This window comes from Aotus nancymaae, unplaced genomic scaffold (assembly GCF_030222135.1).
Source record: "Aotus nancymaae isolate 86718 unplaced genomic scaffold, 86718_ANA_hifiasm-v0.15.2.pri h1tg000012l, whole genome shotgun sequence".
Classification (NCBI taxonomy): Eukaryota; Metazoa; Chordata; class Mammalia; order Primates; family Aotidae; genus Aotus; species Aotus nancymaae.
In genome coordinates this window covers 15,309,031-15,597,388 of record NW_026988423.1, presented here as the reverse complement: position 1 = coordinate 15,597,388, position 288,358 = coordinate 15,309,031, and the positions used below count along the sequence as shown (strand labels likewise).

Here is a 288,358-nt window from a genome sequence, read left to right as displayed (position 1 = left end):
GATCATAAAAGAGCTATTATTTTAGGGCTTTGAAGGAAAGCAGGGTATATTACCCCAAAATATGCCACTTGGACATAAGAATTATTTTGAGCTGAAGGCATGTGAGTTCTTGAAATCCTTTATCTGCCCACAAGCAGAGGCTCCCCAAAGAACTCAATTGTCATAAATCCCCTCCCCCACAAGCAACTATAATCTCTCTAGAAGTCCACAGCACACCCAGACATACACTGTCATAAACCATCACCCACCTATTCTCCCAAGGGCCCATTTATCTTTTCAGAAAGCCATTTGCTGTTCCATAGTGCCCTTTCTCCCCCTCCCTTTCCCCTACTGTTAGTTATCTACACCCCAAATTCTACCTACCTCTTTGAGTTACTCATTGTTGAGCACTCTCATGGGTATGTGTGATGCACATGCTAATAAACTTTTATTTGATTTTCTTTTGTCAGTCTGTCTTTTGTCAGATTAATTTTATAGAGCCCCAGCCTGAGAATCTAGGAGAGCAGAAAGGAAAGGACTTTTTTTCTCCCCTAAAGCTGTATGGAACCACGATGATGGTCCTGTCCAAACCATCAACCATCTATGGGTGATGGGTACACTGTAGCAGAGAAAGATCACACACCAGCAAATGGGGGAGTAAAGCCAGGACTTGGAGCCAAGGTTTCTAAGCCCAGGTCATTTCTACTACATGATGCTCTTTAGCACTTACCAGCAACTATTACTTGAAACTAGCAGCATCAGAAATAATAACAGGAAGCCAACTAAATGCTTTGGAAAATGAAAACCACCATGGAAGTCAATCATCTGGTTCATTTTGTTTATAGTTCCTTTACCGAGGGAGAAGAGAGCTGTGGCCATCTGGAGTAACACACGTTTTGCATTTAATGGGAATGAATAGTGAAAACCAGCCAGAGGGATCTGTTTAGGTTAGTTCAGCTTTTCTCTGCTTTGGCTTTTTTTTTTTAATAGGATGCTATAAATTTTAGATGTTTTTATCTGAGTGAAACATTCAATATATTGTCTCTTGAAATTTCACTTTCACAATTAATTCAAATAGCTTTGGAAAAAAAATAGTCATATGGATTGAAAGCTGCTGAAATAGGCAACAAATTGAGTGTAGGGTGAGGTGTCCCAGGATCCAATGTGGAATCCAGAGCTCATGCAAGATACTCAAAAAGGGTGAGGAAGCCACACCATCAAGAACTACATTTATGGTGCCACACTGAGAGGTGAGAGGGACTGGGTCAGAGACAGGAACATACCTGAGGACACAAAGATACACCTAGGTGTGTTATAAAGTGAAAAAAAAAAATTGGAAAACCTCTTTCAAAAATGACTTGTCAATGATGAAAAAATAATTTAATAACAATGACAACAATAGTAGAACTATCACTAAAACCATAGTAGAACTATCCCTATGGCTTATGGGCTGCCAGCCATCTCTGTGTATTGCCCGCCTGGCTTTCTCTTTGATCCAACCAAGTTGCTTTTAGTACCTTGGCTTCATCCTGACTGGTGTTTGTGTGTGCTCCTTCTGCAGGGAACACTGCTTCTCACTGCCCCTGCCCCTTCACCTGACAAATTCTTATTTACCCTTGAAGTCTCAGATGAAACAACTGTTCCTCAGGGAACCTTTCCTCGATTCTCTGAGAATCAGTGACATCCTCCTGTCTTATGTTCTCATAGCCACTTAGATTTTCATGACAATCATGATAATTTTGTTAAATGCATCTTCCAGGAGATTATCAATTCTATGAGATCAGAGACTATGTCTGTATCCCAAGCTCACAACACAGTGCCCAACACGGGATATCCAGTAAACACTTGTTGAACAAATTACTATTAAACAAAACAACATCTGGATGGTATTTTCTGGTAAATAAAATATTTTGCTTCCTAGGGAAAGGGGGTATAATTTAGGAGTTCCTTGAAATTGCCAGACTTACATCAAATTCTCATTTATCTCAAGTTATCCAGAGCACTGGAAGTTAAAATCTACTGATAATAATATTATAACACTTTCTAGATATAATCATTTTTAATTATATATTTGTAATACATAATCATTATAGTCCCGTTTATCCCCACTAATTCTTCCACATCGTTTTTTAAACTACACTGGTAGAAAGGATCTAATTTGATTCTTGTGGTATCCTCTCTTTAATCATTCATGATTTATTGATTCATCCATCGATTTATACGTTCATTTCTCTCTTCTGTTACGGGAGGTGTGGAAGCTTCTCTGCCTGTCTTTAACCCCTCTCTAGTCTAGCCAAAACTGATGGTAGAAGAGTTGAAAACACAAGGAGGACTAAGAGGAAGCAAGGACTCTGCAATAGTTGCATGCTTTAAAATCAACTTATTAACTAGATGTCTGGCAGGCTGGACAGGACTAAGCTGTCCTCCAAGCATCTCACACTTGACCCATTGCAAAGCTGGCTCCATGTAAAAGACTTCTTATTCTGGAGCCTCTACTCTTTAAAGGGCTTTAACTCAGACCACACAGAAAATTGTGGCCCCTGAGGTCCATCAGGTCATACAGCAATCCTATAGCTAAGCTGCGACCTTCCAAGATGGGGCTTCCAGAGCCTTAGAGAAAAATTGAAGGTACATGCATATATAATGTTATAAGAAGCAAATAAATTAATCATTATCAAAGAAAGTTGGATAATTTTTTGTTGCCATTTGTCTACTTTTTAAACTAGATGAGCATGATTACATTATTCTTAAACTTTTTTTTTTAATTAAGGAAAAATGAAAAGTCCCCAGAGAAACTCCACAGTAAATGCCTTGTCCAGCTAAAAGCTCCTCAACACTCTGCCAATGTGGGCTAAGTAGCCATGAAGGGAGAGAGGTGCACAGTAGAGGAAGGTGAGTGCCAGTGGAAATGCTCACAAACCTGGCAGTATCCACTGGTATCCATGGTTTGGTGGATATTTTTCTCAGTGGACTGGATTAGTGGGTGGAGATGAAGGCCAAGAAAACATGGAGCATACTGTCTAGTCAAGGAAACCTTTCTTCTAGAAATATTTATTCTCTTCTCTAAAATCTGGATTCCTTTGGCTGGTAGAGTAGTGTCTCTTAAAAAAATGCCTCTCTTCCCTAGTTTCCATGGAGTTTAGACTCTGTGGATAGAAGTTTTCTATATATTCACTTAAATTACAATGTTGGTTTTAGTCAGTTCTATGCTTCTATCAATTCATACCAAAAAGAATCTCCCTGCTTTTAAATACCCCAGCTACTGATAAGATGAATGATGTCTGGTGTCTAGGATTGACATGTGACTTTTATGGAGATTGACCTTTTATATGAGATTATTACTCAACCTGTATAACTAAATCTCACAAGGGCTGGTGGGGATGGTAGGGGAGCATCAAAGGGAAAGCTAAAGATAGACTTTCAAAACCCTCTGGGCTGATGTATTAGTCTATTTTGTATTCCTGTAAAGGAATACCTGATACTGGATAATTTATAAAGAAAAAAGATTTGGCTCATGGGTTCTGCAGGCTGTAAAAGCATGGCACCAGCATTTGCTCAGCTTCTGGAAAGGCCTCATAGTGGAAAGTGAAGGGGGCACAGGCATGTTATACAGTGAGAAAAAGAGAAAGAGAAGAGGTTCCAGGCTGTTTTTAAAAACCAGCCTTCACATGAACTCAGAGTGAGAATTCATTACCATGGGGAAGGCACCAACCCGTTCATGAGGGATCCACCCCAATGACCCAAACACCTCCCACCAGGCTCCACCTCTAACATTGGAGATCACATTTCAACACAAGATTTGGAGGGGACAAATATACAAACCAAATCAGCAGGGGAAGCGTGCTCAACACCAACATATGTGGAAAACACTGCCTAGTTGTATGACTTCCTTTGGGCCAATGGAACCTTACCTATTGTGCCATAAGTGGTCGTGCCACGGGGCTTGCCTGCTGTTGCAGTTGGGATCCTTTGACCATCATGCAAATAAGCCCAGAATAACTCCTTGTAAAATGAGAGACCATGTGAAGGGAGGCTTTAGTCATTCCAGCTGTCCCAGACAAAGTTATCATAAGGCAGCTGGCTCCAGCTGTCCTACCAGTTCACTGCCAGTCTATGAGTAAGGCCAGTTGAGGGCAGCCAAGCCTGACCCAGACAAGAATGATCACACTAAGCCCAATCTGCAGAATTGTGAGCCAAGCAATGGGTTATTATTTTAAGATGCTAAAGTTTAGGATGGTTTGTTCCCCAGCAATAGCTAATGGACACAGAGTCACTTGAGCAGCATAATCCCTGAATATATGCAGCCACGTCAGCCATGTCAATCTTCAGAGACTGGTGCGTAAAGATTAAGGGCAGAAAAGGGCTGCAACAGTACTATTATGATATAGTGCCTTTAGCAGGTGATCCTCCAACATATAAGGCTGCTTTTTTCCTAGCTTTCCAACAGTAGAACCTATTGTAATGCTGGGGTTTTCACAGCTAGATAAATCCTTACCCTATTAATATTTAATGCTCTGGCTGCTTCTCTCTCCTGCATCCTCTGATCAAGTCTCAACATTGGCTTACCATTTACTCTCCCTGGCTCAGCTCAAGGGAGCCATTTGTGGCCAAACAGATGATTATTTCATCAGCACCAACCTGGGTCTGCAGAATACTATACATCTGTCAAAATTACCTTAGTCCACATTTCAGAAAGCTTTTCTAGACATGCTTAAAAACATTGATTTAATGTCTCCACTAAGATACCCTAGGGAAGTTATTTTCATTCACCATAAGAACGGGCTATCGTTGTCCCTGATAGGATGCCATAACTGAAATTATCTATACATGAGTTCATCTGCCCCAATCAAGTGTAAATTCTTCAAAATCAGATACCTATATGTTATTTGTCTTTGAAATTTTCATGCTTAGTGCAAAGCCTAACATGTAAGTTCTCAGTCTGTCATATGAAATGAATGAGTGAATAAATGAATCAGTCAATAAGCCATGTGCTTTGGATAGACCCAGTACCATACTGATTTGTTTATAGGATCACAATATGGGAGTGTTGTATTTTTTTTTTTTGTTTAGCAGACTTCTGCATTTTCGTAGTGGTTGTTTATTGTTTTTGTTGTTGTTTGAGACAGGGTCTTACTCTGTTACCCAGGCTGGAGTACACTGGTGTGATCACAGCTCACTGAAGCCTCAACCTCCTGGGCTCAAGCAGTCCTCCCACCTCAACTTCCTTAGTAGCTGGGACTACAGGTGTGCACCACCATACCTGGATAATTTTTTATTTTTTGTAGAGATAGGATCTCACTATGTTGCCCTGGCTGATCTCAAACTCCTAGGCTCAAGAAACCCTCCCACCTCGGCTTCCTAAAGTGGTGGGATTATAGATGTGAGCTACTGCACCTGGCCTTTCTGCATTTTAGGCCACTTTGAAACATCAGGAGTTTTTCTGGTTTTCTTTTCCTTACAAGATCTTTGCCTTCTAGATCACTTTGATTTACAGAGTCTTAATTTACATGTAATAGATCCAGTGTAGAATTCGCTTTGCTTCATTATTTTGACAAAAACAAAGATGAAAGATTATGGGACAATAAAATGAGAAAAACATCAAAACAATTCTGGATATAGGGAAAGGGAAAGCTGTGGTTATTGTATGGAGTCTTTCCTAAATGCTACCTTCTCCATGAAGCCAACACTTGCCACCCCACTTAAAAGAGCAGCTTCCCATGTCATCTTCTACCATCCACATCCTGCCTACTCTGCTCAATTTTTTCAAAGCATTTACTGTCTCCAAATATACCTTAATAATGCCTTGTAGATAGTAGGTTCTCAATAACACTTGTTAAATGAATGAATATACTCCACTCAACCGGTGTTTTATCTTCAATAAGCCGAGATGTCGGCTTATTCTCCCAATCCATCAGCCCCTGCGTGGACTGACTTAACGCCATCCCCAAAGCAAATGATTTCTTCAACCACATTATCACTGGGACCCCGTAATTCCTTCATTCTCTTGTCTTCTGATGGCACCACCCAACAAACTACGAATCCTGCTGTTTCTGAAGAAATTCAAACAGTATGGACTGGTAAAACTCCAAATGTTTGATAGTTAGTTTCTACGAGCCATTTGCTAATATTGTACTATTAGTAGCTAATGTTAAACACTATCTTATCAGGAACTTTGCATTCTTGTCTTTTAATACTCACAACAGGATATTAGATAAATATTATTATTGGTACCACTTTGCAGATGTTGAAAATGAGACTTGCTAGAAGTCACACAGCTATCGACATGATTTGAGCCTGCATCTGTCTGACTCCAGATCATAACTCTGAGGTACTATAATTTTCTGCCTCACAATGAGAAAACTCTTGGCCTTACTGGATCCATTTTTAGATTCATTACCACTAACACAATTCTTCTGTCTTCTGTCCTGTCTCAAAGAAAAGGTCATCTCTTTTCCCCTGGTTAATTCCTTCCCTGAAGGGTTATTGCTTAATTCTCACATGTCCTCTAGAATCATTCCATTTCAGCAGTCCCTTCCTTTTATGTTTTTAATCTGTTCCTAACTACTAATTCTTTTTTTCTCAGCCAATGAATATAGCCCAAAGTCAAAAACTCAGTTGGAGACTAGGTGTGGATCCTCTTTAATATCTATCTTGTGAGTACCACAAATGTAACCTGTTCAAAACCGAACTCATCATATGCAGCTTCCCCACTCCACATCTCCCTTCCACAAACTTGTTCCCCTACAATATACTCATCTACTAATGTAGAAACATATTTAGTTTTAAGATATTTTCTTATAAGCAAAAATTCATACAAGTGACTATTAATTCTCATTATTAACATCAAAATAGTACTTTTTCTATTCATGAAAAATAAGCTCAAGTATCAAGCTGGTGTTGTTAACAACATAAATTATATTTGTAGACAACTATAATCTATGCAATTACATGAATAAGATATAAAATTCTAAGATAACTTGGAAAAAGCTCACATATCAGCTCTCTACACCTTGTTAGTCCTTTGTGATTATGAGAATTATCTCAAACTGGTGTTAATAATTGCCATGTTTTTAAAAAAACCAATATTGTATGAAGTAAGGGAAATTTTTAAACACACAAATTGTATTTAAATGTAATAAAATAGTATATTGAGCAGAAATAGTACACTGAGCAGAAATATAAAATTTATGCTATCCCTTAGGCTATAAGCTCTATGAGGGCAAGAAGTTTATATGCTTTGCTCCACACTACATTCTCAGCATCTAATGTAGTGCCAGGAGCATAACTTGTACTCAATACATATTCATTAGATTAAAAAATAAATGGGAGAATTTGATGTTTATTTAGGATATCGCTGTAATAAATAGACTCAAATTGATGCTTATTTTCCACTTGCATAACAATACATGGCAGCTGAAGGCCACCTCTGCAGAGTCACGCAGATATCCAGACTATTGGAGGCTCTGTCACCATTACTTTGTGGTTTTGATTAATGTCCCAGAGGTTTTCTCCATTCCAACAAGCCAGAGGAGAAAGCAGAACATGGAGGAATGCCTCATGGAGTTTATGGTCAAGTTTCCAATCAGTGCACATCACTTCTGCTCACATTCCAGTGGCTGGAACTCAACCACAGGGCCACTCCTTACTGTAACAGAAGCCAGAACATGCAGTTTAGTTGTGTGCCCAGAAAGTAGAGAAGACCATGAATTTTGGTAAGCAGTGAGTGACCTCTGGCACATGAGATGAGCAGGCTGGAAACAGATCTCATGTTATCCTCTTGAAGCAAAACATCTTGGCCCACATTTTTTAAAAGTAGGTTTATAAGTCTCTTTTCTGCCTGTATAAGCGAAAGCATATAAATAGAATACTTGTGTAGAAAAAAATGAGGTTATTTTTTGCATCTATTCATGATGTCACCATGTATCTTGCCTTCAAAACTAGAAGCTTGGGTGCCATCAACAGATTCTCCATTTTATTCAAAATCCTTAGGTCTGATCTGTCATCTAGTGTACACTATTCCATCTCAGCAATAAGACTGAGCTCTAGCCCCTTTTCTCTAACTCTGTTGCTTCTCTTTTCTTCTAGGACCAGGCTGTTAACTTTAAGAGAGGCAATAGCTTACAAAATGCTCTTCAGGCCACTGGTCCCCAGTGCAATTGATTAAACACCTTTCTTTCATCAAAGTTATATTTTAAGAACAAAGTCACTAGGTCCTATTCCAGGTTAATATTTTAAGAACAATGTCACTAGGTCCTATTCCAGGTTAATAAAGTAAAACAAACAAAATGCAAACTATACTTCTTCTTGGCCATCCTAGATTTTACAGATAAAATCCAAACTCTCCAGCTTGGCATCACAGCTGGCATATAAATGCCTTTCTAGATTGCCTATCTACTTTCACTCGATCTCACATCTTAATTTCTTGCCTTCATTGTCTTTTTGTCAAATTCCAGTTCATATTAGGCCTATGACTCTATGCCATTTCAATTGATGATTCTATGCCTTTTTTACAAGCTTTCCACAAAATAAAATTTCTCACTTCTTCCTAAATGACCTTCATTTTTAAGGAACTGGTTGAAGTATTACCTCTTCTATGAAGATTTTTAAATAACTGTCACAAGCAGAGTTGGCTGATCCATCCTTTGTGAGCCACGGCACTTTTTCCAATTCAATTTTCATTTTGAAAACTCAAAGTGAGATAATTGCCTAGGCAAAACTTTCTCCAGAGAATAAAGAACTATATCAAATAGTAGTAGGAAAATTGAGACAATTTTCTAGAACTTAAATACATTCTTTCCCCTTGTAATTCTGCTAAAATTATCATTATCGCCATTATCAACATCACCATAATTATCACCATTCATCATCATCATCACCCAGCAAGTTTTAACCCACCCTTTCTATAGCATACATACATATTCCAGCACTCTCTTTCTTTGTTCTGCCTTGGGAATCAGCAACCAGACAGCCCAATTTTGCAAGATTATCTTATTCCTCAAAAAGTTTACCAAGTGTTCCAAAACTTCCTGTTGGCACAACATATACTTTATCTTTGGGCATTTTAGCCAATTTGATCACTAATTAGAACCACAAATAAGTCTTTCGAGACTCCTCTCAGCCACACAACGCCAAGATGCCACAGAGCTCAAGAGTAATTTTGCTGCATTACAGTAATACATGTCTCTGTTGAGCAATATCACTGCTAAATGCTGATATTCAGGTCTGACTCAGAACTGAGAGCTCTCATCTAGGGATAGGAGTAATGGGGGCTTGTTTTTCATAAACATTCCCTGTTCTTTCTATATCTGATAAGTGGTACAGTACATGTTCAGACTGTCTGAATGTCTAATGTCTGCTTTTCCTTCCCACTTGAGCCCTTGATCTCTTTTCAGTCCATTGGGCCATTAGCCCATCTGAAACTCAAGATTCTCCCAACATGTAAAACATATTGTTAATTTTTTTAGTAAAACTAGCTTTTTTTCTATTTTAGAAAATTATTTTGAGAGCATTAGACTGCCTTAAGCTTTACTTCCTTTCCTTATATGATAAGGCATGCATTGGCTCTTTATACATTTCATTTCTAAACCTAACAGCATCTTCAGAGTTCATATTATAATTTAGTTTTACATGTAAGGAAATAGAGGCTGAAAGCTTTTATTCCCAAGGCCACATGGCCAAGTGATAAGTAAACAACTGAGCCTGGAATCCAAACCCAGTTCTATAGCACTATAAGCCTTGGCATTTTACAAAGGGCTTATAACATTTTGATATTGGTATTTTGGTACCAAGGCCCCAAAATGATGGAGCTCACAGGATGAGAGACGGGGCAAGGCCCATACTTGTAGCACAGATGATATGTCAGGGATTCCTTTTGTAGACATTACTAAGTAATAAAAAGCAGTGTTTTGATAATTCAATATGCCACTTTAATATGGCTCTATCAAAAGGCACTGCTTTGTTCTGCTAATCCACTACTATCCGAATCAGAGGGCACACACAATACAAGAGCTGGAAGGATCCATTTGGAAATTATTTATTTTAGCTCCTTCCTGCCATTGCTAAAAAGAGCAGGGAAGGGATCTGCCAAAGGTCACAAAGGCAGTTGGGGGAAGAACTTAGTCTAGAGCCTGGGTTTCTGTTACATCTTCTCAGGACTCAACATTTCCTTACCTTACACACAAAGTCTTGTCCAGGCCAGCCTACACTGATCACTGGCTTCTGAACTGGCTCATCAGAAGACATCTCCCAAAGCATGTTTTGGGAATCATGCTCCATGAAGCCATTTTTCCTTATTTATGCAGGAATTGATATTACTGGCCTTACAAAGGCATACAATTTAACCACCTTTAATCAATTACCTCAATTAAATGAACAAAATTAAGTGAAGTTGGGGACATAGTTGAAAAGTGTGAAAATAAACTCAGAAAAATGGAGAAGTAGAAAGTCAAAATACCTTTAAAAGTTTAATTAAAAGATTTTAAAAAACTTTAACAATAAATAAAAATAATGAATAATGACCATTAAAACATTTTTAAAAACCACTAAAAAATTAAAGATCATAATTTTTTTTGAAAAGTATAAACTTATAACAAATATAATAAAGCTTTTAAGACCGGAAACTAAAATGATTTTTTTTAAAGTATAGAAATAGGTAGTGGAATAAATTCCTGAGCTGAAAATCCTAGAATAAGAACAAATTTTGTCAATATGCTTTAGACAGAGAGTTGAGGGGCAGAGAAATGAATGTTCCTATTACTATGTACCAGGACTTTGGAGTCTTCTAAAACTCCAGTTCACGTGGTAGCCATGCCTGACTCTGGAAGGCAGTTCTATGCAGCTAGCTATTTGGTGATACCTCTGCTTTATGTTGTTACTCCATCAGTTCAGGAATGGTTGGTCTGTTCTCTTAACAGGATAATGGCTGTACATTGTAGATTCAATTAGGAAAGAGCTCTGAAGTCAGTCTAGCTTCTAATCCTGGCTCCATCTCTTGTTAGCCTTAGCCTTGCCAAACCTCCGTTGTGTCTTGAATAAAATGAGAATAATTAAGAGTGCCTAGCTCATTGACATGGTTGTAAAGACTAAATGAGATCCTTTCAGTAAAGGGCTTAGAGTAATACCTGATACATAGTCAATGCTGGGTAAAATTTTAGCTATTTAATTTTGTGGGCTGAATTGATGAGACTGAAAAATCTTTGCAGACAGGAGCCTGATATGTTTTGTTCACTATTGTGAACACCAAGCCCAGTGCTTGGCACATAGTTTAAATATTTATCAAATGAATAAATATACTGATCTTTCCGCTGTTTCTCATTTTCCTTTCTCTTCATCTCATTTTTAAAAAGACACATTTACGTAGCAACCACTATGTGACAAATATTCAATAAATAAAAATGACTAAGCTAACAAGAGATTTTAAGCAGGAGTGTGAGTTGGTCAGATGTGTTTTAGGTCAGGTCACACTGATTACAATGTGAGAAGAGGATAGAAGGCAGCAAATGTGGGTCCAGATGAGAAATGATGATCTTGAGCAAAATACTGATCATGGACATAAAAAGGGAAAAATGAATAAAAAATGGATTCATAAGGTTATGTGATGGAGTCTCAGTAATGGAATAAATATAGAGAATAAGAGAGCAGGGTCTCCTCTCTCAATTACCATATGACACACTTGCTATATAATTGGCATACTTTGTGATATCTTTTCCATTTTCCTGAATTTTTATCTGAACATTTCATTGCTATATTCTTCTTTGTAGCAGCTATTATACTAAGTATTTTAGTAGATTTAAAGTAGTTTTACCAAATTAAATAGAGTAAAATGGAAAATCAACCAGCCCAACATGCACAGAGTTTATTGTTTTGTATTTTTAAATAGAAGGTAAACCACATCTACACTCAAAAACAACCAAAAGAGAGAGAGAGAGACAAAAAGAGGGAGTGGAGAAGGAGGGAAGGAGGGGAGGAAGGAAGAAAGGAAAAAAGAAGAAAATGAATCTTAAAGTAACCTCTGAAATGTTCTTGTTACCCCCATAGATCACTAGCAACATGTCTATTTTCCTCTATACAGAAGCCACCTGGACTAAAAAATCAAATATACAATTTGACTCAGTTTCATTTATTATTTAGCAATTATGGTCAGATAACAAAAACAACATTTGCAAAGAGAGAAAGTCTGGGGGAAGTCCTCTCATCTGGCATAACAAAAAAAGAAAAATTGTAGATGTGTGGCATTGCCTCCGAGGCCTCTGTTCTGTTCCGTTGGTCTATATCTCTGTTTTGGTACCATGCTGTTTTGATTACTATAGCCTTGTAGTAAAGTTTGAAGTCAGGTAGCATGATGCCTCCAGCTTTGTTCTTTTTGTTTAGAATTGACTTGGCTATATGGGCTCTCTTTTGGTTCCATATGAAGTTTAAGGTGGTTTTTTCCAGTTCTGTGAAGAAGGTCTTTGGTAGCTCGATGGGGATAGCATTGAATCTATAAATTACTTTGGGCAGTATGACCGTTTTCAGGATATTGATTCTTCCTAACCATGAGCATGGAATGTTTCTCCATCTGTTTGTGTCCTCTCTTATTTCCTTGAGCAGTGGTTTGTAGTTCTCCTTGAAGAGGTCCTTTACATTCTTTGTTAGTTGTATTCCTGGGTATTTGATTCTCTTTGTAGTAATTGTGAATGGCAATTCATTCTTGATTTGGCTCTCTGTTTGTCTGTTATTGGTGTATAGGAATGCTTGTGATTTTTGCACATTGATTTTGTATGCTGAGACTTTGCTGAAGTTGCTTATCAGTTTCAGGAGATTTAGGACTGAGACAATGGGGTCTTCTAAATATACAATCATGATCTTTGACAAACCTCATGAAAACAAGCAATGGGGAATGGATCCTCTGTTTAATAAATGGTGTTAGGAAAACTGGCTAACCATGTGCAGAAAGCAGAAACTCGACCCCTTCCTGACACCTTACACTAAAATTAACTCCAGATGTATTAAAGACTTAAACATAAGACCTAAAACCATAAAAACCCTAGAAGAAAATCTAGGCAAAACCATTCAAGACATGGGCATAGGCAAGGACTTCATGACTAAAACACCAAAAGCATTGGCAACAAAAGCCAACATAGACAAATGGGACCTAATTAAACTTCAGAGATTCTGCATAGCAAAAGAAACAATCATTAGAGTGAATTGACAACCAACAGAATGGGAAAAAACTTTTGCAATCTACCCATCTGACAAAGGGCTAATATCCAGAATCTACAAAGAACTAAAACAGATTTACAAGAAAAAAACAAACTCATTCAAAAGTGCGTGAACAGACACTTTACAAAAGAAGACATATATGATGCCAACAAACATATGAAAAAATGCTCATCATCACTGGTCATTAGAGAAATGCAAATCAAAACTACATTGAGATACCATCTCACACCAGTTAGAATGGTGATCATTAAAAAATCTGGAGACAACAGATGCTGGAGAGGATGTGGAGAAATAGGAACACTTTTACAGTAGAAGACAGTGTGACGATTCCTCAGGGACCTAGAAATAGAAATTCCATTTGACCCAGCAATCCTATTACTGGGTATATATCCAAAGGATTATAAATCGTTCTATTATAAGGACACATGCACACGAATGTTCATTGCAGCACTGTTTACAATAGCAAAGACTTGGAACCAACCCAAATGCCCATCGATGATAGGCTGGACAGGGAAAATGTGGCACATATACATCATGGAATACTATATAGCCATAAAAAAACGATGACTTTGTGTCCTTTGTAGGGACATGGATTAATCTGGAAACCATCATTCTCAGCAAACTGACACAAGAACAGAAAATCAAACACTGCATGTTCTCACTCATAGGCCTGTGTTGAACAATGAGAACACATGGACACAGATTGGGGAGCATCACACACTGAGGTCTGTGTGGGGGGGACTAGGGGAGGGACAGTGGGGGGTAGAGAGTTGGGGAGGGATAACATGGGGAGAAATACCAGATATAGATGATGGGGATGGAGGCAGCAAACCACATTGCTACGTATGTACCTATACAATAATCCTGCATGTTCTTCACATGTACCCCATAACCTAAAACACAATAATATATATATATATTAAAAAAAGAAAAATTGTGTAAAATGGAAGATAGAAAAAGTACAGAATTGTTATGTAACTGTTCAACTTGTATTTATTTAAATAATGAATTTTCTGCTGTTTCTAATCACTTGTTTAAGAAATACAATAAACATACACTATTTAGATTCCACAAAAGAATTGTTAGCAGCAATAAACAAATTCAGTAAAGTTAGAGGATACAAAAGCAACATTTGAAAATCAATAGTATTTCCATAATCCAATAGCAAACTGTCTGAGAAAGAAGCAAGAAAGCAATCTCATCTACAGTAGCTATTAAACAATTAAGATACCTAGGAATAAATTTAACCAAAAGGTGAAATATCTCTATGAGGAAAACCATAAAACATTGGTAAAAGAAACTGAAGAGGACACAAAAAAATGAAAAGATATCCTGTGTTAAAGAATTGGAAGAAATAATATTGTTATAATGTCCATACTACACAAGGTAATCTATAGATGCAATGAAATTGCTATCAAAAATACCAGTGACATTCTTCATGGAAATAGAAAAGACCACTTCCAGAATTTGTATGGAACCACAGAGGTCCCCAAATATCCAAAGCAATTTGAACAAAAAGAACAAAACCTGAGGCATCACATTACCTGACTTCAAAATATACTACAAATCTATAGTAACCAAAACAGCATAGTATTGGCACAAAAATAGACATAAAGCACAATGGAACAGAAAAGAGATTATAGAAATAAATCCACATACTTACATCCAACGTATTTTCAACAAAAGTGTTAAAAACACAAATTAGAGAAAGAATCTCTTCAATACGTAATGCCAAGAAATTTGGATATCTACATGCAGAAGAAAAAAAAACTAGATCCTTATCTCTCACCATATACAAAACAACTCAAAATTGATTAAAGGCTTAAATGTAAGACCAAAAACTATAAAGCCACTAGAAGAAAGCAAAACAAAATGCTTCATGACATTGGCATGGGCAAGGAGTTTTTGGATAAGACCTCAAAGGCATAGGCAACAAAAGCAAAAGTAGATAAATTACATTACATAAAACTAAAGTTTCTGCACAGCAATGGAAGCAATCAACAAAGCAAGGAAACAATGCACAGAATGAGAGAAAATATTTGCAAGCTATGCATTTCACAAAAGATTAATAACCAGAATATATAAGAAATCCAAACAACTCAATAGGAATAAAAACAAATAATCTAAATATAGGCAAAAGACCTGAAAATACATTTCTTATAAGATGATGTACTAATGTGAAACGTATGTGAAAAATAATGCTCAATATCACTAATCATTAAGGTAATGCAAATCAAAACCACAATGAGATATCATCACACTCTAATTAGAATTAGACGATTACCCAAATCGTCTTTTTTGGCCATTACCAAAAAGACAAAAAAATAACAAGTGCTGATGTGGATGTGGAGAAAGGAGAACTCTTATACACCATTAGTAGAAAGTAAATTAGTACAGCCATTATGTAACACTATATGGAGGTTTCTCAAAAAACTAAAAATAGAGCTACTGTCTGATTCAGCAACCCCACTACTGGTTATATAGTTAAAGGAAATAAAATCTGTATGTCAAAACAGTATCTGCACTCCCATGTTTACTACAGAACTATTTACCATAGCCAGGATACTAAATCAGCCTAAGTGTCCATTAACATATAAACAGCTAAAGGAAAGGAGGTATGTATATACAATGGAATACTATTCAGCCATAAAAAAAAATGAAATTCTGATATTTGTGGCAACATGGGTAAACCTGAATGATGTTATGTTAAGTAAAATAAGCCAGGCACAGTAAGATAAATAACTCACTTTTGTGAAACCTAAAAATGTTGATCTCATAGAAATAGAGAATAGAATAGTAGTTGCCAGAGGCTGGGGAGTGGCAAAGGTGTGAAGGGAGTGGGCAAAAGCTGTTGACAGGTACAAAGTTACTGTTAGATAGGAGAAATAAATTCTGGTGTCTATTGCACAGTAGAGTGATAATGATTAACAATATTATTTTGTATATTTCCAAATAGGTAGAAGAGAACATTTTGAATGTTCTTACACAAAGAAATGATAAATGTATGAGGAGATGAATAAGCTATATACCTTGATTTGATTATTGATTATTGCCCAGTGTATACTATACATGCATGGCAATATCACACTGTATCCTATAAATATTCACATTTATGTGTCAAAAACAAAATGTTTAAAATAAAAAATCAATTAAAAAAGTAAATACTGGACAATAATATAAGATGGACAGTTAAGTTACGAAAGCAATTATTGATTCTAGAACTTGTAGTTAGATTCCAATTTAATATAGTTCTAGTCCCATAGTAAAAATATGACATAAAGAAATGTTAAAATTTATTTGACTGTGAATCATTCTTTTACAACTAGAATTAAGTTAGTATAAATCAAATAAGTATCCCTTTTTCTTTAGAATAAAGAAAAAGATAGAAAAAAATCAAATAGTATATATCACTTACTAAGTAAAAATATTGTTGAAATTTGTCCTCTATTAAAATAATTATTAGACTATAAAAATGAAATATTGGCATAATATTATCTTTTTATAATGGGACATTTGGGGAATACAAAAAAGTATAGATAATAATATGAACATCTATATTCTCATCACTTGGCTTAAGATTTTATAACACAGAGCTAAAATATGTATATTTTTAACTTAAAATTACTCTTTTATACATAACATGTAAAAAGGATAAAACATACATATTTAATTCCTAAGAGAGTTTGCAAGTTTTTATTATAAAAAGCATTACCACTGAATGTGGTGGCTCATGGCTGTAATCCCAGCACTTTGGAAGGCTGAGGCAGGTTGATCACCTGAGCTCAGGAGTTTGAAAAAGCGTTAACAAATCTGAAAACTGAGAGATATTGCCTTACAGGACTCTTACAGAAGACTTAAAGTACTTTTCAACTGTGGGTGGAGAGACCAGTGAAATGTTTTTCCAGACCATCTTATTCATTACACTTAAGAAGCTCAAGAGAAAGAAAATAGAGTCACTGAGGTTTATTATTGTTATTTATTCTTAAGTGCAGAACAAACAGAACAAGAAAATACATTCAGCATTTCTACACTCTGAGTCAGTTTACGTGATGAGTATAGAAAGCCCGGAGCTGGGTGAAAGTTAATAGGAAGCTTTCGTTATACTGAGGGTCTTACTGGGTGCTAGACCCCATGTCAGACACATTATATATCTCAGTTTATTTAATTCTTGCAACCATCACTAAAGTAGATATTTTGGTGGTTGCCATTTTGCACATGCAGAAACCAGGAGCTAAACAGGTTATAGGACTCGCTCAAGGCCAGTAGTGTTGAAGCCACCACACAAACTCATGAGTCTGATTCTAAAGTTCATAAGTGATATCTTTGCTGTATCAGTGTTGATGAGGACTTCAAGGTTTAGAATGAAAGCATCACAAATGAAAGTACAATATGTTGACCTCATCAAGATAAGTAGTGTTCAACTTTTCTACTCTCTGGAGGCAGAGTCAAAGTCAGACAGGAGCTCCTAGGACTTTTAGAAGTCTCCTGTCTCATTCTTTCCCTGGTAACTCCGGGGATGGGCTTCAGCAGCTTCCGATCCCCACTCCTGGAGACAGGAAGGAAGAAGACTCAATTGCCAAGGCAACTAGTGGACCAAGAAACACATATTGAAAACATGCCAGGTCCTGATTGCTGAGTTGCCAGGGATCCTACATTAATTAATGACGAAAACCCCAGAATGTGTTTCTGCAATGACTGGCCTACACGTTGATAACCTTCATTGTGAGTCCAGGTGCACTTTCAACTGCATTCCCACTTTTTGTCTTTATTGTGCCCCAATGTGGAACTCTTCCAATCTTGTTTAACATTCACTCAAACCCTATGCAGAATTCAAGATATATAGCTGTGTCATTTTGACAAGAAGAAAGAGGGAGGAGGAAGAGGAAAAGAAAAGAGTAAAAAGAAGGAGAAGAAAAAAGGAGCAGCAGGAAGAAAGGAAGCAAAATGACATAATTTCTTTGGGTTTCATTTTGCTGATCTGTTAAATGAAAGTATTAGACCAGGTATGTTTTTCTTAATGTTTCTGGATGTTAGAACCTATGAGAATCTGAGAAAAACTATGAACCATCTTTAATACACATAGTATATTTTGCACAGAGTTCCAAAAAGTTCATGGACTTCAGCTTAAAGACCTTTAGACTAGATCTCTATAGTATCTTCGAACTCTGTGGGAGCAAACCCACCATAAATTGAAATCAAGCCTCTTTTATTGCTATCAAATTTCTAATTCAAAGGGGGTGGTGGAAAAATAATAATATTGATAGTTGGTCGTTTGCTTAGCAACCTGCAGGTGAAAAACCAAATGAATGTCAAGTAGTATTACGGATACAATCATTATTCCAAGTATTTCAATCTGTAACAGGTTAAGTCTCAAGTCACACAGTAACGCTCCACAGAGCAGAATTCTGACACCTTGTCAAGCAGCTGCTGCAGTTCTTGGCCTGACTCCTCCTCCTCCCCACCCTAGGCCCCACCCTGGACACCAAACTTTCAAGTAAATTGCCGGGAGGTCCTTTTTTCTAAAGAAAAAGGCTGAATGGTGAGATGAAATGGGCATTGAATTTTTCTTTTTCTATTTTCCTATTCTGTTCTTTTATACTCTGAATGATAATCACAGAGGAAGTTCCCTTGGCAATGTTGCATTTCCATGGTGATGGGAGGGGTCAAGGTTAACAAACCAGGGTTCTGGGAACCTTCTGCTGCAGGCTGGATGTGAGGGAAGGGCTAGCAGTCAAAGTGTCACCAGTGGACCCACTTTCACAGTCTCCTCTTTAGAGTGGACCACAGAGCCTAACTTGTCCCTTTCTGAATGGACAAACCAGTGATGTCTTGAATGTAATAATAGCTCCATCACTTCCCCCTATGCAGAAACTTGCTGTGCCCTTCCTTTCAAAGGCCAGGAATGGATGCCTCTCACTAACAACAATCCGTGGATTGTTGAAATATGTATGTGCTCTTTGTATTGGCACCAGAAGCTCAGAGATGCCAAGTTTTAGAAACCAAATCTACTTTAGAAAAGCAATTTGATCTTTGGGAACAAGGGATCCGAAATAAGCTGTGACCGTGTCAGTGCAAGCAAAAAGATGAATTAATTAAATGGAATAGGAAGTGTACAGTTTAAATTAAATAGCGAATGACCTAAATAATTCCTCTTAAAACCCAACTCAGTTATTTTGCCTGAAACTGCAGGTCCTGATTTTACTCTTGGATTCTCTTCTTATGCTTTTATATGGGTATATGTCATGAAACTTGTACAGTTCGTTCAGCCCAGAACTACAGAGGAAGACATAATTGAATCAAGGCAAGCCCTACCACACCAAGGATATTTAAAGTAATTGATTGAAAATCTGTCATTTCTCTGAGAGGAGGAAAAGGTAGAAGAGACACAGAGGCTCTTAGGATCCTAGAGATAGAATGAAATAGACTTTTGTGTATTACAGAGCTGTGGTGAAGCCGATTCAGAAATGGGCAGCTCTTCCCATTTTAAGTCATATTAATGGATGCTTAGAGTTCTGCTACCATGAAGACTTAAGCATTCCTTACACACATTGTCTCTAGACCATCTATGTGTGGTCTAGGGAGATTTGTCTCTCAAATCTCAGTCCAGAGCTCCAGGTCCATATGTTCAATTACCTATCAGATTTTGTGTTTGAATGCCCATCAGACATCCTAAACTTAACAAGAACAAAACTGAACTCCTATTCTTTATCCCTTCATTTACTCCTCCTCTCTACCTCAATGCCCTATCTCAGTAAATAGTTGTTAAATACCAGCAAAGCCACAAATACAGGACTCATTCTTGCCTCCTCTTTATCCATCATTCTAAACAACAATTACAAAGTCTTGTCTATAGTCCCTTGTTAATACTGCTCAAATCCATTCCCTCCTTTCTGTCTCCATTTCCATTGGCCTAGCTCAGGCTTCCATCACCAGTCCTGAGGATTATAACATCCTCCTGTACTGAGCTTCCTGCCTCCCAACTTACCCACATTCACCCATTCATTCTCCAATCTACGTTCAGAGTGATCTTTCTGAGATTCAAATATCATCATGGTCATTCCTCTGCTTAAAAGCAGCCAGTGCTTTGCCCCTGCTTTAAGGATAAATCCCAGATTCTGTTACGAGTATTACCAGAGTTGGTAGATTTGGTCCCTGCCTGCCTCTCCAGCTTCATCTGTGGATACTCTGCCCTTCCACCTGCTCCATTCCCACCCTCCACATACACATAGTATATATATGAATTCCTGGGATGAGATACTTGATTTCATGAACACACAGGTTCTTTACTCTGAGTTTTTCCATAGAGCTCTGCTCATACTCTCACCCACCCTCCTTCTCTCTGACTACTCATTTTGCTGGTCTAGGTTCTGCTTATGTTTATGACATCTAAAGATGTCAGCTTCTTTATAATTTCTTTTCTTTCTTTCTTTCTTTTTTTTTTTTTTGAGACAGGGTCTTACTCTGTCACCAAGGCTGGAGTGCAGTGGTGCAATTTTGGCTCACTGCAACCTCTACCTCAGCCTCCCGAGTAGCTGGGATTATAGGCACACACCACCACATCCAGTTAATTTTTGTATTTTTTGGTACAGATGGAGTTTCACAAAGTTGGCCAGGTTGATCTCAAACTCCTGACCTCAAGTGATCCACCCACCTCTGCCTCCCAAAGTGCTGGATCACAGGAGTGAACTACCGCATCTGGCCTTCTTTGTAATTTCTTCAAGGATGTGTTTCCTGCTCTCCAAATTTAGCCTGTGTTGTCACATTACACCCTACACTTCCTGTATCAAAGCATTTCACACTAAAACTATTGTTATATTATACTATAATAATTGCTTATTTATCTTTTTGTACTTTTATTTTAGATCTAAGCCCCATATGGGCTGAGAGTGTGTTTATGTTGTTTACCAGTATATCCACAGTGCTCTGCACAATGCTCAAAAATGTTTATAGAATGTTCTTGAAAAATCCCTGTCGATAATTAAGCATTTGGCTGGCATAGTGGCTCAGGCCTGTAATCCCAGCATTTTGAGAAGTCGAGGTGGGAGGATCGCTTGAGCTCAGGAGATTGAGACCAGCCTGGGCAACACAACAAGACTTCATCTCTACAAAATATTTAAAAATTAGCCATGTGTGGTGGTGCAAACCTGCAGTCCCAGATACTCAGGAGGTTAAGGTGGAAGGATTGCTTGAGCCCAGGAGGTTGAGGCTGCAATGAGCTATCATCACACCACTACACTTCAGCCTGGGTGACCCTGCCTCTAATAATAATAATAATAATAATAACAATAATCTCTAGAAGACCAGAATATAGATTATGTAACCTCTGAGCTCTTCGTGCTTTTTTATGAATGTAAATTTTCACCAAGAACTAACAAAGTCTTGGATACTTTACAATACATTTTGACTGTGGTTAATGTTTTTCTCCCTCTGTTACATTCTATGACTGTAATTTGCATTCACCTTCCATAGATTCCCACAAGAATCAATTCTGGAAGAATATTTTGGCAATCCCCTTTTTCTAAGAAAATTTCTGTGGATTATGATTTGGCTCACATAAGAACTAAGAAACTAGCCCTTCCAAAAAAAATGGGTGGAGTACATTTTCCCAACATTTTTAGCATTTTTTTCAAGACGGGGAATAATTTGGATGGAAGAGAAGATCGAAGATTATCTCCTTTGGAAATAACATATAGAGAAAGAGAAGTTTGCCAACTGTCTGAATATTTTCACCATGATGTCTTGGGCCAGTTGGTAATCTCCAAAATTTCTAACAAATGTAAAATGTTTTTGTATAATTACAGTGTTTAAGAGGGACTTTTGCAGTTATCTGACCCTTTCTGTGAATTCCAATCAGAATCTCTATCTGCTGCCAGTTAGTTTTCTAAAATCCAGCACTGATTATAACACCTTGGCTCACAAAACCTTTTGTTGGCTACTGCAGTGGCTACAGAAATAAAACCCAACATTACTTGCTTGGCTCCCATGGCCCTATATTACAAGACCCCACCTCCTTTTGAGAGTTCATCTTTCCCAGGTCCCTCCATATATTTTACATTCTAGTCACTTTGTGTAACTTATCATTCTCTAAACATATCTTGCCCTTTCAGGTGTCTATATGTTTGCCTATCTCTGCCATGTACCTGAATTTCCTTCTTCCTTAACCATCTTTACCTGATACAACTTCACTCATCCTTCAGTACTCAGTATCTTTAGTGCTGGAAAAGCTAATGGAGACTCTAAGCTAGTGCGGCCCTCTAAGTACTAGTCCAAGGCAATTGAACTTTATCTCAAAGCAACAGATTCTGAGTAGACAGACGGTACATGAAAAGTAGTGTTCAGTGAACAAGTTAAATAAACTGAGAGTCCCAGGGACCTCAGGAAATGTTGATATTCACATATTAGCTAATTATAAGGAAAAATCATCAGCTCCAGGTTTCCTGGAGGATACCAGATATTCCCATTTTTCCCCCTATCTGATAGTTACACACTTAACATGGTGTTCTGCTTGCCACACTGCTGGCCAGCTATGAATTTCTATTGGACACACCAATCCAGACAAACAGATAGAAGTACCTCTTACATCATCAGGCCCTTCTTGTGTCAGCTTTGATTTCTTGGGTTACCACATTCATGACATCTGCCAAGATTTCCTAATCAGCCATCTGCAAACCAGCTTCATGCTGAAAATGAAAATCAGAATGAAAGCATGTTTACTCAACAACTCAGTGATTTAAGAAAATCAGGAATCTTTCTAGCCCATCTATATAATCTTGTAGTTTTCGTAAATGAAAGAATAGGAGAGTTAAAGATAAAAATAAAATCACTTGGAAAAGTTAGCTTAAACTTGAAAATTGCTTGTTCTTGCAGTCATTGGCATTATACTGTGATAAATGGAAGCCAGTCATTTCCAACTGACAACATAATCGAAAACTATTTAATACAATAACAAGGACATTAAATGGGCACATATGCATTAAGTAGACAGAAAAAGATCTGATGCTCTGTAAAAGAAAAATAAAAACTTTTCAATTAAGACAGCTGCTTTCAAGAGATCCAAATTGTTTTAGTGTTCAAGTAAATGTCTCTGGAAAGAAATTCATCTTAAATGGATATATTTTACTCATGCCATGTGAATTGTAATTATTTCAGAATTTCCAGTTGCTCTTCCCAGCTTGTCTTCTCTTTTCACATATCAGAGTTATCTTTCATAACTCAACAGAGAAGGGAAACGATGCCTTGTCTTATCATGCAAGAGCTAGAAACTTTTTCTTCTTGTCTCTTTGCTTCAATTACCCCACCTAGAGAAAAGTTATCTTACATTTTTGTTAGCATCATTGGGCTGTTAAATACAACATCTTTTTTTAAAGTTAAGAAAAAAATGAAAAGCTTAAACAGTTTACAGTTTCTGACTTCCTCATTCTCCTTCCCACCCAAATACTGGGTTAATTGAATCCCGTTGGAGTTTCTGTAAACTGGTTTGTGCATGTGGATCCTGCATTAGAAGGCTTCCTGGGATTGTGATATTTAAAAATGGTTTACATATAGCCAGGTGCGGTGAAGCATGCCTGTAATCCCAGCACTTTGGGAGGCCGAGGAGGGCAGATCACAAGGTCAAGACATCCAGACCATCCTAGCCAACATGGTGAAACCCCGTCTCTACTAAAAATACAAACATTAGCTGAGCATGGTGGTGCACAGCCTCACAACTACTTGGGAGGCTGAGGGAGGAGAATAACTTGAATCCAGGAGGCATAGGTTGCAGTGAGCCGAGATCACACCACTGCACTCCAGCCTGGCAACAGGGCGAGACTCCATCTCAAAAAAAGAAAAAAAAGGTTTACAAATCGAACAGTATGTCACCACCCTTCCCTGGCTTTTCAAAGATTAGCAGATGTGCCTGCATATCTATTTTTTCTTTGTGTGTGGGAGATGGGGCAGTGTTTTTGTTTTTAAATATTAGAATTTGATGTAAATTTTGTTATTGCAAACCAAACTCAACTCCTTGTGGGAAATAATGGAGTTACACATTATCAATAAGTCATATGTGCATATTGGGATGTTGGAAAATGGTACCATCTCACTCAGCAACCTCCAAGGAAGTTTCCAAATGGAATCTGTAGCTCTCTCCAGGGAGACATAGGTGAGAGTGAGAGCCTGAGTGGTCGCATGTGGATGCCACATGATTTCCTGCTTCTTGGTTTCTGGCTCTGATAGGGCTTGCTGGAGACCCCCGTTGGTTAAAAATTAACTTCTTGTAAGCATTTAAAGGAACTTTCAATATGTAACATCCACCACTTGAAGGGAGAAGGTGAGAGGGAAGGAGGATAGCGCAGAAAGAAGGCTTGTCTTTGAAAAGTTGGTTTGACAGTTGGCAGGGAGTTCTCTGCTGCAGAGGGTCACAACCCTAAGCTCTGCTTCGTGTTAGGGAGTCATAGCCAAGGTTTGTTAAAACAAAGCCACACACCACATCCTAGTGCCAAACGGGCAGGAGCTCTGGCTTGTTGCAAATGAAATCATTAGGAATTCCTTTGGAGTAAGAGTTAGAGCCCTAGAGCTCTCTGTTGCTAAGCAAATGCAGATGTCTAATTGTATGTGTTGGTATCTCCCTGAGGCACAGCTTGGAGCCTGTCACTTTCCTTTTCAAAATCTTTTAAGGCTGCCACCCTCCTTGAACAAAGTCTGACATCTTCAATATCCATTTTAAAGCTCTCCCCAATTTTGCTCTATGTGCGTTTCCAATCTCAAGCCATAATATTCCAAATGTGCCAGGCATCCTATTAACTGTAGGCCTTTGCGCAAGCAGTGACCTCTGCCTGGAATGCACTTCCCGCCCCCAGATGTCCTCCAGTTGAAGCTCCACTTTTCCCTCATGGTCTAGCTCAGTGCAGGCTTTCCCTCTCAGTATTAGTCTTCTCTTCTCACTCTGTTTCCACTCTGTTCTAGCTTGTCTAGAACCATCATTTTTAGGGACACTTAAAAGTTCAGATGCTTACATCAAAAACACCTGGGTTCTTCTCCCAGCTCTGCAGCTTGATAAGTGTGATGTTGAGCAAGATGCTAATCTTCCCTAAACCTCCACTTTCTCTTCTGATAAACAGGAATTATTCTAAAAAAGGATAGTTGTGAGAATTAAATCAGAAAATATCAGAAGGAAAGCATTTCCAATCATGCCTGGCACCACAGACAAGTTTGCTATTATTATTTTTTTCTCTTGATATGCTGTGCTGATTTGGGGCCGCAGCTTATTTGACAGGTATTCCCAAAAGCACTGTGATTCCCACCTGGTAGATGCTAAATGACTTTTTCTTGAATTAAGATATTTGTTGAGTAGATTCACAGTATGAAGCCAGGAAAATCACATCAAACAATGCAAATGAGTGAGGTCTCTGTGCCAGACTCCTCCAACAGTTGGTTTGGTTCAAGCCCACTGACAATGCCTCCAGGCAGAGTTCCTGAGGGAACCAGACTCTGCTTCTACTCCTGCTGTCTGGAGAGTAGGCAAACACCAGCCTGCTTCCTGGAGTTACCCACCCCTTCCCTATCACAACTAAGAAAAATGATAGAGTTAACAAATCCCAAATAGCCCCCAAAGATAACTGTACTATTTTTTTTCTCTAAAACTAAGTAAGAAAAAAATGCAAAGAGATGATCTAGAGCAGTGGGTCTCAAACTTTTGGTCTCAGGATCCCTTTACATTTTAAAAAATTACTGAGGACCTCAAAGAACTGTGCTTATGTGGGTTCTATCTAGCTAGAGTTCATCGTATTAGAAACTGAAACAAGATTTTAAAATATTAATTTATTTTAAAGAGAGAAATAAACATGTTAACATACATATTTTGTGAAAAGTAACTACATTTTCGAAAACCAAAAGGTTAGTGACATTAGCTTGGGGTGTGTCTGTGTGTGTGTGTGCACACAAATCATGTCTGGTTTTAGAGAAGACAGGTAGATTTGTATTTTCTGGTTTTGCATCTAATTGGTTGTGATATGTTGTTTTGGTTAATGTATATGAAGAAAATTGACTTTATAAAGATAAGTCTTTAGAAAAAGAAGGACTCAACAAGGGCAGCTTCTTAAAGGTTAGTTGCCACATAGAATCTGAAATATATGAATGAAACTTTGTACTGTTATGTTAAAATCCATGACTAATCTTGCATTTGAAATGGATATTTTACCATGAATGATGTTTTTAACATTATACATTGATCTTATGGAATATATTTGTTCATTGAGTTATATAGACCCTTAAAATAATATATTGTATTATTCAATATATAAAGCTTCATTTGTCAGTATTACAAACAACCTCATCAGAAAAGTCTTTAAATACTGGGAAGCTGTCAAGCTCAAGGTGGAAGATACAAGTTTCTAATTTTTTTTGAAAGCTCAATATTTTGCCATTGGCAATGTATGTTATCAATTGTTTTCCTTGAAATGACCAGCTCACGTGGTTCATTTTGAGCAAACACCCAAGTCTGAATAATTATGGTTTGTCTATCAGTCATTTTTCCCAATAAAAATTTTGTTTCATGAACAGAAACCAGTTCAACTCACTATGAAAGAACCAATCACACAGTGCTTTACCTTGCAAGAACTATTGTATGCCAGTGTGCATACAATACTTTATGTAGACTTCCCATTTCACCATGCAGAATAGTAAAAAGATACATAATCGAGAATTGAGATTTAATAAAACTAATAATTTTTACTGCTTCATCAAGGTCACTTTGAAGCCAAACTGGCATTTTCTTTTTACTGCAAATACATGGCAATGAAGAATGTGTCTCTAGTACATAGCCAATTGTGTTCAGCAGAGATGACAGGTCAGAGCTAAGGAAGGAAGTCAAAATTGAAAAGATATTCTAAAAGAACATAGATAACGAGAAATTTCTGTCTCCCACACTGGGCCTCACACAGGTTGTTTTACCCCTTTTCTTTGAGTTCAGTCCTAAGAGGATATGTTCTGTCCATTTAGGACAGGATAAGGACAAGAGTAATACTTTCAGCTGTGACTTACAGAGTATGGCTGCAGGGCCCATGCCATCTGATATTTCCCCTCAAATTTGGTCCCTTTAGAAAGGGACAAAGGCTGGGAACCAGGATGCAAACTTAATCCTGAAACAAAATCATTAAAACTTTTTAATAGATTCCAGAAGGCTGGGTCTGTCAGCTCTGATGCTTCTTTCTACTCAAAATATTGAAAACGACTTTATTACATTGTTTGATTTACCAATCCAATTAATAAAATATCTTCTTGCCTCCTTATGAATTTGTTATTTGCAACATGTGTTTTATGAAGTAACAATGGGCTTCTTCAAGCCACTGATAAATCCAATGATCTTGTGAAAGGGCTGAGCACAGCATGAAATCAAAGGTTACTCTCTGTTCAAAAAGAGCAAAGATCCCCAGATGATGGCTTTTTGAGAAAATTTTTTTAGCTTTGCCTTTGGAATTCACCATCGAAGTCATGGGACTCAGGTTCATGGACTCACCATTGCACTGGAAAAGTTAATGAACCAGATTATCTAAAGTATTGCAGAAAGGTAACTTGCTCCCAGTGGAGGATTGGGCAGACTTTAAAGTTGTGCTCTTGAAACATTGGAAAGACTCTTAGAGAAATCATGTACAAATGAAATGATGAATGAGAAATGTAAATGAATCTATCCTGACCCAAATTTCATCCTGAACATATATAATGTATTTATTCTAAAGAAGCTTAGGTCATCAGATGTAATCATGTTATTTCAAGTTAAAAAGAGATGTATAACTAATAGGCAGAGTACATTTTCTTCTATTCATACAAGTCAGATAATAGTTCCAATATCTTTACCCTTGAGCAACAAAAGAAGTTCTGAATCTATCCTTCTTTACTGGAAATAGAGTTGAATAAGAAGACAGAGGACATGAGTTATTTTCTTGACTTTTACCATTACTGGGTGTGACCTGGGGCAAATTGCTCTGTCCTTCAGAGTGATATGATCATCATATCATTCAGTTTCCCTAATTCATAGATATAGCTCTCCAATCTCATTCTCATACCTCATAAAGTATCAGAGTTCACCCAAGTAAGATGGATTGTCCTTAAGATCTAGGGGAAAAAAAAAAAAAAACCAACACCCTGAACAGGTGGCACATCCACCCTGCTTCAAATTTCCAAGCCTTGGAAATCCAGAGTCTCTGTGAATGTTTTAGAGGGACTCAGGTTCTCCTGGTATCATTACCTTCCAGGGACTTTGTTTTCTCACATGCTAGTACTGCCCCTCACCTTACCAGCTGACAGGAATTTCATCCCCACCTTTGCTTTACACACACAAACACACACACTCACACACACACCACATATTTGTAATTTTCATAAAGTTTAGTGGAGATAATGAAAGTGTCAGGGTCAGGTCAGGACCCAGAGATTACAGACATTTTTTTGGCTCCTCTCTTAAAGAGACCTGGGTTACAATTCTGGTCCAATCACTCAATCTCGATAAGTCCTCATGTCTAACTTAAAAGACATTACCTCTATTATAGGATTGCTGTGAGAATGAGATAATACAAGTCAAGTTTCTAAAAAATTTCCAGCCTTCCAAGGTCACTCTCTAAAAATAGATATAAATAAAAATAACACTGGAAGTTTCACATCTGAGAATATTAAGTACATTAAATATTCCTCCTACTAAGTACAACTAAAACCCCTGGGCATTATGCGTAAAACAAACATAATAAGACTTTTAAAGATTGGGTGGGGAACCTAGACTTCCACCCTTGCAAGGCTATAATGAGCCACCCTGTGACCCCCTCCAGGATATCAGAAAAGGCCAGGAACAGAACCAAGACTTTCACCATTACTCAACAATGAGGCCACTCAAATTGCAGTGGTAGTGGAGACCACCTGAGAGCTGGAACTCCCAACCCCAACCAGCAGTAATGAAATGATATCTCCCCTCTTCTGCTAGAGCACTATCAGAAAAAATCAGCTAAAACATGTTTAAATAAGACCCATAGTCTCATGTCATCATATGAAAATGTCTATTTTTCAATAAAAAATCATCATACCAAGAATCAAGAATATCTCAAACTAATGAGGAAAATTAATCAATAAATGCCAACAGATTGGCAGGAATGTCAGAATTATCTGACAAAGATATTAAAGAAGATATTACAAAGTTGGTTCAAAAAGCAATTATAAACATGCTTGGAAGAGAGAAAAAGCTTCAGCAAGTAAATAGAAAGTCTTATCAAAGAAATAGAAGATATAAATAGGATCCAAGTGAAAATTTTTAAATTGAAACATACTGCAATGGAAGTATGCTCAGTGGATGGGCTAAATGCTATAATAAATGAGACATAGGAAAGAATTAGTGAACTGTATGATAGAACAATAAAAATTATCTAATCTGAACAACAGAAAGAAAACAGACTGAAAAAAAAGTGAACAAAGCCTCAGAGACTTGAGGGACTATAACAAAAGACCTAACACCCATGTCAGTGGAGTTCCAGAAAGGCAGGAGAAAGAGAGTGTGTCTAAAAAGGACTCCAAGAAATAATTGCAGAAATCTCTCAAATTTGGCAAGCCACCTAAATGCAGATTCGAGAAGCTGAGCAAACTCCAAACAGGGCAAATCTAAATAAATCAACGCCTAGACACACCACAATTAAACTTTTGAAAACTAAAAAAGAAACCTCAAAAACAGCCAATGAAAAAACAAAAACTTTACCTATACAGAAAAAATAATTCGGATGTCAGTGGATTGCTCATTAGAAACCATGGAGACCAGAAGTAAACAGCACCATACTTTTCAAGTGGTGAAGGAAAAAAATAAAATTGTGAAACTCTACTCAGTCTCACACTTTACACAAGACATTACTCAAAATGGCTCACAAACTTAAATGCAAAATGTAAAACTATAAAGCTTTTAGAAAAGGCAGGATAAAATCGTGAAGGTTTAAGGCTAGGCAAATATTTCCTAGACTTGACTCCAAAAGCATGACCCATAAAAGGAAAATGAATATGTTAGATTTCATCAAAAGTAAAATATTTGCTCTGCAAAAGTCCTGGGTGTGACCTGGGGCAAGTTGTAATAAAGTGGTAGACAACTTTATTAAGAGTATGTAAAGACAATGTAGAATGGGAGAAAACATTTGCAAATCACATATCTAACAAAGGACTTATATCTAGAATATATAAATAATTATCAAAACTAAACAGTGAAAAAAATCTAGTTGGATAATGGGCAAATGATATTTCAGTAGAGAATATTTGCCAGTGAAAATGGCAAATAAGCACATGAAAGGATGTTTAACGTCATTAGCCATCAGGAAAATGCAAATTAAAACCACAATCACTGCACACAACCACACAATCTCCACACACCTACAAGAATGGCTGAAATACACACACACACACACAACACCAAATCTGAAGGGAATACAAATAAACTAGATTACTCATAGGTTGCTACTGGGAATTTAAATGGTATAGACACTCTCGAAAATAGTCTCATGATTTCTTTAAAAACTGAACACGCAACTACCACACAACCCAGTAATTTGCACTCTTGGGAATTTATCCCAGAGATATAAAGATTTATATGCACAAAACCCTGTGAATAAATGTTTGAAGTGGCTTTATTTGTAATACCCCCAAACTAGAAACAACCCAGATGTCCTACAATGAGTGAACAGTTGAACAGATTGTAGTATATCCATGCTATGGAACACTATTCAGCAATAAAAATGAATTATTGATACAACACAATGACCTGGATGAATCTCTAGAGAATTATATTGAGTGAAAAAAAGCCAATTTCAAAGGCTATATATAGTATGATTCTATGTATACATCATTCTTGAAATGACAAAATTATAGTAGTGGTAAACAATTTAGTGATTACTGGGGTTAAGGAGAGAATGGGGGCAGCAGGAGGGAAGTGAATGTGACTATAAAGGAACAGACAGCTTGATGGTTTATGTATACTGTGAGAGTTTCCTGGGAGATAAACATGCATTTGCTTTTAGGTAAATCCGTACAGCCTTTTATGAATTCTGCTAGAGTTCTCCTTAGAAAAATATATAGCACACATCAAGATTATATAGTAAAAGCCACTTCTATTTTCTTCTATTACTTTTATGGTCTTGTTTTTCACATTTAACTTAATCTCTTTGTACATTAGGGATGGTAGATATGATGTGAGGTAGGATTCTATTTGATTTTTTTTCGAATGTAGACTTAGCTCTTCTAATACTCTAGAATAGAATGGGAGAAAATATTTGCAAACCACATATCTAACAAGACTAGTATCTGGAATATATAAAGAATTATTTAAACAGTGAAAAATATTCAATTGGATAATGTGCAAAAGATATTTGAATGAAGAATATGTATATACAAATAAGCACATGAAAAGATGTTCATGTGCTTTTACCACTCATTTGAGATAGCATCTAATCATTCAAAAAATTCTTACATTTATTTATACTGTGCATGTTTGGTCTTTTATATCTGTCTCCTTTACATTTTTATTTATCCCTTTGTGTAAAAATCACTGTCATAAGGCATTTAGGGCCAAGAAAATGTTCCCAGTTAGAATTATCAGTCACCTACCTCACTATCCATGAACTCACTAGCTGAGTAACCTTTGACAAGTAGAGGTCTCTGAACCTCAGTTTCTCTACCTATGAAATAGAGCTAAAATACAATTCTACGTATTATATGTAGCATACTGAGATCCTCTTCCTTTAAAAGACTACTAATATGGTAAAAGGATCAATGCAACAAGTAGAGCTAAAATAAAAATAAAAAAATAAAAATAATTTTTAAAAAGCCTACTAATGCAAAATTTTGTAAGAAGTTATGTTTAGCCAGGTGAGGTGGCTCACGCCTGTAATCCCAGCACTTTGAGATGTCAAGGTGGGGAGAACACAAGGTCGGGAGTTCGAGACCAGCCTGACCAACATGGTGAAACCACATCTCTACTAAAAATACAAAAATTACCCGGTGTGGTCATGCACACCTGTAATCCCAGCTACTCAGGAGGCTGAGGCGGGAGACTCACTTGAACCTGGGAGGCGGAGGTTGCAGTGAGCCAAGATTGTGTCATTGTACTCCAGTCTGGATGACAGAGCAAGACTCCATCTCAAAAAAAGAAGTTATGCTTACCTTGTTTAGCCCTAAAATCTTGTTTATAATAATCTTTAAAAAAAAAAAAAAAAAAGACTTTGAATTTTGAGATAGTTTTGGATTTACAGAAGAGGCATAAAAATGGTACAGAGAGTTCCAATATATCTTTCACTCAGCTTCTTCTTACGGTAATGTCCTATGTAACCATAGTACAATGATCAAAACTAAGTAACCTCAGTACAGTACTAATGTCCAAACTGTAGACTTTATTAAGATTTCACCAGTTTTTTCCACTAAGGTCCATTTACAATTCTATGATCCAATCAGGATTTCATACTGCATTTACTTGTCATGTCTCCTGAGTGTTCTCCAATCCATGACAGTTTCTTAGTCTTTCGTTGTTTTTTATGACCTTGACACTTTTGAAGAGTATTGCTCAGTTATGACCTTGATGCTTTTGAAGAGTACTGCTCAGTTATTTTGATAATAGCCCTTTTCTCTCAAAATAGTTATTTTTTAATCAATAGCATATCATTGTGTTCTATTTTCTTATTTCCAACAGCTTTATTAAAATATAATTGATAAATTGAAATTTTATATATTCATCACCTCACCTAGTTACCATTCGTGCATGTGTGCGTGTGAGAACATTTAAAATCTACTCTCTCCACAAATTTCAAGTATATAAGACAGTATTTGTTACTATATTTCCTGTGCTGTACATTAGGTCTCTAGAACTTATTCCTTCCTACATATGGGTGTGACTGGTAGACACATATAACTAAAAACACTACCTTTTTTTTTTTTTTTTTTGAGACAGTTTTGCTCTGTCTCCCAGGCTGCAGTGCAGTGTTGCAATTTCAGCTCACTGCAACCTGTGTCCCAAGTTCAAGTCATTCTCCCACCTCAGCCTCCCGAGTAGCTGGGACTATAGGCATACACCACCACAGCCAGCTAATTTTTGTATTTTTCATAGAGATGAAGTTTCACCATGTTGACCAGGTTAGTTTCATACTCCTGGCATCAAGTGATCCACCCAACTCCACCTCCCAAAGTGTTGGGATTACAGGTGTGAACCACTGCACTAAACACCACTTGATACTGATTTTTCCTACTGGAGGAGATGGGATTCCAGGGTCTCAATTATTATTTGTGCATTTTGGTTTCTACATGCAAAATGAAAGGTAGGCTAAAAGCTGCAAATTCTTTCCTAAAAGAAGAAGAAAAATGATGTAACTCTCTTCTCCTCTCCCCCCACACAACTGGAAAGGGTTAGCTTAGGACCATGAGTGAAACTTCCACACTTGCTTAATTTCACACATTATGCATAGTTACTATTAGCACATGTGCTTCCAATCACCCCCATCTTACAAACAGTGCAAATGTGGGTGCTAAGATAATTGAACCTGCCAAACATATTTGACATCCCAATGCCCTTGGAAAAGCTATCGGCTAAACCCAGATATATATGTACATCTCAGCAGTTCTATTTTATTAAAATCACAACATTTCCACCCAATTTAAACTCACTGTGATAGCACATGTCGTGACGGATTTGGGTGGTGGTTTCCTTTCCAGTTGGCTCTAAGAATATTGTATTAAGCCAGACCACAATCAGATGCCAAGTCCATGATTAGCTTTCTCTTTCCACTTGGGTCTCTTTTGTTTTTTTCAGCAGATATGCAGTGCTGGATACAGCCATTTGTGGGTGGGCTGAGGATGGGATCTGTTAAAAGAGATGTGATAATGGCTGTGAAAATCCACTTTAAGTGCTGCAACCCTTGTTACTTTAAATGTTATCTGTGAATTTCCTGCTAAGGGTTGCATTTCTGTAATAGTGTTTGCAAATTGGTGGCCCCTGGGCCAAATATGGCTCACAGATGCGTTTTATTTGGCCAGCTCAGTGTTATAAAAGCATCTGAATTTGTGGCCAATATTTACATATTAAGAGATTCTACACAAAAATCTAGATTTCTGTCTTCTCGTAGAAACTCGATGTGACCACATTGGGCCCACTTTTCCACGTGGCAACAATTGGCTGTGACTGAATTGCAGCTGGCTCTTTGAGACAGAGTATGTACCATCTGGTTAGCATAATATCTATCCAGCCTACTTGTCTCATTTATGTAACTTGCTGCATCTCTGTGAGTGTTTGGATTTTCAACACTGGTTTATCAAGATCCAGAGATCAAGGATCAAGAGAACTAATTATCTAAGCTTCTAGTCAGACAAAGTAAGAAACAGTATGATGAGAAAAGAAAAAGTATGATAAGTCTTAGTCTGGGTTTCTTCAACAGTAGACTTGAGAGAAGGATTCAAGTGCAAGTAGTTTATTTGGGAAGTGAACCCAGGAAACACTGGCAGGGGAATGGAGTGAAGCTGGAGAAGAGGAGGCAACCATGAAGAATGTAATGTCAAGCGAGTAACTGCTGTGCTCACCTGAAGCTTCATCCTTCTGGAGGATTGTAGGAGAGAGTGTAAAGTAGGGAGCCTCAAAGTCACCCCAGCAAGCGGCAAGAAAGCAGGAAAATTTGTTTGCCTATTCCATCAGGTATTGGTTTATGCCTCTTGGAAGCAGCAAATTAGCATTTCTAGTCTCCCATGTCTGTGCACAGATTGTCCCTAGAAGTCAGAGAAAACCCTCAGGCAAAGATCCCCCAAATTGTAAATTGGTGCTATAAGCACGGAAACGTAAGACGCGGGGGATATGTGAAGGGTATCAGCAGCACCAGCCACACCATGCTTCCAAGGAAGGGCACAATGATAATTTTGTTCCACAGAATAGAGACGAAGCACTTGTTATTTGCTGACCAGCAACGCAAACTTTCTCTCCCTCGTGATAACTGCTCATCCTCTGAAGCAAGTCCTAAAGTTCCCCAAATGGGCCTTCACTTCCTGCTGCTCGCTTCTAGTTCCTGAGTAAAAGGATGTATCATCCAAACTGCCCAAAGCAAAAGAATTGTAAGGATCCTAAGAGTGTCTTTTGAAGTTGACAATGGACCTTAGTCCCCTTATTCTTGGCTTGTATTTCTTTATTACAAAGCGAGGACATTTAAGCACTTTCCATAGTGAGCCCATGATCAGAATCCAGATGTGAGCAGGCTGCCTTCATTTTTTGACTGCTAACAATGGTGAGTCATGTGAGGATTGGATGTGACTCAAATATGAGCCCAGTGCATGTGAATGCTTCAGTCATGCCAATGTTTCCTTTGGTGAGAATCCCTCCTAATGTCCAAGCATAGTGATATGTTTATAGTATTTTTTTTTTACTAGAATAGCAGAAAATTATGTTATGTAATTATTTACATTGAGTTTCAATTACTAATTGATCCAATCCTGCTGCTATGACAACTGACGGCACTCACTCGATGAAAACTGACTGTAATCTCCTAAAGAACAAGGGCAATATTGCCAGCATTTAGAATCTGCCTGTACACAGTATGTGCTTGACGAGTTCCATTACGCATTCTTTGCTGCTTGGCACATCATAAGTGCTTAACAATTATATATTTGCTCTACGTTTTTTTCTCTTCCTGCCTTTCCTTCCTCCCTCTTTGCCTCAGTTTATTATTAGAGGTGGAATAGGGTTCATAAAAGAACATTCTAGATGATGATATGTAGAAACAAGTTAAATGGGGTTGGGAAAAAGCTAGTTCCTTAAACTTTAGGTGTCTAAGAAGGGATTTTTTAAGGTCTAGTATGTTTTCCTGACCAGAAAAAGACTCTAAATGACAACAAGCTGGGCTAGGCATAATTACACTCCAAACCCTGCGTAGCCATAATGTTGGATATTGACTCTTGGGTTACAGAATTTTTTTGCCAAATTGATTTTCTCTTTGGGGAATCCATCTTAATGTGATTTTATTAGGTTTAACTAGAATAGCACAGAAAATTATTAAATACATGGCAATTAGAGTCAGATTCAGTTACTCAAGAGGAGCCATGCAAAGTCAATCCACATTGATGACATTGTTGATTAATATTTTGTATAATTGTTCAAGAAGAGTGTGCATATTCAGAATAGGGCCAAATAAACCAGTTGACCCTTGAACAACATAGGGGTTATGGGCACTGGCCCACCACACAGTTGAAAATTCACATATAACTTTTGCCTTAACTACTACTAATTTAACTACTACTTAAATACTACTAGCCTTCTTTTGACCAAGAGCCTTGTTGACAACATAAACAGATTAACCCATATTTTGTATGTATTATATACTGTATTCTTACAATAAAATAAGCTAAAGAAAAGAAAATGTTACTAAGAAAATCACAAAGAGGAGAAAATATATTTACTATTCATTAAGTGGAAGTGGATCATTATAAAGGTCTTCATTCTTGTCATCTTCACATTGTGTAGGCTGAGGAGGAAGAGGAAGACAGGGGCTGGTCTTCCTGTGTGTGAAAGAGGAGCTACACCTAAAAACCATCTTAAACTTTCACTCCCACTATCACTATGTTGTTAGCACCCTCAATTAAAGCAGAGATTTCCCTCCTGGAAATCACTATGAGTCTGTTACAATCACTAGGTGCTTGATACAATGAAAATATTTTCCTTGAAAGAGGCAACATTCATCCAGAATTACCATTGGACCTATATTTCATGTGAGGGATATTGCTTATGACTGCTCATTAATTGAGTGCTATGTTCCATTATAGCAATTCATGAAAACTACTATAGGATGTTGATATTCTTATTCCTTTCTGCAGATAAGGAAACCGAGGCTGCAATAAGGTTAAGAAACTTGCCTCCAAGATGTCATAGAGCTATTAGGTGTAAGACTCATCACTCCTGTACACTGGTGTGGATTGTCTCAGGTGAGCCATCATTCCATTATTACCTAGTAGGGAGGAAGAAATGGTCATAAAAGAGATGGAGCCAACTCCAGAATTCTGTATATGGGGGTTTGGGGGATGACAATCTAGTTGGGGCAAGGTGGAGGTGGTTTTTTCAGAAAATTCACTTGGAAGCTATGGTTACACTGCAAACTCATATTTTTTTAAAAAAACTTACTTGGTTGGAGTGACTTGAAGAGGAGAGTTGATGAACTTATAGGGGAGTCTGAGATCACCAACCACCCCTGAGTAGTGACCTTAAGCCACCATTAAGTTTATCCAATAGCATTTGTTTAAGCAGCTTCCATGTGCCAGGAAACACACAGCTGGTCCTTTGTGTAAGTCACCCAAGAAAACCAGGGGAGAAAAAAGTAGTACTGACCAAATTATGTCATCATTTGAAAGGTGGAAATTCAGAAATATCCAAGATTCACAATAAGAGTAAATACTATGGCTTTTTAAACAAATGGTTCTAATCTAAATGATCATTATCATCTCTCAGGACTAGAGATTTTATTTTTCTCACAGAGTATGTGGTCTGCAGGCACACAGCTTGCATAATTCCTGAACACATTCCTCAAGGCTTTACGATTGTGTGTGTGTGTGTGTGTGTGTGTGTGTGTGTGAGAGAGAGAGAGAGAGAGAGAGAGAGAGAGAGAGAGAGAAAGATAAGAGAGAGAAAGAGAGACAGAGAGAGAATGTTACAGGGAGGATGCATGACTCCCTGCTGTGATCTGACAACATTCAGGAAATTCAGAGTTAACATTCTTACTGTCAGCAGTCACATAGGAGACTGGGCCTCAATCTCAGCATTCCTAGGCTGTCATCAGCCTCACGATTTCAGTGTGCCTCAGTGTCTGTTTTGTATTTAATTTTCCCCCACATACAACACCACAAGACCTGTCCGTGGTTTTGCTGTTAGAGAATGGTTAATATCTAAAGAGGGTGGGTGCCCTTACCAAGCATCAACAGGGGAGATCTCAAGCTAGAAAGATAATGATCAGTTTCATGGAGAAAACCACATAGGCACAAACACCAGAAACTGATATTTAAACCCCAAACTCATAAAGGACCCCACATTTTTACATTAGCTGTTTTTGTCTGTTTCTCCTCATCAGCAAACATATGTTCTCCATGGAACCAGCCCAGCGCATCTGAACCAGTTACTATTTCTGTAAGAAGTGGGAGGGGGGAGGAGAAAGAAAGAAGACATTTTACATTACCATTCTCATGTGGTGCTATAAATATTTGCCCACAGCCATGAGGTCTCATTTGCATGAATGATACCATAAAAGCCACCTGTGCCTCTGTGAACTAAGGCATCTCTCACTCTGTCCTAAGTGTACTTCTTAAATGCTGGGTGAGCTCTTTGATCAGAGAGAACTTAGTTTAACTCCCAGCTCTGCAACATAACATTGTCTGACCTTGAGAAACATAATTGACTTCCCCATTTCCCAATTTCAACTATCCCATTCTCCGACTACTGTCTTCTACCTACCAATTCCCTGCCACCATCAGTTCAACAACACTTTGCCACCTATCAGGATCTTGCTCCCTTGATCTATACAAGTGTTTCACCATCCCTTACCTCTTGCCTGGCATCTTTTTACTCATTATCCATTTAAAAAATCCATGGCCATTCAGCAATTCTTCTCTTGAGTATATTTTTAATATCCTTGTTCCTCTCCTTTGGCATATTTGCTTGGCTAAATTACAAACCTAATTATGTCCACCTCTTTGCCTCCTCCTCACCTGAGCCTGTACAGTTAGATATGTTTGGAGGAAAACACATAATCTTACTGACTAGTTTCATTAAGTTTACGACCACCATCTTCAGCTGTGCCTTCTGCTGCCTGGCAACCACTCTGCTTCCCTGGCCAGTTCACTGTCTCATTTTCCTAGCTGAGGATCTCATACATCCTCTGCTCTTTTAAACCTTCCACCCCCACTCTCCCTTTGCTTCCTATTTTCCCAAGAAAAAGAAAGGAATCAGAAGAGAGAATTTCCACAAACTCCCACTTCTACCTCTACCCATATCCCTGTATCTCATGTCTGTTCATGTGGATGAACACTCTCTGCTCTCAGCTGAGCAAACCTTGCCGCTTCTTTCTCTCCTGCATCATAGGACTTTTTTCTGTATTCAAACCATTCCCATACTAGCACGCTGTTATTCCATTTTACTGAAAATCTTTCTTTTGACCCCACTTCCTCTGTAGCTGTAGCCTCCATTTCTCCCTTTCCCTTTATAGCAAAACTCTTTGAAAGTACACTCTATTCAATAGTCACTATCTCTAATTTCTCCCAACTCTTTCCTGAACACATTCAAATCAGTGTTTTGCACCAATTAAAGCATTCTTATCAAGACCACCAATAACTTCCATGCTTCTAAATGCAATGATATGCACTGCGTGTATATTCTTGAATGATGAATGAATCACTCTAAACCTCATTTTCTTCATATGTAAAATGAGATAATAATATCAACTTTTGATATTTGTTGTGGGGACTGATTACTATAGGAAAAGAATTTTGCAGAATAAGTGCAAAATTATATATTAAGCAAAAGAAGTTTGCTACATTTTGAGAGAAAATATTTACCTGCAAAGACTCTGCAGCTTCCTTAAATGCTGAACCTACAGTGAAAGGTGTTGCTCACACATTTCCTCTCATTCCTCTAAAGATGGGAACTTTCATTTTCCTAAATTTGATATGTTGAAAGATGAGAATGTATGTTGTTTGCTGATGAGATTGTGGGACCTCCTTCCAGTGAGGGGAAGGGCAAGGCATCTGAGTTGAAGAGACATCAGCACATTGAGTTTGTTCATTAAATAGAACCCCAAATACATGTGCCACCTTTTGAAAATAATTGAAATCTGTTGGGGAAGAGAGAGCGAGAGGCATGCAAGGAGAGATGGCTGAGAACTGAGCACTGCACCTATTTGGATAAAGACAGTAAAAGGATGGAACAGTCTAGCCAATCTCATTGGCAAGTAGGTGAGCCAGGGGAAGGCCTCTAGAAGATTAAACGTTTCTCTGCAAGACTCCCATCATAGCCTGCTGGCGGGAATATGCATTCCTAAAACTCTCGGGGGCAATTCGACAATGTATATTTAAAAAGTTTGAAATGTGAAAGGAGCACGTTCTTTGATCTAGTCATTCAATTTCTAGGAATTTATCCTAAGGAAATAATCATGGATATGCACAGAGGTTTAGTTGTTTAGTTTCGAGACAGTTTGCTACAACATGGCCCATACTATAGTTAAAAAAAAAAACTAGAAAAATATAAATGTTCACCAATAAGGAATTGGTTAAATAAATCATTTATTCTATATAATGGCATTCAATGCAGTCATTAAAAAAATATGCTGGAGATTATATTACATGATGTTGAAATATGTTCACAGTGCATTTTTTAGCAAAACAGGCTACAAAACATTATTTAGAGAATGATTTACATTTTTATAAGTTTTTAAGAAGAAATTTGAGAGACTTTGTAACCAAATAGTAATAGGTGTGGGATTACAAGTGATTTTCATTTTCTTTTTACTTATTTATATTTTAAAATTTTTCTACAAGTATACATTATTTATATAATAAAAGTTAAATCCACAGAGTAAAGTTCTCTCTCAAGCCAGTATAGGACCTTTTTTCTTTCTCCTGGCCCCTAATGATCATATGCAAATAGACTGAGACTGAAGATGCACACAAGTTAATAGGCACACAGCAAGAGGGGAGCGACTTGATATTTTTAAAGAATGTCCATCCATCATTCATTTGCCAAACATTGATGTGTGAACCATGTTTGGCACTATACGAATATCCAGCCAGCAATGAGATTAACGTGGCCTTTCATCCTCATGTAGTTTTTCTTTTACTAGAGAAAACAGATAGTAAGCAAATAATTGTGCAAGTATGGGGATTATTGCAGAAGAAAAATTTAGTTGTGACAGAGCACATAGAAGGATTTATCCCAGTCTGCGGGGTGAAATTCTTCAGGCTTTAGATACATGGGAAGGAACACTCCGGACTGATTTCTGCCTTTCTGATTTCTCCCATGATGTGTCTAAGGGAAACTGCCAGTGTGATCCAACTGGACAATGTCCTATTGCTGTCCTATTGCTAGAGTGATAATAGAATCACAGTTCCTAGCCATGAATACTTCAAGCCCCAGCTCTGCTGCTTCTAGCTGCGTGACCTCATACAAGTCACTTCATGTCTGGTTTTACTCTCAATAGTACTCTCAGAATGAGCTGATTGGTTTAGACAACTCAACAACAACAATAAAAATCTGGAACTGTAAGACTTCAGAGGGCCACAAAGACTCACAGCAGAGGGAAGAGACTCTGGCTTGGGAATGGATCCAAGGGTAACTAACCTACCTTGGTTAAGGTGGGGTGGGAAAAATCAGAGAAGATTCCCAGACGGGACCTCAGGTCTTGAAAGGTGAACAGGAATTTGCCAACACGGGAGCCTGAGGATGGGGCCAAGCCCTGAATGTTTGTGCGGCAGAAACCCAATTGACGTACAGGGAGGGGGGCCATTGAAAGTGAGTGTGGAGGGAGGATTGTGCTCTAAGAGAAAGCAGAACCATCAACAGTTTGAAGTAAAGAACTAATAGAAACAGATCTGCCTATGGTGTTGGGGACATTTGAGAGGGTCAGGCTGGAAGCAGGGAGACCAGTGAGAAGACTGTTGCAATAGTGCCCAGACAGAGTGAGACACGAGAAGGGGAGATGGGAGAGAACATGACACTGGACACTGCAGATGGAGGCAGGGCTTGGGGGCCAGTTGACTGAATGCAGCGAGGCAGGTGCGTGGTCTGGTCAACTGGACAGACTCATTGCAACCAGGAGGAGAGGTTGGCTTTGGGTGGGAGAAATTATGGATTCCATACTGGTCCCATTCAGTCTGAGATGCTGTTCAGAAGGTGATGTGGAGATTTTCAACAGGGAGTTAGATGTACAAGAGTTCCAGAGGTAGGTCTGTGTAGAAGGCATATTTGAAAGCCTCAGCTTATTACCCATTCATTGAAATCATGAGAATAGGCAAGACCACCAGTGAGGAAATGAGACCAAGGGTGAACTTCAGAGCACCAATATTTAAGGAATACATGGAAGAAAGCGAGCCAACAACAGCGAGGCTCGAAACAATGGCCAGAGAGAAAGAGAGAAATAAAATCACTGAGTTGTTTTACTCTTTGATTTCTCTCTGTCTTGTTGGAGGACCAAATGCAACATCACATTTAGTTATCTGGGGAGGAAAAGGGTCCTTTTGAGTCCAGGTAGGGACTAGGAAGAGGTGGAATATGGGACTGGGTGGGTATGAGGCAACTAGGCATTATCCCTTTAGCCCAGGTTGGATTGAGGAATGGGGGGAATAAGGCTGTGCAACTTCTTATACTTCTAGAAAAAGAGAGGTGGGACATTTCGGCTGGAGTTAGATATTTGTTGTTTAGTTTATGACATAGGTGGAATCATCATTCATCCCAGGGACAGAGAACTATCTCCTTCTAGCAAGCTCTCCTTGAGGAAATTTCAGATTTAAGTCAGCAAGGGATTGATTCAAGTTATCTAGATATGCTTTGGCTCCGAATAGAGCCAAAATCAAGATATTTTTAGGGATGAGCCTGAGATCCACACTCATCAGCAGGAAGCCAGCACCTACAGGCAGGCCCTGATTCTGTAACACTCAGCCCACCCTGCATATAAGCCATGGCACCCAGGGCCATGAGAAGGAGGCTGTGTGGGATTCTCTGAACTTCTACCTGGACAAGTGGTCATATCTCCCCTCACAAGAGTGAAGTGATATGTAATTTCATGATCTGTGCAATTTGACCTTCAGGAAAGAAATATAAGCCAAAGTGAGCTGTGGATTTTGAAGAGAAGGATGGTAATGTGGGTATCAAAACCAACCCTTTGTTTGTGCCATGCAATCAGAAGAATGAGGATAACTGCCCAAGTATGAGCTGATGAGCATGCCTTTTGTCGACAGTTGTTCAGTAGCTCTGCTAAGGAGCAAGCTCCCATGGTTAATGACCCACAGAGTAATAACACTGCATACACTTAAGTGGTAATAGTGCACTGGGGAAAATTCAAACAGCACTTTTGGGGAAGAACAAAGTGATTTTCAGGCCTTCAGAATTTGCTACTGTACACTCAGAGAACGTGGCTTCTCTGACTGGGGAATGAAAGCCATCCAACATGTGGCCCTTCCTGCCGCCTGAGTTTTGAGCCAGGCACCAGGCTGCACCCTCCCCTCCAGGCTGCTGTTCTGCAAATAGAGACCCCTTCTCTTCCCCCTAATATGATTTGTACTCCCTCTTTTGCCCTCAGAGCCCCACCCCTCAGGACGTTTGTACTTGCAATTCTCTTTGCTTGAACTCTCTTCCTTCAGATGCCCATCTGGCTCACCAGTTACTGTCTTTGAGTATCTGTCCAGTTGTCACCTTACTTTTTTTTTTTTCGAGATGGAGTCTTGCCCTGTCACCCAAGCTGGAGTGTAATGGCATGACCTCAGCTCACTGCAACCTCCACCTCCCAGGTTCAAGCAATTCTCCTGCCTCAGCTTCCTGAGGACTGAGATTACAGGCACGCACTGAGATTACAGGCACACACCTGGCTAATTTTTTGTATCTTTAGTAGAGAAGGGGTTTCACCATATTGGCCAGGCTGGTCACCTCACTTTTAAGTCACTTGGAATGGCAAATCCAATTCTAAAATGGCAGCCCACCAAACTGACTCAGTTTCTAGTTTATCTCACTGTCATGCATATGGGGACCCTAAAACACATTACAATGACTCAGAGACTGGAACTCTGTTTCTTTCTCTGTTTTAGCTCATAAAACCAGTCACACAAGGAATTTTTTTTTATATATATAACAAAGTTCACTCAAGTTTAGGGGAAGATGGATGTCATGGTTTGTGTCACAACAGGGCAAACAATTTTAATATTCAGGACAATATATAATGAACTCATACACTGAACTTTAGACATCCCTATTTGTAAGTGCTTTTGGCCACTCACCTCTAAGGAGATTCTATGAGCCCATTTAATCCCATTGAACAACTCTGCCTTCTTTTCATGCTTCTGTCTTCTCTCTCTCTCTTCTCTCTTTCTCTATGATCTCTTTCTCTTCCCACCCTTTTCTCCCCCCTTAGGAATTCAAAATTTTTTCTCACTGTACTATGAAGAGCAATTCAGTTCTCTCCAGCCCCTGCTCACAAACTCCAGGCCCATTTTTGTAGATCTAAGCCCATTAACATGCACATCAGAATGAAAGAGACCTTCATTTAACAAAACCCCATCTTCTGACTGCAACTGTACCTGTTAATAGTAATAGTTTATTTCTGTTCTCGTGGAGAAAAAAAAGGTGCAGTTTTAGCCTACAAAGCAGGGCAACTGGTGGGTCTATTCTGCTATTAAAAAAAAGAAGTCCTGCTTTTCTTTGTATGAGTTTATTATGCATTGCCCTGAATATAAATGAGCTGTCTCCACAGGGAAAGGTTCTAGGAGACAAAGCTAATTTGTCAAATGTTACAGTCATCTAGGTAATAATGTCATCAGTGCCCCCAGGTGAAAGAGATAATAGCACAAGACACCCAGACAAGTCAGCCTCAGAGAAGGGAGACATTTACTTGAGAGTCTGTTTATGTGCTTTATAGTCTGAAAGTACCAGGAGCACATTCTTGTATCCTCTTGGCAGAGGTTCTGAGCAGCCTGTGATGCTCAGCACATAGCATGTGCTCAATAAATATCACAGATTGAGGGCCAGGCATGGTGGCTCATGCCAGTAATCTCAGCACTTTGGGAGGCCAAGACAGGTGGATCACTTGAGGTCAGGAGTTTGAGACAAGCCTTGCCAACACAGTGAAACTCTGTCTCCACTAAAAATACAAAAATTAGCTGGGCATGGTGTGCACCTATAATCTGATCTATTTGGGAAGCTAAGACAGGAGGATTGCTTGCACCTGGGAGGCAGAGGTTGCGGTGAGCTGAGATCACGCCACTGTACTCCAGCCTGGGCAACAGAGCGAAGAGACTCCGTCTTGAAAATAAAATAAAGTAAGATGAAATAAAATAAGATAAAATCACAGAGTAAATGGAGGATTGAAGAAATGGATGGCCCCATTCACTGAGTAAGTTCCACTACAGTGGGTGTTTTAATAATGCACCAGTACGCAAGTATAGTGGAAATGATTCCTTATGGATGTGGACAGTCTGCATTTTCTACAGCACAGGCAGAGACAGGACCATGCAGGACAGTAGAAGGATAGCTGGGACATTAGACACATTTGGCTTTAACACTTCCTAAGAAAGAAATGGATCTGGACAGGCCCAGGCTTGAGTAACTGCATTCTCAATTCTCCCTCCAGCAGTTGCAAACCAACAGCATGATTGTATTTGTCTGGGATTCATTTTCAAAAAGCATAATGAAAATCATATATGGACCTGAACCACGGCAGACTAATGAATATTGATTTTTTTTTCCTTCTGCCTGAAATCTGAACATTTCCCTTTGGTAACATTGCCCATTTCATGCCTCTCAGATGCTGGCCGAAGCATGGGCTTTGGAATGAGATAGAATCTGGATTCACCACTTACTGATTGGGTAACCTTGAACAAGGTGCTTCATCCCTCTGAGCCTCTGTGTCATGAGTTGAAAACTGGAGAGAACTGTACAGCTGATGGAATTATTATGGAAATAAATAAGACATCTGTGAAAGTACCTAAGCAGAATTCTGACCATCTCAGGAGTTCCCCATAAGTCATAGATCCTCTGAATGAACAATTAATAAAGAAATCAGCACTGCTTCTCAATCTTCCAAAATATTGCTGCAATAAGGATATGTGCAAAGTGCTAGAGACATAAGAGAGTACCCCTAAGTATGTCTCAGGGCACAGAGAAAGGCTTTGGCCAGGAGGCGGCCAGTGAGCGTGCATACATGTGTGCGTGTGCATGTGTGTGTGTGCACATAGTGGGGAGAGAGTGTTCATTTCTGAAGCTGGAGTTCAAACTCAGGTGTGTGTCTAACTCTACAGATAGGTGAGCAAGGTGGGGCCCATGGAAAAAAGCAAAGGGCATTTAGGCAGAAGGCACATCAGATAGAAGAGCCAAGTGAGTTGAAAGTATTTTACAAACTCTAGAAATAAAGGGAAGTTTCATGTGACAGAGAAAAAAAGGTGGGTGGTAGGTGGTGAGGCTGGAAAGGGAGGCAGGGACATCTTGCGATTTGGGGACAGCTAGTGCGGCAGCTGGCATGGCCAGGTCTGTGTGTAGCAGGAGCACTGGCAGATCGTAGAGGCTGGCTTGGAGGGGGAAGAAGCTGGAGACCAGGAGACTTACCGTCATCATTCAATTGAATCATTAATACTAAAAACAACTATCTTTCATTGAACTCCTGTAATCTGCCAGACAGGGCATTCAGACAGCTTTCGTGTTTCATCTCTGGACCCACAACAACTCTATGAGGCAGACACAATTATCCTCAATTTACAGTTGAGAAAACCAAAATGTTGAGCAGTTAAGGAACTTGTCCAAAGTCATATAATAAATAATTTCTGAAGCTGAAATTGAAACCCAGATGTGTGTTTAACACCCAAGCCTGTGCTGTCCTGCATCTCCTGGTCAGCAAACATTTGGAAAAATGAGCCCCATTCTCAAACCACAGGCTACTGGAGAAGCCCTCTGCTCTGATGCTAGCTGCCTTCCTGCCTGTTTTTGGCCCCCATTTATGGCTGTGTGGATCTGCCCAACTGGAGCGACACTGCCCCCTCACTTCCTACCTACTCCATCCACACAAATGTGCACACAGAAACACACACACACACACACACACACACACACACACACACACACACACACACACCATATTTTGACCCTGAATGCTGCTCTTGCTGAAACTATATCCTAATTCTGTCTCACTTTTTGGACATGGTGCTTTTGCTGAGTTTTCCCTGAGCATCTGCAGTCCTAACCATCCCTTCCTGCCTGTTCCACCCTAGGGGAGGCCCAGATTCTTCATCCTCTGCCTTCCCAGTCTTGCTATTAGGAAATAATATTCAGTCTATACCCATTCCAGTCCCAAGAGAGGACACGATGCTTCTGTATTTCATTTACCTCAAGTGTTACCTAGAAGAAAAGTCACAAAACAGTCAAAAAATCTGCGTTCAAACCCCAGCTCAGCCAGTTCTGGCAGCATGTCTTGGGCAGATTCCAGAACCCCATCGAATGTACTAATTAAAATATCTGAGAGCAAACACCAGAAACCTGCTCTTGTGCATATAAACAAAAGAAGAGAATTCATTGAAAGGACACAAATAGCTCCTGGAATCAAATAAATAGTTGAATGACCTGAACCTTGGGAGGAACAGGAAGCAAAGTTACTCTGGGGATCTCAGTAGTGATTATTCACAGTCAGTCTCTGCACAGGCTGCCAATCACCCCCTTTCTGTTTTGCGATGGCCGCCTGGATTTTCGTCTTCAAGGTATTTCTTCTCTTGGGCCATGTGTCCATATTCCTGGTTATTCCCATGATTGATACCACATCAGAAACATGAGGCCTGAGGAAGGAACATTTTCCATAAGAAAACTCAGAAAAGTACTACCAACATAAACAGGAAACCTGGACAAGCAGGAGCAATTGTCCTCGACTCCGAGACTCAGCTGCCACATAAAGGAGTGGGTGTCACACAGGCACGTTATGCCTCCTGAAAAGACTGCTGCTTTGAGGATCTCATCAAATGTGAATAGTCTTCTAACTTTAGGACAGTAGAAAATGCAAAGATTTTTTTTTTATTCTTTTATACTTAAAAAATTAGAGCTAGATTTTAAGGGTGTTTCATATTAAAATATTAAAGGACATTTTACTACCTTCCCCTCCCTGAACCCGATTAAACACTACAAAAAAGGAATGAAAAGCAGAGAAGAAAAGATAGTCTTAAACGAGAGAAAAAAATTACCCACAAACTCCCAAACAAAAGCTTTTAAGACGAAATAAAGACTACCAAGAAACAACATATACCTTTACAGATAATGTGTAGATACAGCATTCTCAAACAGTGATTACAAACTTTGAAAACCTTTGGGTGTGAGAGGACCCCAGGAGCACCATCCTTTCCACATTGCAGATGGCAGAAGGAACAGAGAAGGAGGCACTGCACAGGTAACTGGAAGTATGGTAGGAAGAAAACAACAAATGACAAAAAGTTTGCTGCTCTTAATCAAAACCAGTTCAAATAAGATAAATCACTACATAGAGCATTTTTAATGTAGAAGGCTTCACTGTACATTATTCTTTTCTTATTTTTACCCTAAAGGGACCACACCAAAAGCTGCATAGAGGAATTCCCAGGCAGAGGAGGCAGTGTATTGAGTGGGAAGGCATTGTGAGGGACTGCACCTGAATCGAAGCTGCCAACCAGCCCATCTCCCTGCCTCCCACCCTTCCCCAAATTATTCTCTAGTAAATAGCTTTCTCATGTCGATTGGCATCCATTGAAGGGAGACTGATTATCGGAAACAAACCAGCATGGGACCTCTCCTTACATAACAGAAAAGGAGAAAAGAAATAGATCAAACACAAATATAAAGAACAACTTTCCAAAAATGACTATCTCACCTAATAAGCGAATTTCACTTTTGAATGAGCATCATCAACTAGGTAGAAGGAAATGTACTCTTTTGAAGAAAATTTCAAAAAAGAAGTTTTTAAAAAAAAGAATAAGGAAGAGAAAGTAGGGCAAGATAATTAGTGAATAGTGAGCAAGAAAAGTTCAGGAGACAAGTTGAAGAAAAAGCCGTCAAATGTTCACAATAGCAAAATATTAGAATAGACACTAATTGAAAAACATAAAGACTTAGAGGACTGACTTGAAACAAAAACATATGAATCAAAGAATATTATTAAATCATGAGGTAAAAATAATTACCAGTAAATTACTGTTATGCCTGTAGAAGACAGACTAAAGAGATCAAATTTTGAATTAGAGTTAGGAAAAATTAAGGACAGGACAATTAGAACAAAAAAATTCAAAAATACCTGAAAAGAAAATTACCATGAAATTAATAACAGAAATCTACAATGTATACATATTAAAATGGTACATTACATCTCAGAAAAAAATAGTGATACAGAACAACCAGCTCTAAGATATATCCCAATAAAGTTTGCAGACTTCAAGAATAATAAAAGAATTCAATGAAATTCAGCATTCCTCATCTCTCTCACACACAAAAATTCATCTATGGGGAAAACTGATGGTTTCTCCATATTCAGTACTAGAAAATAATGAGTGACTCAGATTTTCTTTCAAGTGTAAAGACAGCAGGTAGAATTTTTCAAGTATGCAAGAAATCAGGAACAAAACACCTATGTATCCTTCTGTATAAACTGGGTATAACTATATGGTGGTTCAAAACTGATATAAAATAATATATAAAATGAGAAGAAAAATATGGAAAAGATTTTATTTTTAATTTCTATTAAGAAATATATCTAGAAATAAACTTAAAAAGAAAATATGCAAGGCATATGAAAAAAAAACCTACAGGAAGAAATCTTTGCTGAAAACTAATAGAAGCTTTAAATAAAGAAAACGTTATATTTTTATAGGTTCACTTCCTATTTTAAGGATCATAATACTTCCTAAATTAGTGTATAACTACGATTTTATCACAAGCAAAGTACTAACAGGCATTTTTTTAGAACTTGCAAGCTGATCTTAACATTCAAAAGAAAAATTTACCATGTGGATATAGCCAGAATATTTATTTTTACAAAAAGCACAAAAAATGGAGAGAATGGCCCTAAATTACTAAAATATCTCCAATAATTTATAAAATTTGATGCTGTCACAAGTGTAGATAGGCAGATCAGTGGAATGGAATCAAGCGTCTAGAAACAGACACAAACACTTGTGAAGGAAGCCCATTAATGGAGTTGAGATGACTGGCTGGCTATACAGAAAACGTAATGCCGAATTCCTCTTCCTACCTCATTTCTTCCACCGAAAATAAATTCCTGATTGGTCAAAGATTTAAGTTTAGAAAATGAAACTATGAAGTAACTAAGGGAGAAGATGAAATATTTAAAATATAATCTGGCAGCAGTGACATTCTAAGTATGACATAAAAACCCAAATCTATGAATTTCACTTGATAAAAAATTTAAACTTTAATTTGGCAAAACCCACCAGAAATAGACTCAGACACATGACGAATCAGGAGGGATTTTTTTATTATACTTTAAGTTCTGGGGTACATGTCCAGATCTTGCAGTATTGTTGCATAGGTACACACATGCCATGGTGGTTTGCTGCCTCCATCCCCCTGTCACCTACATCAGGCATTTCTTCCAATGTTATCCCTCCTCAACTTCCCCACCCATCATTGTCCCTCCCCTAGCCCCCCACCCCCAACAGATCCCAGTGTGTGATGTTCCCCTCCCTGTGCCAATTTGTTCTCATTGTTCAACACCTGCCTATGAATGAGAACATGCAGTGTTTGGTTTTCTGTTCTTGTGTCAGTTTGCTGAGAATGATGTTTTCCAGATTCAACCATGTCCTTTTTTCATCCTTTTTTGTGGCTGCATAGTATACCATGGTGTATATGTGCCATGTTTTGTTTATCTAGTCTATCACTGATGGGCATTGAATATATACAACACTCATCACTGGCAAAAGGCGAATTTCCTTAATATCTAGAGTTTTACATATTAACATATTAATTTACATGTTAGCAAGGCCAACAACTCAATAGAAAAATGAGGAAGGATATGAACAGGCAAGTCATACAGAAAAAGTAAAAGAATACCCCCTTAAAACATGAAAGGATGATTATATTGCTCATAACTGAATAAATAAAATTTTCCTTATGATGAAATATCATTTGTACCTTCAGATTGGGAAAAATTAAAGCATCAGTTAATACCTGCCATCAGCAAGGTTGTAAATGGGTGCTACAGCATTGTATGCTAGGGGGAATGTGACAGGAGAATTTGGCAATATTAACAGTATAAAATTATAAGCATAAAAATGCTGTGTTCAGCACTCTTTTTAATAGCAACATTTTGCAAACAAATGTGCAATAAAAGAATGGTTACATTATGATAAACTCAGACAAAAGAGTTTCATATGGCAGTTAAAAAATGAAGTGCTGATGTGTAAATATCTCTTAGATTGATTGTTAGTTTTAAAAAAGGAGTTGCAGAACAGCATGTATAAAATGAATGCATTTGAGTACAATGATAAAAAATATATACTATATCCTTTATATGCTTGCACATGCATAGAAGTTTCTGGAGAATTATACATGAAACTATTTCTAATGTTCACCTTTGGTTATTGGGCTAGGGAAGTAGAGAGCAGAAAGACCCACACTTTGCACATAAAGGTAAGTACCATGTGTGAGTGTCAATTCTGTAATTTAAACAACTTCTATAATTTAAAAATGGAGTAAGAAGAAATTAATTTGATGGGGGAGAACAATGTTTTTATGTACATTCCAGCTTGTACAGCATGCCAGAACCCTTTCTATTCCCCAGAGGGACATTGACACCACACATTTGCATCTCACTTGGCTCATTTGACAGAAACAAGAATTTTGCTGGATACGAACTAAAGAATTTTGGGAGAGGGGCCACAGACAGAGAGGGCAGGAGTGAGGAGGCAATTTACAGTTTACCAAGTTATAAAAATTAGCACCTTGATTTTTTTACTCAAAAAACACTTAGAGAAATCAGTGTATATATCGTATTAGGATTAAATACGAGACCAGTTTGAATGTACTTCCATCCTCAGCCAAATTGTGCTAGGGAGCTGTGAGAATAATAAAACACATTCTCTCTCCACAAGCAATTCTAAGGCTGGTAGGGAAGGACAAGAAACAATTTAAAAATGATTCAGCAAGTATTACTATAGCTGACCCTTACAGGAGAGCTTCTCAAAGTGAGAAATAGTATACAAAGTAGAATCAGAACTCTGTAGCTCACCATGTAGGACTGGGATTAACTATTCTCTCTCACCTACCAATGCTTCTCATCAGAAGCTAAAATAAGGGAGAGAGAGAGCTAGTCTTCCTTTTACTAACATAACCCATGATCCCTCTCCACAGAATTTCTTTCCAAGCACAGTGTGTTTCATGAAAAAACAAAAAACAAAAAAAAAAAGAATAGAGAAAAACAAAAACCCTTGCTTAGCTTTTTTTTTGTTTTTTCCTTTTTTCAGGAGGGGAATTTTCTCTGTATCCTTCATGAAAAAATTTAGGATAAGATTCTTCCTGCACTATAACTCTCAGGTCAAGGCATCCTGCACCCAACATATAGGAATCAAGGTTACTTACCAAAGAGGACTTAGGAGACAATATGTTATTCTTTGAAAAATCTATAATTGATTTACAGGCCAAGAGATTCCATTTCTGTCTGAATAATAACAGTTTAAGTTGGCAGAACACTCTCAGAAATGATATTTGATCCACACAACACCTATAAACTAGGTATTATTACTAGTATTCTACATCTGATAGATAATTCTACATGAAGGATTAAGAAACCTACATTATTTCCTTTAAGCCACATAAAACTGAGCAAAGCAGTTGTTATTTTCTTTCATAGATAAGGATTTTTGCTAATAATGTTGGTTAGGAGCAAGACAAGCCAAACTGCCTAGGTTCCAGTCCCAGTTTTGCCACTTAATGACTGTGTGACCTTGAACAAGTTGCTTAACTTCTCTGTGCCTGAGTTTCTGTACCTGTAATAATGAAATGATGATACTTTATGGGGTTATTGTGAGGACTAAATAAGTTAACAGATGTAAAGTACTTGGAACAGTGCCTGGTGTATAGGAAGTATTATGAAATTGTGAGGTCTTATTCTGAACCTAGAGATTGCGATTCTTTTTTTTTTTTTTTTTTTTTTTTTTGAGAAAGAGAGTCTCACTCACTGTGCTGCCTAGATTGGAGTGCAGTGGCATAATCTTGTCTCACTGCAACCTCCAACTCCCAAGTTCAAGCAATTCTCCTGCCTCAGCTCCCCAAGTAGCTAGGATTACAAGCGCTTGCCACCACGGTTGGATAGTTTTTTATTTTTGATAGAGATGGAGTTTCACCATGTTGGCCAGGCTGGTATTGAACCCCTGGCTTCAATTGATCCACCTGCCTTGGCCTCCCAAAGTGCTGGGATTATAGGCATGAGCCACTGCACCAAGCCAAGATTTAGATTCTTAATTTGCAATTTATTTCACTGTACTGTGGTTTCCCAGAGTGTGTTTGTGGAATGTTACTAGTCTTTATGGGGTAAAAATTAAAGAGGGTCATATTGTCAGATATATTTGGGAAGTGCTACATTAGTTGAAATTGAATAGCTCTCTTCTTTGTAATACCACCCAGGGCATTTAATAAATTTATGGTGAATGTGAATCTCATTGGAGGGTTTCCCACATAACACTGGCACTGAGGCCTTTCCTTCCTCACTATCTCTGCTCCGCCGTCTACAAAAGCTCTCTTTTTGGAGATGGAGGACTTACAAGCATCCTTGGTTTTTGAAAGGTGAAGGGCTTTCACAAGGGGAAGTTTGACTGGGGCCAGGCACCATTAGGGTCCTGGCTGGCTTTCTGCTGTGAGCTATCCACAGGCAAAATACAGACAGCATAGATAGAAGGCCTACACCTCTCACAGACAAGATCGAAAGCCAGTATTCTCTTCCTGGTGAGTGTGGTATTCCCTACCATTGTAATAAAGGACTGCATGTCACAAGGTGGCCATGCACTGTGTGTCTTCCCTGAATAGACATCAATGATACTTGCTACCCTCTCTTCTGCCCTGTGTGGGGAGAGGGAGGAGGCACTGACTAAAGATCTTATCTTCCAGCCTCTCTCCAGTTCATGTGGCCTGAGAAATTGTACACTTTGCTAAAGATGGAGCAGAGGAGAAAAATGAGTTTTATATGACATCAGGCCTCCATAGGTGGCTGGGTGGGTAGCCTGAGAGAATTGAAAGTATAAAAATGTAACCAACGTTTGTGAAATTCTTATAGTTAGCAAAGCACTTCAATTATATCACCTCCTTTGAGTCGCTGGACATTGCTAGCAGGTGTGTGCTTAGCCTGTCCATCTTATAATGAGGTAATGAAAGCCTAGTGGGATAAGAGAACTCTCTAAAGTCACACAGCTAGAAATTGGCAGGGCTAGGACCAATAACCAGGTCCTGACAGTCTAGAGTCATTGCTCTTTGACCCATGCTGTGCTGCCAGATATGAGAGTGCAGCATTTCTGAAAGAGAAGAGCAGGCAGAGCTGGGAGTAGAAGAGGAAATAAAAAATAAAAATGGGAAGGCAACTTCTCCACAGCATTGCCTTAGGACAGGCTCTGAGTAGAGCTGCCAGCCCTATATGCTTGATAAGACAAAACCTGCCACAGTGAAAATCCATCCTGCTGAGGAGTTCAAAAAATAATTTCAAGCTGGAAATTGCATTTTATCTTTTCAGCCCCTTAAGTCCAAAATTCACCTCCCTGCAATTTCCTTGATTAAAAAAAAAAAAAAAAAAAAAAAAGATTCCAGCATCACAATTCAACACACAGAATCAAAAGTCCCAGTGCATCCATGCTGAAAATGGCCAATTGAATTGGCACGTGTGGGAATGAGACAGGAGACTGCACATCTATCAGGCATTGGAGCCCATTTTCATCATTCATTATTATTGGAGAAGAAAGATATTTTTGCTCATGCACAGACAGAGAATAATACTGATAGCTGTGGGAAGATATCTAGAGACTGGGAGCTGACTATCACTTGTTTCTTGGGAAAGTCTTCTCTACATTTAAGGGTCAGGAAAACAAAGATAATAGCTACTAAGAAATTTTCTAAGCACTGTTTCTTCCCAAAGACTCATAGACATAATCAGGAAGAGGAGTATATTATGGAAAAAGAGAGCACTGGCTTTGCAGTCAGGGCGGGTTTAAACCTTACCTTCCCGTTAACGAACTGTATGACCTTTAGCAAGTTATTTCTACTGTCTGAGCTTTTATTTTCGATAAAACCTTCATAGGTTTTATTGTGAGAAGCAAACAAAATAGCCTGTGTTATCAATAGCAGCTTAAACTTATACACTCAATCAATTATATCTGTTTTAAGCAAAGTCATCATAATTCAGTGGGAAATGAGAAATCTTGGTTAGGGCAAATATTAATAGAGCCAGCTGTCTGATAAAGAGCCACTGAGATCAGCAATAGACTAAAGCAGAAGATAGCGAAAGTCAGAAGTGAGCAAAAGTTAGATTGGCACCTTGGTTCATTCGCATTCTCCATTCTATCAGCCCCAGAACCTAAGGCCTAGAGAGCCAGGGCAGGGGTGGAGCCTCTGATTCACAGCTGACCATGTGCCAGTTCCAGCTGAGGATGTGGACAGAGTAAACTAGTCAAAGAGGCAGGCCGGGGACACCATGCCTCTCATCGTGCCTGCAAGAAACACGTCCTGGAATCCTGGCTGGCTGAGGGTCCACAATGACTAGCAGGAGGCTGTTGCCAAGGAGGTGAAAACTAGAACTAAAACAAAGAGGCAGCCGGGGATAGGCCACCGTGAAGTCCAGAAGATGCTTCTTTTCAGCTTATCGGGGAGGAGGTTACTGAGGGCTAGCCAAGCTGTTTCTGTTAGAAAAGCACAAAAAAAAAAAAGAAAAAGAAAAAGAAAAGAAAAAAGAAAAGCACCTCTCATGCGATCATAATTAGGCCCATTAAGCTATCATGAATATTACAAAGCACCTTATGTGACCAGCGAGGGTTAGGTGCATGTGAGTAGGTGGAGAGGCTCATCCTCTATCTACATTAAGTTAGCTTCCTGCAAAGCTGGACTTCATAGCCTTGCCCCTTACAGAACTAATTTTCCTGAGTTATGGTCCAATGTTAATCTCAAGGCTCTTACTGAGAGTCTAAGAAATACCCCAGGAAGTCTGCTTCCTACACTGGTTATTATGTCATTTAATATTCTTTTAAAAAGTAAAACAACTCTCATTTGGCAAATTCCTTTTAGAGTTAACAGATACAGTAGAAAGGCCATGGGTTTTGTGACTAGGGACCTTTGGAATCCTGGCTCCCTATACACTAGTGACACTCTGACAAGTAGAGGAATCTTATTTCCTAATGGAGATAGTAACACCTTCCTGGAAGGGTGTTATAGGAATTGCAGAATTCACTGGATGTTTACAATGTGCAGTGCACTCTGTTAGAGCTTTATAAGCACCTCACTTAATTCTTACAGCAAACTTATGAGCCAGGGATTATTATCCCTACCCCACCTGCTTTCCAAGTTCACAGATAAAGGATCACCTGCATTGTATTAGGTAAATCACCTGGAATCTCCCCACTAGTTGTTGGGGAGGGGCAAAGGTGATGTAGGTGAAAGCTCTTAGGAGTTACTGAGCGGGCACCAAAGGATCATCAGCTACCTTTTCCTGCTTCTCTTGAAGACCTGAAATCTTCCCTTTGAATGACAGAAAGACGCAGCTTTGGCCTTTCATGTTTTTTGTTTTGTTTTGTTTTTTCCATTTTGCCTCTTGAGCAATTCAATTTAACATTCATTAACAGTAACTCTGTTTCATGAGTATTTTATTCCCCCAATTTTTTCATGGTTTTGAATTTCCTATTTTAGAAGCTCTATTACAGCAACATTTGTTGGAATCAATTTAACAACCTTTTGAAAGCAGATAAACTACAAATCCAGAGTCTGTAGATGGGCTACTAGCTGTTAAATGGACACAGCCCTAATTTTAAAATAGGTCACTTTAAAAAAAAGTAAAACATACTAGAATGCTTGAATTCAAATGATGACTTAAACCTCCAGAATCTAAACATACATTTCAATGATAACTATTCCAAAAGTCTTGAATGGCTCCTTAAGAATTGCCACTAATATTTGTGGCATCATTTTCCCATGCTTAAAATGATGGCAAATTCATATTTGGGATGAGGGGTTTAATTTTTGGAAACAGATAAAAGTCATCCAGAACTAAAATTGTTGACTAAGATGAACAATTAAACTGGGAAATATGGACTTTAGTTTGATGCCAGATCACTATTTAAAATATGAGACTGATGATTATTCTCAAGGTTTCTGAATTGGCTAGAAAGACATCATCAAATTCTAAACATCAGACATTGGAAAAATATACCTAGAAAGCCATTAAAAAGAGATCACTTTTGAAGGAAGAGACTCTGTCCTTCTAATTGGGAAGAACAACTTAGAGGTAGGAGGATCACAGCAACGGGGAGCTTTGATAGCCATGGGAAGATGAGCTTAGGTGTGGCCAAGGAGAACTTGAATTAAGCTTTTGAGAAGCAAAGGGGAGGCCCAGCATGGTGGCTCACACCTATAATCCCAGCACTTGGGATGCTGAGACGGGTGGATCACTTGAGGTCAGGAGTTTGAGACTAGCCTGGCCAATATGGTGAAACCCCATCAGTACTAAAAATATATAAATTAGCTGGGCATGGTAGTGGAAACCTGTAATCACAGCTAGTTGGGAGGCTGAGGCAGGTGAATCGCTTGAACCTGGGAGGCAAAGGTTGCAGTGAGCCACAATTGTGCCATTGCACTCTAGCCTGGGCGACAAAGCAAGAGTCCATATCAAAAAAAAAAAAAAAAAAAAAACCGAAGAAGGGGAAAGAAACAAAGGGGAATAGGTGCTAAAAGCCAGAGTACTCCTGCTGCCTTGTTTAGTACAGATCAGATTCCCATGGAAAGAAACATCAGAAACTCGTTTCAAGGGCCAAGCTTAAGTGAAAGAGGTGAGCGAGGAAGAAAGGTTGACATTGAGTGAGCACGTGAAAAGAAAAGCAGAAAAAATCTCAGGCTACCACATGATAGTCATTGGTACCTGAGCTAAATATCTCACATGTCATGATTCTGAGACACTCAGTTAATTATGCCCAAATCTAATTGAGCAGTAATTTCCATTGTTCAAAAGACTTTTATATCCTTGTTTCAATGAATCTTCATAACACCCTTGGGACTTGAGTGGGGTAGGTAATGTTATGAAACCTATTTGATAGTAAGAAGGCCAAGATTCAGATAAATTTGTTGACTAATCAATCGCTCAAGGTCACTCAACTTAGTGGCTAAACAATCACTACTAGAACCTTGTTCTGCTGGCCTCAACTTTTGAATTTAACTATCGACAACTTTTCTATCCTTTTTATTAACAAAGACATATACATTCTGAGATATTTTCTACAAAGAAATTATCATAGCAATTTTATCAGTCTTTATTAGTATATTGGATATAACATGACGAATAGCTTCAAAAATTAGAGAAGACACTTCTGAAAACTTGTGTTTGAAAACCTAAGAATACCTACATACTTGTTCCATCACCTTCTTCCTTTTGAAGGAAGCAAAAGGGGTACAAATAACATTTCTTGTGATATAAACTGTGCTTTGTTTTCACAGATACTTAAGGTCTTTGGTGAATAGCCAATTATTCTTCCTAAAACCTACACCATGGCACAGACTCCTTCAGTCCTATTTGTCTGCCCAACCTAGCCAATACTAAGACAGATGGAGAACAGGTACCTCTCAAGCTGACCAAAAAAAAAGTGGGAAAGATGGAAGGAAGTAAGAAAGAAAAGAATAAGGAAGGAGAGAGGGACAGAGTCAGGAGAGGTACCTACATGTTTATTCCTGACCAAGGATTAAAGCCTAATCCTGTCTCTGTTCCTCTGTAATGTTAGTTCCAGCCTGCTCTCTTGCTTTCAAGTCTTGATGACTTTAATGAAGAACAGTTATGAAAATACTTGGTTTGTGTTCATAAAAACTGCCAAGAAACAGAGAAAAATGAAGACTGGGAGTTGACTCTAACCAGAGGCATTTTCACTAGGAATTCTTGGCTTGCTTTCTCCCTTTGAGCTATGCCCACCTCAGGAGCTTTCATGTGAATAATACTGAACTTTTTTAAAGACTCTTACCATGCCTTGTGGGGTCTGTGAGTTGCACTCTATCCTCTGGGGCATATATTTACTAAGGAGATGGTGGAGGTCATCATTCTTCCATGGACAAGCACATCTTCTCTCTGACTCCTGCCAATCTTTTCCAAGATTGTGTTGACATGTTAATCTATAGCCAGCTAGCACCATGCTACAGCTTATGCAGGTTTTTGCTTCATACATTCATTTTGAAAGTATTTCTTGATTGTTTACCATGTACCTGGCATTGTGCATTATTTCCCATCACCTCTGGCACAACAGTACCATGGAAGACAGCAGAAGTTTGTGGCTGAGGGTTATGTCTCCCAGTGGCCTTTTGCTCATTTAGAACATTCTTCCCAGCACCTGTGGAGGCAGAACCCTTGAGTGTACTGGGAGCAGGATCTACAATGGCTTCTAATTTACTAACACACAAAATTAAGGCTTTTTTGACCTGACTTTCAAGACATTCATCTTTCAGTGGCACCAGAGCAGCCTCTCCCTTGCCCCACAAATATGCCAAGTGAAAAAGACTCTCTTCTTCACCTAATTCTAGTTGGACTTGGGCTCCCCTAGGCCCTCAAGATCCCAAACTTGTGTTCTGTCCTTGGCCCATTTAGTCCAGTTTTAGCAAGAATCCTGATGGATCAGTTTCATGAAAATTGCCTACCCTTGATATCTAATGAAATTTCTCATCCCCCATGCTCAATATCTTATCATCCTGCCCTACCTTCAGCAAGAATCCTGTAAAAAGTCTGTTTAGCCTGAATCTCCCTCCTATCTTTGTTATTTTCCCTTAACAAATTTTTTATCCACTGATCCCCACCCTGTTCCTTGGCTCTAAGTCTCTATTTGTCCTTGTATTTGGAATGGAGTTCAGTTCTACTCTGAGGTGTCTTTCCCCCTATTGCAAAAGTTCCTGAATAAAATTTGCCTACGCCATTTTAACTTTGGTCAGGCTCTGGTTCTCTTTAACACAAGCTCCTCCCAGCCTTTTGTATTTCCTTTCATGTCAGGGTCACTGCTAGTCCATATGGTACCTTTGTACAAATTAGAAACAAGTGTTTCTTCCTGAAAATTTTTTTTCATCAACAATCGAGAAGATTGTTCAGAATATACTAATTTTGTTAGAACAAAACATTTTATTCTCATCTTCCAGAAAATTACCTTAATAACATATAAATGATGCTATCTGTAGTGTGACCTTGCTCTTTAAATCTGGCACCTCTGTGCCTGCATGACAGGAGTGCTGTGTGTTATGTCTTTCACTTGAGTGCTTCTACTCCTCACTTCCATATAATTTGCCAACTTTCAAGGCCCAAATCACACCTCGGGCTCTCCATAACTATTTCCCTGATGACTTATTCATACACTCCCCAAATATTATTTGAGCATCTATCATGTGCCACACTCTCATCTATGCACCAGGAATACACAGCAGTAAACAATGGGCAAAGATGGGCAAGGTTGCTATTCTCATAGAAAGATGATACACAGGTAAACAAATTGTTATATAATAGAAATGGAAGGTGTTCTACCCCAACAGTCAGTCAACTCTGGTGTTTATGAAGGGTCTTGGAGAAGTGGATTTCTTCTCCCTCTCTCCCTCTATAGGTGTACCAGCATTGAACTCCCATGGGAGAAGCCCTAGCTTTCTGGAACACTTCAGGGTGACTGCATTGCTATAGAAGGAGTGCCCTCGTAGTTCAGGTTTGCACAAGAAATAGATCCCAACCCCTCCGTACATGGAACATCAGCATTCCTGCAGATGAAGAGAGGTGTCTGTCAGATCTGAATAGCCAGAACACTGAGTTAGGTGTGTGACTGGGAGTCAGATCACTTTCCTGCTGGCCTGGAAGGAGAGCTGTGGTGGCTTCCTCACTTCCTTCTGAAAAGACATCACTGCATTTCACTGAGAGCTTTCCCAGTCACCCTTTTGGGGCTGGTTCTCATTGTTTTCAAAGAACATCTTTATTTCTGCCTTCATTTCATTATTTATCTAGTAGTCACTCAGGAGCAAGTTGTTCAGTTTCCATGTAGTTGTGCAGTTTTGAGTGAGTTTCTTAATCGTGAGTTCTAATTTGATTGCACTGTGGTCTGAGAGACTGTTTGTTATGATTTCTGTTCTTTTGCATTTGCCAAGGAGTGTTTTACCTCCAATTATGTGGTCAATTTTAGAATTAGTGCTATGTGGTGCTGAGAAGAATGTATATTCTGTCAATTTGGGGTGGAGAGTTCTGTAGATGTCTATTAGGTCTGGTTGGTCCAGATCTGAGTTCAAGTCCTGGATATCCTTGTTAATTTTTCTGTCTCATTGACCTGTCTAATATTGACAGTGGGGTATTAGAGTCTCCCATTATTAATGTATGGGAGTCTAAGTCTCTTTGTAGGTCTTTAAGAACTTGCTTTATGTATCTGGGTGCTCCTGTATTGGGTGCATATATATTTAGGATAGTTAGCTCTTCTTGTTGCATTGATCCCTTTACCATTATGTAATGCCCTTATCTCTTTTGATCTTCGTTGGTTTAAAGCCTGTTTTATCAGAGAATAGGATTGTGATCTCTGCTTTTATTGCTTTCTATTTGCTTGGTAAATCTTCCTCCATCTCTTTATTCTGAGCCTATGTGTGTCTTTGCATGTGAGACGAATACAGCACACTAAGGACTCTTCCAGAAGACTCCTAGATCTGATAAATGAATTCAGTAAAGTCTCAAGTTACAAAATCAGTATACACAAATCAGTTGTACTGCTGTATACCATCATTGACCAAGTTAAGAATCAAATCAAGATCTCAATCTCTTTTATAATAGCTACAAAAAAAATCCAGGAATATACTTATCCAAAGCGGTGAAAGATCTCTAAAAGGAGAACTGCAAAACACTGATGAAAGAAATAATAGATGACAGAAACAAAGGGAAATATATTCCATGCTCATAGATTGCAAGAATTGATATTGTAAAAATGCTCATACTTTTCAAAATAATCTATAAATTGAAAACTATTTCTATCAAAATACCAACATCATTTTTCATATAATTAGAAAAAAAATTCTAAAATTCACATGGAACCCAAAAAGCCCAAGTAGCAAAGCAATTCTAAGAAAAAGAGTACATTTGTAGGCATCACATTACCCAACTTCAAATTATACTACAAGGCTACAGTAACCAAAACAGCATGATACTGGTATAAAAGTAGATGAATAGACAAAATGAAACAGAATAGAGAACCAAGAAATAAACCCAAATATTTACAAGTAACTGATCTTTGACAAGGCATACAAAAACATAATTTGGAGGAAGGAAACTCTCTTCAATAAATTGTGATGGGAAATTGGATAGCCACATATGGAAGAATGAAACTGCATTTGTATCTCTTGCCATATGCAAAAATCAAGTTAAGATATGTTTAAGACCTAAATCTAAGACCTAAACCATAAAAATTATAGAGGAAAACAGTAAAACTCTTGTGGATATTGGCCTAGGTGAAGAATTTATAACTAAGACCTGGAAAGCAAATACAATAACAACAAAAATAAATAAATTGGACCTAGCTAAACTAAGAGGCTTCTGCACAGCAAAAGAAATAATAATCAGAATAAACAGACAACCTACGGAATGAGAGAAAATATTTGCAAATTATGTATCTGACAAAGGACTAATCAGAATCTACAAGAAATGTAAACACATTAGCCAGAAAAAAGCAAATAATCCCATTAAAAAGAGGGCAAAGGACATGGATAAACATTTCTCAAAAGAAGATATACAAATGACCAACAAACATATGAAAAAATGTTCAACATCACCAGTCATCAGGGAAATGAAAATTAAAACCACAATGAGACACCACTTTACCCCAGACAAAATGGCCATTATTAAAAAGTCAAAAAACAATAGATATTGCCAAGGATGCAATAAAAAGGAACACTTAAAAACTGCTGGTGGGAATGTAAATTAGTACAACCTCTATGGAAAACAGTATGGAGATTTCTCAAAGAATTAAAAGTAGATCTACCATTCAATTTAGCAATCCCACTATTGAGGATCTACACAAAGGAAAATAAGTCACTTTAAAAAAAAGACACCTGTACAAATATGTTTATCACAGTACAATTCACAATCACAAAGATACAGAATCATCCTAAGTGCCCATCAACCAATGAGTGGATAAAGAAAATATGATTGTGTGTGTGTATATGTGTGTGTGTGTGTGTGTGTGTAAATATATGAATATTACTCAGCCATAAAAAGAATACACTTCCCTGTGGCAGTACCAATTTGATATGAACACAACTAGTCCACAACTTGATGCCATCTAACAGAGAGGTCTCTTCTGCATCAGGACAGCCTCTGGAGACAGAGCTCTACCAGGACCTGGGATGAATCAGGCAGTTCCTTCCCAAGACTTTAAAAGATTCTGGGGTCATGGGTAGAAGATCTAGTCAAAGCCTGTACATGAATGCAGGAGTCCAACTACCATATACCATGAAGATCAACACCGAATCCCAGGACCAAAGGAACCAGAGATAAGAAACAAGTTTGGAATATTGGCCCTAAGGTGGTGTGGCCTTTCCACCACCTGGTCCATGATGCCACAGGCAGAACATATGATGGGGCTCAAGACTATCAGTATGTTGCCACAGAGATAGATGCAGGAATAGACACATAACTCAAGTCATCAGGCCCAGTAAGAGCAAATGACAGGGCTTTTGCTTGAGTGACCAGGAAGAGTAAAGCATCTCTGCTGGAGATACTATTGCCTGTTTCAGAATGGAACTAATCCGAAAGAGGCAGAGCTGAGCAACATCAGTCCTAATGACATCATTTGAACACCTGTACCAAATTTTATTTTAGACATCTGGACACTTGGATGTTTCAGTTCTTTAGCTAATATATCCTCTTATTTAAGCTAAGTTGGGTTGGCTTTTCTTTTACTTGCAACCAAAGTCCTAATTAATTCTCCTATACCAGTCTTACCATTTAACTTCTCTGCTTCTAATATGGTTAAATAAAAATCCTGCTCTAAATTCATAGTCTCCTAAATTAATTGCTGTCCTCAACACCACCTCACCATCACTCTTTATAACACAAACACACACACAATCACATATGGAATATATGACTCTCATATATACACATACATATAAAAATAAATGTTTATTTATTTTCATTAAACTATTTCCCATCCTTTCTGTTTCCTCTCCTCCTTTATAAATGGCTATTTACAACTTTCTCTACCTTCTTCAAGCCTCCTTCTCATTCTCTCTTCTTTATATTTGGCAGAAGACTTGCAGGATAACTTCACTAACCAAATTGAGTCATCTTTCTTCTTTCAATTCTTCTATTTATAAGTGTTACTAGCAACTAGTAACAACTACAGTGTAATTATTATATATTACAAATATTATTGAATGAAGACTTTCTCTCTTTTGCATTTTAGAAACTCCTTGAACTTTATAACCCAAGACCTAGCATAGCATCTTTACTACTCTACAGAATTGTTTCCCCTCTACATAATCAGGTTTTGAAATTTTGGCTTAGGTCAATGGATTTTTAACTTAGGATGCACCTTTGCAGCTTTAAAAATTCCTGAAGCTTAAAAATTTTGATGTTTAGGTTGTACCCCAGACAAATTAAATCAGAATTTCTGATGGAAAGAAAGCCAAATATTATTATTTTTTTTTGAGACAGTCTCACTCTGTCACCCAGGCTAAGTGCAGTGGCACCATATTGGCTCACTGCAACCTCCACCTCCTGGGTTCAACCTCTACCTCCTGTCTCAGCCTTCTGAGTAGCAGGGATTACACACACCCACCACCAAGCCTGGCTAATTTTTGTATTTTTAGTAGAGACAGGGTTTCACCATATTGGTCAGGCTGGTCTTGAACTCCTGACCTCAGGTGATCCACCCATCTCAGCATCCCAAACCGCTGGTACTATAGGTGTGAGCCACCAAGCCAGGGCAAAATATTACTCTCAAAAGCTCCCATAGTGGTTTGAATGCTTGAGAACTTCAAACTTAGGGTATGCTGCTTTCCTTTTTTGGTGGCTATAGGAGATTAAAAACAAAAAAAAACAAACTCCTTTTGCTTATTTTGTGATATGCTTTGGGAGAAAAATTCTATGATAAAATTATAATTTGCCACCCTTTTAAGCACTTCTTAACAGGAAATTGAAGTGTTCTCAATAATTATTTGTTAATTGCTTAAGTTCTTTTTCATATGAATGACAGTCCTCTGAAATCCACTTCTGCCTTTCACTCACTCAACACATACCTATTTATCACAGAAAACCAAACAAAACCCTCTTTATTCCATTCATAGATCATAGAACAGTCCTCATTTTGAGTAAGAATAAGAGTAGTACAAGTGCTATAGTTACCTCCAGTATTAGGAAAATCATAAATTCACATTTTCAACAAACATTTATGGGTTCTAAAGTCACGTTTCTGTTCCTCAACATCTTGAATGTATATGTGTGTGTGTATGTGTGCAGTTTGTGTGCACATGTGTTTGCCCACATATGTGATGGGAAAAGAGAAATGACAGGACTTTAGGAGCTGCCTATATTAAACATATTAGTCAGAAAAGAGAATCCAGTGAATACAGCAAAAAAGAAGTCAGATAAATAGGAGAAAAACTAAATTCAAGCTTTAGGAGGATAGAAAGCACGTCTAAATTGTTCATTTTTTTACCTTTGGTGCCTAAGATGGTGACTAACACAACCTGGGTAACCAATATATACTTGTGAAGTGAATGAATTAATTAATGAATGAATGAGTAAAAGAGAGGTATAGTTTCATAGCTGCTAAGAGAAGAATGGCAAGTCATATGCTACAAAGATTCATCCTTAAATTGATTGTGAAAGCTATTGCATTTGGTCATTGGGAAATCATAGAAGGGATCTCATGTTAGCAATAAGGCAATGGAAAAGTGGAGGCAATGAATATTAATTCCTTTCTCAAAAAGTTGGCAAAGAATAGAAAAAGAAAGTGGCGGGGGAGGATAGTAAGTGATAAGAGGGAAGCATGCTGCAAAAAAATGTTTTATTTTGGAATTATGAAAACCTGGATTTCTAGTTTCTGGTTCCATATGGAAGGAGCTCAGAAATAGCCACTCCACTCTAACAACAATTAAAAAGCTAAACAGAGGGGAAAAAAATCAACAACTCTTTTTGGATCCAGAGAGAGGACAGGACACAGAGGAAATTGCTGCCTGCAAGGTTGGACAGGCAAAGAGTCAAATATAGGGAGCCACAGCTTAATTGGAGCAGAGACTCACAAATGGAAACTGCCATGGGAACCAGTACTGGGTTAGGAAAACCTGAACTGTAGTTAACAAATTACTGGAATCTCGTGCAGACGTGGCTTAAATCTCCAGGGGTCCAAGTCCTGGAGAGGCCTCCACATTTTCATGAGTTTTACCTCCAAGCTCTTGACCAGGTCCTCATGTTAAACATCAGAAAAAAAAATCCCATTATGCTTCTGGCAAAAGAAGGATTTAAAATATGTCAGAGCACTCTGTTCTTCTTAACAAGTTCTGCCCTCTGGAATATTAGTTAACCAGAGCCTAACCTGCTGGAGTATTAACAGGGCCTTAATGATCTGGAAGGAAGGAAATACTTAACTTGAGTCAGCTCTAGCATTCTACTTGGAAGAGGGTAAATGCCCAACTTCAACCTATTCTAACCATTCTGCCCCACCTAAGAAAAAGGAAACTGAGAGGCATTTGTGAAGTTCACAGTCCAGAGGTATCAGCTCACTAAAAGACTGAAATCTAGTCACAGTGCTATAGGACGTTTCCCCTCTTCCAGTATATCACCCCTTACCATTATATTGTAAAGGCCTATTTACAACAGTTCCTTTTTTCCAATACATGATTCCTGACTGTTAACAAAAGGTATACTAAGAAGCAAAGGGCAGAATTTGAAGAGATAGGAGAAGTATCAGAACCAGACATAGCAGAGATCAGAAGAAGGAATTTAAAGCAAATATAATTAATATGCTAAGAACTCTAATGGATAAAATAGCATGCAAGAACAGTTGAGTAATGTAAGCAAAGAGATGAAAATCCTAATACAGCATACACACAAAAAAAGATTAAAGATCAAAAACACTCTAATAGAAGTGAAGAATTCCTTTGATGGGCTTATTGGTAGACTGGATATAGCTGAGGAAAGAATCTCTGAGCTTGAGGATATATCAGTAGAAACTTTCAAAAGTGAAAAGCAAAGATAAAGACTGAAAAAGCAGCATAGAATATCCAAAGACTATGGGACTACTCCAAAAGGCATAACATATATGTAATGGGAAGATCAGAAGGAAAAGAAAAAGAGATAGTAACAGAAGAAATTTTTTTTAAATAATGACTGAGAATCTCCCCAAATTAGTGTCAATATCAAACCACAGATCCAGGAAGGCCAGAGAACACCAAGCAGGATAAATGCAAAAAAAATTTTAAATTAAATTAAAAAAAGTAAAAAAAGTCCTGAAAGAAGCTGGAGAAAATAAACCACTTACCTACAGAGAGCCAATGATTATAAGAATGACATCCAACTTTTCCTCATAAGCAATGAAAGAAAAGAGAGAGTGAAATAAAATATGTAAAGTGTTGACAGAAAGAAAATGCCAGTTTAGAATTCTGTACCTTGTGAAATTATTCTTTATAAAGGAGAAATAAGTACATTCTCAGACAAACAAAGATTGAAAGAATTTGTTGCCAGTAGGAATTTCCTGCATTTTTCCTTGCAGGAAATGTTAAAAGAATTCTTTAGAGTGAAAGAAAATAATATAGGCCAGAACTTGGATTTGGATAAAGAAAGGAAGAGCATCTAAGAAGGAATAAGGGAAGGCAAAATAAAAACTTTAATTTTCTTGGGCTGAATTGATCTAACAAATAACAGCTTATTCACAACAATAGTGCTATTACACTTATGTATATATCATATAAATGCATCTATATAAGAAAAGTAAATGATAGCAATGATACAATTGACAGGAGGGAAGAATTAGAATTAGTTTGTTATTATAAGGTACTGGTGCTAGCCATAAAGCAATACGGTGTTGTTTGAAAGTGAAATTGGATTACTTGTAAATATATATATTGTAAAGCTCTAGGGTGACCATTTTAAAAAGTTTAAAAAAAGAAATGTAACTTGGTATATATAACTAAATATACTAAGAAAGAAGAGAAAACTGAATCACACAAAATGCTCAGTTAAAATTACAAAAGTCAGAAAAAGAGTGGAAGACAAAAATAGGAAAAAAGGAAAAAGGCAACAAATAGAAAACAGTAACAAGTATGGTAGATATTAATCCAACTATATCAATAGCCATTTCAAACATCAGTGGCTAAATGCACGAATTAAAAGACAGAGATTGTCACAGTTAAGTTTTTTAAAAGACTCCACTTTATGTTGTCTATAATAAACTCACTTTAAATATAAAGACACATATAGATTAAAAGTAAATAGATGGAGAAAAACATACCATGCTAACATTAATCAAAAGAAAGCAGGAGGCTCAGTGCAGTAGCTCATGCCTGTAATCCCAGCACTTTGGGAGGCTGAGGCAGGCAGATCATGAGGTCAGGAATTCGAGACAAGCCTACCAACATGGTGAAACCCTGTTTCTACTAAAAATACAAAAATGAGCCAGGTGTGGTGGCACATGCCTGTAATCCCAGCTATTCGGGAGGCTGAGGCAGGGGAATCGCTTGAACCCGGGAGGCAGAGGTTGCAGTGAGCCAAGGTTGCAGTGAGCCAAGATTGCACCACTGCATTTCAGCCTGGGCAACAGAGCAAGACTCTGTCAAAAAAAAAAAAAAAAAAAAAAAAAAAAGTAGTTACATTAATTTCAAACAGTTAAGACTTCAAAGCAAGGAACATTAGAAATAAAAAGGAGTATTACATAATAATAAAGGGGTCAATTCTCCAAGAAGACAGAACAGTCCTTAATATGTATATGTCTAATGACAGAGCATCAAATCATATGAGGCAACAAAAATGACAGAACTGAAAGGAGAACCAGATGAATCTGCTATCATTGTTGGAGACTTCAACATACTCCTCTCAGAAATGAATAGATCCACAAGGCAGAAAATCAGTAAAGGCATATCAATCAACTGGATAGAATGGACATTTGTAGACTCCATCAACCAACACAAGCAGAATACACGTTCTTCTCAAACTCACATGGAAAATTCACTAAGATAAACGACGCTCTGGGCCATTAAATACACCTTAACAAATCTACAAAAATGGAAATTATACAGTGTCTGTTCTCAGATCACAATGGAATTAAATAGAACAGAAAGATAACCATAAAATACCAAAACATGATTAAATATAATAAGTAACACAGGGATCAAAAAAGAAATCTCAAAAAAATTAAAATATTTTGAACTAAATAAAAATGAAAATGCAATTTATTAAAATTTGTGAGATGCAGCAAAAGTAGTGCTTAGAGGGAAATTTACAGGATTGAGGCATATACATTAGAAAAACAGAAAGACTGAAAATGAATAAACTAAGTTTCTGCCTTAGGAAACTAAAAGAACAGCAAGTTAAATCCAAAGCAAGCAGAAGAAAAGAAATAATAAGAATTAGTGCAGAAATCAATGAAATTGAAAACAAAAAGTCAATAAGAAAATAGGAAATCAATGCACAACAAAAAGAATGAATCCTAAGGTAAACTATGGGCTTTGAATGATTATGATTTGTCAAGGTATGCTCATCAGCTGTAACAAATATACCACTCTGGTGAGGGATGCTGATAATGAGGGAGACTGTGCATATGTAAGGGAGGGGACGTAGAGGAAAATCTCTGTATTTCCCTCTCAGTTTTGCTGTAAAGCTAAAACTACACTAAAAAGTAAAGTCTTTTGAAAAACTTTTATATTAAAAAGTTGTAAAGGCTTAAGTATATTTTGTGCCAAAAGGAAAAAAAACAATGAAGAGGAATTGATTAAATGAGAACATACCCCATTCTCCCATCCCCATTCCATTAAAATTCATTGTGCAGAACTAGAAAAAAACTATGTTAAAATTCATATGGCATTTTTTAAAAAGCCTAAATAGCCAAGACAATCCTAAGCAAAAAGAACAAACTGGAGGCATCACATTACCCAACCTCAAGCCATACTATAGGGCTATAGTAACCAAAACAGCATATTACTGGTACAAGTACAGACACTTAGACCAATGGGACAGAATAGAGAAACAAAAAATAAGACTCTACACCTACAACTATCCGATCTTCAACAAACCTGACAAAAACAAGCAATGGGAAAGAATTCCCTATTCAATAAATGTTGCTGGGAGAATGGGCTGGCCTTATACAGAAGATTAAAATTACACCCCTTCCTTACACCATATACAAAAGTCAACTCAAAATGGATTAAAGACTTAAATGTAAAACCCAAAACTATAAAAACCCTGGAAGACAACCTAGGCAATACCATTCAAGACATAGGTATAGGCAAATATTTCATAATGAAGACACCAAAAGCAATTGCAACAAAAGGAAAAGTTGACAAATGGAATCTAATTAAATCTAATTAAAGAGCTTCCATACAGCAAAACAAACTATCAAGAGAATAAACAGAAAACCTACAGAATGGAAGAAAATTTCTGCAAACTAGGCATCTGGCAAAGGTCTAATATCCAGCATCTGTAAGAAACTTAAACAGATTTACAAGAAAAAAAAACCATAACATGAAAAGATACTTCTCAAAAGAAGACACACATGTGGCCAACAATCATATGAGAAAAAGCTCAACATCACTGATCATTAGAGAAATGCAAATCAAAACCACAATGAGACCATCTCACACCAGTCAGAATGGCTATTAAAAAGTCAAAACATAACAGATGCTGGTGAAGTTGTGGAGAAAAAGCAACACTTGTACACTGTTGGTAGAAGTGCAAATTAGTTCCACCACTGTGGAAGACAGTGTGGTGACTTCTCAAAGACCTAAAGAAATACCATTTGACTCAGCAATCCCATTACTGGGTACATACACAAAGGAATAGAAATCATTCTATTATAAAAGACACATGCACACCCATGTTCATTGCAGCACTATTCACAATAGCAAAGACATGGAAATACCCATCAATGATAGACTGAATAAAGAAAATGTGATATTAACACATATACACTATGGAATACTATGCGGTCATAAAAAGAAATAAGATCATATGCTTTGCAGGGACATAGCTGGAGCTAGAGGTGATTATCCTTAGCAAACTAACATAGAAACAGAAAACCAAATACTACATGTTCTCACTTAAAGGTGGGAGCTAAATGATGAGAACACATGGACACATGGAAGGGAATAACACAGACTGGGGCCTTTTGGAGGGTGGAGGGTGAAAAGAGGGAGAGGATTGAGAAAAACAACTAATGGGTACTAGGCTTAATACCTGGGTTATGAAACGATCTATACAACAAGTTTACCTGTGTAACTTACCCAGACACAAGTTTACCTATGTAACAAACCTGCACATGTACCCTTGAACTTAATCGTTTTTTAAAAAAGAGACAATTCATTGTGTAATTAGCAGTGTTGCTGATAGGACTATATTAGCACATTACCTACAGAGACAGAAGAAAAACTTAAGAAGGAATTTAGGAGTGTTTCTCTGCAGAATATATCAATGATTTTAATATACACATTTTATAATATACGTTATAATTGTCACATGAGCAGCATTTGCAAAACCTGTTTGACTCTGGAACCCTTTTTTTAAAGCATTTTAAGGGATTCCTGTTGTCTACAGCACACTTTGCAAACTATGCTTTAAAGTAAAAATTCTTTCAGAATGCCTGCATCTAATTTCTTCTCTCTTTTATTTGATGTAAGCATTATTTTAAAATAGTGATTTTTTTAAATTATCAATATAATTTTTATTTTCTATTGAAAATATGCAACAGTTTATTTTTATTTGTAACTTAAGCAGGATTTAAGGAAAAGGATTGAAGTCTCATATTTTTGAGGGTCAGAACTGGATTGGAATGCTGCTCCACCACTTATTAAGCTGAACAATCTTACACAACTTACTAAACTTACTCATGGGACCAAGTTCCCTAACTCTACCACATCAGCACAGACAATAATCAACTTTGCAGCAAATACAGCAGTGAATTAGGAGTATAGTTACAAAGGCTATTTCCACAAATCTCTGGAGAGGATTACAACATAAACATGTAGACAGAACTAACAAACATGCAGTCAATCGAAATGCCTAGGAAAAACCAAAAGGAAAAAGAAAAACCCAAAGTGATTTGTGAGAGAGAGAGTATCACAAATTATACTTACACTTAAAGAATGGGCAAGAGCATAAGGCATGCAGTAGACAATAAATGATGAATAGTTAATTAATTTGGCCTGGTTCACAGAGCAATCTAAACTTTGATGGAAAACAGACATTCCTCCTCCTTGTTGCTGTTTCTTGTTAAAATATCAAGTTACTTTGTAAAATACATTTTTTAAATGGTGAAGCTAAGCCTCTGACCAGCAAGCAAGCTGATCGTGGGCTGAGGAGGGTTTGGGGTTGTATTTAGTTTATGTCACATGAAAATGAGTGTAACACAATTTATGATGCTCTCCAGTTATGAGGAACAAAAAGAAGACTGTACCGTCAAGTCTTAAGTGGTTAAGAACATGGGCTTTGGTGTCCTGGATTTGAATCTGGCTCTTGCACTCAGTAGTTGTATGATCTTTGACAAGTAGCTTAGTATCTCTTAAGAACATGGGTCTTCATTTGTATAGTGGGCATAATTATACAAGCAATCAGGATTGTTTTTGAAGATGATGGTAGTATATAAAGTACTTAGAACAGTGTTTGACTGCCAAATTTGTATCTCCCTGTCCTTCAAAGTTAAACACTAATGAATGGCAGCTATTATTAATACTGTTGATATTATAAGCATATACGTTTTGAACCCAATCAGATCTGAATTCAAATCTTGACTCTGCCACTTATTGATTGCATGACTTCAGAAAGTCACTTAGCTTCTCTGAACCTCATCTTCATATTTCAAATGAGTATAATAATATGTACCTTTTTGGTAACAATGAAATATGTAAGGTATATCTAACACATGGCAGGCACTCACAAATGTCAGTCTGCTTTCTATCACTTTCCCTAGAAAGTAATATCCATATTTTCACCATGGAATCCAAGGTCCTTCACATTGTGGCCCAAGCTCTTTTTCCAGCCTTAGCTCCCAACATCTTCTCTCTTATATTCCCTTTTCTCCTTGCTTCTTCATGTTCCCTAACTCCAGCCCATAAACTTCCTCTCTTAGAACTGGGATTATGTATTTTGAGAAAACAGCCCCTTTTGAGATTCTAATACAATAAAGAGAAAGAGAGCTCCACATTTGGTCTGAAGAATTACTTAAGGTCAAAAGTTCTCTTATATCACAGCTCAGTCACCCCTGAGAGCTGAGCCATTGGTGCCTTCAAATGACAAAAAGTCACAAGGCTTTTGGTGTGTCACTTAGACTGGTTAGAGAAGCATCTAGGCTCTATACAAGTGTCTTCTTGCTCTGCAGAATTGAGGGTCAAGGCAGAAGCTTGAGTGCAGGTCAGGGAGAAGAAAAAATTCATGTCTGAGCTGCAGGCAGGAAGATCTGATAGGACCTTTGTGAATCTGGATTGAGTACCGAGAGTAATGGAGAGCCACTGAAGGTTTCCAGGAGAAGACAAATGTGATAAGACTGGTGTTAGAACAATGGAATATGTATATTGCTTAGAGGAAGGCAAAGCTATATGCAAGGAGACTTTTTGTTATTGTCATTTTAACCATTTTTAAATGTACAATTTATTGGCATTAATGATTCACAATGTTGTGCACCCATCACAACTATGCATTTCCAAAATTCTTCCCTCACCCCAAACAGAATCTCTGTAACCATTAAGTAACAACTTATTCCTCTCTCCCTCAGCTCCTGGTAACCTCTTACCTACTTCCTATCTCTATATATTTGCCTATGCTCTAGAATATGAAATACATATATTTCATATAAGTGGAATCATACAATATATCTTTTGTATCTGGCTTATTTTAGTTAGCATGTTTTCTAGGTTCATTGATATTGTCGCACGTATCAAAGCTTCATTCCTTTTTAAAACTGAATATATTCCATCGTATGCATATACCATTCATCTGTTGTTTCATTTATCTATTCATCTGTTGATGAACAGTTGGGTTGTTTCCACATTTTGGCTACTGTGAATAATGCCGCAGTGAACATTGGCATACAAGTATCTGTTTTGAGTCTTTGTTTTTTACTCTTTGAGGTATATACCTAGCACTCAAGTGGAACTTCTGGGTTATAAGGTAATTCTATGTCTAACTTCTTATGAATCACCAAACTGCACCATTTTTTATTCCCCCCCGCCCCGCCCCCCGCAGGAATGTATGGAGGGGAAAGAAAACTCTTCAGAAAAAAAAATCTAGTTTAGAAATTTTCTGTGGGTATGGCTGAAAATAAAAATGAAGGGAAAGATCTCAGGTGTACAAAATAAGAGTAAAGAAAACTTGGTGGTCAATTGTGTGCCTCTGTGGATGAGAGTGACTGGGCTGGAACAAGGTGAGAGTCCATTGACTAGGTTTGAAGAGAAAGAGAAATCAAGCATTTTCACCAGGTTTTAAGCTTGAGCTACTGAGGAAGATGGTGGTGGAAATTATAGAGAACTGGTGAGGGTGGGAGAAGGAGATAAGGGGTTAATATCAATTCAGCCTTAGGCCTATTGGAGTTCGAAGTGTTTACAAGGCATATTATTAGTCTGTTTTCACACTGCTAATAAAGACATATCCAAGACTGGATAATTCATAAAGAAAAAGAGGTTTGATGAACTCACAGTTCCACATGGCTGAGGAGGCCTCACAATCATGGTGGAGGGCAAAGGAGCAACAAAGGCATGTCTTACATGGTGACAGGCAAAAGAGCGTGTGCAGGGGAACTGCCCTTTATAAAACCATCAAATCTCATGAGACTCATTTACTATCATGAGAACAGCATGGGAAAAACCTGCCCCTGTGATTAAATTACTTCCCACTGGGTCCCTCCCACGATAGGTGGGGATTATGGGAGCTACAATTCAAGATGAGATTTGGGTGGGGACACAACCAAACCATATCAGCATATAAGTGAGTCCGTTTGGGTGTTCAATAGAGAGGTTTGGGATGTAGTCAGGAAAGTAATTAAAAAGGACTCAATTGGTGTTCCATGCAAGGAATGAGGGTGAAATCACAGAGGGTTCCAAGGGCACAAGGAAGACTGAAGGTAAATCCCTGAAAGTTTCAGGGCTGGAAGAAAAAAGAAATAAGACCACAAAAATCTTTGAGAAGGAAACCAGAAGAAAGACATGTTAGTGAATTTTAAGGAGGAAGAAACCAGGCTGTGGTCTTCCTCATCAACTACTCTCTTGCCAGCATTCTCAACTCTCTTGCATTATTCTTCTTCATCACACCCAGCTGGCAAACCTTCTCCTTGACGAATCCTTGAAGAGAAACCATATGCTGTGTAGGAAGTCCATTATAAATTCATGGCTACATACTTCGGCTGAGCCCTCAATATAAACTTATCCTTGCTCATTCTCATTCTTCAGTGTCTGTTTAGAAAATTCAACTCTCCTCCAACCTCCAACCCTTAGATTCACCCTGCTGCCAAATCTCAGCAGAATTCACTGATTCACAAATAAACTGAACACATATGTACTGAGTTCCTAGCCTCAAACTGTATTCAGTGCTGCCTATTTTATAGAGAAAATAGAACACATCAGAAGAGCTTTCTGTCTTGGCACTCATTCTTTCCTGCTTCCCTGTTATGATGATGAAATCACTGCTCTTGCTCTGATCTAGGCTAACTCCTCTATCTTTGTTCTAGAGGTCCCATTCCCATCCTCCTGGTCCCAGTGTCTTCAGCTTCTGGGTCACTCCTAATGCCTTTAGATCACTATTTAAATATACTGATGTCTACAATTAGACCCATATGGCTTCTCTCCAAACTTCTATCCCCTCCAGCTCTCCCTCCTCCCTGTCCCCATCATACTTCCCAAGAGAGTTGTACACATTCACTGTCTTCACTTCCAAATCCCTGGTCCATGCATTTCACTCAAGCCTTTCCAGATAAACTCACCAATGACCTGCTGGTTGATAAATTCAATAGACTTTTTTTCAGTCATCTTTCTTGACATTATTGATCACTTCTTCCTTCTAGAAACACACTTCCTTCTGGCTTTGTTTTCCACGTGAAGACTAACATCTTGCCTCTACCTCATTCTTAACAGATCTGCCTTCTGCTTTAGTAATAAAATAGATTCCATCTTCCTCTGATAGCTTCTGCCCTTTCTCATCTTCATTCTGGGCCAAGCTTCTTGAAAGAGTAGTCCCAACTTTCACTCTTCTCATTATACTTTAGTCTCTACCAGCTTTCTCTCTTGCAGCAAAACATACTGTCAACAGTTTCTGTTCTTGAAAAACTCTATTACTTTGGCTTAATTTTTTTTTTTAAGCACTGACTTTGTGTTTCTCATTCCCTGGCCTCTTCTCTGTTTCTTGCCACTTATTCAACTTCCATTGCCTTATTTGTTAGTAGCTTCCCCAGCACTAGGGACAGTGATGACTATGAGAGTGCATTTCCCATTGGGTTGTTTTGAGCGTTTAATGAAATAACACAGCTATGACTCAGTTTTAGCTGATTGGTTCCTTGGAGAAGTTGAGGTTAATGTTGCTAACTTCTTGATTTTTTTTCCAAGAGAACCCAGAATTCTATTTGAAATATCCTGATTCTTTAGGTTAGCAGTAAATTTGAAAAGAAAGTGCATATGTTGAAAAACATGCCCAAATTTGTCCAGATGGCCATCAGTTGGCAATCACTGATGTAGGGTATTTGGATAGCAGTTAATGATTCTTGTGTGCATCTTGGGGTTTGCAAGGACTATTTCTATTTGCAAGGTATTCATCTTGACTGTACCTCAAGCACCTGGCACAGTATCCTGCGCATAAATATACATTGAATGAATGAGTTTCATAAATATCCTTTTTATTTTTTAATTAACAAACAGGGTCTCACTATGTCACTCAGGCTTGAGTACAGTGGCACAATCATAACTCACTGTAACCTTAAAATCCTGGCTCAAATGATCCTCCTCCCTCAACCTTCTGAGTAGCTGAGGCTACAGACATGTGCCACCACACTCCACTAATTTTTTTATTTTTTGTAGAGACAGAGTCTCGAACTCCTGGCCTCAGACAATTCTTCTGCCTCAACCTCCTAAAGTGCTGAGATTACAGGCATGAGTCACTGTACCTGGCCCAAACATTTCCTTTTATAGTTAAATTTCTTCACCGTTATTTAATCTAATGGTTGGCAAAACATTCTGGTTTCATTCTTAGTTTCTGCTAAAGGTCTGCTATTGGCATTTCCCAGCTGTTAAGTGTTGCTATTCCTAGTAGTTTGCTTTAAGATTTGTTTCGAAATATTCTGGATACTTCCTGCTTTTGTCAGACATAGGTCATCACACTCCCTTAACTGTCTTATCACTTTTGTTTTCTGGCACCACCCTTTTCTACAACATAACATTCCTAGTTCATGGAAAATAGTTTCACAGTCTAAGGAATGGTCCAGAATCATTTCTTTCCCATCAGAGCATCTTCGTAAACTGTACAGCATAATAATGGAGATGAAGATGGTTGTTTCTAATATTGCATTCATTCTTTCAAAGGTAAGATATTGAAAAAAAACTCATCGAGCACATACTTGTGTGCCTGGCATAAAGAGAAAAGACAAAATACAATCTTTTATTTCAAGGCAAGTAAAACAGATGGTAATAGTATAATGTAATATGTGTTTAAAGAGAAGGAAATACACACAGGAGAGGCAGTATGCCAAGTGGCTAAGAACACAGGTTCTGAAGCAGACTTTCCGTGTTCAAAGTTTTGCACAACTACTTACTAGCTGTTTGAGCATATTATTTCATATCCTCGTGGCTTGGTTTTCCCATCTATAAAATGAGGTAGTGAAAGAAGCTACCTCAAAAATATATAAGTAAATTAACGTGTGTAAAATGCTTAGAACAGTGTCTGGCATTAAGTAAGTACTCAATGAATGTTACCTATAGAAGATGCCATGTGTATATGGTTGATGTGTGGAGGTAGCTAGGTAAGGAGAAATAAAGTCAGGAAGATTTTTCTAAGGTAATTGCTGATTCAAGTCTGGGAGATTTATTTCCTCAACAAATATTTACTGGGTATTTACTAAGCACTGTTACATATTTAAGTGTACAGTAATAGGGGTTGGAAATATAGAAGAAAAACTTCCCACACAATGCAAACAGCAGGTTCAAAGTCACAAAGAGGTGAGAAGGCAAGGTGAGTTCTTGGAAGATGAGTTCTTCGTGAATTCAGTGTGACAGAGAATAGGGTGAGAGTTGAAGAGGAGCAAGAAATGACAAGAGAAACAAGTGGAGGCAAGGGTGTCTGTTTATAGGCAGTCTTGCATATCATACTATGGCATTTGAAATTTATCCTGTAAACACAAGGAGCCAAAGAAGGGTTTAATCAGGGGAGTGATGTGATCAAATTTGTGTTCTTAAAACACAACTCTGGTGATCATATTAATCTGAGCAAACTCAGTTTTCTACAGGAAGTGAGGTAAGGAACAGTTTTCTATGCAAACCAAAACTAATGGGTTTTGAAATAAAAGCGCTTAAAAATTAAGAAGTAAAAGTGAGTTTTCCAAATATGCCGTAAAATACTATTTTGATCTGGAACATGCAGTATTGATCACAAAAAGAAACGTGATAATACATGGGGCACTCTGAGTGAAACAACCAACTCTACAGGTCTGGCCCTTCTAAGGTCTATCTCATAACCCTTGTGTGCCTCATTAATTCCTTTAGCCTACAAACATTTATTACACCAGACACTGCTTCAAGTGCTTAGTATACAACAAACAACAACAACAAAAAAAAAAAACCCCATAAAAGATTACTGCCCTCTGGAAGCTTGCATTTCTCTGAGATATAGATAATAAACACTAAACATACTAAGTAAATTACATGATATATTAGAAAGAGATGTGTTATCTAAATAAAACAGAGTAAGGAAAATTGGGAGCGTGCATTTATGATAGGAAATAAAAGAGGCTAACGAGTTATAAGTGGATGATTTCAGCAAGGAATGAAAGGAACTGCAAAGCCCTCTGCAGTGTAGGATGCATGATAGACTCCATGATGGGGGCAAAGTCCTGTCACTGCTCATGGGTCTCAGCTGCAAAAAGAGAGTCACCATGAAAAACAGTGTATGTATATGCACACATACACAAACACAATAATAAATTATTTATAAATCACATGTGATTTATATATGTGTGTGTGATTTATAAAGCCTATGTAAGCCTCCTTTAAACAATGTGATGTGGACAAGGCTTAAAACGGGCTGGAACATTTTCCCCCCATTATTTCCACAATAAACAATTCCTGGGCATGGCGGTGATGGTGTGTGTGCGCGCGTGTGTGTGTTGGACAGCATCCATTCCTCGGAACAGAGCCGGCCAGAGCCCTATTCTTTTACAACCTGTCCTAATAACAGCCCAACCTGGCAGGAATCTCGATTTTTTTCTTCTTACCACAAAAGCAAACCAAACCCCTTCCACATCCTAATATCATAGCGTGGTGTCCTTCCTCACTAATCCGCCACCGCTTCTCTAGTCCTGACTCCAAGGGAAGAATGCCATCTACCGAATCATCCGTACCAGTCAACCAGCCCTGCAAAGTGCAGCAACACTCAGCTCAATGCGGGTCAGCTCCAAATCCCCTCCCTCTCATTATTCTTTGGCCTTTAAAAAAATTTTGTCACTATTTGGACTGACAGGAAGTTATGCTCTCGGCGCAGATATCTGATAAACACTTCCACATATTGTAGCCTTCTCAATAGCTTAGCCAAATTTCAGCGTCCTCGCTCTGCCTGCATTTTCCTTCATTGCGCTTTCAACATTTGGAATGCCCCAGTCTCTGCAGCCCGCAGACAGCGGAAACCGCGGGTGCAAATGTGCAGTGGCCGCCGACATGACCTGCTGCAGAAGCCCATTCAAGGGTTACCGGACAGGCTAGCGTTCGCAATTGCACAAGAGGTCAGGCGATGCTGTGGGCTTCCAAATTTGTACAGCCGCGACACTCTGCGACGTACCACCCTATCCCGAGGCCTCGGGAGTGGGGGTGGGGAGAGGGATCCCTTCCGCAGTCCGCTGAAAGCGAGGCAGGAATCACTGCAACTCCTCTGCTCTGGCTGAGGTCGCCACCGCTCCGCGGATGCACGCGCTGCAGCGGCGCCTTTCCCCGCGGGCAAGGCGCGGCGCTGGAAGGGATAGGGTCGGGTGGGAGTGGGCAGGTGGCGGGAGAGGCGCGCATCCGTGCACTAGAGGGCCCCGTGAGTGACACAGGCCGGTAAGCTCCTGCGGGCTGCACCCACGCGGAGTCACGGACAGAGAAGATCAGCCTGTGGCCGGTGCGCTAACATATATAGAGAGACGCCCGCCCGGTGCGCCGAAGGCCGGGACGCGGCGAGGAGGGCCCAGGCGGGAGGAGCGCTGAGGAGGGCTGCGGGGGCGGGCCTCCTCCATCCCGAACTCAGAGCGGAGGGGGCGGGCCCGAGGCGGGCCTCCCACTCCCTGCGCCCGGGGCGGAGGGGGCGGGCCGCGGCGCTGACGGGCTGTCGCCGCTGCATCTGCCTCCAGCCCGCGGTGCCGAGCGCAGGCGGAGGTACATGGCCCCGACGGGAGGTGCGCTGCCCGCACCCGGAGCTCGGCTCCCTGCCTGAGCACGGCAGCCGCGCCTTGGCCAGCGCGTCCTCGCCCCTCCGGCCGGCCGCCTGCGGACATGACCGTGTAGCCTCCTCCTGCGCTGGGATTTACTTGAAGATTTTCTTCATGGAAGCGATGTCCCCCCAGCAGGAGACTCTAGGGGGACAGCCGGGGCGCTCCTCTTCCTTGACAGGAGTGTCTCGGCTCGCGGGAGGCAGCGGCACCAAGAAGGTGAGGACGCTGAGCGGAGCCCCGTGCCCTCCGCCGCCGCAGCCCCCACTCCCGGCGCGCGCCCTCCGCGCCCGCCACAGCACCGCGCGAGGCGGACGCCGCGGAGATTTGACGCTCCAGGCTCGCGGCCCCTAACCTGAGTCCCAGGACACTTCCCGCCCGTGACGGCTGGCCGCGCCGCCTCCCCCCGCGGAGCGCCCGCTTCTCCGTTTCTAGAGCCTTAATCTTTCCCTGAGCGACCTCGCAGCCTCCCTCCCGTCTCCATCCGCCGCCGGATCGGCAGCCCGGCTCCTCCCTCAGTCGAGGCGCGCGGGCTGGCGTGGGGGGAATCACCTTTCTCCCACCCCTGGCTGTGCCCCTGGGCCCCCCGAAGTGGCCTGGGCGAGTACTGGCCTTTGGCGGGCTCAGCCCCGAAGTCAGGGCCGGTGATGTCTGCCCGGGAGCGGCAGCCGGCGCTGAAGAAGGTAGGCGGCGGGGCTGCGGCGCCTGTGGGCTCTGCCCCCTCACCTGCACGCCGAGGCGCGGCTGCCCCATGGCAGTTTTCGGGGGGCAGGTATAGGCGGGTTCCTGCCCCCCACATTAGGGCTCTGGATGATTCCAGGTTTCCGAGGTGGGGGTCACAGTTGGAGGGGCGGCTGTGGATACTAACGGTCGGCAGTACCGGGACATGGAGGTTGGCTGGGCCTATAACCGGGCAGCTGGGGGCGGGTGGGCTGTGGTTGGGGGTTCTGAGGGCTGAGGCGGGGGCCTTCTCCCTGCGCTGGTCCCCTGGCCTCTGGGACTCTGGCCAGGCTGGAGAGGGAGCCGGGTGTCGGTGTGGGCGTGGGGGCAGCGCGTGTTCCCTGTCAAAGCTGGGAGGAGGGATGCAGGCGACAACTTGTAGCGTTCCATTCCGATAAAAACCGCCGCGGTGCTTTGGGAGGATTCCGATCCGGGTCAGGTTTCGTTGGAACGGTTCCCTGAGCAAGTGCACGTGGGTCGCGAGCTGCCAGGTTCAGCTCCCTAAGGATTGATTTGGATGTTTCTAGTCCTGCCTGTCTATCCCCCACCTCCTCGCCCCCCCGCCCCCCCCGCATAAGATGCTCCAATATTTGGCCTTTTTATTTTTTTCATTGTCTTAGTGGTGACCTTCCAGCTTTCCTGGAAACAAGTTGCGATTACAGGCATCTTCTAGCTTTTCCTTAAGAAATATCTTAAGGGATTGCATTTGCATCATTAGAGATTTAAAGGGGTTACGCAGGTTCCCTGCTTGTCCTGATTTTAGTGCCTTTCATAAATCCTCCCACCAGGAACTTAGGTTGGCTAGAGGTCAGTTGAAGAGAGACGATCCTTGTGGCGAGTATAGAAATGTGTGGGAGTTCCCAAGGACCTGACCGTGTCACGGAGCCATCTAGAGGTGTCCGTGAACTTGATGATGTATGGTCTGTAGTGCCAGTTGGGCCTTTGATGTATTGACGCTGCGGTTTGTCCTTGTCGCTTTTCCCCTTCGGAGATGGAGGGAGTGTGTGTGTGTGTAATCAAGTCTTCCCAAATAAAACGTGAATTTATCAGGCTAGCCCTACATCTACTGACATAAATTTTAAAACTTAAAACATTTTCTTTTTGTAGACGTAAGGAATTGGAAGATAATCAAAGATTTAGTTTTCTCAACAATTTTCTTCCTTTTTTACTAAGGGTAACACTGCCAAAGGGGAAAGCATTAAAGAGGAGCTTTATTATCATTTTTCAAGTAATACTTGTCCAATAAATGAAGGATTGCTTCGCTCTTTTCCCACATTATTTTTACTCATCATAGCCACTATCCCTAAGATGCTGTCATTTGTTTTGAAACTTAACAGGTTCACACATTAACAAACCAGTACCTATCTTTCCAACATTGTTGAGAAGATTAAATGTGAAATTCAGTGAATAATGACATATAATAGGCACCTAATAAATGTTAGCACTTACTGTTTGCAGTTTCCTTATAACTGTAATTCATACCTTTGTGTCCCAGTTGTTCAAGCCAAAACTCTAGGGTTTATTTTCAACTCATTTCCTCCCTCTGCACCAATCAATCCGTCAAAGAAGCTACTGTCAATCCAAATGTGTCTTGAATTTCTCCACTTCATTTCCAATATTGCCAATGTAGTTAAAGCCAAGCCGCCATCTCTCACTTGTACCTTTGGAGAAATTTCTAAACTTGCCTAACATTTTTCTTGCCCTTCTTTGATCCAGTCACCACTTAGCACCAGAATAATCTTTTAAAATGTAAATTAATCATATTGCTTACTTGCTTAAAATCCTGCAGTGGCTTTTCATCACATTCATAAAAAAATTCAGACCCCTTTTCTTGGCCCTGTCTACTTCTCCCACCTCATCTACATTTCTCCCACTTCATCTACGCTTCCCCGCTTGTTTATGTATTCTCCAACCACTTGTATAAGTGACATACAATATATAAACTGCACATATTTAAAGTAAATCTATAAGTTTTGACATACATATATGTATTTCTGAAACCACCTCCACAGTTAAGGTAAGGAACATGTTTGTCACACCCAAAGTTTCCTCATGTCCCTTTCTAATTCCTTAATTTCCTCCCCGTTTCCAGGCAAGTCTGTTTTCTGTTAGTTGGTTAATTCACATTTTCAAAGATTTTATGTAAATGTAATCATACTTTATATTCTTTTTTGTCTGGCTTGTTTCATTCAATACAATTACTTTGAGGTTTACTGATGGTTTTGCATGTATCAGTAGTTCATTTCATTGCTGAGCAGTATTCCATCATGTGAATAGACCACAATTTATCCATTCATCTGTTGTTGGGCATTTTGGATTATTTCCAGTTTTAGGCTATTACAAATAAAATTGCTGTGATCATTCATGTACAAGTCTTTGCAGGGACTTCATTTTTGGGGAGTAAATACTTAGATGTGGAGTAGCTTTGTCATATTTTAGGTATATATTTAACCTTTTAAGAAGCTGTCCAGTTGTTTTTTCCAAAGTGGTTTTATATTCCCCCTGGCAGTGTATATGGGTCCAGCTTCTCCAAATTTTCACCAGCACTTGTTATTATCTGCCTTTTTGATTACAGTCATCCTAGTACATGCAAAGTGGTATCTAATGGTTTTGATTTGCATTTCCTCAATGACACGTGATGTTGAGCATGTTTTCATGTGCTTATTTGTCATCCATATGTTATCTTTGATGAGGTATCCAGATATTTTGCCCAGCTTTGTGTTTTCTCCCAGAGTTATCTTTTTTAGTTTCTTAATTGTGTCTTTCAAAAGAATAGAACTTATTTTTGGTGAAGTACAATTTGTCCTTTTTTTCTATAAGCTTGTTAATTATAATCAACTTGAATTTAAGTCTAAAGAGCCACATGTGTCTACTGGCTACTGTATTGGACAGCACAGGTCAGAGGAAGAGACAAAAATAATAATAATAATAATAATAATAAATGGTGATAACTGTTATTAAAAGGAACGAACATAACCCTGAATTAGACAAATGTGGTTGTTGAGCTAGACCATTCTGCATTAGGGTGTTCAGGGAAGGCTCTTTTAAGTGTCCCTTAACTCTTTTATGGCTTAGAAAGACTGTGGTATAAAAAGATTCCAGGAAGTGGGAGCAGTAATTTCAAAGGTCCTGAGGTAGGTATGTTTGAGGAGCTAGTGCATAGATGCTGTATATGAAGTCAGTCTCTTTATTTTAAAGCCACATTTATTATTTTAATCTCAAGCAGAATTACCTAATTAGATCGCTCACTTTTACTCACTAGTCAGAGGATTTCACTGTTTCCAAAATGAAATCCACTTTCAGAAGACAAAGATTTTCTATCACTGAGGCACTTCAAAAGAGTATACAATAAATGTGTACAGTAATTCCTAAAAATTGGATTCTAAACTATAATCGCATATAGAGAAAACATAGATAATGCTTTCAATTATTCTGGAATAATACATCCTTAAGGATACCCACATTTTCACAGAATAGTTTTAATGAAGTGGAAGCACACATTAGAATCATTTTTGTTAGGAATGACTTGTATCAGACTCAAATACTCTGACCTTTTGGTTTCACATACTAATTGAAAACTCTTTAAATAGGATGAGTGTTCAATTAGGGAAAAGAGACTTATGGGCCCAGAAAGCCAGACAGTGGAAAATAATTTTAAAATAGCTCTAACATTTTTAAATGTAGCAGCTGCTGTTGTAAACGTTATTCTGCCTTTTCTTTCTAATTCTCTGGGTCCAAATCTGTTTATAACACCTCTTGGTAGAACACCCCCGAGGGCTAACTTGGACTATGTTTGTGTCCTATACTGGGGCATGAATTAAACATCTTAGTGAGTAAGCTTTAGTTTTACTCTTCAATGCTGAGAAAAATATTATGCCCATAGTTAAACTAGTATCCTACTCAATTATTCTCTGGCATTACTCATAAAATAAATTGTATGAAATTAGATACATGAGATTGTTTTGGTGAGGAAGATCCTGGAATTATAAAAATAAGATTACATTAATCAGGAATGGCCTCTGTTGTCCCTCATGTGACCTCTGAACTTCTGATTGGACTTTGTTTCTTTGTCTGTATAATGGAGTAATAACCCATATACTGCACATCTCACAAAGTTAGTTTTTATGGGTCATGAAAGGTAAATGAAAACACTTCTCTGCAGCCATAAAAAACGATGAGTTCGTGTCCTTTGTAGGGACATGAATGAACCTGGAAACCATCATTCTCAGCAAACTGACACAAGAACAGAAAATCAAACACTGCATGTTCTCACTCATAGGCTGGTGTTGAACAATTAGAACACATGGACACAGGGAGGGGAGCATCACACACTGGAGTCTGTTGGGGGGACTAGGGGAGGGACAGCAGGGGGTAGGGAGTTGGGGAGGGATAACCTGGGGAGGAATGCCAGATATAGGTGATGGGGATGGAGGCAGCAAACCACATTGCCATGTATGTACCTATGCAACAATCCTGCATGTTATTCACATGTATCCCAGAACCTAAAGTGCAATAAAATATATATATTTTTTTTAAAAAAAAGGAAAACACTTCCCAAAAAATTCAGGAGTTGTTAGTATATCTTACCATGTAAGAGTAGGTGTAAAGCAACAAAAGGAGTTTGAGTTTTAAAATTTAACATCAGAACATGTAGATGCATATGAATGTATACCATCCTTTAAAGAAGTCATCACTGGAAGCCATAAATATCAAAGATCACGAGGCAGGAACTTGAATAAAAATACAAAGGTTAGCTATAACTTATGGAAGAGTAAAGAAAATTTAAAAACCTCTTTAAGTGAATGCTAAATTGTATTTAAAACACATCAATTATATGAGGTAGGTATTAATTTTTTCCTAAAGAAGGAACTGAACTATGTCAAGGCTATAGTGTAGTAAGTGGCAAAACTGGAATTTGAACCCAGTTCTTCCAAGTCCATTTATCTTTTCAAAGAGACTATTGCTGCATTTGTTATTGTTTGTAACATAAGATACAGTGTAGAGTAGGTTTGAATTATACATAATCAGCTAAGAAAAGTATAGTCGAGTGGCTTTTCTCAATTGAAAAAAGATTATACATTCTTTGGAGAGTGCTGTTTCTACCCTCTCTGTCTACTTATGTTCACTGCTGCCATTAGGTAAATATTTGGTAAACATTGACTTATAGTGATAATCAATGACACAATCACTGGTCTAATTACTTTGGTGATTTTTATACCTTGGTGTCTGACATTTTCAGATGTTTTGTACAGGCAGATGTATTTCAAGGGCTTTTAGCCAGGCATGATCTCTATGCTGGTACCTCAGCCTTGCTTGCTATTGGAAAGCATGGCATATTCTCCAGACAAACTCAGAAGAGTATATTTCAAAGTTATGTGTGGGTGCACTGAATCCTAAGCCTCAGATGATTCCACTATGGAAAATCATGTGGAAATCCAGTTAAAACTCTCTCAACTCAGTTAACTTTTATATCACAAATCTTGAGTCTGGGGGAAAAAACTTTTGTGTTCATAGTTATTCTTACTTAAAAATTTGAATACAATAGGGCATTTTACCACGGCAGAAGAAAAATGAATTTCTGTGACTCTAAAGTTCATAGACTAGAATATGGTTTTATGAAAAAAAGTTAAGGATATTCTTCTTATACATGTATAAAAAGTAATTATCAATTTTAAAGATTGAGTCCCTTAAGTTAAAATTGGCAGTTGTAATTCATAGACTGAAAGTTCACAAGTCACCGATACCTAAATAGTTAGTACAGTTGTTGCTTTTAGTTCTAAAGTGAAGCTTGTCATGAAGCAATTTATCATCCTCTGTGCCTTCAGCATTCTCTCAGGTTATGATCTGGTGAAAGGGCTACAGGGCAAAAGGTGGGACATGTTCAGTAGATGGGGGAGAAGTGAGAAAACTGATGGTACCTACAGAAGTAAAATCCTTTCCAATCAATAACTTAGATGTCTGAATTCTTTCACAATTCTTATTTTTCCACCCAGGACTTGGTGGCTATTCTTTTCAAGGTAAAGGCATGTTATGTCTTATAGGACCATATACAACTTAACAAAAATAAGTAATTGTAAAACTTGCCTTCCTAGAAGGTGTCTGTAGCTGAAAATATACTAGATTTCAACTTAAATTGCCACTAAAATATAAGTATCACAAAAATAGGGATATAATATCCAAGTTGTATGTGTGTACATAACACTTGTATACTCATAATATGCACAGTGCTTTGAAGAAATATGTAATGTTTTTTTTATTAGGATTCAGTGGAGCTTCATACCCCTCATGTCTTCAGAGCATTTGATAAAAACCTTTAAAGTAAACGTTCATTGAAGGAAAAGTTTGCTCTCTCATTCTGTTGGTACTTCAAGTGTTTAGGATCACAGGGATTCTAGAGGTCCTGATGTGTGTGGAAAGCCTGCAGACAGAATGCTCAATTTGGCAGTGGCAACTATAGCAGTTTTCTGAAGCAAACTAGGATAGGCTTGATTTTTAGCTTTTGTTTAAGGAGACTCTGTCACAATGTAGGAGGCTGGAAAGGGAGCAGAGATGATTGCCTTTGGTCAGCCATCAATAATGAGGCTTGCTGACAATACAGCCCAGTTTATTTTCTATTTTGTTTCAGTCTTATTTTCTTTACCTAGGACAAGTTTATGTTAGAAACATCTAACTGATGGCAGAAATAGCCTCATCAGCACTGTAGGTCAGTGGTGTGCTGAGAGCAGCCTTGACCTAATTTTGACAGACACCTGTCACATGACACAACTGAAATGTAAAACTTGTTTTTGGATGTCTGGTCTCTTGTGTGTGGACTCTGAAAATGGAACATATGTGTGCCCGCATCATCTCACATATCAAAGATCTGGAAAACGCAGCTGCTCTGTGGCCTTTTGCTTTCCTTATTTACCTGAGTCCTAATTTACACCTAGGAGAGTGTTTTCATTTCCTCTTCTATCTCTCTTTTGAACCTCAGTTTTAACAGTAGCCATAACCAGATAACACTGTGTCTGAATTTAGATAGACATGGATCTGCTTTTTATTCTTACTTGATATAGTCTGTTTTTTACCATTATGGTTTTAGGATTTGATCATAGTACTTTTCCTCTCTGCATTGAGGACAATGAGGGGCTACTGTAAGGCAGAGCTTCCCAACTGTTGCAGATGTGACAGGCAAATTTAGCCCCTTGGCCTTCAGGCAAGTGGATGGATACTGGCGAGCCAGGGTGCCCCTTTGTTTGTCATAGTGTGTTAAGGTTGTACAAATAACATCATTTTGTATGGACCATTATGTGAAAAATGTAGTGGAGCCCTGCCCTATAAGAGACTATTAGGCAGAAAACTGATGATTGATTCTACCTACTCCAGGTTGCTACTTAGAGATTACTGTGATCAAAGGTTGAAACTGGAAACTTTGCCAAAGGAAAAAAATCCAACCAACTTGAAGGCCTATAGCGATGCTCCAGAATCCTGCATATGTGGGAATGGAGGCAAAGAAACAAAGAATAATTTATAAGGGAAATTCTAATATCTTTATATTTATTTATGTACAGCACTTAAGCACTTTAAAGTTTATTGTGTATCTGTTACATTATCATAGTGCTTTTCATTTCAGAAGACTTTCATATATATGTATATATGTGTGTATATATGTATATATATATATGTATGTGTGTGTATATATATATTATTTGTGGTGAGTAGGGCAGGTATTATGTCCATTTTAGAGAAAATCTAAGAAATTAATTGGTAGGACTAAGGTCCATAATTAAGGTCCAATGTCTCCTAGTCTAGTGCCCATTCTTCTGCATTACATAGATTATCACATTTATTGTTGTGTTTCAAAGTGGTAATAGTCCTGTGGAAATAGGAAGGAGCTGAAAAGTAAAATCATTTCTTTCTTAACTTCAGAAAGGAACTTATATTCATTTACAGTAGTCTGTACTGTGATTACATTTATTTTATTTAAATGTTTCAACTGGTCTGGTTGGGATGATTTATAGGTAAATAGAAGATCATACTTATCACAGACCAAACTGACAATAGCAGGAAGCTTCAGCTTACCTAGTGGTCAAAACCTTGTTGTTACAGTAAGACCCAGAAGCAAGGTGCAAGGTTAAAAGTAATTCTCTTTTTCCTTTACAGAGCCAGTGCCTTTGAAGTATAAATTGTTCAGTGGCTTGGATATGTCTCCACAAGTAAATGCTATAGGCATGTAAGGAAGACCAGAAATAGTTTAATGCTCATTAAATTCCACAGACTAGCCACAAAAGAATTAGTAGTCAAGTTTGAATAAGTTAATTTGTAAATTGTATGACTTATTTTTTCTAGCTTTGAAAATTTAGAGCTCTATGAAAGCTTTCCCGGTTGCCTCTTTTTAATTCTATGCTTAAATGCTTGAAAGTGACTTCAACATCATTTCACTTGAATTCAACTGAAATGCTTGATTTTTTTTTTCCTCATAAAGTGACTGAAAGAAAACGAAGCATGAAAAATTGCAGTTCACCTTCAACTTTAATCATTCATCCTGTTCCTTCCTTTTGATATGCTTTATTTTTCTTTAATCTCTGTGAGAACTAATAATGACCAGATTCAAAGTGATATAGAGGCTCCAGAAATAGTACTATATGTCTTGGCTGTCATGAAATTAAAATTCCAGTCAGAGTCTACATACAGGTTTTTATATAAAAAGCATTTTCTGCATTGTTGAAAATAAAACAACAAAACTTTTTTCAGTTACCTGTTTACAACTTCATTTTTCTACATAGGCACACTTGAATTACCACCTTAAAATCTCAGATATAGGATATGTTAATTCATTCACTTAATACACAACTAATGAGAGTTTACTCTGTGAAAAACCTAAGGAGGACACCGGAGGAATAGGAGAGTAATGGTGGCAAATCACAATAGACAGGAAGTAAATAGGTGAGAAAAGATATGTCAAGAAAATGGAAAACAAAAGGGAGCAGAAGTAGCCATCCTCATATCAAATAGACTTTAAACCAACAAAAGTGAAAAAAAGGACAAATAAGAGCATTATATAATGAAATTTTCAATACAAGAAGATTTAACTATCTTAAATATATATATGCACCTAACACTGTAACACTCAGATTCATAAAACAAATACGACTACACCTAAGAAAACATAGATAGTAATACAGTAATAGTGGGGGACTTCAACAACCGCACTGATATCACTAGACAGATCATCAAGGCAGAATATCAACAAAGAAACTCTAGACTTAAACTGAACAGTAGACCAAACGGACCTAAAAACATTTACAGAACATTCTAGCCAACAACCACAGAATATACATTTTTCTCAGCTCTGCATGGAACATTCTCTTTTATTGACCATATACTTGACCATTAAAGAAGTCTCAATAAATTTTTTAAAAAATCAAAATCATATCAAGTATCTTCTCAGACTATAGTGGAGTAAAATTATAAATCAATACCAAGAAGAACTCTCATAACCACACACTACATGGAAACTAAACACCTTGCTCCTGAATGACCTTTGGGTAAACAATGAAATTAAGAAATCAAAAACAAATTTCAAAACAAATGAAAATAGAGACACAATGTGTCAAAACCTCAGGGATACAGCAAAAACAGAACTAAGAGGAAAGTTTATAGCTTTAAATACCTACATCAAAAAGATCTTAAATTTATAACTTAATGTCACACCTCAAGGAACTAGAAAAATAAGACCAGTTGGAACCCAAATCTAGCACAAAAAAGAAATAACAAAGATTAGAGCAGAAGTACATGAGATTGAGACCAAAAAAAATGACATGAAGGATCAATGAAACAAAACGTTGGTTATTTGAAAAGATAAACAAACATGACAGACTGCTGGCTAGATTAACCAAGAAAAAAAAGAAAATTCAAATAAGTACAAGCAGAAATGATAAAGGTGGCATTACAATTGATAACACAGAGATACAAAAGATCATCACAGACTACTATGAACACCTCTATGCATATCAACTAGAAAATCTAGAGCAGGTGGATAAATTCCTGGAAATATACAACCCTACAAGATGGAACCAACAAGAAATAGAAGTCCTGAACAGACCAATAATGAGTAATGAAATTGCATTAGTAATAAAAATTTTCTAACAATGACAACGAAAGCCCAGGACCAGACAGATTCACAACTGAATTTTATAAAACGTACAAAGAACTTGTACTAGATCTTACTGAAATTTCTAAAAAAATCAATGAGGAGAGATTCTTTCCTAAGTCACTCTATGAAACCAGTATCTCCATGATACCAAAATCAGAGAAGGATAAAACAGAAAAAGAAAACTATAGGCCAATATCCTTGATGAACATAGATGCAAAATCCCTCACAAAATACTAGCAAACCAAATCCAATAGCATATAAAGGAGATAGTTTATCATGATCAAGTGGGTTTTATTCCAGGGATGCAATGATGGTTCAGTATCTACAAATTAGTAAATGTGTTTTACCACATACACAGAACTAAAAACAAAAAGCATACTATCATCTTAATAGATACAGAAAAGGCATTCCATAAAATCAAACATCCTTCCTGATAAAAACCCTTAACAAAATAGGCTGATGAAAGAAATTGTAGATGGAATACATGGAAAAACATCCCATGCTCATGAATTGGAAGAATCAGTATCATTAAAATGACCATACTCTTCAAGGCAATCTACAGAGTCAATGCAATCTCTATCAACTTACCAATTTCATTTTTCACACAATTAGGAAAAAAATCCTAAAGTTCATATGGAACCAAAAAAAGAACCCAAATAGCCAAAACCACCCAAAGCGAAAAGAACAAATCCAGCGGCATCATATTGCCTGACTTCAAATTATAATGCAGGGCTATGGCAACTAAAACTGCATGATCCTGGTACAAAAATAGACATATAGAATAGAATAGAGAACCCAGACATAAAGTCATATACCTACAACCAACTTATCTTCAACAAAGTCAACAAAAATAAACAATGAGGAAAGGACATCCTATTCAATAAATTGTGCTGGGAAAATTGGCTAGCCATATGCAGAAGAATGAAACTAAACATTGCAGTGAGCTGAGATCATGCCACTGCACTCCAGCCTGGGCGACCGAATGAGACTCCATCTCAAAAAGGAAAAAAAAAAAAATTGGACAAATAGACAAATGGGATTTAATTAAACAGCTTCTGCAAAACAAAAGAAATAAGAGTAAACAGACAACCTATAGAATGGGAAAAAATATTCATAAATTATGCCCCTGACAAAGGACTAGTATCCAGAGCTTACAATAAACTGAAAGAACTCGACAATCTCCATTAAAGAAAGTTTAATGGAGAAACTTGTAAATCCAGAGCTTACAAGAAACTGAAAGAACAAAACAGCTCCGTTAAAAACTGGGCAAAGGACATGAACAGATATTTCTCAAAAAAAAAAATATAAGTGACCAAAAGCACATGAAAAAATGCTCAAAAATCACTAATCAGAGAAATGCTAATTAAAACCACAATAAGATATTATCTTGCACCCATCAGAATGGCCGTTACTAAAAAGTCCAAAAAACAACAGATGTTGGCATGGATGTGGAGAAAGGGAACACTTATACAATATTGATGGGAATGTAAATTAGTTCAACATCTATGGAAACAGTATGAAGATTTCTCAAAGAACTAAAATTAGAAATACCATTCAATCCTGCAATCCCACTATGGGTTATCTACCCAAAGGAAAAGAAATCATTATATTATAATGACACCTAAACAGAAAAAGATACCTGCATTTCTGTGTTCATTACAGTGCTACTCAACAATAGCAAAGTCATGGAGCCAACCCAAGTGCCCATCAACAGTTAACTGGATAAGTAAAATGTGGTACTTAGATACCGTGGAATACTATGCAGCCATAAAAAAGAATTAAATCATTTTCTTTGCAGCAACATTGGAGCCTAGAGGCCATTATCCTCAGTAAACTAACTCATAACAGACAATCAAATACCACATGTTCTCACTTATAAGTGGAATCTAACAGTGGATACAAATGAACATAAAGATGGAAATAATGAATACTGGAGACTTCAAAAGGGAGGACTCGAGTGGGAAGGTGGCAAGGGTTGAAAAACTACCTATCAGATATAATGTTCGCTATTTGGGTAATAGGTATGCTAGAAGCCCAATCCTCACCAGTACACCTTATACTGATGTAACAAACATGCACATGCACATGAATATAGAATTTTAAAAAAATTAATTAAAACAAGCAGGCAGGCAAATTCCTCGTATCTCTGAAGAACTCAAATGGAGAGCCACTGAAACTTTTTATACAAAAAAAAGTATTGGGTAAAAAAATAATTTTCCATTTTCATATACTTTAGATGATTGTTATAAGACAAAAATTATAACTTCTGGCTAAGGACCAGTTTGCTGGGCTAGAGCCCAGTGGTTTAGTAATTTGGTAGTTAGGTTTCTTTGTTATTAACCAAATCAATTTGCATACCATACAATTCACCCACTTAAAGTTATGTTCATTGACTTTTAGTGTAACTATAGAATTGTACATTCATCACCACAGTCAATTTTAGAATATTTTCATTGCCTCAGAAAGAAACACTGAACCCCCTTAGCTATCATTTCCCAATTCTCCTGTCTCCCCAAACTCTAGGCAAGCACAAGTCTACTTTAAGTCTCTATAGATTTCCTTATTCTGGGCAGTTTATATGAATGAAATCATACTATATGGTTTTTTTGTAATGATTTCTTTAAATTAGCACAATGTTTTCAAGGTTCACTTATGTTGTGGCATGTATCAGTACTTCATTTCTTTTTATTGCCAAGTAATATTTCATCATATAGGTACACCACATTTTGTTTAGCCATTCATCAGTTGATTGGCCGTGGTGTTGTTGCCACTTTTTTACTATTATGAATAATGCTGTTATGAGCAGTCATGGGCAAGTCTTTTTGAAGACATATGTTTTTATTTCTCTTGGATATGTACCTAGGAGCAGAATTGCAGGTTCATATGGTAACTCTATGTTTAACCATTTGAAGAACTGCCAAATTGTTTTCCAAAGTGTCTGTACCAGTTTTCATTCCCACCACCAGTATGTAAGAGTCCAGTCTCCAATCCTCACCGACACTTGTAATTATCTATCTTTTTTTGTTATACTCATCCTAATATGTGTGATGTGGTATTTAATTGTAATTTTGATTGGCAGTTCCCTGATGGCTAGTTATGTTGAACATTTTTTCATATGCTTATTGGCAATTTGTATATCTTCTTTGGAAGACTATATGCATATCCTTTGCCCATTTTAGTTGGGCAATTTACCTTGATTATTGAGTTGTAATTTTTTTATAATAGATACAAATCACTTGTCAGATACATGATTTGAAAACAAGTTTTCCCATTCTGTGGGTTGTCTTTTCACTTTCTTAATGAGGTCTTTTGAAGCATGGAAATTTTAAATCTTGACAATGTCTAGATTTTTTTCTTTTGTTGCTTGTACTTTTGGTGTCATATCTATTAAGAAGAATCCACTGCCTCACCCAAGATGACAAGATTATGCGTGTGTTTCCTTCTGAGATTCTTATAGTTTTTACTTTTAGGTCTTTGAGCTAATTTTTGTATATGGTCTGAGTAGGGGTACAACTTTATTCTTTTATATGTGGCTATCCAATTATCTCAGCATCATTTATTTGTTGATAAATGATTAACTTTATTGTCAGGCAGATGTTTACTATGTAGCTCAAAGTGGTAAGTGTCAACACTGTTCAAAAGGTGTAGTTTGAAGTGTATGGGTATACTCTTGCTGTCTAGTTCCATAGTAAATTCTTATATTTTTCTTAATGACACCATTCCAGCAGAGCCCCTTAAAGGTTTGTTTGTTTTCATGTGTGCACATTTAGGGTTGGTGGTATTTAGGGTTGGTGCATTTAGGGTTGGTGGAAAGAGTGAGTTTGTTAATTCACATAAAACCCTCATTTATAGAATGTATAGTTTGTACCAGGCATTATACCAGGATATGGGAAGGCAAAAAATATGCTTGCTACAGAGTAGAGTTTCAGTAAATAATTGAAGGAAGGGAGAACATTTGGGAAGAAGATATAGCCCTCGTTCTCTAGAAAGGGTCAGAAACATAAATATAATGTGAAATTCTACTACTGAGGCATCATATATGAAGTGAGTTAGGAACACAGGGAGTTGAATAAGTAATTAATCCATATATTTAAAATGACTTGAAGTGGAAAGCATCCTGAAGATTATTGGTTATTTTGCTGCCGTTTTCTGTTATTATTGAAATGTGAAAGAAAAAATGAATTACTGACATTTGGTTCTCATATTCAATTATGACCTCTATTCATTTACTTTTTGGCATAATAGGTTTTTTGACCTACAATACTGAATATAAATGCAGAGAAGACAGCATAGTGTCAAAGACCCATTGGAAGTAATAGCAAAAACAGAAATTACTTGTATACCAACATAATAATTTATCTCTAGTATTCATGTTATACTTCCTCATAAAGGGCTAGTTGTAAATAGACAACAGTTTTTAAAATTTAATTACTCTTTATTCCATTTTAGAACTTCTTCCATCCTCTTTCTCATTTTTTCCCATTTGGGAGATACAGAAATAGATAGATACTACTTCATATTTGTTTGTTTCTTAGATCACATAAAATTCTTAGTTTTTGAGGCTACTTGACACTAGGTAAGTGGTACAATATCAAGAAGCTCATTTCCAAAAGATTAATGCAATTAATTAATTGGGTATTTTTTGCCTAAATGTATAGTTTATCATTTCTTTAAAAGATGACCTTTTAAAAATATTCCACTTCACAGTGGTATCCACTATTTACGAGGTCATCTAGTTATAAACATCGAGTACAACAGAAAATATATGCCATATAATTGTTTTCTGTGAGGCAAAGAATTACAGTTATCCATGTCACAGAAACAAGTGTGAAATTGGTGCTAAGATAAGCATAACCTCAACCTGTCCTGATAAGTTTGTACTACTGTATATCTGCAAAAGAATCAATAGTTTCATTCTATTTTGATGTATTTCACATTGTTGTTATAAACAAGAAAATCTGAGTTTTCATTGCCTGAGAACAGATTCTTTAAAAGATCAGTGAATTTGTTTTGAAGTTACTATTGGCCCTTTGTTTGGTTACACTTTTGAGCAAAAGAAAGAGATCAGTGTATTGTGCATGAATTAATATCTAAATCTGTTAAGCCCTTGGTTATATTGGCTGTTTGTAAGACCTTTTATTACCTACTTAGAATGAATCCTGTGAATCCTACATGTATGGTTCATGTAATGTTTATTTCCTTGCATATGCATGGTAAATCTTTGGTGGACACATTTCTGATATGTGGGAATATCAGAAATAGAAGGAACCTAAGAGACAATGTGGTCCAAACTGTCTCATTTTGTGAGTAAGGAAATGGAGGCCCAGAGAAGTCTGAATTGTGTTGAATTGCATATCTCATTAATGATAGAGTAAGTCTGAGTACGAATAGAACCTGAAATGAAAATAAGCTACCTGCTGGTAGTTTGATTGCATTCTCTTCAATATAAACCAAACTGGATGAGGTGCTACACTCAGCATTTGACCCCTTATACATCTGACAATTTTACAACTCAGAAAATACAGTCTATTCACTATTATACAAATGATCTTCTACAGATTTCCATGAAAAACTCCCATTTCAAAAGCACTTTTTCAAGAGAAAATTTGTCACCCTTCTTTGATTATCCGTTCTCATGCTTAACACCTATCATTCCCAGAAATATTTCCTTACATCAGAAAGTTTCTTAACTTAAGGTTCATAAATCCCTAAGGAATCCATTTTATGGGGGTTCTGAACCTCTAAATTTGCATGCAAAATTTAGTTCACTTTTATAGATTTCTCAACAAACCGCTATCCAAGGTCAACCTGGATTTTCATTCTGTACTTCTCCCCATTTCTTTTCACTTCATCTTCCTTGGAAGATGCTTTCTTTCCCTCATATTATAGCTCTGCATTAATTTTGAGATGATTACTGTTTCTAAATAAAGAATCTTGGATCATTTTATCCTTTTTCATAGGCTCTTTTTCTTCATGTTTTAAATCATTTTATACTGTCTTTTGAACGCTTTACAAATTCTTCATAAACCTGAAAGCCAAGGAACTCAGAATTAGAAAGTATGTACTAATGAAGATCTAGTTTAGAATCTTGGATCTGCTGATAGTGATGTCAGAAGGTTAGAGAAAGCAGATGTAAAGCTCCTGAATGGCAGATCCTCAAGGTCAAAGCAGACAGAGGGTGTAACGGACTCACATAAAGCTTACAAGAGGGGGTACATTTAACAGTTCAAAGTAGTAAATTGGGCCTGTATTGGGAGTCAAGATAAAGAGTAAGGATCATTCTAGGCCTAAAGGTGAAACAGAACCCTGCAAAAAATCTGGAACATAGCTTGATGGATATGAACAAACTGCCACTTTTCTTTGTAAAATCAATCCAGTCTTTCAGTGTTGAGACTCTTCACATGAGGAAGTGCTGCTGTACCTTGCAAAACAAATGCTTATCTCCCAGTTTTCCTTTCTCCTTGTAACCTCTGCAGTCACACTAGCCTAAGGATGTTAGATTCCTGAGGGTTATGTTCCTAAGATGTGTGAGTAATGGAAACAGTGAGATGGGGTTTGCACGCTATAATATATAAACTAGGTTATTGAAATCCAGCGTTGGAAAGGATTAGACTTTTCTGGGAATCTGATGACAACTCTGGGCTATTTCCTTAGAATGAAGACATCAAATATACATCATGCAAAAAATTTGTATATAAGTAACCTGGCCTGAAATTGACATGTGATTAATAACTCCCGATTGAGATGTTTGATATTGTCTATTTTTAGCCCATTTGTTTCCTGTCCTTTATTAATTTTTAACCCATTTGTTTCCTGTCACTTTACATAATTATTTCAGCTGTTGTCTCAGCTGTGCTAAGGAGATTTGGGCCAATAGCTTCCACATGTGAGCCAAAAGATTAATGAGTGGAATAGCAACACTGAGGCCAGAGCAGACAAACACTGAGGCCAGAGCAGACAATAATTTGGAAGAGATCTCTAGGGGCATGGTGAATTTGTGGGATAAGAATGGTGCCACTATTCCTATGCTAGAAAGCTGCAAGCAGTTCCTTTATGAATTATATAATAGGATATCGGCACTGAGCTAGCTAGTTTTTTTTTTTGTTTTTTTTTTTCGAGACAGAGTTTCGCTCTTGTTACCCAGGCTGGAGTGCAATGGCGCAATCTCGGCTCACCGCAACCTCCGCCTCCTGGGTTCCGGCAATTCTCCTGTCTCAGCCTCCTGAGTAACTGGGATTACAGGCATGCGCCACCGTACCCAGCTATTTTTTTTGTATTTTTAGTAGAGACGGGGTTTCACCATGTTGACCAGGATGGTCTCAATCTCTTGATCTCGTGATCCACCCGCCTCGGCCTCCCAAAGTGCTGGGATTACCGGCGTGAGCCACCGCGCCCGGCCGCTAGTTAGTTTTATATGGTTCCCATTGGAGCAACATCCAATTCCCAAGCATGCCTGACCTAGGGGTAGTGTAGTGGGTAAGACCTCTGGCGAGGATACAGGGTAAGAGAGATAAAGGGTGAGAAGAATGGCTTTGATGATACAACCTGAACTTCACTCATGGCTGTTTGTGACCGTATGGTTAATTTTACTCATCTGCCTCTAGTGGCTGTATCTAGATGCATTAAATATATGACTAAATTTAGAGAGTAATTATCTGGATATTTCCAGTTAAATGAACCTCCTTTACTGCAATTTTAGGTCATTGGAACAGAGTACCTGAATTATCCAGTTTCTTATATTTTTATACCACCTAGAAAAGATTTTTTTTCTTTAAAGTTACAGTTTTTAAAAAGTCTGTTTGGAAGAAGGGATTTCCAAGTGTGTAAATATTTATGTAAAACTCTAGTCTCTGTGCTTTTGCTTTAACTGTTTTTCCCTCTACTTGTCTTTCCTCGAAGTCAAATTTGCCTATGAAATACAGTATTATCTAACCTGATGACATTTTGGAATATAAATGAGATAATCTATGTCCAGCCTTTAGCATAGAGCTGGACACATAATGGTTGTGATGGTGTTTCTCCCAAATATTCTGGTAAATATTTAACCTCTTTATTCTCTGACCACAAAAAACATATTGTTTTTACCGCTTTTTGACTCTTATTGTCCTGTTTTTTTTTCACTATCCTAACTTAGATGTTATAGTTTTATCTCTGTAATGAAATTGTAGGCTCCCTGATACACAAAAATAGGCGATACAAAACTTGTTAAATTGGAATGAAAAAAAATCTAAATTGTCTTGCTTTACAGGCCATGTGGTCTTCATTTTGGTTTGTTTCATCAACAGAAAATGAAAACACTAGCAGAAAGGAGGAGGAGCGCTCCGTCTCTTATCCTGGATAAAGCCCTACAAAAACGGCCTACTACCAGGTAAGCGCAAAGCTTTGTATTACACATTGGAACTTTATATTAGATGAAGAGTTTTTCATATCACATATTCTTTAATGTGTAGAAATTATTTGTTATCACCACCAGAATTCTGTTTAAGAGTAGAAAATACAACTTTTGTTCTGAGGTTATTTAATAGGGCCCATTATTTATAGGAATCGTAAAGCCTGTTAGAGCTGGTGTATACGTTCAGTTGCTTTAAAACTGATTCAAAAGTGAATTTCACCCCAAAAAGTATACAAATTTGCAAGTTCAACATCTTCTCAAAGTTTACTTATAAAATAGAAATCAGAATACTGAAAAATGAATGTTTTGCACAAAACTTTGAATATTTTTAAGCAACACAAAGTGATTCCTGTACATGGATAAGGCAGTTTTTCTTACCAGTTTTAGATTTGAAGGAAGACAACCCTATTAAGACTATTTTTTTAATGGAATATTGATTTCTTTTAGGCATTATTGGTTAGTGAAATTCAAAGTGGGAAAATAAGCTAAATATGTTAACAGAGTCATTTCACCAATGGAGGCTAATTACTATTTCAGTGGATATTGAAATAGCCATTTTTTTCCCCCAGAACAGGAGCGAAAGCTTTTTTAAAAGATTTAGAACAGGAAGGAAAGGAAGGAAAGTACAACTTAAAAAAGGGCCAGGTAGGAGACTTGAGAAAACAAGCGTGCAGCTTGACTTCTTGACTAGGGGTTTTTATATGATGGCGTACTTGTGGGATCTCATTGGGAAGCCTGCTCATCAGTTTCAGGTGTTTTCTATCTATTAGGAGACTGCCTTTCCCTGGCGCCAGCTGTGACCGATTATTACTTTAGCGAAATGGTTAACAACCACCTGACCATCAACTGATGGTCACCCAGCCCTCCTGGTGTGTGTTGCAGGGAGGCCTCTCCTGCCCTGCTTATACCTGACTAGCTACCTACTATAACATTTCAATAAATATTTTAAGAATCTTTCATAATGTGTTGAAATTGAATAACTATTCATTTATTTATTTATTAATTTTTAAATGGCATTTTAACTCATAAGAGTTTTTATGTTCAAAGGAATGTTATGATTTTTCTCTAAGCTATGAATCCTTTTAGGTAAAGTGAAGGCTTCACCAACTTTATTTAAAGGGATGATATATCTATAATTATGACATTTCTTCAAATTATGCTAATTTAATATAAAATCTATATGAAAGTATGGAAGTTTTTCAGTATTAAAAGTAAGTTATATATCCAAATCCCAACAAGTGAAATGTATCAAAATACTCCAGTCACTTTCTTTCAAGCACTTAGCAAGTTCTCAGACTCAGTAGTTTTTCTCACCTAACCCCAGAAGACATACACTTTAGTCGTTGGGTTAATCAGGAAACATAAACTTCTTTTAATAGATGCCTAATCAAAATTTAACTAGGAAGCCATTCTTCCAAATAAAAATACAGTAATATATTTCAATGTCATATATAAATGACTTTTGTATTGTTTGCATCAGTGTATCTTTGCTTTAGTGTGGATAAAAGAGATGGTTATATTTTCACAGTTTAACACTGATTATCTAGAAACCTCAAGGCAGAGTATTTTTTTAGGGGAGGTGGATAGAGGAAACAGAATTAGTATATCTGTCTTTAATTCTCTACTATAGATGTAAACATAAATTTATTGTCAGTTTTTTTTAACAAATACACAGTTTTAGATAAAATTTTTTATTGGAAGTTGTGGGTATGAAGTGTGCTAAGGTTTTCCAGTTAAAAGTAGTCCTTATATCATAGAAGCTTTAGCTTGAGATCAGGGACCAGTGATCATCTTCCCCTACTCTTACCCCAGGGTGAGAATCTGTAATAAGTATACATGCAGATACTGAAAGTTCATATAGACCAGTTGTTCACAGTGCAGGCGAGGTGATACTAACCTCTAGGGAAAACACTTTAGAATTTTGTGGAACATTTATGTTTGCTCAGTAATTTAGTGGCAGCAGCCCGGGATGCAAGGCCTCATGTAAAGCATAGAACATCCTGCATAGAGAAGAATTGTGGGTTCCTGCGTAGCTTTTGAAAGTCCCCTGTAGAGCATATGTGTGAAGGGGGAGAAAAACCTGTATATAATTATCTGTGCCTGTAACCTAACTATATTGTATATAAGCACAAAGTATTTTTTTTTAACTTTATGGAAAATGAATTGCCATGTTGGTTTTATTTTCTCTTTTCTTTTCTTTCTTTCATTTTTTTTTTTTTTTTTAAGGAGTAGAATTAGATAAGATCCAAAGAGATGAGTCAGAAAAGCTAAGGGAAGAGAGGCTTTGAAGAAAGAAGAGGTGATCAGAATGTCAGTGAAGAAGTGGAATAGAGCTTATTTTTTATGAAAAAAAAGAAAGAAAGAGAAAGGGGGAGAGAGAACAAGAGTCTTGCTCTATTGCCCAGGCTAGAATACAATCTAAAAATAGGTATTAAAAACCTCTTTTATGCCGATAATTGTGCTTAACAGCAGAGACAGGAAGGAATAAGGGAAGAAAATAACAAACAGCCAACCAATATTTCATTTAAATCTGTGAAATGCTATGCAAATGCTGAGGAGTGATTTACTTCCAATTATGTGGTCACTTTCAAAATAGGTATAATGTGATACTAAAAAAAAAATGTATGTTCTGTGGACCTGGGGTGAAAAATTCTATAAATGTTCACTGAGTTTACTTATTTGTATAAAAAGCACAAAGTATTTTTATACATATCAGTAAACACTAAATTTTTCAGAAATGTAGCTACCTTGTACATCAAGAGCTAATTCTACTTTGTATTTTTTGGAACCATTTCTAAAAACCAATGGGCTATATTTCATTTTTCTGCACTTGTTACATGAAATGGTTTCTTATCTGACTTCTCTTAAATTTTAATGTATCTATTGTAACTAGTTGTAAGCATTTGACTACTGAATTGTCTTTAGTATAATCATGCCTGAGCATGTACTTATTGAAATACATACTTTATTATGAACTACTTTCATTTTTTTATGTTACTGTTAGAGTATTGTATTATTTCTGACTTTTTAAAAATACCTGTGAATTCCATTTTAGGATATAAAAAGAGGAATTGGAATATATATATATAGACTTCTGTGTAACAAAGGGTCATTAGGTTTAATAGAATCAAGAACTACTGATACAGATGAAGTGCCATGCTAGGGAATATGCTAACACTTACCTGACTCACTGAAAAATGCCAATTCTTATTGTTTTAAGTTGATAGCCAATATAATAATATACAACAATGCCTTTCCCCCACACTGCCTCCCTATCACTTCTTCAAGAATTGGTGCTTACCTTCGATTCAGATTCAAATTCTTAGCTTAGTAGTAGCAAAATAGGATGAATTTTGTGTCCAAATAACTATAAGAAAAAAAAGTTTGTTTGGCTGGACATGGGGGCACATACCTGTAACCCAAGCCCTTTGGGATGCCAAGGTGGGAGGATCACTTGAGCTTAGGCAACATAGCAAGACCCTGTCTCTGTAAAATTAAATTAAATTAAATTAACAACAAAAGAGAAGTAGTCCCAGCTACTTGGAAGGCTGAGATGGGAGGATCACTTAAGCCCAGGAGTTGGAAGCTGCAGAGAGCTATGATCATGCCACTGCACTCAGACCTTGTCCGTGTATGTATATATATATGTTTTAATCTTCAGTTAATTTCCTGGAAGTTTCTCTAGGTCAGTAATTAGGGTGCTAGGGAATGGGACTTTCACGTCTCTCATAATCTCATAAAGATGAGATTATGCTTTTATTTTGTGTAGCTTGTGGTGCTTGTACTCTGAAGGTGTGCAAAATATTTATAAGCAATACAGTCTCAGGATTGGAAAGAACCTGAAAGGGTCCTCTAGTTTAGTAATTTCTAAGCTTTTCTAATTCAGTATTCTACAGTGGGATCCAGACATCGGCATATTTTTCAAATCCATAGTTAATTCTATGCACTCTTTTTAAGAATTATAGTAGGAACACTTAAGAGTTATCATCTTTATAGATTTTTAAGTACACAATATTAATAGTGTTATCTATAGGATTCTAATGAATGCTTGGTAAAGGATCACCATGACATGATATAAAAGAATGCTTTTGTGTTTATTTGCTTATATAAAAGGAATACTGAGAATTTTAAGGAAGTATTTACAATTGACAAAAGTAACACATATTTCTTATAAAAGAAAACAATATGGACATGTATAAAACGAAAAGTAAGTAAAGTCCCTACTCCATCCCCAGGGGTAACTACTATTAATCATTTGTATATCCTTTTAAATTCTTGTCTATTTAGAAGTGATTCTGAGTTTTGTTTTCCCTCGTGTTTAAATTCTCACTTAAACATAGATGTATTAGTTCTTTTCAAGTCTCGCAGTTTTTAAAAAAAAAAAACTTGGAGATCAAATCCTGTTTGAATTTGAAGAATTCAAGAAAGTCTTTGAATGTTGTCCACTTTATAATGTATGTTCCTGAAAAGTTATATAAATCAGATTTTATGAATTATTAATGAACTTGCTATTTTAAATAAATCCTATAGTTAAAACTTAAATAAATTTTATAGTATAAAACTGAATAGCAGTATTCAGTTATGTACTTCTACCTTTTTCCAAATTTTTGCAAATAGAATTTTGCTTTTCTATCTATTATACTCCAGAAATATGAGAAATTTCTGAAGTCCAAGATTATAACACATCTATTTCAAGTACTACTTTATACAGCAAAGTTCTGATGCCCTTCTCCCCAAATCATTTCTATCTCTTGAATTGTAACATGGGAACTAGACTACTAAAGATTTGTGGGCAATGTTTTATTTATTGACATTTTATATTTTTTCAATTATATCCATATTTGATTTTGGCATTGCTGTAGAACCTTACTATTTTTACTGTTGTCCCATAGTTGTTACTTAGTAATTAATCACTTGTAGATGATAAAGCTTGTATCTAAATCTGCAGGAAATTTAAAAGAATCCTTTTTTAAAAATAATGAAAATAATGAACAAGAGCTGGATTAAAAGAGGAAGAAAGATTTAGATTAACTGATGAGTCAACTGTATTTATGTGTAATACCTTATCTCCAGTGTTCTTTGGTGAACCCATAGAGTACATAAAGAGAGGTAGTTCACAGATTTTAACATTTTTTAAAATGTGGCACCATTCAGATCTGCTGGAGGTGGTTTCTCTAAGTAATTATTATATTAGGAAATGTGACAGATATCTTTCATACTAAGAAGGTTAGAGGTTTGCTAAGGTGAGTGGTTGCCTGGCTGCTCTCAACTACTTTAACTCTGACACAATAGTTTTCAGTTCTGTGTTTAAAGATGAGCTGACATTGTGTCATAATCATCCTTTTGTTAAGGTAAGATTCTGAGCACATGTGTTAAAGGGCTTAGTTTTCTTAAAAATAAAATGAAAGTGTTGAAATATATTATTTGTTAAACTTCTTCCAATTTTATGGTCATAGAATTATTTGTTGAATACAACAAAAGATTTCCCTGAAAACTGTGTATTTTCCAATATGATCTTAATTTCATTGTTTAATATAATTTTTTGGTGATAAAAGCCTCAACTTCATTTTTTAAATTCTAGATTCAGGGGGTACATGTGCAGGTTTCTTACATGGGTATATGGCTAGGGTTTGAGCTTCTATTGAACCCATCACACAAACAGTGAACATAGTACCCAGTAGTAGTTTTTCAAGCCTTGCCCCCTACTTTCCTTTCTTCTTTTGGAGTCCCCAGTGTTATTTGTTTTCATGTTTCTGTCCATGTGTTCCCATTGTTTAACTCCCACTTCTATGTGAGAACATACAGTATTGAGTTTTCTGTTTCTGTGTTAATTTACTTAGAATTATGGCCTCCAGCTGCGTACCTGTTGCTACAAAGGACATGATTTCATCCTTCATCCTTTTTTATGTCTGCATAGTATTCGATGGTGTGTATATATAGCACAATTTCTTTATCTAGTCCACTGTTGATGGACACTTAGGTTGATTCCATGATTTTGCTATTATAAATAATGCTGCGATAAACATAAAAGTGCAGATGTCTTTTTGATAAAACTGTTTTTTCCTTTGTTTAGATATCCAGTAATGGAATTGCTGGGATGGATGGTATTTCTATTTTTAGTTCTTTGAAAATTTACCATACTATTTTTCACAGGGGTTGAACTAATTTACATTTTTCAGAAAAATACCACTCAGGTGCTAAGAAATTAAAGTATGTTAATATGTACCAAGAATATAATGTCTAGATAATCAATATGAACATTGTTTTAATTTACCCAGCTGTATTTTTTCTATTTTTAAGAAAAATTTTTGAATAGTTTCTGAATACTGTTACTTTAAAAGTTCACTAATATGATAAAATCAACCTGTTAGCAGATAAACAGAAGCAAAAACAAAAGACTTCTGTATACTCTGAATTCTAATGTTTGCAGTTTTCTAAACACATCATATTCTGTAGCCTTCTCTCAAATGTCAGTTCCTTCAAGAACGCCTCTAACTCTTCATAAATAACATTCATGCTCCTATAACACACTTGATATCTTTTTTATATATGAATATTAGACATTTATTGTTCACAGTTCTGAAGCTGGCAAGTCCAAGGTCAAGGCACTGGCAGGTTTCATGACTGGTGAAGGCTGACCAGATATGGTATCTCTTACTGTGTCCTCACATGATGGAAGAGGCAAACAGCTCCCTTTTATTTCTTTTATAAGGGAGCTAATTCTCTTCATAAGGGCTCTGTCCTCATGACTTAATCACCTGCAAAAGGCCTCACCTCTTAATATTATCACATTGGTAACTAAGTTGCAACATATGAACCTGGGAGGGAATTGTATAGTCAAAAATCTATAAAGATGATAGCTTTCATTCAGATCATAACAACCAGTTACTCCAAGCTTCAGTTTCCTCATCTGTAAAATAGGAGTCATAATAGTACCTTTTTTAAAAAATTGGCACATAATAATTGTACATATTTATGGGGCACAGTGTGGTGACCACCCTTTTATATCTTTTAATCATAGTACTCAATCACACTGCATTGGAATCTCCTTATATGCATGTTTGCTTTAGTGTCCTAGCACACATTTATTAATAAAACAATACCTTGTACATACTTACTGTTCAGTTATTATTTGTTGGATGAATTAGTGAATAAATTCATGTCTCCATTTGCAAACCAAAAGAGGAATAAGTTAGCACAGTAGTTTCTGACTTGCCATAGTTCCTTTAAGTAGCAAATGTATAAGACACTTTATGTTTTCATTGTGTATCATTAGTGTTAGTGAAAATGATTCTTAGTTATTTTTAGGAAGTAATTTCATGCAGCAAAATACAAGAGCTCATGTGTATGATCTAGAAATCTCATATATATTGGCATTCTTATGCTATTTCTTCATTGTTTAGGAATGAATTCAAGTCATACAAACTTTTCCTTCAGAAATGTATTGTTTTGATATGGTGAGCAGACCACCTTGTAGAAATTGCACAAAAATTTATCCACTTTCGTTTGGGTAACTACCTGTTACCACTTTTAAGTTGATACTCACCTATCTCCAGCTCCACCTCCAAGTTAATTTATTGTGTTTGGGCTGTTTGTAAGACTTCATGTTTACTTTTAAAATCTCTACTGAGAGGAGGGAAAGACAACATGAGGGAAGAATTGTGGTACAGGAGAAAGTGCTTGGTGTTTGGTTGCATTTAAATGCTGGCACTTCATCCTGATTATCTGTGTGACCTTGGATAAATTACTTAATCTCTGAGTCTCAGTATTTTCCTCTGTAAAATATGGGTCATAATGCTTATATCATAGAACATAAAATGAGGAAATAAGTAAAAATGCTTAGAATATTAACTTAGTTATTATTAGTTCCTGTCTTCTCTTTCTTTATGTATATAATATATATATAATTTTTAAGACTCAAGCCTTCTGGCTCATCTATTAATGTCAAGCTTGTTAATAAAAAGTGCCTACTTTATCATCACAGCCTTGTATAACTAGAAGTGAATCATTGATCCTGGCTCATTATGTAGCAGAAATTGAGTCAAAAACTTCCTCTATGTCACACAGCTGATTAATGTCAGAGGTAGAACCAGAATCCAGGTGTCTGGTCTTAAAGGAATATGATACAGTGCCTAAGTGCATAGACTCTGAAACCATCTTGCCAGGTCTGAATCCTGGCACTTCCCCTTACTAACTGTGTGTGATCTTTGGTAAGTTTTTAAACCAGAGATAATAATAATACCTACCTCATAGAATTTTTGAGGAGAACTACGTGAGTCTTACATATGTAAAGTTCTTAAAGTAGCCTCTAGTACATAGTCAGTGCTACACATGTATGTAAGCTATTTATTATTGTTAGTAGTAGTAGCAGTAGTAACAGCAGCAGAAGTACACGTTCTCATAGACTCTTTGAAGAAATTAAAAAGATAAAAGTTGGAGAATCTAGAAGCCTACTAGAGTCTAATATTAAATTCATTTTAGCAAGACAATTATATTTCCAGCTCTGGCCTAAAAGCAGGATTAACTCAGAATATTTTGTATTTATTCTTGGTAGACCCTGAAAGCTTTTGAGTTCTCCCTATGTAGAGGTTTTCAGTATGCCTAGAATGACTCTGGGAAATGAGAGTTTGAACCATGGAGGATTGACCTGCTTTGCTCAGCCACTTAAGATGAAGAGGCTCTAGGAGGTTTGTGTGTGCCAAAGCTGTGCAAGATTAGATGCATACAGAATTGGCTGGTTTAAGGTACAGATAATAGAATGAAGGAACCCAGTCAGAAGGCATTTGTAACTAGGTAAGCAGCCATTTGCTAACTGGCTTCCACTTCTTTGGGTCTATTCACTGCTATTGTGCATGACCACACACCACCATGCTTACATTGTCCTACTCTGACTATCCCCGATTGTGTTCTACAAATTCCTCATTATTCCGCTTCCTTTTTCCTCTGTCATGTTAGAATCATAACTTTCGTATTAGCCTAAAGTAGATAATAGCTTATCATACTTTCAAATGAAGGAAGTATATTTATACTCGAGTGGTTTATTGACTATTGTAGTAATATCTACTTTCATAACAGAATGAAAAACTCCCTTTATCTATGAGAGTTTAATGTGAACCTTCCAGATATAGTAATAGGAATGAACTCAGCAACATCATAAAGGCCACTCTCATGCTAAGACTCTAAGGTAGTTGTGATAATGATTGACATCACTTAAAGTAAAAATTAAAAGAGAGGTTACTAGACTTTTTGGAATTTTGTAAACTTTCTATACCTAGATATGGTTTCTTGGTATAAGACTTTTAAATAAACTTTTGAACATCAGAGGAATTTTTAAAAATCTTTAAGACCATTTCAAAATTCCAATAAACTATACTGACATGTTATTTTAGAAAAATTCTGTTCCAAACACTGTTCCATGTGCTATCTTGCATTACATGCCAGTTACCTCTACATAAGATCCATCCCTACAGTTTTGTACAATATATTGTGAGGTATTTAATTGAGAGATCCATGAATGATCCCAGGTATGTGATGAAAACACCAAATAGAAAGTTAATACATGAAAATTGCCAGTAGCCTGCAAAACCCCTTTTTTTTCTTTGCAAGGAACATTTTTCAATGTTGTAAAAATTCAGATATGAAAGAAAGAGACAGCAATTGCTTTATACAGTGGCAAAGTTGACAAACTTTTTACCAAAATGAAACTTATTACTTTGTTAGACAAAAGGGTTCCAGACCCATATATTGCTTTATTCTTTTCAAACTACTTTCCATAGTCTTTAAAAAGCAATCAAATACATCTGTTTCTGGTGCAGTGTGCTAATTTTCTTGTGGCATGATTCTGGAAGGAAATCTTTAGGAGATTAATTTTAGTCTCTCCACATTCTACTGGGCTTAGATGGGGTCAAATTAATTTATTTTTGTAGCTACAGAACAGCACATCCATTTAATTTCTTAATTCTAAGTTTAGCTTAATTTGCTAATTGCAGTTATGATTCAATTTTATCTTTCATTTTGGTACCAGAAAAGCAGTACCTCATTAGTGCATGTTTATTTGTCCTTTCTCACCCCTGTTCATATGGGTAACAGTCTGTCCTGTGACATCCTTACTGTATTGTGCTAGATACTCCCTTCCCCTGTATAACTTGAAAGCTAGGATTTCTCAGAGTTTTGGCATTTCATGATTGACCTTCCTTTAGAACCTTGAAAAAAAGACATATTAGGGAAGCAGAAGAATAGTTATTACTATTGTTAAGAAGCTTTATATTATTATGGTTAAGAAAGCATGGACTCTAAGCCATTCTTTTTGGGGTTTGAATCCTGTCCCTTCTATTTGCCAGCTGTGAGAACTTTGGCAAGTTACCTAACTTCTTCAGGCCTCACTTTATTCATCTGTAAAATGGGGATGACTTCATAGGTGATTAAAAGAGTTGATATTAGAGAGAGGAGATCCAAGATGGCTGAACAAGAACAGCTCTGGAGTGCAGTTCCCAGTGAGAAGAGCACAGACCGTGAGTGATTGCTGCATTTCCAAACGAGTTTTTACTGCCCACAGACCAGGAGATTCCCAGGCTGAAAAGCTCCACGAGTTTCCAGCATGACTGTTTCATCTGGCGCTGCGGGTCTCTGCACAAAGACTCGCACAAATCTGGGTAGCCGTTTCAACAGGTGCTTGGAATGCCTGGGATACAGAGCCGCCCATTCAACTGCAAAAAAAAGGGAGGCCGAAACAGGGAGCCAGGTGATCTGGCCCAGCGGGTCCCACCCCCCACAAAGACCAGCAATCTGAAACGCTCTGGATTGAGAGTTTCGCAGCAAGCGCAGCTGGATCCGGGACAGTCCAGCTTGGTGGGGGGAAGGGCATCAGCCATTACCAAGACAGTCTGCCACTACTGAGGAAGTCCAGCACTACTGAGGCAGTTAGCCATTACTGAGGTAGTCTGCCATTACCAAGGCAATCAGTCTTTACTGAGGCAGATCACCATTATCGAGGCAACAGGACGTTCACACAGCAGCTGGGCAGAGCCCACAACAGCTCAGTAATGCCTCTGTGGCACACTGTGGCTAAACTACCAACATGCTGGGCGGGGCATCTCTGAAAAAAGGCAGCAGCACGTCAGTAACTTATAAATGAAGCCCCACCTTCCCAGGACAGAGTACCTGGGGGAAAGGGCATTTATGAGTTACGCTGCAGCAGACTTAAACATACCTGCCCAGAAGCTCTGAATGGAACAACGGAGCTCCCAGCTTAGCACTTGAGCTCCTATAAGGGACAGACTGTCTCCTCAAGCAGCTCCCTGACCCCCATATATCCAAAGAGATACCTCGTAAAGGAGACCTCAGGCTGACATCTGGCGAGTACCCTTCTGGGATGAAGATAACAGAATAAGAAACTAGCAGCAACCTTTGCTGTTCTGAAGCCTCTGTGGGTGATCTCCAGGCAGGCAGGGTCTGGAGTGGATCGCCAGCAGGCCTATAGCAGAATGGCCTGTTAGAAGGAAAACTAAAAAACAGAAAGAAATAACTTCAACATCAACAAAAAGGGTGTCCACTCAGAGACCCCATCAAAAAGTCACCAACAACAAAGACCACAGATAGATAAATCCACAAAGATGGGAAGAAACCAGAGCAAAAAGGATGAAAGCACCAAAAACCAGAATGCCTCTCCTCCTCCAAGGGATCACAACTCCACACCAGGAAGGGAACAAAGCTGGATGGAGAATGAGTCTGATGAATTGGCAAAAACAGTCTTCAGAAGGTGGGTAATAACAAACTTCTCTGAGCTAAAAGGACATGTTCTAACCCAATGCAAAGAAACTAAGAATCTTGAAAAAAGGTTAGACGAAATGCTAATGAGAATAAACAGTTTAGAGAAGAATATAAATGACCTGATGAATCTGAAAAACACAAGAGAACTTCACAAAGCATACACAAGTTTCAATAGCTGAATTGACCAAGCAGAAGAAAGGATATCAGAGATTGAAGATTAACTTAATGAAATAAAACGAAGGCAAGATTAGAGAAAAAAGAGTGAAAAGAAATGAACAAAGCTTCCAAGAAATATGGGATTATGTGAAAAGACCTGACCTAACACTTCGATAGGTGTACCTGAATGTGACAGAGAGAATGAATCCAACCTGGGAAACACTCTTCAGGATATTCTCCAAGAGGACTTCCCCAACCTAGCAAGGCAGGCCAATATTCAAGTCCAGGAAATACAGAGAATACCATAAAGATATTCCTCAAGAAAAGCAGCCCCAAGGCACTTAATCGTCAGATTCACCAGGGTTGAAATGAAGGTAAAAATGCTAAGGGCAGCCAGAGAGAAAGGTCAGGTTACCCACAAAGGGAAGTCCATCAGACTCACAGCAGATCTCTTAGCAGAAACCCTACAAGCCAGAAGAGAGTGGGGCCAATATTCAACATCCTTAAAGAAAAGAACTATCAACCTAGAATTTCATATCCAGCTAAACTAAGCTTCATGAGTGAAGGAGAAATGAAATAAAATCCTTTAAGAACAAGCAATTGCTCAGCGATTTCATCACCAACAGGCCTGCCTTACAAGAGCTCCTGAAAGAAGCACTAAACATAGAAAGTAACAACCAGTACCAGCCACTCCAAAAACGTACCAAATTACCATCAACACAATGAAGAAACTGCATCGACTACTGGGCAAAACAACCAGCTAGCATCAAAATGGCAGGATTAAATTCACACATAACAATACTAACCTTAACTGTAAATGGGCTAAATAATCCAATCAAAAGACACAGACTGGCAAATTAGATAAAATGTCAAAACCCATTGGTGTACTGTATTCAGGAAACCCATCTCACATGCAAGGACAGACATAGGCTTAAAATAAAAGGATGGAGGAAAATTTACCAAGCAAATGGAGAGTAACAAAAAGCAGGAGTTACATTCCTAGTCTCTGACAAAATAGACATTAAAGGAATAAAGATCAAAAGAGACAAGGGCATTACATAATGTTGAAAAGATCAATGCAACAAGAAGAGCTAACTATCCTAAATATATATGCACCCAATACAGGAGCACTCAGATACATAAAGCAAGTTCTTAATGACCTACAAAGAGACTTAGACTCCCATATAGTAACAGTGGGAGACTTTAACACTCCACTGTCAATATTAGATCAATGAGACAGAAAATTAACAAGGATATCCAGGACTTGAACTCAGATCTGGACCAAGCAAACATAATAGACATCCACAGAACTCGCCACCCCAAATCCACAGAATATACATTCTTCTCAGCACCACATCACACCTACTCTAAAATTGACCACATAATTAGAAGTAAATCACTCCTCAGCAAATGCAAAAGAACAGAAATCATAACAAACAGTCCTTCAGACCACAGTGCAATCAAATTAGAACTCAGAATTCAGAAACTAACTCAGAACCACACAACTTCATGGAAACTGAACAACTGGCTCTTGAATGTTGACTGGATAAACAATGAAATGAAGGCAGAAAGAAAGATGTTCTTTGAAACCGCTGAGAATGAAGACACAATGTGCCCAAACCTCTGGGACACATTTAAAGCAGTGTCTAGAGGGAAATTTATAGCAATAAATGCCGACATGAGAAGCAAGGAAAGATATAAAATCGACACCCTATCATCAAAATTGAGGGAGCCAGAGAAGCAAGATCCAAAAATCTCAAAAGCTAGTGGCGGACAAGAAATAACTAAGATCAGAGCAGAACTGAAGGAGATAGAGACACAAAAAACCCTTCAAAAAATTAATAAATCCAGGAGGTGGTTTTTTGAAAAGATCAACAAAATAGGCCACTAGCCAGATTAATAAAAAAGAAAAGAGAAGAATCAAATAGATGCAATAAAAAAATGATAAAGGGGATATCACCACCTATTCCACAGAAATACAAACTACCATCAGAGAATACTATAAACAACTCTATGTACATAAACCAGTAAACCTGGAAGAAATAGATAAATTCCTGGACACTTGCACCCTCCCAAGCCTAAACCAGGAAGAAGTCGAAAACCCTGAGTAGACCAATAACAAAAAGGCTGAAGTTGAGGCAGCAATTAATAGCCTACCAACCAAAAAAAGCCCAGGTACAGATGGGTTCACAGCCGAATTCTACCAGATATACAAAGAGGAGCTGGTTCCACTCCTTCTGAAACTATAACAAACAATCCAAAAAGAGGGAATCCTTTTCAAATCATTTCATGAGTCCAACATCATCCTGATACCAAAACCCAGCAGAGACTCAACAAGAAAAGAAAACTTCAGGCCAATATCCATGACCAACATAGATGCAAAAATCTTCAGTAAAATGCTGACAAACCGATTGCAACAGCACATGAAAAAGCTTAGCCATCACGATCAATTAGGCTTCATCTCGGGGATGCAAGGCTGATTCAACATACGCAAGTCTATAAATGTAATCCACCAGACAAACAGAACCAAAGACAAAAACCACATTATTATCTCAATAGATGCAGAGAAGGCCTTTGACAAAATTCAACAGCCCTTTATGCTAAAAACTCATTTAACTAGGTATAGATGGAATGTATTTCAAAATAATATAAGCTATTTATGACAAACCAACAGCCAATATCATACTGAATGGGCAAAAACTGGAAGCATTCCCTTTGAAATCTGGCAATAGACAAGGATGCCCTCTCTCACCACTCCTATTCAATATAGTACTGGAAGTTCTTGGCAGAGCAATCAGGCAAGAAAAAGAAATAAAGTATATTCAGGAAAGGAGGAAGTCAAAGTGTCTCTATTTGCAGACGACATGATGTCTATTTAGAAGACCCCATCTTCTCAGCCCAAAATCTCCTGAAACCGATAAGCAACTTCAGCAAAGTCTCAGGATACAAAATCAATGTGCAGATATCACAAGCATTCCTATACACCAATAACAGACTAAAAGAGAACCAAATCAAGAGTGAACTCCCATTCACAATTACTACAAAGGGAATAAAATACCTAGGAATACAACTAAGAAAGGATGTAAAGGACCTCTTCAAGGAGAACTACAAACCACTGCTCAATGAAATAAGAGAGGACACAAACAGATGGAAAAACATTCCATGCTCATGGTTAGGAAGAATCAATATTGTGAAAATGGCCATACTGCCCAAAGTAATTTACAGATTCAATGCTATCCCCATCAAGCTACCTGTGACCCTCTTCACAGACTTGGAAAAAAACACCTTAAACTTCATATGGAACCAAAAGTGACCCCGCATAGCCAAGACAATCCTAAGCAAAAAGAACAAAGCTGGAGGCATCACACTATCTGACTTCAAACTTTACTATAAGGCTACAGTAATCAAAACAGCTTGGTACTGGTACCAAAACAGAGATGTAGACCAATGGAACAGAACAGAGGCCTCGGAGGCAACACCACATATCTACAACTGTCTTATCTTTGACAAACCTGACAAAAACAAGCAGTGGGGAAAGGATTCCCTGTTTAATAAATAGTGCTGGGAAAACTGGCTAACCATGTGCAGAAAGCAGAAACTGGACCCCTTCCTGACACCTTACACCAAAATTAACTCCAGATGGATTAAAGACTTAATCATAAGACCTAGAAACATAACACCATAGAAACCCTAGAAGAAAACCTAGGCAAAACCATTCAGGACATAGGCATAGGCAAGGACTTCATGACTAAAACACCAAAAGCATTGGCATCAAAAGCCAAAATAGACAAATGGGATCTAATTAAACTCCAGAGGTTCTGCACAGCAAAAGAAACAATCATTAGAGTGAACTGGCAACCAACAGAATGGGAAAAAATTTTTGCAATCTACCCATCTGACAAAGGGCTAATATCTAGAATCTATAAAGAACTTTAAAAAAACAAACCCATTCAAAAGTGGGTGAAGGACATAAACAGACACTTTTCAAAAGAAGACATATATGAGGCCAATAAACATATGAAAAAATGCTCATCATCACTGGTCATTAGAGAGATGCAAATCAAAACTACATTGAGATACCATCTCATGCCAGTTAGAATGGCAATCATTAAAAAATCTGGAGACAACAGATGCTGGAGAGGATGTGGAGAAATAGGAACACTTTTGCACTGTTGGTGGGAGTGTAAATTAGTTCAACCATTGTGGAAGACAGGTGGCAATTCCTCAAGGACCTAGAAATAGAAATTCCATTTGACCTAGCAATCCCATTACTGGGTATATATTCAAAGGATTATAAATCATTCTGTTATAAAGACACATGCACACATATGTTCATAGCGGCACTGTTTACAATAGCAAAGACCTGGAACCAACCCAAATGCTCACCGATAATAGACTGGACAAGGAAAATGTGGCACATATACACCATGGAATACTATGCAGCCATAAAAAAACGATGAGTTCATGTCCTTTGTAGGGACATGGATCAATCTGGAAACCATCATTCTCAGCAAACAGACACAAGAACAGAAAATCAAACACCACATGTTCTCACTCATAGGCGGGTGTTGAATAATAAGAACACATAGACACAGGGAGGGGAGCATCACAAACTGGGGTCTGTTGTGGGGTTATAGGGGACGGACAGTGGGGGCTAGGGAGGTTGGAGAGGGATAACATGGGGATAAATGCCAGATATAGGTGACAGGGGGATGAAGGGAGCAAACCACATTGCCATGTATGTACCTGTACAACAATTCTGCATGATCTGCACATGTACCCCAGAATCTAAAGTACAATAAAAAATATATACGTATAAAAGAAAAAGAGAAAAAAAAGTTGATATTATAATGTATTTGGCATATTGTAACATTTATGTAATTTTATTAAATAAAATTATTGAAAATATGTAAATCTTTAGAGTCTCCTGTCAAATAATGTGTAACTTGCCAAGTGTTCCAAGTTTAGGTCTTGTCTCAACTTGACTACAGGTCCACTCTCAGTTGGATGGAAAGATGGTAAGATTCTACTGCTGCCTGAGAAAGTGTAACATATCCAGTGTTGAAAAGCCACACAAAGAAATGTCAAATGCCAATTCTGGAGTGACCAGTTGTTTATGTTGAATTAATGTTTACATTTTCACTGCATTATGAGACACTGCCTTTGGTTTTCTGGATTACAAGACACTGCCTTTTGTTTCTGGTACATAGTTCTTAGTATGATGAGAAAACACAGAGAATGGATTCTAGTCTCCTGCTCTAGCACCATGTGACCCTAGTGGAGTCATCCATTCTTTCCATGACTCAGAATTTTTCCCTTCATCTGTTGGTGATCAGGGAGGGTAGAGTAAAGTTGACTAAATTCTTCTCATACTTCTTTCACCCCAGCTCTACAGTTTTGTGTTTCATTATTCTAACCATAACTCGCTTACAAGAAGAATGAAAATGGGTATGAATGTTGTTGCAGACCCTTTAGTTGCAACTCAGAAAACATCTTTGAGTGTATCTGTCACACTGGTGAGGAGTAAGTAGTATCCTCTTTCAGTGCAAAAGTCAAACATTTGCTTATGTAGAATCTTTGGTCTATTTGTTGTCATAATGTCATTTTGGTAACTAGCCTCCACAATGGCATTTAGTGATTCCCACCTTCTGGTATTTATACCATTGTCTAATCCCGACTACACTGTTTCAGAGTGGATCTGTGTAACCATTAGGATTTGGTAAAAGTAATGATGTGCCACTTATGAGATTAGGTTACAAAAGGTGGAGTTTCCTTCTTGATTGCTCTCACACTTTCTTTCCCTGACCACTTGATCTGGAGAACACCATGTCATGAACAGCCCTATGGAGAAACCCACAAGGTAAGAAACTAAAGTCTCTGAATAATAGCCACATGAAGGCTCTTGGAAGCAGATCTTCCCACTCTAGTCAAGACTTCAGAGATTGCAGCCAGCCCCAGCTGAAACCTCACTGCAACCTCATGAGAGACATGAGGTCCACCTAACTAAGGCACTCCCTGGTTTCTGCCCAGCCTGGGCAACGTGGTAAAACCCTGTTTCTACCAAAAAAAATATGAAAATTAGCTGGGCATGGTGGTGCGAGCCTGTGGTCCCAGCTACTCGGGAGGCTGAGGTAGGAGGATTGTTTGAGCCCAGGAGGTTGAGGCTGCAGTAAGCCATGATTGTGTCATTGCACTCCAGCTTGGGCAACAGAATGAGACTCTGTCTCAAAAAAAAAAAAAATAAGTAAATAACTAAATGTTGTTTTAAGATGTTATGTTTGGGGGTAATTTGCTATTGCAGCAATAGATCAATACAGTCATCTTCAAGTTATGAAACTAGCATTCTAGAATGTTTCTCATATATTAATATGTTTTATATATTCTTATAGCTAGAGGTGGAAAGATGGAAACAGCTACTATTCCCATTTATAAATGAAAAGGCTCATTCCCCAGATCATGTAATTTGTTGGAAAAGGGGCCAGACAACATCATTTTTAAAACAAAGCAAAACAAAAAAACACCTTTATGGAGATAGAGTTCATATGGTATAATCCACCAGTTGAAAGTATACACTTCAGTGGTTTTTACTATATCCACAGGGATGTGAAGCCATCACCAAAATCTTCATTTTCACCCCCAAAAAAGAAACTCATAGCTATTAGCTGTCACTCCCTATTCTCTCCTGCTGCACTTCCACATCCCCAGCTATAAGCAACTACTCAACTATTTTCTATGTATGTAACTTTGCCTCTTCTGGACATTTCAAATAACTGGAATTGTGTGCTGTGTGGTCTTGGAGGCTAGCTTCTTTCAGTTAGCATGATGTTTTCAGGGTTCATCCATGTTGTAGCTTGTATCAGTACTTCATTACTTTCTCTTGTTTGGATAGGTATACCACATTTTGTTTATTCATTCATTAATTGATGGGCATTTAGGTTGTTTCCACATTTTGGCTATTTATGAATAATGCTGCTGTGAACATTCATGTATAAGTTTTTGTTTGAACAAATGTTTCATTCGTCTTGGGTATATACTAGGAATGAAATTGTTGGATCTTATGGTAACTCTAATTTTTTGAGGAACCATGAAACTACTTTCCAAGACAATGGCACCATTCTTCATTCCCACCAGCAATATATGAGCATTCCAATTTCTCCACATCCTTACTAGCACTTGTTTTTTATCCTTTTTGTTATAGCCATCTTAGTGAATGTGAAGAGGTAGCTTATTGTGGGGTTGGTTTGTTTTTCCTGAGACGGGGTCTCGCTTTACCACTCAGATTGGAGTGCAGAGGTACGATCATGGCTAATTTCAGCCTCAACATCTTGGGTTCAAGCAATCCTCCCACCTTGCCCTCCTGAGTAGCTAGGACCACAGGTACACACTACCACAGCTGCCTAATTTTTGTACATACAGGGTTTTGCTTTCTTGCCCAGGCTGGTCTCAAAGCCCTGGACTCAAGCCATTTGCCCACCTTGGCCTCTCACAGTGCTGGGATTACAGCCATGGGTCACAACGCCTGGCCTTATTGTGATTTTAATTTGTGTTGCCCTAGTGATGTTGTGCATTCTTTCATGTGTTTATTTGTCACTTGTATCTCTTTGGGGAAGAATTTCTATTTAAAACTTAAGGCATTTTTAATTGGGTTGAGTTTTTATTAAAGAGTTTTTGGAGGTTTTTATATATTGTCAAATTCTGTTCTTAATATTATGTGTGTATATGCAAAACAAAGTATAGGATTAAAGCACTTAATATGAAGCTTGTAAGGCCCCAAAGCACTTGAAACTGAAATGTCAGGATAATGAAGAACAACCAAACTTCAATTTTCCACTTCATTCTGTATTTTCTATTTATGTGCTTTTAGGTTGCTAGGCTTTTTCGTCAAGTCTAACTTTGTTTTTGGAAAAGAATAATTTCTATACATTGAATCCAACTGTGATCCTTTGCCAGGTTTCCATGATGTAGAGTCTATAAAATAACATTAATTACCTTGATTTGGCCACATTGTATACATATTTGAAAACATCATGTTTTATACCATAAATCTATACAAGATTTATTTGTCAATTTTTTTATTGCATTTTAGGTTTTGGAGTACATGTGAAAAACATGCAAGATTGTTGCATAGGTGTATACATGGCAGTGTGATTTGCTGCCTTCCTCCCCTTCACCTATATGTGGCATTTCTCCCCATGCTATCTCTCCCCAACTCCCCACCCCCCGCTGTCCCCTCCCACTCCTCCCCAACAGACCCCAGTGTATAGTGCTCCCCTCCCTGTGTCCCCATTGTTCAACACCCGTCTATGAGTGAGAACATGCGGTGTTTGATTTTGTGTTCTTGTGTCAGTTTGCCGAGAGTGATGGTTTCCAGGTCCATCCATGTCCCTACAAAGGATGCGAACTCATCGTTTTTGATGGCTGCATAATATTCCATGGTGTATATGTGCCACATTTTCCCTGTCCAGTCTATCATCGATGGGCATGTGGGTTGGTTCCAGGTCTTTGCTATTGTAAACTGTGCTGCAATGAACATTTGTGTGCATGTGTCCTTTTAGTAGAATGATTTATAATCCTTTGGATGTATACCCAGTAATGGGATTGCTGGGTCAAATGGAATTTCTATTTCTAGGTCCTTGAGGAATTGCCACACTATCTTCCACAATGGTTGAACTAATTTACATTCCCACCAACAGTGTAAAAGTGTTCCTATTTCTCCACATCCTCTCCAGCATCTGTCTCCAGATTTTTTAATGATCGCCATTCTAACTGGCATGAGATGGTATCTCAATGTAGTTTTGATTTGCATTTCTCTAATGACCAGTGATGATGAGCAATTTTTCATATGTTTGTTGGCCTCATGTATGTCTTCTTCTATAAAGTATCTGTTCATATCCTTCGCCCACTTTTGAATGGGCTTGTTTTTTTCTTGTAAATCTGTTTTAGTTCTTTGTAAATTCTGGATATCAGCCCTTTGTCAGATGGGTAAGCTGCAAAATTTTTTTCCCATTCTGTTGGTTGCCGATTCACTCTGATGACTGTTTCTTTTGCTGTGCAGAAGCTGTGGAGTTTGATTAGGTCCCATTTGTCTATTTTGGCTTTTGTTGCCAATGCTTTTGGTGTTTTGGTCATGAAGTCCTTGCCTACGCCTATCTACTGAATGGTTTTGCCTAGGTTTTCTTCTAGGGTTGTTATGGTTTTAGGTCTTATGTTTAAGTCTTTAATCCATCTGGAGTTAATTTTAGTGTAAGGTGTCAGGAAGGGGTCCAGTTTCTGCTTTCTGCATATGGCTAGCCAGTTTTCCCAACACCACTTATTAAACAGGGAATCCTTTCCCCATTGCTTCTTTTTGTCAGGTTTGTCAAAGATCGGATGGTTGTAGATATGTTGTGTTGCCTCTGAGGCATCTGTTCTGTTCCATTGGTCTATTTCTCTGTTTTGGTACCAGTACCATGCTGTTTTGATTACTGTAGCCTTGTAGTATAGTTTGATGTCCGGTAGTGTGATGCCTCCCGCTTTGTTCTTTTTGCTTAGAATTGACTTGGCTATGCGGGCTCTCTTTTGGTTCCATATGAAGTTTAAGGTGGTTTTTTCCAGTTCTGTGAAGAAGGTCATTGGTAGCTTGGTGGGGATAACGTTGAATCTGTAAATTACTTTGGGCAGTATGGCCATTTTCACGATATTGATTCTTCCTAACTATGAACATAGAATGTTTCTCCATCTGTTTGTGTCCTCTCTTATTTCGTTGAGCAGTGGTTTGTAGTTGTCCTTGAAGAGGTCCTTTACGTTCCTTGTTAGTTGTATTCCTAGGTATTTTATTCTCTTTGTAGCAATTGTGAATGGCAGTTCGTTCTTGATTTGGCTCTCTTTAAGTCTGTTATTGGTGCATAGGAATGCTTGTGATTTCTGCACATTGATTTTGTATCCTGAGACTTTGCTGAAGTTGCTTATCAGTTTCAGGAGATTTGGGGCTGAGACGATGGGGTCTTCTAGATATACAATCATGTCTGCAAATAGACAATTTGACTTCCTCCTTTCCTAATTGAATATACTTTATTTCTTTTTCTTGCTTGATTGCTCTGGCTAGAACTTCCAGTACTATATTGAATAGGAGTGGTAAGAGAGGGCATCCTTGTCTAGTGTGAGATTTCAAAGGGAATGCTTCCAGTTTTTGCCCATTCAGTATGATATTGGCTGTAGGTTTGTCATAAATAGGTTTTATTATTTTGAGATATGTTCCGTCAATACCTAGTTTATTGAGGGCTTTTAGCATAAAGGGCTATTGAATTTTGTCGAAGGCCTTCTCTGCATCAATTGCGATAATCATGTGGTTTTTGCCTTTGGTTCTGTTTATGTGGTGAATTACATTTATAGACTTGCGTATGTTGAACCAGCCTTGCATCCCCGGGATGAATCCTACTTGATCATGGTGGATAAGCTTTTTCATGTGCTGTTTCAGTTGGCTTGCCAGTATTTTATTGAAGATTTTTGCATCTATGTTCATCATGGATATTGGCCTGTAGTTTTCTTTTCTTGTTGAGTCTCTGCTGGGTTTTGGTATCAGGATGATGTTGGTCTCATAAAATGATTTGGGAAGGATTCCCTCTTTTTGTATTATTTGGAATAGTTTCAGAAGGAATGGTACCAGTTCCTCTTTGTATGTCTGGTAGAATTCGGTTGTGAACCCATCTGGACCTGGGCTTTTTTGGGGTGGTAGGTTCTTAATTGCTGCCTCGACTTCAGACCTTGTTATTGGTCTATTCAGGGTTTCGACTTCTTCCTGGTTTAGGCTTGGGAGGAGGCAACTGTCCAGGAATTTATCAATTTCTTCCAGGTTTTCTAGTTTATGTGCATAGAATTGTTTGTAATAATCTCTGATGATGGTATGAATTTCTGTGGAATCTGTGGTGATATCCCCTTTATTGTTTTTTATTGCATCTATTTGGTTAGTCTCTCTTTTCTTTTTTATTAATCTGGCTAGTGGTCTCTCTATTTTGTTGATCTTTTCAAAAAACCAGCTCCTGGATTTATTGATTTTTTGAAGGGATTTTCGTGTCTCTATCTCCTTCAGTTCTGCTCTGATCTTAGTTATTTCTTGTCTTCTGCTAGGTTTTGAGTTTTTTTGATCTTGCTCCTCTAGCTCTTTCAATTTTGATGATAAGGTGTCAATTTTAGATCTCTCCTTGCTTCTCATGTGGGCACTTATTGCTATATATTTTCCTCTAGAGACTGCTTTAAATGTGTCCCAGAGATTCTGGTATGTGGTGTCTTTGTTCTCGTTGGTTTCGAAGAACATCTTTATTTCTGCCTTCATTTCGTTGTTTATCCAGTCAACATTCATGAGAAAGTTGTTCAGTTTCCATGAAGCTCTGCAGTTCTGGGTTGGTTTCTGAATTTTGAGTTCTAACTTGATTGCACTGTGGTCTGAGAGACTGTTATGGTTTCCATTCTTTTGCATTTGCTGAGGAGTGATTTACTTCCAATTATGTGGTCAATTTTAGAGTAGGTGTGATGTGGTGCTGAGAAGAATGTATATTCTGTGGATTTGGGGTGGAAAGTTCTGTAAATGTCTATTAGGTTTGCTTGATCCAGGTCTGAGTTCAAGTCCTGGATATCCTTGTTAATTTTATGTCTGGTTGATCTGTCCAATATTGACAATGGGGTGTTAAAGTCTCCCACTATTATTGTGTGTGAGTCTAAGTCTCTTTGTAAGTCATTAAGAACTTGCCTTATGTATCTGGGTGCTCCTGTATTAGGTGCATATATATTTAGGATCATTACCTCTTCTTGTTGCATTGATCCTTTTACCATTATGTAATGTCTTTCTTTGTCTCTTTTGATCTTTGTTGCTTTAAAGTCTATTTTATCAGAGATGAGAATTGCAACTCCTGCTTTTTTTTTGCTCTCCATTTGCTTGGTAAATCTTCCTCCATCCCTTTATTTTGAGCCTTTGTGTATCCTTGCATGTGAGATGGGTTTCCTGGATACAGCACACCGATGAGTTTTGACTTTTTATCTAATTTGTCAGTCTGTGTCTTTTGATTGGGGCATTTAGCCCATTTACGTTTAGGGTTAATATTGTTATGTGTGAATTTGATACTGCCATTTTGATTCTAGCCAGCGGTTTTGCCCATTGGTTGATGCAAATTCTTCATTGTGTTGATGCTCTTTACCATTTGGTGTGTTTTTGGGGTGGCTGATACTGGTTGTTCTTTTCTATGTGTAGTGCCTCTTTCAGGAGCTCTTGTAAAGCAGGTCTGGTGGTGATGAAATCTCTGAGTACTTGCTTGTTCACAAAGGATTTTATTTTTCCTTCACTTATGAAGCTTAGTTTGGCTGGATATGAAATTCTGGGTTGAAAGTTCTTTTCTTTAAGGATGTTGAACATCGGCCCCACTCTATTCTGGCTTGTAGGGTTTCTGCTGAGAGATCTGCTGTGAGTCTGATGGGCTTCTCTTTGTGGGTAACCCGACCTTTCTCTCTGGCTGCCCTTAGCATTTTCTCCTTCATTTCAACCCTGGTGAATCTGATGATTATGTGCCTTGGGGTTGCTCTTCTTGAGGAATATCTTTATGGTGTTCTCTGTATTTCCTGGACTTGAGTATTGGCCTGCCTTGCTAGGTTGGGATGTTTTCCTGGATAATATCCTGAAGAGTATTTTCCAGCTTGGATTCATTCTCTTTGACATATTCAGGTACACCTATCAAACGTAGATTAGGTCTTTTCACATAGTCCCATATTTCTTGTTGACTTTGTTCATTCCTTTTTACCCTGTTTTCTCTAATCTTGCCTTCTCGTTTTATTTCATTGAGTTGGTCTTCGACCTCTGATATCCTTTCTTCTGCTTGGTCAATTCGGCTGTTGAAACTTGTGCATGCTTCGCGAAGTTCTCGTGTTGTGTTTTTCAGCTCCATCAATTCACTTATATTCCTCCCTAAGTTGTCCATTCTCGTTAGCATTTCATCAAATCTTTTTTCAAGGTTCTTAGTTTCTTTGCATTGGGTTAGAATATGTTCTTTTAGCTCACAGAAGTTTCTTATTACCCACTTTCTGAAGGCTGATTCTGTCATTTCATCACACTCATTCTCCATCCAGTCTTGTTCCCTTGCTGGTGAGGAGTTGTGATCCCTTGTAGGAGGAGAGGTGTTCTAGTTTCAGGTGTTTTCACCCCTTTTGCGCTGGTTTCTTCCCATCTTTGTGGATTTATCCACCTGTCATCTTTGTAGTTGTTGACTTTCTGATTGGGTCTCTGAGTGAACGTCCTGTTTGTTGTTGATGAAGTTATTTCTGTTTCTTAGTTTTCCTTTTAACTGTCTGGCCTCTCTGCTGTAGGACTGCCGAGGTCCACTCCAGGCCCTGCTTGCCTGGGGATCACTTGCAGCAGCTGCCGAACAGTAAAGGTTGCTACCAGTTTCTTCTTCTGCTTTGTCCCAGAAGGATACCTGCCAAATGTCAGTCTGAGCTCTCCTTTATGAGGTGACTCTTTGGATATACGGGGGTCAGGGAGCTGCTTGAGGAAACAGTCTGTCCTTTATATTAGCTCAGGTGCTGAGCTGTGAGTCCCGTTGTTCATTCAGAGTTGCTGGGTCAGTAAATTTAAGTCTGCCGCAGCAGAACTCATAACCCCCTTTGTTTTCCCCAAGTGTTCTGTCCCAGAGAGTTAGGGCTTTCTGAGTTTCCACTGTGCTGCTGCCTTTTTTTTTTTCTTCAGGGCTGCCCTGCTCACAAGGAGGCAGCCTAGTCACTCTCAGCCTGCAGAGGCTTCACTGAGCTGCTGTAGGCTCCGCCCAGCTGCTGTGTGAACTTCCCTGCAGTCCTGTTTATATGGGTGTAGTTAGAACTGCCTCCGCAACGTTGGCCCGCCTCTGTAATGATGGACTCTCTCTGTAATGGCAGGTTGCCTTAGCAACGGCAGGCTGCCTCAGGAATGGCGGACTGCCTCCATAATGGTGGAGTGCCTCAGTAATGGTGGACGCCCCTCCCCCACAGAGCTGGACCATCCCAGGTTCAGCTGTGCTTGCTGTGAAACTCTCATCCCAGAGCGTTTCCAATTGCTGTTTTTTTGTTTTTGTTTTTCATTTTGTGGGGGTGGGACCAGCCAGGCCTGATGTCCTGGCTCCCTGCCTCAGGGCCTTTTGTTTTTTAGTTGAATGGTCGGCTCTCTCCCAGGTGTCCTGGTTGCCTGTTGAATAGGTGCCGGGATCTGTGTGATTTTCCGTGCGCGAACCCACTGCGCTGGCTGAAACCGCCGCTCTGAGATTCGTGGTGCTTTTTTGCCCAGGAATCTCCTGGCCTGGCTCCCTGTTTCAGCTCCCCTTTCTGGCTAAGTGGGAACACAGTCCCGTTTACTCTGCACTGGGAGCCGCTGCGCCGGGGTGCAGGTAAAACAGCCGCGCCGGCCAAAACAGCCGCCCTGGTGACCCATGGGGCTCTTCCGCCTGGGAATCGCCTGGCCTGTGGGCAATAAAAATCCGTTTGGAAATGCGGCGTCCATTCACCCTCTGCACTTTCACTCAGAGCTGCAATCCTGTGCTGCACCTAACCGGCCATCTTCAAATCATTCTATCATTTGTCAATTTTTATAAGAACTTATTTTAGGAGATTTAAATACTAATTTTTTTATAATTTTGGTTTGTATAATACCTAGTTTTCATTTTTAAATATATTTTTATCATAAAATTAATGTATGTACATTTTGAAAATTTTGAAAAATGCAGGGAGGTACAAATAAAATTTTGGTTTATATTCAGTGATATCAACCTTGATACTTGATATGGTTTGACTGTGTCCCCACCAGCATCTCATCTTGAATTGTAGTTCCCATAATCCCCACATGTCATGGGAGGGAACTGGTGAGAGGTAATTTAATCATGGGTGCAGCTACCCTTTTGATAGTGAATGAGTTCTCATGAGATCTGATGGTTTTATAAGGTACTTTTCCGGTTTTTACTTGGCATTTCTCCTTGCTGCCATGTGAAGAAGGACATGTTTGCTCCCCCTTCTGCCATGATTGTAAGTTTCCTGAGGCCTTCTTACCCCTGAAGAACTGTGAGACAATTAAATCTCTTTCCTTTATAAATTACCCAGATTCAGTTATGTCTTTATTAGCAGGATGAGAACAGACAAATACAATATCTTTTTCTGTCATTCAGCTTCAAAGTTTATTTATTTTAAAACTGATGATAAACATGATCAATGTGATGCTGTATATGGTAGAAATATTCTCTACTTACTGTATTTATATGTTTCATATGGAAATGTTGAAAGTAAATACAATTATATGGGTTTGTATAAACTTCTAACATGAAGTAGAGAGTTGTGGAATAAATATGCAGGAGTTATAATATCATATATTTTTATTTTTAACATCTCAGCTTTTCCTTACAAAAATATTGTGATTCATTGAAAGACTGCTCACCATGAGGCAGGTACTCTATTAAATTAGGCCTGCTTTTCTGTGCTTGCCTTCAAGGAGCTCATAGCCTGATCGAAGAAAAAAAATTGTCAGAAGTAAATTACTTGAATAGAAGTTTTGTAATTAAGGTAGAAACAGGAGAACAAAGCAGCTGCCTTAGGGCATGAGAGAAAGCTTCATAGAGGTGCTGCTATCTATGCTGGGTTTTGAGGGATGAGTAGGAGTCCTCTAGCACAGGAATCCCCAATTTCCAGGCCATGGACCAGTATTGGTTCATGGCCTGTTAGGACCTGGGCAGCATAGCAGGAGGTGAGCAGCAGGCACTTACGGCATCATGTAGGTGCTCAAAAAGTTTCCAGTTTTGGAGTATTTCAGATTGTGTATTTTCAGATCAGAGATGCTCAACCTGTACTAATAATTGCTTTAATTTAAACTAAGTGCTTACTAAGTGCCAGGTTCTAAGCTAAGTATATTGTGTATACATTGCCGAATGGATTTTTTATTTTACAAATAAAGATATTTAATCTTAGAGATTTAAAATTATAGGTGTGGTGGCCCACTCCTTTAATTGCAGCACGTTGGGAGACCAAGGTGGGTGGATCACTTGAGGTCAGGAGTTCAAGACCAGGCCAATATGACGAAATCCCGTCTCTACTAAAAGTACAAAAGTTAGCTAGGCATGGTGATACGCTCCTGTAATCACACTGTAATCCCAGCTGCTCTGGAGGCTGAGGCAGGAGAACTGGTTAAACCCAGGAGGCAGAAGTTGCAGTGAGCCGAGATCATGCCACTGCACTCCAGCCTGGGCAACAGAGCGAAATGCAGTCTCAACAACAACAAAAATTACCCTTAGTTCTCACAACTATTAAGTAATGGAGTTGAAATGTAAATTTTCTTCTCTCTGACTCTAAAATTTGTTACTTTAGCCAGCATTATTAGACTGCCTGTTTTGAGAATTTTCTATCAGATAAAGATTGAACCTAGGAGCAAGGTTTAAGAAACTTCATTGTTACTATTATAATATCACGGTGGCCATAGGTTCTGTCTGTTCTAGCTCCATGTGGACAGATCAGAAATCATCACTTTAAATGAAAGTGACACAATGGTTCAGAAATGATTCTACCATTTACCAATCAATGACTTTTATCTCTAACTCTGGAGGCCAACAATTCTTTTTATAAATTACACTGCTTAATGTAATTTTTTTATTTACTTATCTTTGGATATTTCCTAGTATAAAGCAGTAAGTTAAAATTTATTTTATTTGGTTTTGTTTTCCTTTTTGGCCATAATTTTTAATGTTGATATCTAAGTTTGTGGCTTATATCAGAGAATATGGTACCTGATTTTAAAAATTTGTTTATGACTTAATAATGTTTTTATGAGTACTGTATTAGATATATGTTTGAAAAGTATGATATTGATTATGTAAATCATCAATATCCTTCCTAATATTTTGTCCTCTTGCCCTGTCATTTGCTAAAAGAGCTGTGGAATGTTTCCCACTTAAGTTGTGGACTTATAAATTTATTATTGGTTTCTTGCTTTCTGTGTTTTGAATATGTATTGTTAGGTCCATAAAGCTTAGGATCTTTTGGTGTATTGTACCTTTTATCAAATGGAAATATCCCTCTTTTTGTCCTATATATTTCTCTTGTGTTGGTCTCTTTTGGCTCAGCAGAATTTTTTTGAGATTCATCTATGTTGTATCCATCAGAAGTTTGTTCTGTTTTGATACTACCAACTCGTATTCCATTTTTATGGATATATGACTGTTATTCAATTGAGAGATATTTGGGGCTGCTATGAAGAAAGCTGCTGTTAATATTTGTGAGATCTTTATGTGGACATATGTCTTCACTCTGTTAGGTAAATCTTAAGGGTTGAATTACTAAGTCATGTAATGTTTGTTTAACTTTAAAAGAAATCACCAGACTATTTTCTAAAGTAGTTGTACCGTTTTACACACCTATCAGCAATGTATGAGAATTCCAGTTGTTTCACAGCCTCACCAAAACTTATTAATGATAGCTTAAGACATTTTAACCAAGACCAACATTTTGGCTTGATAACTTAAAACATTTTAGCCAAGCCTGGCCAACATGGTAAAACCTCATCTCTACTAAAAATATAAAAATTTAGCCAAGTGTAGTGGCACGCACCTGTACTCCCAGCTACTTGGGAGGCTGAGATGGGAGAATCTCTTGATCCTGGGAGGTGGAGGTTTCAGTGAGCCTAGAGCAAGACTCCATCTCAAAAAAAAAAAAAAATTTAGCCATCTGGTAGGTGTATGGTGCCATCACATTGTGGTTTTAATTTGCATTTTCTTGGAAGACAAATAATATTGTGCATCATTTTATATAATTATTGCTCATTTGTATGTTTTTCTTTGTGGTTTGTTTAAATCTTTTGCCTGTTTTTTAATGTGTAAACTTATAGAGTTATTAAAAGTTTTTTACGTATTCTGGATGTAGATCCTTTGTCAAATATATATATGGTCAGATATTTTCTCTAAATCTGTCTTTTCATTTTCTTAACAGTACTTTTTGAGATGCAGAAGTTTTTAGTTATGATAAAATCTAATTAATTTTTTCTATAAAGCCGTAAAGCTTATTGATTTTGTGTCCTATCTTAGAAGCATTTGAATCCTTGAAAGTCTCAAAGGTGTTACCCTATGTTCTTTTCTACTAAGCCTGTGATCAAGTTTGATTTAATTTTGTGTATGGTATAAAGGGTAGAGGATTATTATTTTTCCTATGGATAGTTTTTGCAGTACCAATGATTGAAATAGAATTTCTTTTCCCAATATACTTTCCCAGAAAGTGCATATGTTTTCACTGTGGAACCTTTGTAGAAAATCAATTGGCCATATAGGTATAGATCTACTTCTGGATGCAATTCTTTTTCATCGATCTATATTTCTAACCTTACTGATATTATAATATCTTGATTACTTAGCTTTCTAATAAGTCTTCATGTTCTTTGTCGATATTATGATTGTTTTCTATTTCATGTTCATTTGTCCATTGCTAATATATAGAAATACAATTGATTTTGTTATTGACCTATTCTTTTACCTAAAAAAAGTATGATTAGCTTTAATGTAGATTTTTCAGGATATTCTACATATGCATTCATTCCCTTTGTGAATAAAAATAGTTTTACTTCTTCCACTCTATTTTTTTTTATTTTTATTTCCTTTTCTTACCTTAATGTACTGACTAAAACTTCTGCTGTATTGTTGAAAGTGGTAAGATCAGATCTCCTGTCTTTATTGCTGATCTTAAGTAGGGAAATATTCAGTCTTTCACCATTAAGTATGATGTTTGCTTTAGGATTTTTTGGTTGATGTTCTTTATAAAGTGAGGGAAGTGCCCTTTAATTCCAGTGTGTGAAGTTTTTTTGTTTTTTTTTTTTTAATCACGAATGTGTGTTAAATTTTGTCAGATGCTTTTTTCTGCAACTTTGAGATGATCATATTGTTGGGGTTTTCTTTCTTTGCTTTAGTCTTAATATGGTTGATTCCATTGATTTTTTTTTTTAAATAAACTTTCTTTTGGAGTAATTTTAGATTTATAGAAAAGTTTCAAGAATACTACTGAGTTTTTGCACATTTCTCAACCAGTGTACTCTATTTTTAACATCTTACAATATTATAGCACACTCATTACAACTAATAAACCAATATTATATTATTGACTAAAGGCCATACTGTGTTCAGATTTCCTTAGCTTTTACTAGTTTTTCTATCCCAGGATCCTATCCAGAATACTACGTTAGATTTAGTCTTCATGTTTCCTTAGTTTTTTTTAACCCATCAGGTTTTTTTAGACCTTCCTTGTTTTTGATGACCTTGACAATTTGGGGTAAGACCTCAGGTAACTGGAATGTTCTCTAATTTGGATGATATTTTCTTGTAGTTAGAAAGGGGTTGTGGGTTTATAGAATATTTTTCAGTCTATGTTTATGAAAGATAGGGGTCTGTAGTTTTCCTGTATTATCTTGTCTGGTTTTGGTATAAAATGGGTTGCAAACTATCACTTCCTTATTCTGAAAGATTGTGTGAAGGACTGTCATTATTTCTTCCTAAAATGTTGGGTAGAATTTGTCAATGAAGTTATCTAAAGTTTGAGTTTTCTTTCTTTCTGGGAAGATTTTTAATTGTGAAGTTTATTTAATAGACATGGAACTATTGAATACTAGGTTTCTTCTTGAGTCAGTTTGGATAATTTGTGTCTTTCAAGGAATATGTCTATGTCATCCTGTTTGTCAACTTAATTGACACAAAGTTATGCATAGTATTTTAATTATGTTTTTAATTCATGTAGGAGCTATAATGTTCCTTCTTTCATTCTTGATGTTGGTAATTTCCAAATTCTTTTTGCCTCCTTGATCTGTCTAGTTAGAGGCATATCAATTTTATCTTTTCAAAAAACCAGCTTCTGGTTTTGTAGCTTTTCTGTATTGTGTTCACTTTATATTTTATTTATTTATTTTTGAGAGATTTATTGAAGTATGATTATGTACAATAAAACACACATAAAATGTGTGATTTTGATGAATTTTTATATTATATACCAATATTACAATAAAGATAATGAACATTTTCATAACCTCCAAAGGTTTCCTTGTGTGCCTTTTTGGAACTCATCCTTCCTTAATAACACCAACCTACCCTCAGGCAGTCAGTGAGCTGCTTGATAGGTTAGTCTGCATTTCTGAGAATTTTATGTAAATACCATGCTACTTTTTATTACTTGGTACTATTGCACTGTGTAGGTATACCAAAACCGCTTTATCTCTTTTATCTGTTAGTAGACAGTAGGGTTTTTTTCTAATTTTATCATTAAAAATAAAATTGCTTTGTACAGTCATGTACAAGTATTTGTGTGTACTCTTATTTCATATGTTTTCAAACTGAGTAAGTACTAAGAAGTGGAATGGCTAGGTTGTAAGGTAGTTGTATATATTAAGAACTGCCAAATTGTTTTCCAATGAGGTTATGTCATTCTCTATTCCACTAGCAGTGTGTAAATGTTACATTGCTCCACATGTTTGTCAACACTTGCTCTGGTTAGAATTTCTAATTTCAAGTATTCTATGTGTGCAGCCTTATATTTCTTTGTGGTTTTAATTTGTATTCTCCTGATAAGTAATAAAGTTGCACCTCTTTTCATGAGTTGACATCCTTATATAATTTTTAATAAAGAGTCAGTTCACATCTCCGCATTTTGTATTGAGATTTCTTTCTTGCTGTTGAGTTTTAAGTGGTTTTCATATATTCCAAAGCTGTGCTGTCCCATATGGTAGGCACCAACCACTGGCAATTTAAATTCAAGTTAACTAAAATTGAATCTGTAAATTAAGTTCCTGAGTCATTCTAACCACATTTCAAAAACTCATTTAGCCAGATATGAGTATTGGCTTTCTATTAGATAGCACAGATACTAAATATTTCCACAATCAGAAAATTCCACTGGCAGCACAGTTCTATATATAAAGCCCTTGCTGGGCATATAGCATTTGAATATTTTACCCTAGTATATAACTTGCCTTTCTCTCAGAACACTGTTTTGTGAAGAGCCAAGTATTTTTAATGAATTCCAATTTGTCATTTTTTCTTTTATAATTTGTGCATTGTGTTCTATTTAATTTTTTTTCCTGGATCCAAAGTCAAAATTTCCTTCTATGTATTCCTTAGAAGTTTTATAGTTTCAGATTTTACTTTTAGAACTATGATCCATTTTGAGTTAGTTTTTATATATTTTATGAAATAAGGGTCAGTGTTTTTATTGTCCATGGCTATTCCAGCACCATTTTTGAACAAATTATCTTTTCTTATTTAATTGCCTTTGTACCTTTGTCAAATTCAGGCATACCTCAGAGATATTGCAAGTTTAATTACAGACTACCACAAAAAGGCAAATATTAAAGTGAGTTGCAAGAGTTTGTTGATTTCCCAGTGTATATAAAAGTTATGTATAAACTATATTGTTGTCTATCAAGTTTGCCAATAGCATTATGTATTTTCTTTTTTCTTTTTATTTTTTTGGAGACAGGGTCTCGGTCTGTTGCCAAGGCTGGAGTGCAGTTGCTCAATCTTGGCTCACTGTATCCTCCACCTCCAGGGCTCAAGTGATCCTCCCGCCTTAGCCTCCTGAGTAGCTGGGACTCCAGGTGTGTGCAATCATGCCCAGCAATTTTTTTTTTTTATTTTTTGTAGAAACAGTTTTGCCCAGGCTGGTCTCAAACAGTTGCCCAGGCTGGTCTCAACCTCCTTGGCTCAAGCAACCTGCCCAACTTGACCTCCCAAAGTGCTGGGATTATAGGTGTGAGGCCCCACACCAAGTCCAGCATTATATCTTTAAAAAACAATTTATATACCCTTATTTTAAAACAAGTTATTGCTTTAAAATAATGAAACCACTGAGCTACACCCCCCTAACCATTGTGGAAGACAGTGTGGTGCTTCCTCAAGGACCTAGAAATAGAAATTCCATTTGACCCAGCAATCCCATTGCTGGGTATATACCCAAAGGATTATAAATCATTCTATTATAAAGACACATGCACACGTATATTCATAGCGGCACTGTTTACAATGGCAAAGACCTGGAACCAACCCAAATGCCCATTGACAATAGACTGGACAAGGAAAATGTGGCACATATACACCATGGAATACTATGCAGCCATAAAAAACAATAAGTTCGTGTCCTTTGTAGGGACATGGATCAATCTGGAAACCATCATTCTCAGCAAACAGACACAAGAACAGAAAATCAAACACTGCATGTTCTCATTCATAGGCAGATGTTGAACCATTAGAACACAAGGACACAGGGAGGGGAGCATCACACACTAGGGTCTGTTGAGGGGGCCAAGGGAAGGACAGCGGAGGGGGTAGGGAGGTTGAGGAGGGATAACATGGAGAGAAATGCCAGATGTAGGTGACGGGGGGGATGGAGGCAGCAAACCACATTGCCATGTGTGTACCTATGCAACAATCCTGCATGATCTGCACATGTACCCCAGAACCTAAAGTACAATAAAAGAAAAATAATAAATTGCAACAAAAATAATACGAAAAAAATAAATACATAAAAATGTTTTGAAAAGATAAAAAAAATGCAACCAATCATACAAACTTTAGTGAGTTGTAATCTTTTTGCTTGTGGAGGGTCTTGTCTCAGCGTTGTTGGCTGCTGACTGATCAGGATGCCGAAGGTTGTTTAGCTATGGCAATTTCTTGAAATAAGACAACAATGAATTTTGCTGCATTGACTTCCTTTCATGGAAGATTCCTCTGTAGCATGCAGCTGTTTGATAGCATTTTACCCACAGAACTTCTTTCAAAATTGGAGTCAGTCCTCTGAAATTTTGCTACTGCTTTATCAATTAAGTTTGTGGAATATTCTAAATCCTTTGTCATTTCAGCAGTGTTCACAGCACCTTTACAAGGAGTCAAGAAATCATTTTCTCTATCCATCCATAAAAAGCAACTTTATTATGAGATTGTAGCAATTCAGTCACATCTTCCAGCTCCACTTCTAATTCTAATTATCTTGCTGTTTCCACCACATTTGCAGTGACTTCCCCCATGAAGTCTTGAACTCCTTAAAGTCATCCATGAGGGTTGGAGTCAACTTCTTCCAAACTCCTGTTAATATTGATGTTTTGACCTCACATGAATCACAAATATTCTTAATGGTATCTAGAATGATAAATCATTTTAGAAAGCTTTCAGTTTACTTTGCCCAGATCCATCAGAGAAATCACTGTCTATGGCAGCTATAGCCTAATGAAATGTATTTCTTAAATAATAAGACTTGAAATTCAAAATTATTTCTTGATCCATCGGCTGCCAGAATGGATATTTTGTTAGCCAGAGTGAAAACAACATTCATCTCCTTGTACATTTCCATCAGAGTTCTTGGGTGACTAGGTGCATTATTGGTGAGCAGTAATGTTTTGAAAGGAATCTTTTTCTAAGCAATAGATCTCAACACTAGGCTTAAAATATTTAGTAAACTATGTTATAAACAGATGTGCTATCACCTGTGCTTTGCTGTTCCATTGATAGAGCGCAAGCAGAGTAGGTTTAGCGTAAAGTAATTTCAGAATGGTAAATGAGCATTGGCTTCAACTTAAAGTGACCAGCTGCATTAGCCCCTAACAAGGGAATCAGCTTGTCTTTTGAAACCTAGACATTGACTTCTTTCTAGCTATCCGAGTCCTAGATGGCATTCTCTTCCAATATAAGGCTATTTCACCTACATTGAAATTTTGTTGTTTAGTGTAGCCATTTTCATCAATTATGTTAGCTAGATTTTCTAGATAACTTGCTACAGCTTCCACTTCAGCACATAGTGCTTCACCTTGTACTTTTATGTTATGGAGTTAGCTTCTTTCCTTAAATCTCATGAACCAACCTCTGCTAGCTTCAAACTTTTCTTATGCAGATTACTCACTGATCTCAGCCTTCATAGAATTGAAGAGATTTAGAGTCTTGCTCTGAATTAGGCTTTGGCTTAAGGGAATGTTGTGGCTGGTTTGATCTATCCTTATCACTAAAACTTTCCCCGTATCAGCAATAAGGCTATTTCACATTCTTATCACTTATGTATTCATTCACAGTGCCCCCAAACAATTGCCATAGTAACATCAAAAATTACTGATCACAGATCACCATAACAGATAAAATAGTAATAATAATGAAAATGTTTGAAATATGTGAGATTACCAAAATGTGATGGAAATGTGAAGTGAGCATATGCTGTTGGAAAAAATGGAGCTGATAGACTTGCTTGATGCAAGATTGCCACAAGCTTTCACTTTGTAAGAAAAGTTAATATCTGCAAAGTACAATAAAGTGAAGCACAATAAAACAAGGTATGTTTATAATCAATTGAGTATGTGAGTATTGGTCTACTTTGGATTCTGTACTGTTCTTCATGCCAGTGTGACTCTTCTGATTATGGTTAACTTTAAAATATGTTTTAAAACATGTTCTGCAAATTCTTGAAATTTGTTTTTATTTTTCGAGTTTGGCTATTTTAGGTCCTATAAGCTTCATATATTTTGTGCATCAGCTTGACAATTTCTATAATAATAATGCTGCTGATTTCAATAGTGATTGCATTTCATTGATATCGGTGTGGGTAGAATCAATATTTTAGCAATATTGAGTCTTTCTATCCATGAACACGGTATCTCTTTATTTATTTCAATGAGCTTTTATTTCTCTCAACAATCTATTTTATAGTTCTCAGTGTCTTGCACATTTTTGTCAAATTTATTCTTAGTTGTTTTATATTGTTTGATGTTGTTTGTAAGTAGCACAGTTCTTGGGTTTCAAATTCCAGTTGTTCATTGGTAGTATGTGGAATTATAGTGTGTGTGTGTATGTGTGTATATAGACACACACACACCGGTGTATATGTGAGCACATGCTGTTGGAAAAAATGGTGCTGATAGACTTGCCTGCACACATATGTACGTGTGTGTGTGTGTGTGTGTGTGTATTTCTTGTATCCAGTGACCTTATTAAATTCACTTATCTGGTAGCATTTCTCAAAGATTCATTAGGATTTTCTGCATTAACACCAATCATGTCATCTTTGCTTTATATTCATTAGGTTTCTTTACTTTGGCTTTTGGAAACATGAATTCTTCCCAGACCTGTGAGTTTTGGGGTATTGTCCTACCTGCCTTTTCCTAGTGGTTATTTTCCCAGCCTCAGATAATTTCCTCACATGCATGCACTGATTAGTTCTCAGATGAAACCTGGGAGGAATACTTTGCAGATCTCTGAGCTCTATCTCTGGAACAGCTCTTTCCTCAAGACTCTGTTTTGTGAATTCTATCTAAGTTGGCCTCCTTGACTTTTCAACTCTGCCTCCTCAAGCTGGGCTCTGTTTGGCTTCTTATTCCCTGATTGGGAACAGAAATCTCTATTTTAATGACCTTTGTTCTTTATTATTTCCTTCCTTTCATGTATTTTGTGTTTTATTCTTCTTTTTCTGGTTTCTTTTTTTTTTAATATATATTTTATTGCGTTTTAGGTTTTTGAAACAGATTATTGATTTTAGACTTTTCATGTATTCTAATATGAGACTTTTAAAAACACTATTTTAGCTGCATTTCACAAAATCAGGTATGTGAATTCATTTTTACATACATTTATTTTTACATTCATTTTGCATACATTCATTTTTACATTTCATATTTTACGTACATATTCATATGTGTTTTCATTTCATCCTATTAAAAATGTTTTTTAATTTCCCTGTGATTTCTTTTTATACCTATGGGTTATTGTTTTATGGGCAGTTTCCTGGTGTCTGTTATTAGTTCTTAATTTAATTCTATTTTTATTGGAAAATATACTTTGTTTGATTTCTGCAGACTACCTACTGGGATTTTGATTGGAACTGAACTGAATCAGTAGATCTTTGAGGTAGAATTGATATCTTAACAATATTTACTCTTCAAACATAGGAACAAGATGTATTTCTTCATTATTTAGGTCTTCTTTAATAACTCTCAACAATGTTTTGTGGTTTGCAGTGTACTGGTACTTTATATCTTTTTTCATATTTACCCTAAGTATTTCATATTTTATTGCTATTATAAGCAATATTTTTCTTTGATTTTTTGAATGTGTGTGTCTATATGTAGAAATACAATTGGTTTTTATATATTGGTCTTATATCCTGCAACCTTGCTAAACTCACTTATTAGTTTTAATAGATTGTTTTTGTAGGTTCCATTGAACTTTCTACATAGACTACCATGTCATCTGTGAACACGTAAAATTTTACTTCTTCCTCACAATCTCGATGCCCTTTATTTCCTTTTCTTGCCTTATTTATCTGGCCAAACTCTGCAGTTAAATGTTGAGGAGAAGTGGTGGTAGTAGACCTCTTTATTTTATTCCTAATATTAGGAGGATAGAGGAAGTTCACTTCTATATTTAGATTGCTGACTTTTTATCACGAATAAGTATTATATTTTGTCAAATGTTTTTCACCATCACTACCTGTTGAGATGATCCTATGATTTTTTAAAATTTGTACTATTTGAATTATATTGATTAATTTTTTAATGTTAAAATGACTCTGCATTCTTGGGATAAACTTCAATTGGTCATGATGTAATATCCTTTTCATATATTGTTATATTCAGTTTGCTGATGGGTATTTTTAGAATTTTTGCCGGTGTTGGTTCTGTACTTTTCTTTTCCTGTAATGTCTTTGGTTCTGATATCAGGTTAATGCTGGCCTCTTGACTAGGTTGGGAACTATTCTCTCCCCTTGAATTTTCTGTAAGAGTTTGTATAGAATTAGTTTTATTCCTTTCATTAGTGTTTGGTAGAATTCGACTGTGAAGCTATGCTTGAAGTTTTTGTTTGTTTGGTTTCTGGGATGGCTTTAACTAAATACTCAGTTTTCTTAATAGTACTATTCATGTTGTTTATATGTTTTTGAGTAAGCTGTGGTTGATTATGTAGTTCAAGGATTTTTTTTTCCATTTCAGTTGTCTAATTTATAGCCATATAGTTTTTCTTAATATTCCCTTATTATCCTTTTAACCTTTGTAGAATCTATGGTGATGTTACCTCAGGGATTCCTGATATTAGTAATTATAGTATTAATGTATTATAATAGTATGTTGTATATATATTCACATATTATATATTAGTATTATATAATATATAGTGTAATATTAGTGTATTTTCTCATATTCCTGAACAATCTAGCAAAGTTTTTACAATTTTATCAGTACTCTCAAAGAACCAGCTTTTAGCTCATTTATTTTCTTTATTACTTTTCTGTTTTCTATTTTATTTATTTACACTCTGATGTTACTACTTTTTATGTTTGTTTTGCACTTAATTTGCTATTGTTTTTAACTTTCCTAAGGTGTGAGTTGAGGTAGTTGTTTTAAGATCTTTTCTAATTTAGGCAATGAATACCATAAATTTCTCCTTTAGTTCTACTTTATTGGTATTCCACAAATTCTGAGATGTAGTATGTTTTTCTTTTCGTTAAGTTGAAAACACTTTTCTAATTTTCTTTTTGATTTCTTCTTTGATATATAGGATTGCTTAAAAGAGTATTTTTAATATGACAAGATGTTTTGGTTCATCTTGTGTATTTCCTACTTCAGACCTGAAATCAGGTATTTATCCAAGACTACATTCTAGGGACTAGGGTCATTTATTTCTACTAGGTTGTTAATCATTTCCAGTTCTTTTCAGTGTGCACATAATAAGGAAAATTATCATTAGAGAAAAAGATATGTCATGACTGAATTTATGTTGATTTCCCATTCAGATTCAGGACAATGTGTGTTTTAAGTTAAGCTAGTCTAATATTAACATTCATGTTTCCTTTCTTTTATGCTGAAAATACCACTCTCAATGACACTGTGAATGTAGAAATTAAAATATCACATAATTACTCATATTATCTTATAATGTATACAGACTATTAATAGTTTCAGAAAAACAGCATCATCACTAACAGTTACCAATATGATTCCTGGAAATAATTTAAGATTTGTTTTGGCAACTCTCTTTACGGCATATCCTAGTAATAATGTATAACCATATTACTGTTTTTTAAAGTCACTTGGAATAGTTTTTTTATATGTGGTTATGCTACTAACTGGACACAAATTTTGCTTAATTTGTTTTCATTTGATTTTTTATAGTTTTACAAAGTTTTTATTTGGTTTTATAATTATGTAAATATTTACATAGCTCAGGTTGAATCTATTAAAACAAGATGTATTCAGAGAAATTCAGCTTCTATTTCTGTCTCTTCAATACTTTTTTCTTTCATTTGTAACTTTAAAAGTTTAACCTTTTTGATATAAGCAACTATGAATTATATATGTATCTTTCTTAGATAAATAAAAATATACTAATACTTTTCAACCCTACTTTTTTTACATAATAATATATCTGTAGGATCACTACTTACCAGTATAGAGAGATATTTTTCTTCACTTTCCACAGCTTCCTGGAAATTCATTGCTTACATATGCCATGGTTTATTCAGCCAGTTCCTTACTGATGAATGATTATGTTATTTCCACTCTCTTGTTATAAATGATCCTACAGTGAAAACTTTGTGCTTATATCTTTTGTATTTTTTCTGCATTGCAGAAGTGGATTGCTATGTACCGTTTTTGTTAAATACTACCACACTTTTCCCTCATAAGGGTTGTACTAGTTCCATTCTTGCTAGTGATGTAGAAGAGTATCTGTTTTTACCACAGCCTAACAGAGTGTTTCAATATATCAGACTACCTTTAATTTAAATATCTATTGCTGTGAAGTATAACATTGTAAATTGTATGTTATGCTAAATAAATGTGAATTGTGTTTATTTTGCTATGAAAACATAGAAAATGCATGATATAAAAATGAAAATTCATTAGTGCAGTATAGAAAAAATGTTCTTTATATAAAAATAAATGTTAAATTTTTTTACTATATCAGTTTTTTTAAGTATAACTTGGGTGTGTTAATGATGAGTGTTACTGAATTTTTCTTAAACTGGGCATTTGTACCCAGATAATATTTTTATGTCAGAATTACAATAAGAAGTAAACTATTAGTGAACTTGCAGACTTAATTCACTAGTTTTAAAGGCCCTTTTCAACTAAATTCTGAGTATGAATTTCTTGTCCTCCTGCTGTTTCTCACCCACTGTGTTTTTTCCCCTCTGTGTTTCAGATAAACACATAACTTCTTCATTTATTATATAAAAATGAGTTTATGGCTATGTTTGTGCACCTGGATACTGAAATAGACTAATTCCTCTTGGACTTAATAATTCTCTGCTTTTTATTAAAATGAAAATAGGATAAACACGGGAAAAGAATATGGAATCAGTAATAGCTTTTTATTTTTTAACCTCCAGCAAACACTTAACAGATGGAATAGCTTTTAAGTGAAACTACTGGTTTGACAATGGTCTTCTGATATATTTGTTTTGGAATTATGCAAACTTCTGAACTGAGCATCAGAATCTGTGGCATGGAAATCCGCAGTCAGTTTTCATTGGGCTTTTTATGTTATGAATGAGGAGTCTAAACATGAGAGAGATTGATGCCTAAGCTTACAGAGCTAGGAGTGTTAGACCTAGGGTTAGGGGCCAAGTTTTCATTGTCCCCATTCTATTTTTGGCAGAAAATAGGAGAGTGAATGAAAAAAAAGACCAACATAATCATACACAGAACACTCATAAAGAATAGCAACAGCACCAACTTGTTTCCTAAGGCATTGAAAATATTCACCTGGGAATGTGAGTAACCTCTTTTAGTTCTGAGAGGAATGACTTTGGAGAGAGGTCAGGACATTTGTCCTTAGGGATTGTACTTCTGGGAATAACCACTCTGTCTTGGTATAGGAGGCAGGGTAGATCTCTTGATGGGGTTGGATAAATTGGCTCTGTGCTCCAAGGATCTAGTGAAAATAATATGAAAAAAGGTTGACCTGCCAGCACTTTCCACCTACCCCCAAGTTAAACCTGCAGATTCAACCCCTTTTGAAAACTGTTGGAACAACATATCGTCTCTTTTTTTTGGCACATGCCTTACCATGTTATTATTCATGTACTTGTCTCTGGTTCTCACAGTTCTTTCTGTAGTCCAATGACAGTGGTCTCTTGACTCACTCTTTAGGTACCTGGAAGGTACACCACTCTGTGAAAACAAAAACCTCCTAGGGTAGTGGTCCTTAAAGTGTGGCGCTAACCCCAGAAGCATCAGCATTACCTGGAACAAGTTAGAAACGCCGATTTTAGGGCCCTGCCCCATAATAAGTCAAAAATTCCAGGAGTAGAACCTTGCATTCTGTGTTTTAATAAGCCCTATATGTAGTTCTGATATAGGCTTAAAAATTCAACAACCACTGTCCTAGGGCATTTTCTAGGTTAAATTACCTAGAAGTGATTAAGCTGTAGCCAGGAGGGATAGCCCAGGGAATGTGTTTCAGGTAATACAGTTAACTCCTTAGCAACACTTGAAGGGCAATTTCTAAACCTTTTGAGGATTACTGTCTGGAGAGCTACTGCAGGCTTTGGTAACCCAAGACAAAAAACAAACAAACAATAAACAACAACAACCTGAGTACTTGGATTTTGAAGGCATGGATTAAACCTCAGTTCTCCATGCAAAAATGAAGTCTTTACCTAACAACATATTATCTGTGTTTTACTGTATTTGCATTATGTAAACCTGGGCTTAACTCTACCCTGTAAATAAGAATGACTTTTTAGCCTATCCCTTTTTTGTCTGCTTTCCCTCCCACATAGAGGCAGAGAAATAGACTCTATTAGTAATTCTTCCTACTTGTCGGGTATAAATTGTTACTTACTGTTTCCTAGTAGGAGGGTCTTTCTCCATAGCTACTTTTCAATATATATTCCAGTTTTTATGCCAAGGAGATAGGAACTGCAATATTTTAAGGAAGAAGAGAATTATTATCGGGCCACAGGGAGACAGCTGTTTTCCTAAAGCATGTGACCCTCTGGCTCCTTCAGGTCTCCAGAAAATTCCCAAATGAATAGGGCTGCAGAGGATGTATGGTGCTACTACTGCTCTATGATAGGGAACCATTACCACCAGTAGTAACAGCCATTATGTATTCAGCACAGATGTGTTCCAGATGTGTTTAGCTAAGTGCCTTACCTGGATTATCTCATTCAGTCCTCACAACAACCCTGAGAAATAGGCATGAATATTTTTCTTTTCTTTTCTTTTTTTTGTGACGGAGTCTCATTCTGTTGCCCAGGCTGGAGTACAGTAGCATGATCTCAGCTAACTGCAACCTCTGCCTCATGGGTTCAAGCAATTCTCCTGTCTCAGCCTCCTGTGTATCTGGGAGTACAGGCATGTGCCCCCACACTCAGCTAATTTTTGTATTTTTAGTAGAGATGGGGTTTTCCTATGTTGGCCAGGCTGGTCTTGAACTCCTGGCCTCAATTGATCCGCCCACCTCAGCCTCCCAAACTGCTAGGATTACAGGCATGAGCCACTGCACCTGGCCAGCCCTAGACATTTCTAAGGTCTGTTTGCCTTCTTTGCCTTGAATATTCTCCTCTTCTGTTTGACTTAGATAATTACTTCAAGGGTCAATTAAACTTATGCCTTGTGATACTTTTCTTGGCCATATCATCCTATTTTTCCTCTTCAAGCTTCTCCCACTCACACTAAATTCCCATTATGTTTTTTTAATGTAAACTATATCTCCTTCACTATACATTTTAACATAATCATTTCTTTGGGTTTCTGTCTCTCAATGGCCAGTGACTACCTCATAGCCAGGTTTAGTTTCTTATTCTCTTGTCCTGATAACTCCAGCTTTATATTTCCTTTCTATGATCTCAGAATCAGAAATTTAGAACTGGAATGGACTTAACAACAACAAAAATTTAACTCACATCTCAAAGGATCAAGGATTGACAAAGATATATTAAATGGCTAAAAACTGTTGGTTTCCTTAATAAAACAAATCCTCAAGAGATCGTCATTTGTATTTTAGCAATAAATAAAGGCCATATAATCTTAAAAATTATAACATCTCTTGAATCCATTAGTGACCTGAGTTTGTAAAATAACCAAGTGAACTAAATTTCAAAGAATAGCAAGCTTCTCTAAAAAGAGATAGGATACATAAACTGTTTTACCTTTGGAAGAGCATGGGAGGAAGAGGTGGCTATCAACAAAGTGGGTAAAAAGAAATCAATTTAAAGTCGAATGCATTTCTTAAAGGCACCAAGTATGGGCTAAAGTATCAGTAACTGGGAACCCGAGAACACAAAGAGAGTTGATATTCATGTGCAGGTTCTTTTCCATAGGCCTCCACTGATTTTCTCCCAAAAGAAGTTTGGAGGTAGTTCAGGAAATGGAGGAGAGCCTACTCAGCGGCCGAGCATGCAGAAGTTGATTTGTTGACTCAGCGAGACAGGCCTGAAGCACTGGCTTCTTTCTCAGAACTTTTTTAATAATCACAATGGGGGAGCAGGAAACTCTCTCATCCCCAGGGCCTAGGTGAACTTCTGTTACTTCCTGGGGAGAGGGAGAAGCAAAACCCATCTGCCTTTTGGAGAGGGAACTCTCTCCCTTACTCATAGGACTCAGGCAAATACCCACTGGAGAAGTAGGTGGAAAAGCCTCTTCGTCTCTGGATTCTGCACCAATACAAAGCAGAGGTCTGCTGCCACTAAAGAAGCTGGAAACTTTTGCCCAAGAGCTTACACCAATTCAAGGTAGAACTTGGTAGCCATAGGATTGAGGAGGGGCAGGAAAATGAGAATACCCTACTGCAGAGGCTTAGGTACACTGGCTTAGCCTAAGATGGACTAAGAATCTCACACCTACCCACCAAAAGCCTAATGCTGAGTAACCAGCAGTAGGAGCCTAATGCTGAGTAACCAGCAGTAGGAGTCAACTGCTGGAGGAGGGGCAGTAGCCACCAAGAGACTCCCCCTATACTCCCTCCCCAACATAGTCCCAGCATTTAGGGACTGCTGAAAGTTGAAAGTAGAGAGAGCAGCAACAGTGAGAAAACTCTAGCATACCAGACAACACACTAAGACCCCTGCTTTTATAGAGTTTACATTCTAGTGAAGGAATGTGGATAGCAAAACACACAAATTAAGGTAGTAGAAGGTAAAGCTGTTCTCATGTCTAGTATGAGAAAATAAACCAGGGCAATTAGAGAGTGACTGGGTTAGAATAGTCAGGAAAGGCCTCCCTGATCTTAGATACCTATTAACATCCCGTAGAAGATACTCAGAGAAATGCCTGGCCCATAGAGACAATCACGTAGCCTTAGGAAATGTCATAAAATAGGACTTGTTCTTTACCCTCTTTTTTGGTTATCTCTGTGCCAACCCCAAGGAGCTCCCAGATTAAAGAGTGAGAGATCAGAGTTAGATACTCTCACCCACTTCAAAGAGCTGCCTCTTCCTTAATCACTAACCTTGACAGTATCTGCCACTTTCAGAGGAAACCCATGACTGTCTATAAGGGGCTTCATGAGACCATAACAAAATAGATAATCATACTCATAATTTATTTAGTAAATACTTATGAGTATTTCCTATGGTCAAGCACTTCAGAGAACACAGCAGTAAACAAGACAGACAACAACCCTTGGCATTGTGGAGCTTACATTAATGTTCCAAATGCAAAACACATTAATCCTAGCTGTAATTCACATGCAGGTCTCTCATGCTTCCTCTCTCCAGGTTTTACTGCTAGTAATTCATTGATAAGGTAGATTTAAATCTCATTCTCACTAAACTTTAGGATTCTTTCTAAGACAGTGACTCTTCCTAGTTGGTACCAGCTAGTTTAAAATTTTCTGTTCCCTGATAATTTCATTTGTCCTTGCCTTGTCTCATTACATAGTTAGCTTAATGAAAGAAGGGACTCTGATTTATTCTGCTGATGTTTTGGGCACGTTAGGTTCTTATTTCAGGAGAGAAGAGAGCTTTCTCCCAATCCCCTTTTTGTTTTCTTCTCTTTCAGAAAGCTGACTACTTAGCTTCCTGGTGCTAAATAAAGAAGAATGTAGTCTAGGTTAGCTCAAATGTAGTTAATTTGAATCTGTTTTTGTGGAATACTAACTCACCTTAGATATTCAGAGTTGGGGTCAGTGGAGAAGCTTTTTCTAAAGAATGAGAATGAAGCTTCTACTGGAATCTAATTATATTCTGCTTAAAGATTTATTCTCAGGCTGGGCTTGGTGGCTCATGCCTATAATCCCAGCACTTTAGGAGGCCGAGGCAGGCAGATCACAAGGTCAGACGTTTGAGACCAGCCTGGCCAACATGGTGAAACCTCATCTCTACTAAAAATACAAAAAAATTAGCTGGGCATGCTGGCACACACCTGTAATCCCAGCTACTCAGGAGGCTGAGGCAGGAGGAGAATCACTTGAACCCAGGAGGCCGAGGTTGCAGTGAGCCGAGATGGTGCCACTGTACTCCAGCCTGGGTGACAGAGGGAGACTCTTTAAAAAAAAAAAAAAAAAAAAAGATTTATTCTCAGATCTTCTCCCAAACCCTAGATTGAGAAACATGTGGAATTTATTTACAATATAATTTTATTGGGAATTATAGAGTTGGTTGAGCACTTTCCCTCTAACCTCTCTTTCCAGGTAAGCCTTTATGCTGGGGAATTTTGCTTTAGCACTTATGCTGAATGTTCAGAGAAAGGACCTTATAGCATTGGAATAAACTTTTCACAGTCTGGAAATAAATCAGACCACATGTGTGTTTGCTCAGTTCTACCAACACAGATGCAATGCATGCTTTCTGCTTTTTTAAGGCAATGATGTCATTTTAGCTATGTGAAAAATGACTTAAAATGTGGTTCGGTTTTAGTTAAGCTATCAATTTTATTTTGTCTTTTTTAATATGTGTTTTTCACACTTTAACATGCATCAGTAGTTCCTTATAAATATTTAATTATTACTAACATTTTAAAGACTTTAAGTAAAACAGAAATTAAGACATTTGTTATTTAGCACTAATTTATGATCATTGTGATTAATCTCTTGATATTCTGAATATAAGGAAAATGTTTTTGAGAACGATGACTTTTAACATGATTGTAATATGATGGCTCCCTATAACTGATGTCCAATGGGTAAGTACTTTAATGCTTCTTGTTTTCCTTCAGTTCAGTTTCGATTTCAGGTCAGCAAATGTTTGCGAGTATATGTCAGGCTTTGTATTTTTTTATTTTACCTTAAGTTCCAGAGTACATGTCCAGGATGTGCACGTTTGTTACATAGATAAATGTGTGCCATGGTGGTTTGCTGCACCTATCAACCCATCGCCTGGGTATTAAGCCCAGCCTGCATTAGCTATTTTTCCTGATACTCTCCCTCCCTACCACTTCTATAGGCCCTAGTGTATATTGTTCCCATCCCTGTATCCATACGTTATTATTCAGCTCCCACTTACATAAGTGAGAACATGAAGTGTTTGGTTTTCTCTTTCTGCACTAGTTTGTATCCACCTCTGTCCATGTCCCTGCAAAGGACATGATCTTGTTCCTCTTTATGGCTACCTAGTATTCCATGGTGTATATATACCACATTTTCTTTACCCAGTCTGTCATTGATGAGCATTTGGGTTGATTCCATGTCTTTGCTATTGTGCTGCAATGAACATATGTGTGCACGTATCTTTATATTAGAATGATTTATATTCCTTTGAGTATATTCTCAGTAATGGGATTGCTGGGTCAGATGGTATTTCTGGTTCTAGGTCTTTGAGGAATTGCCACACTGTCTTCCACAATGGCTGAACTAATTTACATTCCTACTAACAGTGTAAAAGCGTTCCGGTTTCTCTGCAACCTCTCCAGCATCTATTGTTTCTTGACTTTTTAATAATCACCATTCTGACTGGTGTGAGATGGTATCTCATTGTGATTTTGATTTGCATTTCTCTAATTATCAGGAATGTTGAGCTTTTTCTTATATCTTTGTTGGCCACATAAATGTCTTCTTTTGAGAAGTGTCTGTTTATGTCCTTTACCTACTTTTTAATGGGTTTTTTTTATTATTATTTTAAATTTGTTTTAAGTTCCTTGAAGATTCTGGATATTAGACCTTTGTCAGATGGATAAATTGTAAAAATTTTCTCCCTTTCTGTAGGTTGTCTGTTCACTCTATTTCTTTTGCTGTGCAGAAGCTCTTTAGTTTAATTAGATCCCATCTGTCAATTTTTGCTTTTGTTGCAGTTGCTTGTGACATTTTCATCATGAAATCTTTGCCCATGCCTATGTCTTGAATGGTATTGCCTAGATTTTCTTCTAGGATTTTTATAGTTTGGGGTTTTACCTTTAAGTCTTTAATCCATCTTGAGTTAATATAGGATGTAAGGAAAGGGTCCAGTTTCAATTTTCTTCATATTTGGCTAGCCAGTTCTCACAGCACCATTTATTAAGTAAGGAATCATTTTCCTATTGCTTGTTTTTGTCAGGTTTGTCAAAGATCAGGTGGTGGTAGATGTGCAGTCTTATTTCTGAATTCTCTATTCTGTTCCATTGGTCTATGTGTCTTATTTGTGCCAGTACCATGCTGTTTTTTTTACTGTAGTCTTGTAGTATAGTTTGAAGCAATGTGATCATTTTCACTATGTTGATTCTTCCTATCCATGGAATGTTTTTCCTTTTGTTTGTGTCCTCTCTGATTTCATTGAGCAGTGGTTTGTAGTTCTTCTTGAAGAGTTCCTTTACTTCCCTTGTTAGCTGTATTCTTAGGTATTTTATTCTCTCTCTATCAATTGTGAATGGAAGTTCATTCATGATTTGGCTCTCTGCTTATCTGTTGTTGGTGTGTAGGAATGCTTGTGATTTTTGCACATTTATTTTATATCCTAAGATTTTTCTGAAGTTGCTTATCAGCTTAAGAAGCTTTTGGGCTGAGACTATGGAGTTTTTCAGATATAGGATCATGTCATCTGTAAACAGAGCCAATTGTACTTCCTCTCTTCCTATCTGAATACTCTTTATTTCTTTCTCTTGCCTGATCTCCCTGGCCAGAATTTCCAATACTATGTTGAATGGGAATGGAGAGAGAGCACATAATCATCTTGTGCCAGTTTTCAAGAGAAATGCTTCCAGCCTTTGCCTATTCAGTATGATACTGGCTGTGGGTTTGTCATAGATGGCTCTTATTATTTTGAGATATGTTCCTTCAATACCTAGTTTATTGAGAGTCTTTAACAATAAACTCGGTGTTTTTACTGAAGCCCTTTTCTGCATATATTGAGATAATCATGTAGTTTTTGTCTTTAGTTCTGTTTATGTGATGAATTACATTTATCAGTTTGCATATGTTGAATCAACCTTGCATCCCAGGGATGAAGCCAACATGATCGTGGTGGATAAGCTTTTTGATGTGCTGCTAGATTCAGTTTCCCAGTATTTTATTGAGGATTTTTGCATTGATGTTCATCAGGGATATTGGCCTGAAGTTTTCTTTTTTTGTTATATCACTCCCAGGTTTTGGTATCAGGATGATGCTGCTCTCATAAAATGAGTTAGGGAGGAGTCCCTCCCTTTCAATTGTTTGGAATAATTTGAGAATAAATGGTACCAGCTCCTCTTTGCACCTCTGGTAGAATTCAGCTGTAAATCTGTCTGGTCCTGGGATTTTTTTTTTGATTGGTAGGCTGTTTATTACTGCCTCAATTTCAGAACTCTTTATTGGTCTATTCAGGGATTCAGCTTCTTCCTATTTCAGTCTTGGGAGGGAAGGTGTATGTGTCCAGGAACGTATCCATTTCTTCTTGATTTTCTAGTTTATTTGCATAGAGGTGTTCATCATATTCTCCGATGGTTGTTTATATTTCTGTGGGGTCAGTGGTTATATCCCATTTATCATTTATTCTTGCGTCTATTTGATTCTTCTCTCTTTGCTTCTTTATTAGTCTAGCTAGCAGTCTATCTATTAATATTTCATTTTTTTTTTTTTTTTTTTTTCCAAAAAACAAGCTCCTGGATTCGTTGTTATTTTGAAGGGTTTTTTTGTGTCTCTGCCTTCTTCACTTCTACTCTGATCTTAGTTATTTCTTGTTTTTGCTAGTTTTGGGGTTTGTTTGCTCTTGGTTCTCTAGTTCTTTAATTGTAATGTAAGGATATCTTTCTAGACTTTGATGTGGGCATTTAGTGCTATAAACTTCCCTCTTAACACTGCTTTAGCTGCATCCCAGAGATTCTGGTATGTTGTCTCTTTGTTCTCATTAGTTTCAAACAACTTCTTGATTTCTGCCTTAATTTCATTCCAGGAGTCATTCAGGAGCAGGTTGTTCAATTTCCATGTAGTGTGGTTTTGAGTGAGTTTCTTAATCTTGAGTTCTAATTTGATTGTGCTGTGGTCTGAGAGACTGTTAGGATTTCAATTCTTTTGCATTTGCTGAGCAGTGTTTTACTTCCAATTATGTGATCAATTTTAGAGTAAGTACTATGTAGCTAGGCTTCATAGTTTGTAAATAGCAAAACTGAAAGATTTGTCCTCACATCAGGGCTTAGAATTCCAAAACTACTTTGGACATCTTAGCATATGTGTACACAACCCAGGTCTTTGAGAGGGTGAGTCTGAATTAGAGTTTTAGCTTGGGCAAGAGAGACAGTTGGCTTAAGTTATTTCTAACAACTTCTAAATTTTCTCACTTTTTAGAATGCTTTGATCACTTGAAAAAAAGCCCTGCTGCTATGAACTAAATTGCATGAAGTACTCATCTTTCTCAAATTCTCCCTGCTTCCTTTTTTTATTTTAATTTAGAAGCACTCATGGAAAATAATTCCAGCAATCAAGTGGTGTGGATATAGAGGTGGGACTACAGTCATAAAGGTAGAGAATGGGAGCAGATAAGCAGATAGGTCTACCTCTCCTCAGGAGAGTTAGTTACTTTCTTTATCCTGTATTCCACGGGGTTACTGGAACTGTGGTAGTTATCAGCCAAAAGAGAGAGAAACCTCTCTTTCCCACCCGCATTCTACTTTGATTAACAAAGATTATTAGATTATTAGTAGCACCACAGATTCAGATCAAAGTGGCTTTAGGGATTCTCTACTTTTGTATTTAGAGAAGAAAATAAGGATGCTGTTTAGCTATTCATTCTGCAACATTTGAATCCTCTGTACCAGGCACAGTTGTAGGAACAGGGGTTCAGAAATAAGATTTGCATCCCACCTTGATACATACTGTAAAGTGCCCCCTAGGAGCTTACCATCCAGTTAGGGAAACATGGCATATAGATATAAAATAAGTAGAAAACATAAGAGATAATGTATAATTAAGTGCTAAGTAGCACACTGTAGGCTCTGAGTATATTCAGTCAACAAATAATTTTAACACCCATTATAAGTCAGATACTGCTCATATACCAGGGACACAGATTTGTTAAGAAAGATCTCATATAGTTTATGTGCTTAGAGAGGAGAAAGATCAAGAAATGGAGGTAATTTAAACATAAGCTATGTTTATTGTCCTTAGTGTCCTTTTAGCAAAGTTTTTTTTCATTATGACCTATTTCATTCAACCAGAGAACTGGAAAAATAGAGATCTAGTAAAACTAGATTTTTAAAAATACTGCCAAAACTGCTGTTTCTGTTCAAAATTTTATGTCTAATCCAAAGTCTACTTGTTTTAAGCTTCAGGAAACCATTGTTCCAGGTCTGGCTTTGCAATAAGTAGCTTTGTGAACTTTTAGCATATCACACATCTTTTTGTTCTACAGTTTTTCTTTTGTCTAAAATGTAACTCTCTGAAAGACTCAAATGAAATGCTGATTCCTCTGTGAAGTTTTTTTTTATGTCTTTCTTGCTGCCTACCCCACTTCTTCCCACCTCACCACCTCATTGGAAGGACACGTTCTGACTCCTAAACTCTCAATATTTGAAACTCTCTTAATATCCTACTTCTCTATGATACCACCTTTAAGCTTGTCTTGTTTTTACATCTAAATACTTTGTTTTCAGTACATACTGCTGGCAATCAACATGTGCCTGATCAATTCAGAGAATTTCTGTTTTTTGTTTGATTGATTGTTTCATTTCTTATTTTGGCAATAGTGAAATGAAAGATGTTGGTTGGGTGTGGTGGCTTACACCTGTAATCCTGGCACTTTGGGAGGCTAAGACAGGAAGATCACTTAAGGTCAGGAGTTTGAGACCAGTCTGGGAAACATAGCAAGACCACCCCCTTCTAAAAAAAAAAAAAAAAAAAAAAAAAAGAAGAAGAAGAAGAAAAAGAAATGAAAGTTGTTAAAGTTGTACAGAGTAAAAAAAGTTATTTAAATGTCAGGCCTCTTAAGGAATGTTATATCAAATGTTTTTTATTTATTATTTATTTATTTATTTATTTTTAAGGCACTTTTTTTTATACTTTAGGTTCTGGGGTACATGTGCAGATCATGCAGGATTGTTGCATAGGTACATACATGGCAAGGTTGTTTGCTGCCTTCATCCCCCCCATCATCTATATCTGGTACTTCTCCCCTCATTATCCCTCCCCACCCTCCGCTTTCCCTCCACAACTGACTGCAGTGTGTGATGCTCCCCTCCCTGTGTCCACCTGTTCTAATTGTTCAACACCCCCCTATGAGTGATAACCTGTGGTGGTTGGTTTTCTGTTCTTGTGTCAGTTTGCTGAGAATGATGGTTTCCACATTCATCCATGTCCCTACAAGGGACATGAACTCATTGTTTTTTATGGCTGCATAGTATTCCATGGTGTATATGTGCCACATTTTCTTTATCCAGTCTATTGTTAGTGGCTATTTGTGTTGGTTCCAGGTCTTTGCTATTGTAAACAGTGCCACAATGAACATACGTGTGCATGTGTCTTTATAATAGAATGATTTATAATTCGTTGGGCATATACTCAGTAATGGGATTGCTGAGTCAAATGGTATTTCTGTTTCTAGGTCCTTGAGGAATTGCCACACTGTCTTCCACAATGGTTGCACTAATTTGCACTCCTATCAACAGTATAAATGTGTTCCTATTTCTCCACATCCTCTTCAGCATCTGTTGTCTCCAGATTTTTTAATAATCGCCATTCTAACTGGTGTAAGGTGGTATCTCAATGTGGTTTTGATTTGCATTTCTCTAATGACCAGTGATAATGAACATTTTTTCATGTTTGTTGGCCTCATGTATGTCTTCTTTTGAAAAGTGTCTGTTCATATCCTTCACCCACATTTGAATGTTTTTTGTTTTTTATAAATCTGTTTCTGTTCTTTGTAGATTCTGGATATTAGCCCTTTTGTCAGATGGGTAGATTGCAAAAATTTTTTCCCATTCTGTTGTTTGCCAGTTTGCTCAAATGATTGTTTCCTTTGCTGTACAAAAGCTCTGGAGTTTAATTAAATCCCATTTGTCTATTTTGGCTTTTGTTGCCATTGCTTTTGGTGTTTTAGCCATGAAGTCCTTGCCTATGCCTATGTCCCGAATGGTTTTGCCTAGGTTTTCTTCTAGGGTTTTTAAGATTTTAGGTCTTATGCTTAGATCTTTAATCCATCTGGAGTTAATTTTAGTGTAAGGTGTCAGGAAGGGGGTCCAGTTTCTGCTTTCTGCACATTGCTAGCCACTTTTCCCAACACCATTTATTAAACAGGGAATCCTTTCCCCATTGCTTGTTTTTCTCAGGTTTGTCAAAGATCAGATGATTGTAGATGTATGGTGTTGCTTCTCAGGCCTCTGTTCTGTTCCATTGGTCTGTGTCTCTGTTTTGGTACCAGTACCATGCTGTTTTGATTACTGTGTCCTTGTAGTATAGTTTAAAGTCAGGTAGCGTGATGCCCGTCATCCTCCGTACACTGATCAAGTGTAGATTAGGTCTTTTCATATAATCCCATATTTTTTGAAGGCTTTATTCATTTCTTTTCACTCTTTGTTCTCTTTTCTTGCCTTCTCATTTTATTTCATTGATTCAGTCTTCAATCTGTGATAGCCTTTCTTCTGCTTGATCTATTCAGCTATTGAAACTTGTATATGCTTCGTGAAGTTTTCGTACTGTGTTTTTCAGCTCCATCAAGTCATTAATGTTCTTCTCTAAGCTGGTTATTCTAGTTAGCATTTCATCTAATCATTTTTCAAGGTTTTTAGTTTCTTTGCATTGGGATATAACATGTTCCTTTAACTCAGAGAAGTTTGTTATTACACCTTCTGAAGCCTGCTTCTGTCAGTTCATCAAATTTGTTCTCCATCAAGCTTTGCTCCTTGCTGGTGAGGAGTTGTAATCTTGTGGCGGGGGAGAGGCGTTCTGGTTTTTGATGGTTTCATTCTTCTTGTGCTGGTTTCTTCCCATCTTGTTGGATTTATATAGTTTTGATCTCAGGTAGCTGCTTGGGGAAGCAGTCTTTCCTTTGTCTGCCTGCAGAGGTGCTGCTGGGCTGCCACGGATTCAGTGGAGCTGCTGCATCTTTTATTTACTCAGGAAAATTAGGCCAGCTTCTGCAATGGCGGCTGCCCTTTCCCCCAGAGCTCGAGCGTTCCTGGTCGCTCTCTAAATGATGTTCTGGGTGCGAATCTCTGGAGTGAGAGATTTTTAGCCTGCTGGGCTTTGTGCGGGGGCAGAGGGGGCGGGGAACCCATCTTGCCCTATGGGCTGTTTCTCTGCTTTCAATTCCCCTTCTTTCTAGGGGGTGGGTAGCTCCATCCAGCCACCTTTCTGGCTTTTGCATCAGCCAGTGATTCCACCTAGATCTATGCTGACAGCCCGGGCGCCGGCCGAAGTTGCTGTTCTGCCCTCTTCAGGCAGCTCACTGAGGCTTTTCAGCCCGGCGAAGATCTCCTGTTCTGTGAGTTGTAGAGGGCTTGCGTGGAGCACTGTACCTGAACCAAAGTCCCAGAGGGGGAGATCCCCTGGTCCTCTGGTTGGTTGCATACACCTCCTGGGTAGGGCAATGCCCCACCTTGCCTCAACTTGCCCTGTTTGGTTTATACCCACTGTCCAACCAGACCCACAAAATGAACCTGGTACCTCGTTTGGAATTGTGGAGACCACTCGGCTTCTGCGTCTCTCTTGCTGTGAGCTGCTTTCCAGAGCTGCCTCCTATTTGGCCATCTTGGGATCCACAAATTTTATCTTTAATTAGAATATTCTCAAAAGTGACTTTATGTGGGAAGCAAAAGAGGAAGAGTCTAAAGTAACACTAGGATCCTTATGCATTGCTAGTGGGAATGTAAACTAGTGTAATCATGGTGGAAAACAGGTTGGCAGTTTCTCAATAAGTTAAACATAGAATTACTTTACCATATGACCTAACAATTCCACCCCTGGGTATGTATATAAAAGAATTGGAAACAGATATTCAAAAAAATATGTACATTAATTCTTAGAACAGCACTATTCACAATAGCTAAAAGGTGAAAAAAACCCAAATATTCATCAGTTAATGAATGGATAAACAAATGTGCTGTATCCATACACCAGAATATTATTCAGTAACAAGAAGGCATGAAGTGCTAATATATGCTGCAACATGAACTGGTCTTGAATACATTTTGCTAATTGAAAGAAACCATACATGAAAGGATACATATTGTATGATATGAAATATCCAAGTAGGCAACCGTGTAGAGACAAAGATGTTAGTAGTTGCCAGGCACTAGGGGGAGTGGGGCATGACTACTTACAGGTATGGGATTTTCTTTAGGGATTATGAAAATATTCAGGAACTAAATAGTGATAATGGTTGTACAACACTATCAGTCTACTAACTGCCACTGAATTATACATTTTTAAGTGGTCACAATGGGACATTTTACGTGTGTTTTTTATACTAGTTTTTTTTTTTTTTTTTTTTTTAAATAGCACAGTAGATCAAGAATCGTAGACTTAATGCTTTCAGAGCCCTGGGAAGTTCAGTAAACAGAGTAAAGAAGTAACAGAGAGGGAATGTGGTTAACTGGGCATTCAAAATCAAATGTTTTTTAAAACTCTTTCGGGGACGGGGGTGTGTCAAATAAAATATGAGTGTGGGCTGTGGTTTCCAACTTCTACTAGAAACTGAGCCGAGCAGCTAGACTAGTTATGCAGGAGTAGAGAATAAATCAAACTTATTTACTCCATATGTTAATACAGCACAGTGTCCAGACAATACATATAGATGCTCAAGTGTTTGTTGGATGAAAAATTTTAAATAAGGAAATAAAGCCTGAACAGTAAGGTTATATTCTTTTTCTTGGTCAGTTTTATCTTCAGCTCATCCCACTGCACCCCCAGTTAATCAATGTATTAATTTTAACAATCTCTATCTTTTATGTTTTCTGCTGTCTTTCCTATCCCTTTCTCACTGCCAAGTTGGGTGTACAACATCTCTGACCTAAGATTACTGCAGTAACTTCCTAATGGTCTCACTCCCTCTAAGTTGCCTTCCTCTGTATTCTTCAATATACAGGTTAAATATCCCTGTTACAAAATGCTAGGGACTAGAAGTATTTTGAATTTCTATTTTTCTTTATTTTGGAATATTTACATGTAATGAGATACCTTGAGGATGGGACCCAAGCATAAACACATAATTTGTTTATATTTCATATATACTTTATATAATAGCCTGAATGCAATTTTGTAATTTTGTTCATGAAACAAAATTTGTATATTTGAGGCCAAGTGTATAATTTGTACTTGTGGTATCATAGTGGTACTCAAAAATTTTAGGGCTCTGGAGCAGTTTGGATTTTGGATTTTCAGATTAGGGATGCTCAACATGTATTACAAAATGTAATGTCCTGTTTAAAATCCTTTACTACTTCCAGATAAACTCTAAGCCCCTTACATGATATAAGAAATATCCATGACTTACCCCTTCCTCATCTGCTGTAATCTTTCTCAAGCCTTTATAACTCCTGCCTTTCTGAATTTTCCAGTTACTGAAGCACAAGGTGCATGTTTGGCATGCTGTTCCTTCTTAAAGTGCCCTTCAGCTTTCATTGGTTTCTCTGTCCATCCTTTAGACTTTGGTTCCTCCAAAGAATTTTCCTAGCCAATGCAGTCTCAGATAGGGTCTCCTGTTTTTGCTTCTTTATGCTCCTGCACTCTGCATTTCTTTTATTGCATTTACATCACTAGTTTGTCATCATGTTACTTGTTTAACTTGCCTATCAGATTGCTAATTCCTTGAGGCCAAGAACCCAATCTGTCTACTATTGCTGGCACATGGCAGGTACCTAGCAAAGACAACCTATCACTATTGCCAATAATTTATTATATGGTAATTTTATGCACAATAAATGAACGAGAATATTTAGGATATATAAAGCAGAATATACCTGCTAGATATCATGTAAGAGATGCCAAGCAAGGATTCAGTTGATAAAAAGTTTTCATGGAAGAGTTGACATTTGGAATGGGCTTTGAGATATGGGTACATTTTGGGAAGATAAATTTTATTTCGTTATTCAACAATTATCGATCAGTGATCATGTGCTAGTCACTTTACCAGGCTTTAAGGTTATCCAGATCCTATCTGGTACTTGTTACCATAATCTCTAATTGATTACTAATAAACATAGACATTTCCAAGTATTCTGAATTTTAGTTTATTTTCTTTGTAACTTATGATTAAGCAACACTGCCTGTAAAACTGTACCTGAACGTGGACTCATTTTTAGAATTAACCTTAGTTATAAATACTGATCTATTACTGTGGCCAGTCTTTGTGAAAGCTGTTTTCTAGTTTTAGTGAAAAATAACTAAGGTTCTAAAACACGTTTTTACTTTTCAGATATGGTTTCACAAATCTATTTGAAAAGGAATATTAAAACATAAAAAGCAGGCAACAGGTGAATTCCTAGACTCTGCTTGTAATTGTTAGATTATTTTAGAGCTCTGTTAATTATAACTTGTAAGTCCTAATCAGGCTATATTGAAAGGCTAAATAGAAGGTTATAATCTTACCTTTCCCCCATTTCCATACTCTAAAAGAGTAAAATAAACACATCCACACTTCACTCATAAATAAACACTTCAGAGTCATATAATTGAGAAATACATTTTTAAGTAGGAGACTTTAATTAATATTGTATTAAAAAACACAAAAGTTGTGTTTTTGTTTCCTTCCATGAATTTTTTTTTCCTTTTAAATTATGTGAGTGCTGAGATGTTTACCTTTATTCTAGTGTACTGCATGAATTTTTTAAACCAATACTTAGTTTACTAAAGTCTTCAGGCATCTCTTGACACACTTATATATAGATTTTTTTAAATGACAACCTGATAGACGCACATTGTTTAATTTTATTGTGAATTCTTCCTGACACCAGCAGCAGTCTACTTATTTGAAAGTAATATCGTGAGGAGGAAAATGAGTTATTATGTATGACCATCCTTTGGAATTGCTTTAAAATGTAAACTATTTTTTAAAATAGCCTAATTAATCTTTGGCCTAGGCTAACCCCAAGCAAAATAATAATAATAATTTTCTAATTACTTCAGATTAGTCTTTATTTATAACCATTTACATGTTTTGGAAGTATTGTTTAAACCAGGGAGCTGCAAACCATGACCCAGACAGGCTATTTTTGTAAATAAACTTTTATTGAAACACAACTGTTATAGAATATTTAGGAGACCAGAGAGACCAATGGGTGAAACAGGAGGATTTTATTAAGGTGGCCACTGGCTTAGAGGATTGACATTTTAAAGTTTGAGCCCTGGAGAAAGAAAATGGGGTACTTATTCATTTGGGATGAGGTTTACAGAAGTTAGAACAAAGAACAGTTAATTAATTTGCAACATGTTTTGTGATGTATGTTACATTTGAAAAATAGCATTTTGAGAAACATATTTTACATTTTGGGGTGTTATTTTGTCCTGTGACCTTGCAGCTGGTTAGCAAGAAAAACAAGAGTTTTGAGATGCCTGGGAACTTGGCTGAGAATGTGGAGAGAATAGATAAGGTAGGTTTTACAGGGAGTTAGTTAATTTTAAGCAGAGCTGGGGGTTGGGTTTTATATTAAACAGCACACAACACAGCAAAATTCACTTTATTATATGGCAACTACAAATTATAAGGTTTTGTTTTTACTATTATTGCTTTTATTTATTTACCTTTTTCAGCCACACCTATTTATTTATGTATATGATTGATTTTGCAATAAAAGGTCAGAGTTGAATAGTTTTGACAGAGATTATGGTATGGCCCACAAAACTTAAACTATCATCAGACCCTTTGAATAATAGTTTGAAGGTTCCTAGTTTAAGCCATACTGCAATCTGATGGCTTCTTCTTATAATCAAGAAGCAGTTATTTATTGGATACCTAAACCAAAATGCAAAAGATGATTTTTCCTCTTGCAAAGGTTTTCTGTTATGCAATTAAAAAATTAAAGCTCAGCAAAGTATTATTTTAGCCATTTTTTCATCCATTCATTGCTTAGTAGCCTTGTCCTTGCTCAGTTTCAACAAGTAAAAGCTTTATTTTTGTTTTTTATACATTTGAAAATTATTACATATGAAAAGATTCCATTATACCTTCTACCACTCTCCCAAAAGAATTTGAGAAAGGATTTTTTTCTGTGATGGTGAATGTAGGCCTTTTCTTTGTTCTCTGCTTAATTCCAACCTATAATATCAAGCATAGAAACTCCTTTTCCCTTTTCTTTCAAAGGACTTTGATTTATTTACTTGCCTTGTCATTCACCTACATGTCTTTAAGTTATACTTAATTATATGCTTAATTAGCAATTAGTGAGCATAATGAAATTCACTTCTTGGAAGAGGTAACTATAGCTGAGAAATTACAGGAAATGATGGAATAACTTTCAGAAGCTCAACTTAGTTGAAGTAGAACTATAAACTACTTATACTTACTTGGAATACACTATTGTAGAATTTTACAATGTTAGAGCTAGAATGTGTTGTAGACTCAGAGGGTTGATTCAATGTGCATTAGAATCACCTGACTGGCTTGTTAAACTGCAGGATGCTGAGCCAACCCTCCAGAGTTTCTGATTCAATAAGCCTGAGGAAGGCCTGAGAATTTGCATTTTTTAAAAGATGTTCCTGGTTGATGATTATGATGCTGATCTGGGGTCCACACAATGAGAATGTAATAGAAGAAAGGATGGCTGACCATTGAGGGATTAATTCAGAGCTATTAGGAAAGTGTATGATCCTCATACTTTTAGTATACACAGGGGAGATCAGACACTGTGACCCATACTATTCAAACCCAAGAAATGTAGATAAGCCGTAATTCTCATTTGTTATAGCTGCCACGTGAACCATATAGTTGAGGTGACGTGTCATGGCCTCTTAAACCTTATACTTTGATGGAGACCCTGAGAAATATTTGCTCTTTGAGCTCCTCATTTAATTAGACTAATTTTTAAAAACTGTTCTCATTGTCATTACGACTTTTCCTTGACTTTTAATTTAGTTCAGCTCTGGAATTGTTCCCCTGAAGTGACTCTCAAATATGCTTAGCCACACATTTATAAGCTATATTTTAGGACTGGGGTGTTCTTACAGAGATAGCCAATCCTATCCATTATCTGTTTCCCTCTCACCAGTAATCTTAATTCCACCTTTTGGATACATGTTTAGTTAATCCCATATATAAATTGTAAGTGGAATTTAAAGATCTTCTAGTCCTAGTCCAACTAATTTACTTTACATATAGGAAACTGAGCCAACCAGATTACTTGCCATATCACATTACTTAGCAAAAAGGCTTGGATTAGCACTCCACCCAAGACCTTAAATCCTAAACTGCTCAACTCAATCATCATGGCTGGAGGAGGGAGCTGAGTCAATGCAGTGTTTGTCCATTTGAAAGGTTACATAGAATTTTTTAAAGTGCATGTTTTGAAACCATACTTGTAAATCACCTTTACTTAGTAGCAGTACATTTTGGCTACCCTAAATAGCTTCAAATCTGTAAAATGAGGAATAGTAATACCTACCTTCAGGGCTGATTGTTTCTCTCTTACCTTTCCTTCTTCACCAGCTGTACCCACTTTAGAATCCTTAAAGTCACCTTCTAGTGTTAAACTGCTAAAAAAACAAGAGTTTTTGCCTTTAGTTCCTCACTTCTCATCCTTTTACTCCTCAAATTCCAGACATTTGAGTTCTGCACATACCATTTTCCTGGAACTGTTTTCTCAAACGTCTTAATAATCAACTGATCCCTTTTTTCCCTCAGACACCTTTTCACACCTCAGCTTTTATCCCTTCTGTCAGTTTCAGCACTCCAGACCACCACTACTTTTTATTCTTTTTCTGCCACTTCATTTGCCAGTCTCCATCTTTGTTCACAGGTCCTCTTCCCTTCATCTCTTCCACTTTCCTCAGTGATACGTTTCTGCTTTTTTTCTTATTTTGTACTCCTTCCCTTTGCAGTTCTGGCCATTCCAAAGAGTTATTTATGCACCTGTCTTTGTATGACATCTCTACTTCTGACATCTCTTCCAACTGCTGCATGCATACCTGATTTTGCCATACCACCTAGCCCACTGATAATTTCAGACTCGGTACATTTGAAACTGAAGTCATCTCTTCCTCAGCCACAATAGGCTTTCCCTTCTTTGTTCTTCATCTTCATTAATCTCTAAAATGTGTAGATGCTCCTCAACTTACAATGGGTTATGTCAGAGTAAATCCATGATAAGTTGAGAATATCATGAGTAGAAAATGCATTTAATACACCTAACGTAGCACAGGAAAATATTAAAATTCAAAATATGAAGTACAGTTTCTACTGAATGCATATCACTTTCAGACCATCATAAAGTGAAAAAATGGTGAGTCAAACCATTATAAACCAGAGACCATCTGTATATAGAAATGCAGAAGACCTAGATTATCTAAAACACTCTCAAGAAAGAAAAAATTGATGGACTTAACACTATGTAATTTTACGATTTACTATAAACATAGAACAATAAGGCAGTGTGGTTATAGAATAAGAATCAACAATCATTGCAACAGAATAGAGAGCCTGGAAATAGACCTATGCTTTTTGGTCATGTAATTTTTATAAAAGTACCAAAGCAATCCATTGAGGAATGGAATTTAAAGATCTTGTAGTGCTAGTCCAACTAACTTACTTTACATATGAGTAAGCACCAAGTCTTTGGTGCAAATGGTGCTAGAATAATGAAATGTTATATAGAAAAAAATGAACCTGGCCCTCTACCTTATTAAGCAAAATTAATTGGGATGGATCATAGACTTAAACGTGAAAACTAAAAATCATACATATTTTACCAGAACACATAGGAGAATACCTTGATGATGTGGACAGGTGAAAGTTTCCTAGAAAGGTCACAGAAAGTAAACACCATATGAAAAAATTTGATAAACTTTATCAAAATTTAAAACTTTTTGTCAGAAACGTGGTTAAGAAAGTTTATAGGCAAGCAACAGACTAGGAGAAAATACTTTCCAAAACACATAACTTGACAAAGGACTGGAATCTAGGATACACAAAAAAGTTCCTACAACTCAATAGATAATATGTGTATCATAACACATAACCAAAATTTTTTAAAATAAGATTTGAAGACAGTTCACCAATGAAGATAATGCAAATAACCAGTAAGAAGGGAAAGAAATTAGCAGAAAAATGCAAATTAAAATCCTAATTAAAGGCTGGGCACGGTGGCTTACACCTGTAATCCTAGCACTTTGGGAGGCCAAGGCAGGCGGATGAGGTGAGGTCAGGAGTTCAAGACCTGCATGGTCAGGAGTTTGAGACCAGCATGGCCAACATGGCAAAACCCTGTCCCTACTAAAAATACAAAAATTAGTGGGGCATGGTGGCACATGCCTGTAATCCCAACTAGCTGGGAGGCTGAGGCAGGAGAATTGCTTGAACTCAGGAGGTGGAGGTTTCAGTGAGCCAAGATTGCACCACTACACTCCAACCTGGGTGACAGAGCAAGACTGTCACAAAAAAAGAAAAAGTCCTAATTAAAGGCTACTATACATCCACCAAACTGGCCAAAATTCAAAAGACTGACAACACCAAATGTTGGCAAGGTTGTGAGCAACTGGAACTCTTCTACAGTGTTGCTGGGAATGTAAAATGTTACCATTGTTATGGAAAGCTAACTGGTAGTTTTTAATAAAATTAAACATGTACCTACTCTGTGACCCAACAATTCCACTCTGAGGTATTTACCCAAGAGAAATGTAAACATAGATACAAAAAGACTAGTACAATGTTTAATAGCCATTTTATTTATGATAGCTTAAAATGGGAAACAGCCCAAGTGTACAACAATAGAAGAATAAACTCTGGTATATTTATACATTGAATACCTAAGTAAGATAAAGGAATGAATTACTGATGAATGTAATAATGTGAATGAATTCCAAACACATGATGAGGAAATAATGTCTTACACAAAAGAGTAGATACTGTGGTTCAATTTGTATAAAATTCTGGAACAAGCAGTCTTCCATGGGAAAAAAAAAAAAATCAGAATAGTGGTTACCTCTGGGGCGATTGAGTAGGGATTGACTGGTATAAGGAGTTTGAGGTATTTGGGATCTCTTCAAAGATTTAAAATATGACCATTGTACAGAGTTGCATGAGAAAGTTAAGTCCCTCACAGTGTGAGACTGTCCAGAGGCTCATCCACCATCCAGAAGGGAAGGAGGACAAGGGAATTCCCAGGGGAGAAAGAATCAGAGCAGGTATTTCTGGAGAGTACATGTCCCTTCCTCAGTAGTGAGGAAAGGCTAAGTCAGAGAGCTCTAAAGGGCAGGAGCAACTTGTGGGTCTCATAACCACAGACACTCTCTTCTCAGTGGCCAGCAGCTGCTGGGTGTGGTTAGATGGATTATGCAAATCAGGCAGGCTATTACTGGCTAAAAATCTGTTTGGGCTATTTTTATAATACTTGGGTATGTAAAAATTTGAGTTTGGTACTAGTGAGCTTTTGAACTAACAGGTCTCAGTCTGCAGTGAAGAAATAAACAACTTAGGAGCCAATCCATAGAGACTATATTTGGTTAATTTATATAATAACTGAGAAGGGGCAAGAGGGAATTATTTGGAGTGATGATCACTTTCTAAATCTTGTTTGAGGCTTAAATTACACAGATGAGTATATTTGTCAAAAGTCAGTGGTTATACACCTAGGATTTGTCTATTTTGTTGTATGTAAATTTTATATCAAAAGAAAAATTCAAAATAAATAATTGAACTCTAGTTAATGACATGTATGCTGAAGCATTCAGGGGGACATGTACTGCCTGTATACAGTTTACACTGAAATGCCAAAAATAAATTGAATTATTCTATAGATAGTTGGATAGGTATTTGATAAAGCAAGTATAGTAAAATATTAATGGTAGAATCTAGATTGAGGTATATATACATATGTTTATTATAAAACTATTTCAACTTTTCTTTGTTTCAAAATTTTCATAATGAGATATTAAAGACTACTGTGTGGAGAATAGACTTGGGACCAGTTAGGACACTATACCATTGTATTAAAAAATTACAGAGTTTTATAATTTTTGACCAACTATAAGATGATCATTTGACTAATTGATCTGTGGCATTTGATCTGTTACAGGGAAAGTCCTTCTGCTAGTGTTGACACATGCACATTTCTGTCATCATTTGTGTGCTCCAATAGGACTCTGCTGATTGATGGCCGGGCAGAACTCAAAAGAGGCCTCCAGAGGCAGGAGCGGCATCTTTTCCTATTCAATGATCTGTTTGTTGTGGCCAAAATCAAGTAAGTATACTATATACTCCTGATAATCATTATAAAATTGCATTTTTACTAACAAAAATGTCCTTTCTACTCAATGCTTACTGTAAGGATGTCTTGCCTCTGTTACTATAGGTAATATCTGAAGTGAGTTTATGCCCTTTTTTGCAAAAAAAAAAATGGATTGTTCATTTTTCAGCAAGTGTTCATTTAGGTCCTGTTTGTGCCATGTCCTGAATAAATGTAGGAGATTCAATTAAGAATGTGATGGGTACAGTATCTGCTCTTTGGGAGCTTATATTCTAATGTAGGAGCTTACAATCTTATGCATGGATGGAAATGACAAATTATGATTAGTACTATGAAGAAAATAGGGTGCTGAGTGAAGTAAAAGATGGCATATACGTTATGTAGGTATAGTCGGGAAAAATTCAGTGAAGGATAAAAAGCAATCAGCCATTCAGATATTGGGAGGATGAGCATTCCAGGGAGAGGGAACGGCAGGTGCAAAGGTAGTTGGAGAAAGCTTGGCCCCTGGAGGACTTAAAAGAAGGCCTGTGTAACTGGAGCATTACAAAGGAGAGTAAGATGAAGTAAGATTAGAGAAGTGGAAAACGGTTAGGTTATCATGCCCTTTGTAGGCTATATTAATTATCTATTGACATTTAACAAATTACCCCAAAACATTACAGTTTAAAACTATAAATGTTTCATGCAGTTTCTCTGAGTCAGGAGTCTGAGAGTGATTCACTGGATGGTTCTGGCTTATAAGCCTCATGAGGACCCTCAAGCTTGTTGACTTGGGTTAAAGTCATCTCAAGGCTGGTCTGGAGCTGGAGAATCTACTTCCAGGCTCACTGAAGTGGATGCTGTCAGGCTTAGTTCCTCAGTAGCTTTATTCCTCTCCACATGGATGAGTAAAAGCCTCCAACTAAATAAATACCCATTTATAAGAAATGGTATAGAATGCTTAGTGAACTGTTTATACATTTTTTAAAAATTAAAGGCAAGCATAATGATAAGAACTGTTTCAGAATGTGATTTGGATAGAAGGAATGCCTAAAGATGTAGTTTTGGAGTGGGTATGGCATTATAGGAATAAAGAGAAAGAAAGTTTCTCCAACCACATCTTTGCACTAGGTCCACTTGAAGCTCTAAGTTGGGAAACAATTAATAGAGGAAAAAAATCATTATTTTCAAAAAACAGTTTATTTAAACATTATTGGATGGGTTCTTTATAATAGATATTATAATAAGAGAATCACAGAGATTTTGTTTAATTTTCCTAACAATCCCCCAAGATAAAAGTTGTTTCAGATATTGAACACTCAGCTCAGGAAGGTTTGTATTTCTTTTATACTAAGAAATCGTGTAACAATCCTGTACAATCTGTATATGTACCCCAGAACTTCAAGTATTATAATAATAATTAATAAATAGATAAATTAAAATTTTAGAAAAAAGAAATGGCGGGACTGGGGTTTGAATCTAGGCCTTACTTCCAATGGCTGGCTCCTTGTATCTTTTTTCAGCACACTGTACTCATTAGGTGTATAGCTCAGCCTGGAGGTAGATAACCAATTTTCTGAACTTTAAGACCTTAAAGACCATTTATTTACTTGTAGCATGCATTCAGTTCTTAGGGAAAAATGTGTTTTCTTTCACCTTTTTTGGATATTTTTCCCCTCAGCAGTTACAATGATAATTGTAATAGAGGACGTCTGTTTTTTTACTTAAGGTTATTTATTGTTCTGTATACTGCTAGCATATAAGTTGTTTCTATGGAACCTATGTTTTGTTAAAAATGTTTTATATAAAGCCAGTTTCTTGTCCACTAGAAAATTGCTGTTTTTAGATATATCAGCAAAATGGGTGCCCATCATCTGCTTCTGTAGCTTTTTATTTTGATTGTCCCTTTCTTACACAAGATTATGTCATTTTTTCCCATATACTGCTTTTGAGATCACTGTATCCACTTTAATGTTTTTGTAAAGTGTAAAAAAACTCAATTGATTTAAGTGCTGTTATTTAAGAGGTTCAAATTATGAAAGATTAAGTACTTTTTATACCTATTGGGAATATTTAAAAGTATGAGTAGTCTAAGTTATTTTTTGGTACAAACCCAAAACCCCTGAGATAGAACATAGATATTTGAGATGATTTTTATTAAATCCTGCCACTTTGCAAAAATTTTGACCACGAATTTTTAGGAAACTGATTACATGGTCATTCTCATAGCAAACATTTAGTTATAGTCACAGATCCTTCTTAATATGAAAGAACAATTTTTATGAAATAACAAAAAGCAAATAGTCCCCTGTAATTCCAAACCTATGTCTTTTATGCCACTTCTTACCCTTGGATGAAGGATTGAGTGTTAACCTGGATCAATTAATTTGTTGAAATAATCTGAGATTAGCACTTAGTCTCTTACTGAGCCATAGGGAACAAGGCGGGGACCTTAGGTTCCGTATTACATGAGATCATCTTCAGGCTTTATTTGGATACTGCTTTCAGTTGTTAGGTTGGGCCTAGAGAAATAAACTGAAGTGGGATAAATAATCAGTCAACTGCTACATATTTGTTTAGTGAATTTTAGTAAGTACAATAAAGCGGGGGTTAAATGCTTTCTTCTATTGACTATAAATTATTATATTTGATCTGTTTTGTACTGGATGCTGACATGTTTACTGAAAACTGTTTTGAGATTATGGTAATTCTTTTCTGTACTAAATTAGCAAAGTATTAAAGCCAGATGGGTACTTGGGGACCACTTTTGATAATCATTTGGAAGATAAATTAGAAGTTACTTTTCCAATAAAATCATGACTTTTCTTTTTTAAAAAACAGGACCTATTTTACAAACATTAAATTATTTATAAAGAAATTAATATTCTCTCTGATAATAACCATTGAGTACCCATATGGAATTTACAGAAAGGAGAAATAACTATACTTACCTCAAACCCTCTTAAGCCATCAGTATTCTCGTATTTTATGAGAATAAGCAAATAGTAAACAATAATGAGTTCTGTTTAGCTGAAGAAGATAAATTAAATTTATTAATAGAATTACTATCAGGTATTTGTGGAATATATAATGATCTCTACCCCAAGACATATTTAATAAGACAGGGAGAAGTCTCACTGGAATCCTGTGTATTTCAATAATTCACTGATTTTTTCTAGTATGAAGATAGGCGGATAGGACAGCAAAGTATATCTGTCAGATTAATAAATTTGTAGTAAGGTACTACATTGTAGAAATAAAGAATTTGGCAGAATTTGGCCAGGTGCAGTGGCTCATGCCTGTAATCCTAACACTTTTGGAAGCCGAGGCAGATGAATCAGCTGAGGTCAAGAGTTTGAAACCAGCCTGGCCAACATGACGAAACTCCATCTTTACTAAAAATACAAAAAAAAAAAAAAAAATTAGCCAGGCCTGGTGGCAGGCACCTGAGTAATCCCAGCTACTCAGCAGGCTGAGGCAAGAGAATCACTTGAACCTGGGAGGTAGAGGTTGTAGTTAGCCAAGATCACACCATTGCACTCTAGCCTGGGGAACAAGAATGAAACTCTGTCTCAAAAAGAAATAAATAATTTATTTTTAGAGGTTTTTGTTCAGTCTGTTCATACTGGATTCATATTTTTTAATTCCTGTTGTCATAATACTATTGGAGATAGTCATTGTCACACTATTGGAGCCAGTTCACATTAAATTAGTATTTTTTAATTTCTATAATCTAATACTATTAGAAATTGAAATTGAAAAATCTGAAGAAGCACACTATGACCCCAAGACTGCCCATTTTCATATAAAGCTTTGTTGGAATACTTGTTTTAAATATTTTCAAACTAATCCATCCAGCTTTATTTACATAAGTGTTCATGAGATTTCTTCCTCAGCCTCTGTAATAGCCACATCAGAAAGCCTTGTAGCTCCAGAGAGATTTATTTAAAAAATAGGCCAAAGACAGAAAAGCTGAAGAGAACTTCATAGAAAGATAATTTCACCCAGGTGCCAGATGCTTTATAGGAATAATGATATCCAGGACTTTTTATAGATGCTTAGTGGTTAAGATCATAAATAAGCTCAGGAGTCAGCACTATCCAAGTTTAAAGTCTAGCTCTGCTATTTAAGCTGTGTGACTTTTAGCAGGTTAACCTCTCTGCAACTCCATTTCCTTATCTATAAAATTCCTGAAGATCAAACTAAATAATGTGTGTAAAATATTTACAACAACAGTGTATAGTAAGTTCTCAATAATTATTAGCCATTATTTTCATTATAGGAGAATGAAAGTCATTGTTTGTACTTTTAGACAGTTGCTTGTTTTGGAAATTGGGGTGGATAATATAGCATCTTATTAATCTAGGGAAAGGATCTTTGAGATGACTTTTTCCCAGATTAGTAGATGTGGATGGTAGATGTTTCCACATGATATCTCAAGTATCTACTAAGATAGAAACTTGCATCAGAAAATACAAAATGTGAAAACAAATATGGAAAGATACCTGTTTTTTCAAAAGATGTGTAGTTTTAGTTTTATATTACCCAAATAGTTGACATCAAGAAATAAGATTTGGTCTGCAATTGGGTTTGTTTTATTTTAAAAATCCAAAGATTCATAACAATAGGGTAGAAAATATTGAAATAAAATATAGAAAGAAGCCATTGTGTCACAAGGCACTATTACACTTAAATTCAGTGCACCCTATGGGAAGCATAAATGAGGCTTTGAATCTAGATTCTCCTTCAGTTCCTCTAAAATCCTTTTTCATATTATGAATTCCACTGAAGAGTTTTAGCTTTAAATATTCCATGAATCAGAGGAGTTTTAGGGATACTTCCATATGAGGTACCTTTATCCTTCTTGGTGACTTCTATTTAAGTTTCAGGTTCATGCGAGCATTAAACCTGACAATTAGGTCAAGAGATATGTTGGTTTCCATATTAGGAGTCTACAGGGATTAGGTAGAAATTGTCTAAAAGCAATTTCACTTGAATTAAAGTAGATCACCTTCAGGGTCCCTAGAGATGAATGTTAATTGTGTCAACTCTACTTTTTTTTTTAAGTTTGGTTTAGGTTCTTTTTGAGGGACTGCAGGTTTTTACTTTTAGCTAGAATATAAGGGGAAATGGTTGAGCAAAATCTAAGAAAGAAAATTAAAATAACCTATGCTTCTAAAGACTAGAAAATCTTGTTACCGGCTAGGCATGGTGGCTTACGACTGTAATCATGGCACTTTGGGAAGCCAAGGCAGGTGGATCATGAGGTCAAGAGATCAAGACCGTCCTGGCCACCATGGTAAAACCCCATCTCTACTAAAAATACAAAAATTAGCTGAGCATGGTGGTATATGCCTGTAGTTACAGCTACTCAGGAGGCTGAGGCAGGAGAATCGCTTGAACCCGGAGGCAGAGGTTGCAGTGACCCAAGATTGCACCACTGCACTCTGGCCTGGCGACAGAGCAAGACTTCAACTCAAAAAAAAAAAAAAAGAAAGAAAATCTTGTAACCACTTCATTGAAAATGTATTATAAATTTCTCTAACTACAGGAATATCTCTTAAAATGAAAATTTGATAAATATTTTAATAAATCCTGTGTATTTTCTGTTATCAGCCACTCAAATCATTTAAATTAGCAAGTTATAAATAATAAATGAATTAATATTGTGTAACAGCAATACATTTGAAGTTAGGTTTTTGATCCAAATGCAATGCTCGACACATAGAAAAATAAGGTGGCCAGTTTATGGCTATTTCTTGCCATCAAAGCAGGCATGAGGACTAATTGTTTCACCAATGTTTCAAAGATCTTCTTAGGCCAAGGTAGCCAACCCTGTTTTAGTTTACTCTTCTAGGCACTGAAGATAAAAACGATAAGACACTTTGCCCATGATTAGTGAAAATCGTTTTTTTTGTCAAGTACAGAAGCGCTGGTAAATTTTATTTCTTCTTAAAAAAAAAAGGGATACCTGTGCAGAACATGCAGGTTTGTTATATAGGCATACCTGTGCCATGGTGGCTTGCTGCACCTATTGACCCACCTTCTAAATCCCCTACCCTCATCCCCACCCCTCAACAGACTAGTATGTGTTGTTCCCCTCTCCATGTGTGTGTGTTCTCAATGTTCAACTCTTACTTATGAGTGAGAACACGTGGTGTTTGGTTTTCTGTTCCTGTGTTAATTTGCTGAGGATGATGGCTTCCAGAGAAGCTCCCATAAAATTTAAATAACAAAAGGTTCTGTTTGGTTTTTATCTTTCTAGATATAACAATAACTTTAAGATAAAAAATAAAATTAAATTAACTGATATGTGGACAGCAAGCTGTGTGGATGAAGTGGGAGAAGGCAACACTAATGCCATGAAATCCTTTGTTTTGGGCTGGCCCATAGTGAACTTTGTGGCCACTTTCAGGTAAGAATCACAGCTTGTCCTGTATTTACCTGGGTTAGCTACTATAATAATTTCTAGGACAGAGATTTAAAACATTAATCAAATGTTGTTCCTCTAATTTTTAAAAGGGAAATATTTTATTCTGATTGTGTATTGAGTCAGTAACTCATCTGTTGACATATACACCCAGCCAAAATACTTGTATGTCATATATTTCTCCCAAAGGGCTTTTGATTAAAATATGTGAAAATTAGTGGTAAATATTGGAAACTCTTGGCATCATTTACCTTGGTTCAACAAGTTATTTTTATGGAAAAAAAAATAGGAACTTCCAGAAATATGGTAGGGGAATAGAGTAGTCGCATCTTTAGGACCCCCTCTTTAACATCCCCTTCCTTAATATGTAGGTATTTGTTTTACATATTGAACTTTCAAGGCTTATCAGTCTTTTCACACCACTGAAAAAGGCCTTCATTGAAGCAATTTGTATGGTCCAATTAAGTCTGAATAAGTGGTTTATACTCCTGAATTTTTAAATAAATAGTGTTTTATTATACAAATAAAACTAATGTCATGAAATACTGGTTGCCTGAATTGTGTAGCAGGTTTTGAGTTGGTGTCTATAGAGATATGACACTCAAAAGCAAATTTATGATTTTAAGGAGTCAGAGTTTCCCAAGACTTAACTTCTACGCTAGGATGGGGTTGGAGAATGTATGAATACAGAATATTTGTCCTGTTCTACTGAACATGCTTAATTGGCACTGTCCAGTTCAGAGTGAACAATCATAATCACACTTGTGATTTTGATTAACTATGTCCTTACCTCTCCATTATTTGTTTTATACTTAAAGTTAGTGTCCATCACATGCACATGATACTTTTTATTCTGCTTCTTTTCTTGCCATGACAAAACTCCTGGGACATCATCCTAAAGCCAGACAACTAAAATTTTCTAAGATGTTAATCTTCTAGTAAAAGATAGACATGTCATTAAATTCTATTATGCACTATTTGGCCTACCACAAGATTTTAAGAACTGATTTGGGAAAAAAAAAATGTGTTTGTTTTATTCTCAGCATATGTTCTTTTCCATGATAGATTTCTCTAGATATTATCATTTCCTATTGCTTAATCTCCTTGGAGTTACAGGTGAAAGGAAGCAATTTTAAGTGAGGGTATGACTACATGACATTTTTAATCAATGAATTTTTATGAAACTTCTTTTTTTAAGAAGAGGGGGAAATGTGGAAACAAGTTTTACCTATATTATATTATTCAAACTATGGTTCTTTAACCAAATGATCAAGGTTAATATCACCAGTGATATTCTTGTGGATATCATGTATTTCTTGATGTATTGTGATGAGAAGAACAATTAACCTTGTGATCTTCCTCCTAAAAACCTTCAATTCCTGTCTAATCATGAGGAAATCATTCCATAAACACACATTGAGACACATTATACAGGATACCTGATCAGCACTCCTCAAACCTTCAAAGTCAAAAAAACAAAAACAGGGAAAGACTGAGAAATGGTCATAGATCAGTTACTAAAGAGACATAATAATTATAATGTGGTATGCTAGATTAGCTTCTAGAACAGAAAAAGGACATTAATGGAAAAAATTATAAAATCTGAATAAAGTCAAGTGTTTGATAGTAATGTACTAATATTGGTTTCTTAGTTTTGACAAATGGGCTATGATAATGTAAGAAAATAACATTAGAGGAAATGTAAACAGGGTAAGAAGTATGTAGGGAATCTCTGTATTATCTTTGTAACTTTTATGGAAATCTAAAATTATTTCAAAATTTATATTTTTTTAAAAAGTAAAGTGTTGAGTTCTGCCTCTGATCTGGCAGAGTGAGATCTTTTGGAGAGGAGTTAAAACTTGGAAGTAGGCACAAGTACTGGGTGAGGTTTCTGTTTTTAAGGCCTTAGCCTGAGGGCAGAGTGCAGTTACATCATGGTGTAGGACAACTACAACTGGCAGAAACAATCTTTCTGAGCGGAAGAACTGAAGGACAGAAGCCATGTCATCCACAGTTATTGCAGAATGAGGGGGAAAATCTCAAAAAGGAAAGTAGCAGAGAAGGGACGTTTCAAATTCTATGTATAAACACAGTCCAAATCTCCGGCTGATCACCAAACCCCACGTGTGTGAGATAGACTCAAAGCACCTTGAGGCTAAGACTAAAAGAACTGAACTGAGCTGCAGCCTGTCACAGATGAAATAGAGTTTGTAGCTTCATCTAATCAAATTATTTTTCTGCTAAAATAAAAATATCAACACTGTTCCGAAAATATAACAGAATACAGTCTCCAAAACAAAACATTTGTAATGTTCAGAATACAATCTAAAATTTCTTGACACATGAAGAACAAGGAAAAACATAATCAATAGAGACCAATCTTGAGATGACTCATATGTTGAATTACCAGAAAAGAACTTTAAAACAGCTTTCATAAGTATGCATGGCAGGTAAAAGGAAAATTCAATTTAAAATAATAAAAAGGTAGGAAATATCAGCAGAGAAATAGAAAATACTAAAACGGGCCAAATGAAAATTCTGAAACTGAAAACTACAATATCTTAAATATATTTTTCTGAATAGCCTTCTTTGCAGAATGGAAATGAAAGAGGAATTGGTGAACTTGAAGATTTATCAATACAAATTGTCTAATCTGAGGAACAGAGAAAACAAGGATTTTTTTTTTTAAAGGAAAAATGTATCACAGACTTGGAAAATATCAAAAAATATAATATACATGTCATTGGAATTAAAGAGGAGAGAGGAAATAGGGCTGAAGAAATAGTGGTTGAAAACTACCCAAATTTGATAAAAGGCATAAATATACAGATTCAGCAAGCTCACTGAATTCTAGACAGTGTGACTATTAAGAAAACTATACCTGGTCATGTTATAAACTACTGTAAATCAAAGATAAGAGAAAAGTCTTGAAAGCAGTCAGAGAAAAACAAATTATTACAAATAGGAAAATGACAATTTGAATTATTATGGATCTTTTATTAGAAACTATGGAGGTTAGAAGACAGTGGAATATATATATAGAGAGAGAGAAAGAGAGAGAGATCTAGATATATATATATATATATATATATATATATAGAGAGAGAGAGAGAGAGAGAGAGAGAGAGAGATGGAGTTTTGCTCTTATTGCTCAAGCTGGAGTGCAATGGCGTGATCTCGGTTCAGTGCAACCTCCGCCTCCTGATTGCAAGCAATACTCCTGCCTCAGCCTCCCAAGTAGCTGGGATTACAGGTGCAGGCCACCATGCCTGGCTAATTTTTTTGTATTTTTAGTAGAAATGTGGTTTCACTATGTTAGTCAGCTGGTCTCAAACTCCTGACCTCAGGTGATCCACCTGCCTCGGCCTCCCAAAGTGCTGGGATTACAGGCATGAGCCACCATGCCCGGCATATTTTTTACCACAGTGGAACATATTTTTTAAAGTGTTGTTGAAACAAAAACCTTTTAACCTAGAATACAATATCCAGCAAAAATATTATTTTAAAATGAAGGTAGAATGAACATTTTTTTAAACTATGATAATTTATTACTAGCAAACTGGCGTACAAAAAAAAAACGTTAATAGAAGTTTTTCACGCTGAGTGAAGATACAAGAGGGAAGCTTGGATCTTTAGAAAAGAGTGGAAATCATTGGAAATGTTATGGAAATCTAGGTCATGATCAGTTTAAAATTCCATCAAGTAGCAAGTTAAAGAAGCAGTCTCTCCTATCCAGTTACTGTAATAACTATTTTTTGTAAATATAGCCAGGCACAGTGGCTGGTGCCTGTTATCCCAGCTGCTTGAAAGGCTGAGGTGAGAGGATCACTTGAGGTGAGAGGATCACTTGAGGTGAGGAGTTTGAGACCAGTCTGGTCAATAGCAAGATTGTATCTCTACAAAAAAGTGAAAATAGTATGTAAGCATGGTGGCACACACCTGTATACCCAGCTACTTGGGAGGCTGAGTTCAAGGATTGCTTCAGGCCATAGACCTGGGCAACATAGACTTTCATCTCTAAAAAAATGTTTAAATTAGCTGAGCATGGTGATACCCATCTGTATTCTTAGCTACTTAGGATGATGTGGTAGGAGCATCGCTTGAGTCCAGGAATTCAAGGCTGTAGTGAGCTGTGATTGTACCACTACCCTCCAGCCTGGGCAGTATCTCCAGCCTGAGCAAGCTGTAGTGAGCTGTGATGGCACCACTACACTCCAGCCTGGGCAGTATCTCCATCCTGAGCAAGACCGGTCTCAAAAACTAGTAGCATTGAAATCTAAGACTGATAACTGCCAGAATCTTCGAAAAACTCCCAATTGAGTCAAACTGAGGAAAGAACAGACAATCAATTTGAAGTTTCCATGCTTTACTTTGGGAAACAGGGTAGTCACATCTCAAAAAAGGCCAAAAGGAATTTCATCTCTATCACTACCTATACTCTGATTCACAAACTAAGGGTCTATATCTACCAGAAAAATAGGTCCTGCACCTTGATTTTACAAATAATGGTATGGTAGAATGGGAAAATTATTCAGAAGACACAGGAAGTATTGAATCTGACAATGATCTATCTACAAGAAGAATCGGAAAATAATTTCTTTTTGAGATGGAGTTTTGCTCTTGTTGCCCACGCTGGAGTGCAATGGTACAATCTTAGCTCACTGCAACCTCCACCTCCTGGGTTTAGGTGATTCTTCTGCCTTAGCCTCCTGAGTAGCTGGGATTACAGGCACCTGCCACCACGCCCGGCTAATTTTGTATTTTTAGTAGAGACAGGGTTTCTCCATGTTAGTCAGGCTAGTCTTGAACTCTGACCTCAGGTGATCCGCACCTCAGCCTCCCAAAGTGCTGGGATTACAGGTGTGAGCCACTGTGCCCAGCTCAGAAAATAATATTTTAACTTAAGTTCCTACTGTGAATCTTAGACTACAAACTCAGGTATGCCTGTTTATTTATAGACCAAATTAAAACTCATCTTAAACCCCCATTTTGCCAGGCTGGTAAGAAATCAGATTTTCTTCTTTACTGAACTGCTGTTTTTGTAAGGTAGAACTAGAATACAGGAGACTTCTAAGATGCCTCCAAAATAGACAAAGGGCTTCTGACTTTAGTCTGTTGTGATCACTGTTGACATCTTTTTCTTTGCCCAGAGTTGTCCCTGTGTATCCAGAGATGTTCTGTTTCTTTGCCATAAGGCAGGGGGAAGGTATCCTTGCTGACATAAAAACTTTGGTTTCTAAGACCCAGCGTCCCTAATGACTCCTTAAAACCTTTTCCTCTGGGTTCTTTCTGTTTCCTTAGGGCACCTTAACTAAGTGACATGGTTTCCAGCTCACTCTCAGGGATGACAGGCCTCTGTCTCCTCCATAATTTGAGAGAATCTTCTAATCTGCCATGCCCTTTTTATTTTCCAAAATACGTTGCTTTCTCCTGTCCTGGATCTTATTATTATCTTTTCAATGGGTTTAAGTATTTATAAAACCCAGAGATAGCCATTGACTTTGAAGTACTTTGATTTTTAGTCCTGTAAAAATGCCTGAGATTAAGAATTACTGAAGAAAGGGAATCCCAGATTCAGATAAAGAGCGGGGGGAAAGGGAAATATATAAGAAGATTACACAAATCAATCTCCATACATTAACCTGACACACTTCTTAATTTATATTTTGAAGTAATATATGCTATATATTCAACCAAGGGAACACAGCATTGAGGATGAATCAGGATAGTGGAAACTACTCCCTGGAAAAGAACATAAGGAACCTTCCAAGCTGATTTTCTGTTTTATGATCTGGGTGCTGGTTTACATGATTGTGTTCAGTTTGTTAAAATTCTTTAAGCTGTACATGTAAGCTTTGTGCAGTTTTCTTTATATATCTGTTATTGCAGTTAAAAGTTAAAAAAAAAAACTAAGCATCTTAAAGGGGCAATTTTCTTTAACTGCTTTGAAAAAAAGCAGGTCTGGAGCAAACCTCTTATCTATTTCTCAACAGAGAATTTTGCTAAATAAATTCAAGATTTGACATAAATGAGCCTAGAAAATCTATTTTAGAAAAGAGGGTACATCAAAAGATAGTAAGGAATTGTGAAAGATGGAAAGTATATGGTTAATGGTAAAAAAAAAAAAAAAAAGTAATGCACTTTGGCCAATCCTGAGAGATTGCTTATGGAGAAAATTGCTAAGCAACAAAGTTCGTGAATAAATATATTTTGGGAAATAATAAAATAACTAGAACTTCCAACATCTCTAAAAACATTGAAAAATTAACCAGGCATTGTGGCATGCATCTGTAGCCCGAACTACTCAGGAGGCTGAACCAGAATGATCACTTGAGCCCCAGGAGTTCAAGGCTGCAGTGAGCCATGATCATGCCTCTACACTCTAACCTGGGCAACAGAGCAAAATCCCTGTCTTAAAAAAAAGGAGAGAGAAATATGATTTTAAAAGCCTGTTAGTGATAAGACCACATAGGAATAAGCTTTAAATTATTTCTAACCTTAAGAATTAAATATAACAGTGAAATCAGCATAAAAATCAATACTAATTTAGTTGAAAATGGATTGATCTTAATTAGAAGGTTATAGTTATTAAGAGTAAGTTTTCAGTGAACCAATTTATTAAATCATAATCTTGCTGTACGTATTTTCAAAAAAAATATTTTGTTTTGTTTTGTTTTCCTGACAGCAAACTGGTTTCTGGGCAAAGAGATTTCCATCCACATGCCAAATTTCTCTTAATCTCTTTATTCTCAATATTAAGCATACTTTCTATTTGTATGGCCTTTTGAGCTACAAAAATACTAACCAGTTTCATAGATGTAGAAACTGAGGCTTAGAGGTTAAATGACTTGCCCATGATCATCTAGCTTGCATATAATTTTGAAACCAAGTGTTAGAATCCAAATCAAGTACTCTTTCCACTAGTATAATACGACTTGTAAAAAGTAGAAAAGAGGATTTGTCTTAGATCCATCCAAAAGGATTTAATAAAACTACGCATAACTGTAGTTTTTCCAAAGAGATATTTTCACTGCAGTGTTCTCCAGAACACAATTATGCCAAGGTTGCAGCTTGTATGTGCAACTACATTAGTAACAACAGGCTGTTGATATTTTCATTTGGATTGAGAATCCTAAATCTGTCAGCATATGTATTTTATGTGGTTCAATTTTTCTCTCCCATTTTCTTTGATTGCAGTTCTCCAGAACAAAAGGACAAATGGCTCTCTCTCCTTCAGAGGTATTTTTTCAGTATTCATATTTTTAATCTTTAACCTTAACTTTTCTGTAGAGATGTGCCCCAAATTATTCCCCTTCTCCTTAGTAGAAATTGTTCATTTGTCCTTTTAATAAGGTGCTGTCTATATTGTATACTAGCTGCTTACTTGCTATAAATAATGTTCTCTCATTACATGTATTTCTTAACTTTCTAGGAAGGAGAACATTGAGGTCTAGTTAAATCATTTTAGACAGAAATTAGTCAATAATCTCTCTCTTTCCATTGTCTCCAGCCTACCAATTGGAGATAACAGTTTCCTCAAAGTATGTATTAAGTTTCCATAAATGCAGGGTATTTTGCTAAGCACCTCAAAAATAATAGTAGTTATTATCCCTGCCATTGAGCATGCAGACTAAAATGATTGACTTAGGTTCATCTGTTAGACTTAGAGTCCTTCCCTCCCTCCTGTCCTCTCTCCCTCCCCACACAATAGGATAACCAAGATTTACATCCTACTGAAGAGCTAAATGAGAAGTACGAGGCCATTGCTTTGGTTTGGCCTTGTAAATTATGTATTATATATGTTCCTATACTTATCAGTAAGGCGCTGGACCTGCCCAAAGAAGGCAAGGAAGCTTTGAGGGTAAAACATTACCCAGAGGTGCCCTAACTTGATTATGCTTTTCAAATCTCACTTGACATGGATGTCCCATTTTTTGTGTGTCCATGCCTAATGTCCTGAAAATTTTTTAATTCTCTTCCAACCCATAATGTAATCTGACTTTGCTGAGTCTTCTCATCTATCTTTTTAAAAATAGTATATAAGTATATTGGAAATAGTAGCAAAATAGATTGATTTCTAAAATAAGCCATTAGCGAATTCCATCTGACTCAGTGTTGTTTTGGGTTGTTGTTGCATTTGATTAGATACATCAATCTAGAGAAAGAAAAGGACTACCCGAAGAGCATTCCCCTCAAAATCTTCGCCAAGGACATTGGGAATTGTGCCTATGTAAGTGTTTCTAAGCCAGAAAATTAAATTCCAAGTCCCTGCATAAGACAACACTATGGATAAGAAGAGAGATGGGCAGGCAGGCAGGCAGACTGTGTATGTGCTATGGAAGGAAGGCATTTAGAAATACCACAGGGGGGAAATACATTTTCCTGGGTATATGTATGTCTTCATATATATGAAAAATAAACCCTAGAGAAAATGAAGCAAGAGAAATTCATATGAACTACAGTATTTAACATTTATGCTTGGAAAAAACATTGCTTGTGAGATGTCTCTTTCTTCCCTCTGGCATGAATATTTCTCTGGATCTTTTCCATACCAGCTGCAGAGGCTTGTAGTAAAGCTGTTTCCACAAAGAGTATTTCCTATTATTATTAAGCAACTTTTTCCCAACTTATCACTTCTTAAGCAGAAAGTGGTTTTGAAAAGTTATTCATTCTTTAAGTTTTTAGGGATTGAATCCTTTAGGTTAATAGGAGTATGATCTGGGAAAGGTGACATTTTTAAGGGATCAGCATTTTACTGCCTCACAGTGTTTATCATATTGGTCAAATATTAAGTCATTAACCCCAGTCAGTTATTATGTATAATTTGATGACTGCAATCATAGTATAAAAGATAAAATGTTATCAATTATGAATAATATGAAAACTTATAAATATTTTATGATACTATCAACTGTCATACTTAACATTAGCTCTAGATCACACAGATTAGTTTTGTGTGTGGAAAAATATGTAGTGCAAAATAGTTACGTTTTGGCCAAAAGCAAAAGTTATGCAAATATTCTGACCAACTCCTGAATGCCAGATGTCACTGCTTGAGAGAAATACTCAAATTTTTATAATATGAGACTACAGAGATCTCTTGTAGCAAAGTAAAACAAAACAAAACAAAAACCCTGTTTTTTCTGTCTGCTTTGATTCAGTTGTGGTAGTTTAGGTTACATTCAGAATTTCCTGGGAAATCCCTTAAATTTTTTTTAACACTTTCTTTTCAGTATATGGAAAGTGTGTATTTGAAAAAGGACTGATGTCCCACTGTCATTTTGGAAGGGAAGATAAGAGATGTGGTCAGGTTGAGTGCTCTGTTTTTGTCACTAGTACCCTGCTTAAGTCAAGGATGATGTGACATACTCTGTCCTTTGCTCTCTAAAGTAGCTCTCAAAACAAGACTCTCATTCAGGGAGCCCTGCTTCCAGAACCAGTACCCCAGATAGGAATGCATGTGTGGGAAGCATTCTTTATCTTTACCCTCTAGTTATACACATCTTGTCAGTAAATTATGCTAATATGGAACAAAATTGCCACATTTTCAGTTTTGTCTGTTGCTTGTTTACTAGCCAAAGAGCTCTATCTGGTGAAATTCGTTTGTTTTGTATACAGGAAAGGCATGTAGGAAAAAATACACTTTCTATAATTACGTTTTGAACATATGTGCCTAGTATTGGGGAGGATAGATTCTTCACTTTACAACACTTCATGAGTTTCTTTAAATTAAATGGAAAGAATTTTAGACTTTTTTTAAATCAGAAGTCTTTTTAAAATTTATCTCTCAAGTTAAAGTACAGTATGTAATATACCTATGATACTCTGGTAGAAGACAGACACTGGGTTGGGTGCTCTAAACACTCCCTGTTTCACTTTGAGACAATTTTGCATTATCCTTGGGGCTACCAGGAACACAATTTGAAATCATGCATTTAAAATACTCTTTTTAATTAAAATTCAATTAACAAACAATTTTTAAAGGCAGTTTGTCATGTCAAATAATTGGCTCATAGAGAAGAAATTCTATTAATGAAAGGATACATAATGAATTACCAGATTTTGTTTACCTTTATTTTTATATCATTTTATTTCTATTTATGCTACTTTTTTGTGCCATTTAAGCCTTCTCTATCATGGACTAATTGCTGATATAATCTTATAATTCTCATGTGTAAAACCTATGTGTGTAGTAAGTTTTTTTTACAACATAACATTGTTTTATATTTAAATAATGCATTTTGGAATTCGGTGAGCTCTATAGATATATCAGAATCTTGTTAATTATTTTTCTGTTTGTTGCAAATTGTCTACTTTTAAGTAAAAGTATTCAGTATAGTTTAGCACAGAGCTATTACAGCTATCCTATTAATTGGCAGAGTTGGTAATAGAATTGAGGTTTCTAAAATTTTCAGTTCTTTCTTCTAGACTCATTGGTTTTATGTCCTCCAAAGATTTCAACAATGAAAATCTTAGTGGTCACAGTGTGTGACACATAGAAAGTTCCCAATAGTGACTTTTTAAATGTCTTTTGTAACCAATTATTATCCTGATTTTACCTAACCTGACTTTATACCATGCAAAGAAATAAAACCCTGTATTGTGAAAATACTACTCAGGAAGAAATAGAAAGAGATTCAGCTCTTGCCCTTTTTTTACTACCCATTGCATTATGGAAATACAATTATGAAAATAAGGCAGAGGACCAACCTCACTGATTTATTTTTTTCATTGGGAGCTGGGTCCATGTACTCTCTCTGAAATATATTTAGTCTTTCTTATTTGCTTAAGCTCTTATATTCTGTAAGCCATGCATCCTTTAAGAGAAATGTTTTATTAGAGGGCATAATCTCTAAGGGAATGAAAGCAAATTATAATCAAAGGTTTGTGTTATACCTAAATCTTATGCTTTACTGTGTCCACACTTGAAATCAAGATTTGCCTTCTGATAATCACTTGACAATGATTATTTGTTATTCTGTTTTAAAATTCATTATTTTATAGCTATATTTCTTATTTTTTTCTACAGTCTAAAACTATAACAGTAATGAATTCAGATACAGCGAATGAAGTTATTAACATGGCATTACCAATGCTAGGCATAACTGTAAGTTATTCTGTTATTCTTAATTAAAAACAAACTTTGATTATTTAAATTAATGTAAATGTTTTCCTTCCATCATAAGACAGCTGATTATTAGAGATACCAAAGTCATATTTTACTCCCCAAAATGTAGAAAGTAAGAACAGTAAAGCTTTAATATTAGCTTAATATTAGATCATAGATTTGGAGATCTTTAGTGTGCATACCACACTTCTTCCCTGTTTTGCTTTTAGCTTTGTACCTTTTGGTTTTCTAAGATAGAGGTGAATTTTTGAGAATTTGGGGAGTGGAGATTAGAACATTTGAGGATGAGTTAGAGGAAAGAGAACTGGAAGATTGTCTTCATCATCTTGCTGCTAGTTGTAATAAACACCACACAATGAGTACTTTCATTAAAGGGAATGACTTTCAAAAGGATGGTAACTAAAGAAAGCACTTAAAAACACTATTCCTTGAGTGAGATTGTCTATAAATATGAAAGTACACTGTGTATAAGCAAATCTAAATACAATTAATAATACTGTGAAATACTATGGCATGTCTTAAATATGTGTCATGTTACATCATTCAAGGAGTGCTGTTTCCAGAGCAATTCATGACACATATTTAAGACATGCCATAGTATTATTAATTGTGTTTAGATTTGCTTATTCACTGTACTATAATAAGTCCTTCAGAATTCAAGACAATCAGAATTTGGGATAATAAGTCTGATAACTCGTTAAATTTTGTAATATAAATTTGATTACATTTAAAATATATGCACTGGGTAAAGTAGGTACCTCCATTAATTTCTAAGCTATATGAATATATTTTAGAATAGTTTTAGAGGTATGAAGATAAATTAATGGCATGATTCATTTTCTTATTTATGCTGTTCCTTTGGATAAAATTATTAATCTTCTCAGACCAAAAAAATCTGTTAACTTAATTAGGATTTTAGACTATTTGGTTACACCAATTCTAAGGGATTATTACAGTGTTTTCAGACACTATATAAAAAGAAAGGATTTTTATTAGATTTGCCTTCCTATTTACAATAAATTTTTGGATGGGGTGGGAAGGAAGTAACAAACTTAGTATGGGGGTGGAATTTTTTTTAATGGTTTTATAAGGGCAGGGTCGTGATTTTTTATCAGAAGTTAAAGGCAAGGATATGAAATATTGCCAGCAGGCTTATCTGTTCTAGCTTCATCTAAAATCTTTTGTTTTATCCCTCCTAGAGGATTCAGCAAAGTCTGTATAATTTAGTATCATTTCTTTCAAGTGGGATTTATAATGTTGCTGGGTTATAATTCTGCTAGTGAACAATTTTATTGTTTTTCATGACTGGGACTATTCTCTAGAATAGAATTCTTGTCCTTTCTTTCTCTAGGACTGAACTTGCCCAAACTAAAGCCAGTAGAGATTGTGCCAATTAAGTATCTCCTCAAAGCCTCTTGGTCATTCTCCTGCTCAGAAGCAGCTGAGCTAATAATCAGCCTTTGAGATATTACTTTTTAATCATAGACAGAGCAGTGTTTGCGGTTTTCTGGATAATAAGGTTGTCTTTGCAGGGGCATGTTGGAGGTTAAACCCAATATTCTCTAAGAAGTGGAGGGACATAGCAGAAGTCAGGACTCTATAGAAGAGATTCACCTTTAAGAGCCAGGAAGATTGTTTTTCCTTCTAAAGGGGCCTAGCTATGATTTTACATTCTGTGGGCTACCTATATTTTGAAGGCCTGATTCCACTGCAGTTCATGGATCTCTAAGCATCACTGGGTAGGGAGCAGGAGGGAGGACACATGGCCAAAAAAAAGTGTGTTCTCATTCAAGTATCAAATGTGAAAGATTTATTGTGGCATTTAACTCTTTTATCTCTAAGGGCTCTGAGAGAGATTACCAGTTGTGGGTCAATTCTGGCAAAGAAGAGGCTCCATACCCACTCATTGGTAAGTTTTTGCAAAAGTCTAAGATAGCATTGATTGTGTTTTGATTATAATTCTAAGTGTCTCAGAGAATTGGTCTTATGGTCCTAAGCTTAAATACTATTAAATGTGAAATCTCATGATGTCCATTTAATAAATATTTAACAAGGATTTACTATGTGCTAGACAAATAGTATCTCCTCATTCAAGCAACTAATGGTATAGTTTGGAAGAAAAATATAAGCTTTTCTCTCTGCTTTTTCATTTGACAAACAGAGTTATCCTGCCAAACCTTTTAAAAATTTTTATAAGAAAGAAATGTGTATTGGTATTCTTTTCATGTATTCATTTTTCATATTCATTTTTTAAATTTTCTGTTCCCTTACCTACCTACTATGTGCCTCTATGCAAGACCATCTAAAATACGACCATGCATCTTAATTCATCAATGAGTATGTAACACCTGCTATGTACCCAGAACCTTCCTAGGCATCATGAAGAAAATTAGATTAACCCATTTAGACTCCTAAAAGTCTTTACTATCTCCTACTTCAATAAGTAAATTATTTTGCTATTTCTCTAGTCATATTTTCTAGCATTTGTCATGAGGAATTATTAATAAATAGGTTACATTTTACCTTATTTAAGTCATTAGCTAAAAAATATTTTTGATCAGTAATTTCACTCAGTGTGATTAACAAAAATAGAACAATTAAAATAAAGAACAGTATCTTTACCAGATCTTGAGATGCTGACAATGATAATGATGATGATGACAATTTCTGTTAACAATTTTAAAATGCTTACTACCTGCCAGACATTGTGCAGAGCATATTATATGCATTATTTCATGTAATTCTTCATTTATGTATGAGGTCACTACTGTGTAATTCAGAGTGTTTCAAGTGCTCTTCGTAATCTAAAACCAGACTTTTCTACAAATGTACAACTCAGATCATGCACAGAGCTGAAGACAAAATCGACTGTATTTTCAGATTTTTTTTTTTTTTTGAGATGGAGTCTCACTCTGTTGCCCAGGCTGGAGTACAATGGCACGATCTCGGCTCACTGCAACCTCTGCCATCGGGTTCAAGTAATTCTCCTGCCTCAGTCTCCCAAGTAGTTGGGATTACAGGCGCCCACCACCTCACCCAGCTAATTTTTTTGTATTTTTAGTAAAGACAGGGTTTCGCCATGTTGGTCAGGCTGGTCAAACTCCTGACCTCAGGTGATCTGCCTGCCTCGGCCTCTCAACAGGTTTGTTTTTAGTGTTGTTATTTTTGTAATAGTCAATGAGCAATAATTAAAGTTATTAAAAATAAAACACTTAAAATCATTCTTTTAATAAAATATATTAATTGAAACTATGTAGATGGTAACTTTTAGGCTTAAAACAGCCCCTACCTTCCTGACTAGCTCTTACAGAAAAACAGTGGGATATGGGACGTTATTGTCCCATGATTTGGCAGCAATTCTTAATCATATATTTTAATGTGCTCTGCAAACCTCAATTGTAGATTAGCTGCCAGCTACTTTGATAAATTGATTTTGTTTTATTATTGTCATAGAAGCCTTTTTCTGCCTTAATCCATTAAAGTATCTGTAGTAGTTGATATTAATGAAACATTGACATTGGATGCCTAGGCCAGTCGAAAGGAAGAGTAAGAGTTCGCTGAGTTACTTTTAGTGATAAGTCAGGAATAGAAGGGAATTGCTCTCTGTACTTAAAACAACTACAGCACAATGGTATTTGAGAATTACACTAAAAAGATGTAATTATTTACTATATTAAAGAGTAAAAATCATGTTGTAGTCAGATGTCCAGGGTTTAGTTTTTATAGTTTGTACATTCCTTTTTGCATCTGTTTCTGTGTTTCTGATCCCCTGTAGTCTTCCTTCTGATTATTGCCTCTGAACATCAATCTCAGAGGGTAACAGTGAGAGGGAAGCATAAATCAAACCAGTCCCAATGCTCTTGAGTAACTAACTATGTAACTAATAAAAATTAATGAAATGTTTTTAGACAAACATGTGTTAAATAATATTAATAATAGTGATACTTGACATAGATAGTTCTTTGTCCCTGTTATGTAAATAATATTAGCCATTAATGTTTATTTATTTGATCCTTATAATGCTTATGTGGTAGGTAGAAAAAATATTGTAAATCATAGATTTGAGACTGAGCAAGGACATATATTAGCTGAAAATGTATAGATCTTGTTAATGTCAAAGGAGACAATAGAACACCTTTAAATATTATTAGATGAAAACATTGGAAAAGTCAGCATTATGGAACTCACAAACTAATCTGTGCATTCATTCCAAACAAGATAATCTTTAAAGACTTTTTTTCTTCTTTTTCTCCCTTCTCCTCTTAAAAGTACTTTTGTAGAACCATCTGCATAATGGTCTCCAACTGTAACGGTGTAAATGATCATTCTGTCAAACAAAAGGATTCTTTATGCCAAAAGTCCCAGGAGTAAATTGCAGTACATTCCTATTTTGTAGTACACATGCTAACAGTACCAGTCAGCCTGAAGTCTACATTTAGATTTTTCTCTGTGTAGGGCATGAATATCCATATGGAATTAAAATGAGCCATCTTCGCGACACTGCACTCCTGACACCAGGATCCAAGGACTCTACCACCCCTTTCAATCTCCAAGAGCCCTTCCTTATGGAACAGCTGCCCCGAGAGATGCAGTGCCAGTTCATCCTGAAGCCCAGCCGCCTGGCTGCAGCCCAGCAACTGAGCGGTGAGTTGCTTCTAGCAAAAGTTTTCGTTCCTGAACATAAATTTAGTACAAAGGCAAAGACTGAAACCTCCAGCCAGATGCGGTATTTTTGGTTTGGAATTTGCTAAGTATTTTGCAAAGGAAAAATGGACTTTTAGAAGAAGATGGTTTTATAAATCAGCAATAGGCATGATTGACTTAGAATCAGCAACTAGTAGCAATAAAGTCTGTTCCTTCTTTCTTCACCATTCTTTCCCCTTTAACCTTATTCCTACTGCAGAGTCAAAGGCACTAAGCAGTGCTGCAGGTGCTTCAATGCCTTCTTTGTACTGTAACACACTCCAACTGTGTGTTCTCCCTAAATGGTCGTATTATAAAAAAGAGGCTGTCAGTGATGGGTGTCAGAAGACTGATGCCCTACCTGGATTCTGGTGCTGATAAGTATGTGAAAACGGAGATGATTTCTACAGAAGTCTCTCCTTAGCCTACTAATCTAATATGAATCCCCTGTGAACATAGCTGTCTCTTACTGACCCCATAATAAAGACTCTGGAATTATAAAAGTGTTGTTCAATATGAGAGAACCGTAATTTACCCTAACCCAAGTTTAAGCTTTAAGCTCTGTCTGAAAGGAAGATTGTATAAGCAACAGGAGAAAATTGATACCAAAAAGTATGAGTGAGATAGTAGAAAATTGATTGTGAATTTCTATAGCTGTCTTTGTCAATGTGAACCAACTGGGAGACCCAAGGATTTGCATTTTGCAAAGAAGCAAACTTGGACCCCAGGCATAATAAGTTTAAAGGAGTGGCATGAACCTTGACAGATTACTGAGGCCACCTTCCTGCCACCTGACAGATTATTGGCATCATTTGAGTGCCAGGGGAAAGTCTGAAATTCTTTATCTGTGTGTAATTCAACTGCTATAGCATTAATGAAAAATTAATTCATACTGTTTTTATCTTCATTGTAGAACAACCCTACTTTAAGAAAGGTTTGTATGTAGCTATCCAAACTCAGAGAAAACAAATTAAACCAGCACTCATTGTAGAGTTTTTTTTTTTGCTTTAAATGTTAATATACATCAAGACTGTTTTAAACAGAATCTCCTCTAATGCATTTAGTTATTTAATTTCTAATTTATATTTCATACTAAAACGTATAGTTTCTGAAATAACTACATCAACAAATTGTAACTGCAGTGTGAAACTTGCTTTCCTGTTTGCCCTTTGATTCAAGATTTTGACATTTTATTGGACAAAAAGAGTTGTAACCGCCATCGGTTTTCTTCATCCAGCCTTTGTTCATTCTATTTTTCATCTCTGGAAGCCCAGATTCCTTCTGCTTCTTTCAGACCTACTAACCTCTACCCCTTTCTCCATCCATTAGTCCCCCTGTTCATCTTTACTTTCCTCCTTATGCAACTTGAATTCCATCGTTATCGCAGTCATCCCTGTCTAGCAGAAAACCTCTGCTTCTGCTTCTTTGACCCTCTTTTCTACATTCCTATATACCTACTAAAATCCTATCTCTAGATAGACTCTTTGCACTGTTAGAAGAAATCATATAGCATCAGGGCAACTTGGTATCATTAATGACCAAGCTTAAATGGGCACGTCATACTGAGTGAGTAGTCTCACCTTTGTTTCTGTGCAGCATTCTCCAACTGCTTGAATCAGTTCTCTTATATACATTTCTACCCACATGCACATTTAGCCTGTCACTCTCTGTTGATGATCTAGCCTCAAACTTTATACTTTACTAGTCATTGGTAAATCAGTAGATCAGTCATCACAGTCATCAGGGACTCCCACATCTTGCCAACATCAGATATACAAACTGACCTTGAATTTGTTAATGGTCATCTCTCTATGAGATTAAATTGAGTTTTTGGACTCTAAATAATTTTTAGCTCACCTTGGGTAATTTTGAAAGGGGTACACTGAGACTTCATGGTCTTCCATCCACTAAAATGTGAGCTCCATGAAGGCAGGGATTTTGGCATTTTTTGTTCACTTCTATATCCCCAGCACCTGGAACAATGGCTGACATACACAAATAAATATTCAGTCAATATCTGTTGTGTGAATGAACAATAGGTTTGTTGTTAGCTAAAGATACAAAGAGTTTCTTTATAGGTAGGCTGAGGAGAATAATAGTCTTCTCTTCTAACTTTGTACTATGTTTTTCAAAACTGTTTTTCTGGATCCCTTATCAACTTTATTTTGTAATAATCAGGAATCGGGTATCCTAAGGGTTTTACCTAGTTTTGCTAATGACTTGCTCAGCTAAATTGTAGGCATCCTCTGCTCAGTGTCTTTCTATTGGGAGTGAAGCTAGATTATTCCAGTTGTAAATGATTCATGGTAAATGGGATTAGGAGTAGAACAACTATAGACCAGTGATGCCAAGGGCCAGCTGAGCATCAGATTCACCTGTGTAAAAAATTACAGGTGAACCACTAATGTTGTTTCTTTTTAAATATAAAAGAATTTGATGAAAACTGCTTTGGAAATCAGTGATTTAGATCAGGGATCAGCAAACTTTTTCTGTAAGGGGCTGGATAGTAAAATTTTGCAGATCAGTATTCCAAATCAAGGATATTATGTGTTTATGTAAGAGGAGAAAAAAAATTTTTACTAAATTTTATTGATTATAATTCAAAATATAACAATTGTGTACAATTTTATGTAATACAAATCTAATGAGTGAAAAGTGAATTCTTTTGGAGGGATAACATTTCACTTAGTTGGAATTTAAAGTTAGTGATCTAGCCATCAAAATTGAGTACAAATGGTATGATCTATAATAAACTTTTTATATTTCATCTTTGAAAACATTTTCTCACATAGATATTACCAAACACTGATATCATTCTACAAGCATCTAATTTCAGTTGAGCATATTTCTCTTTTATATCGAATTTGTAGAATTTTGTTAGATTCTTCTCTTGATATTTGCCTTTTTGCATATTACTTCATTGCAGATAATCACTTCCAACTGAAGGTTAGGTGGAAGCTCTTCAGTTGCATAGTTAAATGGATTTTGAGATATGGAAATCACCTTTGCTCTTGCATCAAGGCTGGTATAACACTACTCAAACTGTAGTTTGAACTCAAAAAACATATCCACTGTAAATTTGTATATGAATAAAGATTTTGCTTCTTGTAACTTTTGACAGCACAAGAAGTATATAAAGCAACTTGATACTACTTTCGATTAAACATTCATTGTTTTCGATATTACTACACTGAAAACTTTCTACATAAGCACTGTTTTGCCTCGTAATTTTAGGTTGGATTTATTAAGAAACATCATCATATCTACAGCAAAAACTAATTTTCTTTATTATTATACTTTAAGTTCTGGAGTACATGTGCAGACTGTGCAGGTTTGTTACATAGGTATTCATGTGCCATGGTGGTTTGCTGCATCCATTCCCTGGTCATCTACATTAGGTATTTCTCTTAATGTTAGCCAACCCCAATACCCCAATCCCCTGCTATCCCTGCCCTAGCCTCCCCAACCCCCAACAAGCCCTGGTGTGTGATGTTCCCCTCCCTGTGTCCATGTGTTCTCATTGTTCAACACCCACTTACAAGTGAGAACATGCAGTGTTTGGTTTTCTGTTCTTGTGTCAGTTTGCTGAGAAGGTTTCCAACTTCATCCATGTCCCTGCAAAGGACAGGAACTCATCCTTTTTTATGGCTGCCTAGTATTCCATGGTATATATGTGCCACATTTTCTGTATCCAGTCTGTCATTGATGGGCATTTGGGTTATTTCCAAGTCTTTGCTATTGTGAACAGTGCTGCAGTAAACATACATGTGCATGTTTCTTTATAACTGAATGTTTTGTAATCCTTTGGGCATATACCCAGTAATGGGATTGCTGGTTCAAATGGTATTTCTAGTTCTAGATCCTTGAGGAATCGCCATACTGTCTTCCACAATGGTTGAACTAATTTACACTCCTACCAACAGTGTAAAAGTGTTCCTATTTCTCCACATCCTCTCCAGCATCTGTTGTCTCCTGATTTTTAATGATTGCTATTCTAACTGGCGTGAGGTGGTATCTCAATGTGGTTTTGATTTGCATTTCTCTAATGACCAGTGATGATAAGCATTTTTTCATATTATTGTTGGCGCATAAATGTCTTCTTTTGAAAAGTGTCTGTTCATATCCTTTGCCCACTTTTTGATGGGGTTGTTTTTTCTTGTAAATTTGTTTAAGTTCGCCGTAGATTCTGGATATTAGCGCTTTGTCATCTGGGTAGATTGCAAAAATCTTCCCATTCTGTTGGTTGCTGATTCACGCTAATGATTGTTTCTTTTGCTGTGCAGAAGCTCTTAAGTTTAATTAGATCCCATTTGTCTATTTTGGCTTTTGTTGCCATTGCTTTTGGTGTTTTAGCCATGAAGTCCTTGCCCATGCCTATGTCCTGAATGGTATTGCCTAGGTTTTCTTCCAGAGTTTTTATGGTGTTAGGCCTCATGCTTAAATTTTTAATCCATCTAGACTTAATTTTTGTATAAGGTGTAAGGAAGGGATCCAGTTTCAGCTTTCTGCATATGGCTAGCCAGTTTTCCCAAAACCATTCATTAAACAGGGAATCCTTTCCCCATTGCTTGTTTTTGTCAGATTTGTCAAACATCAGATGGTTGAAGTTGTGTGGCATTCTTTCTGAGGCCTCTGTTCTGTTCCATTGGTCTATATCTCTGTTTTGGTACCAGTACCATGCTGTTTTGATTACAGTAGGCTTGTAATATAGTTTGAAGTCAGGTAGCATGATGCCTCCAGCTTTGTTGTTGTTGTTGTTGTTTTCGTAGGATTGTCTTGGCTATGTGAGCTCTTTTTCAGTTCCATATGAAGTTTAGGGTGGTTTTTTTCCAATTCTGTGAAGAAGGTCTTTGGTAGCTTGATGGGGATAGCACTGAATCTATAAATTACTTTGGGCAGTATGGGCATTTTCATGATATTGATTCTTCCTAATGATGAGCATGGAATGTTTTCCCATTTGTTTGTGTCCTCTCTTATTTCCTTGAACAGTGCTTTGTAGTTCTCCTTGAAGAGGTCCTTCACATCCCTTGTTGTATACCCAGGTATTTTATTCTCTTTGTAGCAATTGTGAATGGGAGTTCACTTATGATTTGGCTCTCCGTTTGTCTGTTATTGGTGTATAGGAATGCTTGTGATTTTTGCACATTGATTTTGTATCCTGAAACTTTGCTGAAGTTGCTTATCAGTTTCAGGAGATTTGGGGCTGAGATGATGAGGTCTTCTAAATATACAACCATGTCATGTGCAAGCAGAGACAATTTGATGTCCTCTCTTCCTATTCAAATATGCTTTATTTCTTTCTCTTGCCTGATGGCCCTAGCCAGAACTTCCAATACTATATTGAATAGGAGTGGTGAGAGAGGGCATCCTTGTTTATTGCCAGTTTTCAAAGGGAATGCTTCCAGCTCTTGCCTATTCAGTATCATATTGGCTGTGGGTTTGTCATAAATAGCTCTTATTATTTTGAGATATGATCCATTGATGCCTAGTTTATTGAGAGTTTTTAGCATAAAGGACTGTTGAATTTTGTTGAAGGCCTTCCCTACATCTGTGGAGATAATTATGTGCTTTTTCTTTTTGTTTCTGTTTATGTGATGGATTACATTTATAGATTTGTGGATGTTGAATCAGCCTTGCATCCCTGGGATGAAGCCAACTTGATCATGATGGATAAGCTTTTTGATGTGCTGTTGCATTTGGTTTGCCAGTATTTTGTTGAAGATTTTTGCATCAATGTTCATCTTGGATATTGGCCTGAAATTTTCTTTTTTAGTTGTGTCTCTGCCAGGTTTTGGTATCAGGATGATGTTGGTCTCATAAAATGAGTTAGGGAGGATTCCCTCTTTTTGTATTGTTTGGAATAGTTTCAAGAGGAATGGTACCAGCTCCTCTTTGTGCCTCTGGTAGAATTCAGCTGTGAACCCATCTGGTCCTGGAATTTTTTTGGTTGGTAGGCTATTAATTGCTGCCTCAACTTCAGCCCTTGTTATTGGTCTATTCAGGAACTCATCTTCTTCCTGCTTTAGTCTTGGGAGGGTATAAGTGTCCAGGAATTTATCCATTTCTTCTAGATTTACTGTTTTATATGCATAGAGGTGTTTGTAGTAACCTCTGATGTAAGTTGGTATTTTCTGTGGGATCGGTGATGATATCCCCTTTATCATTTTTTATTGCATCTATTTGAATCTTCTCTCTTTTCTTTTTCATTAGTCTGGCTAGCGGTCTGTTTAGTTGATCTTTTCAAAAAACCAGTGCCTGGATTTATTGATTTTTTGAAGGGTTTTTTGTGTCTCTTTCTCCTTCAGATCTGCTTTGATCTTAGTTGTTTTTTGCCTTCTACTGGCTTTTGAGTTTGTTTGATTTTGCTCCTCTAGTTCTTTTAATCATGATGTTAGTGTGTCAATTTTATTTCTTCTCTTCTCTGGTGGGCATTTAGTGCTATAAGTTTCCCTCTAGACACTGCTTTAAATGTGTCCCAGAGATTCTGGTATATCGTGTCTTCGTTCTCATTGGTTTTGAAGAACATCTTTATTTCTGCCTTCATTTCATTAGTTATCCAGTAGTCATTCAGGAGCAGGTTGTTCAGTTTCCATGTAGTTGTGCATTTTTGAGTGAGTTTCTTGATCCCGAGTTCTAATTTGGTTGCACTGTGGTCTGAGAGACTGTTATGATTTCTGTTCTTTCGCATTTGCTGAGGAGCGTTTTACTTCCAATTATGTGGCCAATTTTAGAATAAGTGTGATGTGGTGCTGAGAAGAATGTATATTCTGTGGATTTGGGGTGGAGAGTTCTGTAGATGTCTATTAGGTCCACTTGGTCCAGATCTGAGTTCAAGTTCTGGATATCCTTATTAATGTTCTGTCTCATTGATCTGACTAGTATTGACAGTGGGGTGTTAAAGTCTCCCACTATTATTGTGTGGGAGTCTAAGTGTTTTTGTAGGTCATTAAGAACTTGCTTTATGTATCTGGATGCTCCTGTATTGGGTGCATATATATTTAGGATAGTTAGCTCTTTTTGTTGCGTTAATCCCTTTGCCATTATATAATGCCCTTCTTTGTCTCTTTTGATCTTTATTAAAGTCTGTTTTATCAGAGAGTAGGACTGCAACCTGCTTTCTTTTTTTGCTCTCCATTTGCTTGGTAAATCTTCCTCCATCCCTTTATTTTGAGTCTTTGTGTGTCTTTGCATGTGAGATGGGTTTCCTGAACACAGCACACTGATGGGTCTTGACTTTTTATCCAATTTGCCAGTCTGTGTCTTTTGATTGGGGCATTTAGCCTATTTACATTTAAGGTTAATATTGTTATATGTGAATTTGATCCTGCCATTTTGATGTTAGCTTGTTGTTTTGCCTGTTAGTTGATGCAGTTTCTTCATAGTGTTGATGGTCTTTACAGTTTGGTATGTTTTTGCAGTGGCTGGTACTGGTTTTTCCTTTCCATGTTTAGTGCTTTCTTCAGGAGCTCTTGTAAGGCAGGCCTGGTGGTGACAAAATCTCTCAGCAGTTGCTTGTCCATAAAGGATTTTATTTCTTCTTTGCTTATGAAGCTTAGTTTGTCTGGACATGAAATTCTGGGTTGAAAATTCTTTTAGGATATTGAATATTGGTCCCCCACTCTCTTCTGGTGGCTAGCCAGTTTTCCCAACACCATTTATTAAATGGGGAATCCTTTCCCCATTGCTAGTTTTTGTCAGGTTTGTCAAAGATCAGATGGTTGTAGATGTGTGGCATTACTTCTGAGGCCTCTGTTCTGTTTCATTGGTCTAGATCTCTGTTTTGATACCAGTGCCATGCTGTTTTGATTACTGTAGCTTTGTAGTATAGTTTGAAGTCAGGTAGCATGATGCGTCCAGCTTTGTTCCTTTTGCTTAGCATTGTCTTGGCTATGCTGGCTCTCTTTTGATGAAAAACTAATTTTCAAAGCCATTTAGTGTCCATTAATAGAGATTGAAGGCAGTTCTTCTCATTCATAACAAGTTCAGTCTGGGCCCTGAGTTCAAAATATCACTGTGAAGCTTTAGCAGTGCTGAGCCATTGAAATGCTGTGTGATAGCATAATGCAGGCTAACATTTGGCATCAATTTTTATCAAAAATTCACAGAACTGACAATAGTTAAGTCCATGAGGGTAAATGAAGTTCACTGTTGAAAGTACTGATCCAGTAACACTTGATAGATTTCCATATTTTTCAGGTAGTACCACTGATCAAAACAATACAGTGAATAATCGTATTAGAAACTTTAAATTTTCACAAGCTTTCTAAATTTGTCAAATTACACCTTTTTCTGCTCCACACATTTTTACCACCATGAAATATTTTTATTTTTTATTTTTTTTAATTGCATTTTAGGTTTTGGGGTACATGTGAGTAACATGCAAGGTTGTTGCACAGGTGCACACGTGGCAGTATGATTTGCTGCCTCCCTCCCCTTCACCTATATCTGGCATTTCTCCCCATGCTATCCCTCCCCAACTCCCCACCCCCCCGCTGTCCCCCCTCCCCCCCAACAGACCCCCGTGTATAGTGCTCCCCTCCCTGTGTCCATGTGTTCTCCTTGTTCAACACCCGCCTATGAGTGAGAACATGTGGTGTTTGATTTTGTGTTCTTGTGTCAGTTTGCTGAGAATGATGGTTTCCAGGTTCATCCATGTCCCTACGAAGGATGTGAACTCCTCCTTTTTAATGGCTGCATAATATTCCATGGTGTATATGTGCCACATTTTTCCTGTCCAGTCTATCATCGATGGGCATTTGGGCTGGTTCCAGGTCTTTGCTATTGTAAACTGTGCTGCAATGAACATTCGTGTGCATGTGTCCTTATAGTAGAACGATTTATAATCCTTTGGATATATGCCCAGTAATGAGATTGCTGGGTCAAATGGAATTTCTATTTCTAGGTCCTTGAGGAATCGCCACACTGTTTTCCACAGTGGTTGAACTAATTTACACTCCCACCAACAGTGTAAAAGTGTTCCTATTTCTCCACATCCTCTCCAGCATCTGTTGTCTCCAGATTTTTTAATGATCGCCATTCTAACTGGCGTGAGATGGTATCTCAATGTAGTTTTGATTTGCATTTCTCTGATGACCAGTGATGATGAGCATTTTTTCATATGTTTGTTGGCCTCATGTATGTCTTCTTTTGTAAAGTATCTGTTCATATCCTTCGCCCATTTTTGAATGGGCTTGTTTGTTTTTTTCTTGTAAATCTTTTTTAGTTCATTGTAAATTCTGGATATCAGCCCTTTGTCAGACGGGTAGGCTGCAAAAATTTTTTCCCATTCTGTTGGTTGCCGATTCACTCTATTGACTGTTTCTTTTGCCATGCAAAAGCTGTGGAGTTTGATTAGGTCCCATTTGTCTATTTTGGCTTTTGTTGCCGATGCTTTTGGTGTTTTGGTCATAAAGTCCTTGCCTACGCCTATGTCCTGAATGGTTTTGCCTAGGTTTCCTTCTAGTGTTTTTATGGTGTTACGTCTTATGTTTAAGTCTTTAATCCATCTGGAGTCAATTTTAGTGTAAGGTGTCAGGAAGGGGTCCAGTTTCTGCTTTCTGCATATGGCTAGCCAGTTTTCCCAACACCACTTATTGAACATGGAATCCTTTCCCCATTGATTGTTTTTTTCAGGTTTGTCAAAGATCAGGTGGTTGTAGATATGTTGTGTCACCTCCGATGCCTCTGTTCTGTTCCATTGGTCTATATCTCTGTTTTGGTACCAGTACCATGCTGTTTTGATTACTGTAGCCTTGTAGTAGAGTTTGATGTCTGGTAGTGTGATGCCTCCCGCTTTGTTCTTTTTGCTTAGAATTGACTTGGCTATGCGGGCTCTCTTTTGGTTCCATATGAAGTTTAAGGTGGTTTTTTCCAGTTCTGTGAAGAAGGTCATTGGTAGCTTGATGGGGATAGCGTTGAATCTGTAAATTACTTTGGGCAGTATGGCCATTTTCACGATATTAATTCTTCCTAACCATGAACATGGAATGTTTCTCCATCTGTTTGTGTCCTCTCTTATTTCGTTGAGCAGTGATTTGTAGTTCTCCTTGAAGAGGTCCTTTACGTTCCTTGTTAGTTGTATTCCTAGGTATTTTATTCTCTTTGTAGCAATTGTGAATGGCAGTTCGTTCTTGATTTGGCTCTCTTTAAGTCTGTTATTGGTGTATAGGAATGCTTGTGATTTCTGCACATTGATTTTGTATCCTGAGACTTTGCTGAAGTTGCTTATCAGTTTCAGGAGATTTTGGGCTGAGGCGATAGGGTCTTCTAGATATACAATCATGTCGTCTGCAAATAGAGACAATTTGACTTCCTCCTTTCCTAATCGAATACCCTTTATTTCTTTTTCTTGCCTGATTGCTCTGGCTAGAACTTCCAGTACTATATTGAATAGGAGTGGTGAGAGAGGGCATCCTTGTCTAGTGCCAGATTTCAAAGGGAATGCTTCCAGTTTTTGCCCATTCAGTATGATATTGGCTGTCGGTTTGTCATAAATAGCTTTTATTATTTTGAGATACGTTCCGTCGATACCTAGTTTATTGAGGGTTTTTAGCATAAAGGGCTGTTGAATTTTGTCGAAGGCCTTCTCTGCATCAATTGAGATAATCATGTGGTTTTTGTTTTTGGTTCTGTTTATGTGGTGAATTACATTTATAGACTTGCGTATATTGAACCAGCCTTGCATTCCCGGGATGAATCCTACTTGATCATGGTGGATAAGCTTTTTGATGTGCTGTTGTAGTCGGCTTGCCAGTATTTTATTGAAGATTTTTGCATCTATGTTCATCATGGATATTGGCCTGTAGTTTTCTTTTCTTGTTGAGTCTCTGCCGGGTTTTGGTATTAGGATGATGTTGGTCTCATAAAATGATTTGGGAAGGATTCCCTCTTTTTGGATTATTTGGAATAATTTCAGTAGGAATGGTACCAGTTCCTCTTTGTATGTCTGGTAGAATTCGGCTGTGAAACCATCTGGGCCTGGGCTTTTTTTGGGTGGTAGGCTCTTAATTGCTGCCTCGACTTCAGACCTTGTTATTGGTCTATTCAGGGTTTCGACTTCTTCCTGGTTTAGGCATGGGAGGAGACTACTGTCCAGGAATTTATCCATTTCTTCCAGGTTTTCTAGTTTATGTGCATAGAGTTGTTTGTAATAATCTCTGATGATGGTTTGAATTTCTGTGGCATCTGTGGTGATATCCCCTTTATCATTTTTTATTGCATCTATTTGGTTATTCTCTCTTTTCTTTTTTATAAGTTTGGCTAGTGGTCTGTCTATTTTGTTGATCTTTTCAAAAAACCAGCTCCTGGATTTATTGATTTTTTGTAGGGTTTTTCGTGTCTCTATCTCCTTCATTTCTGCTTTGATCTTAGTTATTTCTTGTCTTCTGCTAGGTTTTGAGTTTTTTTGATCTTGCTCCTCTAGCTCTTTCAATTTTGATGATAGGGTGTCAATTTTAGATCTCTCATTTCTTCTCATGTGGGCACTTATTGCTATATATTTTCCTCTAGAGACTGCTTTAAATGTGTCCCAGAGATTCTGGTATGTGGTGTCTTCATTCTCGTTGGTTTCGAAGAACATCTTTATTTCTGACTTCATTTCAGTGTTTATCCAGTCAACATTCAGGAGAAAGTTGTTCAATTTCCATGAGGATGTGCGGTTCTGGGTTGGCTTCTGAATTCTGAGTTCTAACTTGATTGCACTGTGGTCTGAGAGACTGTTATGGTTTCTGTTCTTTTGCATTTGCTGAGGAGTGATTTACTTCCAATTATGTGGTCAATTTTAGAGTAGGTGTGATGTGGTGCTGAGAAGAATGTATATTCTGTGGATTTGGGCTGGAGAGTTCTGTAAATGTCTATTAGGTTTGCTTGTTCCAGGTCTGAGTTCAAGTCCTGGATATCCTTATTAATTTTCTGTCTCATTGATCTGTCTAATATTGACAATGGTGTGTTGAAGTCTCCCAATATTAATGTGTGGGAGTCTATGTCTCTTTGTAAGTCTTTAAGAACTTGCCTTATGTATCTGGGTGCTCCTGTATTAGGTGCATATATATTTAGGATCGTTAGCTCTTCTTGTTGTATTGATCCTTTTACCATTATGTAATGTCCTTCTTTGTCTCTTTTGATCTTTGTTGCTTTAAAGTCTATTTTATCAGAGATGAGAATTGCAACTCCTGCTTTTTTTTGCTCTCCATTTGCTTGGTAAATCTTCCTCCATCCCTTTATTTTGAGCCTTTGTGTATCCTTGCATGTGAGGTGGGTTTCCTGGATACAGCACACTGATGGGTTTTGGCTTTTTATCCAATTTGCCAGTCTGTGTCTTTTGATTGGGGCATTTAGTCCATTTACATTTAGGGTTAATATTGTTATGTGTGAGTTTAGTCCTGTCATTTTGATGCTAGCTGGCTGTTTTGCCCATTGGTTGATGCAGATTCTTCATTGTGTTGCTGCTCTTTACCATTTTGTGCGTTTTTGGAGTGACTGGTGCTGGTTGTTTTTTTCTATGTGTAGTGTCTCCTTCAGGAGCTCTTGTAAAGCTGGTCTGGTGGTGATGAAATCTGTGAGTACTTGCTTGTTCACAAAGGATTTTATTTTTCCTTCACTTATGAAGCTTAGTTTGGCTGGATATGAAATTCTGGGTTGAAAGTTCTTTTCTTTAAGGATGTTGAATATCGGCCCCCACTCTCTTCTGGCCTGTAGGGTTTCTGCTGAGAGATCTGCTGTGAGTCTGATGGGTTTCCCTTTGTGGGTAACCCGACCTTTCTCTCTGGCTGCCCTTAGTATTTTCTCCTTCATTTCAACCCTGGTGAATCTGATGATTATGTGCCTTGGGGTTGCTCTTCTAGAGGAATATCTTTGTGGTGTTCTCTGTATTTCCTGGACTTGAATCTTGGCCTGCCTTGCTAGGATGGGGAAGTTTTCCTGGATAATATCCTGAAGAGTATTTTCCAGCTTGGATGCATTCTCTTCGTCACATTCAGGTACACCTATCAAACGTAGATTAGGTCTTTTCACGTAGTCCCATATTTCTTGTTGACTCTGTTCATTCCTTTTTACCTTGTTTTCTCTAATCTTCCCTTCTCGTTTTATTTCATTGAGTTGATCTTCAACTTCTGATATCCTTTCTTCTGCTTGGTCAATTCTGCTGTTGAAACTTGTACATGCTTCGCAAAGTTCTCGTGTTGTGTTTTTCAGCTCCATCAATTCATTCATATTCCTCTCTAAGTTGTCCATTCTCGTTAGCATTTCATCAAGTCTTTTTTCAAGGTTCTTAGTTTCTTTGCATTGGGTTAGAACATGTTCTTTTAGCTCACAGAAGTTTCTTATTATCCATTTTCTGAAAGCTGATTCTGTCATTTCATCACACTCATTCTCCGTCCAGTCTTGTTCCCGTGCTGGTGAGGAGTTATGCTGCCTTGTAGGGGGAGAGGTGTTCTGGTTTTGGGTGTTTTCATCCTTTTTGCGCTGGTTTCTTCCCATCTTTGTGGATTTATCCGCCTATTGACTTTGTAGTTGCTGTCTTTCTGATTTTGGTAATTTTAAGTCTGCAGCAGCTGAACTCATAAACCCCCTTTTCTTCTCCCCAGGTGTTCTGGCCCAGGGGTTTAGCACTTTATGTTTTTCAGCTGTGTTGCTACCGTTTTCCCTGCCCACAAGGTGGCAGTCTAGTCACACTCAGCCTGCAGAGGCTTCGCTGAGCTGCTGTGGGCTCCGCCCAGCTTCCGTGTGAGCTTCCCTGCAGTCCTGTGAGTGTAGTTAGAACTGCTTCCGCTATGCTGGCCCGCCCCTGTAGTGACGAAGTCTCTGTAGTGGCGGGTTGTCTTGGTTACGGAAAATTGCCCTGGAACTGCAGGGTGTTTCCCGATGGAGGACGCCCCTCCCCCACAGAGCTGGACCGTCCTGGGTTCAGCCGTGTTTCCAGAGGGGCCCTCTTTGTCCGGTAATCTCTTGGCTTGCCTCCTTGCCACAGCTCCCCTTGCTGGCCCAGAGGGGACACAGTCTCGTTCGCTTTGTTCAAGGAGCCGCTGCTCCCTGCCCCCCGTGCAGGCCGAGCGGCAGCTCCGGTCCAACCAGCGGCGCTGGGAACCTGGGGAGCTTTACCGCCTGTGAATCTCCTGGTCTGTGGGCAGTTAAAATCTGCTGCCCTGTGTGCCGCTGCGTCAGCTGAAGCAGCGGCTCTGAGATTCCTGGCGCTCCCTTGCCCGGGGGTCTCCTGGCTTGGCTCCCTGCTTCAGCTCCCCTTTCTGGCTCAGAGGGAACTCTGTCTCTCTCGCTCTGCATAAGAAGCCACTGCCCCCCGCTCCAGGGCGTAGGCTGAGCGGCCACTCCGCTCAAACCAGCGGTGCTGGCGACCTGTGGGGCTTTTCCTCCTGTGAATCTCCTGGTCTGTGGTCAGTAAAAGTCCGTCTGGAAATGCGGCGTCCACTCACCCTCTGCGCCTTCTCTCGGAGCTGCAATTCTGACTTCCTCCTAAGCGGCCATCTTGGATCGATCCCTACCACCATGAAATATAACACATCTTAACAGATTCTACTTCAGGTTGTACTGAATTATTGTTTTCTCAAATGCTTTGAAAATATTCTTACCCATAGTTGTTCTATGCAGACTATTCAAGGTTAATTCTTCAGTTACTTCAAACTGAGCATTGACTTCTTGACTAAACAACTTAGTGGTATTGGTAACATTTGTCACCTCATCAAGAACCAAGGAAAGTCACTTGCCTTGTTTTTTAGTTTACTAGTGATATTACTCCTAATGCCCTCAACTATTCAATCATCTATTCTTACTAAAAAGCTGATAATCTTTAATCAAGTTTCTCTGGACTCTTTCTTAATCTACCGCAAGCACACAGTTTTAATCAGTTCACCATTGGTAAATATGTAAATGGCTTTCCTTGGTTGGCTAACAAATGAGCCACTCAGAAACTTAACTTTTATTGTAGCCTCATTTTTATTTTTGTGAGGGAATTCTGCAGTAATGATACATTTCATTTTAAATATTCTTTTTCTGATCCATTGTTTTCTTGTGAATTGGGACCACTGTGATTAACCATTGGTCTGTTAACCATTGACATATATTCTGTAACCACAACTTTTACTTCATTTCACAGTAAACATTTAAACTTTGCCATTAGTTCCATAACAAAGTTATCTGCTTTTCACTTTCCCTTAAAAATTTAACATTAGAAGTCCCACCTTTCTCTTCTTTTATTGTTTTTACATAATAAGTATTTTAAAAAGATAAGATGTTGTAGTATCATGATACATGTGGCTCTTGAAACAGTCAAGATATAACAGGGTCACTACAATTTGTAGTATGCTGAGAAACAGTACAAAGTAATGAGAACATCACATACCATCTGTCACAGCCACTTAACTCTGCCATTGAGTGTGAAGTGAAAGCAGCCATAGATATTACATGAATGAGTGTGGTCATGTGCCAGTAAAACTATTCTAGACAGGAAAATTTGAATTTTTTTTTTTTTGAGACAAAGTCTCACTCTTCTCACCCAGGCTGAAGTGCAATGGCGCAATCTCGGCTCACTACAACCTCTGCCTCCCAGGTTGAAGCCTCCCAAGTGTCTGGGATTACAGGGGCCTGCCACCATGCCTGGCCAGTTATTGTATTTTTAGTAGAGATGAGGTTTTACCATGTTGGCCAGGCTGGTCTCGAACTCCTGACCTCAGGCAATCTGCCCACCTCGGCTTCCCACAGTGCTGGGATTATAGGCATAAGCCACCACACTCAGCCTAAAATTTAAATTTCATATAATTTTTATGTGTTACTATACATTATTCTGATTTTTTTCAACTTTTTAAAAATGTAAAAGCCATTCTTAGCTCACAGGTTAGCCACAGGGAAGTGACAAGCCAGATTTGGTCCAGGGAGCATAGTTTGTGCCCTCTGATTGAATGATTAAAATGTACATAATTAAAAACATTCCAGCTAAAGTCTCAGTATTCTACCAGACTTTATAACAGAGCTCACACAAGTAACAGAGCCATCTTATTTGGCTTGTCTTTATTCTTTTGCCTGTTACATCTTTGTCATGTTCTAATTTGAGCGAGAGTATCTTCGTGCTTCCTTCTTCACATATATACCAGCTATTAACCTGACTTCTAATGGGGAAAAATGAGCTAATACTTCTTTTTCAGCATATAGTATAAACATAGAGAATTTTGCCTTATTTACCAAGTTCCAGTTGTTATAGTCAGAATCTTTCACACTTGTTTGTGGCCTGTATATTTAAAATCCACAGAATTCATAAATTCTTAAATTGCTTAGTCCTAGGAAATGGGTATTTTGCATGGTCACCTTTGTGGAAAATGTCTTGTTTTCTCCCCTGGAAACAAGGCATTAAAATCTAATTATTTCTATTAGAATATTGTCTGAGAACAGTATTTTATTTTTTTTTATTTTTATTTTTTTGAGACGGAGTTTCGCTTGTTACCCAGGCTGGAGTGCAATGGCGTGATCTTGGCTCACCGCAACCTCCGCCTCCTGGGTTCAGGCAATTCTCCTGCCTCCTGAGTAGCTGGGATTACAGGCACATGTCACCATGCCCAGCTAATTTTTTGTATTAGTAGAGACGGGGTTTCACCATGTTGACCAGGATGGTCTCCATCTCTTGACCTCGTGATCCACCCACCTCGGCCTCCCAAAGTGCTGGGATTACAGGCTTGAGCCACCGCACCCGGCCCAGTATTTTATTTTTAAACCACCTAAATTAAGCTTTCTCTAATTAGCTTTTAGAATATATCCCTGTTAACCAGCATAACTATCAGTGAGCATAGTCATTCCCAGTCTGTTTTTCAAATTTCTCCCTCAGTGTAGACAAGGCCTTCTAGTAAATAGCCTTACACTGAAAACACAACAGCAATAGATCTTTTAGAAGACCCCCTCTGAGACTTAGATCTGTAAATCTTCTTTGGGATGGTTGGTCCCCAGTGGGAAAGCTCCAGTGTTCATTGTAGAAGTTCAAGATATAGACATCCAAATTTCTGACCTCAAGCCCCAACTCACATGTTACTGTTACAGGTTACTGTTACTGTTACATGTTACTGTTATGACACCTTGGGGGTGTCACTTTTCTAGCTGGAAACCTCTGTGGGCCGTGATGTATTTGCCCAAGATTTGCTCAGGCCATTGGACTCATTCCACCCACTCGGCCTTGCAGGCTTCACTTGGCTGGCTCTTGCTACCAGCTGGGATCCCATGCCTGCCAGAGGCAAGTCAGGTATGGAGTGGCTAGGGGTGTGTGAGTGATCATGGGGCCTGGCCACTGCACACAGTCAGACATACCAGCTGCTGCAGTGGAGCAGACAGCTCCAGGTGCCTGCATGGGTGCTGGCTCTCTGTGAGGCTGGAGCCAGACAAGGCACACTACCAGTAGCTTCTATGGCTGGCACTAGGGAACACAGTGGTGCCTGGAAGCTTGGAGATGCCAAGAACTGCAGGGCCCCAAAGTGGGAGTCACAGCCCTGCTTAGGGAGCTACCAGGTCTGGGCTTCCCAAAGGGCTACAGCTCTTACCTCCTTCTCTTCACCCACAATGTGGTGAGCTAGGGGCATGTTTCAGCCCTGTTTGTGTTACAACTCTTTTAGCCTCACCATTCGGCGGGTCTCAAGTTCTAGTCTTGCAAGCAGGAAGAATGAGGTACACAGACAAGTGAAGGGTGAGCAAGATGAAAAGGAGCTTTATTGAGCAATGTAACAACTCAGAGGAGACACATAGGGAGCAGCTCCTTTCTGCAGCCAGAGTGTCCCATCAAGTGTTCAGCTCCTAGCAGAAAGAGTAGCTTCTCTCTGCAGGCAGTTTGTACCATCCAGTGTTCAGCTCCTAGCAGAGAGGGTAGCTTCTCTCTGTAGCTAGTTGTTTTACCATCTGTAGCAGCTCCCAGAGAGGAGGCCCTGGAGTGGGTAGCTCCTCTCTGGAGGCCCTGGAGTGGATAGTCCTTTCTGCAGCTGGTTGTCTGGATATCTGCTCAGCTCTGGCTGAGCCTGGGGATTTTATGGGCCTCAGAGAGGAGGAAGTGCTCACTGATTTGTCCATTGGCAGCCATGCGCAGGCCTAGAAAAGGCACCACAAGTTCCCACTCCGGTCCACAGGACTGGCAGCCCAGCCCCCAGCCTTCAGGCCCTCTCTGGCCTGAAAGTAAGGCCTCACCAGGGACCTAGCCCCTTCTGTCCAAGAACCTTTCTGCCTCCTGCTGCTGTTCATGGTGCCCAGGCTGTAGGTGCAAGGCATATCTGCAGGCCAGCACTGAGCTGCTTTGGCCCCTATTGGCTTCCCTCCTATGCTCATTGGCACCCAAAGTCCAGAGTGGGCCATGGCAGCAGGGTGCTAGTGTGTCAGCACTACCCAAGTGTGTGCACACCCAACTGGGCTACAACAGCACCTGGGCTCGCCCAACTTTGCACCATGATCAGAGCAGGTGCTGACAGCTGGGAGAAGCCAGGCAGTGGTAGCAGGCACTTCTGAGCCTGTGAGAGCAGGGGGCCTTCCAGGGCCTCCAAGAGTACAGAAATGCCTGTATCTACAGCTGCAGTTTGGTTGGCTACAGCTGTGGGAGGGGAAGGGGCGACCGGGCTCCTGCGTGCTCCATGGAGCACGAGGCCTGGATACGTAGCCATGACTTGCACAGCTGGAGCTGCACCTGAGAGGGCAAGGCTCCTGCCTGTTCCCATATCCCCTGACCCAAGAACACAGAGAGGCCCATTCTGTAGCCATGATGGGCAGCTACAGCTCCTGGGAGGGCAGGGTTCCTGCCTGCTCCATGGAGCGGGAAGCCCAGGTCTGCAACTATAACTTAGGTGGCTGCAGCTGTACCTGGGAGGGCAGGGCTTCCACCTGCTTCCAGGTCCTGAGAGCCCAGGGATGCCAGGGTCTATAGCCATGGCTTGGGCTGTGGCACCCGGGTACCTCCCACCCCAACTCAGAAGGGACAGGGCTCTGGCTTGTCCCCAGCTCCTGCGAGCTCCATGGAGCATGCAGCCCTGGCCATGCCTCCCTGCTGCAGCTGGTACAGTGGCAGCAGTTGCTCCGGACAGCCCACTGCTGTCATCATTAATTCTAGGAAATCTTTGTTCCTTCAGACAGGTAGCACTTTAGACGTATCTCTAGTGTAACACCAAAAAATCACATTATGATTATCTGTTAAGATAATCTACTTGTCTCTTTAGACAATGAGCTTCCTAAGACCTGGGAACTCATCCCAGGGCTTAGTCTAGTGTATAGAACAGAGTAGAAATTAAATGAAAGACTGAATGCCTTATTCAACTCTAGTATGGAAAAACTTGAGTGGAGTGGAAGAGTTCTGGAATTAAATGGAATCTTACTGAGTGTGGTCTGAAGTAGCTGTTGGAGTTCCAGTCTGACCTGAATACACAACTCTATGCCCAGAGTAGGTTCTACATCTGCTTCAGACCCAGGGCTGAACTGGAATTGAACTTTTACAGTGGATGGTAAAATATGAGATACATCTTTTTTTCTATTTGTTTGCCCTGTAGTTCCAGTATTCTCCTCTGTATTTTCTACTCTAGAAAAAAAAGGTGGGGATATTCTTGATTTGGGGAATTATGTGGCCAGAGTAGAATTTCTAACATTTTTTTGTTTTTGTGATTCTTGTTATATAAGCAAAAAGTTTTAAGAACTGTAATTTTTAACATTCATTTCTCTAATTTAAGCATGAAAAATATGCTAACTTGAATCTTGCCAGGCACATTTAGGAAAGCTAGATTTATTTGAATTTAGTTTGCTTTACCTTTTCATCACTCATATTTTTTACAGCAATAGCACGTTTTTTCATTAGCCTTTGTGACATTTGGAAAGTAAGATCTGTGCATTAAAAGCTTTATAAGAAAGTAGACTTTAATGAAATTTTTTTCTCTCAGTCCCAGAGGAAACCTAAACTCTCAGGTTGAATACCGTGTATATCAAAAGGCATGGCTACAGCTGAAAGTATTTATGATAAAGAACTCAATTTCTACTTTATCCTCTGTCAACACTCATAGGGTAGCTGGGTTTGTAACTTTTTGATAGAGCATTCTTGTTAAGTGTGTGAAAGCTAAAAAATCAAATAAGTTTTTATTTTGATTGTTTTAGAAATAATAAAATCAGGGCTGGGTGCAGTGGCTCATGCTGTAATCCCAACACTTTGAGAGACTGAGTTGGGTGGATTGCTTGGGCCCAGGAATTTGAGACCTGCCTGGGCAACATAGTGAGACCTCGTCTCTAAAAAAATAATAATAATTAAATAAAATCAGGTAAATGTGAACATTTGTGACTGAGCATAAGTACTCAACGTATATATTTACATACATATTAAACACACATTTGCACAGATTGACCTTGCTAGACATACAGGAACCCCTTCCTGGATTTCAGAAAAGGTTTAGTTTCCTTTTATGTTTTTGTTTGTTGTTTTGTTTTTTTATAATGGAGGTTGAGAATGTCAGAGCAGGAAGAAACTGCTTTAGTTAAGCGGAATATTGATATTCCTTCATATCTGGATAGCTCCTGAAGGCTGTGAAACCACATGGAGAGTGGGTGCAGAGAGGGTGTCTTCTTTGTGTGGAGGAGATTAGTATCTCGGCAGCTTTCACCAAGATCACTGTAACAAAGTAGTACTTTTCATAGATTGTCCTATACAATCCTTTCAGTAAGCCTTTGAGGGATAAGTCATATCCTTTTCATTTTAAGGTTGAGGAAAGAAAAGAGTTTAAGTAACTTGGTCCAAATAAGAGTCTGAACTGGGAATCCAGATAGGCTCCTGACTCTAGAGCCAAAGAGCTTTACATACCTGTGTGTGTGTATATTGATGCATTTGCTGTTTTTCAAGAAAGTAAAGTGTGGATGATGATCTTAAGGCCATTTGGTAAAATGTTGCTTATTTACTTATCCTCCCACAACTTGGCTTTTAAAATATTTAGTTAACTAGGTTATTCTAAGGAAATAAAATGCTAAGATATATTATATCCAAACAATATAGAAGACTTCTTTGGAATTAACATGTCTTTCGACTGAAATGACAAGACAACTGTGTTCTCCTTGAAAAGATCAGTCCTTGAGTATTATCAGGGAATGTTGGAAACATCATCTCTGGGTAAGTTTAGTTTAGTGTCATAAAGAACAGTGCCACACAGCCAGTCTAATTACCAATTCCCATGCACTCTCACTGGAGAAAAGGGAATCAGACCATGAGTGGGCACTTCCTAGGCATTATGGCTCCTCAAATCTCAGTTCTGTCAACCTTAATTGCAAGCTTTTTTGAATCTGCCCTGATGAATGCAAGCTTCAGGAGTTAGCCAGAGATGTGGGCAGAATTTAAAAAATTTAGGGCTCCCACTATCAGGTTTTCTTCTTTCTGGTATCCCCCTCTCGCTTTCCAACTGTGGGTACCTCTGTCTCCCTTCTCTAGTTCTTCAAGCCAGTAAGAGTACAGGTTTCTTCTCAACTTTTAGCCACCCCCATTAACCTGGGGCCTGCTCTCAGCCTAAAAGCTGTAAGATTTGAAAACTCACCCAGTGCTATGCCATTCCCTTCATCCAAGTGTCCCACTTTTACCTCTAGTATCTACCTTCTTTTGGTTGCTCTTTAGTGCCTTCAACTAGGTGTATTTTGGTTGGTTTTCCAGAGTTTATAGTTATTACTTGTGTGTATCTATTGGGAAGAGGGGACAGAGGTCAGCTACCTTTAAAAGTGGAACCTCAAAGAGGTTTTTATGTATTAAATCATAAGAAAACCTGTTTAACTTCATATTAAATAGACACAAATGGCACCAAAAACATTTTGGCACTATGGCATAAAACCATACCTAACTGTTGACCTTTATTCTGCCTATTTTTTTCATGTTGTCTTTTTCTGCTTAAATCCCTTCTCAGTTTCAATTATTGTTTAATAATGGTTTAGCGAGTACTTACTAGATGGAGGCACTATGCCAGATACTCTGTTAAACTGTTGTTCATTCAAAATCCGAGTCAAATGCAAACACCCCCAGGATCACCCCCTCCCTCTTATTGAGAAGATGTGATTTACTTTACTCTGAATGCTTTTAGTACTTTTCTCCTACCTTATGACATTATAATTATTAACATATTTGCTTTTCTCCCCACCCTGACCAGTTCTTTATTTATCCCTATTAGATTATAAACTTCATCAGTAAGGGCAAGTCTCACTCATGTTTGTGTCCATCCATGCTGCCTTGAACATACTTTAAAGTCAGGAACTGAAAGGAAACACAAAAGTCTGCAGTTGCAAAGAAAGGAAAAATCTTTAGGACATTAGCTTCCTGTCTGTGTTCTCAAAAGGAGAGTAGGACATCAGATAATAAAGCATTCTTTATTTCTAAGGAACATCTTAACAGAGAAAACTCCTCTCCTTTTTCTTCTCCCCCTCTTCTTCCTTCTTCCCTTTCTTCCTCCTTTTCTCTTTCATCTTGTCCTTCTCTTACTCCTACTCCCCCTTACCCTTACCCCTTTTCACACTTTCTTTTTTCTCAATATTTAACTACAGTCTTAACCTTTTCATATGCTTAATCTCATCTTTAAAACGGGAAAATAAATGTGTTCGTATGAAACACTTTTTGCTTTTAGTTGTTACAGTTCAATAAGGGAGTCTGTCTTTCACCTTTGAAAATGTAGTGCCAAAACTCAAGTAAACAGACCAGTGATGTCCAAAATCTGGACGGGAGAAGAACCCAAACGTTTGATTCTTCCTTCATTGATCCGCCCTTCATTTATAAGATACCATAATGAAATTTTATAGGTTGAATTATCAATTACAAAAGCCATCTATAAGCATTTTTTTCTGTTTGAGCCATAGCAACAAGCATACCATAGAATTAGAAATAAGGTTAAGTGAATGAAACTCATTTTTCTAATAAGCTCACTTCTTCCTTAGATTCAGGTCATAAGACATTTAAAAGGAGAAGATCTATCATAAACTGGGCCTTCTGGCGAGGTTCTAGCACTCACCTGGACAACTTGCCCACATCGCCAACATCACCTATGCCAGGAGAGCTCTTTGGAATTTCTCTGCCAAATATTTGTGAGAACGACAATCTGCCCAAACCTGTCTTGGTAAGGCTCATTTTGGTCTGTCAACTGATGGGAAAGCGTATTTGGGAAAGGAGAGATCTGAGAGGTAAATCTGTGCCCATATGGAAAAATTATAGACACCACTGTCTTTGGCTAAGAATCTTCATTATTATTCTTCCAAATAACAAAATCTGATTTCACTGTGAAATCATAAGGAAGACATAACTGGAAGAGATAATCTAGTCTACTGATTTCAGGAAAGAGCCATGTAAGCCTGCTCAGATAAAGTAGAATTTGCTCTGTAGACCAAGAATTCATATTATTCCTCACAAATCCTGTCTTGAACGTCACATTGTTCTGAAAGTCTTCATTTATCATTGTAGCAGCAGAAGCTACTCAAACTTATACTTAGGTTTTTAAATCCGTTTTATTTCTATTTCAAGTGCTCACGCATAAAGATACATTCCCTGGCATTTATTTATCTTTTATATATAGAGTGGGTCAGATGAAAGCTACTGAGTTTATATCATCTCCAGTTGATATTTTAAATAACCAATGCTAAGCAGTACTTATTGAGTCTCTAGTATCCTTCAAGCACTATATTCGATGTATGGCATTTTATACTATATTATGCATCTATAAATGCTAGACACTTGTCTAGCCACCTTATTGTTTATTCTTCACAACAAATTTAGGGGATAGTTATTATCATGTCATCATCCCATCCCTACTTTACAAATTTTTTTAAAGCCTCAGTACTGTACTCAAGGTTACACAGTACCTAAGTGGCATAAGTAGGTTTTGAATCCCATAGATTGCTTGTCTTTCTACACTGTAAGCAGAGGACATACAGATAGAAAGCAAAATTAGAGAACACTTAAAATTCACTCTCTGAGCATAGGAATACAATGCATTATTATTAACTATAATCACTAAGTTATATAATAGATCACCTGACCTTATTCCTCCTAACTGAAATTTTTTATCCTTTGACCAACATCTCTGCAACCTCACCACCACCACCACCACCACCAGCAGCCCCTGGTAACCACCATTCTACTCTCCAAAAAGGTGACTTTAATTTTTCCAGCTGTTTATTTAGCTCCAATCCTTCAGTGTTTTTACCCTAGCACACCCTAGCCTCTGGCATCCAAAGAGGGCAAGTATACAGTCCCTTGTGTATGTGAAGTGCCATTTTGTTTATTTTCCTTTGCTTCCCCATAGGATATGCTTTTCTTTCTTAATCAAAAAGGACCCCTCACCAAAGGCATCTTCAGGCAATCGGCCAATGTGAAATCCTGCAGAGAACTAAAAGAGAAATTGAATTCTGGAGTTGAAGTACACCTAGACTGTGAATCTATTTTTGTGATAGCATCTGTCTTAAAGGTAAGAAGAGTCCTCTCCTTATCCACCCCATGGTGTAGCTCTAGAGAAAGATAGGGTGTTTGTTTTACTTTTTCATTATGAGCATTATTTCTATCTGCAAAGACCCATAATAGACTTAACATAATTTTTAACACTAAAAATTGTTTTGAAAACATTTCACAAAGTCAACATTAGACTTTAAAAGCTACCACTGATGACATGACATATCACATATGCTTTTTAAATTTTTTTTCCCACACTAATCTCATCTTTACTTCTGCCACCCCATGTAAAAAATAAAAATTTGTTTAAAAAAATCAAAAAACACATGTATACTAAAACAGACATCCTGCTTATGATTTCCTCACTATCTCACTACTTAATGAAGGCAGTTTTCAAATATAAACATTTATTAAACATTTGAAAATAGTTACAGAAGTTTGCCATAATAAACATTTGCCTCACAATTCAAATAAAAGATTGCTGAGATCACTGAAAATTTCACTTATTTACATAATCATCATGCCTTCCCTTGTCCCCTAATGCCTTTTACTTTTTTTTTTTTTTTTTTGAGACGGGGTCTCACTGTCGCCCAGGCTGGAGTGCAGTGGCATGATCTTGGCTCACTGCAACTTCCGCCTCCTGGGTTCAAGTGATTCTCCTGCCTCAGCCTCCTGAGTAGCTGGGATTACAAGTGTGTGCTACCACATGCAGCTAATTTTTATATTTTTAGTAGAGAGGGAGTTTCACCATGTTGGCCAGGCTGGTCTCAAATTCCTGACCTCAGGTGATCCACTGGCCCCAGCCTCCCAGTGGGCTGGAATCACAGGCATGAGCCACCACATTGGCCTAATGCATTTTACTTTAAAAGCAGAGTAGGAGTGACTTCAGCATCTATGTTTTCTTTTACTTTTACCACATTTGGCATTCTTTATGGTTCTTACACTTTACCCATTGTTACGTAAGTCACATCCATAGTTACAGAGATATAGAGTTCTAAAATGTTTTCTACTCCACATTCTTGGAAATGCTCTACATTTTTGGAAAACCTAGAGTCAACCAGCTTTAAGCAGAGCTTTTGACCCTAGCAGTATCTTCTACAGACCTGCATCAGGCTCCCACTTCCCAAAGAACTGGAATGCACTAGAGCTAGGGGTCGAGACAAGGCCCCAGCCTGTATCTCAGGCTGAAATGTGAAAACCAAGTTAGGGAAAATATGGTGAAGAAGATTCTTGCTTACCCATACTCCATCTGAGTGGCCAGGTGCTATGGAATGTCACTTCATGACTTTACATACAATCAGCTGTTTCTTTATAAATAAGCCATGTCTGCTCTTAAATCCTGCTATAGATTTTTGCAATTAAATATGCAAGAGAACTGGAGGACTCAAGCTAAGGTTATCTCATCTGTTTTGCACAGGGTTTATGATTACTCCTCAGTCCTGGAACACAATACAAATATGTATGGTATACTTAGCCAGATATATATGCCAAGGTTTTGTATGCATGATAAATTTTTCTTTTTTATATATGTCTCTTAATTTACAAAAGTAAAGCTTGTGTTTAAAAAAAAAATTTATTTAATGATCAAGAATGTCTGCAGGAAAAAAAAAATTCTATGCTATTCTTCATAGCACTACACTTCTTAAAATTTTCTGCTAAACTGTTGATACTATTGCAAAGAAGTGTGGTTCTGGAAGAGTTAAATTATGTTTCAAATTGCAGAAATATTTGTCCAAAAATAAGCAAAAGACAAAAAATGATCCAAATGATTGAAGAGTCTGGTTAAATGAGTTCCAAGTAATTAACAGTTTATCATACGTTTTACCACATTTTCTTCCAAGTGGTTGCAGAAAGGGAGATAATTTTTACTAAAAGCTTTTGAGCTTTTGTTTTTTGTTTTTAAGTCTGTTTTGAAGTGGTACTTAAGTTTTCCTGTAATTTTTCACTTATGCTGTTTTTGCTTAAATAGAAGTTTAGTTTAAGTAAGTTATAGCTTAACTCTTCAAACTATAATTGGATGAAAATTGCTTGAAACGCTGTAACTTTGATCCATCAGACCTTTAAGGAAAAGTTCATATTTAATTCTGCAGTATCTCATCCCAAATGAATTTTGGGGTTCTGCTGATGGCCTTGGCTCTGGTTTTGGAGGAGAGGAGACATTCAGTTAAGTGCTGTGAGTTAGTGATTGCAGTTTAGAATCGCTCTCACATCCTTCTCAGCTGTGATGGTGGTTGTATTTCGTAACTTGTTATTCCAGCTGTGGGAGAGTTCATTGAGATGTTACGAGTTATTATCTTTCAAGTGTAGGTTTAAGATTTAATGATGTTTTTCTTCAAGACAGATCATAAGTGTGTTTTCCACTGAGATTTTAAAAGAGAGCTATTGTCCCTACCCCATTTTGAAATAACAGATTTTGCCTCTTCTAAATCTAACTTCTAAAGTGGGTGCAGCAGCTAAAATTAATTTGTAACTGAAAATTCAATAACTTTACCCAAAAAGAGGTAACTTTTGTAATGATATACCTGAATCACAAGCACGAAGGTACATTTCTGCTAGAAGATATAATAGAACAGAAGAAGACTTTGAATTAGTTAATCTTCCTTCTTGTTAAACATTCTTTAAAAAAAAAAAAAGGTATGGTAATAAAGTGACATGACTACAAAGAAGCTTTTCAGATTATCTTAAAATCTCAGTTACAGTTGATTGACCTTCTCTTGGCTCCCATTAATATTTGGCCATATGCAATATAGCAGCAGTTCACTAATGACCTCTACTATGGCTAGGACCGTGCTTGGCATTGACATGTACAAAAAAGGTAAGGATTTTCCCCTACCCTAGAGGAGCTCATAAGCAAGTGGGGAAGATGCCCACATAATCAGCTAATTGTAACAAGAAGTTACCACAGCTTCTATATTACTATTATAAACATGATGTCTAAGCAACAAGTTGTGTGTTGCCTTCAGTAAGACACATAGATAAAATTATTGATTTGGTTTTCCAGCAAGAGTTAAAATTGCCCAATTGCAGACTTTCACCTCTCCTTACGTTGTAAGCAGGAAATTGCAAGAGGGTAGCCAACCATGGGTACAGTGCTCAAACGGTACTGAATTTACTCTGCCTAAAGTTTACTAAAGTGGAGATTAGACTGCAAGCTTGACCTTGGTAATGCCACACCAAAAACAAGAGAGACAGTTGGCCTCAAATCAACTCTGTAGGACCAGGACAAGAACCAAATTTAGTTGTTTTTAAGCTTTTTGTAAAGAAAAGCCAAACAACAAATGCCTTTGGTTATATCCTGTTTATGTCATAGTTCAGTTTTACCACACTCAGCCCTGCCAATGGTCTCAGCAGAATAGGGTCTCCAAGGAAAGGATAATATTCTGTGGACATGTTATTTAGTGTACATCAAGCATAGTTGTGCTGCCCAAGCTTCTAGAACCCAGCCATTACCTGAAATGCTCTCTTTCCCCAAATATATGAGAGCCTTTCTACAGGGACTACAGGGAGAAACCTTAAGTACCTCTTGATGCAACTGTGCACTAATACCACTGGAATATAAAGTTCTAAGATAACAGAGACTTTGTTTTATTCATCTCTTCATCCCTAGCAACTTAAATAAATAGTGCTTGGCACATATGAATAAATGCATATAGAATGACTGAATGATGACTACCAGACTATGAACTTCAATAGACACCTCGGTTCATTTCCTTGAACTAGCCATCTAAGGGACAGGAGAAAAAGAATTTAGGATGGTTTACTGCCAGACCTTGTCATGTCGTACTACTTTGCTAAAATGTATGCAGACAGGAGGTTTTAGCCAAACAGGTTGTCCTTTATTTTCCTACCATAATGAAGATTTCAGTTATCCCAATGATTTCTGCTAGTAGCACAAGAACAGAAAATCAAACACCACGTGTTCTCACTCATAGGCGGGTGTTGAACAATGAGAACACAGGGACACAGGGAGGGGAGCATCACACACTGGGGTCTGTTGCAGGGGACTAGGGGAGGGACAGCAGGGGGTAGGAAGGTTGGGGAGAGATAACATGGGGAGAAATGCCAGATATAGGTGATGGGGGGATGGAGGCAGCAAACCACATTGTCATGTGTGTACCTATGCAACAATCCTGCATGTTCTATGTACCCCAGAACCTAAAGTGCAATTTTATATATATATATATATATAAAAGAAAATCAGAGTACATATTTCTGTGTCCCCAAGTCACTGGAGAGTTGATGCAGAGCTCCATGTAGTTCACAGAAGAGAGTATTTAAGGGAACTTTTCAACAAAATGTCTTCTACTTTCTCTAATACATATTTGGCATGAGGATAATGACTTGAAATATTTGTCTTTCCATCTATTTAAGGATTTTCTGCGAAATATTCCAGGAAGTATTTTTTCATCAGATCTCTATGATCACTGGGTCTCTGTAATGGATCAAGGAAATGATGAAGAAAAAATAAATGCTGTTCAAAGGTAATTACTCTAATTTGGTCATGTCTCAAAAATGCTTTAAAAACGTTTTACGAGATTATTTATTAAAATAATGACAGCTATCAAAGTCATATCCATGTGGGCCAGATCAAAAATAGATTTATGCTAGCCTGTCATTGTTACTGTTTTTCTCCTGAATCTTATACTTGAACATTGTATACCTTCCGTATAGCTGAATCTGATAGGAGCTGAAATCCATTAGTCCACTAGATAACACTGTAGACCTGATCTTCAGTTTATGATCTTAATTTTAGTAAATATTTAACTAAATATTTACTCATCAGACAACTCCTCATGTATTTCACTCACCAACTGAAATCATACAGAGAAAATGACCTATTCTCTCTTCTCAGAACTCACAGTCTGGTAAAGTAGGTAGAAAAACCAAGAATTACAATGCAGTACAATCAGTGCTAGAATAGATACCTGTAGAGCGTTGTAGAAGCACAGCAGAGAGGCAGTTAACTTATTGAAAAGTGTCAAGGAAAAGTGGAGTCGCAAAGTAAAGTCTGATCACAAAGCATGTACTGTCTCTACTCATACAAAGGGAAATTGCTGGTAGAACTCACTACCCCATTCCTGAATGTCTCCTGCATTGTAAGATAATAGGAAAGAAATGTCCATTAACAAAAAGTAGTCTTTCTAGTTCTGTGAATACTCAAGAATCTCAATATTATTTGCTTGCATGTGCTTGTTTAGTACAGTTTTTTTTTTCTTGAGCAATTTTCAAATATGAATCATCTATATCTTTCACCAGTAGAAGAACATAGTACTGCTGCTGAAGACACCAGAAACCAAGGCCATTTAACAAAATATTATCTCCACTTCCATTATATAGTTTGGTGTAAACCATTAAGATAGTGAGCATCAAATTCCAAACTTTGTTGCTAGTTGTCTAAAATGCTATATATCCTATAAGCTGTTAAAGATGATTTCTTTGAAAAAGGTAAAATTATGACTCTCATGCAAATATAAATGTGAAATATATAAATCATTTATGGGAACTAGTAAGATGTTACAACCAGTTCAAAGAGGATTTCAAAGTTGAAATCATATTATATATTTGAATCATAAATGCTAAAGTGAATTTGCAAATAAACACAAACAAAAGTGACCTTTTCTATCAGGGCAAGGGCACAGATAAATCAGTTGTCTCTCCACCAGACAGGAATTTTCACATCTTTAGACAAGTATTAGATGCACTGCTATCAGTTATTTACAACTTTCAGAGTTGTAAAATAGCTCTTGTGAAAAATCTTAGGGCCGCATAGAAGCAGAAAACCCAAAAGCTTATGCTAGATGCCTTATTTTCCACTGAATACATCCAGTAATCTTTTGTTCTATGTCAAAGTCCTTCATAACTTTATATCCTTACAAAAATTATGCTCCTTGTCAGTCCATTGTACTAAAGAAAGACCTCTCTGCTGTTTGTGCAAGCAGCAGACTATCTTCTTTGTTTTCTTTAGGTTTCAGGTTTCTATTGAAAAAAATAACAGTCATGAATATCAGCATATTTATAATTATTTTGGATAATAGTAGTAATTTTTGGTGAATGATTATTTAAAAATCCCCTATCAATTACATCATGAGAACAGTACAAAATATACTACTGTAAGCAACTTATATATGAAAGTGATACAATGAAGCAGACTCAGGACAAAATTGACCTTGGAAGCTGGTGGAGCAGAGCATAAGATCAAAATGGACCTGGACGTCTTGATAGCTAAGGTTTCAGTTCTTACCAAGAGAGAGTATTTCTATGTTGCTACTTGGAAATAAAGGAGCATTTTATAAATTGCTGTTTAATCTTATCAGAAAGCTTTTTGTAGGTTTTGGTTGAGAATATTCTGAAATGTTACAGGATTGGCTTAAGTTTGCATTATAATAGTTTCAGGGAAATATTTCAGGCAGCATTTTTTTTAATGAGACATTTTTCTGCATTCTTTTACATTTTCACTGAGATGTGAAGACAGTACACAAAAACAAAAAATAAATTCCCAATGCCTATTTTTTCTTTCTGTACAGGCAGTCCTCACTTTGTATGGTATACTGTATTAACTGAAACTCTTGCATATCTGAACTGTGTTCCTGAGTTGCACTCTTCCCCATTCAAAGTGAGAGTTGCTTGTCTTTACAAGTTTTTAAATGAAATGTCTTGCTTAAAGAGTACATTTTTCTGTCTTTAGGCTATTAGACCAGCTTCCAAGAGCCAACGTTGTTCTCCTAAGGTATCTTTTTGGGGTATTACACAACATTGAGCAACATTCCTCATCCAATCAGATGACTGCATTTAACTTAGCTGTGTGTGTCGCTCCAAGTATTCTTTGGCCTCCTACTTCCTCCAGCCCAGAACTAGAAAACGAATTTACAAAAAAGGTAATAAAGTTTTTCATTTTTATGCTCTGGGAGGACTGAGTCCCCATTTTGAAATAGAAATTTGGGGTATTCTAAAAGATGATTTTTTAAAATTTAAGTGTACCTCCTCATAAATTTGACTTTACTGGTCGACTATAGGAAAGAGATTTGTTAAGTAGAAAAGTGATAGCAGTTGGGTTACTTCTCTTTTCCCTTTAAGGAGGCTGAACACTATGACTAACTAACACTATGACTAACCATAAAGTGATAAAGCAGCTGATATGATTTTTAAAATGAAAAAAAAATGACTTTGGAGTTAGGACAGCCCAGCTTCAATTCTCAGTTCCACCCCTTGCTAGATGTACAATCTTGGGCAAAGTTACATTAACCCACAGTGTGCTCATCTAAAAATAAAATAAAAGTATTATCAACATAATGTTTTTATTTGGTTGGTGATAATACAGTAGTTACTTGAAATCATACTCCTGTAGTCCCTGGGTGTGGGATATCAGTTCCCTTTGCTCTCAACATTTCCACTACCCCTTGACCTCAGCTACTGGGGCAAGGAAACTTCAGAAATGTTCCAGTACCTCTCAGTGGAGGCACAAAGCTCCTTAATAAACTCTTACCTTTCCCCGCAAGCACCTCTGGTTAAGGAGCCTAGTGGAAGGTGGCAGTACATGGATAGACCAGTCTGTCAAATGCTTGGGTAGAAACTAGTCAGGAGCACAAGTTTTCTTCCTAGCTGTCCTTCTCCTTCACAGTGCACTGGCAGAGGAGCCCTCTTCCCAAGCTTATGACAGCCTGCCCTTTACATAAGAAATAGTTTCCGTAAGTCTTCATCTAATGATGCTTTGTAAATTTTAATAACAAAGTGTATTTCTTTACCCAATTTTACAGACAAAGCCATTGGTATAAAATGTTAGTATTAAGCCAAGGCTACAGATAACTTTAGTCCACTGATTACATTACTATGCCCAAACTACTTTGAAAGTATCATAGTTTTATAGGGGAAAATGTTTAATGTACTTTTAAAGCAGGTATGAATTTTTCTCTGAGTACATGTGCTTTTTGTTAAAATCAGGATTTATATATGAAATGTGATTTATAAACATGTAATATGAAAAGTATTACTTTATTTGTCCTTTCTTGTACAGGTTTCCCTGCTTATACAATTTCTGATTGAGAATTGCTGTAGGATATTTGGAGAAGAAATCACTTCCCTCTTTGGAGAGGTTTCAGTGAGATGTGACACTAGAGAGAATGCCTCAGGTATTGTGAATAATTGGATTCGTTTTTGTGAGAAATAGACACACGTTTGTAGACATGCTAGGATAGGAGTCTTCCTGGAGCCCATAGCAGCTGAAGTGAAGGAAGCCTCTGACCCAGGTCACTGGGGACCAGGGCGCCTGATCCTTCCTTAGATGGCCTGCCAATAGGTCAACGTATGTTAACAGTGTAGTGGGATTAAGAACTATATAAAGATTAGGTTCCAGCCTTCAAGAAGTTAGTGGCAGCATGCTGTGGTATGATGGTGCTGATGGGCTTTTTGAATAAAACTTTATGAATAACCCTAATATAAATAACAGAACTGCTGTGGTTGAAACTGATATAGAAGGCCCAGAGGTAGTGGAGGCCTCTGTGGTTTTTATCCTTCCTCTCCTTCCTCATACTGATCCCTGAGACACCTCAGAATTCTAGTGTGCTGTGAAACAGTTTGAAAACCACTAGCGTCATTTGGCTGGGAGGGTAGGGGAACACTGAATTCGAAGACATACAGCTGTCTTCAGAATATGAATCCCTGTGCCATCAATTGCCAGATATGTTATCTTTGACCAGTTATTCTATACCACTGAACATCATTGTCTTTATCTCTAAAATGTGGATAAAAATAATGTCTAACTTCTATGGTTGTTGTAAAGATTAAATAAGGTAATGAATATTAAAGAACTTTGTAAAAGAGACATTATTAGTTAGTAAATGGTTTCCCCAAGACTAGTGTTAAGTATGTATAAATACCAGCAATCTGTTATAAGGCAGAGTCGTACTCAGAATCTGGATATACTTATGCTTTGAAGGCATTAATTCCTTCATATTTTTCACCATTTCTTGGTCATATGACATGTTCATTGCTTTGACAAAATCTTACTTAAGGAAAGCCCATTCATCAGGAACTGAGATAAATCTGCTATACCCCAACAGTTTTATTTTTATTCTTCACTAACAGTTGAGATTATGAAAGATTCTCTCTTTCTTGAGAGCAGGAGTTTGAATACTCCACATGAAAAGAGAATTCAGCTAATCACCATAGTTTGTTCTTAAGGAAGCATGGGTATATTTGTGGTAAGTACATGTGTTAATCATGGTTTAATTTTTTTGACAGATATTTCTTGCTTTCAACTGAATGACTCCTCCTATGACAGCTTGGAAAATGAGCTAAATGAGGATGTTGATGCACCATGCAGTGACTTGGTAAAGAAACTTAACCAGGGGAGCAGAAGCATGGACTCCGTCTTAACCCTCAGTGACTATGATCTTGACCAGCCAGAGGTGGAAGGCCTGTTAACCCTGAGCGACTTTGACTTGGCCCATTCTAGAGATGAAGATGTTCAAATGAAACAGCCTCTTGAAGCTAAGCCGGTGGACATTTTAGTGTACACAAAGATCCCACTGCGGGATCATGCCAGGGCCCCATCTACCTGTATACCCAGCTACCTGTCCACAGCTGCAGCAAATGCTGCAAAAAGCCTGAGGCGACACCGACGTTGCTCAGAGCCCAGCATCGACTATCTGGATTCAAAGCTTTCCTACCTCAGGGAGTTTTATCAGAAAAAGCTACGCAAGTCCAGCTGTGATGCAATTCTCTCTCAAAAAGATGAAGACTATCTGAAGCAGAATGAACCCCTCCAGGAAGAGGGAAAGACATGCTTTAAACAGAGTTTAGTCACAGGCACTGATGCCAGCAAGAAAAATGCCACTACTCAAAACACTAAGAAGAAGAGCTTGTCTGGTAGTGAAGGAAATCACGTGAAACTTTTCCCTAAGTCCAAGCCAGTGGCCATTTCTGTGGCATCTTACAGTCCTGTGTCCTCACAGGATCATTCCAAGAACCAGCCCTTTGATGTGGATACATCTGGATACTCCCCACCACACACAGCAGATGCCCTCAAGGGTCCAAGGACACATCGGCGCTGCTCAGAGCCCAACATTGAAGACCAGAACCGCAAGCTGACCTATCTCAGGGGAATTTATTCAAAGAAACAACATAAAACCAGCTGTGAAGCTGGTGTCTTGCATGGAGAGGAGGATTATCTCAAACGGCATAAGTCTTTGCAGATGGAGGGACAGAAGCTTATTAATCAGAGTTTAGTCATGGGGATTGAGGTGGGCAAGAGTAGTACCACAAACCAAAACACTGAGAAGGTTTTACCCCCAAGATTAAACCTTTGCCCAAGGACCAGCTATTCCAGCTTATCTTCCCCAGGCACTTCCCCATCCGGCTCATCAGTAAGCTCCCAGGACAGTGCTTTTTCTCAGATTTCTGAACACTCTGTGTTTACACCCACTGAGACTTCCTCCCCAATAGATTGCACTTTTCAGGCTCAAAAAAAACAGGAAGAACTTTCTCCTGACTTTAGCAGTTCCAGCCATGTTTCTGGAATGCCCAGTCCCTCATCAGGGCAGGCTTGCAGCCGCATGGCCTATACCAAGAAGGACACCATGGAGTGGCATTCACAAATGCATTCTGTAACTCTTCATCCCAGCACATGGTTGAGAAACGGTGTGGCCAGTTTGAAAAACTGGTCCCTCAAAAAGAAAGCAAAGGCAGCCAGACCAGAGGAAAAGAAAGTAAGTTCTCCAAAAGGACCCTTAGAGCCACCCTCACGTGCTTCTGGTGTTTTAGAAGCCAACTCACTGCAAGAAAAACAAAACGACTTGCCCTTAAGGGCAGCTGAAGGACTGGCCCCTATGCAGTCAGCCCAGATGTGTAGTTCTTCTCCCTGCCAGGACTCAGAGAGACACTGTAGCTCTCCATTCAGCCTAGTGGAGAGCAGACTCAAGCTGTGCATGAAGTCACATGAGGAAGTAGAGCCTGGTAGTCAGAGCTCTTCTGGTTCTCTGCCTTGGGAAAGAGCCTCAGCCAGCTCTTGGACTCTAGAGGATGTGACCAGCCCAGACTCAGGGCCTACAGTGGTCTACGACATTGAGGACAGGTATTTAACCAAAGACATTTAACCATAATAAGAATCTGATGTCCTCAAGAACAGGAACTGGGTCAATAATAGTAGAAAGACAATAATTATTATGACCCCTTTGTATAAGATACCTGGGAGAGGTAGCATAAGGATTATCATTGCTAATACTTAGGACAATGAAATAATTCTCTTTATTGAGACTACTTAACAAACACTTTATGCTAAAAATTATGTCACCTAAGTGTTTAGGAGGCTTTTTCTTATTAAAGGATGGGATTGGTCCTGTCATGTGGTTTTAGAGATACTAATAGAGGGCTAGAGAAAGCATGTTCTGTAAAGGAACCACTTATAGGAACAGTCTGTGAGATTGGTGTCCTGAGAAGACCAAGATATCATGAATAAAGAATAGGTGCCTGAGGAGAGAAGGGAAGGGTACAGAGAAACCATCTACATTCCATGGAATGTTTTTAATAAGTAGGCAAGAAAAATGCCACTAATCAAAGCATTAAGAAAAGTGTGTCCAGTTATGAAGAGCATCATGTAAAAACTTTCCCTAAATCTAAGCCAGTGGCCATTTTTGTGGGATCTTACTGATCACATATCCTTACAGAATCATTCCAGGAATGAGCCCATTGCTACAGCTAGAGTGGAGAAGAACAGTGACTCAAAAGCCATGGGTACCATGATACCAGTTTTGTTGGTTGTATTTGTCGAATTGTTTTCTCTTTAGTGTTGAAGTGTTTTGGAAAGGCTTCAGGAAACAGAGTTGTGAGGAGAAAGAAGAAAATGGCTGCTCATTTCAGTACCCTTTTCAAAGGTGTCTCTGGCTAGGAACATGCTTCAGAAATGCAACTTCTCCTATTTTTAAGGTGACCTCCTGACAGCATTCACTCTCTCAATGTGAAGGTAAAGACTACAACAACTGTTCTTTCTCAATTACACAAATGCTGTTAACATGTTATCAAACCATAGCATCACTTTGCTGAAATGTTTCTCCACAGCCCTGCCTCTTAGATTACAATCAGCCAGAAAAACATACTTATAAATCATCCCTTTTCTGATTTTTATAGTTTGGCAGTTGAGAGAGCAATATAGAGATTGGCAGATTATAAAGGGTCACAGGATAGAATACCCAACAAAGTGGCTATCAGGCCTTCTCAGACAGCCATTTGCTTTGGGTTTTACTTCCAGACATTGCTCCTTAATTTTTCCCCAAATGTTTCATGGTTTACACCCCATTGGTTTATTTTATATCCATGGATCTTTCTCCTCTGTCTTCACTTAAAGGTTGCAATAGTGCATCTCCTCACCTAGAAATAGATTATGAGGCCTTGCCAACTAGTATGCAGGGAAGGCACTAAAAGTGGATGTACATCTTCCTTCACATTAACTACTTACCTTTAAGAAATTGCTCTGAGCTGATTTATTCTCTTTAGTCCACAACCAGATGGACCTTTCTCTCACAAATTAGCTTATTTCAAATTATTTGTCTTATCAATCACCAGGAAACTATCATATCAAATGTTCTTTCCTTTTTTTGTTCTAAAGGTTACATTTTCAGTTATAGGGGAAAAAAATGTTTTCTCTAAGATAGAAGAAGTTATTTCAGTATTAGCTATAGGTGCTACCTACCTCTTGGGGACATGGCCCTGTTTGTGCTAATTATTACAATGATCTTTTAGAACTCTGTATCCAAAGAGCTATTTCATGACACTGGCCATCTCAGTCACAGACATGAAGTCGATTTCACTTTATAACTAACCAGTCCCACATATTAAGACTCCTGCGTGTCCATATGCATCTTTTTTGGTATAATATATAAAGTCAGCAGGGACTCCCCTTTCCCTTAGGGCATACTACTGTCAGAACTGCAAGATGTGAATGAAGCTCTTATGGCTTGGAGTGTCTTTCTGGAAGAAATTGCTTTTTCTTCATATTGGCAGGTAAAAAAATCATTCACCCAAATTTGAAGCATAGAAGAAAATATTTGCTGAGGTTTTTAAATAACCATTCCTACTATCTGTGTTCCCTTAGATACTCCTGTAATTCTTAATGTGAATAGTTTGTTAATATTGCTGTAAAATATTATATTGTATGATTTGAAGACAGACTATATGTCATTTTATTATGCTCCATCAATCTATAATATATTAGACTGATGCTTTATCTAAAATGCTTTGAGTTTGTATAATATATCTTGACAAATTTTACTACCATATGTTATGTAATAAATGTGTATTTTTGTACTTGCAGAAACTGCTGCTAACTTTTAAAGTTGTTTGGTTTTCAAGGCACTGATAATGGATATGTATGAAGTCCATGCTGTCTGTTAAATAAAATGCCATTCTGCAGAATTAACCATCCCACCAGAGCAATATTGCCCTTTGTAGAATTGTTCTAGTTAATGATCCCAGTCTCTGCCTAACATTGGAAATTTCATAGAACATAATTAATGTTGAATTGGAACCTTGAGCTTTTGGTCAGAACCCATGGTCGGTCTTTTTAGGGAAAGTGGGGTTTTTTCCTAATATTTTTTCTAATGTTATTTACCAAACAAATCATGGTCTAGATACAAAGTCTTCCTTTTCTTAGGCATTGTTTTCATTGTGCTCCTGGAATGAGATATAACAGTATTCTTATATCAGAGAAGCATCAGATCACTTTGATTGATTGTGTGAGATTTTCTTATCTAACTTTGGACCATTGTAACCAGAGTACTTAGATGACCCCAGACACATACCAAGACATCAGTGCTTTTCAGGTCATATAAATGTATTAAATAGGACAAGATTGTCATGACTGCTACAGCTTTGCCATATTAAAGATGGTTGAGGTTCCCTCTGTGTAAATTTAATCACCATTTCAAAGGAATTCAAGAAAATATAATACTTTAGTCCAGAAAAAATTTCCTCTAACTGGGGCAGTAAAGAACACAACTCCATTATCAGGTTACATTTGGGCAGTGTACACATACACTGGTGTTGATTTGTCTCTAAATATTACAAAAATGCAATGATAATTTCACTTTTAAAAAAGAGTCTTAATCTAACCTGGTAGAGGAGATCCATGATCACGAAGGTGGTTTTCCGAGGGCGAGGCTTATCCATTGCACTCCGGATGTGCTGACCCCTGCGATTTCCGCAAATGTGGGAAACTCTACTGCATAATTTGTGGTAGCGGGGGACTGCCTTCACGCTTTCCCCTGGTTTGGAAAAAAAAAAGAGTCTTAATCTAAAAACATTGAATTTAAGAGATTATCTCCTTTGTGCTTTTCTACTTTTCATGACTCTAAGGGATCTAATGTGTATCTTTGAACAAATGCCATATTGTTTCTGCTGAAAAAGAATTCTAAGAATATCATGTATATTCATCCAAATTTTGGTGGCAAGTGTTCAATTCATATTTTCCTTTCAGGTCATTTTTTTTTTCTTTTTTTGAGATGGAGTCTCACTCTGTAGCCCAAGCTGGAGTGCAGTGGTGTGATCTCGGCTCACTGCAACCTTCGCCTCTTGGGCTCAAGCGATACTCCTACCTCAGCCTCCCAGCTAGCTGGGACTACAGGTGTACATGGCCACACCCAGTTAAAATTTTTTTGTATTTATAGTAGAGACTGGGTTTCACCATGTTGCTCTGTGTGGTCTGAAACTCCTGAGTTCAGTGATCCACCCACCTGAGCCTCCCAAAGAAGTGCCTGGTCATGTTTTAATGACACAAGAACATCTTTACAAACTGCCTATTCCAATGCGAAGAAAAATTTATTACAAAGAAATTTTAATAAGTAATTTTTATTCCCTGGATAATAAAGTTGGATAAAATGTTTACTTTCTTTAACATCTACTCTGGATATGAGGATTTCTCATAAGGTAAGTTTCTAAGTATTTTTGAGTTCTGTGCTGACTTACCCTGAGCTAGTGTTTTACTCTGTTCCTGAGCCACCCTCATGTTGCATTCAGGTTTGTTTTTTAAATACAGTGATCTCCAGCTCTGCACTGCATAATGTCAGATGTTATGGTAGAATTGATAGAGGGCTCTGGGGTGTAATGTGGAAAGTTTTGTTTTCAAATCCTGAGTACACACAGATGGTGGTATTAGATGAGCATTGTTCTCTAATGTGTGTTTATATAGTGCAGCACTAGAACACATACACATTTTTAGATCAAAATATATTTTAACATTTTATTTGTTAAAGGAAAATACATGTTTTCTGGAGTTGAATTTTACATGGTAACATAGGTTTTGGAGACATTAAGATTTAAATGTTAATTGTTTTAGTGTAGACTTGATATTAGATTATAATAACTTAGAATTAAATTTAGGACTTGCAGCCTGTTTATCTTCTGTGAAGTTGAGTAAATCAGCTAAAAACTTATGAGGAAGTTCCATTACTCTAGGCAAATAAAATGATTGCTACAGAGAAATGTGCCTTCTCTGCCAAATCACAGGGGCTGTGATTGTTACTGCCTAAAATTTTCAGGAGGAAAGGAAATGTTGTATATCTTCCTAAGAATGGGATGATTCAGTAGTAGAGAATCATCAAAATACATGAACATAAGACGCTTCCTGCTTGATGGCACAGCAAGTGAACAGAGGAGGGGCAAAGCCTTAAGTAAGCTATTATAATTCATATAAGAAACTGAATCACAGGGAGTTTAAGAAAAAAAAAACTGAAAAGAGGGAAAGGGAAAGAAAGTGGCTTAGGGAGATCAAAGTGTTAAAAGTGATAAAATGTTATTCAGGCAGCAAAGCTTTAATTGCCAGGTACTCTTCCAGACCCTAGTGTTACAAGGTGAAAAACACAAATTATTTCTCACCTCAGGGACTTTAAAACAGGAAAGGGAAAAATTGGACTGTGTAGAAGAGTGGGAACAGTAACACTTATTAGGTACTTAGCTGTCTACGTGCACTGATGATGAATATATTACATGTAGTATTTCATTTAATGCTCCCAATAGATCTTGTGTTGTGGGTACATTCAGCTGGCACCTCTTTCTGACCACAGGATTTTTTTTTTTTGCCTTTTCATCTTAAAATAGAGAAGACAATACTTCTTTCATAATAAAGCAGGTGCAAATTATGTATGTGAGGACCATCCAGACTTCCCTAAATTCTTATGTCTAGGCTGGGTATCTCAAATTTATGAAAATCATACAGAAATAATTCAGAAAGCTATGATTAATGTAAAAATAACTGGACTGAGACTTTGGTTTACACAAGACGGCAGACTTGTGTTTCCCTGCTCCTCTCTGCTAAGTACAACTATAAATCCTGTAAATATACAAGAAACAGCCAAAAGAGAATCTTGAAAGGGAATAAGAGGCAGTGGAATTGTCTTAGAACTCTAAGAGTGGGGAAATAACACAGTGGCAGAGCATCTTACATCTCCTCACCGGTAGAAGAAGGTGACTCAAGTCCTGACCTTTCCCAACTAGCAACACAGGGCAGCTCAGAAATACTCCGTTTCCTGATCAATCAGAATCCCTCTGACACCACCAGATGAAGCAGAAACCATCAATGAGATGGACCAATAAGAGCCCCACTGGTAATAAATGATCTTTCTTGCTAGGCCTGAGACTCCCCTAACCCCAGAAAGATAGTTGGTCAGGCAATAACAGCAGGAGAGACCCAGCCACAACAGGTGGCTCATGCTGGGAAGCTAATTGGCCATAGCCACTGTAGGATTCCCCTCCCCTGTCCAAAGACACTGAGACAGTCTCAGTGTCTTTGAGACTGGCTGTCTCAAAAGGGAAGGATTCGACCACAAAAATTACCCAGCCAGGGCAGTCTCAGGCATGTGGAAAAAAGAGGCATCCCTGGCTGGAAACATCAAAATAATATACCACAAAGCCTTTGAAAATTAACTTGTTATTGGGCCCACCACCCCAAACATAGGCCAGATCTGAGTGCTGAAACTAAGCAAGGTAACTGCCTGCTAAAATAAAAAGATTTATGTAGGACCCAGAGTCTCTTAACATAATAGACAAAATGTCCAGGATACAATTAGAAATCACCTGTCTCACCAAGAACCAGGAAAGTCACGATTTCGATGAGAAAAGACAATGTCAACATTAAGATGATTTTTAAAACAGCCATCTCTAAAATGTGTCAGAAACCAAATACAAATTATCTTAAATGAAAAAATAGATAGTCTGAGCAAGTAAATAGAAGTTATACAAAAGAACCAAATGGAAATTGTTAAACTGAAAAATACAATAGCAGAAATCTCAGTGTGTGGGCTCAATAGCAGAGTGGAAATGACAGAGGATAGAATGAATAAACTTGAAGACAGACTGATAGAATTTGATCACAATTTGAACAACAGACTAGAAAAAAAATAATCAGAGTCTCAGGACCTGTGGAACACTAACAAAAGAGCCAACATTTGTATCAGAGTTCCAGAAGCAAAGAGGGTAAGGCTGAAACAGTATTCAGAAAATAATAATGACTGAAAACTTCCCAAATGTGGTAAGAGACATAAATCTACACATTCAAGAAACTGAAACCTAAGCAGGATAAATGCAAAGGCATCATAACTGAATGTCTGGAAACTAAAGACAAAATCTTGAAAACAGAACCAACACCTTACCGATAGGAGAACACAATTCAAATTTATCATCTGAAACCATGGAGGCCAGAAGGAAGTGGCACAACATTTTACAAGTGCAGAAAGAAAAAGAACCATCAACCCAGAATCCCATATCCAGTGAAACTAACTTCAATGAATGAAGAAAGAATAAGGACATTCTCAGATGAAAGAAAATGTCAGGAATGTGTCACTAGCAGATATACTTGTAAAGATTTGCTAAAGAAAGCTTTTTAAACAAAGTAAATGGTGGAAAATTTAGAGCATCAGGGAAAAAAGAAAGCAGAAATAAGGATATGACAGACGATCCTCATGAGTTTTATAAAAGTCATATTTGATACTTGAAGCAAAAATTATAACATCATTTGATACTCAAAACAATGATACTGAAAAGTGGAAAAGATAAAACGACCTAAATGGAAATGAGATTTCTATACTTCATTCAAAGTGGTAAAATGTTGGTATCTGTAGAATGTGATATGCTACATGTGCATATTGTAATATCCAGAGCAACTACTACAACAACTATATATTTGGAGTGTATATCTCTCTAAAACACAATAAATAAGATGAAATTCCAAAACAATTCTAAAAAACCCACAGGAAGGAAAAAGAAAGAGCAGAAGAACAAAACCAGAGGACGCAAATAGAAAATAGTAAAATGGCATACTTAAGCTCTAAGGTATAAAGAATTGCCTTAAATGTAAATAATCTATATATACTGATCAAAAGACAAAGACTGACAGAGTATGTAAGTGTGGATGGGTGGAGGAGGAACTTTTTTTTTTAATGATCTAAGTATTTCTTGTGTACAAAAAATGAACAACATAGGTAGGCTGAAAGTAAAATGAAAAATACAGATCATGCAAATATTTATCAAAAGAAAGCAGGAGTGGCTATATTAAAACGAGAAATATAAACCTATAAAACAAAGAAAATTACCAGAGACAGAAAGGAACATTATATGACAATCTACCAAGAAGTCAAAACAACCCTAAATGTGTATGCACTAACAACAGAGCTTCAAAACATTAGAGTAAAAAATGACATAACTGAAAGGAGAAATAGACAAGTCTGCAATTATAGTTGGAGACTTCCACAGTCCTCTCTCAACAATTAACTAGACAGAAAACCAGCAAGGATATGGAAGAACATTAATCAACACCATCAATCATATCTAATCAGCCTTTATAGAATACTCCATGCAACACCAGAGTATACATTCTTTTCAATTGCTTATGGAACATACACCAAGAGGCCATACTCTGGGCCATAAAACAAATATCAACATTTTAAAATAATTGAAATCATACAGGGTATGTTTTGAGACCACAGTGGAATTAAACTAGAATTCCACTAGAATAAACAGAAAGGTAACAGGGGAATCTCCAAACACTTGGAAACAATGTTTGGAGATTGTGAATCTTCTCCAACGTGTTGGAGAAGTGAATCTCCGAATCTCCAACACACTTCTAAATAATCCATGAGTCAAAGAGGTAAGTTTCTAAAGAAAAATTTTTTAATCACAAAACTAAGTGGAAATAAAATGTCAAAATACAGCAAGTCCTTGAATAACATCATTTCATTCAATGTTTCATTATAACATTGATGAAGAAAAATAAATTGATTTCCAACCAGGGCCACTGTCTGTGTGGAGTTTGCACATTCTCCTTATGTCTGCCTGGGTTTTCTCTGGTACTCTGATTTCCTCCCACATCCCAAAGATGTGCTCGTTAGGTCCACTGGCATGTCTCCATTGTCCCAGCATAGTGTGGGTGTGTGAGTGCACCCTGCAATGTGATGGCATCCTGTCAGGGATGGTTCCTGCCTTGCACGTTCCTGAGTAGCCAGGACAGGCTCCTGCCACCTGAGACCTTGAATTGGAACAACTGAGTAATTATCTTACTTGCTTTTATTAATCTGTTTTAATAAGCTGAAGGGAGTAAACAATAAAGATCAAAGCAGAAATCAAAAAAAATGAATATAGAAAAATAGAGAAAATTAAAGTGTTGGTTCATTTTTAAAAATCAATAAAATTGTTAAATCTCTAGGAAGACTAATGAAAGAAAAACAAATCACCAATATCGGGAATAAACCATGAGATATTATTACAGATTCTGCAGCCATTAAGAGGATAATAAGAGAATACTACAAATAATTTTCATACTCATAAACTTGACAAACCACAAATTACCAATATACCACCAAAACGAAACATAATCTGAATAGTCACATAATCACTAAATAAATTCACAATGTAAAGCTCCCAAAGAAAAAAATCTCCCAGACTCAGATGGTTTTCTAACATTTAAAGAAAAACTGTAACCAACTTTATACAGTCTCTTCCAGAAAACAGAAAAGTAGGAAACACTTGCAACTTATTTTACGAGGTCAGTATTATGCTGGTACAAATTCCAGAAAAGTACGGAAAAGAAGAGAGAGGAAAGGAAGAAAAGAAAGACTCGCAGACCAATGTTTCTCATGAATTTAGATGCCAGTTTTTTTAAATTAGCAAACAAGCTAGCAATGAATAAAAGGAATTATTTACTATGACCATGTAGGATTTTTTTTTCAGATATGCAAGTGGTTCAACATTTGAAAACCAATCATTATATCAACCATGTATCAACAGGCTAAAGATGGAAAATCATAGTATCATATAAATTGACACAGAAAGACATTTGAAAATCCAATATTGATTAATGATTAAGCCTATATATCAATTCAGCAAGTTAGAAGGAAAATACCTGTTTGTTTAGTTACTTATTTGAGATGGAGTTTTGCTCTGGTCACCCAGGCTGGAGTGCAACAGCATGATCTCAGCTCACTGCAACCTCTGCCTCCTAGGTTCAAGTGATTCTCCTGCCTCAGCCTCCCAAGTAGCTGGGATTACAGGCACCTGCCACCACACCCAGCTAATTTATATATATATATATATTTTTTTTTTTTTTAATTGCATTTTAGGTTTTGGGGTACATGTGAAAAACATGCAAGGTTGTTGCATAGATGCATACGCGGCAGTATGATTTGCTTCCTCCCTCCCCTTCACCTATATCTGGCATTTCTCCCCATGCTATCCCTCCCCAACTCCCCACCCCCCCGCTGTCCTCCCCTCCCCGCCAACAGAACCCCATGTATAGTGCTCCCCTCCCTGTGTCCATGTGTTCTCCTTGTTCACCCACCTATGAGTGAGAACATGTGGTGTTTGGTTTTGTGTTCTTGTGTCAGTTTGCTGAGAATGATGTTTTCCAGGTTCATCCATGTCCCTACGAAGGATGTGAACTCCTCGTTTTTAATGGCTGCATAATATTCCATGGTGTATATGTGCCACATTTTTCCTGTCCAGTCTATCATCGATGGGCATTTGGGCTGGTTCCAGGTCTTTGCTATTGTAAACTGTGCTGCAATGAACATTCGTGTGCATGTGTCCTTATAGTAGAACGATTTATAATCCTTTGGATATATGCCCAGTAATGGGATTGTAATTTTTTTGTATTTTTAGTAGAGACAGGGTTTCACCATGTTGGCCAAGTGGATCTCAAACTCCTGACCTCAGGTGATCCACCTGTCTTGGCCTCCCAAAGTGCTGAGATTACAGGCATGAACCACTGCACCTGGCCTGTCTGATTTTTTAAAAAACTACAAGAAGTTTACAGCTAATCTCATACTTAATGGTGAAAGACTAAACCATTAAGTATGTATGGACCATGACACCATGAGTGGACCCACCTCTTAGGGACGTGGTTGCTCAGAAGAGATGAGGACACTTTCTCAGCAGAAAACACAGCTCTCAGCCTATTCCAAACCTAGTCATTGGAAATGAGTGTAGACACACTCTGCCTCAATTGCCTCATCTGTAACATATCTACTCAAAGAACACAAAACAATGATTTAGTCATTTGACAAGTACATATTGATTACTCGCTATGTGCCAGGTGCTGTCCTCGCCGGCTATAGCAGTGAACAAGCAGTGCACAAGGAAACCTCCCTGCCCTCATGGAGTTGGCACTCTAGTGGGGAAAGCAGACAATGAATTGACAAATGAGAAAATATTTCATATATCAAATGATAGTAAGTGCTAGGTAGAAAAATGAAGCCAGGAAGGGAGGTGGAAGCGGCAGGAGCAGGTGGAGCCTGTAAAACATGGGGTCAGGTTTCCAGAGAAGCCTCGCTGAGACAGGCAGCTGGCTCTGTGGCTATCTAGGACAAGAGCATTCCTGACAATATGATGAATGGGAAAATTGTCCAAAAGCCCTCTATGCGTGTGTGAGGGTGAGGGAAAATTAATCGGACATCTTAAGTATTTTCTGGAGCTGTTTTCCTTCCATTGCCTCCAGGTTTTGTCAAAAGATCAAGTCTATTATCTAGAATCAGAGCCATTTGACATGACCTCAGAAATCAACAGACCAACCTCAAATGACCAGAGGAGAGACCACATCCAGCAGAGGCTCTACAGTTAGGAGGTAGCAGGATGGTTCTCGTGCCCTTCCCATGCTCCACATTCATCCCTGGCATTTACCTACCCAAGAAACTGGTGATTTGACATTTACTCAGAACCCACCATTGGGATAAGCCACATCCAGGTTATGACCCAGAGACTGGCTTCCCTGCAACCCTTCTCCAGTGCCAAGTGCTGTCTCAGGTGAGGATCTGTGTCTATGTCGCTTTGGTTTCTAATCCTCTCAGTTGAAAGCACAGTGCAGTGTTCCTTCTGCTCTCTGTAACTCCTGGCACCCAGGGACACTCACAGAGGCTGTACATATACTCAGAGCTGTGGGAGTAAACAAAAATGCATGGCCCCTTAAGATAAGGGCACCCCAAAAACAGTGCCCAGTCTCAGTCAGGGAAGTGATGTTGACTCAGCCTGGATCTGAGGAAGTCTCTGACATGCGGCTTCACCTTCCCTCCATGTGGTACCAAGTGCAGGCTCCACAATGTACAAGGAGCTGGTTTTAGTCAAAATAGCTCTCCTTGCCGTGTGGCACCAATGTAAATAACTGGTTGGTTTAGTGTCATTCAGACAAAACAACTGCTGGATGGATTGTGGTTTCACTCTTCACCCGGCTCAAGTTGGCATGTGTCTGGGTGGGGCCTGCCAAGTGTGTGGCAGGTTAGGGCCCTGCACACAATACCATCTGCAGTGCTGGAGCTTTAGAGGCCTGAGGTACTTGGTTAGGAGGGTGGGGGCAACTTGAAGGCAGCTAAGGGTGGGAAACTGATAACCAGGCTAGGGGCTTAGCATCAGTTCCCTAACCTGGAAAGTCTTCAGTTTTCCCCAAGTTTACCCTCTTATCCAGAGTGAGACCTGCCAGGGCTTTCACTGACATTCAGCCCAGCCCATGGCTGTGTGTGACTGACCAGGCTACAAAGGCTCTCTCGGAATCTGAGGTTAAGAAAGATGAAGGGCCAGTGCCGCCTGTCTGTCTGCAGTGGGCATATTGCATAATCACAGCTTTCTCTGATCTTTCTTGTGAGAGCTCTTGGTTCCTTCCCATCTTCCTCTCAGCTTTGTAATATGACACCTGGCCACGGGCCTCTTATCTTCGCTGCCTCCCCACCTCCCAACTCCTCTCTCAGATATACACAGAGAACAGAGACCACTCCTGCTTTGAGGCCTCAAGGATCAAGTTCGTTCCCTCAACACCCTTTGCTTGCTGGACTCAATGGTGATACCACAGCCAGGCGGGGACCTTACACTTTCCACCCCACCTCCCATGCCACTTCATCCTGCCCTCATCTCCTCCGTCTCCAGATTATACCGCATCTCACTCAGGCTCTGGGGACCCATCTCAGGGTGGAGACAGGGTCTAGATTTGAATATGTGTTATGGAGTGTTTTGGCTTCTCCATAAACTGAGGAGATATGAAAAAACAAGACTGCTGTCTTTCTCAGACCACTTTTATGTTTTGAACCCTCCTGTGGAGGGGAAGAATGAGGAGCCCTGGGCTATCAGGCTGGACCCCCCGGTCTGGCTGGAGGAGGGGCAGCCTGTATGGTCCAGATTTAAACTTCTAGGCCTAAGCTCAGCTGGGTGCCATGGGAGTGGATGTTTTCCATGTATCCAAAACTTGGAAAATAGATCATTCCCATCACAAATTGGCAATCTGCATTGTAAAGAGACTACCTACCTGCCTGCTCCCTTTGCTCCTAAGAGGGACTGTGCTTTAAAGCAAGGCAAAAACAACTGCCCTCATGTAGCTCTTCTCAAAGACAGGGACTGCATGCAGTGAGCGGGGACCATCCTTCAGAGGTGTCAGAGCACTCGGGCTTCTCAGAGGTAGAAGTGAGATACCCATGAAATTTTCAACATTAAAAAAAGCCAGTTATAAAACTACTCAGGTTAATGGCAGTTACTTTCGGTTGTATGTAATTCAAGAACTCATGTTAACTTGTGGAAATGTAAGGTCTGACTCCTGACAAAATAAACTACCTACAATCACATGAGTCTTTTGGTGAAAAGGTATGTTAAAAATTGGGATGCACAGCGGGGAAAGAAAAGCAGCCATGAGAGGTCACGAGGCTAGACGCCCTTGGCAGCCTGCTCAGGTGCTTATTCTGTGTCCCCATTCACTGTGAACTTCTCAGAGTCTCCTGCGAGGCTCCCACTGCACAGCTCAGCACCCAGCACCCAGCACCCAGCACCCAGCACGCAGCACCCAGCGCCATGGGACTAATAGACCTCAAGGATGTTTTTTCTGGAAATACAAATGACAAAAGATGGATTCAAGTTTTACAATCTTTCCTTCCCACCTGTCCCCCAGGAAAAATGCTTTTGAACATGAGATGTTCACGAGTAAGAAATGGGGAAGCAGGAATTAGATAACAGAAACAAGACAATGGACCGCTGTAGGGTGGATGATAGTGAGTGGTGGTTATTATATTCCAATATAATGGTGGTTATAGTAAAATAGTGGTTATAATATAGCGGTAGTTATAGTATCATAATATTCACGATCACTTACTTGTTGAGCGCCTTTTGGCTTTCAGTTTATTCAAAGTCCATTATGATATGGGCTGAGTAAGTTCAACAACAACCCCTCACCTTACAGATGAATAAATTGGTCACTCAAGTAGTAGATGGCTGAGCCGGCCTTGAGTTTAGGTCTCCTGATTATTCACTAACCTTGTGCCTTCTACAAGCACCAAGCTGCAGGGCTGTTGTAACCTTAAAAGGTGAAGGTTCTACCAGCCCCTTCCACTCCCAAATATTCCAGGTTCTTTTTGGGATCTCAGACCTACCATCTCTCACAGCTAAAAAGAGTCTCTTATATGAAAATTAGATCAGCAAGCACTAACCATAAAAGAAAAAAACTGATAAATTGATCTAAACAAAATTAAACATGTTTATCAAATGATACCATTAAGAAGATGAAATAGGCCACAGGCCACAAATTTATACACACACACACACACACACACACACACACACACCCCCCTAACAAATCCAGAATACATAAAGAAACCCCACAAATCAAGAAAAGACAAAAAAAATCCAAGTTATATATTGGGCAAAGATCTAAAAAGACACTTCACCAGAAGAGATTTACAAATGACCAAAAAACACTTGAGAAATGCTTAACATCACTGGCTATAAGAAAATGCAAATGAAAACCACAATAAGATAGTACTACATACCCACTAGAGTGGATAAAACTTAGAAGGTATTATCCAAAGATGTAGGGAAACTGGAACATACATTATTGGGAACAGGTATGGGACGGGGCAGAGGAGTATAAAATGGCACAGCCACTTTGAAAAATTGTTTGCAAATTTCTTGTAAGGTTCATGCATTTACTCTAGATACTTACCTAACAGGAGTGAAAACCATGTCCACACAGACTTCCACACAGAGATTCATGATAGCTCCTATCCACAATGGCCAAAACTTTAAACAACCCAAACATTTTTTTTGTATGTTTTATATTTTTTAATTTTTTCATAGCTAATACATTTATATAGTTTTTTTAAAATGTAAAACATATGGAAAGATATATAATGACAAATAAGTCTCCTACCATCTCCTGTCCCCTAGCCACCCAGCTGCCCTCTCTGAAGGCAACCAATATTATCAGGTGCTTGTGTCTCCTTCCAAAGATAGGCTAAGTGAGTTTTTACAAACATGGATATACACATATATGCATACACATATACACATACACAGACACACACACACACGTGTCTTTTTCCCTTCTCACAAATGGCAGTATACTATATGTAGTGTTCTCTATCTAACCCAAACATTTTTTAACAGGAAAACAGATAAATTAATTGTATGTCCATGAAATGAAATACTATTTTGAACTAAAAAGGAGTGCACTGCTGATACATACAACAACATGATAGAATCTAAAGCACATTATGTTAATCAAAAGAAGACAGACAAAAGAGTGGATGCTGTCCGATTCCATTTCTATGGAGCCCAAGGACAGAAATTACTATAGTGATAGGTGGTGGACTAGATTGGGAAGGGGCACCAGAGAACTTGGGGGTAATGGAAATGTTCTGTATCTTATTTAAGGCCATGTTTAAGCAGGTGTCTACAACTTTCAAAACTCTTCCCCCACTGAGCCCTTAAGAGCTATATATTTTATTGTATGGTAATTATCTCTCAATAAATTTAAAAATGGAACCTGCTGGGTTAGCTATAAGGGTCATAGCTTTGCTCCTTGGAGGCTAGTGTCTTCCCCTCTGACGGAAACCTGAGATCTGAGCTAATGAACTCCCTACATAGCCTGGGCCTAACGAGTAAAGGCAACGGAAAGTTTCAGCAAAACTCCAACCGAAAGCATTTCTCCCCAGCAGTGCTGAAAAGGAGGCTTCTGTCTGCCCTCCACCCCAGGGATGTACAGGCCCCTTATTTATTATCTTCATCTGTTAAAATACAGAGGGGGAATGCCAGAGGCACTTGACTGTCATCTCCCAAAAAGGAATAAAGTACAACTCTCTGCAAAGAGCTACCAGCTTAAGAGGCTCAGGGTCACAGGTCCTGCTGGGCAGAGAAGTACCTCACTGCTGGCATAGAAGTCAGCTCCAATGACAGACTGGCTCCTAATTTTAGAATTCACGGGACCTCACAGTTTTATAGGTTGACTGTAAAACTCTGGAAAGGGGCATGATAAAACAGCAGAGCCTCCAGCCATTTCTATATATGCTGGACCAGGGTGCCTGGGTCCCTGCAGAGGCATAGTCTGATGGTGTCTAAACCACTTCTGGGGGCCAGGGAGTTCCTATCCCAGAGAGATAAGAATGCCAGGGGCTTGGGAACCAGTCATAGGAGGGGCAGTCACAGGAATCACACACCTTTACCTGGGAAAGCGTGGGAGATGCCACAACCATTCAAACACTTGAAAAGATGGCTAAGGGTAGAAGAAACAGGCTTCATTTATCCCAAATGGCAAAATGTTAACTAATGTATAGAAGTCACAAGAAGCTGGATTTTAATGCAACATTTAAAGGACCTTTGCAACAACTGAAGCTGCTTAGTATTCCATTCACATATCCATTCATTTTGCAAATTTCTCAACACCTACCACCTTGTGCACATGGCAGGATGGATCAGCTGCAGAATTGGCCCTAAAGAGTGTACAGCGCAGGACAGGGAACCACACATGACTAGAAATAACTCAGCTACAAGGCAACAGGGCACAAGTACAGACGAGAGGGCCGGAGAAGGAGAGGAAGGAATTATTTCTCACTGCAGCTGGGCCCTCAGTGATGCTCACCAGTCATTTTGCTCCTCCTTGTTTATTCTTTCATCCACTCAATCAATATTTATCAAGCCCTACTATGTGTCAGGCACGATTCTAAATGCTGAGATATAGAGTGAAGAAGACAGACAACTAGACTGCATGTAGTTTATGTCCTACTGAGAAAAAAAAAAAACAGCCAAATGCCACAGCAGTGTTCTGTCAGGTGGTGACAGGTGCTACAGAGAAACAGCATTGCTCTGAATCTTTATCACTCTCTTCAGCCTATGGAACAACCCTACTTTCTTGCTTTCAACTCCAATGACCTCCTACCTCACTGAGAACATTGCGGCCTAAGCCCCTCTCTCCTGCACATCCCAACTGCCACCATCTCTCCCATCCTGATGGAATTACTTTCTGATTCTGAGGAAAGAAAGATTCTTCCCCCAAGACAGACCTCTCCACTAGGCTCTCCCCATTCCTCAGGGACCTCACTCTGGCAGCTGTGCCAGCCCTTGCTCGTCTCTTCTCTCTTCACTTAGTATCAAGACCTCAGTTCACAGAACTGTTCATTTCTCAGACCCAAAGCAACATTCCTAGGCTATCCCCAAGAAGGCAAGTAGGTGTTAGTCAAGAGCTAAACTCAGACCAGTGCCAGGATCACATATGGACTTGCAGAAAAGCTGCATCTGGTGGATTGGTGTGTGCCCCCATGGCCATAGGGGATACCAGGTATGTGGGGGGTGAGATCCTGCAGGCGGCTCCCAGCTCCCAAATTCTTCAGAGCTCTCACTACTTGCCTCCACTGCTGCATCTCTCCTTCCTCACCTCACCTGCCCCACCACGCTTCTGTCTACTGAGACCGATTACGCAAAGATCACCCAGCGATCACCTGATTGCCAGTACAACAGCCTTCCCTGTCGTCGTGTTTCATGTCTTCATAGCATTCCATGTTGATTTCCCAAGCTTATGTCCTCAGCACTCTACTCAACTTTCTGTCACTCCTCAGACAATCTCATCCATTCTGTAGATCCAAATATAACTTATTGCATCTCCTGCCCAGGAAGCTCTCCTGAACCACTGGGCACTACCACTTGGATCTCTTGCTAAGCATCTCAAACTCTAGATGCTCAAAATTGGATTCATTTTTTTTTAAGACGGAATGTCACTCTGTCACCAGGCTGGAGTGCACTGGCGTGATCTTGGCTCACTGCAACCTCCACCTCCCAGGTTCAAGTGATTCTCCTGCCTCTGCCTCCCTACAAGCATGCACCACCACACCCGGCTAAGTTTTGTATCTTTAGTAGAGACGAGGTTTCACCATGTTGGCCAGGATGATCTTGATCTCTTGACCTCGTGATCCATCCACCTCAGCCTCCCAAAGTGCTGGGATTACAGGCGTGAGCCACCACGCCCAGACAATTTTTCTCCTTTATAAATGCTCTGTTTTACTGAATACTGTATCGAAGTGTATAGAATCACCAATCTCGCAGCTAACCAAGCCAGACACTTTAAGGGATTGTTGACTTAGTTTCCCTTATCTTCTACAGCAAATGCATTGCCAACTCCTGTCAATTCTACCTCAGAAATCTCTCCTGAATATCTGACCTCATCCCCATCCTCACTGCCACTTCCTTAGTTCCACTCTTCATCTCCCTCTTGCCCTGTTGAAATGACCTCCTATTTGGCTCCATTTCTCTTCTTTATGCTAAGTACTATTCTAGTCCAGTTTCTTATTCTCCTCTCTGTAGGATTCTTTCCTTAGAGGAAAAGAGTCAGCATGCTATTCCCTTAAGTAAAGATCTTCTAGGAACTACACAAATCTCCTTTAAATGATGAATGGTTAAGCAAACTGGTACATCCATACCATGGAATACCTCTGCACATTGAAAAGGAATGGACTCCTGATGTGCACTACAATTTGGGTGAAACTCAAAGAAATTATGCTAACTTCAAAAAGCCAATTTTAAAAGGATACATGTTGCATAATTCTATTTATGTAATAATTATGAAATAACTTAATTAGATGAAGGCTTTATTACCAATTGCCAAGCATCAGGGATGGGGCATGGTATGACTACAAAGGGGTGACACAAGGGAATCTTGTGCTCAACCTGGGTGACTGAGCAAGACTCCATCTCAAACACACACACACGAAAAACCTTCGCTGGCTCCCATTTTTTACAGGACAAAATACAACCTCCTTTGCTCAACGTTCAACCCTTAGCAATGAGGCTTCACAGTATCTTTCCAGCCTTGTGTCCCATTGCTCTTCCTTTCATTTCCTTCATTTATTCATTACAATGGTTGCAAACCCACATTGGGTTTTCAGTGTGATATTGAAAATACAGTGGGGTAAGCAAGATAGATGAGGTCCCTGCCCTCAGAAACTTACAGTCTTTAGTGAAAGCCAATTTGGCAAGCAACTTTAATGAAATGAGCCAAGTGTTACACTTGGGAAGTACATGCAGCTATCAAATTATTAACAGTCTCCTCATTCCTTTTCACTCATGCTGTTCTCTTTGCCCAAAATACCCTTCCCTGCAATAATAAACTTCCTCTCTCAATTCTTCTATGAGATCTTCGTATTATTCATCATTCATCAAACATTTCCTGAGTTCCTATTCTGTGCCAAGCTGTGTTTTATTAGAGCATTGGGGCTGCAACTATGAACCACACAGCAAGGCCTCTGCCTTCAAGGATCTTATTTCAGTGGGAGAGACAGATGATTAACATCCAAATAGGACAACTGCCAGCGATGAGCTGTAAGAGTCTTGGACAGCTGGTATGGCTGGATGGGTCAGGGAAGTGCTCACCAAGAAGGAGATATTTAAACAAATACTGAAATAATAAGAGCGAGCAGGGAAGAGCATTATAGATAAAAGAGAAAACTGGTCCAAAGTCTTAAAAGGGAAACTTTTGGGCTGTTTAAGGAACAGAAAGGTTAGTGTGCTGAAACAATGTGGGAGGGAGAGGCAGATAACAGAGTCCAGAAAGTCAGAAAGGTGAACAAGTCTTATTTCGAGGTGCATTCGTAAGTCAGGATGGTAAGGTTAGATTTTATTCCATGTAAAACAGCAAGACTCTGAAGGGTTGAACCAGGGAAGCAACATATCAGTCAGTCAACATTCTGATAGATGTGAAGAGAAGAAATTGTAAGAGGGGAGAAATGGGCAAGGGAAGAATCCGAGAAAAGTTAGGAGGCAAGAGATGCTGGTGACTCCACGGTGGCCCCCTAGGGGCTTGTTCTCATTGCTGATGTCTTACTCGTCACCTTGGTTTAGAGTTCATTGTTCATATGCCTGCCTTCCTGACCAGGTGTTCCTGATAGAGGAGAGGGACCGTGCTTTATTCTTTTTGCCTCTCTCATGCCCAGAAAGCACAGTAGTATCTTTTTTTTTTCCAACCTTCATTTTTGGTTCAGGGAATACATGTGAAGGTTTATGACATGGGTAAATTGCATGTCACGTAGGTTTGGCATACAGATTATTTCATCACCCAGGTAATAAGCATGGTACCCAATAGATAGTTCTTATTATCCTCACCCTCCTCCCACCCTCAACCCTCAAGTAGGCCCTGGCATCTGTTGTTCCTTTCTTCTTGTCCATGTGTCCTCAATGTTTAGTTCCCACTTGAAAGTGAGAACCTGCAGTATTTGGATTTCTGTTCCTATGTTAATTCACGTAAGATAATGGCCTCCAGCAGCATCCATGTTGCTGCTGTTCTTTGTTATAACTGCATAGTATTCCATGGTGCATATGTATCATGTTTTCTTTATCCGGTCCACTGTTTATGGGCATCTAGGTTAATTCCATGTCTTTGCTATTGTGAATAGTACTGTGATGAACATATGCATGCATATATCTATGTGGTAGAAAAATTTCTATTCCTTTGGGTATATATTCAGAAATGGGATTGCTAGGTGAGGTGCTAGCTCTATTTTAAGTTATTTGAGGAACCTCCAAACTGCTCTCCATAGTGGATGAAATAATTCACATTCCCACCAGCAGTCTATAAACATCACCTTTTCTCCACAACCTTACTAGCATCTGTTATTTTCTGACTTTTTAGTGACAGCCATTCTGATTGGTATGAGATGGTATCTCATTGTGGTTTTGATTTGCATTTCTTTGATAATTAATGATACAAACTTTTTTTCTATGCTTGTTTTTTGTATTTATTTGGCATCAATGGTAATGTCCCCCTTGTCATTTCTGATTGTGTTTATTTGGATCTTTTCTGTTTTTATTTATTAGCCTAGCTTGTAGTGTATCAGTGTTATTTATTCTTTCAGAAAACAAACTTTTGGTTTTGTTAATTTGTTGCATAGTTTTTTGTGCTTCAATTTCATTCAGTTCAGCTCTGATTTTCGTTCTTTCTTTTCTTCTGTGAGCTTTGGGGTTGATTTGCTCTTGTTTTTCTGGTTCTTCTAGGTGTGGTGTTACGTTGTTGAGATCTTTCTAACTTTTTGATGTAGGCATTTAGCACTGTAAACTTTCTTTTTTTTTTTTTTGAGAAAGAGAGAGAGAATAGGAAGGAGGAAAAAGGAAGAGAAAGAGAGAGAGAGAATGGGGAGGAGGGAGAAGGAAAAGAAAGAGGGAGAGAGAATGGGAGTATTGCTTTCTTGCCCAGGCTAGAATGCAATTTAGTAATGGGTATTGAAAACCTCTTTTATACTGATAATTATACTTAATGATGTAGTCAGGAAGGAATAAGGGAAGAAGATAACAAACAAACAGCCAACCAATATTTAATTTAAACCTATGAAATGCTATGCGATTACTGAGGAGTGATTTACTTCCAATTATATAGTCACCTTTGGAATAGGTGTGAGGTGGTAATGTATGTTTTGTGTATTTGAAGTGGAGAGTTCTATAAATGTTTATTAAGTTTACTTGTTCTGGGTCTGAGTTCAAGTTCTGAATATCCTTGTTAATTTTCTATCTTGTTGATCTATAGAATCTTAGCTCTTCTTGTTGCATTGATCCTTTTGCCATTATGTAATGTCATTCCTCGCCTCTTTTGATCTTTGTTGCTTTAAAGTCTACTTTATCAGAGGCGAGAATTGCATCTCCTGCTTTTTGTTTATTAGTTTATTTTTACTCTCTGTTTGATTGGTAAATCTTCCTCCTTCTCTCTGAGTCTTTGTGTATTGTTGCATGTAAGATGGGCCCGGATGCAGCATACCGATGGGTTTTGGCTTTCTATCCAATTAAAATATATATAAGTTTAATACCGGCGTTTGATGCTAGCTAGCTGTTTTGCCCATTAGTTGATGTAAATTTTTTATTGTGTTAAAGTTCTTTGCTTTTTGATATATTTTTGGAAAGGCTGATATTGGTTGTTCCTTTATATGTATAGTGCTTCTTTCAGAAGCTCTTGTAAAGCAGGCCTGGTGGTGGTGAACTCTCTAAGTACTTGTTTGTTCGCAAAAGATTTAATTTTTCCTTCGCTCATAAAGCTTAGTTTGGCTGGATAGGAAATTCTGGGTTGAAAGTTCTTTTCTTTAAGGATGTTAAATATTGGTCCCCACTCTTTTCTGGCTTGTAGGGTTTCTGCTGAGAGATCTGCTGTAAGTCTGATAGGTTTCCCTTTATGGGTAACCTGACCTTTCTCTTTGGCTGCCCTTAGTATTTTCTCCTTCATTTCAACCCTAATAAATCTGGCAATTATGTGCCTTGGGGTTGGTCTTCTTGAAGAATATCTTTGTGGTGTTCTCTGTATTACCTGGAGTTGAATATTACCCTGCCTTGCCAGGTTGGGAAAATTTTCCTGAATGATATCCTGAAGAGTATTTTCCAACTTGGATTCATTCTCTTCATCACATTCAGGTACACCTATCAAACGTAAATTAGGTCTTTTCACATAGTCCCATATTTCCTGGAGACTTTGCTCATTCCTTTTCATCCTTTTTTCTGCATTCTTGTCTTCTCGTTTCATTTCACTGAGCTGGTCCTCGACTTCTGATATCCTTCCTTCTGCTTGATCAATTCGACTGTTTAAACTTGTGCATGCTTCGTGAAGTTCTCGTGTTGTGTTTTTCAGCTCCATCAATTCACTTATATTCTTCTCTAAATTGTCCATTCTCGTTAACATTTCGTCAAACCGTTTTTCAAGGTTCTTAGTTTCTTTGCATTGGGTTAGAACAAGTTCTTTTAATTCACAGAAGTTTCTTATCACCCACGTTTTGAAACCTGCTTCTGTTATTGGAACACACGTGTAATCTATTAAGCCTTGTTCCGTTACTGATGAGGAATTGCTATCCCCTGTAGAGGGAGAGGCATTCTGATTTTGAGTGTTCTCTACCTTTTTACACTGGTTTCTTCCCTTCATTATATATTTGTCCGTCTGTCGTCTTTATAATTACTGACTTTCTAACTGGGTCTCTGACGTCCAACTTGTTGATTCCCTGTGCCGAAATCTGAGCAATCCACTGAGCCGGCCAAAACAGCGGTGTTAAGATTGATGGTGCTTTTCTGCCCGGGAATCTCCGGACTCTGCACCAAGAACTGGCGTGCTAAGGCACCAGCAAAACCGCCACGCCGGCCACAAGAGTCACCCTGGCGACCCGTGGAGCTCCTCCACTGGGAATCTCCTGGTCCGTGAGCAACTAATATTCGTCTGAGAGTGTGGCGTCCTCTCGTTCTCTGCGCTTTCACTGGGAGGTACGTGCCCGAGCTGTTAGTCATCAGCCATCTTGGATCTCTCTCCAGCACTGTAAACTTTCTTCTTAACACTGCTGTAGCTGTATCCCAGAGATTCTACTATGTTATATCTCTGTTTTCATCAGTTTCAAAGAATTTTTTGATTTCTGCCTTAATTTCCTTGTTTATCCAAAAGGACTTCAGGAGCAGGTTGTTTAATTTCCATATAATTGTATGACTTTGAGAGATCTTCTTGGTACTGATTTTTATTTTTATTTTTATTGTAATATAGTCCAGGAATATTGTTGGTATGATTTCAGGTGGTTTTTTTTTTTAATTTGTTGAGAATTTCTTTATAGCTGAGCATGTGGTTGATTTTAGAGTGTTTGCCATGTGCTTTTGCATAGAGTGTTACGTAGATGTCTGTTAGGTCCATTTGGTCAAGTTTGAGTTTAGGTCCTGAATATCTTTGTTAGTTTTCTGCCTCATTGATCTGCCTAATACTGTCAGTGGGGTATTGAAGTCTCCCACTATGATTGTGTGGTTATCTAAGTCTCTTTGCAGGTCTCTAAGAACTTGTCTTACAAATCTGGCTGCTCCAGTGTTGGAAATATATATTTAGGATTGTTAAGTCCTTTTGTCAAATTGAATACTTTGTCATTATGTAACACCCTTCTTTGTCCTTTTTGATCATTGTTGGTTTAAAGACTGTTTTGTCTAAAATAGGAATAGAAACCCTGCTCTTTTTTTTTTTTGCTTGTTTTCTATTTGCTTGATAGATTTTTCTCCATCCCTTTACTTTGGACCTATGGGTGTCATTGCAAGTGTGATGGGTCTCTTGAAAACAGCATAGAGTTGGGCCTTGCTTCTTTATCTGACTTGCTACTCAGCACTTTTTAAGTTGGGCATTTAGCCCATTTACATTCACGGTTAATATTGATGTATGCTGATTGAATCCTGTTATCATGTTGCTTGCTGGTTGTTATCTGGGCTTGAAGATATCTCCAACTTTCTTGATATCTAGTAGAGAAAAGCTCCTGTGTAAGCTGCTTCTTCAAAACTCTTGGCTTTTCTTGACTTGTGCCTGTTAATATTGATATGTGGTGATTTGATCCTGTCATCATATTGTTAGATGGTTGTTACCTAGGCTTGATTGTGTAGTTGCTTTATGGTGTCAATGGTCTATTACTCAAGTGTGTGTGTTTTTGTGGTGGCCAGTAACAGACACTCATTTCCATGTTTAGGACTCCCTTAAAGACCTCTTATAAAGCTGGTCTGGTGTTAAACAATTCCCTTAACATTTGCTTGTCTAAAAAGGATTTTACTTCTCTTTCACTTATGAAGTTTAGTATGGCTGGATATAAAACTCATGGTAGAAATTTTGTTAAGAATGCTAAATATAGGCTCCCAGTCTCTTCTGGCTTGCAAACTTTCTGCTGAAAAGTCCACTTTTAGCCTGATGGGGCTTCCTTTGTAGGTGACCTGCCCCTTCTTTCTAACTGCCTGTAATATTTTTTTCTTTCACATTGATCTTGGAGAATCTGATTACCATGTGTCTTGAGGATGGTCATCTTGTATATTTTGCAGGGATTTTCTAAATTTCCTGGATTTGAATATCAATCTCTCTAGCAAGGCTGGGGAAATTTTTGTGGACAATATCCTCAAAGATATTTTCCAAGTTGCTTGCTCGCTCTCTTTCTCTTTCAGGAATGCCAATGAGTCATAGGTTTGGTCTCTTTACTTAATCCCATATTTCTCAGGGGTTTCTTCACTCTTTTTGGGGGGGCTTTATTTTTGTCTGCTTAGTGGGTTTGAAAAACTATTCTTTGAGCTCTAAGATTCTATTCTCAGCTTGGTCTATTCTGCTGTTAATACTTGTGATTGTATTATGAAATTCTTGTAGTGAGTTTTTCAGCTCTATCAGATCATTTTGGTTCTTTCTTCAAATGGCTATTTTGTCTTTCAGCTCTTGTAAAATTTTACTGGATTCTTTGGATTGGGTTTCAACTTTCTTCTGAATCTTGATGATCTTTGTTGCCTTTCAGATTCTGAGTTCTATGGCTGTCATTTCAGCCATTTCGGCCTGGTTAAGAACTATCACTGGGGAACTAGTGTGGTCTTTAGGAGGTAAGAAGACACTCTGGCTTTTTGAGTTGCCAGCGTTCTTGCACTGGTTCTTTCTCATCTCTGTGAACTGATGTTCCTTTAATGTTTGAAATTGGTATCTTTGGGATGGGGCTTTTTGCTTTTATATTCTTGATACCCTTGAGGGTTTGATTGTGGTATAAGTTGTGTAAGTTGGGTTCAGTCTACTGGCTTCATTTCTGGATGATTTCAGGGAGCCAAGGCTCAGCTCAGCACTCCTGGCCTGGGTTCTCTAACCCTGAAGGGCTGGGACCAGGCCCACGGTTAAGCATCCGCTGCTCTAGAAGGGCTGAGGTATTCCCAGTCCACTGGTCACAACACCCTGATCAGGGGTGCTAGCAAAAAATGCTTCATCAGATTGGAGCACAGGGCCCATGCTCACTGCACAACAGCAGGGAGGTGGCATGGGAGTGTTTGCATGTGTGCCCTGGTGGCAGTAGAGCAGCAGTGTCCACATAGGCACATGTACCAGCAGCTGCAGTGTAGTGGGATCCACCACACATACGGGGGGTGGCAGTGCAGTGGCACAGCAGAGTCAGCATGCACACTTCAGTGCTGGTGGCAGTGGGTGGTGGGGACCACGTGTATGCACTTGTTTAGTGATAGCATAGCAGTGAGGTCTGTGCATATCCACCACTGGCAGCAGGGTGGCAAGGTCCACCTATGCACACCTGCAAAGCAATGGGAGGAGGCTGTGAGTGAGTGCATGGCAATGCTGACCCATCTGCAGAAACTCTCCAATGGTTACACAGCGTCTGCTCATGAAGGAAGTATGGTGGTGGCTCCTGGTTAATGCCCTAGTTGGGCATCCAAAGCTATACTGCAAGTGGGCACAGCAGGCAGGAACCCAAGGAGAGGCAAGCAGACAAGGGGGTGCTCAGATCACACTGGACCTATCCCACAGGCAACATAGCACTGCTCTGTCCAGGTCCAACAGTCAACAAAGGTTGCAGCCAGCTAGAGGAGTATGGTAAGCCTTGGAGGATGGGGTCTACTGCAGCCTTTCTTACACTAAATCCTCTGGGCTCTGCACGGCCAGAGACCTGTCCCCACCAACTCCCCAAGCAGCTCTCCCTGCCAGCTCAAATGCCCATGGGGTCATGGGGTCTTATGCAGCTAGGATTCCAGAGGTCCATGGTGAGAGTGGGCCACTCCACATCTATTTAACTCACTCCTTCTCCAGGAACTTCTTGCAGCTGGGAATGAGTCCTGGTGCTCAGCAACCCCATGCAGAATGTCCACCTGTCTCCCTACTTCAGCCCACAGCCTGCATCCTCCCTCTGTCTGCTCTCAATGACTTCTTCTGAAGATCTTGGAGTGTGCTGGTCTGCTTGATAGTCTTCTCTCTCAATGGAAGAAGCTCCTTCTGACTACATCTAGTTGGCCATCTTGGCTCCAATCTCAACAGTTTTTTAAGTAAAATTGAACTCAGTCATCACATCTAGCTAGGGGAAGAAGGAAAGTGGATTCAAAAGCACTTCAGAAAGCAAATGGCATTTGAAGTATAGCATGAAGGATGAGAAAAATTTGGACACATGGAAATGGACACATGGAAATGGGAGGATGGAGGGAATACACGATGAAAAGAACAAAGATGGAAAAGCAATAAATGTTGGGTGGGAGGGTGGAATGTAGTGATGTAAGAACCAGTCTAGAGGAAAAATAAGTTGGAAAGGTTAGAAAAATGTGTTAGGGTAAACTTATGGCAGCTTCCTGAAAGTTAAAACAAAGAACTAGTGCTAATGGGGAATCAATTGAATGCTTTGATAAAATTTCAACTCTATCTCAGAAAAATAAAACTGGACTGGGAAAGAGAGGAGGTGAAAATGTGGAGAACGGGGTACAGGATTCAAGGTAAAAGGTAATGAGCGTCACTTGATCAGCCTTTGCCCTTCTTTAGCTGAAACAATGAGTTATCTCTGAAAGTTCTCACTCACACGAGAATTTCAGGGTTTTAAGAGCACAAAATTTTATAGGGTCACCACACTTTATGCATTTCCTGTGTCTTAGGACATTTGTGCTATTATAATAAAATACCTGAGACTGGGCAACTTACAAAGAACAGAAACGTATTTCCTCAGAAATTCTGGAAGCTGAGAAGTCCAGATCAAAGTGTTGGCATCTGGTGAGAATTTCTCGCTTCATCCTCACACATGGAAGGGCAAGAGACAAAGAAAAAGCTAGCAAATCCACTCCCTCAAACCCTTTTATAAGGTCCCTAATCCCACTCTTGAGGGAAGAGCCTCATGACCTAATCACCTCTTAAAGGACTCACCTCTTAATATTCTCACACTAGCCACTAAGTCTCTATACCTGAATTCTGGAGGTAACACCATCATTCAAACCACAGCATTCCTGAAAGCACAGCGTAAGGTGGTCGAAGATTGTTTTAACAGAAGCATAGCCCAGACTATTCCATCAGGTTTCCTGACAGAATCTGAGTAAAGCTGAAAAGAGTTAAAAAGTAACCTGCAAAATGCAGACTCAAGGATTGCAAAGCCCCCAGAGAGAGGCAGGGACACAGGACCAGCCAGCTCACTCCATTCTGGGGATTTGTCTTTCCATTTGCATTTCCTTCCAGGAGTGTAAATACGTTTTCTTCTCTTGGTCTCTAGTTTGCCACGATTCCCAGCTCATTCCACTGGATTGGGTTAATTGCTGTGTTGGGTTGTTTTTCCCTGAATGGTTCCAGTTGTTTCAGTCCTTGCCTTCAGCTTATGTGCATTCTCTCAGTCATGGAGTTCTCTCCCACAGTGTTGTTCCCTGCACTGACTGTGAATACAGCTCTTACTTGTCTTCCTCTTTGCCCTTCCCATCCTACCACTTCCCACTCCTACCCTCTTCCATTTATGCTTCACTAGCTTCAGCAAGAGAAAATAAACCAGTATTTCACATTTATTTAGTGCTATTACAGACCAAGCACCATGCTCAACAGTTCAGGTATCTAATATAATTCCACTCTCACAGCAAGTCTGTAAAATAGGCTTAATTATTGTTCCTATTTAACAGATAAGAAAACTGATGTTTGGGGAGTAGAGGGCCTAGGGGAGGAATAGCCGGGGATGGGGGATCGGGGAGGGATAACATTAGAAGAAATACCTAATGTAGATGATGGGGTGATGGATGCAGCAAACCACCACCATGCCATGTGTATACCAATGTAACAAACCTGCACGATCTGCACATGTACCCCAGAACTTAAAGTATAATAAAAAAATAAATTTAAAAACATTTTTTACATAAAGAACTTAAAGTATAACTACTAATTGACCCAGCCATCCCACTACTGGGTATATACCCAAAGAGAAAAAATACATTTTATCAAAAATACACATGCCTTCACATGTTCATTGCAATGTTATTCACAATAGCACAGACATGGAATCAACCTAAATGCCCATCAGAAGTGGACTCAATAAAGAAAATGTGGTACATACATGTCATGGAATGCAATGTGGCCATAAAAATGAGTGAAATCATGTCTTTTGCAGCAACATGGATGGAACTGGAGATCACTACTTAAGTGACCTAGCATCGGAAGAGAAAACCAAATACTGCGTGTTCTCACTTATAAGTGGAAGCTAAAACTGAATACACATGAATGTAAAGATTGAAACAATAGACACTGAGGACCACTAGATGGGGTGGGGTGGAGATGGCATGGGCTAAAGAACTACTGGTAAGCCTACAATGCTTACTGCCTGGATAATGGGATCACTGAGACCCCAAGCCTCAGGGGGAGACAATTTACCCATGTAACAAACTTGTATGCATACCCTTGAATCAATAATAAAAGTTGAAATTAATAAAACATAAAATAATGAAATAACAACAGAACAAAAAAAAGAAAACTGATGTTGACAGAGCTTACACAATTTACCCGCGGTTGTACAGTTTGAAGCCTGGGTTGGACCCAGATCAGTATGACCCCAAACTGTCAACTGCAGTACCAAGTGCTTTAATAACCATAAAAATCTATAAAAAGCTTAGTTTAAAACTATATCACATAAATCATTATAGAGTCAGTAGCTGGCAAGATGGCTGATTAGGAACAGCTCCAGTCTACAGCTCCCAGTAAGATCAATGCAGATGGTAGCTGATTCCTGCATTTCCAACTGAGGTACCCAGTTCATCTCATTGGGACCGGTTGGACAGCGGAGGATGAGCCAAAGTAGGGTGTGGCATCACCTCACCAGGAAGCACAAGGAGTCAGGAGATTTCCCTTTCCTAGACAAGGGAAGCCATGAGAGACTGTACCGGGAGAAATGGTGCATTCCAGCACAGATGCTGCACTTTTCCCATGGTCTTCACAACCGGCAGATCAGGAGATCCTTTCTGGTGCCACCCCCATGGAGCCCAGGAAACTAAAATTCACTGGCTTGAAATTCTCACTGCTAGCACAGCAGTCTGAGGTCAACCTGGATGTGAGCTTGGTGGAGGGAGGGGCAGCCACCATTGCTGAGGCTTGAGTAGGTGGTTCCACCCTTACAGTGTAAACAAAGCTGCCAGGAAGTTCAAACTGAGCACAGCCCACACAGCTCCCTGGGTCAGAGAACCTGGGGGAAGGGGCAGCTCTGGGTGCAGCTACAGCAGACTTAAAGATCCCTGCCTGACAGCTCTAAAGAGAGCAGTGGTTCTCCAATCACAGTGTTTGAGCTCTGATAAGGAACAGACTACCTACTGAAGTGGTTCCCTGACCCCCTGTGTATCCAGACAGGGAGACACCTCCCAATAGGGGCCAACAGACACCTCATATAGAGTTGTGACTGGTATCTGGCAGGTGCCCCTCTGGGGTGAAACTTCCAGAGGCAGGAACAGGCAGCAATCTTTGTTGTTCTGTAGCCTCCACTGATGATACCCAGGCAAACAGGGTCTGGAGTGGACCTCCAGCAAACTCCAGCAGACCTGCAGCAGAGGGGCCTGAGTGTTTGAAGGAAAACTAACAAACAGAAAAGAATACTATCAACATCACCAACATCAGAGACCAAAGGTAGCTAAATCCATGAAGATGGGGAGAAACCAGTGCAAAAAGGCTGAAAATTCCAAAAACAGAATGCCTCTTCTCCTCCAAAGGATCACAACTCCTAGCCAGCAAGAGAATAAAACTGGAAGGAGAATGAGTTTGACAAATTGACAGAGGTAGGTAAAAACAAACTCTTCTGAGCTAAAGGAATATGTTCCAACTCAATGCAAGGAAGCTAAGAACCTGAAAAAAAAAAATTATACAAATTGCTAACTAGAATAAGTAGCCTAGAGAAGAACATAAATGACCTAATGGAGCTGAAAACCACAGCACAAGAACTTCGTGAAGCATACACAAGTATCAATAGTCAAATCACTCAAGCAGAAGAAAGGATATCAGAGATTGAAGATCAACTCAATGAAATAAAATGAGAAGATAAGATTAGAGAAAAAAGATTGAAAAGAAACAAACAAAGCCTCCAAGAAATATGAGACTATGTGAAAAGACCTAATCTACACTTGATTGGTGTACCTGAAAGTGACGAAGAGAATGAATCCAAGCTGGAAAACACACTTCAGGATATTACACAGAAGATCTTCCCGAACCTAGCAAAGAAGGCCAATATTCAAATTCAGGAAATACAGAGACCACCACAAAGATATTCCTTGAGAAGAGCAACCCCAAGACACATAATCATCATATTGACCAAGATTGAAATGAAGGAAAAAATGTTAAGGGCTGCCAGAGAGAAAGATCAGGTTACTCACAGAGGGAAGCCCATCAGACTAACAGCATACCTCTCTGCAGAAACCCTACAAGCCAGAAGAGAGTGGGGGCCAATATTCAACATTCTGAAAGTAAAGAATTTTCAACCCAGAATTTCAATCCAGCCAAACTAAGCTTCATAAGTGAAGGAGAAATAACATCCTTTACAGACAAGCAAATGATAAGAGATTTTGTCACCACCAGGCCTGCCTTACAAGAGCTTGTAAAGGAATCACTAAACATGGAAAGGAACAATTGGTACCAGCCACTGCAGAAGCATACCAAATTGTAAAGACCATCCATGCTATGAAGAAACTGCATCAACTAATGGGCAAAATAACCAGGTAGCATCATAATAACAAGATAAAATTCACATATGACAATATTAACCTTAAATATAAATGGTCTAAGTTCCCCAATTAAAAGACACAGACTGGTAAACTGGATAAAGAGTAAAGACTCATCAGTGTGCTGTATTCAGGAGACCCATCTGACATACAAAGATACACATAGGCTCAAAATAAAGGAATGAAGGAAGATTTACCAAACAAATGGAAAGCAAAAGAAGTAGGGGTAGCAATCCTAGTCTCTGAAAAACAGACTTTAAACCATCAAAGATCAAAACAGACAAAGAAGGGCATTACCTAATGGTAAAGGGATCAGTGAAACAAGAAGAGCTAACTATTCTAAATATATATGCACCAAACACAGGAGCACCCCGATTTATAAAGCAAATTCTTAAAAACCTACAAAGAGACTTCGACTCTAACACAATAATAGTGGGAGGCTTTAATACCCCACTGTCAATATTAGATCTCAATGAGACAGAAAATTAACATGGATATCCAGGACTTGAACTCAGATCTGGACCAAGCAAACCTAATAGACATTTACAGAACTCTCCACCCCAAATCCACAGAATATACATTCTTCTCAGCACCGTATCACACCTACTCTAAAACTGACCACATAATTGGAAGTAAATCACTCCTTAGCAAATGCAAAAGAATGGAAATCATAACAAACTGTCTCTCAGACCACAATGCAATCAAATTAGAACTCAGGATTTAGAAACTCATTCAAAACCACACAATGACATGGAAACTGAACAACCTGCTCCTGAATGACTACTAGGTAAATGACAAAATGAAGGCAGAAGTAAAGATGTTCTTTGAAACCAATGAGAACAAAGACAAAACATACAAGAATCTCTTGGAAACATTTACAGCAGTGTATAGAGGAAAATTTATAGCAATAAATGTCCACATGAGAAGGAAAGAAAGAGCTAATATTGACATCCTATCATCAAAATTGAAAGAGCTAGAGGAGCAAGATCAAAAACACTCAAAAGCTAGCAGAAGACAAGAAATAACTAAGATCAGAGCAGACCTGAAGGAGATAAAGACACCAAAAAAACCTCTAAAAAAATCAAGGAGGGGAAGAGATCCAAGATGGCCGGTTAGGAGCAGCTCAGGATTGCAGCTCCCAGTGAAAGTGCAGAGGGTGAGCGGACGCCGCATTTCCAGATGGATTTTTATTGCCCACAGACCAGGAGATTCCCAGGCAGAGGAGCCCCACGGGTCGCCAGCGCGGCTGTTTTGGCCGGCACAGCTGTTTTGCCAGCGCCCCGACACGATGGTTCCCAGTGCAGAGTAATCGGGACTGGGTCCCTTCTTAGCCAGCTCCAGGAAGGCAGAGTTGCTCATTCATCTGATTAAAAAAAAAAGGCGGGGGGGAGACTGAAACAGGGAGCCAGGCCAGGAGATTCCCGGGCAAAAAAGCGCCAAGAATCTCAGAGCCGCTGTTTCAGCCAGCGCAGTGGTCGCCACATGGGAAACCATACAGATCCTGGCACCTTTTCAACAGGCAACCAGAACACCTTGGAGAGAGCCGACTGTCCAACTAAAAAACAAAAGGCTCTGAGGCAGGGAGCCAGGTGATCAGGCCCAGCTGGTCCCACCCCAACAAAAACAAAAACAAAAAAAACAGTAATTGGAAATGCTCGAGGTTGAGATTTTCATAGCAAGCACAACTGAACCCGGGACGGTCCAGCTCTGTGGGGGAGGGGCGTCCGCCATTACCGAGGCACTCCACCACTATGGAGGCAGTCCGCCATTGCTGAGGCAGCCTGCCATTGCCGAGGCAACCCACCGTTGCCAAGGCAACCAGCCATTACAAAGAGAGTCTGTCATTACAGGGGCGGGCCACCACTGCTGAGGCAGTTCTAACTACACCCATATAAACAGGACTGCAGGGAAGTTCACACAGCAGCTGGGCAGAACCCACAGCTGCTCAGCAAAGTCTCTGCAGGCAGACAGTGACTAGGCTGCCTCCTTGCCAGGCAGGGCAGCTCTGGAAAAAAAAAAAAAGGCAGCAGTACAGCAGAAACTCATAAATAAAGCCCTAACTCCCTGGGACAGAATACCTGGGAAAAAAAGGGGTTTATGAGTTCTGCTGCAGCACACTTAAACATACCTGCCCAGCAGCTCTAAATGAACAACAGAGCTCACAGCTCAGCACTTGAGCTACTATAAAGGACAGACTGTCTCCTCAAGCAGCTCCCTGACCCCCATATATCCGAAGAGTCACCTCATAAAGGAGAGCTCAGACTGACATTTGGCAGGTCTTCTGGGACAAAGCAGAAGAAGAAACTGGTAGCAACCCTTACTGTTCTGCAGCTGCTGCAGGTGATCCCCAGGCAAGCAAGGTCTGGAGTGGACCTCAGCAGTCCTACAGCAGAGGGGCTAGACTGGTAGAAGGAAAACTAAGAAACAGAAATAACTTCATCATCAACAAACAGGACTTCCACTCAGAGACCCAATCAGAAAGTCAGCAACGATAAAGACGACAGGTGGATAAATCCACAAAGATGGGAAGAAACCAGCACAAAAAGGATGAAAACACCCAAAACCAGAACACCTCTCCTCCTACAAGGGATCACAACTCCTCACCAGCAAGGGAACAAGACTGGATGGAGAATGAGTGTGATGAAATGACAGAATCAGGCTTCAGAAGGTGGATAATAAGAAACTTCCATGAGCTAAAAGAACATGTTCTAACCCAATGCAAATAAACTAAGAACTTTGAAAAAAGATTTGACAAAATGCTAATAAGAATGGACAACTTAGAGAGGAATATAAGTGAATTGATGGAGCTGAAAAACACAACACTAGAAATTCACGAAACATGTACAATTTTCAACAGCTGAATCGACCAAACAGAAGAAAGGATATCAGACGTCGAAGATCAACTCAATGAAATAAAACAAGAAGGCGAGATTAGAGAAAACAGGGTAAAAAGGAATCAACAAAGTCAACAAGAAATTTGGGACTATGTGAAAAGACCTAATCTACATTTGATAGGTGTACCTGAATGTGACGAAGAGAATGAATCCAAGCTGGAAGATACTCTTCAGGATATTATCCAGGAAAACATCCCAATCTAGCAAAGCAGGCCAATATTCAAGTCCAGGAAATACAGAGAACACCACAAAGATATTCCTCAAGAAGAGCAACCCCAAGGCACATAATCGTCAGATTCACCAGGGTTGAAATGAAGGAGAAAATGCTAAGGGCAGCCAGAAAGGTTGGGTTACCCACAAAGGGAAGCCCATGAGACGCACAGCAGATCTCTCAGCAGAAACACTACAAGCCAGAAGAGAGTGGGGGCCTATATTCAACATCCTTAAAGAAAATAACTTTCAACCCAGAATTTCATATCCAGCCAAACTAAGCTTCATAAGTGAAGGAAAAATAAAATCCTTTGTGAATAAACAAGTACTCAGAGATTTCATCACCACCAGGCCTGCTTTACAAGAGCTCCTGAAAGAGGCACTACACATAGAAAAGAACAACCAGTACCAGCCACTCCAAAAACAGACCAAATGGTAAAGAGCATCAACACAATGAAGAAACTGCATCAACTAACAGGCAAAACAGCCAGCTAGCATCAAAATGGCAGGAACAAATTCACACATAACAATATTAACTCTAAATGTAAATGGACTAAATGCTCCAATCAAAAGACACATACTGGCAAATTGAATAAAAAGCCAAAACCCATCGGTGTGCTGTATCCAGGAAACCCATCTCACATGCAAGGATACACTAAGGCTCAAAATAAAGGGATGGAGGAAGATTTACCAAGCAAATGGAGAGCAAAAAAAAAAAGCAGGAGTTGCAATTCTCATCTCTGATAAAATAGACTTTAAAGCAACAAAGATCAAAAGAGACAAAGAAGGACATTACATAATGGTAAAAGGATCAATGCAACAAGAAGAGCTAACGATCCTAAATATATATGCACCTAATACAGGAGCACCCAGATACATAAGGCAAGTTCTTAATGACTTACAAAGAGACTTAGACTCACACCTAATAATAGTGGGAGACTTTAACACCCCATTGTCAATATTAGACAGATCAACCAGACAGAAAATTAACAAGGAGGCCGGGCGTGGTGGCTCACGCCTATAATCCCAGCACTTTGGGAGGCCTAGGCGGGTGGATCACAAGGTCAAGAGATCGAGACCATCCTGGTCAACATGGTGAAACCCCGTCTCTACTAAAAATACAAAAATTAGCTGGGCATGGTGGCACGTGCCTGTAGTCCCAGTTACTCAGGAGGCTGAAGAAGGAGAATTGCTTGAACCCAGGAGGCGGAGGTTGCGGTGAGCCGAGATCACGCCATTGCACTCAAGTCTGGGTAACAAGAGCGACACTCTGTCTCAAAAAAAAAAAAAAAAAAAGAAAGAAAATTAACAAGGATATCCAGGACTTGAACTCAGACCTGGAACAAGCAAACCTAATAGACATTTACAGAACTCTCCACCCCAAATCCACAGAATATACATTCTTCTCAGCACCACATCACACCTACTTTAAAATTGACCACATAATTGGAAGTAAATCACTCCTCAGCAAATGCAAAAGAATGGAAATCATAACAAACAGTCTCTCAGACCACAGTGCAATCAAGTTAGAACTCAGAATTCAGAAACCAACGCTGAACTGCACGGCTTCATGGACACTGACCAACTTTCTCTTGAATGTTGACTGGATAAACAATGAAATGAAGGCAGAAAAAAAGATGTTCTTCCAAACCAATGAGAACGAAGACACCACATACCAGAATCTCTGGGACACATTTAAAGGAGTCTCTAGAGGAATATATATAGCAATAAGTGCCCACATGAGAAGCAAGGAAAGACCTAAAATCAACAACCTATCATTGAAATTGAAAGAGCTAGAGGAGCAAGATAAAAAAACTCAAAACCTAGCAGAAGACAAGAAATAACTAAGATCAGAGCAGAACTGTAGGAGATAGAGACACAAAAAACCCTTCAAAAAAATCAGTAAATCCAGGAGCTGGTTTTTTCAAAAGATCAACAAAATAGACAGACCACTAGCCAGATTAATAAAAAAGAAAAGGGAGATTAACCCAAATAGATGCAATAAAAAACGATAAAGGGGATATCACAACAGATGCCACAAATATTCAAACCATCATCAGAGATTATTACAAACAACTCTATGCACATAAACTAGAAAACCTGGAAGAAATGGACAAATTCCGGGACACTTGCCTCCTCCCAAGCCTAAACCAGGAAGAAGTCGAAACCCTGTATAGACCAATAACAAGGGCTGAAGTCGAGGCAGCAATTAAGAGCCTACCACTCAAAAAAAGTCCAGGTCCAAATGGGTTCACAGCTGAATTCTACCAGACATACAAAGAGGAGCTGGTACCATTTCTTCTGAAACTATTCCAAATAATCCAAAAAGATGGAATCTTTCCCAAATCATTTTATGAGATCAACATCATCCTGATACCAAAACCCGGCAGAGACTCAACAAGAAAAGCAAACTACAGACCAATATCCATGATGAACATAGATGCAAAAGTCTTCAATAAAATACTGGCAAGCTGATTGCAACAGCACATCAAAAATTTATCCACCACGATCAAGTAGGATTCACCCCAGGGATGCAAGGCTGGATCAACATACGCAAGGCTATAAACATAATTCACCACAGAAACAGAACCAAAGACAAAAACCACATGATCATCTCAATTGATGCAGAGAAAGCCTTCAACAAAATTCAACAGCCATTTATGCTAAAAACCCTCAATAAACTAGGTATTGACAGAACGTATCTCAGAATAATAAAAGCTATTTATGACAAACCCACAGCCAATATCATACTGAATGGGAAAAAACTGGAAGCATTCCCTTTGAAATCTGTCACCAGACAAGGATGCCCTCTCTCACCACTCCTATTCAATATAGTACTGGAAGTTCTAGCCAGAGCAATCAGGCAAGAAAAAGAAATAAAGGGTATTCAATTAGGAAAGGAGGAAGTCAAATTTTCTCTATTTGCAGACGACATGATTGTATATCTAGAAGACCCCATCGTCTTAGCCCAAAATCTCCTGAAACTGTTAAGCAACTTCAGCAAAGTCTCAGGATACAAAATCAGTGTGCAGAAATCACAAGCATTCCTATACACCAATAACAGACTTAAAAAGAGCCAAATCAAGAACGAACTGCCATTCACAATTGCTACAAAGAGAATAAAATACCTAGGAATAAAACTAACAAGGAACATAAAGGACTTCTTCAAGGAGAACTACAAACCACTGCTCAAGGAAATAAGAGAGGACACAAACAGATGGAGAAACATTCCATGTTCATGGTTAGGAAGAATCAATATCGAGAAAATGGCCATACTGCCCAAAGTAATTTACAGATTCAACACTATCCCTATCAAGCTACCAATGACCTTCTTCACAGAACTGGAAAAAAACACCTTAAACTTCATATGGAACCAAAAGAGAGCCTGCATAGCCAAGTCAATTCTAAGGAAAAAGAATAAAGCGGGAGGCATCACACTACCGTACATCAAACTATACTACAAGGCTACAGTAATCAAAACAGCATGGTACTGGTACCAAAACAGAGATATAGACCAATGGAACAGAACAGAGGCCTCGGAGGCAATACAACATACAACATATCTACAACCATCCAATCTTTGACAAACCTAACAAAAAGAAGCAATGGGGAAAGGATTCCCTGTTTAATAAGTGGTGTTGGGGAAACTGGCTAGCCATATGCAGAAAGCAGAAACTGGACCCCTTCCTGACACCTTACACTAAAATTAACTCCATATGGATTACAGACTTAAACATGAGACCTAACAACATAAAAACCACAGAAGAAAATCTAGGCAAAACCATTCAGGACATAGGCGTAGGCAAGGACTTATTGACCAAAACACCAAAAGCATTGGCAACAAAAGCCAAAATAGACAAATGGGACCTAATCAAACTCCACAGCTTCTGCACAGCAAAAGAAACAGTCATTAGAGTGAATCGGCAACCAACAGAACGGAAAAAAAATTTTGCAGCTTACCCATCTGACAAAGGGCTGATATCCAGAATTTACAAAGAACTAAAACAAATTTACAAGAAAAAAACAAACAAACCTATTCAAAAGTGGGCAAAGGATATGAACAGATACTTTACAAAAGAAGACATACATGAGGCCAACAAACATATGAAAAAATGCTCATCATCACTGGTCATTAGAGAAATACAAATCAAAACTACATTGAGATACCATCGCACGCCAGTTAGAATGCGATCATTAAAAAATCTGGAGACAACAGATGCTGGAGAGGATGTGGAGAAATAGGAACTCTTTTACACTCTTTGTGGGAGTGTAAATTAGTTCAACCATTGTGGAAGACAGTGTGGCGATTCCTCAAGGACCTAGAAATAGAAATTCCATTTGACCCAGCAATCCCATTACTGGGCATATATCCAAAGGATTATAAATCGTTCTACTATAAGGACACATGCACACAAATGTTCATTGCAGCACAGTTTACAATAGCAAAGACCTGGAACCAACCCAAATGCCCATCGATGATAGACTGGACAGGGAAAATGTGGCACATATACACCATGGAATATTATGCAGCCATCAAAAACGATGAGTTTGTGTCCTTTGTAGGGACATGGATGAACCTGGAAACCATCATTCTCAGCAAACTGAAACAAGAACACAAAATAAAACACCTCATGTTCTCAGTCATATGCGGGTGTTGAACAATGAGAGCACATGGACACAGGGAGGGGAGCACTACACACTGGGGTCTGTTGGGGGGAAATAGGGGAGGGACAGTGGGGGGTGGGGAGTTGGGGAGAGATAGCAAGGGGAGAAATGCGAGATATAGGTGAAGGAGAGGAAGGCAGCAAATCACACTGCCACATATGCAGCTATGCAACAATCTTGCATGTTCTTCACATGTACCCCAAAACCTAAAATGCGATAAAATAAATAAATAAATAAATAAAATACCAAAAAAAAATCAAGGAATCTAGGAGCTGGTTTTTTGGAAAGATCAACAAAATAGATAGACTGCTAGCCAGATTAATAAAAAAAGAAAGAGAGAAGAATCAAATAGAGGCAAAAAAAATGATAAAGGGGATATCATCACCGAAACCACAGAAATACAAACCACCATCAGAGATTACTACAAACTCTATGCACATAAACCAGCAAATCCAGAAGAAATGGATACATTCCTGGACACTTACACCCTCCCAAGACTAAACCAGGAAGAAGTTGAATCCCTGAATAGACCAATAAATAGATCTGAAGTTGAGGCAGCAATTAATAGCCTACCAACCAAAAAAAAGTCCAGGTCCAGATGAGTTTACACCTGAATTCTATCAGACATACAAAGAGGAACTGGTACCATTCCTTCTGAAACTATTTCAAACAATACAAAAAGAGGAAATCCTCCCTAAATCATTTTATGAGACCAATATCATTCTGATCTCAAAACCTGGCAGAGACTCAACTAAAAAAGAAAACTTCTATGATGAACATCAATGCAAAAATCTTCAATAAAATACTGGCAAATCAAATGCAACAGCACATCAAAAAGCTTATCCAACACGAAAAAGTAGGCTTCATCCCGGGGATGCAAGGCTGGTTCAACATATGCAAATCTATAAACATAATCCATCACATAAACAGAACCAAAGACAAAAACCACATGATCATCTCAATAGATGCAGAGAAGGCCTTTGACAAAATTCAACAGCCCTTTATGCTAAAAACTCTCATTAAACTAGGTATTGATGGGATGTATCTCAAAATACTAAAAGCTATTTATGACAAGCCCACAGCCAATATCATACTGAATGGGCAAAAACTGGAAGCATTCCCTTTGAAATCTGGCACTAGACAAGGATGCCCTCTCTCACCACTTCTATTCAATATAGTACTGGAAGTTCTAGCCAGGGCAATCAGGCAAGAAAAAGAAATAAAGAGTATTCAATTAGGAAAGGAGGAAGTCAAATTGTCTCTATTTGCAGACAACATGATTGTATATCTAGAAGACCCTATCATCTCAGCCCAAAATCCTCTTAAACTGATAAGCAACTTCAGCAAAGTCTCAGGATACAACATCAATGTGCAGAAATCACAAGCATTCTTATACACCAATAATAGACTTAAAGAGAGCCAAATCATGAGTGAACTGCCATTCACAATTGCTACAAAGAGAATAAAAAACCTAGGAATACAACTAACAAAGGACATAAAGGACCTCTTCAAGGACAACTACAAACCACTGCTCAAGGAAATAAGAGAGGACACAAACAGATGGAAAAACATTCCATGCTCATGGATAGAAAGAAACAATATCGTGAAAATGGCCATACTGCCCAAGGTAATTTACAGAATCAATGCTATCCCATCAAGCTACCTATGACCCTTTTCACACAACTGGAAAAAAACCACCTTAAACTTCATATGGAACCAAAAGAGAGCTCTCATAGCCAAGAAATCCTAAGCAAAAAGAACAAAGCTGGAGGCATCACGCTACCTGATTTCAAACTATACTACAAGGCTGCAGTTATGAAAACAGCATGGTACTGGTACCAAAACAGGGATATAGACCAATGAAACAGAACAGAGGCCTCAGAAGAAATGTCACACATCTACAACCATCTGATCTTCAACAAGCCTGACAAAAACAAACAATAAGGAAAGGATTCCCTGTTTAATAAATGGTGTTGGGAAAACTGGCTAGCCATCTGCAGAAAGCTGAAACTGGACCCCTTCCTTACACCCTACACTAAAATTAACTCCAAATGGATTAAAGCTCTAAATGTAAAATCTAACACTGTAAAAACCCTAGAAGAAAATCTAGGCAAAACCATTCAAGACATGGGCATAGGCAAGGACTTCATGACTAAAACACCAAAAGCACTGGCATCAAAAGCCAAAATAGACAAACGGGATCTAATTAAACTCAAGAGTTTCTGCACAGCAACAGAAAAAATCATCAGAGTGAACTGGCAACCAACAGAATGAGAAAAAGTTTTTTCAATCTACCCATCTGACAAAGGCCTAATATCCAGAATCTATAAAGAACTTAAACAGATTTACAAGAAAAAAACAAACAAACCCATTCAAGAGTGGGCAAAGGATATGAACAGACACTTTTCAAAAGAAGACATTTATGAGGCCAACAAATATATGAAGAAATGTTCAGCATCACTTGTCATCAGAGAAATGCAAATCAAAACCACATTGAGATACCATCTCATGCCAGTCAGAATGGCAATCATTAAAAAATCTGGAGACAACAGATGCTGGAGAGGATGTGGAGAAATAGGAACACTTTTACACTGTTGGTGGAAGTGTAAATTAGTTCAACCATTGTGGAAGACAGTGTGGTGATTCCTCAAGGACCTAGAAATAGAAATTCCATTTGACCCAGCAATTCCATTACTGGGTATATACCCAAAGGATTATAAATCAATCTCTTATAAAGACACACGCACACATATATTCACTGCAGCACTGTTTACAATAACAAAGACCTAGAACCAACCCAAATGCCCATCAGTGACAGATTGAACAAAAAAAATGTGGCACATATACACCATGGAATACTATGCAGCTATAAAAAATGATGAGTTAGTGTCCTTTGTAGGGACATGGATGAATCTGGAAACCGTCATTCTTAGCAAACTGACACAAGAACAGAAAACCAAATACCACATGTTCTCACTCATAGGCGGGTATTGAACAATGAGAACACATGAGCACAGGAAAGGGAACATCACACACTGGGGTCTGTTTGGGGGGCCAAGGGAGGGACAGTGTTGGGGGGAGGTTGAGGAGAGATAACACAGGGAGTAATGCCAGATATAGGTGACGAGGGGATGGAGGTAGCAAACAACCTTGCCATGTACGTACTTATGCAACAATCCTGCATGACCTGCACATGTACCCCAGAACCTAAAGTACATTCAAGTGTGTATATATATATATATACAAAAAATAAATAAAAAATACTCTACCATAAAGACACATGAACATGTACGTTCACCACAGCAGTATTCACAACTAGCAAAGATATGGAGTCAACCTATATGCCCATCAATGGTAGACTGGATAAAGAAAATGTGGTACATAACACCATGGAATACTACACAACGATTAAAAAAATGAGATTATGTCCATTTTGGCAACATGAACGGAGTGGGAGGCCATTATCCTAAGCAAACTAACAAAGAAACAGAAAACCACATACTCCATGTTCTCACTTGTAAGTGGGAGCTAAACACTGAGTACAGGTGAACACAAAGAAGGGAACAACAGATACCGGGCCTACTTGAAGGTATAAGGTGGGAGGAGGGTAAGGATCTAACAACCGCCTATCTGGTACTCTGCTTATTACCTGGGTAATGAAATAATCTGTATACCAAACCACCGTGACATGCAATTTACTTATATAATAAACCTGCACCTCTACCCTAAACCTAAAAGTTTTAAAAAGTCACTACAGAGTTTTAGTGGGTGCCTTCTGCCCAGTTCTAACCGCATCTCATTGCCCTGACTCTCATCAGACAAGCACCGCTGGAGGCCAACACAGAAACACAGCTGGCAATGGCTCACAGGGCCTTTCCCCCCGGTAATGACCTGTCTGCCTCTGCTTAACTCCCAGCACTACAGTGGAAAGGGCGCTTGAGAGGAAAGTCAAGGTCTTTCCTGAGTGGAAAGTTCATGGCAACCATCCAATGGTGACGTTGCACAAGTCACTTAACTTCAGTGAGCCTCGGATTCCTCATCTGCAAATGGGAATAGTAACATCTGCCTGGGATACAACACAGTGACACTGTGAGGGTGAAATCAAAAACAGAGAGTGGAAGATGGCTTGTAAAGAAGGGGGCTCTGTGTGCCTCTGCCAAAGCTGTTGGCAGCATCTCTGCATTGAGGCCCATTAGAAAACACGATCTAATTGGGTGATTCAGATGGGCTTCCCAAATGCATTACAGATCATTGTTAGGAAATGCTAAGTGGTGTCTGAGAGTTCAACCAGCCCTAAAGGTTACTCTGAAAGCCTGTGAGTAAACCGCAGTTATATCACTTTGGGCTCCTGGCCACCTGGCTGTGTTGCTAGAAATGCTTCAGGCTTGCTCTGTTCAGACTTGGTTTGACCACAATCGTATTAAATATTAAATCATGCAGAGACAATGGCAAGGAGAATAGCTATGTCAGGTGTTAGTTACCCTGCCTTTTGTTGCTATTCATAACAGTTTCCTACACACTTAGAATGCTCCAACTTCAAGCCCCAGGCTTAAAAGAAATGATGTCAAGCCTAAAGGAGCTTTGTCCTAATTTCACTGGAAATTGAAAGTAGGCGCTCAGACACTGACGCTATTTCTTCATGCCCTTGACAAGGGAAGGACTCCAGGACAGATGCAGCTCCTCTGCTCCTAGGAGAGAGGGCCCTGCTTCTCAGTGCTGGGATTCAGCCCCTAAGACTTCCTGCCCCATTCACAACAATGATCCCTGGTTCTTCCTCCACTCTTTAGGCCCTCACCTCTACAGCACTGACCCTACTTCACTTACAGCAGCACTTTATTTTTATTTCTTCATTTGTTTCTGAGACAAGGTCTCACTCTGTCACCCAGGATGGAGTGAGGGGCACAATCATGACTCACTGCAGCCTCAAATTCCTGGATTCAAGTAGCCCTCCTGCCTCAGCCTCTTGACTAGCTGGGACTACAATTACGTGCCATCACGCCTAGCTAATGTTTTAAATTTTTTACGGAGATGGGGTCTCCTTATGTTGCCCAGGCTGGTCTCAAATTCCTGGGCTCAAGGGATTTTCCCACCTTGGCCTCTCAAAGTACTGGCATTACAGGTATGAGCCATCACACCTACTCTACAGCCATGCTTTAATGAAGGAACCAAAGCCTCACCACTAGAGGGATAAACTGATAGGAGCCTTCTCCTGGGCTGCAAAAGCAGTACACAATAACCACTTTGCGGTAATCCTGCTGAAAGGGTTTCATCAGCATTTAATCATGAGGAAGCAACCAGATAAATCTTGGATGCAGGACATTCTAACAGACCATTGGCTTGGATTCTTCAAACATGTCAATGTCAATTTCTTAAAAGGCAGGAGATGTATAGATTAAAGGAGACTAAAGAGACACAATTAAATGCAATGTGTGGGTGAGCCTTGATTGAACTTAGGCCCCCCAAAAAACAGCTCTTTGAATTCTTGAGGAAAATTGGAGAAGTTTGAATACGAACCACATAACAGATGATATTATTGAATGAAGGTTAGTTATCCTGGGTAGTTATGTTGGAGAATATCCTTATTCTTTTTTTTTTTTTTTTTAAGAGACGGGGTCTTGCTATGTTGCTCAGGCTGGAGTGCAGTGGCTATTCACAGGCACGATCCCACTACTGATCAGCATGGGAGTTTTGACCTGCTCCATTTCCAACCTGGGCCGGTTCACCCCTCCTTAGGCAACCTGGTGGTCTCCCGCTCCTGGGAGGTCACCACATTGATGTCGAACTTAGTGCAGACGCCCAATCAGCATAGTGCACTATGAACTCCTGGACTCAAGCGATCCTCCATCCTCAGCCTCCCGAGTAGCTGGGAATATAGGCATGCACCACTGCGCCCAGCAGAATATCCTTATTCTTAAAAGATGCACTCAGAAGGGAAGAGACATAGTGTCTGCAACTTTCACACATATATACACGTGCCCAGAATATCCTTATTCTTAAAAGATGCACTCAGTGGGGAAGAGACATAGTGTCTGCAACTTTCACACATATATACACGTGCCCAGAATAACCTTATTCTTAAAAGATGCACTCAGCGGGGAAGAGACATAGTGTCTGCAACTTTCACACATATATACAGCTGATCTCATCACTGACACTCTATATTTGCAGATTTGCCCACTTGCTAACATTTATTTCTGAATTATAGCCCCTGAATCAATATTCAGAGTGCTTTGATGGTCACTTGCAGATGTACACAGAGTGATAAAAAATTTGAGTCACCCGATGTACACATTCTCAACTGAGGTCAAGCAAGGTTGACTAACACTGTTTTCTTGTTTCACACTGTAAACAAGTGTCCGTTCTGTGGTCTATTTAGTGACACTGTTTTTGCATTTTTGTGTTTTTGTGGGTGATTTCATTATTTAAGATTGCCCCATGCACAAGGCTGAAGTGCCGTCTAGCGTTTCCATGTGCAAGATGGCTGTGATGAACCTCATGGATAAAATACACATTAGAGAAGCTTCGTTCAGGCATGAGTCATAGCGCTATCCGCCATATGCTCAGTGTTACTGAATCAACAATATATATTACATAAAGTGTCTTCAAATAGAAACACACACAAAACAAGCTTAATGAAAATGCCAGCCTAGGCTCTCAGCAATCTAACCGTGTATTTCCCTTAGGAGCAATGGTTCCATATTCTCTAATTCAGTGTTCACTATGACTGTTTAGAATGTAACTACGCATGAATGACAGGAATCAGTTGTGTATGTGTACACATGTACACATATATGCACATATCCATATATGTATGTGTTATATCCACGTACACAGCATAAATAAATGTGGCAAGTGGAGAACCTAGATAAAGGGCACATGGATGTTCACTGTTCTTTAATTTTTCTGTGAATTTAATTTTTTCAAAAGAAAATGTTGGTACACACACACACACACAAACTTGATCTGTTAAGAGGTTGCAAGATCAGTTTAAGACAGTCTGACCAGCATTTTTCAAGTAAAAGAGACTAGAATTAAATAGAACAGATCAGTGCTTCACATGCAGTAAAATCAAGTACTTTTTGTGAAACTTGTTTTCAGACAGCATGTGGGTATGTATTTATTTGCTGGATTGTGAAGTAGAATGTTTTCCATATTATGATATATGCTTCAAACAAATTTGAAAGTCACATGCCTATAGGATCAAAGACATCCATCTGCCAGGCACCCTCTTTCATCTCCTCTTCTCTACAAAGTGTCTCTGCTCCAGGTCCTCCCTGCACCCACCTCCAGAGCCAGTTCTCCTCCCAGGCTGGCCCCATCACAGGCTGTGGCTCCTCCCTCTCTGCTGTCACTCCATATATTATCCTCTGCTTCTCCATTGCCCACCCGTTTCCACAGCTTCTTTCAGGCACCTATAATTATGCTGTAGTCTCACGCTATTACTCCTGGGGCCAAGAGACCCTTTGCTCTAGGGCTCCACTAACCTATTACTCAACCTTCATCAAGCCCTTGTGCTTATCTCTGATCAGTGCACCATGGAGGCAGATATGGAGTCTATGAGAGCAAAAGGGAAGGGAAATCAAAGAAAGCTTCCAGAGGGAGTTGCTACCTCTGGTGTCCAGAATCTCCTTTGCTAAATGACTAGAAGAGTTTTGTATGGGAAATAAAAATGTGGAGTCATGTGACTGCCAAGACAGGAGTCAGCGTAGTAAAGAGGTGCAAAGACAAGAGATTCAACACAGAGGGAATTAGCATGGCAGAGGGAAGTAGCAGCAAGAAGGGAACTGGGGGCAGGGGTGTCAGAAGTATGATAACCTAAGAATCAGAAATGTAAGTTAGGTTCCCTTCCTGACATCTCAGAGAGAGACCAAAAAGAATACTGTAGCTTCTTCATGTTACAGGAAGCCACCGGTGAGTAGGACAGAAACCACACACAACTCCATTAACAGGCACTTAAGACTCAGGAAATAGAAGGTGTCTTGCTAACTGGGAAAATAGTTCCTCATTTCAGCTTAAGGTGGTACTAGCCAGCTCCCTGTAAAGTGTCTGTTCTTGAGATAGGTGTTTATACTTAACATTAGGCTCAAAAAAAAGTCAGTTAAAATAATGAATGTGAAGGACTCATCTTGGAACACCAGACCTCAGCTCAGGTCTGTCCCAAAAGCCTTCTGTGCCCCAGCAGATGCCAGGATGCTCTTCTGACCTGAACGTCTCAGGCTGGGGGAGGGAGACATGTGGAGAAAAGGGAAGAAACGTACTCCCTGTAGGAAAGAGGGTGATTCCAGGAGGAGGTAGAAGGAAGCACAGGGGCAGGGAGCAGGTGAGGATCTGGAATGGCCCCAAAGAAGGCCTAATTCCTCCTGGGCCTTCCCTGGGACCTGAGGGACATCTAGGGTATAAAAGGGAGAAAGGCTGTAAATGAGAAGGGAAGAAATGACGGACTCAGAGGGAGATATGACTCCTTGAGTAGCTCTGTAGGTTAGGGGAGGATGACCTTGAGGGGATTCCATCCCACTTAGCCCTGAAGCTTAGAGAAAAATCTCTGAGCATAAGCTCAAAAGCTTAAATTCTGAGGCAGGGATTGGGGCAAAGTGTGGGGAATAAGGTAGGCAGGGCCAAGGCACAGAAGGGAATGTGCACCTGCAAGGAGCTAGGACCTTATCCTGCAGGACAATGTTCTTGATCTTGGCTGGTCTGCTGAACTGTGAAGTGAGCTCTTTTAAAACACACCATCCAGGCCCTGTCCACACTTGCCAAATTAGAATCTACAGGTATTCAATGACGTGACATATTTCATCTCTACTGTTAGGTCATGGCTCACTGAGGGAAGGTCAGTGGGTTATAAGGAACAGCAGGTTCAAGTAGAAAGGCGATCAGCCAGGTCCCATGGCACAAGACTGGCAGGGGAGCCCCAAGGGGACAGCGGTGCTTTCCTTTGCCCACTCCGGGCCACATGAGCCTGCCTTGGCTTCTTTCTGTAGGTTTGCTCCCCTGTCCATCTTTAATGCAACTTCCCTAAATCTCAGTGCTTATACCTCAGCTTACACATGGCTATGACTCCACATAACATTTTAATTCAAGAGCTCACTGCCATCCAGCCACGGTTTCTGAGTCTCTTGGTAGGAAGCGTTTAGAGAGAATCACTTGTTTCTGTCCAGCTGAGGGACTAGCTCTCCTGGATCAAATCAGTTAGGAACTGGAAGTGGAGTAAGAACCAGGTTCTTATAGAACATACGTGGCCACACAAGCCACCCACTTCGGCAGTGGCCATCAGAGCTGAGAAGACGACATAAACCGCTCTCATGACAGCCCTGCACAGACAGTATTCTATAAAAGCAGCAGAAAGTTGTGGCTTGGAAAAATTCGGCCTTTTTTTTTTTTTTTTGCTTGCTGTCAATAAATATGTGGGTCAAAAAAGTTCGGCCTTCTTATAAAAATATACTGTCTTTACAAATTACTAAAATCATGAAAAAGAATATAAACTGTGCTCTGAGAGTGGTTAGATGACACCAAACTAAAAGCTACTGAAAGCACAGAAAAATGAGTTGGTTGCACAATGAAAGGCCAGCTAACCTCCAGGTTCAATTGTTCACTAACTGACTGTGTGACCTTGGGCAGGTCCTTCTCCCTCTCTGGGCCTTCCTTTCCCAATCTATAAAACAAGGAGACAGGCTGGGCGCGGCGACTCATGCCTGTAATCCCAGCAATTTGGGAGGCCGAGTCGGGCGGATCACGAGGTCAAGAGATCAAGACCATCCTGGCCAACAGGGTGAAACCCTGTCTCTACTAAAAATGCAAAAATTAGCCGGGTGTGTTGGTGGACGCCTGTAATCCCAACGACTCAGGAGGCTGATGCAGGAGAATAGCTCAAACCCAGGAGGCGGAGGTTGCAGTGAGCCAAGATTGTGCCACTGCACTCCAGCCTGGAGATAGAGCAAGACTCTGTCTCAAAAAAAAAAGAAGACTAAATGATAAGACTCTTCTTCTTGCTCCAATATGTAATGTATTTGTAAATGGCCTGTGCTATTTGCTAACTGCAATTGATGGGCAATCGTGTATAAATGAATCTCACAATCCTAGGGGTACCTAGAAACAAGTGACTCATGAGACGAGCGGGGCTGGCCCATGCAGGAGTTTGTTACATTTGTCCTCTGAGTCCACACAGACTTATTCACATGGACTCTATTTGCTATGGGCCAGGCTCCTTATGATAGATACCTGTCTCTGTCCTGTCCATTCTAGTGTTTTCTCACAACTCAACCTGGGAAAACTCAGTGCATCGTTGCTCCCAGGCAAAGATGAAACAAATGGGACCCTCCAGACTGAGGTTCCCTGCAAGGAGAAAATACTTGGCATTTGTGGATCCAAAATAGCTATTGGTGGTTTTCCCAAGTGGATTCCAAAAGGTCTACGTATACGGTACATGAGACGTATTCCAGATCGATCGAGATCCTCTGGCCTCTCAGTGAGAGCCTTCGTGCATTTAATGTTCACTGTTTGAAAACCTGCTGTAGTTCTGAGCACCCCACTAAGCCCTGTGCCTGCCATCTCTCTGCAAAGAAACCTCCGCCCTCCTTGCTGGTTTCCTTTTGTCCCATTGGTCATCGACCACCTACCATTTATAATTTAAGTTGAAGTCTCCAGCTAGTGTCCTATGGGAACAAACTCAGCAAGCATGTCTGGCCTGCACAGTATTGTCCGGAATCGTGGTATTGCCATTGTTGCTGTAATATCTTGAATTAGGCATGACATTTAAAACTTAGGAGATTCCACAGTGTTCTGGTTTTCTATTGCTGCATAACATACCACCCAAACTTAGTGGCATAAAACACAACTGTTTCTCATGCTCATGCCAGGTCAGGAATTTGGACAGGGTACAGCATGAGTTGCTTGTCTCTGTTCCCTGACATCTGGGAGCTCAGCAAGGAGGATCCAAACAGCTGGAGTAGTTTAAAGAGCTGAAGGTGCTGCTCAGAGCAACACTATCACTGGTGTTCCCAGGATTCATCTAGATGAGCCCCAGTTTATTTAAAATGTAACTATTAAAACATGAACCAGATGGCATTTATTCACTTTAAGAAAAGAGCCAAAATTGTATTTCTTTTTCTGTTATTGTTTTGTTCAGAGTCAGGGTCTCACTCTGTCACTCAGGCTGGAGTGCAGTGATGTGATCATGGCTTACTGCAAACTTTGACCTCCACACTCAAGCAATCCTCCCACCTCAGCCTCCCAAGTAGCTGGGACTATAGATGTATGCCACTGTGCCTGGCTAATTTTTTAATTTTGTTTAAGTAGCAACAGGGTCTCGCTATGTTGCCTACGCTGGTCTCAACCACCTGAACTCAAGTCATTCTCCCACCACAGCCTTCCACCATCCAGCCCAAATTGTCCTTTTTTTTTTTTTTTTTTTGAGATGGAGTTTCACTTTTGTTGCCCAGGCTGGAGTGCAGTGGCACAATCTTGGCTCACCACAACCTCCACCACCCGGGTTCAAGCAATTCTCCTGCCTCAGCCTCCAGAGTAGCTGGGTTTACCAGCATGCACCGCCATGCCTGGCTAATTTTGTATTTTTAATAGAGACAAGGTTTCTCCATGTTGGTCAGGCTGGTCTTGAACTCCCGGCCTCAGGTGACTCACCCATCTCAGCCTCCCAAAGTGCTGGGATTACAGGCATGAGCCACTACACCTAGCCAATTTATAAATGATGAGAGAGTATCATAATGACAAATAGAGGCTTGTAAATGACTCTCTTCACCACCTTCAAAAGGAGGCACTGCTGGAAACCCCTCCTTCGCGCTCTCTTTATTGGCATATTGGGTGTTACATTTTTGCCTAGGAAGTAGCCCACAATTAATCTAAGCTCCTTGCCCACACACACTGAAGAGGAATCCCTCTAGACATTCTAAAGCTTTTTCACACCTCTCCTGGGCCTGGTTTCCCTGCTCGCCTCCACCTGGTTGTTAATTATATTTTTATGTAGATTTTCCGGGTCTCTTGACCTTTTGTGACAGATGTTAATGAATATTACCAAAGAGTAATTTTGGTGTTTACTCAAAATTCGCATTCTCATCCTCAAGTGTCAGGCCCCAAGCTGTCTATTTCATCACTGTCTGTTGCTTTAATAAATATTTCACATTCTTCTTTTAATGTGTCATAACCTAACGAGTTTGTTGTTATGCTTCACATTTTATCCAATGAGACCTAGGAACCATAAATTTGGGGTTGCATAATTATTAGTGGATGCCTGAGACTTTTATTTGCTTAAATGTAAAATACTTTTCATACTTTGAGTGAGTTGAAATGGCCCTCTTAATACAGTACCAGATTCAACAAATCCCTCCTAAATGTGATGCTTCCTCTTGATGTTAAATTTCTGTTTTTAAATGGAGAGAAGTGGTGAGTGTTATGAAAATGATTAAAAGTCCTCAGTCCTGCAGGGATCACAAAATTCCACTCGCACTTGCCCTGTCCCAAGGGAAGTCCAAGCAACCCTCCCTGTGTCTGGTGGAGACCGGGAAGGTGCTGCCCTCACACAGGCTTTGCTGCGAGACAGACCCAGGTTCAAATCCCTGCTGGGAATCTTTGGGAAAGTCTGGGTCATACTTCTCACAACAGGAAAATCAGGATAGTGATGCCTGCGCCTCACAAGGCTGTGGAGAGAACTGAATATCTCTTAGCTCATAAGGTTTAGTGGTTTAGTGCTTAAGCTGTGAAGTCAGAAAAACCTCGACTCAAATCCTGGCACGAGGACTTACTAGTTGGGTGACCTTGGGCAAGTCACTGAAGCTATCAGCCTTAACTTCTTCATCTCTGAAATGGGACTGGCAAAAGTGCTGTGTATTGTTGAAGAGTGTAAATGAGATGAGGATATATGTAAAATGCTAAGTGCAATGTCAGGCACAGAGGTTTTGATATCTATACGAGCTCCTTTTCCTTCCTCTTAGTCCATGTTCTTCTAGACCCCACTGCCCCTGCATCTCAACTTGATCTTATTCCTGGTTTTCTAAGGCCTGGATTTTTCAAGTATTCTGTTTATGAGCCAGAACAATAGCCCAATATCCCACTTAAGAACCAGGATTCCTAAAGCCCCAAGGGTCTGATCCCAGTGTTAAGAGCCCATTTCCAGCACATGATGGGCTCCTAGGGGCGCAGAGGACCCTGCTTTTATATGGGAAGTTGCTGCCACCTGGGCAGGAGCTCAAGAAACAACCAGCCTCAGTTTGACAGCAGCCTCGCACTTAGCAAAGGAAAAGGCAGACTGGAGAGGCCTCTCCCGCTATCCACATGGCTGTGGTGGCCAAGGAAGCTGGAGGAGAAGCAGAGTCAGGAGGCAGCAGCCCCTCCCCTTTTTCTCCACAGCTCCTTCTTGACAAGTGGGAGCCCCTGTGAGGATCTGTGCTTCCCAAACCCTGCACCCAGCATGGTGCTCCATGTCTCGGTTTATAACAAGTGCCTGCTTTATGCCCAGACTTCACAGAAGCTTCTAGAGAACCAGCTACATGAGGGGGCCTCTCCAGGGTCACTCAGCTGATTAGAGGCAGTGCCTGCATTAGAAGCCAGGTCCCAACTGAGTCACCTGGTTCTCAGTAATTACTTTATCTGTGACCCCAGATAAGGTGCGCGTTGGAGGAGGGGTGGAGGTTATTTATATTTGTGTGTGTAGCATATGCACACACTGATATACACCCATTGACAAACCCTATTTTTATAGCTACCATTTACGGAACACTTCCCAAGTGCTAGATCCTATTTAAATCTTCATATCACTATGAACTTGTTGTTATTCTTACTTTATAGGGTTGATTGTTTGTTTGTTTGTTTGTTTGTTTGTTTGTTTGTTTTTGAGATGGAGTCTCACTCTGCCCCAGGCTGGAGTGCAGTGGTGTGATCTCAGCTCACTGCAACCTCTGCCTCCTGGGTTCAAGCGGTTCTCTCACCTCAGCCTCCCAAGCAGCTGGGATTACAGGCGCACACCACCATGTCCAGCTAATTTTTTTATGTTTTCAGTAGAGACAGGGTTTCACCATGTTGACCTGGCTGGTCTTGAACTCCTGACATCAAATGATCCACCTGCCCTCGGCCTCCCAAAGTGCTGGGATTACAGGCATGAGCCACCGCATCAAGCCCTTACTTTACAGTTTATTTAAATGAAGTTCAGAGAAGTTAAGCAACTCACCTAAAGTCACACTGCTGGAAGTGAGTAACTGAGCCAGAGTTAGAATTCAGGCCCGCACACACCAAAGCCTGGCTCTTCACCGCCAAGAAACTGCATCTCAAATCCAGGAAAGAACTTGTTCTAAAAGGGCAGGAGGCTACTGGATAACTTTATTTCTATAGAAATTGAGTCACTGTAATCATTCCAAGAACCTTCTTGCAAATCAGAGAAGGTGAATAGAGACACCCAAGTCTTTGGGAGCCGAGAGCAGTCTGCTTAGGGTCAGGGGAGAGGCACAGAGGGCAGAGATTGGGACCTGGGGGAGGCCGAGCCAGAGGTCCGAGGATAACATCAGGAGCAGAGAGGAGCACAGCCAAGTGGAGTATCACAGGTCCTCACGGGGAGCATCCTCAACCACACAGGCACTGAAACAAATGGCCCAGGCATCGCAATGTTTGGTGAGGTGGCACCTCCTCTCCCTTCCTGACTAGCCGGCAAGATATTATAAATGGTAGGCATCCAGGCATCTGAGGTTACCTGCAAGGTCATCCTTCATTTGGAGCATCAGGGACTGTACCAGGCATACTTTATAAGTAATTTTTAAATCCTAATGACAGCTCTGTGGGTAGTTGATCTATGAGCAATCAGGCTTTGAGAAGCTAAGAAATGTGTCAGTAAGTGGCGAGAGAACTCACCTTCTGTCCCCACCTACACCACACAGTGTGGGCAAAACATTGATCATCTACGCACCTGAGCGTCATATTAAGCCCTCTGTTAGTCACTAACATGTCACCAGTCTGAGTCACATTTCTCATTTATTTTCCTTTTTTGTTTTTTGGTTTGAGATGGAGCCTCACTCTGCCACGCAGGCTGGAGTGCAGTAGCGTGATCTCGGTTCACTGCAACCTCCGCCTCCCAGGTTCAAGCAATTCTCCTGCCTCAGCCTCCTGAATAGCTGGAACTACAGGCACATGCTACCAAGCCTGGCTAATTTCTTACATTTTTAGTAGAAATGAGGTTTCACCATGTTGGCCAGGCTGGTCTCAAACTCCTGACCTCAGGTGATCCACGTGCGTCAGCCTCCCAAAGTGCTGGGATTACAGGTGTGAGCTACCGCGCCCAACCTCTCATTTTTTTTCTCACTGGAAAAAAAGTTTGCTGTCACTTTAGGGAAAATGATTCCATCTTCTCAGTACTGCCTGCTCCTTTCATTTATAAAGCTCTCTCCACGTGCCTTTCTGTCCAGCTTGGCATCACCATTCAGGCAGCCACCTGCCTCCCTGCCTGCCTCCCTGCCTGCCTACCATCGGCCCTGGGCTTCATTGCTCGCCTAAATTCCCAGGCTGCGGCAGACCAGCCTCTGTCAGTCCCATTGCAGTTGATAAATTGGCCTTTTCGCTGGAGTTGTACCAAGAATTTCTCCATCTGTCTTTGCCAGAATGCATGTTTCCAATTATGTGAAACTCTTCAGGAGAAGTTAACTCCTTTTTGAATTGGTTAAATCAAAAACACGGTGTTTGGGAAGGTACCGCCAGTGCTGCAGGGGCCCGCGGAGTCAGCCGCCGCAGGATCACATGCTGCACGCGGGGTTCCTTTCTTAGGCTCTGTTTTCTCTCATTCGCGGGCACGATACGGGTATCTGTTGCGGGGAGGTGGGTCTCCGTGGTCACCGAGTCTTGGGTGAGTGGCTGGGGGCAGGAAGGGTGGGTGCGCCTCACCCCTTGCTCACTCCTCACCTTTGCTTTTCCAGCAATGTGGAAGGAGGGCTCTGGACGGGTAGTGCAAGGAGGCGCAAACCTTAACATCAGGCTGCCTGGCAAAGAGTTCTTATTTTATTTTATTTCTGTTTTTTTTCTATACCTCTCACAGAGTTAAGAGTTTTTAAATGAGGTGACACACCCTTCTCCCTTTCCAGTGGGGGGCCTGATCCGTCCCTCCCCAACTCTAAAGGCCTCAGCCTCCTCCGCCCCTGGCTGTCCATGCTCAAGAATCGTCTCTCCCTCTTCGTCCCTCCTGTCAGGAGCCCGCCTCCCACCCCACCACACATTCGCACTGAGATTTCCACAAACACCAAAGCAAGAAGCATAGAAGCTTCAAGGGGCCAGAGACCACGTCTGCCACCCTTTGCTGTCCCCTAGAGAGACTTCTTCCAGCTAGCAGCCTTGTCTCCTTCAGCCCACTCTGGTTTCACATAGGCTGAGGGCCAAAGTGTTGGTGCCAAAGTTAATCCTGGATCACCCTCCCTTCCACTGATGATTTCCGCTAAGCAAATTTTTCATATCACTGCCTGACCGGCTGGAACTTCATCTTCCACACCCCCTCCCATAGTCAGCCAGTTGCTGCTGAAATGGGGAACACCCACCCTGTAAGCGCTCAGCCAAGTGGGAGAGGACGGGGTGGTGGTCAGGAAAGGCTCCAGCAAGACTGTGTTTGAACCGAGTCTTAGAAGGTCTTTCAAGACTTTAAGATGCCTTTGATGGGCTGTTTGGGAACTTTCCAAGTAAAGGGGGTATGAAAAGCCATTGGGGATGAGCGGGTGGTGAAACATCGCAGCCTGATGCAGGAACAGTACAACAGCATGAGCTTACCATGGCCAGGCTGTAGGATGCGAGTGGGGTGCCATCCGAGGGGAGGCTGCAGAGGAGGGCAGGAGCCCCTCATCAAGGTCCCTGGGTACAATGGCGAGGATGTGGGACTCAACCTTACAGATTAAAGGAGTCACTGGGGAATTTTAATCAGGAGAGTTTTGCATTTTCCAAATATCATTATGGGAGTGTATGGAGAAAAATACAATTGGAAGCAGAGAAACTCTTGAGAAACTGATGTAGCAATAGGGCAGGACAGAGATGTCAATCAGAACCAAGACAGAAGCAGTGTGGATAGAAAGGAAAAGACCCACCCAGAAGAAATATTCAACATGCAGGACATGGTAAGCAACTGTGTCTGAGATTTAGAGGTGGGCACAGAAGGGCATCCAGGTTTCTGGCCCAGGGACTGGGTGATTAATGGCTCCATTAATTTACTGAGATAATACCAGAGGAAGAGAAGGCTTGGGAGAGCCTGCAACGAGTTTGGTCCTGGACATGAGAAGTTTGAGCTGTCTACAGGACATGTGAGTAGAGATGTCCAATTGGCAATTGGCTTTCCAGGTCTGGAGTTCAGAAGAGTCAGGGCTGGGTGGTGGTCCATGTATTGACCCTTGGGCTCCAGAATTCTAACCGGCTCTTCTTTCCCTCCACATCTAACTGCTCTTGCCCACTGATCCAAGCAAGCCAGAATGGTTTAGGGAATCACCCAGAATATATGGTCTTTAATGTCAAGAAGCCAAACTCCTGTGTAACTTTCCGATCTCCACCCATTCACGCTGCCAATCATCTGTAATCTAAAAGGAGGAAATGCTTATTAAACTCTGGAGTGTCTCACTAGTGAATGGTGAAATTTTATGCAGCAACAGCCAATCTGGGATGAGAGAACCATGGCTTTTTGATGGTAGTGCTGTCTGGAGGACTCTCTGGAACTTTGTACATTATGTGACCTAAAGCAGAGAGAAAATTATGTGCAAAGCTTAAGAGACCAGAAGCAGATTAGCACATTTGGAAACTGCAAATAGATATTGTGGAGAGGTGGGACTGGAAGGGTGGACAGACATGAGATCTTGTAAGGTCTCGTAAATCATTTAAAAGATATAGGTGATGGGGAGGAAGGTAGCACATCACACTGCCATGTGTGTACCTATGCAACAATCTTGCATATTCTTCACTTGTACCCCAAAACCTAAAATGCAATGAAAAAAAGAGTTCAGAGCAGCGACATGACATAATCAAATTTAAACTTAAGGAATATTATTCTAGCTGAAATATTGGGCATAATTTCAGGGAATCGGGGGACAATCCTGGAAGCAGGTGACAAGCTACTGTGATAGCTCAGTTAAGAGATAATGATAGCCTGGCCTAGGGTGGTAGCAATGGGGACAGAGAAGTGGAGAGATTTAGAAGCCTCAGAGAGAGGGAACCACAGTACTTGAGTAGTAAAGGCTCCTACTAAGGCTCACTATCACCTGAGATCTCTGCCCCGTACCTGGCAAGATGGGACCCCCAAGGTTAAGAACGAGAATGAGGTTGTCCTATGGCTCTAAAGCATAGTTATATAGCAGACAGCAGGCCCCACACTTGGCTGTAAGATGAAAGTAGCAGGTAGAGATGGTCAGCAAGATCCCCAAAGGAGATAAAACAAAATGAGCCTTTAAAGAGCCCACCTATTGTCACTTACACTGTGAATCCAAAAGACCATTTTCTACATGTTGTCAGGTGAGACAAAGTAAGTGAAAGACAAGAAGCTTTCCATCTAGTTGGAAGCACAAGTACAAGAAGAAATAGTTAAAATGAAATCATACAATAAGGTTTTAAGACAATGGTAACAAAAAAGACCGATCGGAATGGAAAAGAGTTTAGCTACCAATTATTGATATTATTGATCGCATACTATAGGTCAGGCATTTTCTCCTTTTAAGTTTGGCATGATAACCTTATGAAGAAGGTACTGTGATGTCCACTTTACAGGTGAGGAAACTGAGACCCAAAGATAAAATCTCCAGTTGTATCGTTACCTATTGCTAAATAACAAATTACCCCAAAACATAGTGTCTTAAAACAACAATAAACATTGATTACTCCTCACAGTTTCTGTGAGTTAGGAATTTGAGAGAGCTTCGCTGGTGCTTCTGGCTCTCATGAGTTCTCATCAAGATGCTGGTCAGCTGGAGAAATGACTGTGACCAGAGGGTCCACTTCCAAGGTGGTTCATCCACAGTGGTGCTGGCTGTGGACGGGAGGCCACCATTCTCTACTATGTGGACCACTTCACAGGGCTACTCGGGTGTCCTCACAACATAGTGGCTGGCTTCCCCAGAGGAAGCAACTCAAGAAAACAAGGCGGAAGCCACACTCCCTTCATTAGCTAGCCTTAGAGGTCACATACTATCTTATATTGGTCATACAGCTCAGCCCTCATTCAAAACGGGACAGACCTCCTTAGAGCATAAGGACCATAAGGTGAGCATCATTGAAGGCCATCTCAGAGATGTGCAAACAGACCTCCCTTCATTCAAGATGCAAGCTCAGGTCTATGGACCATGTCTACATCACGCCTATGTTCACGAAAAGTGTTCTGTGGTCAATGAGTTTGGGAAACATTGGATTAAACAAAGTTACATGCTTTAGGTCAGGCATGGTGGCTCATACCTATAATCCCAACACTTTGGGAGGCCGAGGCGGGCAGATCACTTGAGGACAGGAGTTCAAGACCAGGCTGGCCAACATGGTGAAACCCCATCTCTACTAAAAGTAAAAAATAAAAATAGACAGGCAGGGTGGCGCATGCTTGTAATCCCAGCTACTTGAGAAGTGAGGTTCACCTTGCCTGAACCAAGGAGGTGGAGGCTGCAGTGAGCCAAGACTGCACCACTGCCACTACTCTCCAGCCTGGGCGACAGAGCAAGACTGCGTCTCAAAAAAAAATAAAATAAAATTATATACTTTATATCCTTAGAGCCATACACTGTGACTCTCCAAGCATAACGTGACCTTCAGATCAATTTGAAAAGTAGTGTCCTTTCTAAGCCACTAGGAGCTCTGGAAATGCTTATTTTGAGAGAAGATGGCAATGATCATTGTATAGAGAAAATCAATGAGGAAAACATAGAAGAGAGTGGCAAGACACCAAGCCGTAAAGGTAGGGACCATCCAAATTAAGCCGGCCAAACTGTAAGGGGCTGGGTTCCGACTGCTTGTTTTCGTTTTAACCTTGGCTCTAGTCAAAGTCACATAAAAATGATGACTTTATTCAGATACCACAAGGGAAAACCATTTATATTGGTCTGTTTACTCTCTAAGAGCAAAATGATATCTACAATGTGAAACCTGCTCTATATAAGTTGTAATCACATGCTGTTGTAACTCAGTGAGATTCAAAATAAATATTTTGGACTCTAATGACCTTAGAGTTCATCACCTGGCCACACAGTCAAACCACCTAGAGACAATGTTAAAACATAGTCATACCTAGGCTCCACTCCAGATCAAATAAATCAGACTCCAGAAACTCCAGGATGTGAGGCTCAGGGATCAGTAGTTTTAAAGATCCTCCCTAGATGATTCTAATGTGTGGCCAGAACAGAAGACCATTCTTTCTGCTGCTCTTGTTCTAGCATATTCTCACTCTCCCTCTTTCTCCGCATACCACCCCGAGTCAAAATGTCCAACTACCTAAAAACCATCCTGCGTTTTCCTTCTCAGGACCCGGCACAGAGTTTGGTGCATGGCTGTTGATATGAGTTGAAGGCATTTCCCAAGGAACACGATTGTCCCCTGACACTTCTCTGGTTTGGTCTAAAAGAACACGCTCTCACTGACAATTTGAGACCCTGAAGGGACAGAGAGCATGACTGGCCAGAGATCCTTTTCAGAGCTTTAACATCTCATTACCACTTTGGATGAGTTTTGACATGGTATTTATCATTGACTGCATGGACCTCAAGATTCCAATTGACATTCAACAAATTTTTCTGGGATTTTGAGACATGAAACTTCTTATCAGGTCATCTGAGGTCAGTGTAGAATCTGGCTTATAAAAACACCAGGAACAAGAATTTCAAAGATGGCAACACAGTCTCGGTTATGTATCACATACCATTTTTTTAAAGCAAAAATCTTCTCAAAAGATGTGAGAAAATAGTTTCTTTTTTTAATCTGTGGGATAAAATTAAGTTAAAACTAAGCCCAGGGGAGGACAAATGTGGTTAGAAAGACAGACTTTAGTCATTGAAAAACATTTGAATTGTGGTTCTTTGTGGGGCAGGGGAGATGAGGAACAAAGTTGGAGAGGAAACTTTCTGTATACATTTGTATAATTATTGGTTTGTGACCCATGTGCCTGTATCACCTACTCAAAAATTAAATAAAAGTAAATAGGTTGTAATCAATTATGCTCTGTATCAAATGAAAAGAAATGGCATCATAAGATTAATGAATTGCTTCAGTCTATTAGTATTTATTTTGCTTTTCAAATTTAAAGTAATTGAAAACTAATCTCTTCCACATTGTTGAATGAGTTCACTGAATCACATATTCGTTGCCTATTTGCTAAGGTTTTTTTTTTTTTTTCACCATGTTTTTTACCCTGGGCCTCTTTGCTGGCCTTCTGAATGCAGGACTTCAGGAGGTCTGATGCCCAAGAGATGGGCCAGAGAGCCATGTAATGAGCCAGGAAAAATAGGAAAAAATTCAGAGTCTGATGGAAGAATCTCAGGTTGGGCAAAGAAACACATCAGATTGGAAAATGATCTGACTGGCATTTTCCCAACCAAACTGGATTGCCTGTGCAGTGGATCTGGCCAACTGGGCAGAACAATCTTTAAGGGAATCAGAGAAGCCAACGTAAGTGGAGAACAGCTGCTTGGAGGCATTAGCCCTTGTGGGGCAGAGCATAGCCCAGCCTCACACAGGTGTGACTGCAGCCCCAACTACGGCCACGCTCTCTCACCGGCTTCCTGAAACTTCCTATTTCTGTACCTGGGAACTAAGCCCTTCCTTCCAGGATAGTGGAGACGGAAGCTGCTGACTATGGACGGTACCACATCACAGCTTCCATGGCTGGTACCAGGCCCTTCTAAGAGCAGGAAGGAGGCAGCCAAGAAGACAGAGGCAGCTGTGGGGAAGGCAAGCCAGAGTCAAGACCTGGGGAAAAGGTGGGCAGTGGCTTCAGGACCATCCTAGGAGCTGAAGTGTTGGCCTGAGAGGGCCCACAGCCATCAGGAGATAGGACCAAGGCCACCACCTCTGAGCATCACTCAGAAGATGTATATATAGCCAGAATGGGAGGCACGTTCACTTGGAAACTTGGAACCTGAGCTCCTCATGCACACTGATGGCCAGAGAAGCAAAGGTTCCTGTCGGTCAACTCTCAGTGGGCCCCATTGGCCTTCCCAGACTTCCTTCTTTCCATCCTGAGGGTTCCACAGAGGGGGCTCTGTGGTGGTTTGGCATGGAGCCATTGGGGGAGGGTGCATTCTGGAGCCAGGCTGCCTGGACCCAAGTCCTGGTGCCTCTGCTCACCAGCCTGTGATTGTGTCAGTCAGGGCTCAGTGGTCACAAGGGACAGAAACCAATTCGGGCTAACTCCAGCTCTAAGGATGTTTATTAGGTGACTGCTGGGCAGCAGCTAGGGAAGCAGGCAGGATGGAGCCAGGACAGTCCCCTATATCTATGCAGCAAAAGCTCCACAGATGCAGCAGGAGCTCCACAGACATCTTGTCCCAGAGCCGAGCTGGAGTGAATCCATTTCCTCCATTTCCCCCATCAGTGAGCCTCTCCTAGAGGCCCAGGAAGGAGAGTTTGCTTATCCTGACTTGGGTACTTGCCTGATCCCAAGACTAGAAAAAATCAGGCATCCTGATTAACATTCCCACCACAGCTCACACAGTAGGAGGGGGAAATAACCGTATGCCCTGAGGAAGAGGAGACTGAGGCTGAGGGTTCCCAAAACATATTTACTTTAGTAACACTGAACAAGCTGCTTGCCTTACCTAAGTTTCAGTTTCCTCATGTGTAAAACGGAGATACTGTTAGTATTTGCCATCAAAGGTTGTTATGAGAACTTATCAAACAAATGAGAGAAGATGCTTAGTGAGTGCCCAGCTCAATGCATCTTGTTATTGTTGTTGGGAGCTCTGATTCTTGATTGGACCAAACCTTTGTTCAGAAATGCCCCACCCCCTGTCTGGCTGGGCTGCTGTTTCCCTGCAGGCTCTGGAGGGGCCATGTTGTCACACAGTGACCTGGATCATTGTGCCCCCGTATGGCCCATGGACAGGCTCTGAGGTCACCACTCCTGCCAGGTTCCAACTCAGTAGGGGCAGAGACTCCTGCTCTCATGATGATGAGCCACACTCATCATCCCTGCCTTTTCTCTTGGGACACCCCTGAAGGAGCCCCCACAAATTCCCAGCAAAGCCTTCCATTTGGCAAACACATTTCATCCCAGCAAGTGTACTGATCCCCTCTCGTCAGCAGGAACAGAAAACATGATTTTACGTATGTCACCCATAATCTCTCTCTTATACAAGAGACTCACCCCTGCACCACCACCCATGACTTCTGTCTCTAGGCAAAGCTAGCAACTCTCTATAGCTGTTTCTCAGAAGTGTCTTAACTTCACAATTCATTTCATGGCTTTGAAAATCATGCATCAAAGGCATACACATTTACTGTACTCTGCACGCTGTATTTTTCTGAAAGCAAGAGAAGTCCCTGCTCTCAAAGAACTTAGGATTTAGTAGGAGGAGAAGGATACATAAAGAAGAAAATAAATAACAATAAAAATTAATAACACTGCTAATAACAACATTATAACTAGCTTCTGTTGGGCATCCCCTACACTCTGTGTCATGCCCTGGGCTTTTACAGACACTGGCTCATTTTTATCTTCCCTGCAAGTCTCTGAGATGGATGGGTGTGTATGGAGGGAAGGTCCGCAGGAGGAGGCCACAGGGTGAGCCGCAGCTGGACAGCAGCAGGGCAGGGCTGCCTCTCTTACTTCAGTCGCACCCCCTCAGGCAGCCTTGGGCCAGCCCATGTAGCCTTCCTTCAGCTGGACCTGGGGTCTAAGCCAATCAATCTTGCAGCCCAGGCAGTCTGCACTGGGGCCTCAGCAGAGCCTGTAATTAATCTGGCTGGAAACAGAACTTATTGTTACACCTCTTCACATTAGTCCCCATAGAGCAGGCCTGAGCTCAAAGTGAGAAAACGTGAATTGATCACAGCTGTGAAATCATGGTAATTAGTGCCGTGTGTTGAAACCCTCACTTCTGTGGCTGGAACCCCTGGCTTTCTGGACATACATGATTATTAACACAAATACCTATGTCCCAGTCTTCCACCTTAGTGGCCAGGCCCCATTAGCTACCCCTGCTCACCTTCTGACCAATGACAGGTCAGCTCAAGGATGGAGTCGTTTAAATGGAAAGGCTCTGCTAAAAGCTGCTGCAGCCACAACCAGAGGCCACATGTCTGTCAATGGGGTGAGGAGCTGCTTCTTGGGGCTCATGGTATGCTCCCTGAGACCATAGACGTGAAGCCAGGTAACCTGGGTTTAAATTCCAGCATCTACTTGTTAATTGTATCCTGGGCAAGTAATTAATCTAAGTTTTTTTCCTCATCTGTAAAGTGGAAAAAATAATAATGTTATAGAACAGTACTTTTCAAGCTATCCAAACAAAAGGATTCATTTTTGTTTATTGGTTTTGGTTTTTCAAAAGTGGACTGACATTTTTGTAAAGCTCAGTGAAAAAGATCACCTACTTGCAAGTTGCAGCAATGTCAAATTGCTATACAAATGTTTAAATGCTTATTCTCGATTTGTGTACTCATTGTCATGGATCATTAACAAACAGATCATGGACCAACAATGATCCGCAGCTCACACTCTGAGAAGCACAGTGCCTGGCACAGAGTAAGAGTAAGTGTTAGCTGCTATGATTATTCTGAGTCCCCTTGCAGGTGCATAAGGTGTTGGCCCCACTCTTGAGAGGCTTCTAGATTTTGTAAATCTCATCAAGCATATGCACTGGAAGAGAGAGAAATAATCTATTAGACAATATTATTGTTTGTTTATTCATTTACTTTTCACTGGCAGGGCTCTTACTAAAATTTGTTGCTTAAATGTATTGACATTTCTGTTCACTAGTTATGATTTAAAAGAAAGCCACTTAATATTTAAATTCATATAATGCTGACTCTCCCAGTGTTTCTTATTTAGGGAATGAGTAGGTCCAAGAGATCAGCCCCAGTTTCTCTTTGAGCACTGCGTAGTCCAGAATAGAACTTCATACAACAGTTGAAGCTGCCAACGTTGAGGGGTTGGTATTACCACTGAAAGCTCAACAGCCTCAAGATACCTCTGTCTACCATCACTACTGCTACTGCTACTGATGCTGGGCACATTATCATCATCTGTTAGATCTAGGAGCTGGTCCTGGTTGCTTTCATTTCACTATTAGAGCTGAACTGGATAACCTTCTATTATCACCAACAGATATTAGTTAATCTTTGTCAGAGTTTCCTGGGGATCCCATAGTTGTGGTTTGTTAGTGATCTAAATCTTTTAGGTTATGACTCTACAGGTGCTCACACACACAGCGCCCAAATAACTGGGTCAGAGGCATTCTAGTGTAAGTGGCATCTCGGAGTGGAGTAAATTTAACAGATGATTTAAATGTATTTTTGCTTGTAATTCTTTTTCTTCTATTTATTTTAAAAGATGACTAATTATTTTTTAAAATATAAACTGCATTGACATATAATGCATAAAATGTAATTTGTATACCAATTACACAAATTACATGAAGGAGAGGAGAGGGGATAGAGTTATATTGGAGCAAACTTTTTTAAACTATTGAAGTTAAGTTGGTATTAATCCAAACTAGATTTGTGTAAGTTAAGATGTTGGCCTTCCTTTCCAACTTGGACCTGACAGAATGGCTCCCGCAAAGAAGGATGGCAAGAAGAAAAAGGGCCGTTCTGCCATCAACGAGGTGGTGACCTGACAATATACTATCAACATCCACAAGTGCATCCAAGAGAAAACAGGATAAAAAGAAATGAGCAAAGTCAACAAGAAATATGGGACTATGTGAAATGACCTAATCTACATTTGACAGGTGTACCTGAATGTGACGAAGAGAATGAATCCAAGCTGGAAAATACTCTTCAGGATATTATCCAGGAAAACTTCCCCAACCTAGCAAGGCAGGCTGACATTCAAGTCCAGGAAATACAGAGAACACCACAAAGATACTCCTCAAGGAGAGCAACCCCAAGGCACATAATCGTCAGATTCACCAGGGTTGAAATGAAGGAGAAAATGCTAAGGGCAGCCAGAGAGAAAGGTCAGGTTACCCACAAAGGGAAGCCCATCAGACTCATAGCAGATTTCTCAGCAGAAATCCTATAAGCCAGAAGAGAGTGAGGGCTGATATTCAACATCCTTAAAGAAAACTTTCAACCCAGAATTTCATATCCAGCCAAACTAAGCTTCATAAGTGAAGGAAAAATAAAATCCTTTGTGAACAAGCAAGTACTCAGAGATTTCATCACCACCAGACCTGCTTTACAAGAGCTCCTGAAAGAGGCACTACACATAGAAAAGAACAACCAGTATCAGCCACTCCAAAAACACACCAAATGGTAAAGAGCATCAACACAATGAAGAATCTGCATCAACCAATGGGCAAAACAGCCAGCTAGCATCAAAATGACAGGACTAAACTCACACATAACAATATTAACCCTAAATGTAAATGGACTAAATGCCCCAATCAAAAGACACAGACTGACAAATTAGATAAAAAGCCAAAACTCATCGGTGTGCTGTATCCGGGAAACCCATCTCACATGCAAGGATACACAAAGGCTCAAAATAAAGGGATGGAGGAAGATTTACCAAGCAAATAGAGAGCAAAAAAAAAGCAGGAGTTGCAATTCTCATCTCTAACAAAATAGACTTTAAAGCAACAAAGATCAAAAGAGACAAAGAAAGACATTACATAATGGTAAAAGGATCAATGCAACAAGAAGAGGTAATGATCCTAAATATATATGCACCTAATACAGGAGCACCCAGATACATAAGGCAAGTTCTTAATGACTTACAAAGAGACTTAGACTCCCACACAATAATGGTAGGAGACTTTAACACCCCATTGTCAATATTGGACAGATCAACCAGACATAAAATTAACAAGGATATCCAGGACTTGAACTCAGACCTGGACCAAGCAAACCTAATAGACATTTACAGAACTCTCCACCCCAAATCCACAGAATATACATTCTTC

General features: G+C 38.6%; 1 protein-coding gene and 1 non-coding gene across 4 annotated transcripts; both read left to right on the top strand.

The window, feature by feature from the left end:
- Nucleotides 1–80,815: 80,815 nt before the first annotated feature.
- ARHGAP20 (Rho GTPase activating protein 20) lies at nucleotides 80,816–224,778 on the top strand. Of its 3 annotated transcripts, none has more exons than XM_021671115.2 (15): nucleotides 80,816–81,120; nucleotides 100,042–100,124; nucleotides 164,575–164,739; nucleotides 170,990–171,139; nucleotides 178,352–178,393; nucleotides 179,300–179,384; nucleotides 182,184–182,261; nucleotides 184,125–184,191; nucleotides 186,738–186,926; nucleotides 209,862–210,040; nucleotides 211,223–211,384; nucleotides 215,737–215,846; nucleotides 218,051–218,240; nucleotides 219,377–219,491; nucleotides 220,603–224,778. In XM_021671115.2, the coding sequence occupies exons 1-15, from the start codon at nucleotides 81,016–81,018 to the stop codon at nucleotides 222,453–222,455; spliced, it is 3,573 nt and encodes a 1,190-aa protein (XP_021526790.2). In that variant the 5' UTR covers nucleotides 80,816–81,015; the 3' UTR covers nucleotides 222,456–224,778. The 3 variants fall into 3 exon arrangements, with proteins under 3 accessions (XP_021526790.2, XP_021526791.2, XP_021526792.2); XM_021671116.2 differs by having other exon boundaries at nucleotides 80,977–81,120; nucleotides 164,638–164,739; XM_021671117.2 differs by lacking the exon at nucleotides 80,816–81,120 and adding an exon at nucleotides 81,419–81,584.
- Nucleotides 224,779–225,457: 679 nt separating this feature from the next.
- LOC135274708 (U1 spliceosomal RNA) lies at nucleotides 225,458–225,620 on the top strand. The gene has a single exon (XR_010342485.1). It is a non-coding gene; the product is annotated as a U1 spliceosomal RNA (small nuclear RNA).
- Nucleotides 225,621–288,358: the final 62,738 nt, after the last annotated feature.

Bases quoted from the DNA above. Each gene is read 5' to 3' on its own strand.
- ARHGAP20 (XM_021671115.2), top strand. From the start codon at position 81,016: ATGGAAGCGATGTCCCCCCAGCAGGAGACTCTAGGGGGACAGCCGGGG. The intron at 179,385-182,183 runs GTAAGTGTTTCT...TTTTTTCTACAG, and splicing joins ACATTGGGAATTGTGCCTAT to TCTAAAACTATAACAGTAAT. The intron at 210,041-211,222 runs GTAAGGCTCATT...GCTTCCCCATAG, and splicing joins ATCTGCCCAAACCTGTCTTG to GATATGCTTTTCTTTCTTAA.